The sequence below is a fragment of the Neoarius graeffei genome, chromosome 18 (assembly GCF_027579695.1).
Source record: "Neoarius graeffei isolate fNeoGra1 chromosome 18, fNeoGra1.pri, whole genome shotgun sequence".
NCBI lineage: Eukaryota > Metazoa > Chordata > Actinopteri > Siluriformes > Ariidae > Neoarius > Neoarius graeffei.
In genome coordinates this window covers 25,029,969-25,273,761 of record NC_083586.1, presented here as the reverse complement: position 1 = coordinate 25,273,761, position 243,793 = coordinate 25,029,969, and the positions used below count along the sequence as shown (strand labels likewise).

The following is a 243,793-nucleotide window of genomic DNA, read 5'->3' as shown; positions in this document are numbered from 1 at the left end:
GCTGGCTGGCTGGCTGGCGCTGGATAGCTAGCGCTCCGGGGCGGGCTGGCTGGCTGGCGCTAGCTAGCTAGCGCTCCGGGGCGGGCTGGCTGGCTGGCGCTAGCTAGCTAGCGCTCCGGGGCGGGCTGGCTGGCTGGCGCTAGCTAGCTAGCGCTCCGGGGCTGGCTGGCTGGCTGGCGCTAGCTAGCTAGCGCTCCGGGGCGGGCTGGCTGGCTGGCACTAGCTAGCTAGCGCTCCGGGGCTGGCTGGCTCAGTAAACTAGTAAATCCAGTAAAGAAAAAACTTGAGACTGAAAGGTTTTAACAGTCATCCAAATGACTGAACGTAAACATTGCTACAGTAACATACCAGCTACTGTTGTTGACATTAGCTAGCTTGCCGTCCAAAATGGCAGACACCGGGGCGTCACGTGACCCTGTGACGTCAGGTGAAATACCTCAATAAAAAGGCTGTTCTTAGAAGGGGACCTTGCCAGAACGTCTCATTGGTTTTTCACATCGTCTCAGTGCCATTATTGCTTCTTGGAGTTTTGCTCTCTGTTTTGGCTGTTTCTTGTCAGTTCTATGCACTAGGTTTTTGTCTTTTTTCCTGTTTTTTGTGTTATGTTTTTGTCTCAAGTTTTTTTTTGTCTGGACTATTTTTTATGCTAGCATTTTTTTTGTCCTTGCCTGCCTTGTTTTTTGTCCCTAGTTTTTTCTGGATTATTTTTGGTTTTTACTCCTATTAAATCTTTTTTATTATTAGATTTAATGGTCTGTGTTCTGCTCTTGGATCCTACTCACCACACCTCACCATCCTTAACAGTACGTTCTGGCCAACATGGATCCAGCAGAACTGAACCATCTGAGAACGGCTATGCAGCAGCAAGGAGGCCTCCTTGGGACCCACCAACAGGAACTGAAGCAGATCACCCAGAACCTGGCCACCCTGTCCAACTCACTCAACCTTCTAGCCACACAACTCCAGCACTCCCAAGCCGTGCCTACCCCTGCCCAGGCGCCTTCTTCACCTCCCGCCCCCGCCGCTCACCACGAACCAAGATTTCCTTCGCCTCAGCCCTACAGCAGGGAACCAGGTACCTGCAGATATTTTCTGTCTCAGTGTTCACTGATCTTGGAGTTATAACCTATGGCTTTTCCCACAGAATGCTCCCGGGTAGCTTATGTCATCACGCTCCTCACTGGCAAGGCCAGGGAATGGGGAACAGCGGTCTGGCACGCTAACGCGTCCTTTTGTTTCAACTTCAAGGCGTTCTCTGAGGAAATTAGGTGAACATTTGACCACTCTCTGTCTGGTCGGGAATCAGCTAGGGAGCTCATGGAGCTGTGGCAGGGGCCCTGATCTACCTTGGACTATGCCATCGAGTTCTGGACGTTGGTGGCGTCATGCGACTGGAATGAGAGTGCCCAGGTCGACGTGTCCCTACATGGCTTGTCTGACGTCATCAAGGACGAAATGGTATCTCGGGAACTGCTGTCGGACCTCGCCACTCTCATGGACCTCGCCAATTGTATCAACGTTCGGGTCCTACAACAGAGGAGAGAGAAGAGCCGCCTCAGCTTCAACTTCTCTCCACCTCCCGCCTCGTCTGTCAAACCCATGCAGGTAGATCGGTTACGGGTGTCAGCCAAGGAACGACTGTGCCGGCAGAACACTGGGGCTTGCTTCTACTGCGGTCAGCAAAGACACATCTGCCGAGCCTGTCTGCTAAAAAGGATGAGCCCACCAGTTAATCAAGGGGCCCTGGTGGGCAATGCTTGGAACCAGTCCCCTGCTCCCAGTTATCATCACACACAACAACCGGCATCACCATCTTCAGGCACTCGTCGACTCGGGGGTGGACAGGAACCTGATCTGCTCCGCCACCGCCAAGGATCTCGGAATCCCATTACTCGCCCTCGAGGTCCCTCTCACCGTCCTGACACTCAATGGCACTGGTTTGACCACCATCACTCACCTCACCACCCCGCTCACCCTAAGGATTTCAAGCAGTCACTTCGAAATGATACAACTTCACGTCATGAACAACCCTCACGTTCCCGTTATTCTTGGACTACCCTGGTTGATGCAGCACAACCCCCACCTAAACTGGACTGATCACACCATCTTAGGCTGGAGTCCTTCCTGCCTGGCCTCCTGCTTGAACTCCACTCTACCTCCCACCAAACCACCTCAGCCAGTGAGTTTCCTGATCTCTCTCACATGCCTCCAGAATATCTGGACCTCAAGCCAGTTTTTAGTAAAACCCGAGCAGTGTCCCTCCCTCCTCACAGGCCTTACAATTGCAGGATCAATCTCCTGCCTGGGACAGTGTCACCCAAGGGACGTCTCTACTCTCTCTCACCCGACGAATGACAGGCCATGGAAAAGTACATCACGGAGTCACTGGCAGCTGGGATCATCCGCCCTTCCTCCTCTCCAGCAGGGGGAGGGTTCTTCATCGAAAAGAAGGACAAGTCACTCTGTCACTGCATTGACTATCGAGGTCTCAACGCCATCACGGTCAAGAACCGCTACCCACTACTGCTCATGACCACAGCCTTCGAACTACTCCAGGGAGCTAAGGTGTTTACTAAACTGGACCTATGCAACACCTATCACCTAGTTAGGATCAGGGAAGGGGACGAGTGGAAGATGGCCTTCAACACCACCACAGGCCACTATGAGTACCTCATAGTCCCTTTTGGCCTGACGAATGCACCTGCGGTATTCCGGGTGTTAGTTAATGATGTCTTGAGAGACTTTCTTAACACCTTTGTCTTGTCTTCATTTACCTGGACGACATCTTGATTTTCTCTTGCTCCCTGGAGGAACATCGGGGTCACGTCCGGCAGGTTCTTCAATGCCTGCTAGAGAACAAGCTGTTCGTTAAGGCAGAGAAGAGCGAGTTTCACCAAGGCTCTGTCTCATTCCTGGGGTTCATCATCTCTCCAGCAAAGATCCAGATGGACCCCCTCAAGCTGGGGGCAATCGCTGACTGGCCCACCCCATCTTCGAGACGAGAGCTCCAGCGCTTCCTGGGGTTCACCAACTTCTACAGGCGCTTCATCCGCGACTAAAGCAGGGTGGCCGGACCTCTCTCAGCCCTGACCTTGACCAAGACCAAGTTCAAGTGGGGGGGAGGGAAAGCAGATAAAGCCTTTTCCATGCTCAAGCACAGGTTTACCACAGCACCCGTTCTCACCATACCCAATCCAACCAAGCAGTTTATTGTCGAGGTTGACACTTCCGAGTCAGGGGTCAGAGCTATACTATCCCAGAGGGCCAGTGACGACAAGGTCCACCCATGCTCCTTCTCCTGCTGGCTATCTCCAGCTGAATGGAATTACGACATCGGCGACCAAGAACTACTGGCTGTTAAACTAGCCTTGGAGGAATGGAGGCACTGGCTCAAGGGGTCGGAGCTCCCCTTCCTAGTCTAGACTGACCATAAGAATCTGGAGTACCTCAAGTCTGCCAAACGCCTTAATTCCCGTCAAGCCCGTTGGTCTCTCTTTTTCTCCCGGCTCAACTTCATGCTCTCCTACCGCCCAGGCTCCAAGAATGGCAAACCCGACTGTAGTAAGTTCCCTATGGGTGGGTGGAGCACAGAGGACGGCAGGACAGAGATCAGGGTTCAACGGAGGCTTTATTGCCGCACTTTCCAGTAGACAATTCAAATAGCAATCAGAGACAGACACACACACTGTAGTCTCGTCCGGGGAAGCTCTCCCTCTGCTCTCTCTCTGCCTCCTTAAATAGAGCGCGGTTACTGGGAAGACACACAAACACAGGTTAATTGCCGTCAGGTGTAGTGATTCTGCCACTCACCTTCCCTGACTCCACCCTCCTGTCACAGACCGGCGCTTGACCATGCCCCCGCTGCCACATACCCCCACCGCCCGACTCAGGCCGGGCAGCCATCCGGCCTGCAGCCGACTCCCCCCCCCTTGACGGGAGAGGAAGTCTGCCATGACCATCTGCGCCCCCGGCCTGTGGACCACCTTGAAATTGAAGGGTTGGAGTGCCAGATACCAACGGGTGATCCGCACGTTGGCATCTTTCATGCGGTGGAGCCACTGGAGGGGCGCGTGGTCCAAACAGAGGGTGAAAGGGCGCCCCAGCAGGTAGTAACGGAGGGCAAGGACCGCCCACTTGATCGCCGGACATTCTTTTTCTATGGTGCTGTAGCGCCCCTCACGCACCAACAGCTTCCTGCTGATGTACAGGATGGGGCGGTCCTCCCCTCCACCTCCTGGGACAACACTGCCCCCAGCCCTCTGTCCGACACGTCGGTCTGCAACACAAAAGGGAGAGAAAAGTCAGAGGAGTGTAATAGTGGCCCCCCACACAGTGCAGCCTTTACCTCAGAGAAAGCCCGCTGGCACTGCTCCGTCCACTGGACCGGATCTGGTGCCCCCTTTTTAGTGAGATCAGTCAGTGGGCTGGTGACGTCCGAATAATTAGGTATAAACCTACGATAGTAGCCAGCCAGCCCCAGGAACTGTCTCACCCCTTTTTGGTCTTGGGCCTTGGGCAGGCCACAATTGCTCCTGTCTTGTTAATTTGGGGATGCACCTGCCCGTTGCCCAAGTGGAAGCCCAGATACCGTACTTCCACCCGCCCAATCGTACACTTCTTCGGGTTGGCAGTGAGACCCGCTCGCCTCAGCGACCTAAGGACAGCCCTCAGGTGTTGTAAGTGCCGCTGCCAGTTGTTACTATAAATTATTATATCATCCAGGTATGTGGCCGCATAGGTGGCGTGGGGGCGGAGGACCCTGTCCATCAGCCGCTGAAACGTAGCAGGCACCCCAAACAGCCCAAAAGGAAGTGTGACGAATTGGTGCAAGCTGAACGGTGTGGAAAAGGCCATTTTTTCCCAGGATAATGGAGTCAAGGGGATCTGCCAATATCCCTTCGTCAAATCCAGTGTCGAATAAAAGCGAGCCGTGCCTAGTTGATTGAGCAGCTCGTCAATACGAGGCATTGGGTACGCGTCGAATTTAGACACCGCGTTGACTTTTCTATAGTCCACACAGAACCGGACCGAGCCGTCGGCCTTGGGTACCAAGACCACCGGGCTGCTCCAGTCACTGTGGGACTCCTCGACGATGCCCATTTCGAGCATGGTCTGAAGTTCTTCCCGAACCACCTTTTTTTTGTGTTCGGGTAGCCTGTAAGGGCAGCTACGCACTACCACCCCCGGGGGCGTCTCTATGTGGTGCTCTATGAGGTTAGTGCGACCGGGCAGGGGCGAGAACACATCCGAAAACTCGGTCTGCAACTGTCCGACCTCCATGAGTTGGGTCGGGGAGAGGTGGTCTCCACAGGGGACCAGAGAGGTACGTGATGCCAATGTCCCTTTTTGAACCTCCGGCCCCAGCTCCGCCTTTTCCGGAACTACCGACACTAATGCCACGGGGACCTCCTCGTTCCAGAGTTTAAGCAGATTGAGGTGGTAAATCTGTAGCGCCCCACCCCTGTCCGTTCGCCTCACCTCATAGTCGACATCCCTGACTCGCCGTATGACCTCAAAGGGTCCTTGCCACTTGGCGATCAATTTGGAGCTCGACGTGGGCAACAGTACGAGTACCTTATCTCCCAGAGTGAGCTCTCTAAGGCACGTACCCTTGTTGTACAGGCGGGCTTGCCGTTCCTGGGCCTGCCGCAAATTCTCCTGAGTTAGGTGGGTGAGCGTGTGGAGTTTTGCGTGCAGGTCCATAACGTACTGAATTTCGTTTTTGCTTTGTGAAGGTCCCTCCTCCCAATTTTCCCGCAGCACATCTAGGATGCCGTGTGGCTTACGCCCATATAATAATTCGAACGGGGAGAACCCCGTGGAGGCTTGGGGGACCTCTCGCACTGAGAACAGCAAGGGTTCGAGCCACTTATCCCAATTACGTGCGTCCTCACTCATGAATTTTTTAATAATATTTTTGAGGGTGCGGTTGAACCGTTCTACTAAACCGTCCGTTTGTGGGTGATACACACTGGTGCGGATCGGCTTAATCCCCAACAGCCCATACAGTTCGTTCAGTGTACGTGACATAAACGAGGTGCCTTGATCAGTCAGAATCTCTTTCGGGATTCCAACTCAGGAGATGACGCGGAAGAGTGCCTCCACAATACTGTGTGCTGAGATATTGCGCAGAGGCACTGCTTCCAGGTATCGCGTTGCATAGTCCACCAGAACTAATATAAAGCGGTACCCTCGTGCTGACCAATCTAATGGCCCAACGAGATCCATCCCAATTCTCTCGAACGGGGTCTCGATTAACGGAAGAGGGCGCAAAGGTGCTTTTGGAATGGCTGCTGGATTTACTAACTGGCATTCGCGGCATGCCGTACACCACCTATGGACATCGCCGTGAATCCCCGGCCAATAGAATCAGGCCATTATTCGGGCTAGTGTTTTATCCTGCTCTAAGTGTCCAGCCATGGGATTAAAGTGAGCCGCCTGGAATACCAATTCCCGGCAGCTCTTCGGAATTAACAGCTGTGTGACTCGCTCTTTAGTTTGAGTGTCCTGCATCACTCGGTATAATCTATCCTTCATAACTGCGAAGTAGGGGAAGGATGGGGTGGCGTTCGGCTGGAGCATTTGACCATCGATTACTCTCACTTGGTCAAACGCATGCCGCAGAGTCTCGTCTCACGATTGTTCTAATGGGAAATCCGCGAGGGATTCCCCAATAGAGAGAGGAGGAGCCGGCGGCTCCTCACTCTGACGCGAAGATGACGTAGATGGCTCTGCGACAGCTGCTCCCGCCAAAGCGACACCGGGACCTCCCCCTGTCAAATGGCAGGACCCACTCTTTACTAGGCGCGTCATTAAACCCCGAAATCCCGGCCAATCAGTCCCCAAAATTAAAGAGTGGGTAAGGCGAGGATTAACCGCCGCCTTCACTATAGATTTTTCCCCTCTGAAAAATATGTGGACTGACACCAAAGGGTAGCTGTGAACATCCCTGTGCACACACAACACCTTCACCCCCTGTGCTCCCCCCAATGCCTCGTCTTGAACCAGGCTTTGGCGGATCGAGGTCTGATTGCAACCAGAATCCACCAACGCCTGATATGTAGCCCCTTGGACACTCACCGGTATGCGATACGCTCCGGCCCGATCGAGGGCGGCCTCTGGCGCGTCGGGGATCCGTACCACCGCGCCCACTTCCATTGCCGTGCATTGTTGTTACAGGTGGCCCGGCTCCCCGCAGCGCCAGCAAACCGGCCCGGGCTTTCCCTCTGCACCGGTGCTCTGGGGCTCACTCACCTGAGGGGGGGGAGAGACAGACACAGAAGGGAGAAACGGGAGGGCACCACGGGTGCGGCGGGCCGGCTGGGGTGGAGCCGGCCCCCATCTCCGCGGTGGGGGAATGGGGCGAGGACGGGACACAGAAGGAAGGGGAGAGAGAGAGAGAGAGAGAGAGAGAGAGAAGAGGAGAGAAGGGTTGGCATCTTCGGCTGTCCTGCCGCCGGAACAGCTGCCAAATGAACCTCCGCCAGCCCGACTGCCTGATCCAGCGACGCCAGGCGGTGGCACTGGACCCACTCCGCGGTTCCTGCTGGTAGGCGGGCGATGAACTGTTCCAGTACCACCTGGTCGGTGATTCCCTCGGCGTCGCGATCGTTGGCCCTCAACCACCGCCAGCAGGCGTCCCGGAGCTGCTGGCCGAACGCGAACGGCCGGCCGACTTCCTCCAAACGCAGCGCGCAGAAGCGCTGGCGCTGTTGTTCCCGTGTGCGCCCCACGCGCTGGAGGACGGCCCGGCGGAGGTCCGTGTAGGCCAGCCGGCGGTCGGCGGGGAGCTGTAGCGCGGCCAGCTGTGCCTCTCCCATTAGCAGGGGGAGGAGGCGCGCCGCGCACTGCTCCATCGTCCTGCGGGCCCATCTTGGTGACAGTGAGGGGGGACGGGCCCGCGGCCGGAGCGCTGGTGGACCCCGCCGACGCGAGGAAATGCCAGAACGCCTCGTGATCTTCCTGCTGGGCCAGCACCAGGGCTTCGAAGCGCCACTCTTGTTCCTTTCGGAGTGTGACGAGCGCCTGGTGCTGGCTTTGCTGAGCTGTGGCGAGGGCGTGGACCAGGTCGGCGAACGGGGAGGATTCCATGGGGCTGCTGGGTTGGTGCTCCACTGTCCCGGGTTTCGGCACCACTGTAGTAAGTTCCCTATGGGTGGGTGGAGCACAGAGGACGGCAGGACAGAGATCAGGGTTCAACGGAGGCTTTATTGCCGCACTTTCCAGTAGACAATTCAAATAGCAATCAGAGACAGAGACAGACACACACACTGTCGTCTCGTCTGGGGAAGCTCTCCCTCTGCTCTCCCTCTGCCTCCTTAAATAGGGCGCGGTTACTGGGAAGACACACAAACACAGGTTAATTGCCGTCAGGTGTAGTGATTCTGCCACTCACCTTCCCTGACTCCGCCCTCCTGTCACAGACCGGCGCTTGACCACGCCCCGCTGCCACACCGACGCCCTGTCCAGGATGTTCTCTTACCACCAAGAGGAGTCCAAGCCACCCGCGACCATCCTTCCTTCATGCTGCCTGGTGGGAGCCACCATTCTAGAGGTTGAGATGCTCATGCAGAAGGCCCTGGAGCAGGACCTTGGTGAAGGTAACCCCAACAACACTCCTCCTAACTATCTGTTTGCTCCCTGTCCTGTGTGAACCCAGGTGCTGCAGTGGGATCATGGCTCCAAGCTGGCCTGTCATCCGGGAGCCGCCCGAACCCTGGCACTCATCCAGCAGCACTTTTGGTGGCCATCCATCAAGGAGGACGTCCAGGAGTTCGTGGCAGCCTGCGACACATGCTCCCGGAACAAGACAGCCAATCGACCCCCTGCCAGCTTGCTAAAATCTCTCCCGACTCCACATCAACCTTGGTGTCACATCGCCCTGGACTTCGTCACAGGACTCCCCAACTCAGGTGGCAACATATGCATCCTCACTGTTATTGACCATTTTTCTAAGACCGTCCATTTAATTCCTCTGCCCAAGCTCCCATCAGCCAAAGAGACTGCAGAACTACTTGTCCACCACGTTTTCCGCCTACATGGTCTGCCTACCGGCATTGTTTCTGACCGGGGTCCTTGGTTCACTGCACAGTTCTGGAGATTCTTCTGCAAACTCATCGGGGCCACCTGTAGTCTCTCCTCAGGCTTCCACCCACAGACCAACAGCCAGGCAGAATGGGCGAACCAGGCTTTGGAGGTTGCACTCAGGTGCATGGTGTCCAGGGATGCCAGTTCTTGGAGCAAGTACCTACCCTGGATCAAATATGCCCATAGCACTCTCCCTTCCTCTGCCACACATCTCTCTCCATTCCAGTGCTCACTAGGTTACCAACCACCACTGTTCCCCAGCCAAGAGGAGGAGGTCGCCGTACCCTCAGCCCAGCTCTTTATATGTCGCTGCAGGAAGACGTGGGCATTGGCCCGGAGAAGACTCATTCGCTCCACACTCGCATCCAAGAGGCAGGCTGACAAACGTCGCTCCAAGGCACCCACCTACCGAGTAGGTCAACGAGTTATGCTCTCCACGTGCCACCTGCCACTTAGGACTGTCTCTCACAAGCTAGCACCCAAGTTCCTTGGACCCTTTCTCATCAAGAACGTAATCAACCCATGTTCTGTTAGACTGGCATTACCACTCACCATGCGACGTGCTCACCCTACCTTTCATGTATCTCAGCTTAAACCTCTGGTCTCCAGTCCTGAGGTTGAAGCCTCATTATACTGTAGCTTTTATTGAATCTAAATGTAATGTGAATGTCACATTAGAAGAGGGTCATGCCACAGCCACTATGGACAAGAGAAATGATTACACCATTAACTATCAATATACAGTGTCCTCCACAATTATTGGCACCCCTTGCAAAGACTAGTAAAAATCCATTCCTGTATGAAACATAGCAGGAGAAATTGCAAAGCTCTTAAACTTAAATTGCAATGGATTTATTTGCCCAACCCTGGGAAGAGGATCTTATAACTGATATAAATAACAATGAAGATGAATTAGAGGATGACTTTGACCTGAAAAAGACAGATTTCGAGTTTGTCGTGGAAAGTGCTGCTTGTGGTGGATATGCTGCCGATGCCAATGGGAGAAAGCTTCAAAGTGTAGTTGAGTCATGTTTTCTATATCTTGTGGGAAGTTTTGATTACCTTTCTGTAGTGTGTTGTGGAAGCTGTTATTGTGAGGGGCATCATGCACACAATGAGAATCACCATAAATTTCATGAGTATGACTGTATATTCCAAAGTCTTACAGAAGCCTAACATTACATCATTACATTTATATGCACTGTGTGGATAATGCATAGCACTGAAGGCACATGAAAAAAAGTCAGCAACCATAAACCAGAACAAGAAGTTTCAGTCACATTCAATCCCAAGATTTTGACAAAGAACTAACATGTAATTAATGTGTACAGACACAGATAGACCTTTCTTTTTCCTGCCCTTTTATTTTAAATTGACAAGCATGGGTTGTCATGCTGAGTGCCTACACTGGCTGCACTTGACAGACTACACTAAATTTAATGAAATTTAAATCTAATATATTTTGCTGTATTTGTTTCCTATAGCTCAATGAACTCCTCTTTTTTCAGCTGCCCATGCCAGATCGTGCCTGATGGAACCTTTTTGTACCCAAAGAAATGATCCAACTGGTCATCCAGTCACAATTCCCTCACCTGGACAACCGCTAGCTAGGCAACAGTATCTCTACAAAAACACCTAAGCCTTTGTTCCTTAGCCCTACAAGGATATAATGTGCCCTAAACCAGATATGTTGCCTCCAGTTGGGTCAGAGGATGAAGGACAGAGTCGAGGTGGTGGATGTGAGTGATTACGTGCTTGTGGCCAAAGAAGTGGGCATGGTCATGGGTATGGCTGGGCCGTGGCCATGGCAGAGGCTCAGGTGTAACAACAACAGACCCCCCTGTTTCAACCAAAGTTGTTATACATGAACTATAGACAACATTTTCAAGGAACTTTAGAGTTTTTTAACTTTTTGAACTGTAGACTGAGGGGGAAAATACATGGAGGATCCAAAGAGGGAAAAATCCTTAAAAAGGTCTACATTTTATAAATATGTTAATAAAATGTTCCTAACAAAGTATAGTGAAAAAGTTTGGTGTATACATTTGTGAAACGATAATAAATATGTGCCCTAAATTTAATTTTAATCTCTTTTTTTGTTGTGATATTCATTACTAAGGAGTTCATAATCAAGTCAATTTTTCTACTCAAAATCTAGTCAATTGTTTCTTGGCTCATGGCCCAACTTCCTTTTTGAGTTACATTGGAAAAAGCAAAAAAGTCCTGGACCCGCATACACATCTGGATCCTGGATCCACATACCTATCCAGATTTGCATCAAAATCTAATCAGTACTTTCTTGTCCCGTGGCCCACCTATCCTCAAAATTTCATCAAAATCCATTCAGTACATTTTGAGTTACATTAAGAACAGACAAACAAACGGAGGCGAAAACATAACCTCCTCCAGCAAAGTTGGTGGAAGTAAAAATTAACCCATGTAACTGGTTTTGTAACGGAGGATCACATATAAATTAAAAAACTCAATTTATTAAATAATAAACAAAAAATGAGTTGTCTGAAAATCTATTTTTAAATAAAAAATATTAAATATATTACAGGTACTTACATTTTCTTAGGTAATTGGTTATGACAAAAGTTTTGAGTACTCTGACCTTATTTGGATTTATAATGTAGTTTTACCCTGAAGTCTATTTTATTGAAGTTTTCAACTGTTTAATGATGAAGACATGAGTGCAAATCTGTTTGTAGCAATTGTAGTCCTAAGCCATCTTTATGGTTTCTAAATGGTACCATCCACAGTAATCCCACTGATCTTTTGGCTGCCAATATGGGGCTATCCTCAGCAGCAGTCAGTGCTTTTCAGATTATGAGAATTCCAACTAGTGGTTGGAATTCATCAGGATGAATCAGGCAGGTTTAGCCCATGTTTACATTAGACCGTATCAGCGGATCATCAGATTAACGTTTTTAAAACGATTAGTGTGCACACAGCAACACCAATACACGATTTGCGTGCACACAGCAATACCAATACACGGATATGCTCGGCTCCGCAGGCATCCTGCGCTCCAAATCACTCCGCCCTGAACAGTGAGTGCCCTCTGGAGGGTGCGCACTCCGGCCTTACGCAGCTCACAGAGCACGCGAGTGAAGTGAACAAGCTGTGATTCGGGACTGAGCCGCTGTGTGTGTGATCCCAGCGCATATCACTTACAAGTGGAAGGATGGCAAGCCTAAAGACAATCATAACTACACAATGGGCAGTATTTGCATCAGTATTTGCAGTATTTTCATACTTTTATACTCTTTAATGAAAGGTGATACAAGGCGGAAGTCCGCGCCGTTTTTCAGCAGTCGCGTCACATGACCAACGCCAGCGAATCAGGAAGGTGGATGTCACAGTGACGTTGTCCAATGAGACGCCAGCTAGAGCTCAGCACAGCGTATCTGCGTATTCTGAATGTTTACACAGCACCGGAGCTGACACGATCTGGATTGAATACGTGGACGCTGGCGGATTCCCGTTTCCCGGCGTTTCCAGGCGGTTTAATGTAAACGGACAGTGCATCCGCGAAGAAAACGAGACAGATACGGTCTAATGTAAACATAGCCTTAGAAACTTCAGTATTTTTCAAATACATAATGTTTTCGAAAATTCATTTTGAACAGATTAAGCAATAAACACAGTAGAATACCACTACAAAAAGGTAAGTAATATTTTAGAATGTATTTCTTGCAGTGGCAGCATAACACAAAATTTAATTAAACAAATAAATAAACATCAGCGTCAATACCGAAACTTATAGAATCACAGTACGATGTAAAAATCTTTGCATGTCAAGTAATCTAAGTAACATTCTACATTATCCAGCTTATTTCTCTGATTATTAAAATACTTCATAAAAACATCATTCAGTGCCCATAAAACCCATGACTGCATCATTGAACCATTGTTGTGGGGGTGTTTTTTGCATACATTATATCTACTTTCTCTTTCTACTTATTGTATTTTAGAATTGCCCCAAGATTGCCCCAATTAACTGGAATTACTTCTCTCTTCTCATCCATGGTTGTTTGATGATTATTTCTCTAGCTTGAGGAGACATAGATGGGCTGAGATATAATCTGGATTAGAGCCAAGTGTGTGTCCATTGCAGGCCTAGATTTTATTTTATTTTTTTGTACCGCTATTCTTTAACATGCCTAATGGCTACACTCTGCATGTCTCTCTTGCCTTAGCCTTTCTGAGTAAAAGGTTTGCTATGCTGGAAAAAATGTCAGTGAAATTTACAGGGGAATATTCCATCCATCCATTATCTGTAGCTGCTTATCCTGTTCTACAGGGTCGCAGGCAAGCTGGAGCCTATCCCAGCTGACCATGGGCGAGAGGCAGGGTACACCCTGGATACAGTAAGTCGTCAGGTTATCACAGGGCTGACACAGAGACAAACAACCTTTCACACACACATTCACACCTACGGTCAATTTAGAGCCACCAATTAGCTTAACCTGCATGTCTTTGGACTGTGGGGGGGAAACCAGAGCACCCGGAGGAAACCCAGACAGACACGGGGAGAACATGCAAACTCCACACAAAAAGGCCCTCGGCGGCTGCTGGGCTCAAACCCAGGACCTTCTTGCTATGAGGTGACAGTGCTAACCACTACACCACCGTGCCGCCGTCAGGGGAATATTGTTTAAAAAATGAAAGGGTGGGGCATTCTTGAAACATTGAAACACTTGTAAGTAGTAATACAAAACAGTCCAGTTATTTTTATTGAAACATCTATGTCTGTATAAAATACTGTCTACATTCCAAAGTAATGGTGAAAAACCATCATGTGCAAACTTTTAATTTCAATTTTACATGCAATTAAATCAGTAGACATTTCTTGAATAAATACCTTTAAATAAAAAAAAAACTACTGTATACCCTAAATAATTTGTCCCAAAAGAGAGATTTATTATCCTTATTATTTTTCATCTCTCTCTCTCTCTCTCTCTCTCTCTCCATGTTGCCATGTAGGTAACCAGCTGACCTAATTTTCATGGCTTTGGACTGGGAAGAAATCGGAGCGCCCGGAGAAAACCCACGCAAGCATGGGGAGAATATGCAAATCCACACAGAAAGGCCCTGATCGGCTGGCCAATTTTTGCATACATTTTAAAAGATCCATCCATTATCTGTAGCCATTTATCCTGTTCTACAGGGTCGCAGGCAAGCTGGAGCCTATCCCAGCTGACTACGGGCGAAAGGCGGGGTACACCCTGGACAAGTCGCCAGGTTATTGCAGGGCTGACACATAGACACAGACAACCATTCACACCTACGGTCAAGAGCCACCAATTAGCCTAACCTGCATGTCTTTGGACTGTGGGGGAAACCTGAGCACCCGGTGGAAACCCACACAGACACAGGGAGAACATGCAAACTCCACACAGAAAAGCCCTTCCCGGCCACTGGGCTCGAACCCAGGACCTTCTTACTGTGAGGTGACAGTGCTAACCACTACACCACCGTGCCGCCCTCATTTAAAAGATCTATCTATCTATCTATCTATCTATCTATCTATCTATCTATCTATCTATCTATCTATCTATCTATCTATCTATCTATCTATCTATCTATCTATCTATTTTTACATGGTGTACCATACAAATACTCAAGACTATACAATAGCCAAGAAGTGCCAGGCATGATTTGGTAATTTGATACATGTTGAAAATAATTAAATTATAAACATCTTTAACCACGTAATTTTAACTGCATCTCCTATGATATTACATCACTTAAGCCATGCTATTTCTGTCAGGCACTTCCACTCAACAGTACGCATTTTAGTGATTAGGTTAGAAAATAAATGCAGCTAAGTATAACAGTCCCAATTTACCTAATGATCCTAGTAAACAGGACCTCAATTCACCCTATGTAGAATGTGGTCCTTGAAAGCAGAGATGCAAACATAAGAGTTTACTGTCTGTGCAATATCAATGCAATAAAGAAATCTGACTTTTAACCTTTTATTTAAAGGCGGTTTTTTTGTCATTTTCAGTGGTGTATTTAATATACCCCTCTAGAAAAGAAGTGTAGGGTAGCCTACTCGTTTATAGGGCTGATAATGTGACGTAACTACGAGGGAAAAGATGCACAGTGCGACTCACGCGCGGGAGATGTGATTTGATTCACATCACAGTTTCGTCCCGTTATAAATGAAAGCTTTCCCGAACGGGCAAGAAATGGACTGTCGATCAGAGTTTTTGAGTGGACAGTGAAAGATGGCATACAGCTCGGAGTTGATAAAGGCGCAGGGCAAAAGCAGCGCACAGCATCACAAAGCCAGAGAGGCGACTCTGCACCTCCGAGTCATCTTCTTAGATAACAGCGAGCGAGTTTTCGAGGTCGAGGTAAAACATAATTCCACGTATTTCTATTTTGTGTTTAAATATTATTACATCAAATGCAAGCATTTTGCCTTTATTAAATTCTTTACGATATAAAATACACTTGTTTAATTTAATTTTCTTTCGTTAGTTTCCATTCTTTTCATTTAAGTTGTTTAATTTCCAGTTCCAAAAGTGTTTGAAGCTCCTTTGTCTTAGTAACTGCCTCCAGCCTCTTTCATATCCTCTGAGCTGGTTTTGTATCCTCCCAGCTGTAATATTTCCACCATTCTTTCTCACTTCATTTCTAACTGCCAGATGCCATACACTGCCTATTCAGATCGGGACAGGGGACCAAGAACGTTGTGGCAAAACGTTCGTTGTGGGCTTTTGTTTCTTACACAACATTTAATTTTAACTTATTGTAATTAATATTCTTCCTTCTGTTTGCAATAACTTTTAATGCCATTTTCAGGAGTTAATTTATCTCATACTCTCGAGATCACAAAGCTCGTTTTCTTAGGATAATGAGTTGTTTATTATTATTATTATTATTATTATTATTATTATTATTATTAATAATAATAATAATAATAATTTATTTTTTGATGTAGTTATTTATGTATTTTTATCTATTCATGTTTTTTTCATTCATTAATTATTGACAGACTGTATAAATGTGAAATCACCTTCACCAGAAGTTCACTTTTATTTTGATTACAGTTCTTACATGTTCTCACCATAATGCTTAGCATATAGACCCCTTGCACTGATGTCACATTTACCTAAGCAACCGTCGCTACCCTATGCCTGGGGGAGAAGCGAACTTTGTTTCCATACTGTTCACATACTGAAGCCAAGCGAAGATGTCCAGCATCTGTTGCTGTTGTCTGAAGAAAACTACAGCTAAAAAAGCTCTACTACCAGATTACTTGGATAATCTTTGTCAGAAAGAAGCAAATGATAGATATACGTATGTGGAAATTAGAGTTTATTAACGATTATGATCCATACAAAATTTCTCAAAATGACTGGAATGATGGTGCAGATTTGTGGCCTAGCATTAGCTACATGTTGGAATATACCTTCTTTTTCCCAAAGTGTCCCAACATGGAAGAACAGTTAAAAAAAAAAACCTACAAAAGCAAGAAAGCCTTCTTTGTGTAAAGACTTTTTCCTGACATCAGCTTTTGGGAACAGAATGTTGTGAAAGCCAAAGCATTTACTCTCAAAGGACTCCAACCTGAACTGTGGGCTAGATGGTATTCCTATCCCTTCATGTCTCAGCAACTCCACGGACATCTAGTTATAGATGTATTATTTATACAGTGATGCTTATTATTGTTAAAACTATCTGAAGTGTTATTATTTGTAAAATAATAAAATATCTTACTCTAGACTTTAAAACAATATTGCGAGATTTTATTTTCTCATCTCATTATCTCTAGCCGCTTTATCCTCTTCTATAGGGTTGCAGGCAAGCTGGAGCCTATCCCAGCTGACTATGGGCGAAAGGCAGGGTACACCCTGGACAAGTCGCCAGGTCATCACAGGGCTGACACATAGACACAGACAACCATTCACACTCACATTCACACCTACGGTCAATTTAGAGTCACCAGTTAACCTAACCTGCATGTCTTTGGACTGTGGGGGAAACCGGAGCACCTGGAGGAAACCCACGTGGACACGGGGAGAACATGCAAACTCCACACAGAAAGGCCCTTGCCGGCCACGGGGCTCGAACCCGGACCTTCTTGCTGTGAGGCGACAGCGCTAACCACTACACCACCATGCCGCCCAGATTTTATTTTAATTTTATCTAATAGTGGATGGTACAATAATTACAAATGCTAACAGAATCAGCACTTTCCAGTTGTAGTTATAATCATACAGTAACTATAATCTCATTCTCATTATCTCTAGCCGCTTTATCCTTCTACAGGGTTGCAGGCAAGCTGGAGCCTATCCCAGCTGACTACGGGCGAAAGGCGGGGTACACCCTGGACAAGTCGCCAGGTCATCACAGGGCTGACACATAGACACAGACAACCATTCACACTCACATTCACACCTACGGTCAATTTTAGAGTCACCAGTTAACCTAACCTGCATGTCTTTGGACTGTGGGGGAAACCGGAGCACCCGGAGGAAACCCACGTGGACACGGGGAGAACATGCAAACTCCACACAGAAAGGCCCTCGCCGGGCCCGGGGCTCGAACCCAGGACCTTCTTGCTGTGAGGCGACAGCGCTAACCACTACACCACCGTGCCGCCCTGTAACTATAATCACCCTTGTAATAATAATTTCAATAAATGGTTAATGTTCAGTTCTCTCTTCATTTATTCTCCATTCAAAAGGCACAACTGAGTCACACAGGTTGATAAGTGTGTAATGGACAGTAACAATTTTATCCAAAATAGTTTTTCCTGCCTTAGTCGATTTCCATTTCACATGCATGCAGCTGTTGTAAAGTTCAGTCCGTTTGTGTGGAACACTCTCGAACTGTAGAGTCATTACCACACTCTGGCTCCATGGTGACATTTTGCACAGGACTGGGTTCCTCTGATAACAGAAACAAAGCTTCAGCTCTCATCTCATCTCATCTCATTATCTCTAGCCGCTTTATCCTGTTCTACAGGGTCGCAGGCAAGCTGGAGCCTATCCCAGCTGACTACGGGCGAAAGGCGGGGTACACCCTGGACAAGTCGCCAGGTCATCACAGGGCTGACACATAGACACAGACAACCATTCACACTCACATTCACACCTACGGTCAATTTTAGAGTCACCAGTTAACCTAACCTGCATGTCTTTGGACTGTGGGGGAAACCAGAGCACCCGGAGGAAACCCACGCGGACACGGGGAGAACATGCAAACTCCACACAGAAAGGCCCTCGCCGGGCCTGGGGCTCAAACCCAGGACCTTCTTGCTGTGAGGCGACAGTGCTAACCACTACACCACCGTGCCGCCCTGTAACTATAATCACCCTTGTAATAATAATTTCAATAAACGGTTAATGTTCAGTTCTCTCTTCATTTATTCTCCATTCAAAAGGCACAACTGAGTCACACAGGTTGATAAGTGTGTAATGGACAGTAACGATTTTATCCAAAATAGTTTTTCCTGCCTTAGTCGATTTCCATTTCACATGCATGCAGCTGTTGTAAAGTTCAGTCCGTTTGTGTGGAACACTCTCGATCTGTAGAGTCATTACCACACTCTGGCTCCATGGTGACATTTTGCACAGGACTGGGTTCCTCTGATAACAGAAACAAAGCTTCAGCTCTTTCTGCTCTTAATGTTTTCTGTTCTTTCAGGATATATCGCGCATGTTACTCCTTGTTGGGTTTTTTACTGAGTTATGTCCAAGTTGTTTGAAACCAATCTGGGTTTTCCGTGTCGAATAAGGAAGCTGCTTCACCTGTAAGAAAATCAAACACTTTCATGAAGAAGCTAACGTGAATGTGAGCAGAAAAAATAAAATGAGATTCTTAAGCAAACTCTTCCATACTCACTTCTGACTTTCTATTATTTAAAAATACATTTTAAATACAATCGGGAATTTCTCTGAAGTTTTCAGGCTTAGCTCCTCTCGTCATATTCTCTTTAACCACTCATTTCTTCATTGTTCTTGAAGCATTTGCTTCTCTTTGTTAACATTTTTCTTTAGAGTGGGGAGACAGTAATATACCTTTTATCTTTTTCTCAATTTGAACAACCAAAAACAACACAAAAATAAACCATATTGAAGAAAGATTAAGCCTTCTTACATGAAAGATGGTCTCTGTTTGACCCTTAGGTGCAATTATCACGTTATGTGTGACATTATGCACAAGGGGTCTATAGGCCTACACATACCACAAAACAATGTAGGGGCTAGCTTGACTGTGTTTTTCAAAGTGGAGGCTGGCTTGACTGTAGTTCAAAACAAGACTATTATAATGGCAGATGTAACTGTTAAGGCCATCACGTTTGCCATGAGACTTGCAAGCCTGTCCCACTGTACATAGTGACCGCCAGAACATCTCCACATTGCCCATAGACACTTGACTATGACCTCAGATTTTTTCAACAAATTTATTGCATAGGTAATTTTGATGGATGTCAGGTGTACTTAAATGAAAATGGACCACATCCATACCCTCTGAAGTAAGGTCTGATAAGAGAAAACAGGCTTTGTTATCTCAAGCATGGACCACAGAACTGGTAGGGCGTGGGTCCTACTTACTTTTGAACATCAAACATGTATGAATGAATGAATGAATAAATAAATAAATAAATAAATAACAATCATAATCATAATCCAGTGGCAGCCAGGACTGTTTCATACTGCTTGCCTGTTTGTCCCCACACAGCCGAACAGAAAGCCATAAATTCTGTTATGTAAAAATGTATTTGTAACAGTTCCTGATGTGGGTGGAGCACAGAAGCATGACTCAGGCTGGGGAGCCATCTGGCCTGAAGCAGACCCCCCCCGATGGGACAGGAAGTCTGCCACCACCATCTGCGCCCCCAGCCTGTGGACCACCTCGAACTTAAATGGTTGGAGGGTGAGATACCAATGGGTGATCCGTGCATTGGCATCCTTCATGCGGTGGAGCCACTGGAGGGGCATGGTCCGAACAGAGGGTGAAAGGGTGCCCCAGCAGGTAGTATCGGAGGGTGAGGACCGCCCACTTGATGGCAAGGCACTCTTTTTTGATGGTGCTGTACTTGCTTTCACACATCAAGAGTTCATGGCTGATGTACAGCATGGGGTGCTCCTCACCCTCCACCTTCTGGGGCAAAACGGCCCCCAGCCCTCTGTCCTATGTGTCAGTCTGTAAAATAAAGGGGAGAGAGAAGTCAGGGGAGTGCAAAAGTGGCCCCCCACACAGTGCAGCTTTTACCTTAGAGAACGCCTGTTGGCATTGCTTCATCCACTGGACCGGATATGGAGCCCCCTTTTTAGTGAGATCGGTTAAAGGGCTGGTGACATCTGAATAATTAGGTATAAACCTACGATAATAGCCAGCCAGCCCCAGGAACTGTCTCACCCCCTTTTTGGTCTTAGGCCTCAGGCAGGCCGCAATTGCTGCAGTCTTGTTAATTTGGGGACACACCTGCCCATGACCCAAGTGGAACCCCAGATACCGTACTTCCACCTGCCCAATTGCACACTTTTCGGGTTAGCTGTGAGGCCCGCACGCCTCAGTGACTTTAGAATGGCCTTCAGATGTTCTAAGTGCCACAGCCAATCATGGCTGTAGATTATTATATCATCTAGATATGTGGCTGCGTAGGCAGCGTGAGGGTGGAGGACCCTGTCCATGAGCCGCTAGAACGTAGTGGGCACCCCAAATAACCCAAAAGGAAGTGTGACAAATTGGTGTAATCCAAACTGTGTGGAAAAGGCCATTTTCTGTTGGGATAGAGGAGTCAAGAGGATCTGCCAATATCCCTTTGTTAGATCCAGTGCTGAATAAAAGCGAGCCGCGCCTAACCGATCGAGCAACTCATCAATGCGAGGCATTGGGTATGCGTCAAATTTAGATACTGTGTTGATCTTTCTATAGTCCACATAGAACCGAACCGACCTGTCAGTCTTGGGAACCAGAACCACTGGGCTGCTCCAGTCACTGTGGGACTCCTCGATTATGCCCATCTTGAGCATGGCCTTGAGTTCATCCTGAACCACCTTTTTTTTGTGTTCAGGCAGGCGGTAAGGGCAGCTATGCACCACTACCCCCGGGGGCGTCTCAATGTGGTGTTCTATGAGGTGGGTGCGGCTGGGTAGGGGTGAGAACACGTCGGAAAATTCCTCCTGCAACTTGGCTACCTCCATGAGTTGGGTTGGTGAAAGGTGGTCTCCACAGGGGACTGGAGTGTTTTGAGATGATACCTTTTTTACCTCTGGCCCCAGCTCCGCCTTCTCTGGAACTACCGATGCCAACGCCAAGGGGACCCCCTCATTCCAGTGTTTTAAAAGGTTGAGGTGGTAGATTTGCAATGCCCTGCCTCATCTGTTCGCCTCACCTCATAATCAACGTCCCCGACTCACCATGTGACCTTGAAGGGCCCTTGCCACTTGGCGATTAATTTAGAACATCGACGTGGGCAATAATATGAGTACTTTGTCTCCCAGCATGAACTCTCTAAGCCGTGTGCCCCTGTCATACAGCTGGATTTGACGTTCTTGTGCTTGCTGCAAATTCTCCTGGGTTAAGTGTGTGAGTGTGTGGAGTTTTGCGCGCAGGTCAAGAACATACTGAATTTCGTTTTTTCTCGGCGAAGGTCCCTCCTCCCAATTTTTTCGTAGCACATCCAAAATGCCACGCGGCTTACACCAATATAATAATTCAAATGGGGAAAACCTCATGGAGGCTTGCGGGACCTCTCGTACTGCAAATAACAGGGGCTCGAGCCATTTATCCCAATTACGTGCATCCTCACTTTCAAATTTCCGAATTATGCTCTTGAGTGTTTGGTTAAAACGCTCCACTAAGCCATCCATTTGTGGGTAATAGACACTGGTGTGGATAGACTTAATTCCCAGTAACCCATACAGCTCTCACAAATTAGATTAGATTAGATTAGATTAGATTAGATTAGATTAGATTAGATAAAACTTTATTGATCCCTTTGGGAGGGTTCCCTCAGGGAAATTAAGATTCCAGCAGCATCATTACAGATAAACAGAGAAAAGAAATAGAGGAAAACCTCTAGATAAATTAAAATAAATTAAGTATTTACATATACAAATATAAAAAGAATAAGATATGGGGAGGAGAGGAAGGGGTAAGGGGGAAAGGAGGGAGGAAAAAAGGGGGGGCGGCAGGAGAGATATTGCACTTTATATTGCATATTGTCCGGTATTGCTTATTGTTAGGCTAGGCTACTGCTCCTTCCCATCCTCTGTCCTCCTGTTAACCCCCCCCCCCCAAGAGGAGTTGTACAGTCTGATGGCGTGAGGGACAAAGGAGTTTTTGAGTCTCTTCGTCCTGCACTTGGGAAGGAGCATTCTGTCACTGAACAGGCTCCTCTGGTTGCTGATGACGGTGTGCAGAGGGTGACTGGCATTGTCCATGATGTTCAATAGTTTGTCCATAGACCTCTTCTCTGCCACCATCACCAGAGAGTCCAGCTTCATGCCGACCACAGAGCCGGCCCGCCTGATCAGTTTGTCCAGCCTGGATGTGTCCTTCTTGGATGTGCTGCCCCCCAGCACACCACGGTGTAAAACAGGACACTGGCGACCACAGACTGATAGAACATCCACAGGAGTTTCCTGCAGATGTTAAAGGACCACAGCCTCCTAAGGAAGTATAGCCTGCTCTGTCCCTTCCTGTATAAGTGTTTGGTGTTGCAAGTCCAGTCCAGCTTGCTGTCCAGCCACAGCCCAAGGTACTTGTAGGAATCCACAGCCTCCACCTCGACTCCCTCGATCAGAACTGGTCGTGACCTTGGTCTGGACCTCCCAAAGTCAATGACCAGCTCCTTGGTCTTCGAGGTGTTGAGCTGCAGATGGTTCCTGTTGCACCACACAGTAAAGTCCCTCACCAGGCTCCTATACTCCACCTCTCTGTCGTCACTGATACACCCAACGATGGCGGTGTCATCGGCAAACTTCTGAATGTGACACAGCTCCAAGTTGTAGCAGAAGTCCACGGTGTACAGGGTGAAGAGAAGAGGGGCCAGCACTGTGCTCTGGGATGCTCCGGTGCTGCTAATCACAGTGTCAGATGTGATGTCCTTCAGCCTGACGTACTGCGGCCTGTCAGTGAGGTAGCTGGAGATCCAGGTGACCAGGCAGGGGTCCACTCGCATCCTGTTCAGTTTGTCCTGAAGCAATAGGAGCTGGATGGTGTTGAAGGCACTCAAGAAGTCCAAGAAGAGGATCCTCACTGTGCCATTTCCCTTATCCAGATGCGAGTGGGCTCGGTGTAGCAGGTAGAGGATGGCGTCTTCCACACCAACACCTGCCCGGTACGCAAACTGCAGACAGTCCTGGGCATGTTGTACCTGGGGTCTGAGGAGGCTGAGGAAGAGCTGCTCCAACATCTTCATCAGATGTGAAGTGAGTGCCACCGGTCGGAAGTCGTTCAGCTTGCTGGGCCGATTCTTTTTGGGAACTGGAACGATACATGATGTCTTCCAGAGGGTGGGCACTCTCCCCAGCTGCAGGCTGAGGTTGAAGATGCGTTGGAGTGGTTCACCCAGTTCAGCAGCGCAGGTCTTAAGTAGTTGTGGACACACCTTGTCCGGGCCTGCTGCTTTCCTGGGGTGAAGCTTCCTCAGTTGACCTCTGACCTGGTCTGCAGTAATGCATGGAGGAGTCTGTGTTGAGGTGGGGGATGAGGGGGAGGAGGGGGATGCTGTGATGACTGGGGGGAGGTGTGTTGAGGGAAGAAGGAGAGATGGCTGCAGTGAGGGAGAGGGTGGGGGGGACGTGGGCTGGTTGAACCGATTGAAGAAGTCATTCAATTCATTCGCCCTCTCCACTGTCCCCTCAATGACTCTGGTCTTTGTATTGTGGCCTGTGATGGTTTTCACACCTTCCCAGACCTCCCTCATGCTGTTCTCCTTCAGCTTCTGCTCCATCTTTCTTCTGTAGCTGTCCTTAGCTTCCCTCACGCAGTGTTGTGCCTCCTGCTGTGCTGCTTTCATTGCCTCCCTATCCCTGCTCCTGAAGGTGGCCTTCTTCCTGTTGAGGACAGGTTTGACTTCCTGTGTTACCCATGGCTTGTTATTAGGGTAACACCATACAGTCTTAGCGGGGGAGACCACGTCTGCACAGAAGTTAAGGTAATCCGTCAGACAGTGTGTCAGCCCCTCTATGTCCTCACAGTGTGGGCTAAGCAGCACATCCCAGTCCGTGATGTCATAGCAGTCCCTGAGGACATCTTCCATTTCAGGGGACCACTTCCTGATGGAGCTACTTGTTGCAGGCTGCCTTTGAACCAGGGGGGTGTACTTCAGCTGTAGATGAACCAGGTTGTGGTCAGACTTCCCTAGTGGGGGGAGGGGTGTGGCTCTGTATGCATCCCTCATATTAGCATACAGCAAGTCAATTGTCCTGTTGTTCCTTGTTGGACAATCCATAGCCTGGTAAAAAGCAGCCAAAGTAGAGTCCAAAGTAGCATGATTAAAGTCCCCAAAAATGATGATAAATGCCTCAGTGTGCTGTGTCTGCAGCCTTGCTGTGACAGAGTGAATCCTCTCACATGCAGTGGCTGCGTCTGCCCTCGGAGGGAGGTAAACACAGATGGTGATCACGTGACTGAACTCCCTCAGCAGATAATATAGCCGCAGGCTAACAGCTAGCAGCTCCAAGTCCAGGCAACATAAAACTGTCTTTACGGAGACATGTCCCGGGTTACACCAGTGGTTGTTAACATAAATGATGAGTCCCCCACCTTTGTTTTTTCCACGTGTTAGTGTCTCTGTCGGCTCTCACAGCAGTGAATCCCCACAGGTCCACGCTAGCATCCGGTACAAGGTGTGTTAGCCATGTCTCCGTAAAGATAAATAAGCTGCTCTCCCGATAAATCCGCTGGTTGTTCAGAGCGGAAAGCTTCTAGACTTTATTCAGCAGCGAGTTCACATTCCCCATGATAACGGAGGGAATGGATGGTTTGCAGCACCGCCGGTTGTCCGCTAGCCTAGCCTTTAGCTTAGCTCCAGCTTTGCAGCCCCTGGGTTTCCTCCTCAGCTCCACTGGGATGGGGTGTTGTATCCCGGCTTGTCCCATTGTTTTCAGGGCCAGCAGCTCCTCTCTCGAATAAGTGAGAAAACTGGCTCCTGGTTGCATGTTAAAGTTAAAAATATCCATGTTATATAAGTAAAACACACTATGTCTTCGTAAGAAGAGCAGAAAAGTTAAAAAAAGGTGGAAAAAAGAGGTTTAAAGAGCTAAAAACTACAGAGCTACTGGAGAGGCAGCCGTCTCACACAGCGCCCATACATAAGTTCTGTGTGACATAAATGTAGTGCCTTGGTCTGTCAGGATTTCTTTCGGAATCCCGACCCAGGAGATAATATGGAAGAGTGCTTCCATAATACTGCATACTGAGATATTGCAGAGAGCCACTGCTTCTAGATATCGCATTGCATAGTCCACCAGAACTAAAATAAAGCAATATTCTCATGCTGACTGATCTAATGGCTTGACGAGATCCATCCCAATTTGCTCAAACGGGGTCTCGATTAGAGGGAGAGGGCGCAAAAGCGCTTTTGGAGTGGCCGCGGGATTTACTAATTGGCATTCATGGCACGCCGCACACCACCGACGGACATCCCTGGCCAATAGAACCGGGCCATTATTCGGGCTAGTGTTTTATCTTGCCCCAAGTGTCCAGCCATGGGATTAAAGTGAGCTGCATGGAATACGAGTTCCCTACGGCTCTTTGGGATCAACAATTGAGTTATCTGCTCTCCAGTTTGAGTGTCCTGCATCACTCAGTACAACCTATCCTTAATAATAGCAAAATAAGGGAAGGCCGGTGTCACGCTCAGCTGGAGAGTTTGACCATCAATTACTCTCACTTGGTCAAACGCATGCCGCAGAGTCTCGTCTCACGACTGCTCTAATGGGAAATCCCCAAGGGAATTCCTGAGAGAGGGAGGAGGGGCGGGGTGCTCCTCAACCCTCGTATTGCCCTGACGCGGTGCTGACGTAGATGGCTCTGTGACAGCTTCCCCAGTCAATGCCACGCCAGGAGCTTCCCGTGACGTATTTATACAGGACCCACCTCTCATTATGTGTTCCATCAATTCTTTAAACCCTGGCCAATCAGTTCCCAAAATTAATGAGTGGGTGAGACGAGGGTTAACCGCCGCCTTAATTCTATGCGTTTGGCCCCGGAATAGAATATGGATGGACACTAGAGGGTAATTGTGAACATCCCCATGCACACACAACACCTTCACCGTTTGTGCTCTCCCCAATGCCTCACCTTGCACCAGGCATTGGTGAAATGAGGTCTGGTTACAACCGGACTCCACCAACGTGTGATATGTATCCCCTTGAACACTTACTGGTATGCGATACATTCCAGCCCGATCGGGGGTGGTCAATGGTGCGTTGAGGATCCGGATCACAGCTCCCACCTCCCTTGCGGAGCTCCGACTCTGGAGATGCTCCGACTCCCTGCCGCACCAGCACACCAGCCCAGGCTTTCCCTCTGCACCTGCATTATGGGAGTCACTCACCTGAGGAGGAGACAACACAGACACGGAAGAGGGAGATGGGAGGACACCACGGGTGCGACGGGCCAGCTGGGGAGGAGCCAGCTGCCGCCTCCGTGGTAGGGGAATGGGGTGGGGAGGGGAAGAGAGACAGAGGGGGAGAAGAGAGAGAGAGAGAGAGAGAGAGAGAGAGAAGCGAGGAGAGACGCCTCGTCTGCCTGCCATCGGAGCCGCCTCCAGATGGTATGAGACATACCTTCATGCACCTTTTGTTGGGACTGTGGGCAGCTATGCCACTGGAATTATATCCTGACTCTCTTTTGGTGGACTTTTTTTTTCTTCAATTGTAAAGTGACCTTGGGCGTGCTATATGAATTGAACTTGTATTATTATTATTATTATTAGTATTAGTATTATTCCAGACTCTACAGCCTTGATTTCCAAATGAAATGCAAATTTTCTTTCATCTGAAAGGACTTTGGACCACTGAGCAACAGTCCAGTTCTTTCTGTCCTTAGCCCAGGTAAAACACTTCTGCTGTTGTCTCTGGTTAAGGAGTGGCTTGATATTAGGAATGCGACAGTTGTAGCCTCTTTCCTGAATACATCTATGCATTGTGGCTCTTGATGCACTGACACCAGCCTCAATCCACGCCTTGTGAAGTTCTCTCAAGTTCTTGAATCAACATTTCTTGACAATCCTCTCAAGGCTGCAATCATCCTTGTTGCTTGTGACCTTTTCCAGCCAGACTTTTCAGCAATGACCTTCTGTGGCTTACCCTCCTTGTGGAGGGTGTTGATGAATGTTTTCTGGACAACTATCAAGTCAGCAGACTTTCCCATGATTGCAGTTGCATGTATTTATCTAGACTGAGGAAACATTTTAGTTTATGTGTAATGAGTGTAGAATATATTAAATTTTCACTTTCTTAAATAACTGATGGAAAATATTGAACTCCCTGTGATGACCTGGCGACTTGTCCAGGGTGTACCCCGCCTTTCGCCCGTAGTCAGCTGGGATAGGCTCCAGCTTGCCTGCGACCCTGTAGAAGGATAAAGCGGCTAGAGATAATGAGATGAGATGAGAAATATTGAACTTTTTCACGAGATTCTAATTGTTTGAGATGCACTAGTATAGGGGTGGAATGGTACACAGAAGTCAGACCATGGTTTGGACATCACAGTTGGGTATGAGTTTGGTACAATGGGGAAAAAGCAACAAAAAAAGCCCAAATGCATAAGGTTATGTTTGTTTTAGTTTATTGTGCAAATTATTGTCAGGTAGTCTCCCCTATGGTAGCTGGTACAACCTGTTGTATATTATGTCATAGAATATAAACAGTGAACATACACTCTACATTGTTCATATTTTTATATAAATAAATAATATACTACCTGTGATGACCTGATGACTTGTCCAGGGTGTACCCTGCCTCTCACCCAAAGTCAGCTGGGATAGGCTCCAGCTTGCCTGCGACCTTGTAGAACAGGATAAAGTGGCTAGAGATAATGAGATGAGATGAAATAATATACTACCTGTGATGACCTGACGACTTGTCCAGGGTGTACCCTGCCTCTCACCCAAAATCAGCTGGGATAGGGTCCAGCTTGCCTGCAACCCTGTACAGGATAAGCGGCTACAGATAATGGATGGATGGATGGATGGATGGATGGATAATATAATATATAGAATATAATGTCAGCAAACAAGTCTGTGTGCATGTCAAGGTGCTGCTTAAACACAATGAGGATAAGAAGTTGGACAGTTTTTTTCTGCCTAGATCTGGTGATTGGCACATCTGGGTGATGACGTCGAATATGCATTAGCATGTTCGATGTGTTTCCACGCACATACCCTATAACTGCCAAACAACGCTTTGTCTGATCCACCACTCGCTCACCATTGCTATTGTTGCTCACCGTGAACCCAAAGTTTTCCCACACCCCTGATTTAAAAGAAGCAGGTGGGTCCTCTAGCTCCTGTGGATTGTTTCCACTCACTATAGTCACGTCAATGAATGTGACCGACTCCATTAGATGTCAGTCAGCTTGAGCTAAGGCTTACAGTTTAAGGTGTCTGGAAAGAATTTGCACATGTCAAATTTGGTTCCACATTATGTTCATCAATCTTCGAACCTCAGTTTTATACATTTTTATACCACATATTCTCTATATGACTACTTGCACCAAGCCGTAACATCCGTACTGTGACGATTCAGCATGAATATACATACCGTTCTACCCCTACAGAAGCAGTTAAGCTTTGTTATCTCGAGATAGCGAGCATGTCTGTGCTCAGCTTCTATAGCATTCTTAAATCAGTTTAATTTGTAAAAATGATTTACATCTACCTTTGCACTGAACTGTAACAAAGCTCACATAGCACTAACAGAAATGAGCACTGTATGAAGCACTGTGTTAAAACACTGTAACAGGTTTAGCACTGTTCTGCTAATGTACCATGGGAGTGCATTTGTTGAGTGTGGTGAGATGCTTCAGGTTATCTTTTGCATTTATATATAGGCAGAGAGAGAGAGAGACATGAAACTGAAAAAGGAAACCTTTTAGTTTGAGTGACTGAGAAGAGAAGAGACATGCAGAGAGTGTAACCATTATGTGCATTAGAATAGGGGTAAATACACTGGACACTACACTGGACACACACGTGGCCTAAATCCAGATTGTATTTCAGCCTTTCTATGCCTCTTCAGGCTAACAACTGATCAACAAACAAGCATGGAAGAGCAGAGAAAAACAGGATACAGAACATGACATTTTGTACAGAGACATATTGCCTTTGTAAATGTTTTATGCTCTCCCTGTGCCAGTGTGGATTTCTCTGGTACTTTTGTTTTCTCCCATAGTCCAAAGACAGAAGGATTAGGTCAACTGGCTACTCTAAATTGCCCATAGGTGTGAATATGGGTATGAATGGTTGTTCATCTCTGTGTTAGCCCTGCAATAGATTGGCGACCTGTTCAAGGTGTACCCAGCTTCTCGCCTGAAGTCAGCTGGGATTGGCTCCAGCTTCCCCAGTGACTCTGACGGATAAGTGGTATAAATAATTGATGGATGGATGGGTCTAACCCATTTAATATTCATTTCATGTCAAAAATGTACAGATTCATATAAATGAAAAGATCAATAGAACACTAAGCTTGCTATTAACTTCAAACTTCATCCATAACTTTTTATATGAAACTGAGTTTTTAGAATCATTTTACACAAGTGAGATCATGTCATCAACATCACAAGCATCTCATCTCATCTCATTATCTCTAGCCGCTTTATCCTTCTACAGGGTCGCAGGCAAGCTGGAGCCTATCCCAGCTGACTACGGGTGAAAGGCGGGGTACACCCTGGACAAGTCGCCAGGTCATCACAGGGCTGACACATAGACACAGACAACCATTCACACTCACATTCACACCTACGGTCAATTTAGAGTCACCAGTTAACCTAACCTGCATGTCTTTGGACTGTGGGGGAAACCGGAGCACCCGGAGGAAACCCACGCGGACACGGGGAGAACATGCAAACTCCACACAGAAAGGCCCTCGCCGGCCCCGGGGCTCGAACCCAGACCTTCTTGCTGTGAGGCGACAGCGCTAACCACTACACCACCGTGCCGCCCCATCACAAGCATTTGTGGCATAAATTATATTTGATAGAGAAATATGTCAGATTCAGTCTGATAGAAATTTAATGTTCAGGCCAGTATCATCATTGATACCAATAACTGGTACTAACAGTATATATATGTTTGTATGCAAAAGTTTTGGCACCCAAATTGCATATTTTTTTAATTAACATTTTCTACAAATGTTAATGTACAGTTACTTTATATCTAATGAAATAAAAAAAAAGATTAAATAATTGTGGCATGTGCAAAGGTTGGGTCATCCTATTAAGTCAGTAACACCCCCTTTGGCAGTTATCACAGCTTGCAAATGCTTTTTTGTACCACAACTTGTAGTCTATTGTTTGCAGAAGTTTTCTAGTTCTGAGATATCCTTGGGCCATCTTGCATGCACTGCATGTTTAAGATCTATCCACAGATTTTCAGTGATATTCATTTCAGGGGACCATAAGGCTCATTAGAAAACTTTTAAAAGTAGCTTATAGTGGATTTTGAAGTATGTTTTTGATTATTATCTGTCTCTATTCATCTTCAGAAATATTTGCTTCAAGAACTTGCTGATATTTACTGGAATCCATTCTTCCATCTACCCATGTAATGTTTTCTGTGCCACTGGCTGGCATAATAGATCCACCCCCATGCTTGAATGGTATAAGGTTTCCTTCTTATATCTCTTACATGCAGATCATGTTTGTACAAACTTGCTCTGCTTTGTAGGCTTTAATTAGCTTCATTTTCAGATACTCAGTCTATTCTGCCCTTGTTAGTTGTTGTGAACTTGGCAGATAGCTAACAGAGTTCTTCAATAAACACTGAGTCAGCAGGTGAGTTTCTCAAATGTTTACTGTTGAATCACTGTGAAAAGACATATGCATTCCAGGGTTCAGCTGAGAAAATGAACGAGTAAAAAACCAACAACAACAGCTTCACTCCAAGCCCCTTGTCCGTGAAAAGGAACTAATTAGGCAGAGTCCACAATCCCCTTACTCCCTTAAAGGGGCAGCACACAGTCAGCTACTTAGGCTACATCCACATGACAACGGCAACGAGATTTTTTTTAGTGGGTAAAAAAAAATATCGTGTCCACATGGGCAACGGATCAGTAAAATATCAGGGGCCTCATGTACAAAGACCTGCGTGGATTTCCCACTAAATATGTGCGCACGTCAAAATCGGGAAATTTGCGTACGACCAAAAAAATCCGGATGTATCAATCAGTGCGTACGAAGGTTTCCACGCACTCTCCTGTTGTACATCCCAATCAACGTGGAATTCGGCGCACATGCACGAGCCCCGTTCCCCGCCCCGTCTCCTCCCTCAATTATTCCACACTGAATATGTTAATTAGTATAAATAGTCCTGCAGTAAGGCCCGCGTTAGGTAAAAGACATGGCAACTTTTACTAACGCGTTAATGTTAATTAAATGTTAGAAATCTCGCGTTAATCAAATTAACATTTAACATTTATTATTAACATTTAACATTAACCTTTATTCGCATTAATCCCTGCCTTTAGCATAGTGTAATAGAATTCACATACATCACTTAATTGTTCTGTCACCTCCAATTAAAGTGATGTTCAAAGTGTATGCTATGAGACATGCAACGGTCACTGATTGTATGCCACTGAATGTGAATGTAGCCTATACCAAGATAACGGTATGATTCGCATCGTCCGCAGTGCCTGCGCCACAATGAGTGTCTATTTGAGTTGCATGGGTTTTGAAAACAAAAAAACACCTTTAGTGCTCTAATGTGTACATTTTTTCGGGGACACCCTGTATTTGAGGAAATGTCTTCCTCTCTTAGTAGGCCCAATATTCCTAGCCACATGTAACCAGAAATAAAACATGTGCACATATTTTCCACAATAGGATTTTAATGACAAATGTATTCTAGCAGGGTGCCAGGGAACAACAGGAGGCCCCCAGTCCATCCCACCCGAGCAGGAAGAGGACCCCCAGCCGAGCGGATCCAGCGTCACTGTCACCTGTCCCCCTTCTCCACCGCCTGCCCCTGTTGCCGGGTCCACAGGCCGTGTGCTGACGCGCGCGGTCCTTGAGTCGCAGGGGGAAATTTTAAAGGGGATAGAGGCGATTAACGACAACCTCGAGGGAATCCGCGAGGAATTGAAGGAACTGAATAACACATTAAAAGAATATCTTAAAAAATGAATGGTGTCCCGTGTCCCGTCTGTCCTTACCTTTTCACATTGTGGCTATTAAGCGCTGCCGGGTTTGTATGCCATGTCGCTGTGGCACCTCGTTGTGAGGCCCAGGGTCTGGGTCCTCCGGCAGGTCTCGCTCCATTATTGGCACGCCGTGCCGCTGCGCCACATTGTGTAACACGCCACACACCGCGGTTGTGTCTGATTTGTACGCACTTGGAAATCGTTTCATATATTGATCTTGGTAATTATGTGATAAGGCTACCCCACGCAACATCAACTAATAATATTTCATTCTGACACCTCGCAGCAAATGCGCAAGGAAGATCTATTAAGCTAGCTGCAATGCATGGTCCTGCATGTGCATTCTTTAATTTAATTAATTAACCAATAGTCAATGGGAATAATATCGAAATGATATTGCTGGGGTTTCTCATTTCCCGTAATTACAATATGGAAGGGATGGTTGATGGATCTGTTGGCATTTACCCAACAGTCTCGCATTATGTGTCTCGACAATGTCGTATGACTGACATACATTTCAATTCACGCATCTTGATGTTCCGATGCATTTTTGGATGCCTCTTATCGCCATGTCATGACTCTTGACCGAGTAGGCCTAAATGTAGTTGCGTTGCTCTGCCTCTAAGTGTCGCCAAGTACCAAGATGCACCAGAAATGTGCGTACGCCAGTCATGAGGTTTGCATAGAGTACCGCACTTTTCCACGCCAAGTCAATCTTTGTACATACGAATGTTTGCGCAGAAAGTGACGTACGTAGCTTTTTTGTGCGTACGCAAGCTTTGTACATGAGGCCCCAGGTCCATATGGCAATGCAACGCTTGCTGAAAACAATGCACTACACATGCCACACCTCTACGTGCGCTGTAAGACGGTCCCATCGGAGACACCAGAACAATAGAAGAAGAAGTAGGACGCATGCGCATGTAACGGGTTTATTTTTTTCCACTTGCCATTGTGTGTAGTGGTGGGGAAATTCTGCACTGGCCCTTTAAGAGCGCAGGTAGTTATGGGAACGAGGCGCTGGCCTCCTTCAGTTCGTTTTGGAAATGTAAGCGCCAATGCCACTGGATGTTTGCAGCCCGTCCTCAGCAGTGTATTTGTGTCTCATTTCTTCAGAATAAAAAGACTGGTGAACAACACAATGCAACATCTGTTACACGCATAAACCCCTTCCTCTACCTGGCGTGAAGCACTCACAGGAACAAACACACAACAACAAGAAGATGGCTGCGACTATGCGAGGAAATCGTGCCTTCTGTGTGTACAAATTAGTTTTATTAGTGTGCATAGTTTTATATAATTTAATTTTCTTATTGTGTGTGAACATTTTGAAAAGCATTTTTATATAATTTATATAACTTTTTATATTGTGTGTGAACATTTTGAAAAGCAGTCTTATCCAATAAAAAAAAGAAATTCAAGAAATGGTTCAGTTACTTATTTAAAAGAAAAGCTGTATACAAAAGTGAATGCAATGCAGTGGTTCATACAAAACAGTCTGTTGAAGGGTCTTCTGACCCTTTTCCCCTCTGCCTCCATTATAGTCAGGTAACTGTTGCTTTGTGTGGAAGGCTGTACTTTCTGTTCATCAAAGCAGGTGTAAATTGTCTGTCTGGCAGGTCAGTCAGGTTAATGTGTAAACAATTTCAATTTCTGTTGTTACGAATGATGCGAGCGAGAGTGCTGCTTGTTCTAGTCATGTGGTTGTGACGTCATCGTAAACAAATCTGTTCTACTCATCCAGACGACTTCGCAACGGCTCCGTTGCCAGATTTTTTCACTCTGGAACCCATTCTCAAAAGATTTCGTTTTGGGGCACCCAAAATGCCGGTGCCGTGTGGACGCCAGGCCGAAAAGATAAAATTTTTTTATCAGATTCACCTGAATCCGTTGCCGTGTGGACAGGGCCTTAGAGGAGGTTGTTGAGCGTTAGCACAAAATTTGGGTGTTAGCGCAAAGAGTCAGAGAATGTATTATGCTTTAGAATTGTCATTAGTTAAAGACTCGTCATGACAATTCTTGACCTATGAGTCCTAACAAATAAATTAAGGCCTAACAAGTTAATTAGGTTTTGAAAATTGGCAACAAAAAGGGTATCCAAACTTTTGCACATGCCAAAAGTATGTTTTTCCTTGAATGTAGAACTTGTGGGTAGGGTTACAAGATTTGAAAATCCCAAGCCAACTACCACTGAAAAGCTGCACAAAAGACTTGATGTTGGCACAAAATGTTTCGACAGAGGAAATGGTAGACCCATGTTTCTTCTTTTTATAAGTCTTTTCATGGGAAACAAATTGCAGTGGTGCACATTTCTGATTTGCAGTATACTGGATATCTGCAATACATGGCCATTATGCATGGAACCTGGCAACCTACTATTAGAAGACACTGTATTTATTTGTTTTTTTTTTCCTTTCTTTTTTATTTCAGTGGTTTACTCCTGTAGCCTGAGATAAACACTGAACTCCAAAGAAACTCCATATTTCAACCATATTTCTGTACAAACAAAATAAATATGCTATGAGCCATCAGTCCATATACAGTAGCTCATGTAGACAGCATGCTGTGCACAGAACAGCACATCTCTGCTGGAATCTTCAATAATTTAAAATAAATTCAAATAATAATTCAATTTGTTTTAAAATATTATAAAACATGTACATTAATTGCGTTTCATTTTTCAAGCTGGCTATCAGCAGATTTATTCTTAAATCGTTAATTCAAGCATTTGTACAAAAAAAAGGTATTCATGAAAATCCTGTGATTTTGGAAAAATGGTCATATCCCACTCTTGAGCCTAAGTGTGTATAAATGTACACATCAGAAGACGAAATAATATGCACTTCTGTATAAGAATTATGCTGCAAAGTTTAAATAGCATATGTACCGTATTTCAATTACACACACAAATTTAATGAATTTTTGTGGAACCTTGTTGTTTCATTTGTAAAGGTATTAACTAAAGTATTAAATATGAAAAAGAAAACATTTAAAGAGATTATTTTAGAAAATGATCTTCCTTTACTTGTGTTCATGGCTCTTTCTCTGTAACTTCTCTGGCTTATGGCCTCTGACAAGTTAATAGCTATGTTCTATCCATTTGTGTCACAGTAAATATAGAGTCAGGAAGATTTCCTCTCCTCCTCTCCCACACACACACACACACACACATACACACACACACACACACTATGGATCAGATAAGTAGCCTATATTTTAATGGTGCCTAAATGAGGGTTTGAGCGTCACACTTGCAGACTTAATTGTTTGTGGGCAGTCTCTACTGACTTGTTTTCACAAGAAAGGTCATGGACAAAAGGCTTATTGATTCAGATTTCATCAGAATTTTGTGAACAAATATTTATCCAACTTATGATCTGAAAGATTATCTAAAAGATTCTACTCCAGTTCTCCAACTTCCTAATAAGCTGGGATATGCAAAGTAAAGAATGTCACTGTGTGTAAGTGGCTTCTTCTTAAGTTTTAGCTAAAGATATCACATAATACACTGTAACTGTAATTTACAGTACTGTGCAAAAGTCTTAGGTCACCTATTTTTTTCACACAAACTTTGTTATAGATTTCTATTTTGTGACTTCTACATTATTGAGTCAGTACAAAAACATTTTATAGTTCCAAACGTCTGTTTTCCAGCACAAAATTAAATGTTACAAAAAAAAAGTTTGTATTACCACTTTTCTGATTAAAAAAGAAAGCATAATGAAGGCTACTGGGTTTTGTTGCAAAATTAAGAAGCAAGTATGACAGTCAAAGTGTCCAGAAGAACTGTGGCTGGTTCTGTAAGATGGTCAGTAAAACCTACAGCTCATTTCCTTGTAAAACTGCACTAATTGTACCTGAGACTACTGTTGTTTGTTTGTTTGTTTGTTTGTTTGTTTGTTTTTTAAAGCAAAGGGTCATCTCACACCATATATTCACTTTGTTTCATTTATTTTGGCTTACTGCTGTTTATATAATTTTTAAAAAAATATTGAAACATCTCATTTCATTATTTTAAGCCATTTTTGGTCTATAGCATTTCTTTACATGTGCCAAAGACTTGCACAGTACTGTATACATTACAATTGCATTGAAATATGTAATTTCCAAACAATGCTGACACTAGCATTAACTTTTTCAGCAGTTTGAGCTACAGTAGCTCTTCTGTAAGATTGGACCATATGGGCTAACCTTCGTGTCCCATGCGAATCAGTGAGCCTTGACCGCCCACGACCCTGTCACCAGTTCACAGGTTGTCCTTCCTTCGACCACTTTTGGTAGGTACTAACCACAGCATACTGGGAACACCCTGTAAGATGTGTCATTTTGGAGATGCTCAAACCCAGTCATCTAGCCATCACAATTTGGCACTTGTCAAAGTCGCTCAGATCCTTACGCTTGCCCATTTGTTCCACTTCCAACGCATTAAATTCCAGAAGTGACTGTTCTCTTGCTGCCTAATACAGGTATATCCCACCCCTTGACAGGTGTCACTGACAACATAATCAATGTAATTCACTTTACCTGTCAGTGTTTTTAATTTTATGGCTGATTGGTGTGTGTGTGTGTGTGTGTGTGTGTGTGTGTGTGTGTGTGTGTGTGTGTGTGCGCGCGCACTTGTTTAATAAGTTGTTAGTCATTCCAAAAACACTTATTGGCAAGTTTTAAGCTTAGAATATATATGTATATATTTAGGCAGTACCTAAAAGTGGTTCTCCTGATGAGTGGAAAATGTGTTCATAAATAATCCCACATTATTTTTTAAAAAGGAAGTTAAAAAAAAAGCATTGGATAAAAACCCATCTATCTCATGGAAATAAAGACAGAAATTTCATTGTCCGGTGGTAAAGTGTTTGAGATACGTTGCCTTGCACTTACGATCAGGTACCTTGCATTTGCAAAAGCCATCAAAAATCAGGCATTACGATTTTCTCTTAAGTATGGAGCTTTGCTCCACATGCTTCGCACACGGGGAGCTTGGCTATAAATCCTGACAGATCATTGACATTATTCTTTAGATGTTTCTGAATCTGCTTTTTTAATGTCTTCACGGGACATCTGGTTTGTATATCATTTTACGACTCTGATCTGCCATGATGTGGGTCACTTGGGAGGTCTGTTGTTGTAGCGTTTTATTGCTAGATAATATTATTATTAGGTTACTTGTTCCATGTTGTGGTAGCATTTTATTGCTAGTGAATATTATTGTTAGTGAGTGTCGCTAGCGAGTATTATTTTCCGTATTGTGCAATTTACGCCTGAAGCACATAGCACACAACTTATGTTACAAATACCCTCTGCACACAGATTTTCTTGCCCGATCTGCTGCTAATCTGGCTAAAAAAATGACAATGAATACTTCTAGCTCACCTTTTGATAACAAAAATATTTAAACATTGCCCCAATTTTTCCATTTTGTAGTAATGTATTTATTATAGCAATTAATTGTATATGGCATAATCAAACCTTGTTGCTTCCTAAGAGGTTTTCTACATATTTCCATGTTAATTTATCAATTTGGAATGACCATTTGTTCAGAGGCTACGGTTCTTGCAATGTTTAATATAATGCCAGATTATGCTTCCTGATCAAAATTCACCACTGGCCTCTATTGGTGGTGGTTGTGATTACCTCTGGTCTCCATTCGGTGTGCTCCTGTAAGGAAGGTGTTGCAGCCATGATGAGTATGGCTTCCTTAAGGTCATAACAGGGACAATCAATGCTTGCACCTCAGGGGGCACCTAAGACAAAAAAATGATCAGTTTTACCCCACCTCAAATAATTACAAATGCAGATCAGAACTCTGTGTGCATGTATGTGCTTGTGGAGGTGGGACTGTAAAAACAGTTTATTTATTAACATTAAAGGTGGGGTACGAGATTTTGGAATAACGGTTCCCGCAAGCCATATTTTGAAAAGAAACACGCCCGCCCTCGCCATGCTCCCAACCCCCGCGTCTCCACCCCTCCTCCCCCTTATAAAGCCTGAGAAAGTCAGCCTTTATAATGGGTGTCTATTGCGTTACACACCAGTGGAGCTCATTAAGTTAGAGTGTAGAGAGCTTGGAAAAATAGCTCAAACTTTCTCATTTAAACTGTGTTTTCAGCCCCAATTTTCACTCCACACACATAATTTTCTCAAAAGTAGTAGCCACACTTGTCCTGATTCACACAATGTGTCTACCTACAGGTTAGGACTTGCAGTTTTTGAATGAGAAACCTGAAAGTGAGGAGAGGACAGGTGCGCAGCCCCATAGACTGCCATTATAAACTTGGCAGAAAAGTCACTTGTTTTTAACTCACTCTAGTGACCTCATTTTTTACACTACAGACAAAAAAACTACATCAATGTGTTCAGGAGAGCCTTGTGGCACTCACTGTGAAAGAAATTTGTGAATATCTCCTTCCATTTTCGTGTAAATCCCCGTTGTTTGGAGGGAGCGCACTGAGAAAATCCTGCGCTCTGTGTGACACTCTGCTCGCAGCGCGTGGGTTGGGGGAGGGGCTGCTCGCTCACACACACACACACACACACACACACACACACAGAAGGGACGGGCTGCTCGCAGTTCAGTCTGATTGACGTGTCAGTATCCAATCATTTTGAGGTGGTACCTCGATAGGATTGGATGGCATTTTTCCTTTATTTTACACTGTAGACTGGATTAAAATATTTCGTTTTTGGGTCAAACCTTCTATTGTACTGCTTGCAACATGGGTGTGAGGAGCTTTTCAAGCAATATGGTAAAAAATACTCCTGAAAAAAATCTCATACCCCACCTTTAAATTCATATATGTTATTATGAAAATAAGAGATTTTGAGATCTATTTCAACTGTTTTGGTAGAAATATGAGTTGACTATGCTGTTACAATTGGAATAAAATTAATCTTTTGGGAATTTAGGCTACTTTTAGTCTACTCTGAAACTGCAGCTGCAAGATTCTAAATTGTTAGTTGAGATGAAACGGTATGAAAATTTTATATCACGATTATAGCGACCAAAATTATCATGGTTATCAGTATTATCTGTAGTATTGTTAAAATGTGCTGAAAATGTTCAAAAAGTACAGATACACCAACTGAAATAATTTCACCAAGTTTTATATTGAAAACTGCAAATAAAATTAGCAGCATTATGCACTTTTTATTTGCATAAACATTAAAATAATAACATTACAGCTGAAATTAACAACTATTTTTCTGGTTTGAGATGCTGGGGATGTGTCTGCTGAAGGCACTGAAACCACGCCAAATCACAGGAAAGGTGAAGCCTCCAATAATATCTGCATGCAGAGTCGCAAAGCAAAGTTTTACACCCCCACAATTTTACGCGAGCAGAAACAGGCCTCTGGTATTCAACTCATGTGCTGACACTTTTTTGGCTTATCTTAGCAACTGTTAGGCTAGACCAATATTTACAACCACAAAAAAGCAAGTGAAGCTAAAGTCTCTCTCTCTCTCTCTCTCTCTCTCTCTCTCTCTCTATTACTGCATGCAAGAAAAGTGTCATGCTGCTCTGTGCCAATCTGCCGCCGACATACAAAAACCAGCAAAAAAAACCCCCAAAATCTAAATTCTGTCTTACCTTTCCTCATCATTGGTGTTTTAATCAAGCTAGCTAAGTCCATTTTTAGAGCTATGTAACAGTCAGAGGTGTGCATCGTTGCTTTGAACTTGAAATGAATGCTTCAAAAAAAGTTCCAATTACACACAAAAAAAATCATAAACAATATTTCTTTTTTTCTTTTCTGTCAAAGTTCACCAATCCATGAATGCATACTTGCCAACCCTGCCAATTCACACAGTAGTACTGATTTTAGTTAGAAAAATACCACATTAAAAAATGATCAGTGAACACTGTTAGATTCGATCTTCTGACCTTGCTTCAGCTATTTTCGGCACAGGGGATACAAGTATATTGCATCAAATAGTCATGTGAAGTGAAGTCAAGAGCCAATGGAACAGTGTGATAATGATGTTGAATCTAAATTATATTGCTCTTTTGCATCATTCCACTGCTTGTCTTTATGGTTCTAGCCAATCACCAATGAGATCACATATTATGACAAATTGCACCAATATTTGTAAAAACCAAACACGCTCTAGGGATCACGAACATTGAAAACTCCAAAGGAAAATAAAGGTTTACTATAACCAGTTCAAAGTGACTTGGTCATCGGATCATCCAGCATCAAGCAAGGTGGGAAGCATGCATTTGTGAAGTATGTCACGCCAATTTCTCAATTTTCTTCAAAAATGGCATTCAAGATGCATGAGAATGCACCATTTTATTACAAATTTTCAAAATTTTTTGGGGGTATGTCTCCGGACCCCTCTAGAAGGGCACAACTCATTTTCAACTAGTATTTAGCAACACAGCACAGGAGCAGAGTGTACACATACTGTGGCTGGAGTTGAAATGAAAAATGGCAGTCCACACATTGGAAATCGTCCATACCTTAGATCTAAGAAAAAATTTAAAACAATATTTTCCTTTACTTCTTTTCTGTCAACGTCCACCAATTCATGAATTAATTCATTTTCAACTAGTATTTAGCAACACAACACAAAAACCCATATTTTGGCTGAACTTGAAACATGCAGCGTGTGTTTAGATGAACAAAAACCATGAGATTTTAAAAAAGCATAAAAACAATACAGTATTTTATTCTGGTAGCTCCAAAGAAATAAAAGAGTTAACTCACCATTTTGAAAGTTAACAGAAGTGATCCATAATGGCGGGTGAGCATAAACTTGAAAATAGAACATGGAGAATTATCCAATCAAAAATAACATTAAAAAGAGTTATGCTAAGTCTGGCTCCAGTGCATCATCAAGCCATGATTTTTGACCTGTTAAAAAAAAAAATTCCTGAACATAAAAATGATAAACTGTTTCTAAATTGATTAAAATATTCAGATAACTAAAATGCACACTTGTGATTGCTAGTGGGTGTGTTGAAACTGCTGAGAGACCTCATCTCATCTCATTATCTCTAGCCGCTTTATCCTTCTACAGGGTTGCAGGCAAGCTGGAGCCTATCCCAGCTGACTACGGGCGAAAGGTGGGGTACACCCTGGACAAGTCGCCAGGTCCTCACAGGGCTGACACATAGACACAGACAACCATTCACACTCACACCTACGGTCAATTTAGAGTCACCAGTTAACCTAACCTGCATATCTTTGGACTGTGGGGGAAACCGGAGCACCCGGAGGAAACCCACACGGACAGAACATGCAAACTCCGTACAGAAAGGCCCTCGCCGGCCACAGGGATCGAACCCGGACCTTCTTGCTGTGAGGCGACAGCGCTAACCACTACACCACCGTGCTGCCACTGAGAGACCTATGTCTTTTTATTTATTTAACACAGATAACTAGCTACTTACAACCCCGATTCCAAAAAAGTTGAATGCAATGCATTGATGCAGAATGCAATGATGTGGAAGTTTCAAAATTCCATATTTTATTCAGAATAGAACATAGATGAGATATCAAATGTTTAAACTGAGAAAATTTATCATTTAAAGAGAAAAATTAGGTGATTTTAAAATTTCATGACAACAACACCTCTCAAAAAAGTTGGGACAAGGCCATGTTCACCACTGTGAGACATCCCCTTTTCTCTTTACAACAGTCTGTAAACATCTGGGGGCTGAGGAGACAAGTTGCTCAAGTTTAGGGATAGGAATGTTAACCCATTCTTGTCTAATGTAGGATTCTAGTTGCTCAATTGTCTTAGGTCTTTTTTGTCATATCTTCCGTTTTATGATGCGCCAAATGTTTTCTATGGGTGAAAGATCTGGACTGCAGGCTGGCCAGTTCAGTACCCGGACCCTTCTTCTATGCAGCCATGATGCTGTAATTGATGCAGTATGTGGTTTGGCATTGTCATGTTGGAAAATGCAAGGTCTTCCCTGAAAGAGATGTCGTCTGGATGGGAGCATATGTTGCTCTAGAACCTGGATATACCTTTCAGCATTGATGGTGTTTTTCCAGAAGCGTAAGCTGCCCATGCCACACGCACTAATGCAACCCCATACCATCAGAGATGCAGGCTTCTGAACTGAGCGCTGATAACAACTCGGGTCGTCCTTCTCCTCTTTAGTCCGAATGACACGGCGTCCCTGATTTCCATAAAGAACTTCAAATTTTGATTCGTCTGACCACAGAACAGTTTTCCACTTTGCCACAGTCCATTTTAAATGAGTCTTGGCCCAGAGAAGATGTCTGCGCTTCTGGATCATGTTTAGATACGGCTTCTTCTTTGAACTATAGAATTTTAGCTGGCAACGGCGGAAGGCACAGTGAATTGTGTTCACAGATAATGTTCTCTGGAAATATTCCTGAGCCCATTTTGTGATTTCCAATACAGAAGCATGCCTGTATGTGTTGCAGTGCCATCTAAGGGCCCAAAGATCACGGGCACCCAGTATAGTTTTCCGGCTTTGACCCTTACGCACAGAGATTCTTCCAGGTTCTCTGAATCTTTTGATGATATTATGCACTGTAGATGATGATATGTTCAAACTCTTTGCAATTTTACACTGTCGAACTCCATTCTGATATTGCTCCACTATTTGTCTGTGCAGAATTAGGGGCATTGGTGATCCTCTTCCCATCTTTACTTCTGAGAGCTGCTGCCACTCCAAGATGCTCTTTTAATACCCAGTCATGTTACTGACCTATTGCCAATTGACCTAATGAGTTGCAATTTGGTCCTCCAGCTGTTCCTTTTTTGTACCTTTAACTTTTCCAGCCTCTTATTGCCCCTGTCCCAACTTTTTTGAGATGTGTTGCTGTCATGAAATTTCAAATGAGCCAATATTTGGCATGGGATTTCAAAATGTCTCACTTTCGACATTTGATATGTTGTCTAAGTTCTATTGTGAATACAATATCAGTTTTTGAGATTTGTAAATTATTGCATTCCGTTTTTATTTACAATTTGTACTTTGTCCCAACTTTTTTGGAATCGTGGTTGTACTAATTCACTATTCTTAAATTCAAAATGTTTAAAATTCAGGGATATTATAGAATATAAAACTGCCTTAATAATGTACAAAGTAAGGAATTATAAAGTACCAAGGAATATCCAAACAATGTTCTCGGATAGGGCAGCACGGTGGTGTAGTGGTTAGCGCTGTCGCCTCACAGCAAGAAGGTCCTGGGTTCGAGCCCCATGGCCGGCGAGGGCCTTTCTGTGCGGAGTTTGCATGTTCTCCCCGTGTCCGCGTGGGTTTCCTCCGGGTGCTCCGGTTTCCCCCACAGTCCAAAGACATGCAGGTTAGGTTAACTGGTGACTCTAAATTGACCGTAGGTGTGAATGTGAGTGTGAATGGTTGTCTGTGTCTATGTGTCAGCCCTGTGATGACCTGGCGACTTGTCCAGGGTGTACCCCGCCTTTCGCCCGTAGTCAGCTGGGATAGGCTCCAGCTTGCCTGCGACCCTGTAGAAGGATAAAGCGGCTAGAGATAATGAGATGAGATGAATGTTCTCGGATAGAGAGGGGTGCTATAATTTTAGGGGGAAACTGAAATTTAAAACTTGCAGTGCTAGGACAACGTTAAAAATGTTCAATATTTCTATTTGTGGAGTAAAGCGATGGAACAGTTTGAATGTGGAGCTCATGAAATGTACAACTATAAACCAATTTAAAAAAAGGTATAAGGAACAGATCTTTATGAGGTATAGGGAGAAGGAATTACAATAACATTCTATTGATAATATAAGTGCATATATGTGTGTATGGGTACGTACGGATATATATTTATATCATAATGAGTATTGTGTGTATATATCAGTGGCGGCTGGTGAAAAAAATTCTTGGTGGGGCTGGTGTGCCAATAGATTTCCCTGCCTAGTCCAGTATAAGCATTCAAATGAACAGTCAGAAAATGACAACAATTCCACAATAATAATTTAATTTCCTTTTCAAAATCAGCAGTTTCACAAATAAAGTAAATTAACAATTTACAGCTATATTAGGCTCCATTTTTGCTTTGGAAAGGAACGGTATCAAATACAATACAATACTCAAATACCTGGTGGCACGGTGGTGTAGTGGTTAGCGCTGTCGCCTCACAGCAAGAAGGTCCGGGTTCGAGCCCCATGGCCGGCGAGGGCCTTTCTGTGCGGAGTTTGCATGTTCTCCCCGTGTCCGCGTGGGTTTCCTCCGGGTGGTCTGGTTTCCCCCACAGTCCAAAGACATGCAGGTTAGGTTAACTGGTGACTCTAAATTGACCGTAGGTGTGAATGTGAGTGTGAATGGTTGTCTGTGTCTATGTGTCAGCCCTGTGATGACCTGGCGACTTGTTCAGGGTGTACCCCCCCTTTTGCCCGTAGTCAGCTGGGATAGGCTCCAGCTTGCCTGCGACCCTGTAGAACAGGATAAAGCGGCTAGAGATGATGAGATGATGAGATGACTCAAATACCTCTTCATTGTGCCTTCCTACAGCAATGCGGTGCCCATCGTCTAGCTGCGCCGCTATGCTAGTCCTTCTGAGCACAGCTAGCTTTACGCAGTTTTCCATGTGAACTCTTGATCTTTCATGCTGATATATATCCTGATGCATTCAGAGAGGTGCTTTAAGTCAGTTTGTCCAGTCTGTGTTCCACGTCAAATCACACCTGTCACTTTTGAAAAGGATACAAAAAAGTGCATTGGCTGTTCCACAGCCTGTCAGCCACGACTTACGCTGGAACCAACTCCTGCAAAAAGTCCTGTTGTAGGCTTTAACTTTCTCCTTGGTTGGCTGGGTGATGTTTATTTCAGGCTTGTCGGGTCCCAGCTCCTTAACACGGATTTTTTTCCACCATCGACCTCCTTGCAAAAGCGTAGTTCAACAAAGATCTCACCGAATTTGGTGGAAGCTGCCTCTCAACTGTTGTCGTCGCCATCATCTCTCTGACTGACTGACCTGAGACCTCAAGTTTATCACCATAGCAATCCAAAACTTTCCCACATTTTCTGTAGCAGGGGCGAAATTTCCAGCGCCCCAAAACCATTAAATTTGGCGATGCTGATTGGCCAAATATTTATTATTTTGCCCTTGCAACCATACACGATTGGCTATTTCACAGCACTTCTGGGGCACTTTGACGAGTGCCCAAGAAGAGAAATGATACGAGTCTGTCGGTGGAAATTCACTGTTGAATGAGAGTCAGTTGGTGGAAATGTTGTTTAAATAATTCAGATTGCATGTAGGCACACACTGTTAAGTAAAACTGACACTGATAATAACATTTGTAAAAAATAAATAAATAAATAAATAGAAATAAATTATATATATATATATATATATATATATATATATATATATATATATATATATGTGGCAGCGGGGGCGTGGTCAAGCACCGGTCTGTGACAGAAGGGGGGAGCCAGGGAAGGTGAGTGGCAGAATCGCTACACCTGACGGTAATTAACCTGTGTTTTGTGTGTGTTTTCCCCAGTAAACCGCTCCCTATTTAAGGAGGCTGAGAGAGAGCAGAGGGAGCGCGACCCGGGATTGGAGGCTGAGTGTGTGTGTGTCTGTGTGCGTGTGTGTTTACGCCGTAGTTTAACTGAAAAGTTGCTGAATAAATACGCTTCCTGTACCTCCAAACGTTGTCCTGCCATCCTCTGTGCTCCACCCACACATTATCTGCGCTACAGTGGTGCCGAAACCCGGGAAAGGTGGAGCACCAGTCCTGCAGCTCCATGGAATCCTCCCTGTTCGCGGACTTGGTCCACGCCCTCGCCACGGCTCAGCAGAGCCAGCACCAGGCACTCGTCATGCTCCGAAAGGAGCAGGAGCGCCGCTTCGAAGCCCTGGTGCTGGCCCAGCAGGAAGATCGAGAGGCGTTCCGGCGGCTTCTCGCGTCGGCGGGGTCCACCAGCGCCCCGGCCGCGGGCCCATCTCCCCTCACCTTGACCAAGATGGGCCCGCAGGACGACCCCAAGGCTTTCATCACTTTGTTTCAGCGGGTCGCCGAAGCCTCGGGGTGGCCGATGGAGCAGTGCGCGGCACGCCTCCTCCCCCTCCTGATGGGAGAGGCGCAGCTGGCCGCACTACAGCTCCCTGCCGACCGCCGGCTGGCCTACGCCGACCTTCGCCGGGCCGTCCTCCAGCGCGTGGGGCGCACGCCGGAGCAGCAGTGCCAGCGCTTCTGCGCGCTGCGGATGGAGGAAGTCGGCAGCCTGTTCGTGTTCGGCCAGCAGCTCCGGGACGCCTGCTGGCGGTGGCTGAGGGCCGAACATCGCGACGCCGAGGGAATCATCGACCAGGTGGCGCTGGAACAGTTCATCGCCCGCTTACCAGCCGGAACCGCAGAGTGGGTCCAGTGCCACCGCCCGGCGTCGCTGGATCAGGCCGTAGGACTGGCGGAGGATCATCTGGCGGCTGTTCCGGCGGCAGGACAATGGACGACATCGTCTTCTCTCTCCTCTTCTCTCTCTCTTTCTCCCCCCCCTCTTCCCATGTCCCGTCCTCACCCCATTCCCCCACCACGGAGGCGGGGGCCGGCGCCACCCCAGCCAGCCCGCCGCACCCGTGGTGCCCTCCCGTTTCTCCCTTCTGTGTCTGTCTCTCCCCCCCATCAGGTGAGTGAGCCCCAGAACACAGCTGCAGAGGGAAGGCCCGGGCCGGTTTGCTGGCGCTGCGGGGAACCGGGCCACCTGCAGCAACAGTGTGCAGCGATGGAGGTGGGGGTGGTGGTGCGGATCCCCGACGCGCCAGAGGCTGCCCTCGATCGGGCCGGAGCATATCGCATACCGGTAAGTGTACAAGGGGCTACATATCAGGCGTTGGTGGATTCAGGTTGCAATCAGACCTCGATCCGCCAAAGCCTGGTGCAAGATGAGGCATTGGGGGAGCACAAGGGGTGAAGGTGTTGTGTGTGCACGGGGATATTTACAGCTACCTGTTGGTGTCGGTCCACATACATTTCAGAGGGGAAAAATCGATAGTGAAGGCGGCGGTTAATCCTCGCCTTACCCACTCTTTGATCTTGGGGACTGATTGGCCGGGATTTCAGGGTTTAATGGCACGCCTAGTAAAGAGTGGGTCCTGCTGGTTGACAGGGGAAGGTCCCGGTGTCGCTTTGGCTGGAGCTGCGGTCGCAGAGCCGTCTACGTCATCTCCGCAACAGAGTGAGGAGCCGCCGGCCCCTCCTCTTTCTATTGGGGAATCCCTCGCGGATTTCCCACTGGAACAATCACGAGACGAGACTCTGCGGCATGCTTTTGACCAAGTGAAAGTAATCGATGGTCAAACGCTCCAGCCGAACGCAACCCCGTCTTTCCCCTATTTTTCCATTTTGAAGGATAGGTTATACCGAGTGACGCAGGACACTCAGACGAAAGAGCGAGTCACCCAGTTGTTAATTCCAAAGAGCCGTCGGGAATTGGTATTCCAGGCGGCTCACTTTAATCCCATGGCTGGACACCTCGGGCAGAATAAGACACTCGCCCGGATAATGGCCCGATTCTATTGGCTGGGGATTCGCAGTGACGTCCGTAAGTGGTGTACGGCGTGCCGCGAATGCCAGTTAGTAAATCCAGCGGCCATTCCAAAAGCACCCTTGTGCCCCTACCATTAATCGAGACACCATTCGAAAGAATTGGGATGGATCTCGTCGGGCCATTAGATCGGTCAACATGAGGGTACCGCTTTATATTGGTTCTGGTGGACTATGCAACGCGATACCCGGAAGCGGTGCCTCTTCGCAATATCTCAGCACGCAGTATTGCAGAGGCCCTCTTCCACGTCATCTCCCGGGTTGGAATCCCGAAAGAGATTCTGACTGACCAAGGCACCTCATTTATGTCACGAACACTGAGCGAACTGTATGGGCTACTGGGTATTAAGCCGATCCGCACCAGCGTTTATCACCCACAGATGGACGGTTTAGTTGAACGGTTCAATCACACCCTCAAGAATATTATCAAAAAATTCGTAAGTGAGGACGCACGTAACTGGGATAAGTGGCTCGAACCCTTGTTGTTTGCAGTGCGAGAGGTCCCCCAAGCCTCTACGGGGTTCTCCCCGTTTGAATTATTATATGGGCGTAAGCCGCGCGGCATCTTAGATGTACTGCGGGAAAATTGGGAGGAGGACCTTCACAAAGTAAAAACGAAATTCAGTACGTTATGGATCTGCGCGCAAAACTCCACACGCTCACCCACCTAACTCAGGAGAATTTGCGGCAGGCCCAGGAACAGCAAGCCCGCCTGTACAACAAGGGCACGCGCCTTAGAGAGTTCACTCCGGGAGATAAGGTACTCGTCCTGTTGCCCACGTCGAGCTCCAAATTAATCGCCAAGTGGCAAGGACCCTTTGAGGTCACACGGCAAATCGGGGACATCGACTATGAGGTTAGGCGAACGGACAGGGAGGGGGCACTACAGATCTACCACCTCAATCTGCTGAAACTCTGGAGCGAGGAGGTCCCCGTGGCGTTGGTGTCGGTAGTTCCGGAGAAGGCGGAGCTGGGGCCGGAGGTCCAAAAAGGCACATTGGCATCACATACCTCTCCGGTCCCCTGTGGAGACCACCTCTCCCCGACCCAACTCACGGAGGTCGCCCAGTTGCAGGCCGAGTTTTCGGATGTGTTCTCGCCCCTGCCCGGTCGCACTAACCTCATAGAACACCACATAGAGATGCCCCCGGGGGTGGTAGTGCGTAGCCGTCCTTATGGATTACCCGAACACAAAAAAAAGGTGGTTCAGGAAGAACTTCAGGCCATGCTCGAAATGGGCATCGTCGAGGAGTCCCACAGTGACTGGAGCAGCCCGGTGGTCTTGGTTCCCAAGGCCGACAGCTCGGTCCGGTTCTGTGTGGACTATAGAAAAGTCAACGCAGTGTCTAAATTCGACGCGTATCCAATGCCTCGTATTGATGAGCTGCTTGATCGACTAGGCATGGCTCGTTTTTACTCGACACTGGATTTGACGAAGGGATATTGGCAGATCCCCTTGACTCCATTATCCCGGGAAAAAACGGCCTTTTCCACACTGTTTGGCTTACACCAGTTTGTCACACTTCCGTTTGGGCTGTTTGGGGCGCCCGCTACGTTTCAGCGGCTGATGGACAGGGTCCTCCGGCCCCACGCCACCTATGCGGCCGCTTACTTAGACGACATCATCATTTATAGTAATGACTGGCAGTGGCACCTGCAACACCTGAGGGCCGTCCTTAGGTCGCTGAGGCGGGCGGGGCTCACTGCCAACCCGAAGAAGTGTGCGATTGGGCGGGTGGAAGTACGGTATCTGGGCTTCCACTTGGGCAACGGGCAGGTGCGTCCCCAAATTAATAAGACAGCAGCGATTGCGGCCTGCCCGAGGCCCAAGACCATAAAGGGGGTGAGACAGTTCCTGGGGCTGGCTGGCTACTATCGTAGGTTTATACCTAATTATTCGGACGTCACCAGCCCGCTGACTGACCTCACTAAAAAGGGGGCGCCAGATCCGGTCCAGTGGACGGAGCAATGCCAGCGGGCTTTCTCTGAGGTAAAGGCTGCACTGTGTGGGGGGCCACTTTTACACTCCCCTGACTTCTCTCTCCCTTTTTTGTTACAGACGGATGCGTCGGACAGAGGGCTGGGGGCCGTTTTGTCCCAGCAGGTGGAGGGGGAGGATCGCCCAGTCCTATACATCAGCCGGAAGCTGTCAGTGCTTGAGGGGCGCTACAGCACAATTGAGAAAGAGTGCCTGGCGATCAAGTGGGTGGTCCTCGCCCTCCGTTACTACCTGCTGGGGCACTCTTTCACCCTCTGTTCGGACCACACGCCCCTCCAGTGGCTCCACCGCATGAAGGATGCCAACGCGCGGATCACCCGTTGGTATCTGGCACTCCAACCCTTCAACTTCAAGGTGGTCCACAGGCCGGGGGCGCAGATGGTCGTGGCGGACTTCCTCTCCCGTCAAGGGGGGGGGAGTCGGCTGCAGGCCGGACGGGCGCCCGGCCTGAGTCGGGCGGTGGGGGTATGTGGCAGCGGGGGCGTGGTCAAGCGCCGGTCTGTGACAGGAGGGGGGAGCCAGGGAAGGTGAGTGGCAGAATCGCTACACCTGATGGTAATTAACCTGTGTTTTGTGTGTGTTTTCCCCAGTAAACCGCTCCCTATTTAAGGAGGCTGAGAGAGAGCAGAGGGAGCACGACCCGGGATTGGAGGCTGAGTGTGTGTGGGTCTGTGTGCGTGTGTGCTTACGCCGTAGTTTAACTGAAAAGTTGCTGAATAAATACGCTTCCTGTACCTCCAAACGTTGTCCTGCCATCCTCTGTGCTCCACCCACACATTATCTGCGCTACAATATATATAATATTTTTTCCCGTCCACATCTGGGAGGGCGGTGCCCGAGCGCCTCCTATGGGCCAGCCGCCACTGAATATATATATATATATATATATATATATATATATATATATATATATATATGGTATGGATATATGTACAGTTATATATGTGTGTGTGTGTGTGTGTGTATATGTATGTACTGTATATATGTATTGTATGTGTGTATATATGTATAACATAAGTATCAGTATATATGATTTAATTTGGTCTATATTATACCATGTTGGTATGTCTTGGAATGTTTTCTTTTTTGTTTGTTGCTTTTGTTTTCTTTTATATATATTTTTATTTTGGTGGAAAGTGACATCTGATTAGTGGTGGTATAGAGGGTTAGGATTTGATAAGTTATTTACTTCTTCCTAATCCTTTCCGAACAGTATTATGTTATTGCCTTGTGACTACACATTTTTTTTTCTTCTTTATTGTTCGGAATCAATCAATCAATCAATCAATCAATCAATCAATGATCTTAGAAAAATAACTGTAGTAAACTAATGCAGTTTTGTGTGTGTGTGTGTGTGTGTGTGTGTGTGCGCGCGCGCTCGCGCGTGCGTGTGTGTGTGTGTGTGCGCGCGCGTGTGCATGTCAGGCCCATAAAATATTGAAATGAGAGAGTTCTGTCTTTCTAAACTGGCTAACAAGGGTATATTCCACAGTCTAACCCTTGTAAAACAGAGCCTGTCCCAAAAGATAAGATAACTGTGGCTAGAATAACGGAAATCCTAAAACATTCTGATGCTCTAAACAGCAAGTTTGAGGTATAAAATAATTTTACACATACAGCACTGTAGAACATCGCCATTTTAAATCCCCTATATTTGTTGGAGAGTGCACTCCTTTTCCTTGGTATATCTCACCAACCAAATGTTTCCAAAGTTCTTAAGGTCGATGTGACCTTGTATACTTTTTAACAAGGTTTTTCAACATGTTAGCAAATGCTAAACATAAAAACCATAGCAGACTTTTTGAAATTTTTACGCTGATTAATGTTCTTTCCGAGAAATGACCACAAACAAAACAAAAGCACACAGAAGAGGAAGTAAAACAAGCATAGAAACAGTATGAACTGGAGAGATAAATTACAAATGTTCAATGAGCATTGCATTGTTTAAATTATTTATGTTGCATATCATTGTGTTGTGTAAGTGTTATATATAATTTGAAATCGATTGGACTGTGGTTAGTATTGCTAAGTAGGATCCTTTTACATGGAATTAAGACACATGCCAATACAGTATTGAATATATATTCAATATACAGTGGGGTAAAAAAGTATTTAGTCAGCCACCAATTGTGCAAGTTCTCCCACTTAAAAAGATGAGAGAGGCCTGTAATTTTCATCATAGGTACACTTCAACTATGAGAGACAGAATGGGGGGAAAGAATCCAGGAAATCACATTGTAGGATTTTTAATGAATTAATTGTTAAATTCCTCTGTAAAATAAGTATTTGGTCACCTACAAACAAGCAAGATTTCTGGCTCTCACAGACCTGTAACAACTTCTTTAAGAGGCTCCTCTGTCCTCCACTCATTACCTGTATTAATGGAACTCGTAATCAGTATAAAAGACACCTGTCCACAACCTCAAACAGTCACACTCCAAACTCCACTATGGCCAAGACCAAAGAGCTGTCAAAGGACACCAGAAACAAAATTGTAGACCTGCACGAGGCTGGGAAAACTGAATCTGCAATAGGTAAGCAGCTTGGTGTGAAGAGATCAACTGTGGGAGCAATTATTAGAAAATGGAAGACATACAAGACCACTGATAATCTCCCTCGATCTGGGGCTCCACGCAAGATCTCACCCCATGGGGTCAAAATGATCACAAGAACGGTGAGCAAAAATCCCAGAACCGCACGGGGGGACCTAGTGAATGACCTGCAGAGAGCTAGGACCAAAGTAACAAAGGCTACCATCAGTAACACACTACGCCGCCAGGGACTCAAATCCTGCAGTGCCAGACGTGTCCGCCTGGTTAAGCCAGTACATGTCCAGGCCCGTCTGAAGTTTGCTAGAGAGCATTTGGATGATCCAGAAGAGGATTGGGAGAATGTCATATGGTCAGATGAAACCAAAATAGAACTTTTTGGTAAAAACTCAACTTGTCGTATTTGGAGGAGAAAGAATGCTGAGTTGCATCCAAAGAACACCATACGTACTGTGAAGCATGGGGGTGGAAACATCATGCTTTGGGGCTGTTTTTCTGCAAAGGGACCAGGACGACTGATCTGTGTAAAGGAAAGAATGAATGGGGCCATGTATTGTGAGATTTTGAGTGAAAACCTCCTTCCATCAGCAAGGGCATTGAAGATGAAATGTGGCTGGGTCTTTCAGCATGACAATGATCCCAAACACACCACCCGGGCAACGAAGGAGTGGCTTCGTAAGAAGCATTTCAAGGTCCTGGAGTGGTCTAGCCAGTCTCCAGATCTCAACCCCATAGAAAATCTTTGGAGGGAGTTGAAAGTCCGTGTTGCCCAGCGACAGCCCCAAAACATCACTGCTCTAGAGGAGATCTGCATGGAGGAATGGGCCAAAATACCAGCAACAGTGTGTGAAAACCTTGTGAAGACTTACAGAAAACGTTTGACCTCTGTCATTGCCAACAAAAGGTATATAACAAAGTATTGAGATGAACTTTTGTTATTGACCAAATACTTATTTTCCACCATAATTTGCAAATAAATTCTTTACAAATTCAGACAATGTGATTTTCTGGATTTTTTTTTTCTCATTCTGTCTCTCATAGTTGAGGGATACCTATGATGAAAATTACAGGCCTCTCTCATCTTTTTAAGTGGGAGAACTTGCACAATTGGTGACTGACTAAATACTTTTTTGCCCCACTGTATATATTCAAACATTATTAATGTCTTCTAGTCTTTACTTTTTTATAGTTTGTGAATGAGATTTTGGTGCCAATATTGCTAACTTATTTATGTTGTTGCATGTATTAATTGTTTATTTTTGAATATAATATAAATGCACTGAATTGTAGTATACTATACTGAGTAAAGTGCTTTGACATGGAACTAACAAACTTGTCAGTGTTATATATATCGAATATGACTTAGTTCTAGTCTCTACCTAGTTATTGTTCATTAGAGTTAATACTCATTTGTTCTTTATTTACTTTGCAATGCATTAAGCTGAATTATTATATCATGATCAGTGGTGTACTGTTGTCTTTTATTATGTCTTATTGGTTTGCCATTAAAGATCATATTTAATTTAAAATTACATGTAATTTCATTTTTTTATACTGTTTCGGACATTGTAATTTTCCCAGTACATAAATTCTCCTTAGGGTCCTGTTCCTGCTGTAATACTACATTTCTTGCCTTATCCTTTATAAACTTGTCTGTGAATTCAATTCCATGCTGGTCCACCAGACTCCAGGACTGGTGGCCCAACTTTGTCCACCAGATTCCAGGGTTGGTTTGAAGTTCTGTGTCTATGATTTTCCATCTCATCTGCACCCCACCTGCAATTGCTCCACAGTTTGAATATCTCTGCCTGAAAGGGTAGTGTAACTGCAGACTAATACAATGTTCTTCTGACTTATAACCTTCATCTGATGATGTCACATTTCTATTCTGATGGGAGTGTTCTCTTCCAGGATGACAATGCCTCCATCAACAGAGCATGTTGGCTCACTGAATGTCTGAAGAATATGAAAATAATGGAAATTATATAATATGGCTTTACAATCACTAGATCTTAGCCAAATTAAACACATTTGGGAGATTTTGGAGCAACATGTTGGCTCTCTCCACCACCATATACAGCATATGGCCATAATCTTAAACAATTATTAAAGCAAAACATAGATAAGGACTATTGCACAGGACCAATATCTGTGACTATGATTTAAATATCAACAAATAGTATTGGCTTTTATGTGCATTACTATAATCTTATTCTCTCCAATGTCATAATTTCATAGCAAAAAATCCTGGGCTGTGACTTTTTCAACAAGGTGTGTGGACACCTTAAGCTCCTGGAGAAAGAGTACTTTGGCCTGGAATTCCGTCATCATAATGGCAACTATGTGAGTCATGTGTTTATTTTATAATGCATAGGACTGTAGAGTACTAATTTTCAATCTCAAGATCACTATCAAAGTGCTACAGTGGTGCTTGAAAGTTTGTGAACCCTTTAGAATTTTCTATATTTTTGTATAAATATGACCTAATATATCATCAGATTTTCACACAAGTCCTAAAAGTAGATAAAGAGAACCCAGTTAAACAAATGAGACAAAAATATTGTACTTGGTCATTTATTTATTGAGGAAAATGATCCAATATTACATATCTGTGAGTGGCAAAAGTATGTGAACCTTTGCTTTCAGTATCTGGTGTGACCCCTTTGTGCAGCAATAACTGCAACTAAACGTTTGCGGTAACTGTTGATCAGTCCTGCACACCGGCTTGGAGGAATTTTAGCCCATTCCTTTGTACAGACCAGCTTCAACTCTGGGATGTTGGTGGGTTTCTTCACATGAACTGCTCGCTTCAGGTCCTTCCACAACATTTCAGTTGGATTAAGGTCAGGACTTTGACTTGGCCATTCCAAAACATTAACTTTATTCTTCTTTAACTATTCTTTGGTAGAACGACTCATGTGCTTAGGGTCATTGTCTTGCTGCATGACCCACCTTCTCTTGAGATTCAGTTCATGGACAGATGTCCTGACATTTTCCTTTAGAATTCACTGATATAATTCAGAATTCATTGTTCCATCGATGATGGTAAGCCGTCCTGGCCCAGATGCAGCAAAACAGGCCCAAACCATGATACTACCACCACCATGTTTCACAGATCGGATAAGATTCTTATGCTGGAATACAGTGTTTTCCTTTCTCCAAACATAACGCTTCTCATTTAAACCAAAAAGTTCTCTTGTGGTCTCATCCATCCACAAAACATTTTTCCAATAGCCCTCTGGCTTGTCCATGTGATCTTTAGCAAACTGCAGATGAGCAGCAATGTTCTTTTTGGAGAGCAGTGGCTTACTCCTTGCAACCCTGCCATGCACACCATTGTTGTTCAGTGTTCTCCTGATGGTGGACTCATGAACATTAACATTAGCCAATGTGAGAGAAGCCTTCAGTTGCTTAGAAGTTACCTTGGGGTCCTTTGTTACCTCGTCGACTATTACACACCTTGCTCTTGGAGTGATCTTTGTTGGTGGACCACTCCTGGGGAGGGTAACAATGGTCTTAAATTTCCTCCATTTGTACACAGTCTGTCTGACTGTGGATTGGTCGAGTCCAAACTCTTTAGAGATGATTTTGTAACCTTTTCCAGCCAGATGAGCATCAACAACACTTTTTCTGAGGTCCTCAGAAATCTCCTTTGTTCATGTCATGATACACTTCCACAAATAGGGGAGAGCGGGGTAAGATGAGCCAGGGGGTAAGATGAGCCACCCCCTGTTTCTAAGAAACAGTACACAAATGTGACCATGTGACCACATTCAAAGGGGGGCGGGACCATTTACTTACACTTGTGGAGAGGAGCACCACATGTCAAACTAGGTGAGGGAGATATTTATAAAAATGTGTTTTTGTGCTTTCTAAGTCAATTCCATGTTTGTCCACAGTGAAGATGATTTAGAGAAGACAAAAGTAGAATAATATGGATGGAATGATTGTTTCACTCGTATATCAGCAGCAGTGATGTGAGCAGGAGACTGTCAATGTGTGCTCAAAGAACATAGACATAGAACATGGCGCGCACGCACGGTTGGTTGGGCTCCGTGCTTGCTGCAATCGGTGCATTTTTTATCGGATTTACTCATATTTTTACGCATTTTAAATATAATTTTAATAAGTTTTTTATGACAATACGTGCATTGCTGCAATATGTTAGAAAACGTAGTGCCTGTGTGCATGTTGAACAAAAACAACTACAACATCAGAGACGGCACGCAAACGAACAATGGCACCTGAATCACCTGCTAATGTTAGGCCTACTGCTGTTTATCTGTGCTGTGGCGGCATTTCTCGTCTCTACGGGTTTGTTTGGATCATCAACATCTAGATCCCCACCAAAACTCGTAAGAAATGTCCAAACACTGGGTTTTATCCCGGACAAACTCCATCTGAACAATTTTGGATATGGGCAACTCGCCATTTATCGCTCATTTTTAATCCTTGGTCCAAGGCGCCGTCTGTGCACGGCAGTCCATTACTCTAAGCGCATAAGAACAAATAAATCGCATTGGAAAGCATACCTTCTCTTCCTGATCTTGCTTGCTGGAGACATACAACTCAATCCAGGCCCAGGCCCTGTGGATACACCTGCTGACAACGTGGCGGGCCTTCCTCGCCAACCGGCGGAATTTCCTACTATGGATGTCGCGGCTCTGATCACCCCCACGCTACCTGGAGTACCCGCAGGTTTCCTAATGCGTTTGACTAACGAGGACGGAGCCTGCTACGGCGATCCGAATCTACATCATGGCGTGGAGAGTTTAACAGCACGATCTGTGAATCCATCCTGTATGGTTGAAAGGTTGGTGGAGGCTGCAGAGCTTGGAAATAAACAAGAACCGATAGGCGCCTTGGATTGTTTAACTGACCGTGCCGGCTGGCGTGGAACAACTGTCCCCATTAAAGTAAGATCACTTCAAACACAAGCACAGACAAAGCAGAGACGGACTTTATTCTTTCAAACTGTTAATCACGCCAAAATAGTGTGGGACCCTACGGTAAAACCTAAAGGTATTTTGGGGGGTCATCTAAACATCCGAAGTCTGGTTCCTAAGTGTGATGAGATCAGAATGCTACTGTCCGAGTCTAATATTGATTTTCTATGTATTAGTGAAACATGGCTGCATGAAAAAATTTTAACCAGTATAATCAATGTTCCGGGATATAAATGTTTTAGAAGAGACCGAACTTTCGGGAGGGGAGGGGGTGTTCTTATATATGTTAAGGACTCGCTCAATGCAAAAGAAGTCTCCCTGACGGCTGATATTGAATGTCTATGTATTAATGTCACATTGTCGCAAAACATGCAATTTAACATAATGGTGGTATACAGCCCTCCTTCTGCGTGTACTACAAAGCTTTGTGCGAACTTAGACGCACTGTTTAAAAACTTTAAACATAACAGTGAAATACTGGTATTCGGGGATTTTAATATAAATTGGTTAGACAAACGCGGTAGAAAACTTTTTAAAGATCTCTCATTTAAACATGATTTTAGCCAGCAGATTAAAAACCCCACACGCATTACCAAGAGCAGCCAAACACTAATAGATTTAATGTTTACAAATAAGCCTGACAGAATCATAAAAACTTATAATTTAGTCACTGGTTTGTCAGATCATAATTTGACACTAGTTGCAAGAAAACTCACAAAAAAACGATTGGCAAAGTTTATAAATCAAAACAAAAAATCCTATAGATTTAAGATTCCTCATAAAACAATGACTGCATCTGAGAACGAATTAAAGGGTGTTAATTGGGATGACCTCCTACAACTTGATCAAGTAAATGCTTGCTGTGATCATCTAACATCTGCTATTGTATGCATTATTGACAAGTTCACGAAAAAGACAAAACAATCCCACAAAAAATTTCAGTTACCATGGATGACTGATGATATCCGAAAACTGATGAAAAAGCGAGATTATACTCTGAAAATGTTTATTAAAACTCGTAGTGATATTGATTCAAAATTATATAAAAGTCTGCGTAACCAGGTGGTTAAACAGCTTAGAATGTCCAAATCAAATTACTACATCCATGTTTTATCAGAGGCCAAAGGGAATGGCAAGCTTATCTGGAAGCAACTAAATAGTCTATTAAATCCAGAGGGTAAAAACACCCAAAATCAATTTAAACTCAAACTTGGAGAAAATGTCATCTCTGATAGTACACAAGTCTCAAACGAATTTAATAATTTCTTTATAGAATCTGTCAAGAACCTTGCCTCAGGTTTCCCCTGTAAGAATAATGCTGTCCAAACAGCATTAATCGATGACCAAGAGAATTCATTTCACCTTAAAGAGGTCAGTCATACTGCTGTTTTAAAAGCTATAAATGACCTAAACACCACATACTCAAAAGACATTTATAATTTAGACACAGCTTTTCTCAAGAAATACAGCAGCATCCTAGTCCAACCCCTCACCCATCTTATTAATATTTCTATTAAAACTGGACAATTTCCAGATGGGTGGAAAACTGCTCAAGTAATACCACTCTTTAAATCTGGAGATGCTGGAATTATATCTAATTATAGACCCATTAGCCTTCTTCCAGTTTTTTCTAAAGTCCTGGAGAAGATTGTTTTAGAACAACTAATGCGCTACCTTGAGTCAAATCACTATTTGCATCCTTTGCAATTCGGATTCAGATGTAACTACTCTACAGAATCCGCTACTTGTTATTTAACTGAAAAAATAAAACAATCACTTGACAAAGGGCATGTGGTCGGTGCAGTATTCCTAGATTTAAAAAAAGCGTTTGATACAGTCAATCACAATATTTTAATTTCAAAACTAATTAAGTTCAATTTCTCTAAAAAGTCATTGTCTTGGTTTGAGTCATACTTAAAGGGCCGGGAGCAATGTGTTACTATTAATGATGTGAGTTCTAATTTTCTTAAAATTGAAACGGGGATCCCTCAAGGTACTGTCTTAGGGCCTATACTGTTCAGTCTTTATATCAATGACTTACCAGATGTGTGCCCAGATATAGGTCTACAGATGTATGCAGATGACACAGTGGTATATGCATCTGGTAAGACCTGTACTCTTGTGGCTGAGAAACTAAATACTACCTTGCATAAAATAGCATTTTGGCTGGCTTCATCCTGTTTAACCCTAAACATTAAAAAGACAAATTCTGTGTGTTTCTCTATAAAGAAACAACCAATAAACACCCTGGATATAAGAATTAACGGTGAGCCCATTGAGCAAGTCCCCGAAGTGAAATATCTGGGTATAATCATGGATTATCAGTTGAACTTTAAAAGTCATGTAAAGAAAATGTGTAAGACTATTAAGGCAAATCTAGGATGTTTTAAGATGATAAGAAATTGCTTAACTCTAAATTGTGCCTTTGTTTTTATGAATTCTATGATTTTCTCACATATATCTTACGGTTTGACCACATGGTCTCAGGCTCACCAGACAACAATAAAATGCATAGAATGCCTCTATAACCAAACCCTCAAAGTTTTAGACAAGAAAAGAATAAGGCATCATCATTGCCAAATTTTAAACAAATATAAGATTCTCAGTTTTACTAATTTTATTTCATTATACACAGTTAAATTGGTTTTTAAATGCCTCAATAATACTGCTCCTCAACTGCTCTGTGAGTCAATAACAAGACTTCAAAATGGTACTAGATCCACCACCCGAGCAATGTCAAAAGGCAATTGCACTGTTCCATTCCGTAGAACTTCATTTGCACAAACCTCTTTTTCAATAAAAGGAACACAATTATGGAATTCTCTACCAGACAGTTTAAAATCCATAGCTACACTTCTCTCTTTCAGAAAACAAACAAAACAATGGCTAGTTCAACAGCAATCCTGCTCTCATATTTAGTTTGAATCACTAGTTTAGATACTTAGCTTGTTATTTGTCTTTTTATTTTTACTATTGCTATTGTTATTTTTAATTTTGTTATTATTATGATCATTATTTCTTATTTTATTTTATTTTTATGTATATATATTTTTTCTCATAGATTTTAAATATTCATTTTCTCTTTTTTTGTTTTGTTTAATTAAAAGCCCAACTAGGGACAAGTGTTGTGAATTAGCTTTGGCTACAAATACTGTGATGCATACATCAGATAACTGTTCCAGATATCTATGTTTTTGTATCTGTCCCTATTCAAAAATAAACAATACAATACAATATTTAGACACATTAGGGTTAAGTTAGTGGCTTTCTAAGCTATGATATGAATGCTAATAAAAATAATTTTGATTAGCCTAATCCCCTTTATTAGCATTTTTCTACAAAATGGTGGCCACGGGGTAAGATGAGCCATTAGATGTGGGGCAAGTTGAGCCACTGGCTCAACTTACCCCATTGGTGGCTGAGCTTACCCAATATGGATGACACTTAAGTTTTCACATTTACTGGTCATATATGACAACATATATATATATATATATATATATATATATATATATATATATATATATATATATATATATATATATGACATCAGATGAGGAAGACCAGTTGTTAGATGTGGGGATTATGTTGTGGCAAAATTCAGAGGGAAGAAGAAAGTGCATTTCTTCATTGGCCAGATAATCAAATTGGATGTCTTCGAAATAGAGGCAAGATTTCTCAAAAGAAGCCGGTCATGCCATGGCTCTGCAAGAAAGCCAACCTTTGTCTTCAAAGAGAAAGATGAGGCTGTCCTGTCAAGACAGGATATTGTGAAAAAATTGCCCCGCCCCTTTACTGTTGGGGGGACAGCACGGAGGGAGAGGCAAATGGTGTTCCCTTGCAATTTGAACGCTTGGAACATTGAATAATGATGAAATTATTATGGATGGAATGATTGCTGCATGTTTTAACCTACTGAAAGAAATAAGATTTTTTGGCACTGTTCTACTGTTTTAGTAATTTCTATAATATAGTACATCTCTCATTCCCTCTCTAACCATCCCTCTTTCTATCTATCTACGCATATCTCTCTCTCTATCCATCTATCTATCCCTCCCTATCCCATCTCGTTCTATCACCTCTCTCCATCTCCACTTCTCTATGCAACGCCCCTATCCCCCACTTGATTGACTTGACTTGATTCACTGATTGCATTTCTAATAATAAAAGTTGTTTACTTTGTTAACCTAACATGTTTTGTGTTGGCTCAATTTACCCCACACAGTGGCTCATCTTACCCCGTGCATGGGGTAAGTTGAGCCACTTGACATTTTTTTTTCAAGAGGTAATATCACTCTAACCATATGAGCTTATCAATTATTTTTTGCTCAGATAGTAACAGTACACTTTGAAATTTGGTATGGTGTGTAGACTGGAAGCAAAAATGGCTGTAACATGTAGTTATGATGAAAAATGTAAAAAGTGACTCATCTAACCCCGCTCTCCCCTATGTGTTGTGAAGATCAGACTTTGACAGATCCCTGTTCTTTAAATAAAACAGGGTGCCCACTCACACCTGATTGTCATCCTATTGATTGAAAACACCCGACTCTAATTTCACCTTCAAATTAACTGCTAATCCTAGAGGTTCACATACTTTTGCCATTCACAGATATGTAATATTGGATCATTTTCCTGAGTAAATAAATGACCAAGTATAATATTTGTGTCTCATTTTTTTTAACTGGGTTCTCTTTATCTACTTTTAGGACTTGTGAAAATCTGATGATGTTTTAGGTCATATTTATGCAAAAATATAGAAAATTCTAAGGGATTCACAAACTTTCAAGCACCACTGTATGTAAGTGCATAAGTAGTTGTATGTTGACAACCTGTATTTATCAATGTGGTATTCAGCACTGGATGTAAATTCCCAACTTTTCTTACTAGCTTGAAATCAGCTAGAGTATTTGAACTGTATCTTTAGAAATGGCAAATATATGCTTAGAATACTTCAAATGCTTTATAAAATATTTTTTTCAATTCTATATTCTCAAAAGGAAAAATATATGTTCTGAATATATATATTTTTTAATCTTTTAGGTGTGGCTTGAACTTTTGAAACCACTGGCAAAACAAGTCAAAAGTGAGTATGTGGTTTTATTTATTTATTTGTTTGTTTGTTTGTTTTGTGTGTGTGCGCGCTCACAAACCAAACATTTAAATATGTAAATAAAGAATTGCATATTGGTCACTTATGTTTTTCCTTGCTAGACACCAGTGAACTAGCATTCCACTTTATTGTGAAGTTTTTCCCACCAGACCCAGGCCAGTTGCAAAAAGGCTTGACCAGGTAAAGCTTGACCTAAGCAGATCTACATCCTAATGCATTTATCAGAGAACAAAAAACTGCATGCTAAAGTTCATATACAGTGTCTTGCAAATGTATTAATCCCCCTTGGTGTTTGTCCTATTTTGTCACATTTACAAGCTGAAATTAAAATGGATTTTTGGGGGGTTAGCACCATTTGATTTACACAACATGCCTACCACTTTAAAGGTGCATTTTTTAAAATTGTGACACAAACAATAATTAAGATGAACAAACAGAGCTGTACTGCAAGGGTGCACAAGTCTAGCACAGTTTAATTATTTCTCTGTTCAATGTCACATGATTCAATCTCTAGTTGATTACAAGAGCGTCAAGGACATAGTAGCTCATCTGGCCTGCCATCAAAACAACCATGGCTACCAAAACATCAAACAGAACTGAAATGTGACAATGTGAGAGAGGACCAACCTCCATGACAAATTGTTTACACCAGAAAAATCAACAAAGGACTAAATTCTGTTCCCCAAGGGAAGACCTACCCAAAACATCAATCAGAACTGAATTTGCATGATAAATGAGAGAGGATATACAATTCTAGTCAGAAGAAGACTTGTTAAGTTGACCTAATTATTAATTTGTTAGCAGAAATTGACAATACAATGATCAAGTTTTGTGCAGGTCTAGTTTTTTTTGTTTTTCAAATAAAACAATTAGAATTGAAATCCATTGAGAACTGAGGGAAGAGACATGATTTAACTGAAAGTAAACAAAGTTGTAAACAAATTGTTTACAACCCGAAAATCAACAAAAAAAGACCAAGTTTTGCTCCCCGAGGGAAGATCTATCCAAAACATTGATCAGAACTGAAATTGGGTGAGAACTGTGAGAGGAGATATAATTCAAATGAGAAGTCCCAAAATTCATGAAGTTGACCTAATTAGCAGTTCCTTACCAAAAATTTGACAATGCAATGACCAAGTTTATGCTGAATAACTAGTTCTTTCAAGTGAAACAATCAGAACTAAACTCTATTGAGAATTGAGGGAGGATATATGCTTTAACTGAAAATAAACAAAGGTGTAAATAAATTGTTTACAACAGAAAAATCAATCAAATGACCAAGTTTTTTTTTGTTTTTTTTTGTTCCTCATGGGAAGATCTATCCAAAACATCGATCAGAACTGGAATCAGATGAGAAATGAGAGAGGAGATCAAATTCCAGTGAGAGGCCTGGAAAACTTAATAATGTGGCCTAATTACTAACTCATTAGCAAAAGATTTTGACCAAACAACAACGAAGTTTTTTGCGGAGTGATGAGTTCTTTCAAATAAAACAGTCGGAATGGAAATTTGTGGATAATTGATGGAGAAGATACAATTTAACTGAATTGTGGGTGACAGATGCCACGCCACGCCATGGCAACAGCTCATTGGCCTTGTGGCCAGATGAGCTAACGAGGGTTAGTAGGTGTGCTCAAGCACAGGAAAATAATCAAACTTTGATGGACACTGGTTCACCAGGACTGGAGTTGATACATTGGGAATCTAACATTTGATAGCACATACTACGGCATCCATAATGGTGCACAGAGATAGGAAACAGCAATAAGTTAATGTTTTATTGTTTATGTTCATGGAAGTATTTAATACTGAAGTATATATTTTATTATTCTCTGATATTTTGTTCGTATTCTTGAATGTCTATGATATTAATGTTCAGTGGTTTTCTAATGTTCTTCTTATCAAAGGGAGAAGTAGGCTTTTTGCAGATAGAGGTCACATGCTTGGATACCACATAGCAATGCCATAATGGAGAGCAAGCTTTCAGGTAAACAAAACCCTCAACAAGCTCAAGCACGAAAGTTTCAGTACTTTATAGCGCTTAATATATTTCCTTTTCAAGCAGAATTGTCAACATAGTTTCCTAAGCTTAGTTTAGGCTCATTTTTACAGGAAAAAAAAAAAGATTTTATCACAAAGGTATTGACTTTTAATAGACAGCATTTGGATCTTTGTGGCCAAACAACATGATGACTTTGCAAGGTATGTACACGAAAAAAAAAAACCCCTTGTAAAACCACTTATTGTAACTCTAACAGCTTAAAGCAGCTCCATAATAAAAAGGTTTCAAGGTGTAAGGTTTGGCAACATCTTGAAGATATAAACGAACAATTTACTGTGATGACAACATGAAGCTTGGCTTCCCTCCTCTCAACTCTTTCCCCCGTATCAGCTGTGCATATGTATATGTGACAAATAAAGGCTTCTAATTCTAAAAATCTAATGAGAAATTTTCTGTAATCATGTGATTTTTACTGGCAAAAAAATACATGGATCAACAGACTTCACTTTTATGAAGTTTAAATCTCACTCAACGAGATAACACATATGCAGTACTGACACAGATACTAGTAAACAATCCTGTTGTCATAGCAATGTGATTCTTTCCATTTAAAAAGATAATTTTTCTCAGTGAATAAAAACAAACAAAAACATGTTGCATAAAATGATCAATGACCCATCGATGTGCTGTAATAAGTATGTGTTATCATCATGGTAAATTCTTCTAGAAACGGAAACATATTAAGCACTATAAAATGTCGAAAGTTTTGTGCTTGACCTTGTCGAGGGTTTTGTTTACCTTAAAGCTTAAATTCCAATATGGTGTTGCTATGTGGTATCCATGCTACTCCTACTACACCAGATTTGAGACAGGTAACATTACCCAGTTAGAGGCTACTATGTCATCACTTAAACCTAGAGACTCAGCACTCATCTTTAACATAGAAGGGGTGGTGAGAGCCCTCAGAAAAACAAAAGAAAAAACAGTGCCTGGCCCAGATAACGTCGACGGTCGTGTTCTGAGGCACTATGCTAAGCAGCTGGGGGGGTGTTACAGTTTCTGTTTCAGAGCTCCATGGACAGCAGCACAGTCTCCCAGCTGTGGAAACACTCCACAGTCATTCCTGTCACCAAGAAAAGAACCATCAAGGTGCTGATCGACCTCAGGCCTGTGGCTCTCACCTCCCTTGTGATGAAAGCAATGGAAAGGGTGGTCAAAAATCACATCAAGATTACAGACACCCAGATGGACCCCCCCCCCCCAATTTGCATATCATGCAGGCAGAGGCGTTGATGATGCAAAAATCTTCATCACAGACACCATACATAAATACCTGGAATTCCCAAACACTTCAGCCAGACTTCTGTTTGCTGACTTTTCCTCTGCATTTAACACCCTGCAGTCTCACATTCTCACAGAGAAAAACTCTGCTCGTTTTGGACCAAATGACCAGCTAATCCTATGGATAATAGACTTTCTCACCAACAGGTCACAGAGAGTACTGGTCAATAACACTTTCTCAGACCTCCTTCACACCTCCATTGGCTCCCCACAGGGATGTCCTCTCACCTTTGCTCTTCATCCTGTACACTGATGACTGCAGGTCCACTCAGTCAAACTGTCACCTGGTTAAATATGCAGATGACACAGTGTTCTTGTCTCTGCTCTCTGGCCCCTCACAGCACCACAGCTCAGCTCTGCAGGACTTTGTGGAGTGGTGTGACAACTCCTGCCTGGAACTGAACTCCAGCAAGACTAAAGACATGGTAGTGATGTTTAATAACAAGCAGTGTGCTGCTGCAGTCATCACTACCATTCATGCGAAGCCGGTGGAGATCATTGAGGAGTACAAGTACTTGGGCACAATCTTTGATAATAAACTCAGATTTGCCTCCAACACAGAGGAGATCCTCAGAAAGTGCCAGCAGCGACAGTACCTCCTGAGGAAACTTAAGTCCTTTGGGGTCAGCAAAGACATTCTTACTACTTTCTACTACTTCTTCATTGAAAGTATAATGTCATTTTCCATAACCTGCTGGTTCCACTCCCTTAGCCTTCAGAACAAAAACTGCCTGCAGAGCACAGTCAAGGTGTGCTCTAAAATTAATGGACTCCCCCTCAGGTCACTCTCAACTCTCTGTGAACAGCAGACAGTAAACTCAGCAGGCAGGATTCTTCAGGACCCTTCACATGTCCTGTTCCCTGCATTTGAGTGGCTCCTATCAGGACGCTGGCTCCATTGTCCGAGCTGCTGAACACAGAGGAAAAGAGCGACCTTTGTCCCCAGAGCGGTTCAGCTCCTCAACTCTCTGCCATCCTTGTCCCCTACTCACCCCTCCAGCCCCTTCCCCCTTCTTAACATGCACTCTAACCTGTCTGGTGCACTAACCACCCCCCTCTGTACACATACCACTTTAAACATAGACTCTGCTGCTATTGATCCTTCTACCTCATAAGAAAATTGCACCACACGGTATTTTTGTATATACTGGTATCTGCCTATTCCTGTGGCTGTTTAGCATTCTGCTGCTACTACTTCACAAAGTGAGTTTCCCTTGTGTAACAAACTGAACTTTGCTGTAGTCCTCCTGTTACCCTTCATACCTGCCATTATCTGCAATAAAGGTCATTACCAACTCTACCAGTGGTGTTTTGTGCTGCAACTGGATTCAACCTCCACCACTGACAATCCAAGCATGTGACCTCTAGCTACTAAGAGCCTACTGGATCATTAACACCAGCAGACATATTTTTTCCCAACCTATTCTTGTGTAGCCTGTGGCTAACTCTTTATTTATAAAACCTTAAATTACATCAGTGCTCTGAGCTGTTTTCACAATGCTGTCCTGAGAGAAATGAGGTGTGCTGTTAGTATAAGCACTTGGGAGAGCAATCAGTGGATTGTTGAAAATATATTTTACCTTAAGGAGGATTGAAGAAAAGTTTAGTAAGGAGAGACCAAATGAAGACATTTAGAATATTTACTGCAATGCTCTGTCAATTTATCACTATCACTTATGCTAATTAGAGACCTGTGTGTATCATCCCAAATTGCACACTGCCATACTGAATAGTATGTAAAATAGTGCATAATCTGCTGTTAATTTTTTTTTTGAGGAGCCTTTTACTTGATAGTATACATGACAGTATGTGGTTTGAGATGCAGCTTGTGTATCAGTTATGCTGGAAGTTGGTTGGTGGTCATAGGCCAATCATTTTGAGTTATTTACATAAATAATGATTGCAATCAGAAGTTCTCATCTCATCTCATTATCTCTAGCCGCTTTATCCTTCTACAGGGTCGCAGGCAAGCTGGAGCCTATCCCAGCTGACTACGGGCAAAAGGCGGGGTACACCCTGGACAAGTCGCCAGGTCATCACAGGGCTGACACATAGACACAGACAACCATTCACACTCACATTCACACCTACGGTCAATTTAGAGTCACCAGTTAACCTAACCTGCATGTCTTTGGGCTGTGGGGGAAACCGGAGCACCCGGAGGAAACCCACGTGGACACGGGGAGAACATGCAAACTCCACACAGAAAGGCCCTCGCCGGCCCCGGGGCTCAAACCCAGGACCTTCTTGCTGTGAGGCGACAGCGCTAACCACTACACCACCGTGCCGCCGCAATCAGAAGTTAAAATAAAAAACAATATTCCTTACTGCAGAACCATTTTTCACAATATAAGGCCTTTAAAAACAATTCAACATTGGCTACTTTTTTTACACCATGTTTTAGAATACATTACATTACATTATCTCTAGCCGCTTTATCCTTCTACAGGGTCGCAGGCAAGCTGGAGCCTATCCCAGCTGACTACGGGCGAAAGGCGGGGTACACCCTGGACAAGTCGCCAGGTCATCACAGGGCTGACACATAGACACAGACAACCATTCACACTCACATTCACACCTACGGTCAATTTAGAGTCACCAGTTAACCTAACCTGCATGTCTTTGGGCTGTGGGGGAAACCGGAGCACCCGGAGGAAACCCACGTGGACACGGGGAGAACATGCAAACTCCACACAGAAAGGCCCTCGCCGGCCCCGGGGCTCAAACCCAGGACCTTCTTGCTGTGAGGCGACAGCGCTAACCACTACACCACCGTGCCGCCGCAATCAGAAGTTAAAATAAAAAACAATATTCCTTACTGCAGAACCATTTTTCACAATATAAGGCCTTTAAAAACAATTCAACATTGGCTACTTTTTTTACACCATGTTTTAGAATATAACCTAAAATATTTATCATCAGACATTAGATTTGATGTTGAGAGCAACATAAAATTCTTCTTAGTACAAATGCAATTGTGAAATATGGATAAGGGTAAGGCAGATTTTCCATAATATCCATTCTAAGCATTGTTGCCTTACAGCTTCAGGGTTTCTGGTTTGATCATGAGCTTAAGGAACTGCAGTGGAAATGTGTTCTATGGAGTAATAAATACTGCTTATCCATCTGGCAGTCTAATGGGTGAATCTGGATTTGGTGGATGCCAAGAGAACATTACCTCATGGAATGCATAGTGGCAACAGTAATGTCTTATGGGAGAGGGATAATGGTCTGAGGATGCCTTTCAGGGCTTGGGCCCCTTAGTTCCAGTGAAGCATAATGTTAATGCTGCAGCATACAAAGACATTTTAAATCAAATCAATTTATTTGTATACCACTTTTAAGATTATTGCAAAGCAGCTTGACAGAAAAATGTAGATTTCAAACATCCATCCATCCATTATCTGTAACTGCTTATCCTGTGCAGGGTTTCAGGCAAGCTGGAGCCTATCCCAGCTGGTTATGGGCGAGAGGCAGGGTACACCCTGGACAAGTCACCAGGTCATCATAGGGCTGACACATAGACACAAACAACCATTCACACCTACAGTCAATTTGGAGTCACCAATTAGCCTAACCTGCATGTCTTTGGACTGTGGGGGGAACCTGAGCACCCAGAGGAAACCCACACACACACGGGGAGAACATGTAAACTCCACACAGAAAGGCCCCCATTGGCTACTGGGCTCGAACCCAGAACCTTCTTGCTGTGAGGTGACAGTACTAACCACTACATCACCGTGCCACCAGATTTCAAACATATGAATTAATAAACTTATCCCCAGTGAGTAAGCGTGAGGTGACTGTGGTAAGGAAAAACTACCTGAGACAACATGAAGAAGAACTCTTGAAAAGAACCAAACTCAAAAGGGGAATTGTATGACTATAAATAGCTCACTTATATAAGTGTGTCCTATATGGCCAAAAAGTGCAGTTGTGTAACCAGGAAATTCATTATAGTTTTGACATGAAGTCTAATTTGTTGAAATAATCAACTGTTCATTGATGGATACTTGAGTGGAAAACTGTTTGTGACAACTGCAGTCCTAAAGTTTTCAGGGCAATTGTAGTCCTAAGCCATCATAGCAAAATTGTAAGTGTCCAGCACTGTCTTCTAAGTGTATCTTGAGGCTGTCCATATGGGGCCATCCTACACAGGAGTGAAACGATAAGAACCTCAGCATGACATAGGGCATCAGGATGGACCAGGGGGCTGTAAATATGGGGCCATCTTCAGAGGAGCATAATGATAAGTCCAACCAGAAGTAGGGCATCAGAATGGATCAGGCAGATCCAGAGAGCAGCATCACTGGTATGTCAGGAGTGACAGGGGTAACTTGACAGAGAGACAGAGCAAGAGAGAGAGACAGATTGTTAGGTATGCCTATTGTTACCTAATGGTTAAGAACAGTGCATACTGTGCAAGGATGGGCTCCAGCAAGACTAACTATGACAGCATAAATAAAAGGGAGAGTAATGCAGACATGAGGGTACCCTGGGACATAAAGTGGCCAGCCACTCCACCGTCAACAATCTTGAGCAAAGATGTTTGCTTGACCTTAATGCAGCCTTTGACACCATTGATCATTCCATTCTCCTGGATAGACTAGAATATGTTGTGGGAGTTAAGGGAACAGCCCTCTCCTGGTTCAGGTCTTATTTATCTGATCATTATCAGTTTGTTGATGTAAATGGTTATTTTTCTCTGCATACTAAGGTAAAGTTTGGTGTTCCACAAGGTTGTATCTTAGGCCCACTGTTTTTTTTTCTTTATATATGTTACCCCTGGGTAAAATTATTCATAAGCATTTTATTAGCCTCCACTGTTATGCTGATAAGACACAGTTATATGTTTCTGCAAAGCCAGATGAGAGACACCAGCTTAATAAAATTGAGAAATTTGTAAAGGACATTAGACACTGGGTGCTTATTAACTTCCTTCTACTTAACTCTGACAAAACAGAAGTACTTGTACTAGGACCACAAGCAACTAGAAGTAGGTTTTCTGATGCCATAGTAACTCTGGATGGCCTTTTTGTTTCTTCATGTGCAGCAGTAAAAGACCTTGGGGTGATCATTGACTCCAGTCTCTCATTTGAAACTCATATTAGATAAGAAATAGAATGATGCATGATGCAGAAATGATACAATATGCAGAAAAACTAGTTCATGTTTTCGTTACCTATACGTTAAATTATTGTACTTCCTCACTGTCTGGATGTTCCAATAAGTGCATAAACAAGCTCCAGTTAGTTCAAAATGCAGCAGCAAGAGTCCTTACAAGAACGAGAAGATATGACCATATCACCTCATCTTATTGACATTGCATTGGCTCCCAATCAAATTTCGCACTGATTATAAAATCAATGAACCTATTAACCTATTAAGCAGTGAATGGTCTTGCGCCACAGTACCTGAGCGAACTTCTTGTCCTTCATGACCCACCATGCCTACTTAGATCAAAAGGTGCAGACTATCTGTTGGTACCTCATATAGTGAAGACTACATCAGGGGGCAGAGCCTTTTTATTACAAAGCCCCACAGTGATGGAATCCTTGACTTGCAAGTGATGTCAAAGCAAAATAGAAACCCGGATGTCGGCCATGTTGGGGGATATACAAATGCAGGGTCAAGTGACATTCCATACAAAACATAGTCACACGTGCGCGGTTCTCTTTGTTTTTCCACTGCTTTAAGTGTTCTTTTAGCAATGCCATATCTTTGTGTTGTACGAGGGTAAGTCAAAAAATTCTAAGACAGATGTTATAATTTCAAAAGGTGTGAAAGACATCCCCCAGAATTCTACAAAGAAGGAATTCTCCGATGGAAACACCGCTTGCAGAAGTGTTTAGACTTAAATGGATGATATGTAGAGAAATAGCTTTGTTATTTTCAAAAATAAAGATTTTTTTCTTAGAACTTTTTGACTTACCCTCAGGTTGTGGTCACAACAGTACTCATGACCCTGGCACGTTCCGATTTTTTAGAATTCTGTCCGTGATTCGGAAAGAGGGCAAGGAAACTCTGAAGCTTAAAGAGAGGAGACAAGGGGATCAGGACACTTTGTCCAATGACCATTTCATCCAAAGCCTTTTTCATATGCACTATCAATTATTTTATCTTTCAGGTATTCTGGTGTTCGCGAGCAAAAGCCCCATGAGAGCGCTGCTCAACGCCTAAAGATTTAATATGATTCAGCCGGCTTTAAAAATGAATAACTCAGCCAGAGGAGCTTGCAGCAAAGTCAAATTTTACAGGCACCCTTCCAAAGAGCATGGTCTTGGGTTGGTAGGACCATGCCTCAGCCTGGGATTTGCGAACAAAGCCCCTGTGAGACCGCTACTCAGCACCTAAAGATTTAATATGATCCTGCCGGCTTTAAAAATTAATAACTCGGCGAACGGAGGTCACAGCAAAGCCACATTTTACAGGCACCTCCCTCTAAGCGTCCCCTTTAGAAAGAGCATGGTCTCGGGTTGGTAGGAATGTGCCTTGGCTCAGGATTCATGAATGAAAGCCCTGCAAGAGTGCTGCTCGGCGCCAAAAGATTTAATATGATCCAAACTATGGCACTCATTTGCTTTACAAAAATGTATTTTGTTTCAGTCAAATTCCATTGAGAATTCCTCCTTTTTTCAAACAAACAAATACCTGAAATATAAAATAATTGATAGTGCGTATGAAAAAGGCACTGGACGAAATTACCTGTGTTCGTACTCGATGGTCGATAGAAATGTCTTATCGTCAGAAAAGTCTGACTTTTTAAAATAATATAGGTCAACACCACACATATCTATCTTCAATCGATCGTTCAAATTGTGGTAATACTGAGAAAATTCAGCATTGTTTACAGACACGCTTTCAGCGGCTGCCATCTTACTTGCTTTGTACATCTACCATCATGGCAGACACTCATAACGTAGCACATTTTGATCACGTGGTTGCAAGTCATGTATAGCTTTCCAAGTAGTGTTTGGGACTCAGACACAGTCTCAGTGTTTAAGTCTAGGCCGAAAACATAAGAAGCATGTTGACAGCTCATTTCCTTGTAAAACTGCACTAATTGTACCTGAGGCCACTATTTTTTTTTTTATAAAGCAAAGGGGCGTCTTCCACCAAATATTGACTTTTTTCATTTATTATGGCTTAGTGCTGTTTATAGTATTTTTTTTTTAATGTTGAAACATTTCATTATTTTTTAAGCCAGTTTTGGTCTCCAGTATTTCTTTACATGTGCCTAAGACTTTTGCACTGTACATACTTGCACAGTACTGTGTATATATAGCATTTAAAGCATCAGCATATCTTAATAGTCAACAAGTTACAGTTGGCATATCCAATTAGGGCATATCAAAATAACATTATGAAGTTACCAGATTCATACATTAAGGCTTTGCTAATACTGTTTATCATGACATTTTCAGCATGCTATCAGCAGACATCCTCATTATTATCATGTGTTGATATATGCTATCAAGTTGTTATGCACATTTGATATTAAAGTTTTATATTGTGATGCTTCATGTTGGTTGGCATCTTTTTTAAGACAGCATTCCAGGTGTGGCGCAGTTGGTAACCTTCCTTTATTGTGTACTGCTCACCCATTCTTGGTCCCACTTTCTGATATCTGTGGCTTGCCTAAGCCATTCTTGGTATCTGTTTCTCATTGGGTTGATTTTCCCCCATCCACCTTGATGTCCCTTGGCATCTCATTTTAGGACCATTTAATTATGAGCTACTACCATTTATAATTGGCAAGAGGGAGACTTATTGTAAAGTGGAAAACATATGACTTTATTAATGAATTACTATAATTTATAACAGGTAAAAGGAAGCCTTGTTGTAAAGTGTAACCATATGAGCATTTATTAGAAGACAGCTTAAGAACAGCGAACCAAGCCATATTGAGAGACAGGAATCAAGGTCAGTAAACACGCTAGGGTCGGTCGATTGGCAAACAGAATATCAGAAGTAAACAGAGATCAAGGAAATGAGAAACACTAGCAAAGGTCAGAATGGTAGAAAGGCAGTCAAAGAGATAACAAGGCTTGGTATGATTGGTGAACCAGAACGATACTTCGCACTGAGTGCTTGTGTGACTGGTGTTTATATGCAGGGACAGGTGATGAGGAAATGTATGTCAGCTGTGTGTTAGAAGGCAGGAGACAGAGGGCGCTGTGTGTTCTGGGAGTTGTAGTTTGAGCTGTCCATGTTTGTGGTCAGCTCTTCACTGGCAGGTTTACTGACAGAGCCCCCTGAGGAGCTACCTCCTGGAGCTAAAGTCTTTTGGGGGCGTCCTTGACCGCTAGATGCTGGTTTGCTGGGATGCTGAGCGTGGAAATCCTGCTTGAGCAGCAGGTCAAGGATGTCTTTGGACTTTACCCAACTCTGTTCCTCCGGCCTGTACCCTTCCCAATCTACCAGGTACTCAATCTGGCCACCTCTTCACCTGGAGTCGAGGATCTTGTTGACCTGGTAGATGGATTCTCCGTCGAGGTTCAGAGAGGGATGGTCTAGAGTGGGTGTGTTTTCAGAATGATGGGTTTAAGATTGGATACGTGGAAAGTGGGAGAGATTCTGCTATGTGGTGGAAGTTCTAGTCGGTAAGAGACATCACTGATGCGCCGTAGTACCTTGAAGGGTCCGATGTAACATGGCTGGAGCTTCTTACAAGTTTGTGTCTCTTGTAGGTTCTTTTTTGCCACTCATACTCGATCTCCCGGAAGGTACGTGGGGGTCTCTCCTCTATGATGATTGGCACAGGCTTTGTATTTCATGCAGACAACTTCTAGTCACTGGTGAACCTCCTCCCAAACAGTTTGGCTGCATTTGAACCATTCATCGACTGCCTGGACTTGACTGGGTGTGTTGTCCCAGGGGAACAAGGGTGGTTGGTTGCCGAGTATGCACTGGAACGGTGTTAGCTGAGTCGCAGAATGCTTCGGTGAGTTCTGCGCATACTTGGTCCATGGCAGGAAACATGCCCAGTCCCCCTGGTTGTGCATGCAGTAGATGCATAGGAAGCAGCTGATCTCCTGGTTGGCCTGCTCTACCTGCCCATTGGACTGGGGGTGGTAACCTGACGTGAGGCTAACGGACACTCCTAGTCTCTCCATGAAGCATGACCAGAACTTGGATATGAACTGAGGACCTCGGTCACTTACGATGTCCTCAGGGATGCCATAGTAGCGGAAGACTTGCTGATACAGGAGTTTTGCTGTTTGGGAGCAGTGGGAATGCCCGGAAGAGGGATGAGCCTCAAGGCCTTCGAGAACCAGTCTATGGTGACCATGATTGTGGTGTTGTTTTGGGATGCAGGAAGGTCTGTGATGAAGTTGATCACCAAGTGTGACCATGGCCGCTGTGGGACAGGTAGAGGCATAAGTTTGCCGGCCGGAGGAGCTTGGGGAACCTTGGCTTGTGCGCAGGTGGAACAGGAAGCAACAAAATGGTTGATCTTGGTCAACATGTTGTCCCACCAGTACCTATTCTTCACCATTTGGTAGGTGCGATAGCTGTTGGGGTGACCAGTGGCAAGAGAGGAGTGCGCCCAGGTGATGAGTTTGCTGCACAGATGTGTGGGCAAAAAGAGAAGACCAGGTGGGATGTTGTTGGGAGTAGTCTGAGGTTGAGACTTATGAATTTCGCTGTCCAAATCCCATGTGATGGATTGGATGAAATGTTGGGGTGGGAGATGGGTTGGGGTTCTGTGTCTCTGGGTGATGGATCTACAGCCCGGAACAGAGCATCTGTTTTAGTGTTCTTGAACCCTGGTCAGAAGGAGATAGAGAAGTTAAACCGGGTAAAGAATAGTGCCCACCTGGCCTGACGTGGATTCAGAGAGAGACAAGAGACAGGAACTTAGCAATTTTATGTTCTTCTAGGATATCCGGCATGGTGGCGAAATACAAAGAGCATTGTAGCAAGAAGCCCTTACATGTGGCAGGGTCGCCAATGAACTTTTCCGGTGCGGGGAGTTGCAATGCTGGGTGAGGAGGAAATTCAGTTTGTGCTAGGAGGGCCTGTGACATAATCGTCATTAGCTGCGCCATCCTGGTGTTGAGATCAGCAAGCATCTGTTGGTGTTCTCCTAGCAGTTGCCCCTGGGCATTGAGAACCGTCTGCTTTTGATCCTCTGCTACATCCATGATGGCAAAGTATCCTGTAAGTACCCAGGCACTAATGGATGTATGTGCGGTGGAAGACAGCTTAATAATAGCAAACCAAGCCAAATCAAGAGACAGGAATCAAGATCAGTAAACACGCTAGGGTCGGGCGATCGGCAAACAGAATATCAGAGGTAAACAGAGCTTGAGGAAACGAGAAACACTAGCAAAGGTCCGAATGGTAGAAAGGCAGTCAGAGAGATAACAAGGCTTGGTATGATCGGTGAACCGGAACGCTATTTCGCATTGAGTGCTTGTATGACTGGTGTTTATATGCAGGGAGAGGTGATGAGGAAATGTATGTCAGCTGTGTGTTAGAAGGCGGGAGACAGAGGGCGCTATGTGTTCTGGGAGTTGTAGTTTGAGCTGTCCACATTTGTGGTCTGCTCTTCACCAGCAGGTTTACTGACACTGTGCAAAAAGCAGGCCTGGATAATTACTCCAAACTTCATCTAACAGTGCTTTAAACTGGTGATCGTTTAAAGCTTGGGTAACAATAAAATTGACCAAACAAATAACCAGTGACATCACCTCATCAAGTTGCTCACCACATGTTTGAGCACAGAGCACCTCATGATGCAGGATGCAATGAAAATTTAAGATGGGCCTCTTCTCATGTTCATGTAGAAGTGTCACAAATCCTTTGTCTTTCCCTAACATACAGGGAGCACCATCAATATACACAGAAATAAGTTTATCCATTGGTAATTTTTTTTTCCTTTGGTAAAATCCATAAAAGATTCGAAAAAAAAAATATCTTCCCCTCTTGTTGATCCTTTCGTTGGCAAAACAGACTTTCCTTATGCTATGTGTCGCTGCATACAATGCTACTATACTGAAATGAGATAAATTGCTAACATCAGTAGACTCATCTAAAGTGAGAGAAAAATATATGCCTGCATTTATTTTTGTTTCCTCCACTTGATGTGCCATCATGATGGTAAGATCGTGAATGCTTCTTACTGACAATGATATGTCTTTTATACTTTTGATTATCTTGTCTTTATTTAGGATGCCATTGAACAGTTCTTTGGTAACATCCAGCATGAATGTTTTGTCATAGTTGCCACCTGTGAATAGCTTCCCATTCCTCACAATAGTCAATGCACCAGCAAAGCCAGCCGAGTTCCCATCACCTTGCTTGGCCCATGCACGAAGTTTCTGTTGTCCAGCCTGTACTTTCCGCTGGAGCTCTGCATATGCTTTTTTCCTTCTCTCCCTAGCTGGATATAATCAATGCAAATGCACCATTTGCCACTTTACATTTGACCATTTCATCTTTACAATTCGACTGTATATTAAACATACTGCAGACCCAGCTCTTTCTATTAAGGCAAGTTCCTCTGTCCACTCAGCTTAGAACGAGTGGTAGTTCTGATCTTTTTTTTTTTCTTTTGGACATGTTTTTATGAGCTCTAAAGATATAAGTAAGCTAGTTAGCTAGGTTAACTGATGAAATGGAGGGAGATCTGTAATTTTGTTTGAAGTTGGCATGACAACGACTGGCCTTGGGCTGCATTGGCCAATGAAGTTTAGTTTTGGTGCCAACTGAGGTCAGCATGTCTACTGTCTTGTCTGTTGTTTTGTCTCGCTTACTGTCATGTCCATTGCTCTCAACACTCAGTCACAGTAACCTTTAAATATGAAGTACAACTCATTTACAAATATGAATAAAGTAAAATAATTAAAGTCCAATGGTCACCTAAAGAGTTGGGCAGTGGCAGGTAAAAAAAAAGTTGAAGTTGAACTTGGAAAAATGTCCCTTTTTTCACTCTGAAGTTTGTTACCTGCATCATGTCATTTCTGCTTCAGGTGTAGCAAAGGATACATGCAGTTTTGGCATGGAACATCCCACCACTTTCAAAATCTTTTCTTGGCTTAGCATCATTTTATCAGCAGTCCATTGATCAGTTTGCAAGGTATGCTGACCCTCTGAATAATCTGGTAGACCTTATAATACCTTTTATTTCTAGAGCAAGTTTCAAGCCAGACAGCACAAAGTGCTTTTACATTATGATAAAAATATATCAGTAAAGGCATTCCAGAAAAATGTCCAAATAAAAGGAAAAATAATCATTTAAAAAATCTTCATGGTAGCAAAAAGTAACTTGGCCTGAGTTTGCTTAGAGGCAAGTGGGAGAAAGCATGTGAAAAAGCCTTCAGTATATTGAGGGACAAGTTGGTGACTGCACTAGTACTTGCTTAAGCTGACTTCATGAAGCTTTTTATGATGGAAATTGCCACAAGTCATACTGGGCTTGGGGCAGTATTCTTCCAGGAACATGAGGGAGGGAAGCAGCCACTTGCATATAGTAAAGGGATTAATCCTACAGAAAAGAACATAAATTATAGTATGAATTGTAATTGATGCTACTTGGCTTAATGTGAGCAATAAGAAAAAAAAATGAGGCGTGTTTGTTCGGGGCCAAGTTTACTGTTCTTACTTATAATCCCTTAAGCTATGTCCAGACTGCAAAGCTGTTGTAACGCAGCTGTGACAAAGCAGACGTTCGCGGATTAAGAATAAACTCAAGGTTTTAATAGACACAGTGAGAGAAGACAATGTACAATAACCAGGCCAGGTCAATACCAGGAAATCCAACAAAGTAATGAGGGCTAGACAAATTGAGGTCATGAAATGGGCAATAGTCTAAGAACCGGAAATCAGGAAAACATAGGCAAGATAAACACAAGGGCTAGGCAAATCGGAGTCGAGAAACAGGTGAAGATCGAGAAACCGGGAAGTGAGAGAAATGAGCAGATAAACACAAGGGCTAGGCGAAATGGGAAGAAACTGGAAGGCAAAAAGGGTCATGCACGGAAATGCAATCAGAAATATAAACGCTCAGTAGGCTCACGGAAATGTGGAGGCAATACTGTGCAATGAACAAAACAAACAGAGGGGTATAAATACAGACATAAACAAAAAGGTACAGGTGATGACAATTAGAACTCAGGGGAGCCACTCCTAGGAAGTGGCTTGGGGTTGGCTGATGGAGTGCACGTGGTAGTGTCAGGTGTGTGAGTGGGATTGTGGGAAGTGGAGTCCAGAGTGTTGGGTGAGCCCAGGAGCATGACAGTACCCCCTCCCCCACAAGGAGTCCAAGGAGGCCGAGGGACAAGGGCGACAACGATGACCACCACCCATGCTGCTGGGAACACTCCTGAGCGAGCCATCAGAACTGCCACAGTGCTGAACAGAGGGTCGTCACCACGGATGACCTCTGGGACCACTGCTGCACAGACTGCCGGGAGGGCTGGACCCATGGCGCTTGGGATGGCCCCTAGGCCGAGGCGCGAGCTTCTCTGGATGATGCTGATGGAACTCCTCCACCAACCCTGGATCCAGGATATCTCATGCGGGAACCCAGCTACGCTCCTTGGGCCCATAGCCCTCCCAGTCCACAAGGTACTGCAGAGTCCCTCCTCTCCTTCTGGAGTCCAGCAACCGGTAGACAGCATACACCAGGGTACCTTCTACGTCCACTGGAGGTGGGGGTGTGACATTGGGTGTGGCCTCATCCAACAGACCTGGGACAACAGGTTTCAAGAGAGACAAATGAAAGGAGTTAGAAACACGGTAATGTACAGGCAGATCCAATTTGTATGTAACTTCATTGATTCGCTGGAGAATTTTGAATGGTCCTATGTATTTGGGTAATAACTTTCTACCTCCTTCAGGAAACCTGAAGTCCCAAGTCAACAGCCACACTCGGTCCCCAGGGAGGTAGGTAGGGGTGTCCCTTCTATGGCGATCTGCCATCCTCTTGTGTCGGTGGAGGGTGTTCTCGATCTGCTGATGGGTTTGTTCCCAGACCTGCTCACTCCGTTGCATCCAATTGTCCATGGCCAGGTTGTCAGAGGGCATGGCCAACCATGGCATCAAGGGGGGTTGGTAACCCAGCATGCATTGAAAGGGTGTGAGGCCTGTAGCAGAGCTAATTAATGAGTTTTGGGCTATTTTGGCCTAGGGCAAATAGTCCGACCAATCGGCTGGGTTTTCATGACAGTATAGTCTCAAAAACTTTCCCAGGTCCTGGTTAACCCTCTCACATTGACCATTAGACTGGGGGTGGTAACTGGAAGTGAGGCTGATGTTAACCCCCAGTCTCTCAAAGAAAGCAGACCAGACATGTGAGGTGAATTGGGGCCCACGATCAGACACGATATCTTCTGGGATACCAAATAGATGAAACATATAATTAAAAAGGGTTTTAGCTGTCTCAAAGGCAGTGGGTAGGCTAACGAAGGGAACAAATCTAACTCCACGTGAGAACCTGTCTACAATGGTCAGAATGACCGTGTAATTCTGTGAGGGGGGCAGGCCAGTGACAAAGTCTACCTCTACATGTGACCATGGATGAGAAGGGACAAGCAAGGGCATGAGTTTACCGGCAGGGAGGGTTTGGGGTGTTTTACATTTAGAACAGGTGGTGCACAAGGAGACAAACCTATGAATATCAGATACCATATTCTCCCACCAATATCTGCCAGATAATAACTGGTGCATATGTATCTCACCAGGATGGCCAGATGACAGAGAGGAATGGGCCCAGGTAATTAACTTATCCCTGCATTGAGTGGGTATATATTTACTTCCTACAGGACAGGACTCCAGGACAGGAGTGACAGATAGTTCTCGGTTGATCTCTTCATCTGTTTCCCATCTAATGGGGGTGACTAAAACGGATGGGGGTAGTACATTGACTGCCTCCGAGGAGGCTTCGGGACTGGGATATATGCGAGATAGAGCGTCTGCTTTAGTATTACGGGAACCGGGGTGATAAGAGATGGAAAAATTGAACTGGGAAAAGAAGAGGGACCACCAGGCCTGATGAGGGTTGAGCCGTTTAGCTGACCATAAATATTCTAAGTTTTTATGCTCTGTTAACATGAGGAAGGGATGTGTCGCTCCCTCTAGCCAATGGCACCACTCTTCAAAAGCTAATTTCATAGCCAGCAATTCTCTATCCCCGATACTGTAATTATGTTTGGCAGGGGTCAGTTTGTGGGAGTAGAAGGCGATGGGATGTAATTTACAGGGGTCACCTATGCGCTGGGACAGCACCGCCCTGGTGCCTACCTTCAGAGGTGTCCACCTCCACCACGAAAGGCTGAGTGGAATCAGGATGCTTCAGGATGGGGGCAGAGGTGAAGGCTACCTTGAGGGCTTCAAACACCTCCTGTGCCCGAGGGTTCCACAAGAGTCTCTTGGTCTTCCCCTTCAATAAGGTTGTAAGGGGAGCTGCGAGACTGCTGAAGTTGTGAATGAATTGACGGTAGAAATTAGCAAACCCAAGAAATCATTGGAGCTCTTTTATGGACATAGGGACGGGCCAAGTTGTTACGGCTCTCATTTTCTCATCGTCCATAACGACACCTTCTGGACTGATGACATAACTTAAGAAGGAGGTAGAAGGGAGATGAAACTCACACTTTTCTCTCCTTTAAAGAACAACTGATTCTCAAGCAGACGTGTGAGGATGGAACGGACATGACAAATATGGGTTTCAAGATTCAGGAAGTAGATCAAAATATCATCAGTGCATGCAGTGACATATTTGCCAAGCATGTCTCGAAGTACATCATTAACGAAAGCCTGAAATATAGATGGGGCATTGCGCAACACAAAGGGCATTACCAAATACTCGTAGTGCCCCCTAGTGATGAGAAATGCTGTTTTCCATTCGTCACCTTCCTTTATACAGACTAGGTTATAAGCGCTTCTAAAATCAAATTTCCTAAAGATATGTGTTCCACAAAGTTGTTCTAGCGCTACGGGAACGAAGGGCAACGGGTAGTAATATGGTTTCTTGACTTGGTTTAACCCACGATAGTCAATGCAGGGCCTAAGTCCCCTGTCTTTCTTGCTGACAAAAATGAACCCTTCCTCAGCGGGGGAAGTAGAAGGACAGATGAAACCTTGTTGTAAGGCCTTGTAACGGTCCATGTAGGTGGGTGAAGCACAGAAGGACTGCAGGACAGAACTGTTTAACAAAACTCTCTTTTATTTGCACTTTTCAGATGCAAACACACACTCAGACACACGCACACACATCAGCCGTCTGGTTGTGGAGAGAGACCCTCTGCTCTCACTCTCTCTCTTTAAGAAGGGCGCGGTCACTGGGAAGACACACAAACACATCAATTAACAACAGGTGTAGTGATTCTGCCACTTAACTTCCCTGACTCCGCCCTCCTATCACAGGCCGATGCTAGACCACGCCCCCGCTGCCACATACCCCCACCGCCCGACTCAGGCCGGGCAGCCGTCCAGCCCACAGCTGACTCCCCCCCCCCTTGACGGGAGAGGAAGTCCTCCACAACCATCTACACCCCCGGCCTGTGGATCACCTTGAAGTTAAAGGGTTGGAGTGCCAGATACCAACGGGTGATCCGCGCATTGGCATCCTTCATGCGGTGGAGCCACTGGAGGGGCGTGTGGTCCGAACAGAGGGTGAAAGGGCGTCCCAGCAGGTAGTACCGGAGGGCGAGGACTGCCCACTTGATCGCCAGGCACTCCTTCTCGATGGTACAGTAGTGCACCTCACGCACCGACAGCTTGCGGCTAATGTACAAGACGGGGCGATCCTCCCCCTCCACCTGCTGGAACAAAACGGCCCCCAGCCCTCTGTCCGACGCATCCATCTGCAACATAAAGGGGAGAGAAAAGTCAGGGGAGTGTAAAAGTGGCCCCCCACACAGTGCAGCCTTAACCTTAGAAAAAGCCCGCTGGCATTGCTCCGTCCACTGGACCGGATCTGGTGCCTCCTTTTTAGTCAGATCTGTCAGCGGGCTGGTGACGTCCGAATAATTAGGTATAAACCTACGATAATAGCCGGCCAGCCCTAGGAACTGTCTCACCTTTTTGGTCTTGGGCCTCGGGCAGGCCGCAATCGCTGCAGTCTTGTTAATTTGGGGACGCACCTGCCCGTTGCCCAAGTGGAAGCCCAGATACCGTACTTCCACCCGCCCAATCGCACACTTCTTCGGGTTGGCCGTGAGACCCGCCCACCTCAGCGACCTAAGGACGGCCCTCAGGTGTTGTAGGTGCCACGGCCAGTCATTACTATAAATAATGATATCGTCTAAGTACGCGGCCGCATAGGTGGCGTGGGGGCGAAGGACCCTGTCCATCAGCCGCTGAAACGTAGCAGGCGCCCCAAACAGCCCAAAAGGAAGTGTGACGAATTGGTGTAAGCCGAGCGGTGTGGAAAAGGCCGTTTTTTCACGGGATAATGGAGTCAAGGGGATCTGCCAATAACCCTTTGTTAAATCCAGTGTCGAGTAAAAACGAGCCGTGCCTAGCTGATCGAGCAACTCATCAATACGAGGCATTGGGTACGCATCGAATTTAGACACCGCGTTGACTTTTATATAGTCCACACAGAACCGGACTGACCCGTCGGCCTTGGGTACCAAGACCACCGGGCTGCTCCAGTCACTGTGGGACTCCTCGACGATGCCCATTTAGAGCATGGCCTCAAGTTCTTCCCGAACCACCTTTTTCTTGTGTTCAGGTAACCTGTAAGGGTGGCTACGCACTACCACCCCCGGGGGCGTCTCAATGTGGTGCTCTATGAGGTTAGTGTGGCCGGGCAGGGGTGAAAACACGTCCGAAAACTCGGTCTGCAACTGGGCAACCTCCGCGAGTTGGGTCGGGGAGAGGTGGTCTCCACAGGGGACCGGAGAGGGACGTGATGCTAATGTTCCTTTTTGAACCTCCGGCCCCAGCTCCGCCTTCTCTGGAACGACCGACACCAATGCCACAGGGACCTCCTCGTTTCAGAGTTTGAGTAGGTTGAGGTGGTAAATTTGTAGCGCCCCACCCCTGTCCGTTTGCTTCACCTCATAGTCGATGTCCCCGACTCGCCGTGTGACCTCAAAGGGTCCTTGCCACTTGGCGACTAATTTAGAGCTCTATGTGGGCAACAGTACGAGTACTTTCTCTCCCGGTGCAAACTCTCTAAGGCGCGTACCCTTGTCGTACAGGCAGGTTTGCCGTTCTTGGGCCTGCCGCAAATTCTCCTGGGTTAGCTGTGTGAGTGTGTGGAGTTTTGCGCGCAGGTCAATAATGTATTGAATTTCATTTTTGCTTGGTGAAGGTCCCTCCTCCCAATTTTCTCGCAGCACATCTAAAATGCCGCGCGGCTTACGCCCATATAATAATTCAAACGGGGAGAACACCGTGGAGGCTTGCGGGACCTCTCGCACTGCAAAGAGCAAGGGCTCAAGCCATTTATCCCAGTTACGCGCGTCCTCACTTACAAATTTCTTAATTATGTTTTTAAGGGTGCGATTAAACCGTTCCACTAAGCCGTCCGTTTGTGGGTGATAAATGCTGGTGCGGATCTGCTTAATACCTAATAACCCATACAGTTCATTCAGTGTTCGTGACATAAACGAGGTGCCTTGATCAGTCAGAATCTCTTTCGGGATTCCAACTCGGGAGATGACGCGGAAGAGCGCCTCCGCAATACTGCGTGCTGAGATATTGCGAAGAGGCACTGCTTCCGGGTATCGCGTTGCATAGTCCACCAGAACTAATATAAAGCGGTACCCTCGTGTTGACCGATCTAATGGCCCGACGAGATCCATCCCAATTCTTTCGAACGGGGTCTCGATTAACGGTAGAGGGCACAAAGGTGCTTTTGGAATGGCCGCTGGATTTACTAACTGGCATTCGCGGCATGCCATACACCACCTATGGACATCGCCGCGAATCCCCGGCCAATAGAATCGGGGCATTATTCGGGCTAGTGTTTTATCCTGCCCTAAGTGTCCAGCCATGGGATTAAAGTGAGCCGCCTGGAATACCAATTCCCGGCGGCTCTTCGGAATTAAAAGCTGCGTGACTCGCTCTTTCGTTTGAGTGTCCTGCGTCACTCGGTATAATCTATCCTTCATTATCGCGAAGTAGGGGAAGGACGGGGTGGCGTTCGGCTGGAGTGTTTGACCATCAATTACTCTCACTTGGTCAAAAGCATGCCGCAGAGTCTCGTCTCGCGATTGCTCTAATGGGAAATCCGCAAGGGATTCCCCAACAGAGAGAGGAGGAGCCAGCGGCTCCTCACTCTGGCGTGGAGATGACGTAGACGGCTCTGTGACAGCTGCTCCCGTCAAAGCGACACTGGGACCTCCCCCTGTCAAATGGCAGGACCCACTCTTGACTAAGTGTGTCATTAAACCCCGAAATCCCGGCCAATCAGTCCCCAAAATTAAAGAGTGGGTAAGGCGGGGATTAACCGCCGCCTTCACTATAAATTTTTCCCCTCTGAAAATAATGTGGACCGACACTAAAGGGTAGCGGTGAACATCCCCGTGCACACACAACACCTTCACCAATTGTGCTCCCCCCAATGCCTCGTCTTGCACCAGGTTTTGGTGGATTGAGGTCTGATTACAGCCAGAATCCACCAATGCCTGATGTGTATCCCCTTGGATACTCACCGGTATGCGATACGCTCCGGCCTGATCGAGGGTGGCTCCTGGCGCGTTTGGGATCCGAACCACTGCGCCCACCTCCATTATCGAGCACTGCTGTTGGAGGTGGCCCGGTTCCCTGCAGCGCCAGCAAACCGGCCCGGGCTTCCTCTCTGCACTAGTGCTCTGGGGCTCACTCACCTGAGGGGGGGGAGAGACAGACACAGAAGGGAGACATGGAAGGGCACCGTGGGTGCGGCGGGCCGGCTGAGGTGGTGCCGGCCCCCGTCTCCGCGGTGGGGGAATGGGGCGAGGAGAAGACACAGGAGGAGGAGAGAGAGAGAGAGAGAGAGAGAGGAGAGAAGAGAAGAGAAGAGGTCGTCTGCTGTCCTGCCGTTGGGACAGCCGCCAGATGATCCTCCGCCAGCTCGATTGCCTGATCCAGCGATGCCGGGCGGTGGCACTGGACCCACTCTGCGGTTCCCGCTGGTAAACGCGCGACGAACTGTTCCAGTACCACCTGGTTGATGAGTCCCTCGGCGTCGCAGCTGTCGGCCCTCAACCACTGCCAGCAGGCGTCCAGGAGTTGCTGGCCAAACGCGAACGGCCGGCCGACTTCCTCCAAGCGCAGAGCGCGGAAACGCTGATGTTGTTGCTCCAGGGTGCGTCCCACCCGCTGGAGGACGGCCCGGCGAAGGTCCGCATAGGCCAGCCGGCGGTCGGCGGGGAGCTGTAGCGCGGCCAGCTGCGCCTCTCCCGTTAGCAGGGGGAGGAGGCGCGCCGCGCGCTGTTCCACCGGCCACCCCGAGGTCTCTGCTACCTGCTCAAAGAGCGTGATGAATGCCTCAGGGTCGTCCTGCGGGCCCATCTTCGAGAGGGTGAGGGTGGAAGGGCCCGCGGCGGTGGAGTTGGTGGACCCCGCCGACGCGAGGAGGTGCCGGAACGCCCGACGATCTTCCTGTTGCGCCAGCACCAGGGCCTCAAACCGTTGTTCTTGCTCCTTTCGGAGGGCGAGCAGTGCCTGGTGCTGGCTCTGTTGGGCCGTGGCGAGGGCGTGGATCAGGTCGGCGAAGGTGGAGGACTCCATGGGGCTGTTGTCTTCTGTGCTCGGGTCCCAGGTTTCGGCACCACTGTAACGGTCCATGTAGGTGGGTGGAGCACAGAAGGACGGCAGGACAGAACTGTTTAACAAAACTCTCTTTTATTTGCACTTTTCAGATGCAAACACACACTCAGACACACACACACACATCAGCCATCTGGTTGTGGAGAGAGACCCTCTGCTCTCACTTTCTCTCCTTAAGAAGGGTGCGGTCACTGGGAAGACACACAAACACATCAGTTAACAACAGGTGTAGTGATTCTGCCACTTAACTTCCCTGACTCCGCCCTCCTATCACAGACCGATGCTAGACCATGCCCCCGCTGCCACAGGCCTCCTGAATATACTCCTCCATAGCTCTCTCCTCTGCCTGAGTAAGTGGGTAAATCCTAGATTTAGGTGGGACCACACCATCTAGTAACTCAATAGAACCGTCTTATTCTTTATGAGGGGGGAGTCTGGTAGCATTATGTTTACTAAACACTTCTAGCAAGTCATTGTACTTGGGGGGCACGGAAACTATGACATTGTCATTGGGGCTTTCTATATTGATAGACGACACCAGAGCTGTGGGAAGTGTGAGACAATAATCATAACAGTAACTGGACCACGAGAGTATTTCCTTGTCAGACCAGGATATGACGGGGTTATGTTTTCTGAGCCAAGACAAACCTAAAATAATTGCATAGTCACAAGCATTTAGTTAAAAAAAACCCAAAATCTTTTCAGAATGCAAAGCACTGACAATCATATTAATGGATTTCGTGAACCGGGTAACAAGTCCCTCTCCAACCAGGTCCCCATCGACAGCCGTCAGTCTCAGTGGTGACTCCAGTGGCTCCACAGGAATCTGGAGTTGCTCCACCAGCTCAGCGTGGATAAAATCCCCCTCAGCTCTGGAATCAATGAGTGCTGAAAACACACAGACAGACGGGGGCAGTTAACTGTCACAGGCAGGAGGAAGGACTTGGAGATCAACCCCTTAGTGGGTGCACTCACCACATTAGCATGTGGAGCAGGCTCCACATGCTTTCCCGGGGTTGGTGCTAAAGTGCTGCGTTGGCAGATTTGATAGTCACGTAGGAGGTGACCCGCAGCTCCGCAATAAAGACACAGTCCTTCGTGGAGATGTTGTTGCCTCTCCTCTGCAGACAAATGGAAGGAGTCACACTGCAATGGCTCAGGGGTTTCTGGCTTCTTAGGAGTATGGGTCAGTGGTGGACACGGGCAACGAGGAGCCAGTGCAGCAGCTGGAGCCATAGGGGATCTACGCAGACCTCTCCTGTGCTTCAGTTGGTCCAGGCGAATGGTGAGGGAAATCAGTCTTTCTAGGGAAAGACCGTTGTCCTTGCATGCCATCTCCGCTAGTATGTCAGGGTTCAAACCATTGCGAAATGTTACCAGTAACGCCAGCTCATTCCAACCACTCCCAGCCGCAAGAGTGCAAAATTTCAAGGTGTAGTCCGACACTGAGCGATTACCCTGACATAAATGGGTGAGTAATGCCCCTTGAGAGCGAACCTCATTGACGTGATTGAAAACAGCTTTGAATTCTTTAATGAAAATGTCATAAGTGTCAAACTGGACAATGGGCCAAACTGCGGTAGCCCAATCTAAGACCTTGCCTGTAAGGCAAGAAATCATAAAAGAAATGCAAGCCTCGTCTGCTCTCGGGGGGAAATTCGAAAAAAATATAGAACATTGAAACAAAAACCCCTTACACTGATTAGGTGAGCCATCAAATTTATCTGGCTTGCTGACAACAAATGAACAGGTACCTGCTGTGGGGGGAGCAGCCTGGTTAGTGACCCTAAGCGAGCTGGGGAGGCTGAGTCGTTGGAGTTGGGTTGTGATTTCTTTCATGCTTTCGGCGATCTGTACTAACTGTTTTTGCTGCTCACTCTGCTGCTGAGTAAGATTCTGGATGGACTAGGTCACAGAGTCAAAACACTGGTGATGTTGTCCAAGCATCTGTCCTTGACTGCTAAGTGCCACCTGTAGCTCCATGTAATCCGCCTTCTGCATGTTGGCACAGTATTCTGTAACGCAGCTGTGACAAACCAGATGCTTGCAGATTAAGAATAAACTCAAGGTTTTAATAGACACAGTGAGAGAAGACAATGTACAATAACCAGGCCAGGTCAATACTGAGAAATCCAACAAAGTAATGAGGGCTAGACAAATTGAGGTCATGAAACAGACAATAGTCCAAGAACCGGAAATCAGGAAAACACAGGCAAGATAAACACAAGGGCTAGGCAAATTGGAGTCGAAAAACAGGCGAAGATTGAGAAACTGGGAAGCTAGAGAAATGAGCAGATAAACACAAGGGCTAGGCGAAATGGGAAGAAACCAGAAGGCAAAAAGGGTCATACACGGAAACGCAATCAGAAATATAAACACTCAGTAGGCTCACGGAAATGTGGAGGCAATACTGTGCAATGAACAAAAGGAACAGAGGAGTATAAATACAGACATAAACAAAAAGGTACAGGTAATGACAATTAGAACTCAGGGAAGCCACTCCTAGGAAGTGGCTCAGGGTTGGCTGATGGAGTGCATGTGGCAGTGTCAGGTGTGTGAGTGGGATTGTGGGAAGTGGATTCCAGAGTGTTGGGTGAGCCCAGGAGCGTGACAGCTGTGAGCAGATGAGCATTGCTGGGCATCACATCTGGCTCTTTTTGACTTTGAAATTAAGTACCATCCTGGAACTATGAATCAAAATGCAGATGCTCTGTCTCAGCAACCAGGTCTTACTGTCCCTACTTCAATTAAAGAAGTGGCCCCTGGAGTTGCAGTCCCTTGTCTTCATTACAGTCCACAAGCTGAATTCCACTGTTCCGGACGTCATTTCTATGATTTGATTTGAGTAAGATTTCCTGTGTGCCAAAAAAGGCAGATTTGTTAGCTCTTCAAGCATTCAGTGCATTATTTGTATACTGGAAGAGAGCTTGACCCCTTCAGTAGAAGTGTGAGCAGTCGAAGCAGTATTAGAATTGATCAAACATACAAAAAAAACCTAGTCAATGTTAAGGTGTGCTATATCAGCTGACTAGTAGACCACATGACAACAAAGACTAACTGCAGTTGATGCTGCCTTAAAATCAGAAGTGCTAACAGCTCTCCACGACAATCATGGCCACCAAGTATGTGAATGGGCAATATACCTGATGCAGCAAAGATGCTATTGGCCCAAATGAAAAGAGATATTGGTCAGTGGTGTTAACAGTGTTCCTGTTGTGTACAATGCATTCTAAAGTGAGGACATTCCCAGTCACTTGTAATTGTAATAACTGATTTTACTATCCTACCCTGTCTTGGACCAAAAGGTGAGCACAGTGGTTCATACTCTGGAAGAGGAATGGTTTTACGTTTGCGGGGTCCCTCAGTGGATCCATTCTGCCCAAAGCTGAAATTTGAGGGTGATTTGTTGAAGGCACTCTGCAAACTGTATGGGATTGGAAAGAGTCATACTACCTCTTACCACCCAGAAGGTAATGGAAAATGCGAAAGGTTTAAATAAACCATGTATGTTCTGTTGCAAACATTACCAGCAGATAAGAAACAAAAATGGCTTCAGCACCTTCCCTAATTATTAGCTCATCTGGCCAACAGGTGACGAGCTTATGCCATCATGTGTTGTCTATCATCTGTTGTCCGTCCAGCATCATCCACATTTCATGAAAATCACTTCTTCTCTCTCAGTTCTTCACCAATTTTTATTCTTTTTGGAAGGAAGGTAGGTCTACCTGGGGTGCATATAGCTTCTACCCAAATTTGCATAATTGCAATTAATAATGAAGATATGGAGTAATTAAGCTCTAACAAGCAGTTTCCACACAAATCAATTCTTCTCCCTCAATTCTTCACCGATTTTGATTCTTTCTGGTATGAAGGTAGTGGTACCTAGGGTGCATATAACGTCTACCCATATTTGATTTCTCATGGGGCCGGAGTGAGCTATGCTGTCATTGACGGTCTCGTTATTTGCTTACCATACTATTGTGCATCAATTGACTGGCTTCAAACATTCAAACTGATGTTCAGCTGTAAACCAGAGTTTCCAATTAACTCCTTCTTGGAGTTCATGACATTCCATTTCATGACATTCAAAATGGGGTGGATGTAACTGGCAAGGCTAAGACATGTAGTTTCAGGAGGGAGAAATTTATCTTGATGGTTGGGTTGTCAAGGCAATGGCTACCAGGATATGTAAAGTCTTATAGTAAAAGTTAATACTAGGTTAAAACCTCAGTTATTTAAATGGATGTAGTGTTTTGCAGAAGGTACAATATCCATTGGATATATCATGCTGAGGTGAGGCTAGTAGCATACTGGTATGTAAAGTTTATTGCGAGTATTTAAAAGTATTTTGCACATTAGAAGTCAAAAGCCTAAAGTATATTTTTAGAGTAAGGTTGGAGATTCCAGTATCAAGGGGTATAACATTGCTGCTGCTATTGTGAAGGTATAAACCCACTTCAGTCGATTGTTAAGCATATTATCTATGCAAAGTCAGTCTGTGTTGATTAATTATGTGTACAACCCCAATTACAATAAAGTTGGGATGCTGTGTAAAATGTAAATAAAAACAGAATGCAGTGAGTTGCAAATCATTTTCAACCTATATACAATTGAATACAATATAAAGACAAGATATTTAATTGTTCAAACTACTAAATTTTATTTTATTATTTTTTATTTTGTTATTTTTGTAAATATACACTCATTCTGAATTTGATGCCTACAACATGTTCCAAAAAAGTTGGGACAGGGGCAACAAAAGCCTAGGAAAGTTTAGCAATAATCAAAAACCACCTGTTTGGAACATTTTTACAGCTAAACAGGTTAACTGGTAATTAAGGGTCAGTTGTTCACAAGCAAGGATGGGGCAAGGTTCACCATTTCAAAAACCTGCATGGGAAAATAGTACAACAGTTGAAGGACATTTCTCAACATGCAGTTGCAAAGAATTTAGGGATTTCGCCAGCGATAATCCATAATATCAAAAGGTTCAGAGACTCCAAAGGGATCTCTGTACATAAGAAGCAATGCTGAAAACCAGCATTAAACACCCGTGACCTTCAGTCCCTCAGGTGGCACTGCATTAAAAACTGACATGACTGCATAAAGGATATTACTACATGGGCTTGGGAACACTTTGGAAAACTGATGTCGGCGAACACAGTTCATCACTGCCTCTACCATGCAAAGTGAAAGCCATATATCAACTGTGTAGCAACACCATTTCCTTTGATAAAACCTATTAAGTGTGCAAGTACTAAGGACACCAGCAAGCAGATTTAGTAAAAATGACTCACTTCCTCATTCCTGTTTGAAATCTCTTCCAGCCAAGAGCACTAGGCCTGAGCTTTAGAATGATGTGCCAATTGGCTAGTTTCAAAGACAGTCCTTGACTTGCAAGTGACGTCAAAGCAAAATAGAAACCCGGATGTCGGCCATGTTGGTGGATATACAAATGCGGGGTCAAGTGACATTCCATACAAAACAGTCACGCGTGCGCAACTCCCTTTGCTTTTTCACTACTTTAAGCATTCTTTTAGCTATGCCACATCTTTGTGTTGTATATGGTTGTGGTCACAACAGTACTTGTGACCACGGCACATTCCAATTTTTTAGAATTCTGTCTGTGATTTGGAAAGAGGGCGAGGAAACTCTGAGGCTTAGTACAGAGAGGAGAAGAGGGGATCAGTACACTTCGTCCAATGACCATTTCATCCAAAGTCTTTTTCATACGCACTATCAATTATTTTATATTTCAGGTATTCTGGTGTTTGCGAACAAAAGCCCCATGAGAGCGTTACTCTGCGCCTAAAGATTTAATATGATCCAGCCAGCTTTAAAAATTAATAACTCTGCCAACGGAGCTTGCAGTGAAGCCAAATTTTACAGGCATCTCCCTCTAAGTCTCCCCCTTCCAAAGAGCATGGATTTGGATCAGTATGACCATGCTTCGGCCTGGTATTCACAAACGAAGCTCCCATGAGAGTGCTGCTCTGAACCTGAAGATTTAATTTGATCCAGCCGGAAACATAGACATGCAAGTGAGCAGCCTACAATGACAAGGGAGTTAACTCATCCTGGGGTCAGCAAGTGGCATGGACCTACATGGTTACCCCCTTAGTATGCTCTATAGTGTCGAAGAGCACGTACTATGGCACTCATTTGCTTTACAAAAATGTGTTTTTCTTTGGTCAAATTCCATTGAGAATTCCTCCTTTTTTCGAGCAAACAAATACCTGAAATATAAAATAATTGATAGTGCTTATGAAAAAGGCTTTGGGTGAAATGTCTTAACTAGTGGACAAAAAGGCATTGGTCAAAATGGCCTGTATTCGTACTCGACGGTTGGTAGAAGCATCTTATCTCAGAAAAGTCTGACTTTTTAAAATAATATGGGTCAAAACCATACATATCTATCTTCTCTTTGTATCGAAGCTTCACTTGATTGTTCAAATCATGGTAATACTGAGAAAATTCAGCATTGTTTACAGACACACTTTCAGCGGCTGTCATCCTAGTTGCTTTGTATATCCACCATCATGGCGGACGCTCGTGACATAGCACATTTTGATCAAGTGGTTGCAAGTCATCAAAAGGGGTATGAAAACCCCCTCCCAGAGTACTGCTAACTCATTGAATAAACAACTTCCTTTAACAGGTCCCAATTCCCTCCTCCACAACCCGGTCCCCTCCTTCACCCCACTCCCTCACCTCCCACCTCCTTGGGCATACACTGTCTCCCTCTGGTGTGTCTATGAGGTGATAACAGCACATTTTCAGCACAGTGAATGTAACAGATGTGTTTAAAGATGTTTTGATATCAAAATACCCACTATATGAAAACTGCTGTGTAGAACTTGTAAAGCTTTGTCTTGCTGCTTCAACATTTATAAACAATCTGTCAAGATATTGTTGAATCAGGAAATGTATTTTTTTTAGATTTGGCCTCTCAAAGCCCAGTTCTACACCCCATATAAAAATAATTAATTATGCATTTTTAATTTTTTTTAATTACTTTTAAAAAATTCCTGTTCTGAAATTGAATCTAAAATGAAGATAATGATATATTTAAGTGACTGAAGTTGATGGCCCAAGTGTATTCTTTAACTTAAGCCATGAAGGATTATTATGCAATGTGTAGAACCACAGATATTCAGGATTTAACTGAAACAGTCAAATATAGGCGAAAATTATACATTTTTCCCATTACACTATTAACAAGCATGGTCATCCCTGAATTATCACCTAAAATGAAATGAAGACTATTGAAAATGTCCTTAATTATCCCATAATCAAAAGAAACCCCTCAACTAAAATCTTTTTAAACATAAGATTAAGGAGTTTTACACTGGGCGGCATGGTGGTGTAGTGGTTAGCACTGTCTCCTCACAGCAAGAAGGTTCTGGGTTTGAGCCCAGCGGCTGACGGGGGCCTTTCTGTGTGGAGTTTGCATGTTCTCCTCATGTTCTGCGTGGGTTTCCTCTGGGTGCGCTGGTTTCCCCCACAGTATAAAGACATGCAGGTTAGGCTAATTGGTGGGTCTAAATCGACCGTAGGTGTGAGTGTGCATGGTTGTTTGTCTCCGTGTGTCAGCCCTGTGATGATCTGGTGACTTGTCCAAGGTGTACCTCGCCTCTCGCCCATAGTCAGCTAGGATAGGCTCCAGGTTGCCCCGACCCTGCACAGGATAAGTTGGATAGATGAATGGAGTTTTACACTCACCCTAAAAACAACAAGGTACAATTAAGGAGTCTGTTTCAAAAATTAAGAGCCACTTAACTCAAATTAAATGGTTTGGTATATTTTCAGGGTTAAATTAAGGTAAGTTTAAGTACATTTTAAGTGCATGGTTGGTTGTAGTTACAAGGAGTGTTTCATCTGTTGGCTACATACTGTTGGCTAGCTGAGTTCATAGAACCAGTGTTACATCCATAACTACTATGACTGAAAATGAATGAATAGTATATTGTTTTTAAGCTGCAGATTTGATGGAACACAGTCCACTATTATTTCATATTTTATGTTTTCAGGTATCTATTTGCCCTGCAAATAAAACAGGATTTGTCAAATGGAAGCCTCACATGTAATGACAACAGTGCTGCATTGTTGGTCTCTCATATATTGCAAGGTAAGTTCTTTTCTCTCACAAGCCAAATTCATAAACTTGGCCTACAATAAAACCTCCTAGCACTAAATCATATTCAGGACTATAGAGGATATCTTAGCACATAGTACAGTCATTTTATGATAGTACATTATATATGATATATAGATAGACAATATATTTTTATATTATTCCATCCACATTCACTGGATATGAGCAATCATGTGCTCTGATTGGCTGGGGTATGTGTGTGTGCTCACTGCTCATGTGTGTGCTCACTGGTTCAAATGGGTTAAAGGCAGAGAGGAACTTCACTGTGCTTGAGTGTATGTATGATAAATAAATTTGTTCTTCTGTTGTTCTTCTGCTCTACTACTAGGCTATCAGCTCATATACCGTGAGTAGAGAAAAACAAAATGGCGGTGCGTGTTGCTGAACCAACCAAGGACAAAATAAAAACTACTCGAAAACAAAACCTCCCAAAATTGTTATCAAGTATTTAAAAGAAACAAACAATATAGTTTTTTTTCTCCCCAATATCTCCTGTCCCACACTCCAAGCCCGGTCGGTGGCGGTAATGCACCTTTAAAGGAACAGTCCACCGTACTTCCATAATGAAATATGTTCTTTTCTGAATTGAGATGAGCTGATCCGTACCTCTCAGAGCTTTGCGCGACCTCCCAGTCAGTCAGACGCGCTGTTACTCCTGTTAGCAATGTAGCTAGGCTCAGTATGGCCAACGGTATTTTTTGGGGCTGTAGTTAGATGCGACCAAACTCTTCCACGTTTTTACTGTTTACATAAGTTTATATGACCAGTGACATGAAACAAAGTTCAGTTACACAAATTGAAACGTGGCGATTTTCTATGCTATGGAAAGTCCGCACTATAATGACAGGCGTACTAACACCTTCTGCACGCTTCACTCCTGAGTGAAGGTATCAATGCGCTGTCGAAGCGCGCAGAAGGTGTGAGTACGCCTGTCATTATAGTGCGGACTTTCCATAGCATAGAAAATCGCCACGTTTCAATTTGTGTAACTGAACTTTGTTTCATGTCACTGGTCATATAAACCTATGTAAACAGGAAAAACGTGGAAGAGTTTGGTCGCATCTAACTACAGCCCCAAAAAATACCGTTGGCCATACTGAGCCTAGCTACATTGCTAACAGGAGTAAACAGGAGTAACAGCGCGTCTGACTGACTGGGAGGTCGCGCAAAGCTCGGAGAGGTACGGATCAGCTCGTCTCAATTCAGAAAAGAACATATTTCATTATGGAAGTACGGTGGACTGTTCCTTTAAGTTGGTTTGCCAACTGCCAAAAAACCCTAAGGAAGAAGAAAAAGGGACCCCCCCCCAAAAAAGAGCAACAAAATATGGAATAAAAGTATTTGATGGTAAGAACATAGCTTTTTTTCCCCAAGAATTATTATTATAGCATTTTTCACATTTCACCGGCTACTGTCATTTCACCGGTTTGTTTACATTCTAAGTGGAAATGATTTTGTCAGACGTTTTGTGTAAAGTTTTTATTTATCAAATTTGCGAAAAATAAAAATGATGCATTTTCTCAAAATTCAGTGAATGTGGATAGAATAAAACAGTTATTCCACTCAATCTTGTTGTACATGGCTTATAGTCAACTCGGCACTACACGCCTTGTCGGCTGTCAGCTCATGTATGACTTGATTTAATGGAATAATTGTTAACTATACCAGTTATTGCCTCTTTTCATACATAGAGAGCAAATTATTTTTGGGACAATTTTTCATAGATTTCACATATGTATATTTGTTCTTATTCATCAAATTTGTGTAGAAACAAGCCGCATGTTTGATCATAGAGACGGATATATGAACAAATATGAATTTTATTTATGAAACAATAACGCAGCATCCAACCAAGAATTTGAGCACAAATGATGAGGGATTTTCACTAGATTTTGGAGCATGGCTGTGGGCATTTGTGTCCATTGAAGTCAGGACTCTGTGCAAGCTATTCAAATTCTTACACGACATCCTTGGCAAACCGTGTATTTATGGACCACACTTTGTGCATGGCTTCCAACTTTGTGGCAACAGTTTGGGGAAGGCCTACATATGGGTGTAATAGTCAGTTGTCCACAAACCTTTTCCCATATAATGTACCTTGGACTTACCTGCAAGGATGAGTGGGTGAATATCCATTAAAAACAATAGATGTACTGTACAATAGAATTTGTAAGCTGTGATAATTGTAAAAATGGTTGTTACTAAGAACTGACTTAGTAGAAAGGTGTTCAAACATTTGCACATGCTGCAATTTTTCTACACTGCCTGGCTAAAAAAAATTGCACATGCAAATATTTTTCTGGACTGCTGTTAGCTTTGATTATGGCACATGTTCATTGTGTCATTGTTCCTACAAACTTATGCAATGTGACGACATTTATTTCCATCCAGATTTGCATTCATTTTTTCACTGAGATCTTATATTGATGATGGGAGAGTCAAACTACTCTGTAAAGTCTTCCAGCCCATCCCAAAGACTTTCAGTAGGGTTCAGGTCAGGACTCTGTGGTGGCCAATTCATGTGTGAAAATGATTCCTCATGCTCCCTGAACCACTTCCTTACAATTTGAGCCCAATGAATCATGGCATTGTTGTCCTGGAATATTCCCGTGCCCATCAGGGAAGAAAAAAATCCACTGATGGGTCATTCAGTACATTCAAGTAGTCAGCTGAGTTCATTTTATTGTCACATAATTTTGCTGGGCCTAGACCAACCAATTGAATTGGTTGTAACATATCACTGCCTCCAGAGGCCACTATGCATGATGGCTGCAGTGCTTCATGCACTTCCCTTCTTATCCTAACACACCCATTACTCTAGAATATGTTAAATATGGACTCTATGGAGTCCATGACCTTTCTCCATTGCTCCAGAGTCCAATATTTGTGCTCCGTTGCAAATTGCAGCCTTTTCTTCCTACTAGCCTTACTAGCAAGTGATTTTCTTATAGCCACACAGCTGTTGAGTCCCAATCATGTGAGTTCTTGTCACATTGTGTATATGGAAACGCTCTTGCTTTCACTTTAAAACTTACAGCTATATATGTTCTACTGTTGATTTTTTTAGAATTCAACTTAACCAAGCATTTAAGTGATCTCTGATGAATATCGTCAGTCAAGATTTTTTCCAAACACATTTCTTCCTTGAAGTTGATGGGTCACAACTAACCTTCCAGATTTTAATAATGCATTGGACAGTTTTTAACCCAATTCCAATAATTTCAGCAATCTCCTTAGTTGTTTCCTTTGCTTGATGCAGGTCAATGTTTTGACTCTTCTGAAACACAGTAACATCTTTTCCATGACCATTGTATGTGTTTAGGAAATGAGAAGCTACTCACTGCATCAGATAGAGTGAAAATAAATGTTGCCAGCTGAAACATGTTAATGACTGCAGTAATTATTCAATCAAAGCCTCTTATGTATTTGCTTATTAAAATCCAAATGGTGACTATTTTTTTTGTTTTTCTGACCAGGCAGTGTATTTTTAAGGTCATAAAATATAAATGAACTGTGCATTACCATTTGCATAGTTAATTTAGAATATAGTTTTCTGCAGAGGATGTGTTTACTTCTTTTTACTTTGCAAATTAACAATATGCCATTTTACCAGGGTGCCCTGGTGTAAATTTTGCATACAAATGGAATTGGTTTGAAACTATATACAACCCCGATTCCAAAAAAGTTGGGACAAAGTACAAATTGTAAATAAAAACGGAATGCAATGATGTGGAAGTTTCAAAATCCCATATTTTATTCAGAATAGAACATAGATGACATATCAAATGTTTAAACTGAGAAAATGTATCATTTAAAGAGAAAAATTAGGTGATTTTAAATTTCATGACAGCAACACATCTCAAAAAAGTTGGGACAAGGCCATGTTTACCACTGTGAGACATCCCCTTTTCTCTTTACAACAGTCTGTAAATGTCTGGGGACTGAGGAGACAAGTTGCTCAAGTTTAGGGATAGGAATGTTAACCCATTCTTGTCTAATGTAGGATTCTAGTTGCTCAACTGTCTTAGGTCTTTTTTGTTGTATCTTCCGTTTTATGATGTGCCAAATGTTTTCTATGGGTGAAAGATCTGGACTGCAGGCTGGCCAATTCAGTACCCGGACCCTTCTTCTATGCAGCCATGATGCTGTAATTGATGCAGTATGTGGTTTGGCATTGTCATGTTGGAAAATGCAAGGTCTTCCCTGAAAGAGACGTCATCTGGATGGGAGCACATGTTGCTCTAGAACCTGGATATACCTTTCAGCATTGATGGTGTCTTTCCAGATGTGTAAGCTGCCCGCGCTACACGCACTAATGCAACCCCATACCATCAGAGATGCAGGCTTCTGAACTGAGCACTGATAACAACTTGGGTCGTCCTTCTCCTCTTTAGTCTGAATGACACGGTGTCCCTGATTTCCATAAAGAACTTCAAATTTTGATTCGTCTGACCACAGAACAGTTTTCCACTTTGCCACAGTACATTTTAAATGAGCCTTGGCCTAGAGAAGACGTCTGTGCTTCTGGATCATGTTTAGATACGGCTTCTTCTTTGAACTATAGAGTTTTAGCTGGCAACGGGGGATGGCATGGTGAATTGTGTTCACAGATAATGTTCTCTGGAAATATTCCTGAGCCCATTTTGTGATTTCCAATACAGAAGCATGCCTGTATGTGATGTAGTGCCGTCTAAGGGCCCAAAGATCACGGGCACCCAGTATGGTTTTCCGGCCTTGACCCTTACGCACAGAGATTCTTCCAGATTTTCTGAATCTTTTGATGATATTATGCACTGTAGATGATGATATGTTCAAACTCTTTGCAATTTTACACTGTCGAACTCCTTTCTGATATTGCTCCACTTTTTGTCGGCGCAGAATTAGGGGGATTGGTGATCCTCTTCCCATTTTTACTTCTGAGAGCTGCTGCCACTCCAAGATGCCCTTTTTATACCCAATCATGTTAATGACCTATTGCCAATTGACCTAATGAGTTGCAATTTGGTCCTCCAGCTGTTCTTTTTTTGTACCTTTAACTTTTCCAGCCTCTTATTGTCCCTGTCCCAACTTTTTTGAGATGTGTTGCTGTCATGAAATTTCAAATGAGCCAATATTTGGCATGAAATTTCAAAATGTCTCACTTTCGACATTTGATATGTTGTCTATGTTCTATTGTGAATACAATATCAGTTTTTGAGATTTGTAAATTATTGCATTCTGTTTTTATTTACAATTTGTACAACCCCGATTCCAAAAAAGTTGGGACAAAGTACAAATTGTAAATAAAAACTGAATGCAATAATTTACAAATCTTAAAAACTGATATTGTATTCAGTTTATGACTGTTCTTGTACATAAATCATAGTGGAATTGTATTTTAAAATGACATGTGACAAAACAAAACATACGTGCAGGTCATTATAAAATAAGCCTGTGATGACCTGGCGACTTGTCCAGGGTGTACCCTGCCTTTCGCGCATAGTCAGCTGGGATAGGCTCCAGCTTGCCTGCGACCCTGTAGAACAGAATAAAGCAGCTAGAGATAATGAGACATTGTCTTTCTCTTAATTTTTTGCCTATTTTTTTTTCTGCAGCAGAACTTGGGGATTACAATGAAGAGTTAGATGCATACCACCTACAGAATAAGCAATATGTGCCGAATCAGGAGTACCTGGACCACAAGATTATTCGCTTTCATAAGAAACACAGGTGCACATCCTCACATGCAGCACAGATCATTGATATACATGTGCAGATGTAATTAAACAAGGCAGACCCTTGGAGTCAATTAAAAATCACAGAATAGTAGCGCACAGTTGCATGAAAATAGCCTGACATAAACATAGAATAGGAACACAGACAAGTAGGCACATGTTCTTGAGATCTGCTTGTCCTCTAATACCACTGTTAACTTCTGCAGGGGACTCTCTATGAGGCCCCTGCTGCCACATACCCCCAGCATCCCAATCAGGCTGGAGTGGGAGTAGTCTGGCCTGCACCTGACTTTTTGAAATTTACTGTGTTGGTGCCCTCCACAACATTTAAAGGCAGAAAGTCTTTAGCTGTGATGTTCCGAGGTGGCCACCAACAAGACAAAATCAAGGGTTTAATTAACAATAGACAGCTTTACAGAATCCTGAAACAAGAACTCAAGCTGAGGCTGATACCAGCAATGAAAGATCCCTGCAAATATGGCATAGATATAGGAAATATTGTATATAAACAAATATACGTAGAAAGATTTTTTAAAATTAAAATCCTTAATACTCTGTAAACAGAGGTCATAATCCAGCCATCTCAGACATACATTTGCTGGAGGTTGCCCGGAAATTGGATATGTATGGCATTCGACCACATCCTGCTCATGATGGAGAAGGCATGAGGATCAATCTGGCTGTTACCCACATGGGTGTACTGGTATTTCAGGTAACAGGCATAAATCAGGACACATCACTAATATTGATTCATTTCTTTGCAACTGATATTATAAATGTTTTAATACTAAACATGACTCTTCCTTTTGCCAAGGGTAACACAAAAATCAACACCTTCAGCTGGGCGAAGATCCGCAAATTAAGTTTCAAGAGGAGGAATTTCCTCATCAAACTACACACGGAAGCTGGGGTAAACTTCAAAATATTATTCACATGCTTGCTATATTGCTCCATTCCTCCTGACAGAACTTGTTGGAAGATCCATTTTCTCTTGAGTTTTAACTTTCTGGCTGATGTCTTGACGTGCTGCTTCAGTATTTCTAGATAATCCTCCTTTCTCATGATTTCATCTATTTTTGGAGCACACCAGTCCAGCAAAACACCCCTCAACATGATACTGTTTTTCATTCATCTATTGGAGTTATTTATTTTTGCATACAATTGTTTGTACAGATGTTTGTGGTATCTGTAGTTGTTTGGAAATTGCTCCTAAGGAAGAACTGGACTTTTGGAGGTCCACATTTTTTTCTGAGGTCTTGGCTGATTTGCTTGGACTTTCCCATGGTATTGAGGGCAAAAACATTCTAGCCCTGAACTACAGTCATAGGTGCACTCCCAGTTCACATCTGATTATGCCAATGGCCAAGAAGTGTCTAAAAGTCATTACATCAATTTCTGGAATCTTGCAGACTGTTTAAAGAGACGGTGAACTTCCTGCATGTAAACTTTTGACCCACTAGAATTCTGACAGTGAATTAAGCCTGAAATAAATGTCTCAAATTGATTGTTTTAAAATTACATCTGATGTAGAAACCCTAATTGACTTCACATAAGAAATATATGGCTATATCAAATGTGTGGATTTGTGAAAATTGAATATCTATAATTTATGTAAATATTTGGTCTAAACTGTATTTCAAATGCATGCCCACAATACAAAATGGGAGTCAAAGCACAGAAAAGTGTAAAGACTCATTAAGAGAACCCCAAAGTGTGGGGTCATATACATGACCTGAGGCACATGTACAGATGGCAAATACCTCATCCAAAGCTGGAGAATATCCCAGAGGAAAGTAATGGGGAGCAGAGAAACACCTCTAGGCAGTGAATGGTCTCATCCAGCATGCCAGTCATGTGATGGCAAAAAAAAATTTTCTGACGCAATAAGCTTTCACTTCAGCTGTTTCAAAAATAATTAAATAGTTGAAGCTTTAAAATGTTGCACGCTAATGCCATTATCAGGTCAAAAGTATAATGTGTAGATAAGTACTCTACTACATGCCAGTGGAAGCTACAGCAGGTTTTGGGGTTCCAGCTAAAAAATCTGTATATTCCAGTGGTTCAAAAACATTTTTTTTAAACAATGAAATTTCCTGGAAATACTGAATAATGCAATTTATAGAAAAAAAACATCCTTATAGGACACTTTTAAAATATCTATCTATCTATCTATCTATCTATCTATCTATCTATCTATCTATCTATCTATCTATCTATCTATCTATCTATCTATAATGTATACTATACTATTAACCAGCATACACATAAACATAAAATCCCAAGTCCATCAACTGCAGTATTATAAATGTGGACTGTAACTGAACTTGTAGCATCTTCCTTTTTTAGCGATTGATCCTAGTTAAGGTTCCATTAGATCTGGGGCCTGTCCTGATAAAACTTGGTACAAGGAGGGAGAGACTTGTGAAAGTAACATGTTTGGGGATCAGAAATATATTCAAGGAGAAAGTGAAGAGAATTAGGAAGCAATCTGAGGCAGAAGTTGACCTTAGACACCATAGATGGAGATGTTTGAATTCACTCTGGTCTTGGAAAGAAGGTCAAAAGAATATTAATGTCAAAAATGTCACACCCTTGTCCCATTGTGCTAGCTGTCCCTTTTATACAGACATCAATTCTGTCTTTATCAATTGTTCCAGCTCAGAAGCAGAATAATACAGACACACACACCCCTTCCGCATTCAGATGGTTTTATACAGAACAGAAGGTGGAATAAAGACATAAGATTCCTGCCTTGAACAGGCTGTGTAAAAGTGGTGACTGGCTGGGGACCCAGACACCACCAGAGGCACTGGAAAGATTGTATATCAAAATGCTAATGTAAATAACAACTGGAAATAAATCATTTTGACCTTTGTTATATCGCAGTTTACATAGTTTACTCAGGATAAAAAGTATAAAAAGGTGGGTGAAGTTCTTATTTCACAGAAGTTCAATATCAAAGCAGCCAGTTTAAAAGTAGATTCAGGGGAAACAAGGTAACAACTTGTGAAACAAACAACCCCCCCCCCCCAAAAAAAAGTCACCATTTAGATTTTAATAAGCAAATACATATACTGCAAAAAAACTGAAAACTGAATTTGAGGAGCAATTTACTTAATACTGGTGAAATTATCTTGCTGCATGGACAGATATTTTTACTTGACAAGATATCTTAGAATAAGCTGGTTGCAATCTAGAACTAGGTTTAATAATCTCAGAAGTGGTGTCATCCTGGCTGGGGATTTCAACCATGCAAACCCCAAAAGCGTGTTTCCAAAACTCTATGGACATATCAACTTTCCCACATGTGGAAACAATACTCTGGACAATGTTTACACCATGCATAAAGATGCCTACAAAGTCCTACTCCTCCCCCACCTTGGGGCCTCAGATCACTCCACTGTTATGCTAATGCCAGCATACAGGCTGCTGGTTAAAGTCACCAAACCAGCTAAAAAAGCAGATACGTGTGTGGCCAGAGGGGTCCTCAGAGGCACTCCAGGACTGTTTTTCCACCACTGACTGGAGCATGTTCAGACAGGCGGCCACCTACAACAACACCACAGATCTCCAGGAATACACGGAGACCATCACTGCCTACATGAGGAAGTGCATGGATGACGTTACGGTCACCAGAACCGTCTCCATTCGGGCCAGTCAGAAGCCATGGCTGACAGGGGAAGTCTATAGGCTCCTGTGGGCTCGGAACGCTGCCTTCAGAGCTGGGGATGAGGTGGGCCTGAGGACAGCTAGGGCCAATCTGTCACGAGGCATCAGGGTGGCCAAGAGACAGTATTCCAGGCACATTGCTGACCATTTCAATGACAGCAGAGACACCAGGAACCTGTGGCGGGGGATTCAGACCATCACAAACTACAAGCCCTCGCCACAGACCTGTGACAACTCCACATCTCTGCTGAATCAGTTGAACGACTTCTTCGCTTGCTTTGAGGCAGACAACAGCACCACGGCAAAGAAGACCCCACCACCTCCCGGCAACCAGGTGTTGACGCTGTCCCCAGACAGTATGAGGAGAGCTCTCAGGATGACAAATGTACGAAAAGCCCCGGGTCCTGATAACATTCCTGGTCGCGTCCTGAGAGACTGTGCCGAGGAGCTCGCAGATGTCTTTACAGACATCTTCAACATCTCGTTGAGCCAGGCTGTTGTCCCCACGTGCTTCAAAGCCACCACCATCATCCCGGTCCCGAAGAAGCAGTCTCCCTCCTGCTTCAATGACTACCGCCCTGTCACACTCACTCCCATCCTCATGAAGTGCTTTGAGCGGCTAGTCATGAGGCATATCAAGTCTGCCCTCCCCCCCGCCCTGGACCCTTTCCAGTTTGCATATCAATCCAACCGTTTGACCGATGACGCCATCTCCACTGCCCTCCACTCAGCCCTCACCCACCTGGAGACAAAAGACTCGTATGTCAGAATGCTGTTCATAGACTTTAGCTCAGCATTCAACACAATCATTCCTCAGCAGCTCATTCACAAACTGGACCAGCTGGGACTCAACACCTCCCTGTGCAACTGGCTGCTGGACTTCCTGACAGGGAGACCACAGACTGTACGGGTCATCCAGCACCATCACACTAAACACAGGGGCCCCCCAAGGATGTGTGCTAAGCCCCCTCCTCTTCACTTTGCTGACCCACGACTGCACACCAACATCCAGCTCAAATATCTTCATTAAGTTTGCAGATGACACGACTGTGGTGGGTCTCATCAACAACGGCGATAAGACAATCTACAGGAGTGAGGTGAGCCACTTGGCCATGTGGTGCAAGGACAACAATCTCCGTCTGAACGTGGAGAAGACGAAGGAGATTGTTGTGGACTTCAGGAGAGAGCATACCCAGCATGCTCCACTATCTATTGACGGTGCTGCAATGGAGAGGGTGAGCAGCACCAAGTTTCTGGGTGTGCACATCTCTGAAGACCTGTCCTGGAACAACAACACTGCATCACTGGCCAGAAAATCCCAACAGCGTCTGTACTTCCTCCGCAAACTGAGGAGAGCAAGAGTCCCGGCCCCCATCATGCACACATTCTACAGAGGCACCATCGAGAACATCCTGACCAGCTGCATCACCGTGTGGTACGGCCCCTGCACTATGTCCTGCTGCAAGACTCTGCAGTGCATCGTGAGAGCAGCTGAGAAGATCATTGGTGTCTCTCTCCCTTCTCTTATGGATATCTATAACTCCCGCCTCACCTGAAAAGCCATCAGGATTGCAGGTGACCCCACCCATCTCACAGCCTCTTCAGTCTGCTGCCGTCGGGGAGGAGACTGTGGAGTCTCCGGGCCAAAACCAGCAGGCTCAAGAACAGTTTCTTTCACCAGGCGGTCAGGAGGCTCAACTCCCTCCCTGTTCTGCCCCTCCTCCCCCCTCTGCCCCCTGCCACAGATTCTGCTCGCATACACCCCTTCAGCATCTGACATGTCATCCTCACAGTTCCCCCCCCAACACACACACACACACACACACACACACACACACACACACACGCACACACACGCACACATATACATACATCTCATCATTAACACACTGAACTCAGGGACCACACATCTCACTTTACCTCGCGCATTTGCACTATTCCGCACTACCTCACCTTAACAGTTGCTAGTTTGTTTATTCTGCTTATTTCATGTTTCATGTTTACCTGCTATACCTCAAGTGCCCTTGACTGTTTGGTTATTTGTACCAATTTGTGTGTGTGTGTGTGTGTGTGTGTGTGTGTGTGTGTGTGTGTGTGTGTGTGTATGAGTGTTTAGTCTAGTTAATATCTAGAGTGTTTATACTGTTTATATTGTCTGTTTGAGTGTTTAGTCTGTCTTGTTGTTATCTAGTGTTTATACTGTTTATTTATACTGTTTATATTGTTTGAGTGTTTAGTCTAGTTCATATCTAGAGTGTTTATACTGTTTATATTGTCTGAGTGTTTAGTCTGTCTTGTTCTTATCTAGTGTTTATACTGTTTATTTATTCTGTTTATATTGTTTGAGTGTTTAGTCTGTCTAGTTCCTATCTAGAGTGTTTATACTGTTTATATTGTTTGTTTTTTTCAATTATTCTATTTTTATTTATTGCATTGCCTGTTTGCACTGTGGGTCAGAGAGGACTGATATTTCATCTGTGCTGTATGTCGAGCATGTATAGCATATTTGACAATAAAGTTGACTTGACTTGACTTTTATTCTTCTAATAGGAAATGCTAGGTCGTTTCAACTATTTTCAAGATATTTTCACTTGCTAAGATATCATTTTTGCAGTGTAAGAGCCTTTGATTGGATAATTACTGCAGTGATTAATGTGATCAGCTGGCAGCAATTATTTTAACACTAATTGATGCAGTGAGTAGCTTCTCATTTCTCAAACACACGTCAGAAGACGTATCCTGTGCTCAAGAAAAATATGTTACTGTGTTTCAGAAGGGTCAAATTGTTGGCCTGCATCAAGCAAAGAAAACAGCAAAGGAGATTGCTGAAAAGACTGGAATCAGGTTAAGAACTGTCCAACGCGTTATTAAAACCTGGAAGGATAGTGGTGAACCAGCAACTTTGTGGAAAAAATCCATCCATTATCTGTAACCGCTTATCCTATGCAGGGTCACGGGCAAGCTGGAGCCTATCCCAGCTGACTATGGGTGAGAGGGTACACCCTGGACAAGTCGCCATATCATTGCAGGGCTGGCACATAGAGACAAGCAACAATTCACACTCACATTCATACCTACAGTCAATTTAGAGCCACCAATTAACCTAACCTGCATGTCTTTGGACTGTGGGGGAAACTGGAGCACCCGGAGGAAACCCACGCAGACACAGGGAGAACATGCAAACTCCATACAGAAAGGCCTCTGTCGGCTACTGGGCTCAAACCCAGAACCTTCTTGCTGTGAGGCGACAGTGTTAAGCACTACACCACTGTGCTATCTGGTGGAAAAAATGTGGTTGGAAAAAGATCTTGATTGACCATGATCAGAGATCACTTAAATGCATGGTAAAATCAAATCATTAAAAAAATTGACAGTAAAACTCATGGCTATGTTTAATAGTGAAATTAAGAGCATTTCCACACTCACAATGTGATGAGAACTCAGAGGATTGGTACTAAACAGCTGTGTGGCTATAAGAAAACCACCTGTTAGTGAGACTAATCAGAAGAAAAGGTTTCAGTTTGGTAGTGAGCATAAAGATTGGATTCTGGATCAATGGAAAAGGTCATGTGGTTTGATAAGTCCAGATTTACCTTATTCCTGAGTGATGGGTGTGTCAGGGTAAGAAGGGAAGCACATGAAGCGATACATCCATCATGCATAGCAGCCACTGTACAAGCCTCTGAAGGCAGTGTTATGATCTACACTATGGTTGCATCGGTTGGTCAGGTTGAGGCTCAGCAACAGTATGGGGTAATAAAATGAAGTCAGCTGACAACCTGAATGTACTGAATGACCAGGTTATCACAGCAATGAATTTTTTTCTTCCCTGATGGCACAAGCATAAAATTTTGACTCAGATTCTGAAAGAGTGGTCCAGGAAGCATGAGGAATCATTTTCATGCATGAATTGGCTACTGTGGAGTCCCGACCTTAACCCCACTGAGAATGTTTGGGATGTGCTGGAGAAGACTTTATGCAGTATCTCCTCAACACAAGATCTCAGTGAAAAATTAATACAACTCTGGACTGAATTAAATGTTGTGACATTGCATAAGTTTACTGAAACAATCCCACAGTGAATGCATGCTGTAATCAAAGCTAAAGGCAATCCAACCAAATATTAGAGTGCATGACTTTTTTTTTGGCATGGCAGTGTATATTGCACTGTATATTCCATTACTTACATTCTAAAAGCTTAAGCGTTATAACTATTTTCTTATTCTCTCTCTCTGTGCATGTGTCTGTGTGTGTGTTTTCAATATGTTTCAAATTATGCTCCTTTGATGCATTCATCTCTCTGTGTGTAACAGCCTTCACGAAGGGACATGGTTGAATTCACCATGGCAAGCAGAGATATTTGTAAAACTTTCTGGAAGATGTGTGTGGAGTATCATGCCTTCTTCCGTCTAGCTGAGGAGCCCAAGCCATACCAAAAGTCATTGTTTTCCAGCAAGGGATCCAGCTTCAGATACAGGTACAGTCAAAAGAACCAGACAGAGACAGTGGCCAAAACAAGTGAGAATATATTTGGTAATATATACTTATCTCCTAATATCAAGTGAGGTGTTGGTGACCTGGCCATTACAGAAAGGGCTTTCATTGTGTTGAAGTACATGGATAATGACTGTGTGTGTCTTATCTTTGTTTAGTGGCAGGACGCAAAAGCAACTTCTAGAGTGTGTTGGTACTGGGGAGCATAAAAATATGCCATTTGAGAGGTAAGAAATGTAGTTAAGTTTGACAAAACCCAGCTTAATGAAAGCACTTGCTAGTTCAATATAATAGTAAAAATGTGTGGGTACCACATTACAATAAGACTATCCTTATAAAGGATTTATAAATGGTTTATAATTGGGTAATTAAACAGGTTGTAAACACTTTATAAATCATTAAAAACAATTGTAAACAAGTTATAACCCAGTTTTCATGCATCTCTGTGGGCTCGCTATTTAGAAAACTCAAGTTACTGCTGCACATTATATCTATTCTGTTAAATCTCAGCTCTTGCTAGTTGCTTCGCTTACTTTATCTTTTCCTTTTAACAGTCAGTATGTTAAACTCTCAGCTTCATCAGATATTTGTTAGCATGCTACAACTATTTAACCACCAAAAGAATTATGGTTGGTTGACAGTGTCCTTTCTTATTAGGTGAATTTGTTTTATTGATGAGTTACGACTATTTATAACTGGAAAAAGAGAGCCTTATTGTAAAATGTAAAACACATCATTTATTAATGAGTTAATAACATTCACACAAACTGTTTGCTGTTAGCTTGTGGTTGAGCTAAGAACTAAGCTAGTTAGCATACATTGTCCTGTTGAGGCTTGTCACATTGATGTGGCTCCTTGAAATATGGCACAGCCAAAGAATACAATTAGGGTTTCACGTGGAAAAGACAAATCACAGATACAACTGGTGGGGTTATATCAGTTTCATTTTGTCCCACCTTGAAAGATGGTCAAGCCAATGAATACGAGTGTGTAGCCTCACCTAATTCTTCAGGTGGCCACTGAGTATACTTGTAAAAAGCTCCCACCAAAGCAGAAGTCATGTGTGCAGGAATTGACTACTCAGCCTGGGTAGGAAGGGCTGCCCAAAGCCAGTAGATTGACAGCTTGGCCCTTCAAGGAATTGTAAAAGCAATCTGCTTGTTAAGTCTGACGTCAGTATATCCATTTCTGGCCCCAAACTCACCTTCACTGTTGCCAACATAGAGATTTGTTGCTAGATTTGCCAATGTTTTGAACCCTTTAATTAAATGACAAATTAAATTAGTGACTTTAATTTTAAAAAGCCTAGCCAAAATTCTAGCAAGTTTTTCAGCACACATTAGTGACTGTCTTGAACTCAATTATATGAAATTAGAAAGCAGGTTCACTCGGCTCACAGTGTGACACTGACTTGCACCACTCATTTACAATCATGTTGCAGCACCACGACCAATTGCTGATAACCCTGGGACCACAAATGACCAATCACTGATAACCATGGTTCCTCCCAACCAATCACTGATCACCATTGTTTGTCTTCCCCCTCTCACCTCTTTGCTCTTCATTTTAAACTTTCTTTTTGGAGATTTTATATTTTATAAGTATTAAAAGCAAGTAAATGTTTTCGTTCATGGCAATTCCATAGATTTTTGGACTCAGATCTATTCAAAAAATGAGGAACAGAGCACGACAGTGTCATGTAATGAAGCAGCAATGGATGGATATAATTGCAGGAAGAATGTATTAACAAACAGGCAGGTGAACAGATAAAAAACTTCAGGCAAATGCAGGGTTGTGAAACAGGCAAAAGTAATATGAGGTGCAAACAGAGTATCAGAGGTAAGGTGAAAGGCAGAATCCAAATAAACAAAACAAAGTCAAGAACCAGAGTATTAACACAGAGTATCAGGCTGGGTAACATCAGAAGCTAGGTACTGTGCATATACTTCACACAGTTTATGTGAGTTCAGAGTCCTTATAAGCATGCTGTGATTGCACTCAAATCCTGAACAGGTGCATAGTCATTAGTCCTTGTGATGTATTCTGTGCACTCAGAGTGCAAATGCATGTGGATGTGAGAGAACCCCTCCCTCCCCAAACAGCTCCCTCTGGGAGCTAAAAATCTCTTTGGTTGGCCTCGGGGATTAGGACCTGGAGCTGGACAAATTCCCCTCGGACCTCCACTCTGGCTTGGGAAGGATGTGGCACCAGAACATGGGCTTAGGCAGAGATTTGGGTTCCAGTTGGGCTTTGAAAGGGGGTGTGGACACAGGTGGAGGCTTTGGTTCAGTCTTGGACTCCGACACGGACATAGGTGTGAGCATGGGCCTGGCATATGGGTTCAGGCATAGACATGGGCTTGAGCATGGGCATAAACATGGGCTGTGGCATAGACTCAGACATAGGAATGGACTCAGGCATAGACATGGACATAGGCTCAGGCATAGACATGGGCTTGAGCAGGGGTATAGACATTGGCTCAGCCATAGATATGGACATGGACTGTGGCCTATACTCAGACATGAGCATGGGCATGGACCCTGGCATTGGCATGGACCCAGGCATCAATGTGGGCATGGACTCAGGCATGGTCCTGGGTTTGAGTATGGACATGGACCCTGGCATTGGCATGCATTTGGGCATGGGCTCAGGCATAAGCATAGGCATGAATTCAGACATGGACTTGGACTTAAGCATGGGCATGGACTTGAACTTGGCTATGGACTCTGATGTCAGCATGGGCATGGACTCAGGAATGGACATGGGCATGGATCCTGGTGTCAGCATGGGCATGGACTCTGACTCAGACACTGACCTTGGCATGGACATGGGCTTGGACTCAGACATGGACTCAGACCTTGGCATGGGCTCTGGTGTTAGCATGGGTTTGGACTCCAGCATGGACTCAGAGACAGGCATAGACTTTGGCATGGGCATGGCATTCTGGAATGGGCAAATTCGGCACAGGATGAGATATAGTCATGCACATTGATGAGCATGTGGGGCCACCAGTATTTGGCCCTGATGAGCTGGTACATGCTTTTAATGCCCAAATCACCTGTGACTAGTGAGTTGTAAACCCATGCTGTGACATGGTTCCTGTCGGCCCCTGGCACTAGCTCTGGAGCAGAGGCTGCACTGTTGTTCTTGAAAGTGGAGGCCACTCTGTCAGCTTCTGGAGGGAGCACTGGACCAGAGGCTACCCTGTCTGCCTCTGGAGCAAGCTCTGGAGTGGAGGCCTCCCCGTCTGCCACTGTGTTGGCCTCACGGGTACTAGCTCCCCCCCAAAAAAAAAAATTCTATGGGATATTCCTTCTGTAGAGCATGGAAAAAGTGGATTAGCATTGCAGCAAATGACTTGGAGCTTTGGAGGCATGGGTGCTCAATAGTGACCAGGTACTTGGTCCACTGGCATGCTGGTCTGATCAGCCAATATATCATTCATCCCACCCAGACATGCTCTAAAGGCTTGGGCTCCACCAGGTCGACAATAAAAAAAGTTTGGACTGTAGCAAGAACCCAGTTGGGGGATACTCCACTCCATCATAGGGTGCTGGTATGTCTAACCCTAGCCATGAGAGAAATGAGAGAGAGCCAGGCTGAGGGATGGAAAACCTGGTATGGCATTGCGCCTGTTCTCTTCCACTACAGCCATGTGGTCTATGAAGTATTCTGTCATGTAATGAAGTGATGATGGACGGATGTAATTGCAGGAAGAATTTATTAACAAACAGGCAAGCGAATAGATCAAAAATGTCAGGCAAAAGCAGGGTCATGAACCAGGCAAGGGCAAAGGGAGATGCAAACAGAGTATCAGAGGTAAGGCAAAAGGCAGAGTCCAAATAAACAAAACAAAGTCAAGAACCAGAGTATTAACACAGAGTATCAGGCTGGCTAATGTCAGATGCTAGGTACTATGTGTATACTTTGCAAAGTCTGTGTGAGTTCAGAGTCCTTATAAGCACACACTGTGATTGCGCTCTAATCTGGAACAGGTGCATAGTAATTAGTCCTTGTGGCATGCGTGCTGTTTGCTCAGTGCAAAAATGCACATGGATGTGATAGATGGCATGTTGAGAAGATGAGGCACTGCTCCAGAAATAGTTATGTCACATCTTAACAAGCAGATAGGTAAAAAGCAAAAGCAATAGGGAATATCAAAAGCAATAAAGAATAGTGTTTATTTTCTTATTCTTTTATTTTTATTTCTGCATTTATTTTTTATGCTTTTATTTTTTATTTGAATTAATTTGATTATCCTTTTATTTTTATTTTTTAATTAGTTTTATGGTAGCACGGTGGTGTAGTGGTGTAAACCTCCCTATGTGTGGGTGGAGCACTGAGGACGGCAGGACAGAGATCAGGTTTGCTAAAGGCTTTATTGCCACACTTTTCAGTGAACAATGTTATATTGGCTAGACAGACAGACACACACACACACAGCCAGCGTCTAGTCCGGAGATGAGCTCCTCTGCTCTCACTCTCCCTCCTTAAATAGGGCGCGGTCACTGGGAAGACACACACAAACACAGGTTAATTGTTCTCAGGTGTCGTGATTCTGCCACTTACCTTCCCTGACTCCGCCCTCCTGTCACAGACCGGCGCTTGACCATGCCCCCGCTGCCACATACCCCCACTGCCCGACTCAGGCCGGGCGGCCGTCCGGCCTGCAGCCGACTCCCCCCCTTGATGGGAGAGGAAGTCCGCCACGACCATCTGCGCCCCCGGCCTGTGGACCACCTTGAAATTAAAGGGTTGGAGCGCCAGATACCAACGGGTGATCCGCGCGTTGGCATCTTTCATGCGGTGGAGCCACTGGAGGGGCGCGTGGTCCGAACAGAGGGTGAAAGGGCGCCCCAGTAGGTAGTACCGGAGGGCGAGAACCACCCACTTGATGGCCAGACACTCTTTCTCGATGGTGCTGTAGCGACCCTCACGCACCGACAGCTTCCTGCTGATATACAGGACGGGGCGGTCCTCCCCCTCCACCTCCTGGGACAAAACCGCCCCCAGCCCTCTGTCCGACGCATCGGTCTGCAACATAAAGGGGAGAGAAAAGTAAGGGGAGTGTAGAAGTGGCCCCCCACACAGTGCAGCCTTTACCTCTGAGAAAGCCCGCTGGCACTGCTCCGTCCACTGGACCGGATCTGGTGCCTCCTTTTTAGTGAGATCAGTCAGCGGGCTGGTGATGTCCGAATAATTAGGTATAAACCTACGATAATAGCCAGCCAGCCCCAGGAACTGTCTCACCCCCTTTTTGGTCTTGGGCCTCGGGCAGGCCGCAATTGCTGCCGTCTTATTAATTTGGGGACGCACCTGCCCGTTGCCCAAGTGGAAGCCCAGGTACCATACTTCCACCCACCCAATCGCACACTTCTTTGGGTTGGCTGTGAGCCCCGCTCGCCTCAGCGACCTAAGGATGGCCCTCAGATGTTCGAGGTGCCGCTGCCAGTCATTGCTATAGATGATGATGTCATCTAAATATGCTGCTGCATACATGGCGTGAGGGCGGAGGACTCTGTCCATCAGCCGCTGAAACGTCACGGGCGCCCCAAACAGCCCAAACGGAAGGGTGACGAATTGGTGTAAACCAAACGGTGTGGAAAAAGCCGTTTTTTCTCGGGATAGTGGAGTCAAGGGGATCTGCCAATATCCCTTCGTCAAATCCAGTGTCAAATAAAATCGAGCAGTGCCGAGTCGATCGAGCAGCTCATCAATACGAGGCATTGGGTACGCGTCGAATTTAGACACCGCGTTGACTTTTCTATAGTCCACACAGAACCGGACCGACCCGTCGGCCTTGGGTACCAAGACCACCGGGCTGCTCCAGTCACTGTGGGACTCCTCGACGATGCCCATTTCGAGCATGGTCTGAAGTTCTTCCCGAACCACCTTTTTTTTGTGTTCGGGTAGCCTGTAAGGGCGGCTACGCACTACCACCCCCGGGGGCGGCTCTATGTGGTGCTCTATGAGGTTAGTGTGACCGGACAGGGGCGAGAACACATCCGAAAACTCGGTCTGCAACTGTCCGACCTCCATGAGTTGGGTCGGGGAGAGGTGGTCTCCACAGGGGACCGGAGAGGTACGTGATGCCAATGTTCCTTTTTGAACCTCCGGCCCCAGCTCCGCCTTCTCCGGAACTACCGACACCAACGCCACGGGGACCTCCTCGTTCCAGAGTTTAAGCAGATTGAGGTGGTAAATCTGTAGCGCCCCACCCCTGTCCGTTCGCCTCACCTCATAGTCGACATCCCCGACCCGCCGTGTGACCTCAAAGGGTCCTTGCCACTTGGCGATCAATTTGGAGCTCGACGTGGGCAACAGTACGAGTACCTTATCTCCCGGAGTGAACTCTCTAAGGCGCGTACCCTTGTTGTACAGGCGGGCTTGCCGTTCCTGGGCCTGCCGCAAATTCTCCTGAGTTAGGTGGGTGAGCGTGTGGAGTTTTGCGCGCAGGTCCATGACGTACTGAATTTCATTCTTACTTTGTGAAGGTCCCTCCTCCCAATTTTCCCGCAGCACATCCAGGATGCCACGCGGCTTATGCCCATATAATAATTCGAACGGGGAGAACCCCGTGGAGGCTTGGGGGACCTCTCGCACTGAGAACAGCAAGGGTTCGAGCCACTTATCCCAATTACGTGCGTCCTCACTTACGAATTTTTTAATAATGTTTTTGAGGGTGCGGTTGAATCGTTCTACCAAACCGTCCGTTTGTGGGTGATACATGCTGGTGCGGATCGGCTTAATCCCCAATAACTCATACAGTTCGCGCAGTGTTCGTGACATAAACGTAGTGCCTTGATCAGTCAGAATCTCTTTCGGGATTCCAACTCGGGAGATGACGCGGAAGAGTGCCTCTGCAATACTGCGTGCTGAGATATTGCGCAGAGGCACGGCATCCGGGTATCGCGTTGCATAGTCCACCAGAACTAATATAAAGCGGTACCCTCGTGCTGACCGATCTAATGGCCCGATGAGATCCATCCCAATTCTCTCAAACGGGGTCTCGATTAATGGTAGAGGGCGCAAAGGCGCTTTTGGAATGGCCGCTGGGTTTACTAACTGGCATTCGCGGCATGCCGTACACCACCTACGGACATCGCCGCGAATCCCCGGCCAATAGAATCGGGCCATTATTCGGGCTAGTGTTTTATCCTGCCCCAAGTGTCCAGCCATGGGATTAAAGTGAGCCACCTGGAATACCAATTCCCGGCGGCTTTTCGTAATTAAAAGCTGCGTGACTCGCTCTTTAGTTTGAGTGTCCTGCGTCACTCGGTATAATCTATCCTTCATAATCGCGAAGTAGGGGAAGGATGGGGTGGCGTTCGGCTGGAGCGTTTGACCATCGATTACTCTCACTTGGTCAAACGCATGCCGCAGAGTCTCGTCTCGCGACTGCTCTAATGGGAAATCCACGAGGGATTCCCCAATAGAGAGAGGGGGAGCCGGCGGCTCCTCACTCTGACGCAGAGATGACGTAGACGGCTCTGTGACAGCTGCTCCCGCCAAAGTGACACCGGGACCTCCCCCTGTCAAATGGCAGGACCCACTCTCTACTAGGCATGTCATTAAACCCCGAAATCCCGGCCAATCAGTCCCCAAAATTAACGAGTGGGTAAGGCGAGGATTAACCGCCGCCTTCACTATAAATTTTTCCCCTCTGAAAATAATGTGGACCGACACCAAAGGGTAGCTGTGAACATCCCCGTGCACACACAACACCTTCACCCCTTGTGCTCCCCCCAATGCCTCGTTTTGAACCAGGCTTTGGCGAATTGAGGTCTGATTACAACCAGAATCCACCAACGCCTGATATGTAGCCCCTTGGATACTCACCGGTATGCGATACGCTCCGGCTCGATCGAGGGCGGCCTCTGGCGTGTCGGGGATCCGAACCACCGCGCCCACTTCCATTGCTGTGCACTGCTGATGAAGGTGGCCCGGCTCCCCGCAGCGCCAGCAAACCGGCCCGGGCTTTCCCTCTGCACCGGTGATCTGGGGCTCACTCACCTGAGGTGGGGGAGAGACAGACACAGAAGGGAGAAACGGGAGGGCACCGCGGGTGCGGCGGGCCGGCTGGGGTGGAGCCGGCCCCCGCCTCCGTGGTGGGGGAATGGGGCGAGGACGGGACACAGGAGGAGAGGGAGAGAGAGAGAGAGAGAGAGAGAGAAGAGGAGAGAAGAGACGATGCCATCTGCTGTCCTGCCGCCGGGACAGCCGCCAGATGATCCTCCGCCAGCTCGACTGCCTGATCCAGCAACGCCGGGCGGTGGCACTGGACCCACTCCGCGGTTCCGGCTGGTAAGCGGGCGACGAACTGTTCCAGTACCACCTGGTCGACGGTTCCCTCGGCATCACGATCGTTGGCCCTCAGCCACCGCCAGCAGGTGTCCCGGAGCTGCTGGCCGAACGCGAACGGCCGGCCGACTTCCTCCAGTCGCAGCGCGCGGAAGCGCTGGCGCTGTTGCTCCGGTGTGCGCCCCACGCGCTGGAGGACGGCCCGGCGGAGGTCCGCATAGGCCAGCCAGCGGTCGGCGGGGAGCTGTAGCGCGGCCAGCTGTGCCTCTCCCGTGAGCAGGGGGAGGAGGCGCGCCGCGCGCTGCTCCGTCGGCCACCCCGAGGCTTCGGCGACCTGTTCGAACAACGTGATGAACGCCTCGGGGTCGTCCTGCGGGCCCATCTTGGTGACAATGAGGGGAGACAGGCCCGCGGCCGGAGCGCTGGTGGACCCCGCCGACGCGAGGAGATGCCGGAACGCCTCGCGATCTTCCTGCTGGGCCAGCACCAGGGCTTCGAAGCGCTGCTCCTGCTCCTTTCGGAGCGTGACGAGTGCCTGGTGCTGGCTTTGCTGAGCTGTGGCGAGGGCGTGGACCAGATCGGCGAACGGGGAGGATTCCATGGGGCTGCTGGGTTGGTGCTCCACGTCCCGGGTTTCGGCACCACTGTAAACCTCCCTATGTGTGGGTGGAGCACTGAGGACGGCAGGACAGAGATCAGGTTTGCTAAAGGCTTTATTGCCACACTTTTCAGTGAACAATGTTATATTGGCTAGACAGACAGACACACACACATACAGCCAGCGTCTAGTCCGGAGATGAGCTCCTCTGCTCTCACTCTCCCTCCTTAAATAGGGCGCGGTCACTGGGAAGACACACACAAACACAGGTTAATTGTTCTCAGGTGTCGTGATTCTGCCACTTACCTTCCCTGACTCCGCCCTCCTGTCACAGACCGGCGCTTGACCACGCCCCCGCTGCCACAAGTGGTTAGCGCTGTCGCCTCACAGCAAGAAGGTCTGGGTTCGAGCCCCGTGGCCGGCGAGGGCCTTTCTGTGTGGAGTTTGCATGTTGTCCGCGTGGGTTTCCTCCGGGTGCTCTGGTTTCCCCCACAGTCCAAAGACATGCAGGTTAGGTTAACTGGTAACTCTAAGGCTACATCCACACGACAACGGCAACGAGATGTTATTTAAAAATATATCGCGTCCAAATGGGCAACAATCAGTAAAATATCAGGTCCATATGGCAACGCAACGCTTACTGAAAACGATGCAATACACATGCCACACCTCTAGGGGCACTGTAAGACCGTCCCTTCGGAGACACCAGAACAATAGAAGAAGTAAGGACGCATGCGCATAAACTATTATGCGCAAGACTTCATATTAGCCACAAAGTCAGGAAAATCTGTTCGTAAAATTACATTATAATGACCAAATACAATGAAAAGTATTTTTCTAGTCTCACCTGTGAAAGGTAATCCCATGTGATCTCGTTTGGACGGAAAACCTGTTGGTACAGTTAAACGCAGCTAATCTTTATTCTCCGCTTTGACCTATCCAATATGGCGGCGAGGATGACGTATGATTCTACGCGGAAGGCGGCGTCTTTAATGGTCCAGAATAAATTGAATGCTACACGTTGATGGATTAATTTGTTGTTTCTCACCTGTGAAAGGTAATCCCATGTGATCTCGTTTGGACGGTAAACCTGTTGGTACAGTTAAATGCAGATTTCCCCCCCCCCCACATAGATTTTGTGGATGTCATAGAAGAGAAATCAACAACAGATATCAAAATCAAAACCGAACACTAAACAAATTTTTATTTACTTATTTATTTAATTTATTGTTTGATTTTTTTCCCTTTGTGATGGTCACGGAGGTGATCCGATCCATTTAAATAGCTGCCGGAACACCGAATGAAATGAAAATAGCTGCCGGATCCGACGACGGAGGTTCCAGATCTTGTTCCGTCATGTTCCGGCTCAAATTAAGCCCTGATCTTAATTATTTCTATCCTTGAACTAAGATCCAATTGTAGTATTGACCATCTTCCTATATCCCGTCTGAGTTCCTGGTTAATCTGAATGTAATTTGCAGCGTATAACCTCCCCACTCCCTTTGTGATGTTCACTCCCAGGTATCTAATTGTTTCTGAATTCCACTTAATTTTGTATTTCTCTTCTAACTCTGGTGTAGAGGCATAGTTTATAGCCAGGATTTGTGTCTTGGTAACATTAAGTTTGTATCCTGAGTAATATCCATATTCCTCCAGTAGGTTCATCAGTGCAGGGAAGGACTCACTGGGTCGCTCCAAGTAGGCTACCATATCATCTGCAAACAACCCTATCTTATGTTCTCTACCATTCACCTCCACCCCTTTGATGCCGTGGTTCTGCCTAATTGCCTGTGCCAATGGCTCTATAAATATTGCAAAGAGAGTTGGAGAGAGACTACACCCCTGTCTAGTAAACCTTCCCAGACAAAAGGGGTCCATGAGACTACCATTCACCTTAATCTTAGCAGTCGGTTCTTGATATAACGCTTTAATACACTGGACAGATTCCTCATTGAAACCAAATCTTTCTAACACCATATATAAGTAAGTCCAATTGACACTGTCAAAAGCTTTCTCTGCGTCTACACTAACTAAAATTGCACTATTCTTCGTTCGTTGAGTCTCTTGCAGTGGCGGTTCTAGACCAAAATTACTAGGGGGGCCGAGGTGGGGCCAGTGTTTTTTCAGGGGGGCACATATGAACAAAACATGGCAATATTTAAGCATTCAAAATGTTTAGTTTAGTTTATTTAAAACCAAAACAAAATACATTGAGCATAAATACAATGAGATAAACATTCTGTCTCAATAGCCTAAACATAAAATAAATTGTGCTCAATAAATCTTAAAACCATGTTTCTCTTTTTTGTAAAATAAGATTTCTATTTTTGCATACAATGAACCTTTTCTTTAGATGTGGCTGCACTGGAGTGTCGTCCAAGCACTTGCTGATATCTGGAGAAAGATGAATACAGTAAATACGAGAGTGCTACTGAGAACAACATTTATTTATCATTATTCATTTATTAATTTATTATTATATCTATTATTTATATTTTATATTTATTAATTATTATTCAGACTTCACACTTTCAGGGTAGGCTATATGAATTGTAGGCCAACACTGCTCACACACATGCATTTGTTCAACATCACAAACCTGATGGTGCTGTACTTGATATGCATGGTGAATCTGGTTGTCCCAATGACTCGTTGGGTTGTCCCTCATTCTGTCCCTCAATCTGATCCTGAATGTCTTCATCCTCACTCTCAGATTGCCTTTCAGATGCCTCACTTTCCACCTCTCCAACCACCACCTCTGGCTCTCTCTCCACCTCTGGCTCTCTCTCCACCTCTGGCTCTCTCTCCTCTTTCTTAATCTTCATCTTCCTTACTCTCTCTATGTTGCTTTTTGCTAATAGGGGCAAAAAAGGACATAATGTCCTTCTTGCTCCTTTTCATGATGATAGCCTACAGTAGGTCTATACTAAAAAGTAAACGGAGAGGAATGTAGCCTCTACATATCACAAGGCCATCCGAGTTTTACAAGAAGGTAAACACTGTCGGTTATTTTACCCATTTCCCAAAAATATTAAGTTAGGCTACTTATTGCTGTGCAACGCACTTTTAAGAAAGTGCAATAAAACGGATTTATTATTGTAGTGAACAACAACAGTAAAACACGGATATGTGCAAACACTGATGTTACAAAATTGAATAATTTTCCTTACCTTCGCCTCTTTGCAATAGCCTAGTTCTTGCAGGGCTGCAGCTGCTGTTATCTCTCACGTCCGAAGTTTACAATTCGCGCTGCAGCTGGTCTTTCTGCTGCAGGTAACAGTGTGCGTGTAGCACTTTAAGGAGTCCGTGTAGAACACTCTGTCATGTCAGTTCCGATCTTCGAGCCAGCGCACGTCGAAATTAATAAAGCTTATTATCTGTTCAGCACAGGGGCCACAACAGGGGCCAGGAGCAATTTTACAGGGGCACTGGCCCCCCCGGCCCCCGTTTAAAACCGCCTATGGTCTCTTGTACAATGTGTATCATCCTCCTAATATTGTCCTGTGTCTGTCTTCCTGTAATAAAGCCAGTATGGTTTTTGTCTATAATGTCAGTCATGAATGTCTCAAATCTTTTGGAGATTATTGAGGTGTACATCTTGTAGTCCACATTTAGTACTGATATTGGCCTATACAGTGGTGCTTGAAAGTTTGTGAACCCTTGAGAATTTTCTATATTTCTGTATAAATATGACCTAAAACATCATCAGATTTTCACACAAGTCCTAAAAGTCGATAAAGAGAACCCAGTTAAACAAATACGACAAAAATATTCTACTTAGTCATTTATTTATTGAGGAAAATGATCCAATATTACATATCTGTGAGTGGCAAAAGTATGTGAACCTCGAGGATTAGCAGTTAATTTGAAGGTGAAATTAGAGTCAGGTGTTTTCAATCAATGGGATGACAATCAGGTGTGAGTGAGCACCCTGTTTTATTTAAAGAACAGGGATCTATCAAAGTCTGATCTTTACAACACATGTTTGTGGAAGTGTATCATGACACGAACAAAGGAGATTTCTGAGGACCTCAGAAAAAGCGTTGTTGATGCTCATCAGGCTGGAAAAGGTTACAAAACCATCTCTAAAGAGTTTGGACTCCACCAATCCACAGTCAGACAGATTGTGTACAAATGGAGGAAATTTAAGACCATTGTTATCCTCCCCAAAAGTGGTTGACCAACAAAGATCACTCCAAGAGCAAGGGGTGTAATAGTCGGCGATGTCACAAAGGACCCCAGGGTAACTTCTAAGCAACTGAAAGCCTCTCTCACATTGGCTAATGTTAATGTTCATGAGTCCACCATCAGGAGAACACTGAACAACAATGGTGTGCATGGCAGGGTTGCAAGGAGAAAGCGACTGCTCTTCAAAAAGAACACTGCTGCTCATCTGCAGTTTGCTAAAGATCACCTGGACAAGCCAGAAGGCTACTGGAAAAATGTTTTGTGGACAGATGAGACCAAAATATAAATTTTTGGTTTAAATGAGAAGTGTTATGTTTGGAGAAAGGAAAACACTGTATTCCAGCATAAGAACCTTATCCCATCTGTGAAACATGGTGGTGGTAGTATCATGGTTTGGGCCTGTTTTGCTGCATCTGGGCTAGGATGGCTTGCCATCATTGATGGAGCAATGAATTCTGAATTATGCCAGTGAATTCTAAAGGAAAATGTCAGGACATCTGTCCATGAACTGAATCTCAAGAGAAGGTGGGTCATGCAGCAAGACAACGCCCCTAAGCACACAAGTCGTTCTACCACAGAATGGTTAAAGAAGAATAAAGTTAATGCTTTGGAATGGCCAAGTCAAAGTCCTGACCTTAATCCAATCAAAATGTTGTGGAAGGACCTGAAGCGAGCAGTTCATGTGAGGAAACCCACCAACATCCCAGAATTGAAGCTGTTCTGTACAGAGGAATGGGCTAAAATTCCTCCAAGCCGGTGTGCAGGACTGATCAACAGTTACCGGAAACATTTAGTTGCAGTTATTGCTGCACAAGGGGGTCACACCAGATACTGAAAACAAAGGTTCACATACTTTTGCCACTCACAGATATGTAATATTGGATCATTTCCCTCAATAAATAAATGGCCAAGTATAATATTTTTGTCTCATTTGTTTAACTGGGTTCTCTTTATCTACTTTTAGGACTTGTGTGAAAATCTGATGATGTTTTAGGCCATATTTATGCAGAAATATAGAAAATTCTAAAGGGTTCACAAACTTTCAAGCACCACTGTAGCTGCTACAATGCTCTTTATTCTTGCCCTCTTTGGGTATGGTTGTGATAATGGCCTCCCTCCATGAAGGAGGGATTTTCCCTTCTTTAACTGTGTATCTAAATGAGGCCAATAGTACCAGGGTCAACTCTTGTCTAAAGGTTTTATAGAATTCTGAGGGGAATCCGTCGCTGCCAGGAGATTTATTGTTCTTCATCTTAGAGATCACCCTTTCCATTTCCTCCTCTGTGATATCTGCAGTCAATAATGTATTCTGCTCTTCCCCTATTGATGGTACAGTAGATCCAACCTGTCTAGGAAGTTTCTCATATCATGTTCATCTGCCATTGCTGGTTGTGTGTATAAGTTTTGATAATATTTCCTGAATACTCTCTCTATTTCGTCTGGTTCAGTAAGCAAGTCATTAGTTTGGGGGTCTCTAATTTTGTATATGGTGTTCAATGCTTGTTGTTTTCTTATACATCTAGCCAGTAATCTGCTTGCTTTGGGACCTCCCTCACAATAGGTTTGTTTGACAAATCTAGCCTTCTTTTCCACTTCTGACAGTAATATATTATCAATTTTATTCTTTGTTTCTTTCACTTGTCTAAGTACCTCTGGGTCGCTTGTGGCATTATGTTTTCTCTCCAAATCCTTTAAGTGACCAATTTGTGTCTGGTAGTTCACTAGTCTGGATTTCTTGCGAAGCATTGTCTGTGCCATCAAATTCCCCCTAATGACGGCTTTAAGCGCATCCCAAAGAATGGTTGGCTCTACTTCCTCATTATCGTTTTCCGCTATATACCTATTTATATCCATTTTCATCCTTTCCACCAGGTCTTTGTCATTCAGTACCCCCACATTCATCCTCCACACTGTAGTCCTCCTTCTCTTGTTTAAGTTTATTGTCAGGTAGACTGCGTTATGGTCTGATAAATATGCTACCCCATCCTACAGTCCTCTACCCTATGCACATCTCCCTTTGTCATGAAGAAATAGTCCAACCTTGAATACATTTGGTGTGGGTCTGAATAGTGTGTGTAGTCTCTCTCCAAGGGATGTACGTCTCTCCAAACATCTACTATTCCCAAATCAACCAGTTGCGTACTCATATATCTACTAAGCCATGTCCTATTCTTCTTTGTACTAGTCATATCTAAATTGTAATTCATCACCATATTGAAGTCCCCTCCACATATTAACATCCCCTCCAATTCTACATTAACGATGTTAAATAATGATTCAAAGAAAGTTTTCTTGCTATCTGGAGATGCATATACATTGATCAGTGTCACTCTCTGTCCCTCTAATTTACCCTTTACTATTATGTACCTTCCCTCCCTATCTCACATTTCTTTTTCAGGTTCAAATTTGGTTGAATTTGTTATTAATATGGCTACCCCTCTCCTATTACTTTGTTTGTGGTAAGTGCTATAAAATGTGTTGTTATACCCAAATCTCTTTAGTTTCTCATGTTCCTCTATAGACAAATGTGTCTCCTGCAGAAACACCACCTGCATTTTTTCTTTTCTGAATTTGGCCATAAACTTTGCCCTCTTAATTGGACTACTCAGCCCATTCACATTCAGTGATACCACTTTAACACCTTCATGCTGCATTATACATCAGTTCCCCAATGCACTTTCATTACCCATAAGCTAAACATGGACACAAAAAAACATCAACAACAGCTGTTCTAACTAAACAACAGTAAACAAAAAAGTGATCTCCCATGGTAAACTGGGGTTCTTTATCTCTCCCCATTGCCCCTGTTGGTGAGGAGAGGGGAAATCCTCTCGTAAGAGGGCCCCTCTTAGTGGTGGAAAACTCTCCAAACTGAAGTCCTCCGTTCATGCTAAAAATGTCCAACATATTTCAACCATCACTCCCGGCCTTGTCCTTATGGTTCTTTTAAAGCCAACAAAATGTTAGGCATAGGGATATATCTTTACCCACACTGTCCAAACCTCCCCACTTAATGAAGAATGAAATAAAATAGAATAGCATACCCTGTTCAGTAAAACAAGTAGGCTAACACTAAAAAAATTAACAACCCCCCCCCCACAACAACAAACAAACAAAAAAAACAAAAAAACAAATATATACATGTGTGGGCTGTCATTCGGTTCGTCTCTCATAGCATGTGTAACAGTACTTAGCAGCTAGCATCTAGTGTTTCCCCTCATCCTTCGCCCAAATAAAATATGCCTAAAGGCTACTTACGTAACTTTCAGAAATCAGCCAGGGACCAAATAGAGTCTTTGGGAAAAATAATAAGAATCCAAATAGAAAATACAAAAGTTTGTGCCTGTTCCGTGATATAGGCTACAGAGATAATTTCTTCTTGCCTCCTCTCATTTCTTCCAAGTGAACTGTTTCGGTTCCTTCCTTGCTCTCCCAGCAATGTCGGTCTCCTGGTCCCCAATTCTGTGCCACTTGAAAGCGGACTCAAGCTGCTGCTCCAGCGTTGGTTGTTCCTCTATCAGTCCATCTACCTTCATTCCCTTCTCCTCCATCGCCTGCGCAGCTTCTTGTGGACTGCCATAGGTCTTGACGCCTCCTTGCCAGTGGACTCTCAGTGCTGTTAGCGGTGACTGGAACCTAATCCCTTCTCCCTTTAGAATTCTCTTCAGTCCCACATAGCTACGGCGCTTTGCAGCCACCACCGCTGGGTAGTCGTGGTCGAACGTCACTCTCCTTCCCCCAATCTCGATTTTCATCTGCCAGGCCTTTTTGAGGATGTCCTCCTTGATTTGGTACTGCAGGAAGTTGACAGTAATCGCTCTGGGGTTCTTGTCTGGGGCAGGTCTCGGTGCCAATGCTCTGTTAGCACGTTGTATTTGTAGACTAGCTGTTAGGACTGGGACTGTTTTGGCCTCTAGAGGCCACTGTTATTTCCTTTGTTTGGTCATGTTTGTTTTGGCCTCTAGAGGTCGCCACTGTGTTCTGTGTTTTGTGTTTGTCTTATTGCCTGTTTCCTGCCCCGCCCTGTCCTTAATTAGTTTGTGTATTTATACCCCTGAGTTCAGTCCTCTTGTCACGGAGTCTTTATGCTGTTATGTTTAGCTCCAGTTACCTCTGTACCGTGTTCCTTGCCTTTGTCTTTTTGGTTTTGCACTTTGCTTTTCTTTTTGAACTTTTTGGACTTAGTATTTACTGTTTTTTGGATCTTCTGAGCGTTGGTATTTTTGCCTTTTCTTTTCTGGTTTTTTGGCTTTTGTTTTGACTTTGAACTTTTGGATATTTTTTATTTTTCCCTTCATCTTCTGAGCGTTTTGGATTATTTCTTTTTGGACTGTATATATTGTAAATAAACTTTTTGATACTTTTCTACTTCCACCTCACGCCTCTGCATTTGAGTCATCCCCCTGGTGGCCTAGTGGGGGTTTGCTGGATTATCACACCAGCGAACCAGGTTTGAATCCCAGCAAAACCCTAACAGAAAGACTCTGTCATGACCGACTCAGCAGAGGCTTCTTCAACTGTCTACCTGGCTAACCTTCAGGGAATTATGGCCACTTTAACATGCTTCAGAGCTACCATGGACACTCATGGACGTACTCTTGCAAGCCAATGTGAGACCCTTACTCGCCACGAGGTACTGCTTCAGCAGATTGGAAAAACCCTGGCACAGCTGACTTCTCTACCCCCATCTCCTCCACCTGATTCTGCTCCGCCATCCGCTCCCGCTCCAGTGCCTCCGGCCACGCTGCCTCCTTCACCTCGCGAACCCAGCCTTCCTGCACCACAGAGGTATGACGGCAAGCACAGTGAGTGTCGGGAGTTCCTTACCCAGTGCCAACTCACCTTTGAGCTTCAGCCTACCACCTACACTACGGATCGCTGCAAGATTGCCTTTGTGATAACCTTGTTAGCTGGTAAGGCGCGGGCCTGGGCCACTGCTATCTGGCAGAGACAGGGACCCGAGTGCTCTGATTTCCAGCTGTTTACTGAGGAGATGCTTCGTGTCTTCGATCAAGCAGACATCAGTAAAGACGCAGCCAGAAAGCTCATGTCCATCCAGCAAGGGGGAAGCGTCACAGACTATGCCATCTCGTTCCAGATGCTCGCAGCAGTAAGTGGATGGAACGAGACTGCCCTGGTGTCAGCCTTCCACCATAGTCTGTCTGACCCCATCAAAGACGGTCTGGTTTCTATCGGATGCCCAAGTGACCTCGAAACTCTGATCTCACATTCTACTCATCTTGACAACAGGATGAGAGAACGCCGCCAAGTACTGAGCCTCCCCGGCCTCCCTGCCTCTACCTGGAGCCCGTCTACCTCCTCCAGTGACTGTCCAGAGCCCATGCAATTTGGCCGTACTCGTCTCTCCATAGCCGAGAGGGAGCGCAGAAGGAGGGACAAGTGCTGCATCTACTGTGGCAAGCCTGGTCACTTCCGAGCATCGTGTCCTGAGCTCTCGGGAAAAGGACCGCCCCGTCCAGCCGAGGGAGGGTTGTGATGGGGCCTACCCTCTCTCCTGGACTCCCTGGCCAAGGAATCTACATCCCGGTCTCCATCTCCTGGGGTGAGTCCGTCCACTCTTGTCAAGCCTTGTTAGACTCAGGGGTGGCTGGAAACTTTATGGATATCCACTTTGCCCAAAGTATCAATGTCCCGACTGCACCTCTTGAAATCCCACTGTCTGTGTCTACCCTGGATGGCCAAGCCTTAGGTGACGGAAGAGTCACCCAAGTAACTTCTCCAGTCTTCCTCCAGTCTCAAGGTCACAAGGAAGAAATATCCCTGCACCTGATTCCTTCACCAGAGTTCCCAGTTATTCTAGGCCTTCCTTGGCTTACCCGCCACAACCCTTGCATAGACTGGGTAACAAGCCAGGTTGTGGAATGGGGCCCTGCATGCCATGCCTCTTGTCTGCTCTCTAGCTCTCCTGTGTCTCCTGCCGAGCCTCCTGATCTCACCGAGTTATCTCAAGTTCCCACAGAGTACTGGGATCTCAAAGAGGTCTTTAGCAAGAGCAGGGCCGCCGTTCTTCCTCCACACCGTGCCTACGACTATGCCATTGACTTGCTCCCTGGGACTACTCCTCCTCGGGGCCGACTGTTCTCCCTCTCTCAGCTAGAATGCAAGGCCATGGAGGAGTACATCAAGGAAGCCTTGGCCTCTGGGTTCATTCGACCCTCCACCTCACCTGCTGGTGCCGGCTTCTTCTTTGTCGGCAAGAAGGATGGGGGGCTCCGGCCAGGTATTGATTATAGGGGCCTGAACAAGATCACCGTGCACAACCACTATCCCCTTCCGCTGATGTCCACAGCATTCGACCTGCTCCAAGGCACCACCATCTTCACCAAGTTGGACTTACGGAACGCATACCACCTCATCCATATCCGACAGGGAGACGAGTGGAAGACCGCCTTTAACACCCCGTCAGGGCACTATGAGTACCAGGTGATGCCCTTCGGACTCACCAATGCACCAGCTGTTTTTCAGGCCCTTATCAACGATGTCTTGAGGGATATGATTAATCTATACGTTTTTGTCTACCTCAACGACATCCTGATATTCTCCAAGACCTTACAGGAGCACCGCCACCATGTCTGCCAAGTCCTCCAGAGACTTTTACAGAATAATCTGTTTGCTAAAGCCCAGAAATGCAAGTTTCATGTCCCCGAGGTCTCCTTCCTGGGATTTGTCATACGAACGGGGCAACTCCAAATGGACCCAGCCAAGACCCTGGCCGTCTGGGACTGGCCTACTCCCATGTCCGTTAAGGAGGTTCAGCGGTTCTTAGGATTCGCTAACTTCTACCACAAGTTCATCAGGAACTTCAGTTCCGTAGCAGCACCTATGTCGGACCTCACCAAAAGGACTGGTGGATCCTATGTCTGGTCCCCTCAGGAGGAAAAGGCATTTAATGACCTCAAACACTGCTTTTGCACGGCACCCATTCTGGTTCTCCTGGACACCTCCCAACCATTCATTGTGGAGGTGGACGCCTCGGACAGTGGTGTCGGCGCGGTGCTCTCTCAATGCTCGGAAGGGAAGCTGCACCCCTGCGCTTACTTCTCCCACTGCCTGAGCCCTGTGGAATCCCGCTATGATGTGGGGGATCGGGAACTGCTAGCGGTCAAACGAGCCCTTGAGGAGTGGAGGCACTGGCTGGAGGGAGCGCAACATCCATTCCTGGTGTGGACGGACCATAAAAGCCTGGAGTACCTCCAGCAAGCCAAGAGGCTGAACCCACGACAGGCTAGGTGGGCTTTGTTTTTCAGCCATTTCAACTTCACCCTATCATACCACCCGGGCTCTAAGAACACCAAACCAGACGCGCTCTCCAGGCTGTTCTCGCCCAACAACAGGGAGAGTGAAGTTGGGCCTATTATCCTTGTATCCCGGATTGTGGCTCCTGTCCGCTGGGGTATTGAGGAGACTGTTCGACAAGCTCAATGCCGGGACCCTGATCCTGGGATGGGGCCACCGGGCCTCCTGTACGTCCCTCGTCAAGCCCGGGCCAAGGTTCTCCAGTGGGGTCACTCTTCCCCTCTCACCGCCCACCCGGGAGCTCGGAGGACCCTGGACTTCCTGAAAAGACGCTTCTGGTAGCCTAACATGGAGAAGGAAGTGAGGTCATTCGTCCTGTCCTGTGAGGTCTGCACCAGAACCAAGAACCCGCGACAGCGTCCCCAGGGCCTCCTGCATCCTCTGCCTATTCCCTGGCGTCCCTGGTCCCATGTGGCGGTCAACTTCATCACGGGTCTCCCTGAGTCTCAAGGTAACACTGTCATTTTGGTCATAGTGGACAGATTCTCCAAGGCCTGCTGCTTTATACCACTGTGCAAACTCCCTTCTGCCCTTGACACTGCTAAATTGTTATTTAATCACGTCTTCTGAGTCTTTGGTCTTCCACAGGACATCGTCTCTGACCGGGGGCCCCATTTCTCCTCCCAAGTGTGGCACGGCTTCTGCAAGCTCATCGGGGCCACTGCCAGCCTCTCCTCTGGGTTCCACCCCCAGTCCAATGGCCAGATGGAGAGGCTCAACCAAGACCTGGAAACCACCCTGTGAGGCCTGGCTATGGATAACCCGACATTGTGGAGCACCTGACTGCCATGGGCAGAGTACACCCACAACACCCTGCAGTCATCGGCCACCAAGCTGACGCCGTTCCAGTGCCAATTCGGGTTCCAGCCACCTCTGTTCCCGGACCAGGAGGAGGATGCTGGGGTGCCCTCGGTCAACCAATACGTGAGACGGTGTCGCAAGACCTGGAGCAAGGTCAGGAGGACACTCATCCAGACCTCCAGTACCAACCAGACTCAGGCCAACCGCCATAGGAGACCTGCCCACACTTTCTGCCCTGGGCAGCGGGTTTGGCTGTCCACCAAGGACCTTCCGCTGCGGGTGGAGAACCGCAAGCTTGCTCCTCGCTACATTGGCCCCTTCAAGGTTGTACGCAGAGTTAACCCTGTCTCCTACCGGCTCCAGTTACCACGTACGCTAAGGATCAACCCCACATTCCATGTTTCCCTGTTGCGGCCCGTACTGACGTCCACGTATGCCCCTGCCCCTAGGAACCCCACGCCCCCCGCATCTTCCAGGGTCAGACTGTTTTCACCGTGCGCCGCCTGCTGGACTCCTGCCGGGTTCGCGGGGGTCTCCAATATCTTGTGGACTGGGAGGGCTATGGCCCTGAGGCGCGCTGCTGGGTCCCAGCTCGGGACATACTTGATAAAGAACTTTGTCAGGACTTCCATTAGGCCCATCCTGATTGCCCTGGGAACGTCAGGAGACGCTCCTGGGGGGGGGGTCCTGTTAGGACCGGGACTGTTTTGGCCTTTAGAGGCCGCTGTTATTTCCTTTGTTTGGTCATGTTTGTTTTGGCCTCTAGAGGTCGCCACTGTGTTCTGTGTTTTGTGTTTGTCTTATTGCCTGTTTCCTGCCCCGCCCTGTCCTTAATTAGTTTGTGTATTTATACCCCTGAGTTCAGTCCTCTTGTCACGGAGTCTTTGTGCTGTTATGTTTAGATCCAGTTACCTCTGTACCGTGTTCCTTGCCTTTGTCTTTTTGGTTTTGCACTTTGCTTTTCTTTTTGGACTTTTTGGACTTAGTATTTACTGTTTTTTGGATCTTCTGAGCGTTGGTATTTTTGCCTTTTCTTTTCTGTTTTTTTTGGCTTTTGTTTTGACTTTGAACTTTTGGATATTTTTTTTATTTTTCCCTTCATCTTCTGAGCGTTTTGGATTATTTCTTTTTGGACTGTATATATTGTAAATAAACTTTTTGATACTTTTCTACTTCCGCCTCACGCCTCTGCATTTGAGTCATCTCCCTGGTGGCCTAGTGGGGGTTTGCTAGATTTTCACACCAGCGAACCAGGTTCGAATCCCAGCAAAACACTAGCATCTTCCCCAAGTTTAAGCTCCTCGCGAATCAAGCGCTCTATAAACTCGGATGCCGAATCCTTCTCTGCGCCCTCTGGTACTCCCCAAACTTGAATATTGTTCCTTCTTGATCTCCCTTCTAAGTCAGTTACCTTCTCCTGTAACTGCCTTTGCTGCTTGAGGGAAGCGGCAAGAATCCCCTTCAGATCTGCATTCCATTCCTCGGTCTCCACCACGTGCTCTTGCATGTCTGCAATATCTCTGCCCTGGGCTTCCATTCTCCTGTCGATGGCCTTGAACCTGTTGCCCATCTCCTCCTTAAAAGTGGCTAGTTCTTGTCTCAACATACTTCCTAGATTTTGAATACTCTCTCGAATGTCGTTCATTTCTTTTCGGTTTTCCTCACTATTGGTCCCAATCTACTTGGACACGTTGTCAAAGCCAGCCTTCATGCTAGCTAGCATGTCGTCATTAGCGGCATCTGACCTATCGTCTCCCTTTCTATCTCCCATTTTTTCTCGCTCTCTTTGCTTCTTCTCCGTTTCTTTTTTGGACTGTTCCCTTTTATTACTCATCCCCTCTCTGGTTGTGTGTTTGAATTTTGGCTTTTCAATGTTTTATCACTTCATCCAAAGGGAGCTCCTGATTTAACGTCTATCCACTAATTTGCTAAACCGGAATCTCAGAAATATTGCTAAGATAAGACATTTAATGTCACTACATGACGCAGAAAAACTAGTTCATGCTTTTGTTACCTCAAGGTTGGATTACTGTAATGCCTTACTGTCTGGATGTTTCAATAAATGCATAAACAAGCTCCAGTTAGTTCAAAATACAGCAGCAAGAGTCCTTACTAGAACTAGAAAATATGACCATATCACACTTGTCTTATCCACACTGCATTGGCTCCCAATCAAATTTTGTATTGATTATAAAATACAACCCCGATTCCAAAAAAGTTGGGACAAAGTACAAATTGTAAATAAAAACAGAATGCAATAATTTACAAATCTCAAAAACTGATATTGTATTCACAATAGAACATAGACAACATATCAAGAGTCAAAAGTGAGACATTTTGAAATTTCATGCCAAATATTGGCTCATTTGAAATTTCATGACAGCAACACATCTCAAAAAAGTTGGGACAGGGGCAATAAGAGGCTGGAAAAGTTAAAGGTACAAAAAAGGAACAGCTGGAGGACCAAATTGCAACTCATTAGGTCAATTGGCAATAGGTCATTAACATGACTGGGTATAAAAAGAGCATCTTGGAGTGGCAGCAGCTCTCAGAAGTAAAGATGGGAAGAGGATCACCAATCCTCCTAATTCTGCACCAACAAATAGTGGAGCAATATCAGAAAAGAGTTCGACAGTGTAAAACTGCAAAAAGTTTGAACATATCATCATCTACAGTGCATAATATCATCAAAAGATTCAGAGAATCTGGAAGAATCTCTGTGCGTAAGGGTCAAGGCCGGAAAACCATACTGGGTGCTCGTGATCTTCGGGCCCTTAGATGGCACTGCATCACATACAGGCATGCTTCTGTATAGGAAATCACAAAATGGGCTCAGGAATATTTCCAGAGAACATTATCTGTGAACACAATTCACCGTGCCATCCGCCATTGCCAGCTAAAACTCTATAGTTCAAAGAAGAAGCCGTATCTAAACATGATCCAGAAGCACAGACGTCTTCTCTGGGCCAAGGCTCATTTAAAATGGACTGTGGCAAAGTGGAAAACTGTTCTGTGGTCAGACGAATCAAAATTTGAAGTTCTTTATGGAAATCAGGGACGCCGTGTCATTCGGACTAAAGAGGAGAAGGACGACCCAAGTTGTTATCAGCGCTCAGTTCAGAAGCCTGCATCTCTGATGGTATGGGGTTGCATTAGTGCGTGTGGCATGGGCAGCTTACACATCTGGAAAGACACCATCAATGCTGAAAGGTATATCCAGGTTCTCGAGCAACATATGCTCCCATCCAGACGACGTCTCTTTCAGGGAAGACCTTGCATTTTCCAACATGACAATGCCAAACCACATACTGCATCAATTACAGCATCATGGCTGCATAGAAGAAGGGTCTGGGTACTGAACTGGCCAGCCTGCAGTCCAGATCTTTCACCCATAGAAAACATTTGGCGCATCATAAAACGGAAGATACGACAAAAAAGACCTAAGACAGTTGAGCAACTAGAATCCTACATTAGACAAGAATGGGTTAACATTCCTATCCCTAAACTTGAGCAACTTGTCTCCTCAGTCCTCAGACGTTTATAGACTGTTGTAAAGAGAAAAGGGGATGTCTCACAGTGGTAAACATGGCCTTGTCCCAACTTTTTTGAGATGTGTCGTTGTCATGAAATTTAAAATCACTTAATTTTTCTCTTTAAATGATACATTTTCTCAGTTTAAACATTTGATATGTCATCTATGTTCTATTCTGAATAAAATATGGAATTTTGAAACTTCCACATCATTGCATTCCGTTTTTATTTACAATTTGTACTTTGTCCTAACTTTTTTGGAATCGGGGTTGTACTACCGTGTGGCAGTGGGGGCGTGGTCAAGCGCCGGTCTGTGACAGGAGGGTGGAGCCAGGGAAGGTGAGTGGCAGAATCGCTACACCTGACGGTAATTAACCTGTGTTTTGTGTGTTTTCTCCAGTAAACCGCTCCCTATTTAAGGAGGCTGAGAGAGAGCAGAGGGAGCGTGACCCAGGATTGGAGGAAGAGTGTGTGTGTCTGAGTGTGTGTGTGCGCACTTATGCTGCCTAGCCTGAAAAGTTGGGGAAAATAAATAAGCCTTCTCTACCTCCAAACGTTGTCCTGCCGTCCTTTGTGCTCCACCCACACATTATTCGCGCTACAGTGGTGCTGAAACCCGGGAAAGGTGGAGCATCAGTCCTGCAGCTCCATGGAATCCTCCCCGTTCGCGGACTTGGTCCACGCCCTCGCCACGGCTCAGCAAAGCCAGCACCAGGCACTCATCACGCTCCGAAAGGAGCAGGAGCGCCACTTCGAAGCCCTGGTGCTGGCCCAGCAGGAAGATCGAGAGGCGTTCCGGCATCTCCTCGCGTCGGCGGGGTCCACCAGCGCCCCGGCCACGGGCCTGTCTCCCCTCATCTTGACCAAGATGGGCCCGCAGGACGACGCCGAGGCTTTCATCACCTTGTTCAAGCAGGTCGCCGAAGCCTCGGGGTGGCCGATGGAGCAGCGCGCGGCACGCCTCCTCCCCCTCCTGACGGGAGAGGCGCAGCTGGCCGCACTACAGCTCCCCGGCGACCGCCGGCTGGCCTACGCCGACCTTCACCGGGCCGTCCTCCAGCGCGTGGGGCGCACGCCGGAGCAGCAGCATCAGCGCTTCCGTGCGCTGCGGATGGAGGAAGTCGGCAGCCCGTTCGCGTTTGGCCAGCAGCTCCGGGACACCTGCTGGCGGTGGCTGAGGGCCGAACATCGCGACACCGAGGGAATCATTGACCAGGTGGCACTGGAACAGCTCATCGCCCGCTTACCAGCCGGAACCGCGGAGTGGGTCCAGTGCCACCACCCGGCGTCGCTGGATCAGTCCGTACGACTGGCGGAGGATCATCTGGCAGCTGTTCCGGCGGCAGGACAACTGACGACATCGTCTTCTCTCTCCTCTTCTCTCTCTCTTTCTCCCCCCCTCCTCCCGTGTCCCATCCTTGCCCCATTCCCCCACTACAGAGGCGGGGGCCGGCTCCACCCCAGCCGGCCCTCCGCACCCGTGGTGCCCTCCCGTTTCTCCCTTCTGTGTCTGTCTCTCCCCCCCTCAGGTGAGTGAGCCCCAGAACACAGCTGCAGAGGGAAGGCCCAGGCCGGTTTGCTGGCACTGCGGGGAACCAGGCCACCTTCAGCAACAGTGTGCAGCGATGGAGGTGGGGGCGGTGGTGCGGATCCCCGACACGCCAGAAGCTGCCCTTGATTGGGCCGGAGCGTATCGCATACCGGTAAGTGTACAAGGGGCTACATATCAGGCGTTGGTGGATTCAGGTTGCAATCAGACCTCGATCCGCCAAAGCCTGGTGCAAGACGAAGCATTGGGGGGAGCACAAGGGGTGAAGGTGTTGTGTGTGCACGGGGATATTCACAGCTACCCGTTGGTGTCGGTCCACATACATTTCAGAGGGGAAAAATCGAAAGTGAAGGCGGCGGTTAAGCCTCGCCTTACCCACTCTTTGATCTTGGGGACTGATTGGCCGGGATTTCGGGGTTTAATGGCACGCCTAGTAAAGAGTGGGTCCTGCCGGTTAACAGGGGAGGGTCCCGGTGTCGCTTTGGCTGGAGCTGCGGTCGCAGAGCCGTCTACGTAATCTCAGCGACAGAGCGAGGAGCCGCCAGCCCCTCCTCTTTCTATTGGGGAATCCCTCGCGGATTTCCCACTGGAACAATCGCGAGACGAGACTCTGCGACACGCGTTTGACCAAGTGAGAATAATCGATGGTCAAACGCTCCAGCCGAACGCCACCCTGTCCTTCCCCTATTTTTCCATTTTGAATGATAGGTTATACCGAGTGACGCAGGACACTCAGACAAAAGATCGAGTCACCCAGTTGTTAATTCCAAAGAGCCGCCGGGAATTGGTATTCCAGGCGGCTCACTTTAATCCCATGGCTGGACACCTCGGGCAGGATAAGACACTCGCCCGGATAATGGCCCGATTCTATTGGCCGGGGATTTGCGGCGACGTCCGGAAGTGGTGTACGGCGTGCCGCGAATGCCAGTTAGTAAATCCAGCGGCCATTCCAAAAGTGCCCTTGCGCCCCCTACCATTAATCGAGACCCCGTTCGAAAGAATTGGGATGGATCTCATCGGGCCATTAGATCGGTCAACACGAGGGTACCGCTTTATATTAGTTCTGGTGGACTATGCAACGCGATACCCGGAAGCGGTGCCTCTTCGCAATATCTCAGCACGCAGTATTGCAGAGGCCCTCTTCCACGTCATCTCCCGGGTCGGAATCCCGAAAGAGATTCTGACTGACCAAGGCACCTCGTTTATGTCATGAACACTGAGTGAACTGTATGGGCTACTGGGTATTAAGCCGATCCGCACCAGCGTTTATCACCCACAGACAGACAGTTTAGTTGAACGGTTCAATCGCACCCTCAAGAATATTATAAAAAAATTCGTAAGTGAGGACGCACGTAACTGGGATAAGTGGCTCGAACCCTTGTTGTTTGCAGTGCGAGAGGTCCCCCAAGCCTCCACGGGGTTCTCCCCGTTTGAATTATTATATGGGCTTAAGCCGCGCGGCATCTTAGATGTACTGCGGGAAAATTGGGAGGAGGGACCTTCACAGAGCAAAAACGAAATTCAGTACGTTATGGATCTGCGCGCAAAACTCCACACGCTCACCCACCTAACTCAGGAGAATTTGCGGCAGGCCCAGGAACGGCAAACCCACCTGTACAACAAGGGCACGCGCCTTAGAGAGTTCACTCCGGGAGATAAGGTACTCGTCCTGTTGCCCACGTCGAGCTCCAAATTAATCGCCAAGTGGCAAGGACCCTTTGAGGTCACACGGCGAGTCGGGGACGTCGACTATGAGGTTAGGCAAACGGACAGGGAGGGGGCACTACAGATCTACCACCTCAATCTGCTGAAACTCTGGAACGAGGAGGTCCCCGTGGCGTTGGTGTCGGTAGTTCCGGAGAAGGCGGAGCTGGGGCCGGAGGTCCAAAAAGGGACATTGGCATCATGTACCTCTCCGGTCCCCTGTGGAGACCACCTCTCCCCGACCCAACTCATGGAGGTCGCCCAGTTGCAGGCTGAGTTTTCGGATGTGTTCTCGCCCCTGCCCGGTCGCACTAACCTCATAGAACACCACATAGAGACGCCCCCGGGGGTGGTAGTGCGTAGCCGTCCTTATAGATTACCCGAACACAAAAAAAAGGTGGTTCGGGAAGAACTTCAGGCCATGCTCGAAATGGGCATCGTCGAGGAGTCCCACAGTGACTAGAGCAGCCCGGTGGTCTTGGTACCCAAGGCCGACGGCTCGGTTCGGTTCTGTGTGGACTATAGAAAAGTCAACGCGGTGTCTAAATTCGACGCGTACCCAATGCCTCGTATTGATGACTAGGCACGGCTCGCTTTTACTCGACACTGGATTTGACGAAGGGATATTGGCAGATCCCCTTGACTCCATTATCCCAGGAAAAAACGGCCTTTTCCACACCGTTCGGCTTACACCAGTTCGTCACACTTCCGTGTGGGCTGTTTGGGGTGCCCGCTACGTTTCAGCGGCTGATGGACCGGGTCCTCCAGCCCCACGCCACCTATGTGGCCACTTACCTAGACGACATCATCATTTATAGTAATGACTGGCAGCGGCACCTTCAACACCTGAGGGCCGTCCTTAGGTCGCTGAGGCGGGCGGGCCTCACTGCCAACCCAAAGAAGTGTGCGATTGGGTGGGTGGAAGTACGGTATCTGGGCTTCCACTTGGGTAACGGGCAGGTGCGTCCCCAAATTAATAAGACAGCAGCGATTGCGGCCTGCCTGAGGCCCAAGACCAAAAAGGGGGTGAGACAGTTCCTGGGGCTGGCTGGCTACTATCGTAGGTTTATACCTAATTATTTGGACGTCACCAGCCTGCTGACTGACCTCACTAAAAACGGGGCGCCAGATCCGGTCCAGTGGACGGAGCAGTGCCAGCGGGCTTTCTCTGAGGTAAAGGCTGCACTGTGTGGGGGGCCACTTTTACACTCCCCTGACTTCTCTCTCCCTTTTTTGTTGCAGACGGATGCGTCGGACAGAGGGCTGGGGGCCGTTCTGTCCCAGCGGGTGGAGGGGGAGGATCGCCCAGTCCTATACATCAGCCGGAAGCTGTCAGTGCGTGAGGGGCGCTACAGCACAATTGAGAAAGAGTGCCTGGCGATCAAGTGGGCAGTCCTCACCCTCCATTACTACCTGCTGGGGCGCTCTTTCACCCTCTGTTCGGACCACGCGCCCCTCCAGTGGCTCCACCGCATGAAGGATGCCAACGCGCGGATCACCCCTTGGTATCTGGCACTCCAACCCTTCAACTTCAAGGTGGTCCACAGGCCGGGGGCGCAGATGGTCGTGGCGGACTTCCTCTCCCGTCAAGGGGGGGGGGGAGTCGGCTGCGGGCCAGACGGGCGCCCAGCCTGAGTCGGGCGGTGGGGGTATGTGGCAGCGGGGGCGTGGTCAAGCGCTGGTCTGTGACAGGAGGGTGGAGCCAGGGAAGGTGAGTGGCAGAATCGCTACACCTGACGATAATTAATCTGTGTTTTGTGTGTGTTTTCCCCAGTAAACCGCTCCCTATTTAAGGAGGCTGAGAGAGAGCAGAGGGAGCGCGACCCGGGATTGGAGGAAGAGTGTGTGTGTCTGAGTGTGTGTGTGTGCACTTACGCTGCCTAGACTGAAAAGTTGGGGAAAATAAATAAGCCTTCTCTACCTCCAAACGTTGTCCTGCCGTCCTCTGTGCTCCACCCACACATTATTCGTGCTACATACCGATTAAAGCACTGAATGGTCTCGCACCACAGTACCTGAGCGAACTTCTGGTCCTTTATGACCCACCATGCCTACTTAGATCGAAAGTTGCAGACTATCTGCTGGTACCTCATATAGTGAAGTCTACATCAGGGGGCAGAGCCTTTTCTTACAAAGCCCCACAGTTATGGAACAGCCTTCCAAGTAGTGTTCGGGAATCAGACACGGTCTCAGCATTTAAGTCTAGGCTGAAAACATATCTGTTTTGTCAAGCCTTTTGTTAATGGTGTTTATGAGGTAAAGGAGTAGATCTGGAGGGTCCTCAGACCTAGAGTGTTTTGGTAAACTGGGATGTATGGATGCTGTCAGTCCCCCACTCGCTTGCTCACTTGGGTTTGTTGACAGTGTAGTGGCTGGCTGCTTTATGTCCCAGGGCTCCCTTATGCTTGTGTTACTGTACCTTCTGGCTCTCCCCTTTTAGTTATGCTGTCATAGTTAGTTTTGCCAGAGTCCCTGCTTGTACTCAGCGCAAAATGCATACTGTTCCTACTTATTCAGGTGACATTGGGCATACCTAACAACCTGTGTTTTCTCTCCCCCCCATCTGTCCCTCTGAGTTACATGTCAATCCTGAGATCGAGATGCTGACCTCTTCTGCTCCTCGGACCTGCCTGATCCATCCTGATGCCCTATGTCTGGTTGGAGTCTCATCACATCGCTCCTGTGGAGGACAGCCCCATATGGACAGTTGAAAGTCACACTTGGAAGATGCTCTGGACACTTACAGTAATGCTTTTATGGCTGAGGACTACAGTTGACTTGCTAACTTTAGGACTGCAGTTGTCATGAACAGTTTTGCACTAAAGTTTCCATCAATGAAGAGTTATAACATCAACGAAACTGACTTCATGTTAAAACTGTTAATGTTATAGTCATGTTGTCTGTTGTTGCCCAAATGAGGATGGGTTCCCTTTTGAGTCTGGTTCCTCTCGAGGTTTCTTCCTCATGTCGTCTGAGGGAGTTTTTCCTTGCCACTGTTGCCACAGGCTTGCTCATTGGGGATAGATTAGGGATAAAATTAGGTCATGTTTTAAGTCATTCAAATTCTGTAAAGCTTCTTTGCAACAATGTCTATTGTTATAAGCGCTATACAAATAAACTTGACTTGACTTCCTTTCTGTTTAGGACAGTTGTGGAAACAGGATTATGTTCTCATGTTATTTGCCATTTTTACTTCATTCTCACATCTTAACAGTATTTATTGATCACATAATTCACTTTCACAATATCCATGAAGCTTGCTACCAATATGACCAATAAATACTGTTAAGACATGACTGTGAGAATGAAGTGAAAATGGCAAATAACATGAGAAAATAATCCTGTTTCAACAAATGTCCTAAATAGAAAGGAAGTATTGTACAGCCTTTGTGTTGGTATAATAAACAAACAAACAAATAAATAAACTGAAAGGAAGAAGAAATATACGAAAAGAAAGATACATTGTATAAGAGAAAAACTGAAACAATCTCCACTGAAATAATTATAGTAGTAAAAGAGCCATTCAAAAAAAATCAGAGACTGGACTGGAAAAGAAGAAAAAAACAATAACAGTTACGGGGAGCACTATAAAGATATGTAAGGAAAGTGGGTAAAGTTGAGAAAATAAGAGGAGGTAATGAAAGGGGAAAAAAGTCAGGAGATACTTTTCTTGTTGCAATTTTGATCAGATATGATTGTTTAACAGATAAGCTAAATACACAAGATGTGAGTGGTAAGATGGACCAGATGGCTTCACTCATCTCTCCAGCAGGGAATGGGCTATGAGCTCTCCAGATTTTATATAGACCTCAGCGTGTTTCACTGAAGAGTACATGAATGGCGGCTATCATCCAAATGAGAAGTTTTCTTCTTAACAGTTTAGCACCCTCCTGAAAAGGCATGACATTTATATTTTTAGGATGCAATATGTGAGGTTGTTATGAAGCAAATTTCATTTTGTGCCAGGCTAATTCATTTACCCATTCCAGGTCTCCAGATTCAGGGCCCCTCCCACTGTTTTTGCTATTGGCCAGAGATGGTTTTCAGGCCCCTCCACACTTCTCACATTGTTCTGTTGCAGGCACTCCTCCAGCTACCTCCTGTAGCCAGGGGCGCAGATAGGATTTTTGAACTGGGGGGACTGAGCTGTCAGCAAATGATTCCATTTTGTGTATATATGTATGTGTATATATATATATATATATATATATATATATATATATATATATATATATATATATATATATATATATATATATATACACACACACACACATACACACACTACCGTTCAAAAGTTTGGGGTCACTTTGAAATGTCCTTATTTTTGAAAGAAAAGCACTGTTCTTTTCAATGATCACTTTAAACTAATCAGAAATACACTCTATACATTGCTAATGTGGTAAATGACTATTCTAGCTGCAAATGTCTGGTTTTTGGTGCAATATCTCCATAGGTGTATAGAGGCCCATTTCCAGCAACTATCACTCCAGTGTTCTAATGGTACAATGTGTTTGCTCATTGCCTCAGAAGGCTAATGGATGATTAGAAAACCCTTGTACAATCATGTTAGCACAGCTGAAAACAGTTTAGCTCTTTAGAGAAGCTATAAAACTGACCTTCCTTTGAGCAGATTGAGTTTCTGGAGCATCACATTTGTGGGGTCGATTAAATGCTCAAAATGGCCAGAAAAATGTCTTGACTATATTTTCTATTCATTTCACAATTTATGGTGGTAAATAAAAGTGTGACTTTTCATGGAAAACACAAAATTGTCTGGGTGACCCCAAACTTTTGAACGGTAGTGTGTATACATGTTATTTCACCTCCCTCACTGCCATCACCAGGAACTACCTGCAGGCCAGGACAATGATAACATTTTAACATAGCCTATGGAAATCCAAAGTTTGCACATTATCATCACGCACAGAAATTGCAAAACTGCAAAGCTAGTTTTAAAACTGCTAAGTTCCAACTGTTAAACATAGCGAGGGGCTGGGCTACGTGTGTGTGAGTAAAGTGTAAACCAGTGCATCCTGACTTTCTAAAAATGCCTGTGTGTTGCGTGAGTGGCAGTCAGTCAACAACTCTTCGCAAAGTTTCCTTATGAAACAATATGCTCGCTGAAATTATGGCAGGAAACGCCAGATTAAACATTAAAACTGCCTTCTGAGTACTGTATCTACAGGCTACCACCGAAAGAAGGAGGCTACCAGAAAGGCATCACTCCGTACGATTTTACTTTCACTATGACATTACTTTGAACAGACTATCAAAAAATTGCAAGGTGATATGATAAAGTAAGGCACAGTTTACTTACAGTCGTTTTTTTTTTTTTGAAAAAACGATGCAATCGTTTTCTGCCTTTTGGCACCCTTCATCATGCCATGTTGGGGTCCTGAACTAGGAGGAGCTGTCCCCGATATGCCTGTCAAACTTGTTGTGGGTAACCATAGCAACCAAGCTTGAGCTCGCAACCTGTGCATTCTGCGCAGTTGCAACTATGTATGTACTGCTGTGCACCTCAATAAACCGAATGGTAATTAGTCTTTTGATTTTTCCGTGAGGTTTGCCTTATGCAAAGAAAGACAGCATAGACGTTTTTTCCTCCCTATAAGTGGGGGGGACCGAACGAGGTGAATTTAAATCTGGGTGGGACGAATCCCCACCTTCCCCCCCTCTATCTGCACCCGTGCCTGTAGCACTCCTTGCCCTTTCTTATCTCCCTTTTGAGCTCCTTCTGCACTCTCCTCAGCTCCTCTTTGTCCCTAGATCTGAAGACCCTCTTCTTCTCATTCAGCAGAGTTTTCAAGTCAGGGGTCACCCAGGGTTTGTTGTTGGAAAAACACCATACCTTCCTGGTTGGCACAGTGTTCTCTACACAAAAATTAATGTAGTTCATTATGTAGTGTGTAAGATTGTCAGTGTCCTCCCTGTGTGGACTACACAGCACTTCCCAGTCTGTCATTTCAAAACAGTCCCTCAGTGTCATGCTGCTCTCCTCTGACCATTTTCTCACACACCTAGTGATTGGGGGGGGGGGGGTTGTTTGTTCACCACAGCTATGTAAGTGGGGACCAGATAAACCAGGTTGTGGTCTGAGCAGCCCAGTGAGGGGAGGGGTGATGAGCTGTATGCATCCTTGGTGTTTGCATACAGTAAGTCCAGTGTCTTATTGTCCCTGGTATAGCAGTCTACATACTGAATGAAAGTGGGGAGAATGGAAGACAGGGTAGCATGATTAAAATCCCCTGAGATTAGGAGGAAGGCTTGTGGGTGTGATGTTTGCAGCTGTCATACAACAGTGTGTAAAAGCTTGCAGGCTGCTGTGGCATTAGCCACCAGCAGGATGTACACCATTAACACGATAATGTGCGAGAACTTCCTCAGGAGGTAGCACGGTCGAATGCTAAAAGCTAGCAGCTCAATGTCCCATATGCAGTGTTGCACTTTAACACTAATGTGCCCAGGGTTACACCATCTCTTGCTCACAAACGTCATTCCCCCCTCCCCCTTACCACTCTATTTAGCTCCCCTATCCACTCTCATGAGTTGAAAACCGTTCAAAGTGGCAAGTGAATCTGGAGTGAGTTCATTCAGCCAGGTCTCTGTGAAGCACATAATGCTGCACTCCCGATACTCCCTTTGCAGCCTTCTCATGGAAATGGGATATACAATGCAGAGATCTGGTGGATGTCATGTTTTGCATAAATTTAATTTTGGAACTTTGAATAGCAATCAAATGCCAAACTTCTTTTGGTCGGAACTTCATTTTTTTAATGGTGCTTAACGTTTTGGAACCAAACTCTTCATATCTAATATTTATAAATTGTTCACAACCTTTATAAGCTAATTGATAAACTAATTATAAACCATTCATGAACCCTTTATAAAGTTTGTCTAATTGGTACTCACTATTTGGCAAGTAACAGGTCACTGTTGCCCTTTTTTTATCTAAATGTGTTATAACAGCTTATTAATGATTTATAAAGTGTTCACAACCTAATTAATAAACTAATTATAAAATATTCATAGGCTCTTTATAAGGGTAGTCTTTTTGTAACATGATACCAATGTGTGCCTTTTAAATGTCTGTTTGTTATTTTAAGGTCAAACTGCAAGCTTGAATCTCGGCAATGCAAGTCATCCCCAGACTTGCTCACTGATGTATCCAAACAGGTACAAATTGAAAGAAATTAGATGACCTGTTTTGTATGTCTAAAAAAAATTTGTGTGTTATTATGTATTATGTTTAAAAAAAAATGTATGTGTTTTTCCAGCTTTACGAGCAAGCCTATCAATTCTCCCACCATGATGTTTCAAAGCATGGAACAAATGTATTTTCTGAGGGGCTTGACCAGTCCTGTCCCTTGTCAAGACTGCCTGCCAAATCAAGCAGGATTGCATCTCCAAAACAACGTTCCTTATCCACATCAGGGGCAGATCATCGAGGCAGAAGCCCTCAAAGGCCTGGGGCAAGGAGACATCAGTCCCCTAGCTCTCAACACCTGGTCCTTCTCTATCCCAACAGCCCCCACCTGCAATTCCATCCAGTGCTGCCAACTTTCCCTCTGGCAACTTACCCTTTTTGGCTACAAGACCCCACATCATCTTCCTTAGACCGTCTCACACAAGCTCACCAGCGTTTAAAGCCTATGAAGTATTTGCCTCGGCAAACAGACCACTCCTTTTCATCTGTTTCCTCTTTATCACCACCACCACGACAGCAGCATCTGGAAGGGCTTCAACTCTCTGGAATTGGATTGGCTGGAGCTAGAATATGCCCCCTATCAGGAAGTCCACTGGGGGTGGGGTTAAAAAGAAGGCACAACATAGGAAAAACAGAACCAGGGCACTACAGTGATGACTCTTCCTTTCAGAGTGCATTGCCTTGCCAAGCCTCAAGCCAACCAAATGTGAAGTTCCAGAGACCTGCACTAGCTTCTTCAGCTGCTGCATATGCCTCAGAGTATCGGCCTCTGGGGTATTATCCCCACCTCTCACAACACCGGGTCCCTACTAGACCAACCTACCTTCCACTAAGCCCTCCCCCTTTGCAAGAAAGACCTACATCTTTATGTGTGCTTGGCACAGGCAGTTACAGCGATTCAGACTCTGAACTCTTTTATCCATGTTACTGTCCTGCTGTAGGGAAAATGGTACATTCTGGTCCACTAGCACATATGCGTTTCTCATCTGGAAGCCTCCAACTAGATGAGGAAGAGGGAGAAGAGGGGGAAGAGGATGATGTGTGCAACCAGAGTGATGGGGAAAATACTGCTCTTATGTCTGTCAAAGTAATGAAACTGTAGCATTACTCTTAAGGCATCAGAAACACAAAATGAGAACATGAAAAACATCTATTTCAGACTTTCTAAAGTTCTTAACAATGAAGTAATGGTATATCTAATAATTTTATATTATTACATTAACATTCTTTGATGCAGTTGATACATATGATCAACAATAGAAATTATAAAATATATTTACATCTACTGGCAATTAGACAGCATCTCTAATATGGTATTGCAGGGCTCGAAATTCGTGGTGGTCTGGTCACCCGAGGCGACTTAATTTGTCATTTGGTGGGTAATTCCTGTCACTAGCCAGCCCAGCTGGCTAGTTGAAGATAAAAAATATATATGAAGCGAAGATTCAGACTAGGGCTGTGCGATATATCGAATATACTCGATATATCTCCAAAAATTCTGTGTGAGATACATATAATTATTATATCATAACTATCGAGTATTTTATGGTCATCTGCTAACTTGCGTTTGTTTTGTGTTTGTTGCGTTTGTTTAAAACCTTTTCCGGTGGTTTTCTCCCTGTCCCTCAGGCAGTAACGTGAGATGCTGCCTAAGGGTAAAAAAAACAATAATGTCACGCACTCGCCAACCAATCCCGGGCAACATCTCGGTGCTGAAAGGAACTTGCGGAAAGATTTCCTATTTTTGTTTTACAGCGCTGATTCAGTTCGTGCAATCGCTGGTGCTGCATAGGCTACCGTGTAAGCTCTGTCAATTTCAGCGACAAAATAAAAATGGAAGCAGATGAATTGGTTCCTAAAAGAACTAGTAAGGGGTCAGTCATCTGGCATTTTTTTGGATATCACGAGGAGGATGTGGAACAGCAAATGCCAATTTGTAAAGTGTGCAAAAAAACCAGTATCAAAATACTCGGGTCTTGAAATAAATGCACATTAGTCATGAACAATGGTAACTACTCTCTTTTGTGTTATTTTTGACAGAAATAAAATTCATATATGAACAAATTTTGGCGAGTTGATTTTCTGTTTGGCTAGTTACTTTGGAAGGTAACTAGTCCGGCTGGCTGGTGAAAAAATATATGAATTTCGAGCCCTGTATTGATTAATCCAGTCCACATGATTTCCACAATATTCACTCTCAGTACAATTTCCCTATATAACTAAACTGAATGAATCTTGTTTGCTTCATGTCATTCATGGAGAAAGAACTACTGTATGAAGAGTACTGAGAATGGCAGTGCTTTCCAAGATTCCCCACTTCTGCTTTGAAAGCTACCTAAATCAGTATGCATGAAACATGATCAAAAGGCTTGTAATTGCTTTTCTTATGGAAGAGATTCTATCCCTGGTTCTGACTGGAAGGACCAAAAAAATAATGAGCCATGGAATCTGAAGCAACCAGGAGTATAGAGACTGTGGTATGGCAATAACCACATCAGGACCTACAGCACAGACAAAGGGAGAGAGGAAACATAAGGGGCTCCATCTAAACCACCACATCAAGTTCCATTTAAGTTGGAATCATGACTAAATGGTAGCTGGAACTCAAGAACATTGGTGACAGAAGAGTGAAACCAGGAAACAGGTGTGCACAAGGCAAGGGATATTACACAAAATATCACTTGCCTTTAGGAAGGGATTTGAGAGCACAGAGAAATCCAAAGTAAGCACAAAAATGAAAACATCAGTATTCATTTTGTCAAAGGAAATTGTAGTAAGTATTTATTGATAATTCTTTTTTGTAGTGTCTTGAAAATAATAACTGTGATGAGATGTATATTTTCCTTTGATGAAAGATGATAATGTGAAAATGATAGTAATTCAGGAAATGACATCCAAGTCCAGACAGGGACAACTGTGCATAACAACTCTGGTTTGAAAAATCTTGCTGCGCATAGGCGGTTTTAAACGGGGGCCAGAGGGGGCCAGTGCCCCTGTAAAATTGCTCCTGGCCCCTGTTGTGGCCCCTGTGCTGAACAGATAATAAGATTTATTAATTTCGACGTGCGCTGGCTCGAAGATCGGAACTGACATGATGGAGTGTTCTACACGGACTCCTTAAAGCGCTACACGCACACTGTTACCTGGAGCAGAAAGTCCAGCAGCAGCGCGAATTGTAAACTTCGGACGTGAGTGATAACAGCTGTCACGTCCGAAGTTTTTTGATTGAAAAGCCATCAGATACAGTAGCGTTGACACGTTTCACTGAGCCATATAAAGAAGTATTTTTTGAGCTCTTTAGACTATGCAAAATAGCTGTGGCACTCCCAGTGAGATCTGCCTCTTGTGAGCGGAGTTTCTCCACTTTGAAACTGGTGAAGACCTACGGTACCTCCGATCCACCATTAGTGAGGAGCGTCTAAGCAATCTTGGTGTGCTCAGCATTGAATCCAGAAGGTCCAAGGCTTTGAACCTTGATGCATTTGTAGACCGTTTCTCAAGGAGTCACAATCGCAGAATCTTGTTGTTGTAGTGTTTCAGCCTGCTGTGAATGCTATAGGGTGATTCTGAGACCACTGTATGTGAATTTATTTTTTCTTTCTATTTTTCCCCCCTGCTGTACATAGAGTGAGATGACAGTGTGATTTAGATAAAGATAGTGATTGTACATTCAAGTCTCATGCTGTGAAAGAAAATTCATTCATGCTGTGAATTTAAAAAGTGTCATTGGACAGATAAAAGGTTCATTGTATGCAAAAATAGAAATCTTATTTTACAAAAAAGAGAAACATGGTTTTAAGATTTATTGAGCACAATTTATGTTTAGGCTATTGAGACAGAATGTTTATCTCATTGTATTTATGCTCAATGTATTTTTTTTTGGTTTTAAATAAACTAAACACATTTTGAACGCTTAAATATTGCCGTTTTTTCCTTATGTGCCCCCCTGAAAAAATACTGGCCCCACCTCGGCCCCCCTAGTAATTTTGGTCTAGAACCGCCACTGTTGCTGCGTCAAGGCATCCTTGTCATTCAACTAGTGGTGATTCTACAGTTGAGACCAAAATTTGACCTTCACTTAGGCTAAAGACATTCAGTCTCAGTTTTTGACAACTCCAGAAATTTCATTTTTCCAAACACTTCTTTTGGCAAGTCAGTTTGGGCAATCTACTTTATTCACATCAGAATTCATTTAACAAATCATACAACCCCAATTCCAAAAAAGTTGGGACAAAGTACAAATTGTAAATAAAAACGGAATGCAATAATTTACAAATCTCAAAAACTGATATTGTATTCACAATAGCACACAGACAACATATCAAATGTCGAAAGTGAGACATTTTGAAATTTCATGCCAAATATTGGCTCATTTGAAATTTCATGACAGCAACACATCTCAAAAAAGTTGGGACAGGGGCAATAAGAGGCTGGAAAAGTTAAAGGTACAAAAAAGGAACAGCTGGAGGACCAAATTGCAACTCATTAGGTCAATTGGCAATAGGCCATTAACATGACTGGGTATAAAAAGAGCATCTTGGAGTGGCAGCGGCTCTCAGAAGTAAAGATGGGAAGAGGATCACCAATCCCCCTAATTCTGCACCGACAAATAGTGGAGCAATATCAGAAAGGAGTTCGACAGTGTAAAATTGCAAAGAGTTTGAACATATCATCATCTACAGTGCATAATATCATCAAAAGATTCAAAGAATCTGGAAGAATCTCTGTGCGTAAGGGTCAAGGCCGGAAAACCATACTGGGTGCCCGTGATCTTCGGGCCCTTAGACGGCACTGCATCACATACAGGCATGCTTCTGTATTGGAAATCACAAAATGGGCTCAGGAATATTTCCAGAGAACATTATCTGTGAACACAATTCACTGTGCCATCCGCCGTTGTCAGCTAAAACTCTATAGTTCAAAGAAGAAGCTGTATCTAAACATGATCCAGAACCACAGACGTCTTCTCTGGGCCAAGGCTCATTTAAAATGGACTGTGGCAAAGTGGAAAACTGTTCTGTGGTCAGACGAATCAAAATTTGAAGTTCTTTATGGAAATCAGGGACGCCGTGTCATTCGGACTAAAGAGGAGAAGGACGACCCAAGTTGTTATCAGCGCTCAGTTCAGAAGCCTGAATCTCTGATGGTATGGGGTTGCATTAGTGCATGTGGCATGGGCAGCTTACACATCTGGAAAGACACCATCAATGCTGAAAGGTATATCCAGGTTCTAGAGCAACATGTGCTCCCATCCAGACGACGTCTCTTTCAGGGAAGACCTTGCATTTTCCAACATGACAATGCCAAACCACATACTGCATCAATTACAGCATCATGGCTGCGTAGAAGAAGGGTCCGGGTACTGAACTGGCCAGCCTGCAGTCCAGATCTTTCACCCATAGAAAACATTTGGCGCATCATAAAACGGAAGATATGACAAAAAAGACCTAAGACAGCTGAGCAACTCGAATCCTACATTAGACAAGAATGGATTAACATTCCTATCCCTAAACTTGAGCAACTTGTCTCCTCAGTCCCCAGATGTTTACAGACTGTTGTAAAGAGAAAAGAGGATGTCTCACAGTGGGAAACATGGCCTTGTCCCAACTTTTTTGAGATGTGTTGTTGTCATGAAATTTAAAATCACCTAATTTTTCTCTTTAAATGATACATTTTCTCAGTTTAAACATTTGATATGTCATCTATGTTCTATTCTGAATAAAATATAGAATTTTGAAACTTCCACATCATTGCATTCTGTTTTTATTTACAATTTGTACTTTGTCCCAACTTTTTTGGAAATGGGGTTGTAGATTAAGGACAGATATAATTCACTATATTAAAATTGAAAAGTTTATGTACACTGACTTCATTGTCTGTAAACATGTGGTATATTCTTATATATATATTATATATATATATATATATATATATATATATATATATATATATATATATATATATATACATATATATATATATGTATGTGTGTGTGTGTGTGTGTGTGTATGATGATGATGGTGTGTGTGTGTGCATACACAAAACCCTAATCATATTGGAAGGCCACTGTGAATGCTGGACAGTGAAGTCTTGAGTGCTAGCAGGTGCAGTTGTAACAGAAAGAGTTCTGGGCATATTCAGTCCATGGTAAGAAGTGTGCCCAGTCCCCCAGGTTTCAGCACAGATTACTCTGATGAAACACACAATCTCTTGGTTGGTTCTTTACACCTGTCTGTTTGACTGTGGGTGATGACCAGATGTTAGGCTCAGTGAAACTCCCAGTTTGTCCATGAATGTCGACCAGAGTCATGATGTAAACTGGGAACCATGATCACTAACTATATTTTGAGAGATGCCAAAGCAATGACATACATATGAAAAATTAATTCTGCTGTTTCAAATGCTGTGGGGAGGCCAGGTAGAGGGATAAATCTTCAAGACTGAGAATTGGTTGATGATTACAATAATTGCTGTGTTGCCGGAACCAGGGACACTGTGGCATAGGAAGTGGCACGAGTTTGCCTACTGGAAGTGCTCAGGGTACCTTAACATTGTAGTATTTGTGAGAAAATAACTGCACACGGAGACAGAGCCAAGGTGAGTGTGGTTTACTTGGTGGTTATGTTCTCAACACTGATACAGGCATGCACTGCGCGCAATGGCCATTAGAGCTACTGTAAGTCTACGAGTGTTTTGCCATCATTATGGTAAATTATATTTTCTATCAACTACTATACTCCTCCCCCCTAGATTATAACCCTTATGACTAACAACCAGCCTGCTATAACAGTCAACGCAGTGCTCACATTGCATTAAACATTTACTTACTTTAGGTACTGTACTTCATTAACATTACAGGAAGCACTATGAACTCTGAACCTTGTCACTTAACTAAATATCTCTACGTAATACTTAGAGATTCAGTCTTTTTGGTGCTGTTCGCTCTCTTTCAGGATAGCGGCGTGCTGGTTGAACAGCCTGAGGTGGACCCTCAGCTGCATCTTGTTGTTTTGTCTCTTCTGCTTGTTCCTCAGGGTCCACTGCATACTCCAGGAAATCATTGTCATCCCTTCTGCTTGGCAAGCTTGAGGCTTTTGATGCACGCAGGTGATTAACATGCACCTTGACTTGACAATGACCAACTTGAACATCATAGGTCAGAGGTCCTCTTTGCCGCAGAATTGTTCCTGGTATCCACAGCTTCTTTGGATGTCTAAAGTCTCGAACTAACACCCTCTCCCTGTGACTGAATGTCCGGAGTGTCTTTGCTCACTTGTCATGAGCCTTCTTCTGCTGTAACTGATGCTTGACTACCACTGCAGACATGTCAGGCTTCAATAAAGACAGACGAGTGCGTGGTTGTCTCTTCAAAAACATTTCAGCTGGGGTGCGTTCCGTGACGGTGTGAGGAGTGTTTCTGTACATGAACAGGAACTGAGCAAGCCATTGCTGAGGTGAGACAAACTGAGCTTCAAGTCTAGTCCAGGCTTTCTTGAATGTTTGCACAGCTCACTTTACTGCGCCATTGGATGCGGGATGGTAGGGTGGAGACAGAATGTGGCGCACTCCGTTATTTTTGAGAAACTTCTCAAAGTCTGCTGATGTAAATGGAGGGCCATTGTCTGACACAAGAACCTTTGGCAAGCCATATGATGCAAAGAGGTTCCGGAGAAGTTGTGTAGTCTTCTCAGCTGATGTCTGATGTATAGGCAGTACTTCTAGCCACTTTGAGTAGACATCTACTACCAGTAGGTAGTGTTGCTTATTGATTTCAGTGAAGTCGACATGCACTCTCTCCCATGGTGAAGTAGCCCATGACCAAGGATGGAGGGGTGCTGCTGCAGGTCTGTTCAGCATGGTCTCACATGCAGCGCACTGACCTACATAAGTCTCTATCTCTTGAATTATTCCAGGCCACCACAGGAAACTTCTGGCTAGTGCCTTCATCCTTGTCATTCCTGGATGTCCATCATGCAGACCTGACAGAAGCCTCTGTCTGTACTTTGGTGGTATGATGACACGCGACCCCCAGAGAATACATTCCTGGTCTGTAGACAACTCGTCCTTCCTCAGATGGAATGGTTTCAGATCTGGGTTAGGCACAAACTTTGGCCATCCTGACAATGTCAAATCAAGGACCCTGGAGAGGATACTGTAGGATCGTGTCTGGTCTCTGTGGCAATGTCATTTGCTGAAACAGGTAATTCATCCACATTTGACACACAGAACACTCCATCATTGTTGACGCTCTCATCTGTGTCACCCTTGCATGGGAGACGTGACAATGCATTGGCATGGTCACTAGATCTTTGGTACTGGATGCCATAATTGTAAGCTAACAGGATCAAAGCCCAGCGTTGCATGCGGAGAGCAGCCAGAGTGGGTACTGCAGATTTAGGGCCAAGAATTGTCAACAGTGGTTTGTGGTCTGTCAACAGCACAAACTTTCTTCCATAGAGATACTTATGGAACTTTTTGACACCAAATATTATGCTCAATGCTTCTTTTTCGATTTGAGCATAATTTTGCTCACTTGGTGAGAGTGTCCTAGATGCAAAAGCAATTGGTTGCTCTTCACCATATGGTAGCACGTGAGAAATTACTGCTCCGACACCATATGGACTGGCATCACAGGCAAGCCTGAGCGGTTTCTCAGGATCGTAGTGCGCTAGGCATTTGTTGTTTAGGAGACACTGCTTGCATCCCTTGAATACATATTCACATTGAGGAGACCACTTCCATGGTGTGTCTGCTTGAAGCAGTTGGTGAAGTGGGTGCAGCAGTGTGGACAGGTTTGCCACAAATTTTCCATAGTAGTTAAGCAGCCCCAAAAACGATCTTAGCTCGGTCACATTCTGAGGAGCTGGGGCGTTCACTATGGCATCCACTTTACTTGCTGTTGGGTGTAGACCCTGTGCATCAATTTTGTACCCAAGGTACTCCACTGAGTCCTGAAGGAATGCACACTTTGATTGCTTTATTCTCACTCCATATCTTTCCAGTCTTGTCATGACTTGATCCAATATTTTCAGATGTTCTTCCTTGGTAGATGCAGACACCAGGATGTCATCCATAAAGCACATGACCTTGTCCATTCCATGCAGTATTTGGTCCATAGTGTGTTGAAACACTGCTGGAGCTGTAGAGACACTGTAGGCTAGACGATGGTATCTGAAGAGGCCCTTGTGTGTGTTTATGGTAAGGTACTGCTCTGACTCTGGGTCTAACTGCAGTTGTTGATACGCGAAAGACAGGTCGATCTTGCTGAACACTGGCCAGCCAGCCAGCGTGGCAAACAAATCCTCCACATTTGGAAGAGGATATTCTTCTGGCAGTATGCATCTGTTCACAGTAACTTTATAGTCACCACAAAATCTCACTGCTTTGTCTTTCTTTGGTACTATGATAATAGGCGCAGCCCACTCACTCCTTTCCACTTGAGTGACAATGCCGTTTCTCTCAAGGTTCTCTAGCTCTTTTTCCACTGCTTCTCATAATGCATAGGGCACTGGTCGTGGCTTGTGGAAGATTGGCTTGGCATCGCTTTGCACTCTGATGGTTGCTTTAAAGTCTTTTATCTTTCCATATCCTTCTTTGAACAGATCTTTGTGCTTTCCAATGATGCCTTGCAGTGAGAGTTGGTCATCTCCCTTGCTTTCATCAATCCTGAAGATTGTTGCCCAGTTCAGCTTTATCTTCCGCAGCCAATTCCTTCCTAGCAACGGTGGTTTATTGCCCTTCACCATGACAAGAGGCAGTCTCCACTCCTGTCCCTCATGTTTCACTGGCACTATGATTTTTCCAAGCACAGGTATTGCATCTCCTGTGTATGATGACAGACGAATGGCTGCAGGTTGCAGAGGGCAGCTCTTCAGTTGCTCCCCATAAAGAGACTCTGGGATCAAGGACACTGATGCTCCAGTATCCACTTGCATTTTAACTGGCTTTCCCAACACCTCTAATTCTGCAAAAATTCCATCTTTTCCTCCTTGAGCAGTGTACTCTGTGTACAGGCCCAGCTCATCGTCCTTGCAGTCATCTGAGTCATCAGTTTCGCCATTTGCAGTTACCATTTGAGCTTTATCACTTTTCATTTTCTTGCAGACTCTTTTTAGATGTCCAACCTATCCACAGCCATGGCAGGTTTCAGTGCGGTAGTAGCATTCATTTGGCTGGTGATTGTCTTTGCCACATCTATAGCATTGCTGCTTTTTGTCTTTGGAGAAACGCTGCTTGGCACTTACATCCCCCTGGTGGTTTTGTCGTGAATTGCTTGTCTTTTTGTTTTTCCACTTTTCATTTGCAGCACTGGAGACTTTATGTACTTCCCCTTTTGGTTTTTCAACATGCTCCCTCATTTCCTTAGTGTCTTTATATGCCAATTCAAGAGCAAGCGCGATATCACAGGCCTTTTTGAAAGTAAGATCCTTAATTGTCAGAAGTCGCTTGTGATATTCATCCCCTAAGAGGTCACAGACAAACTGATCTCTCAGTGCATCATTCAAAAACTGTCCAAATTCACAAGTGCTTGCTAATTTCTTCAGTGCAAGAATGTATTCAGTCACTGTTTCATCTGGCTTTTGCTGGCTTTTGTAAAATCTAAAGCACTCTGCAATCAAAATTGGCTTTGGCTTGAAATGCAGAGACAAGGCACTTGTGAGGTTTTGATAAGTTGAGTCTGAAATTTTCACTGGAGCAATCAAATTCTTCAATAGTCCATATTCAGTAGGGCCCAAGACACTCAAAAACACATCAATTTTCTTTTCTGCTCGGATTTCATTAGCTGACAGCCATCTTCCAAACCGTCCCAAATAGGAATCAAAATCCTCTTTCTTACTGTCAAATTCTGGCACTTTTCCTATCATTGCCATTTTCTTTTACTTTACAGTTTCCTCACTTCCAGTATAATTCTTCAATTTACTCTTTGCTGAACTCCATTTTCAATGTGCAGTCTATTCCTTTGTCTCTTCAAGACACATTTCATTTCAATTCAAGGACTCACCACAGGGTGTCACTCTTGTGCTTCCAAACAGCTATTTTCTTGCTAAGCATAGTTGGAACAATAGTTAGCCGGTTTCAGTTTCTTCCAAACTCAAAAACAGACGAACGGCTTCAGTTAGGATGAGTGTCAATCACTGGAAGTTTTCTTCACTCATTACTGTCGTGGATTCTTCAACTTGTAACCCTCATCGCCACTGTAGTATTTGTGAGAAAATAACTGCACATGGAGACAGAGCCGAGGTGAGTGTGGTTTACTTGGTGGTTACGTTCTCAACACTGATACAGGCATGCACTGCGCGCAATGGCCATTAGAGCTACCGTAAGTCTACTAGTGTTTTGCCATCATTACGGTAAATTATATTTTCTATCAACTACTACAAACATGTTTACATGCTGAAAATGAGGAGATGAAATGGTCGATATCCATTAACATATCGGACTACCAGTATTTAATTCTTAGTAGTTGGGAGATGTGCTGGCTGCCTGGATGCCCAGTGTGGGAGTAATGTGTGTCCAGGTGATCAGCTGGCCCGGACTACCAGTATTTAGTTCTTAGTAGTTGGGAGATGTGCTGGCTGCCTGGATGCCCAGTGTGAGAGTAATGTGTGTCCAGGTGATCAGCCGGCCCTGAGGCATGGGGGAACATAGGTATTGTTGGTTGTACAATTAGCAGGAATGTGATATAGCAAGGTTTGAGCAAGTTATTGGTCTATCTCCCAAGTCAGGGCTTTCACAAAGGAGGCTGGAGGGCTAACGGGTTCTGGATCATAATGGGTGGATACAGGACAGAGAGTCAACTTTTGTATTCTTAGAGCCAGGCCTGTACACTATGGTGAACTCTTGTGAATAAGCGGGCTCAGCAGGCTTGACGTGGATCAAGTCATTTAGCAGTCTTGAGATACTCCAGATTTTTGTGATCAATGAAAATGGTAAATGGATAGTTTGCCCCTTGCAGCCAGTGTTGTCACTCCTCCAATTCCAATTCGACAGACAAAAGCTTCTGGTTACCAATATCATAGTTTTGTTCTCTGAGTGTAAGTTTCTTGGAGTAGAAAGCTACAGGATGCAGCTTGGGATTTTTGCCAAAATATTGAGATAGTGCTGCTTTGACTCTGGAGTCAGATGTATTTAACTTCTATGATGAAAAAGTGAGGGGGATCAAGGTTTTCAGAACAGGAGCAAATGTGAAAGCTATTTTGAGTTGGGAGAAGGCTTTCTCATCCTCTTGGTTCCAGTGTAGGTGTTTGGGGCCCTTTTTGAGCATGTCTCTTTGGAGTGGTAATGGAACTGAATCTTCTGATGAATCTCCTGTAGAAGTTGGTGAATCCTAGGAAACACTAGTGTTCCTGAACTGTGGTGGAAGTTGGCTAAGTAGTTACTGCTGAGACCTTGTTCTCATCCATGGTTACTCCCTCAGCACTGATAATATAGCCCAGGAAGGATATCTGGGAGACATGATACTTGCATTTCTCTGCTTTGACAAATGGTTCATTTTCAAGGAGTCAAAATATGACCTATTTGACACGGTGCACATGACTTTCTTGGGTAGGAGAATAGATCAAATATTGTCTATATAGGCTATGATGAATTTTCCAAGCATATCCCTCAACATATCATTAATTAAGAATTGGAAGACACTTACTGTAGCATGCAAGATAGCCCATATGACATCATGCAGTATTTGTCATGGCCAGAGATGGTGCTAAAAGCTCATCACACTCTCAGATGTGCACTAGATTATAAGTGCTGTGTAAGTCAAGCTTGGTAAACACTTTAGCTGTTCAGAGTTGTTCAAGGATTGAGGGAACTAAAGGCAAGGGATAGAGGTACTTTACTGTGATCTGGTTGATTATAATCAATGCACAGCTGAAGGCCCCCTTCTTTCTTCTCCATGAAAAAAAAATCAGCAGAAGCAGGCAACATGAAGGGACAGATATATCCCTATTGGAGAGCCTCCTGCACATAATCCTCCATAGCCTTCTGCTCAGAAACAGATAGTGGGTAGATGTGGCAGTGAGGAGGAATGATGCCAGGAAGTAGCTCAATGACACAGTCATATGGTCTGTGGGGAGGGAGCCCACTGGCTTTACCTTTACTGATCACCTATATGAACTCCCGGTCACACTTCAGAATGTTGGTAGTGGTGGTGACTTCAGGACTTTCCACTGAGGTAGAAGCAACTGTGAGCTTGGGAACACGAAAACAATGTTTAATGCAAAAGTTGGACCACTGTAGTATTTCTCTGTCCACCCATGAAAACTGTGGGTTGTGCTATTCCAGCCATGGGAATCCCAAAATTATGGGTTGCTTCTTGGTTACTGTGTATTAGGAATGAAGTGGTTTCATAATGCAGCACAGTGACTTGAAGCATAAGGGGTTTAGTGCTCGAGGGATTAGGCTACTCCCAATGAGTTCACCGTTGGTAGTTTGGATCTTTAGGGGCTGTTGGAGTGGTTGTGTTAAGATTTGCAGTCTCCACATGTAGTCATGGTCAATGAAATTTCCTGCAGCTCTGGAATCTATCAGGGCTGAGAGAACATAAACAGATTCTGAGAGCTATTCCTCAATGCAAAACTGCTCCAACTCCTTCAAATTTGATGGGTTGCATTGGTGTACAGCAATAATCAGTTTATGCCACAGATTCTCAGTTGCATTGAGGTCTGGGCTTTGACTAAGCCATTAAAAGATATTGTGGCAGCGGGGGCGTGGTCAAGCATCAGTCTGTGACTGGAGGGCGGAGTCAGGGAAGGTAAGTGGCAGAATCACTGCACCTGATGTCAATTAATGTGTTTGTGTGTCTTCCCCAGTGGCCGCGCCCTATTTAAGGAGAGAGAGAGAGAGCAGAGGGAGCTCTCTCCCCAACCAGACAACTAATGTGTGTGCGTGTGTCTGAGTGTCTGGGAGAGTGTACCCTGAAAAGTGGAACAATAAAAAAGAGTTTTGTGAACTCAGGTCTGGCCTGCCGTCCTTCTGTGCTCCAACCACCCATACGAACTGTCACAGTGGTGCTGAAACCCGGGAATGAGCACAGAAGAGAACAGCCCCATGGAGTCCTCCCCCTTCGCAGACCTGATCCACGCCCTCACCATGGCCCAACAGAGCCAGCACCAGGCGCTGCTCGCCCTCCAAAAGGAGCAAGAACAACGGTTCGAGGCCCTGGTGCTGACGCAACAGGAAGATCGTCGGGCGTTCCGGCACCTCCTCCTTGCATCGGCGGGGTCCACCAACTCCACCGCCGCGGGCCCGTCCCCCCTCAGCCTAACAAAGATGGGCCCGCAGGACAACCCCGAGGCCTTCCTCACGCTCTTTGAGCAGGTAGCAGAGACCTCGGGGTGGCCGGTGGAACACCGCGCGGCGTGCCTCCTCCCCCTGCTAACGGGAGAGGCGCAGCTGGCCATGCTACTGCTCCCCGCTGACCACCGGCTGGCCTATGCAGACCTTCACCGGGCCATCCTCCAGTGGGTGGGATGCACCCCCGAGCAACAACGTCAGCGCTTCCACGCTTTGCGCTTGGAGGAAGTCGGCCGACCGTTTGCGTTTGGCCAGCAACTCCGGGACGCCTGCTGGCAGTGGTTGAGGGCCGACAACCACAATGCTGAGGGACTCATCGACCAGGTGGTACTGGAGCAGTTCATCGCGCGTTTACCAGCAGGAACTGCAGAGTGGGTCCAGTGCCACCGCCTGGCATCACTGGATCAGGCAATCGAGCTGGCGGAGGACCATTTGGCGGCTGTCCCGAGGGCAGGACAGCAGACAACCTCTTCTCTCTTCTCCTCTATCTCTCCCCCTCCTCCTGTGTCTCCTTCTCGCCCCATTCCCCCACCGCGGAGGCGGGGGCCGGCGCCACCCCAGCTGGCCCGCTACACCCGTGGTGCCCTCCCATTTCTCCCTTCTGTGTCTGTCTCCCCCCCCCCTCAGGTGAGTGAGCCCCAGAGCACTAGTGCAGAGAGGAAGCCCGGGCCGGTTTGCTGGCGCTGCAGGGAGCCAGGCCACCTCCAACAGCAGTGCTCGGTGATGGAGGTGGGCACGGTGGTTCGGATCCCCGACGTGCCAGGAGCCGCCCTCGATCAGGCCGGAGCGTATCACATACCGGTGAGTATCCAAGGGGATAAATATCAGGCGTTGGTGGATTCTGGTTGTAATCAGACCTCAATCCACCAAAGCCTGGTGCAAGACGAGGCATTGGGGGGAGCACAATTGGTGAAGGTGTTGTGTGTGCACAGGGATGTTCACAATTACCCTCTAGTGTCGGTCCACATTTTTTTTCGAGGGGAAAAATTTATAGTGAAGGCGGCGGTTAATCCTCGCCTTACCCGCTCGATAATTTTGGGAACTGAATGGCCGGGATTTGGGGAGTTAATGAGTCATCTAGTGCAGAGTGGGTCCTGCCATAGTTTAACAGGGGGAGGTCCCAGTGTCACTTTGGCGAGAGCAGCTGTCACAGAGCCGTCTACGCCATCTCCGCATCAGAGTGAGGAGCCGCCGGCTCCTCCTCTCTCTATTGGGGAATCCCTCGTGGATTTTCCATTAGAGCAGTCGCAAGACGAGACTCTGCGGCATGCGTTTGACCAAGTGAGAGTAATCGATGGTCAAACGCTCCAGCCAAACGCCACCCCATCCTTCCCCTACTTCGCGATTATGAAGGATAGATTATACCAAGTGACGCAGGACACTCAGACTAAAGAGCAAATCACACAGCTTTTGATTCCAAAGAGCCGCCGGAAATTGGTATTCCAGGCGGCTCACTTTAATCCCATGGCTGGACACTTGGGGCAGGATAAAACACTAGCCCGAATAATGGCCCGGTTCTATTGGCCAGGGATTCGCGGCAATGTCCGTAGGTGGTGTACAGCGTGTCGCGAATGCCAGTTAGTAAATCCAGTGGCCATTCCAAAAGCGCCTTTGCGCCCTCTACCATTAATCGAGACCCCATTTGAAAGAGTTGGGATGGATCTCGTCAGGCCATTAGATCGGTCAACACGAGGGTACCACTTTATATTAGTTCTGGTGGACTATGCAACGCGATACCCGGAAGCAGTGCTTCTTCGCAATATCTCAGCACGCAGTATTGCAGAGGCGCTCTTCCGCGTTATCTCCTGAGTTGGAATCCCGAAAGAGATTCTGACTGACCAAGGCACCTCGTTTATGTCACGTACACTGAACGAACTGTATGGGTTGTTGGGTATTAAGCTGATCCGCACCACCCTGTATCACCCACAAACAGACGGTTTTGTTGAATGGTTCAATCGCACCCTCGAATATAATTTAAAAATTCATGAGTGAGGACGCACATAATTGGGATAAATGGCTCGAACCCTCGCTATTTGCAGTGCGAGAGGTCCCTCAAGCCTCCACGGGGTTCTCCCTATTTGAATTGTTATACGGGCGTAAGCCACGCAGCATTCTAGATGTGCTGCGGGAAAATTGGGAGGAGGGACCTTCACCAAGAAAAATGACATCCAATACATTATTGACCTGTGCACAAAACTCCATACACTCACGCACCTAACTCAGCAGAATTTGCGGCAGGCCCAAGAACGACAAACCCGCCTGTACGAGAAGGGTACGGGCCTTAGGGAGTTCGCACCGGAAGATAAAGTACTCGTACTGTTGCCCACATCAAGCTCCAAATTGGTCGCCAAGTGGCAAGGACCCTTTGAGGTCACACGGCGAGTCGGAGACGTTGACTATGAGGTGAGACGAACAGATAGGGGTGGGGCGTTACAGATTTATCACCTCTATCTGCTCAAACTCTGGAACAAGGAGGTCCCCGTGGCGTTGGTGTCGGTGATTCTAGAGAAGGCGGAGCTGGGGCCAGAGGTTCAAAAGGGAACATTGGCATCACATACCTCTCCGGTCCCCTGTGGAGACCACCTCTCCCCGACCCAACTTGTGGAGGTTGCCCAGTTGCAGACCGAGTTTTTGGACGTGTTCTCGCCCCTGCCCGGCTGCACCAACCTCATAGAGCACCACATTGAGACACCCCCGGGGATAGTAGTGTGTAGCCGCCCTTACAGGTTACCTGAGCACAAGAAAAAAGTGGTTCGGGAAGAACTCGAGGCCATGCTCGAAACGGGCATCGTCGAGGAGTCCCACAGTGACTGGAGCAGCCCGGTGGTCTTGGTACCCAAGGCCGACGGGTCGGTCCGGTTCTGTGTAGACTATAGAAAAGTCAACGCAGTGTCTAAATTCGACGCGTACCCAATGCCTCGTATTGATGAGTTGCTCGATCGGCTAGGCATGGCTTGCTTGTACTCAACACTGGATTTAACAAAGGGTTCTGACACTGTGTGTGTGTGTTTTATATATATAGGCGGCTGGTTAGCGCTGTCGCCTCACAGCAAGAAGGTCCTGGGTTCGAGCCCCATAGCCGGCGAGGGCCTTTCTGTGCAGAGTTTGCATGTTCTCCCCGTGTCCGTGTGGGTTTCCTCCGGGTGCTCCGGTTTCCCCCACAGTCCAAAGACATGCAGGTTAGGTTAACTGGTGACTCTAAATTGACCGTAGGTGTGAGTGTGAATGGTTGTCTGTGTCTATGTGTCAGCCCTGTGATGACCTGGCGACTTGTCCAGGGTGTACCCCACCTTTCACCTGTAGTCAGCTGGGATAGGCTCCAGCTTGCCTGCGACCCTGTAAAACAGGATAAAGTGGCTAGAGATAATGAGATGAGATGAGATGAGATATATACACACACACAGGTTATTACATGGTTGTGTGAAGATATGAAGTTTATCTTTGAATGGTGAATATATTCACAAGTGAGCAAAGTAAATGAGTGAAAATATTTTCAACATGAGAAAATATATGGGTTTGTCTGCCAGTTTTGCCTGCTGTAAACTCTTTACTGCTTTTACATCTTTCTGTCACCTGCATTTCTGACAGGTGTAATGTATCTGAATATTCATCTACTAAGTGTCAGGGTGCAGGCACTTACGGCTGTATATGCAGGGGAGAGCAGGGTAGCAAACAGGAAACATAGCCAAATCACAAAACTAGAATCGTAGTCAAAAAGTAAGCAAGGGTCAGTCGATCAGCAAACAGGGCAATAAAGAGGAGACAATAGGCATAGAAGTAAAGAGATAGAGAGGGTCAGGAAAACTAGAGGCAGACAGGGATAGAAAGGCTTGGTATGACTGGGTAAACTCAGAACAATACTTCGTAATGATAGTGAGAGTGAGAGAAGCTTATGTAGCATGGCTGATTATGCGTGAATGAGAGTCAGCTGTAATCAATAAGCCGGTGACAAGTGGTGCTGTGGTTCTTGGGAGTTGTAGTTCTGAGAAGCCATGTTTGTAGTTCGGCTAGAGTTGTCACTCTCAACGCCCTTACTGACACTGAAGTTTTCTCTAAATCACATTAACTCAAATGGAATTTATTTGGAGACAAAAAAACCAACATATTTTTGGACACAAATTTCTTATCATATTTGTCATGTGCTGTCCTTCACCAAAGGCTGGATGGAATGGTTCCCTCTTCCTTAAAATGCTCTCACATGATTCATTTTGTGTATCATTTCCTCGAAACAAGGGGTTATTTCCTCAAAACAAAGGGTTCCTCGAAACATTGCCTGCTTCTGCTGGTTTGTTTACTGTGGAGAAGAAAGGAGCAGGCCTTTGGCCATGTACTGATTATAGAGGACTCAACCAATTCACAGTGAAATATCCCTACCCTTTGTCTTAAAACCCCTCTGCCCGTCAGCAACTCAGATCAGCCAAGGTGTTCATCAAGTTGATACATGTAGCTTATTTGGTGTGCATCCAAGAGGGTGATGAGTGGGACACGATGTTTAGCACCACCTCTTGCCATTATAAATACTGCGTGATGCCATATGGGCTATCTTGTGTGCCAAGTGTCTTCCAATGCCTGATTAATGATGTACTGAGGGACATGCTCGGTAAATTTGTTGTTGCTTACATCAATGACATTCTGATTTATTCCTCTTACCAAAAAAATCAAAAACACCATCAAGAAGGTCCTATTAGACTTTTAGCCAACCAACTGTTTGTCAAAGCTAAGAAATGCAAATTTCATGTCACCCAAATTGCCTTCCTGGGTTACATTATCAGTGCAGAGGGAATAACCATGGATAAGGAAAAGGTTTCAGCAGTAACCACATGGCCAACTCCCACCACAGTCAAGGAGTTTCAGCATTTCTTAAGATTCGCCAACTTCTACCAGCAGTTCATCAGAGTATTCAGCTCCATCACCACCCCACTCACAGCCCTGCTTATGAAGGGTCCTAAGTGCCTCCACTGGAACCCTGAGGCCAAAAGGGCCTTCACTCAACTCAAAAAGCCTTCATGTTTGCTCCCATCTTTAAACACTGTGATCCCACTAAGCTGTCTAGTGTCAGAACTGTGTTATCTCAGTGTTTTGGCAAGAGGCCCAAGTTACACGCTGTGGCTTTCTTCTCCAAGAAACTTACCCCCACAGAACAAAATTATGACATTAGCAATTGGGAGGTTTTGTCTGTGAAGTTGGCTGTGGAGGAGTGGTGACACTAACTGGAAGGGGCAGCTGATCCATTTACCATTTTTACTGATCACAAGAACCTGTAGTACCTTAAACCTGTCAAGAGACTCAACCCTCGTCAAGCCCACTGGGCCTGCTTCTTCACACGTTTCCAGTTCACTTTAGCCTACAGACTTGGCTCTAAGAACACCAAGGCTGATTCTCTGTCTCATATCTACCCATCTATAGCTTCCATTCAGGATTGAGAACCCATCATCCCACCAGTCTGCTTTGTTAATGCCCTGACTTGGCAGATAGACAGAGAACTTGCACAATGTTCTTGCCAATTGCCCCACCAACATCACCTATGTCCCACCACGCCTCTGAGGCTGGCTGATCACACAATACTCTTGCAACTGGGCATCCAGTAGCCAATGTTCTTGCCAACTATTGAGAACAAAATACTGGTTGCCCAACATGTTGACAGATATCAACCATTTCATTTCCTCATGTTCAGCATATGCACAGGCTAAGGTATCCCAGGTGCTTCCAGTAGGCAAACTCATGCCACAACATCCCTGGTCCCACATAGAGATAGACTTCATTACTGATTTTCTCAAGTCCCAGGGCAACACCGTAGTCATGGTTAACATCGACCATTTCTCAAAGTCTTTGAGGCTCATCCCTCTACCTGGCCTTTACACAGCATTTGAAATGGCAGAACTAATCTTTTCCCATGTCTTTTCCCACCCCCAAAGACATAGCGATTGCAACCCCCAGTTCACATCATGACTCTGGACCAGGTTCATGAACAAACTAGGAGTGTCAGTGAGCTTGACTTCAGGCTATCACCAACAGTCTAATGGCCAAGTTGAAAGGGCCAACCAAGATATTGGGTGTTCCCTCAGGGTGTTCTGCACAAAGAACCAAAGAGACTGGGCGCAGTTCCTGCCATGGGCTAAATATGCCCAAAACTCCCTGCAACACTCTGCTATGCAACTTGTGCCCTTCCCATGCATACTTGGCTATCAACTTCCCCTCTTCCCATGGGACAACTCTCCCACTGATGTATTCACAGTCAATGACTGGTTCAAGCACAGTGAACAGGTAGGGAGAGTTTCCACCACTGCTTAGAGCAAGTGGCACAAAGATACAAGCATTTCGCTGACCATCATAGAGAGGAAACCCCTCGACATAACCCAGGTGACAGTGTGGCTTTCAACCAAAGACATCAGGAACCCACAGTCTTGCATTTGCCACTGAGTTTTTTTTTCCTTCATAGGCCCCTTTAAGATTCTGCAACACATCAACAATGTCACCTACAAGCTGGACCTGCCCCAACACAATAGACTCCCACCCAGGTTCCACATATCATGCCTGAAACCTGCCATCCCTGGTCCCTTGGTTCCCTTATGGCCCTTTTCCACTACCCTTTTTCAGCTCGCTTCAGCTCACTTCAGCCCGACACGGCTCGCGTTTCGACTACCAAAAACCAGCATGACTCAGCTCGTTTCAGCCCTGCTTAGCCCCTAAAACTCGCACCGTTTTGGAGTGGGGCTGAAGCGAGCCAAACCATGCCGAGTGAGGCTGGGGGCGTGAGCAGACACTCCCCTGTGCACTGATTGGTGAGGAGGAGTGTCCTCACATGCCCCCACACGCCCCGCGAGCGCGCTGGGATCTGTAAACACTGCAAACCCGGAAGGAGAAGAATTACGAATTACGAGAATTTCTGAAGCCTTATGCGCCTCGCCTCATCTATACGCTCTTGCCAGTATCTGTCCGCGTTGTCGGTGACAACAAGCCACAGCACCAAGACCAGCAACACTAACGACTCCATGTCCTCCATGTTTATTGTTTACTATCCGGGTCGTGAGACTACCACTTAAAAGATCACTGATGTCACTGTTTGCGCTGCTTAACGACATCACCTGACGTCCACCCACTTTCGCTAACTCCACCCAATGTGTCCACCCACTTCCAGCCAGCACGGTTCAGCGCGGTTGTAGTCGAAATGCAACTCCAACAGCCCCGCTCAGCCCGACTCAGCACGGCACGGCTCAGCCCGACTCAGCCGCGTTTGTAGTGGAAAAGCGGCATTAGTCCCCCAACCAACGTTCCCTCCACTTCACCTCCTGCACCTCTCACCCTTGATGGTCAACCTGTTTACATTGTTCATGACATCCTGAATTCTCACCACAAAGGAAGCAACCTAGAATACCTGATTGAGTGGGAGGGCTATGGCCCTGAGGAGCACTGCTAGGTCCTGGCCAAAGACATTTTAGATCCACTCCTTTGCCAAGAATTCCATACCAAGCACCCTGGTAAACTAGGTTCTCACCCCAGAGCCATCTCAGAAAAAGTATCACTCCCAAAGTGAGCTCCTCAGGAGGGGTTCTGTCATTACATTACATTAATGGCATTTAACAGAGGCTCTTATCCAGAATGACATACAACATACCCAGAGCAACCTGGGGAGTCGTTGGGGTTAGATGCCTTGCTCAAGGGCACTTAAGCCATTCCTGCTAGTCCAGGGAATCAAAACAGCAACCTTTTGGTCCCAAAGCCACTTCTCTAACCATTGCTTCCCCATGTCTGCACCTGCTTACACTCAAGACTCCACAGAATTCATAGTGGCCTTCAAATATGACCACCACGCACTGCAACAACCATCCTGCACCTCACTGCTCACAGTCTCTGGAGTTCTAATCACTAATACCTGAACTCAATCACCTCTCAGTCTCACAGCCACAGTATTCAAGCACTTTCAATTCAGATGTTCATTGCAAAGTAAATTCTCAGTGTATCCTTGTCTGACTTTACCAAGCCTTCTGATTATTGTGCTGATATTCTGGTTTCGACTAAGTTTGTGGTTTTGGTATTTGCCTGTTGACTTTGCCTTTGATATCCTGTTTGTGCCTCACCTGACTATTGCCTGTTTTTGACTCTGCCTTTTGCCTATCAATTTGGACTTGTCTGCCAGTTTTGCCTCATTAAACTCTTTACTGCTTTTACATCTGTCTGTCATTTACATTTCCGACGGGTGTAATGTATCTGGATATTCTCCTATTGAGGTTTTCTCTCAATCACCTTAACTCATGAATGGAATTTACTTAGAGATTTAAAAAAAAACATATCATTGGACATAAATTTCTCAGGCAGCATGGTGGTGTAGTGGTTAGCGCTGTTGCCTCACAGCAAGAAGGTCTGGGTTCGAGGGCCTTTATGTGTGGAGTTTGCATGTTCTCCCCTTATCTGCGTGGGTTTCCTCTGGGTGCTCCGGTTTCCCCTGGGTGCTCCGGTTTCCCCCACAGTCCAAAGACATGCAGGTTAGGTTAACTGGTGACTCTAAATTGACCGTAGGTGTGAATGTGAATGGTTGTCTGTGTCTATGTGTCAGCCCTGTGATGACCTGGTGACTTGTCCAGGGTGTACCCCGCCTTTCGCTCGTAGTCAGCTGGGATAGGCTCCAGCTTGCCTGCGACCCTGTAGAACAGGATAAAGTGGCTGGAGATAATATGAAATGAGATAAATTTCTCATCACATTTGCCACAAACCCACTTCACCAAAGACTGAATGGAATGGTTCCCTCTTCCTTAAAACATTGTCACATTATTAATTTTGTGTATCATTTCCTAGAAACAAGGGGTGGCTCATCTTACCCATAGGCTCAACTTACCCCATTCTCCCCTAGTAAAATGTGAAATAGTTTTGTGATAAATGTGCAGCATCAGAGAATAAATTGTGGATTGTAACAGGAGGAGCTGTGTAATAGAGCTGTAAATATGCACAAAAACAGAAGCAACTGGTTAGTATAACTGTCAATAATGTCACACACACACACACACACACACACACACACACACACACACACACACACACACACACAACTGGCCCCCAGAACAGCATATTCTGGCTTCTACAGTCTGCTGTGAGTGAAAAATAGTTGTAAGGAATGTTTGTGTCACTGTCCTGTCTGACCAGTAGACATATCCATTTTCTAGTACAAAAGGCTAAACTTGATGGCCTAAATTTGGAGACCAGCACCAGGATGGACAAGACTTTGTCTGCCTGGGAAGTGTGGAAGTCTGTAAAACTGAGCTGTCCAAAAATCATTAATGGGATAAATGTGCAGTATTGGAGAATTAATTGTGTAAAATAACAGTAATATCTGTGTAAAAGCGATAAATATGCACAAGAACAGAAGTAAATCCATCCATCCATGGTCTATATTGCTTATCCATCACCATCAAAGGGGGCAGCTGCAGAAAATCCCAACTGACTTCTGGCAAGAGGTGGGGTACACCCTGGGCAGGTCGCCAGTCAATCACAGGGCTAACACAGAGATGATCAACCATACACACTCACCTTCACACCTATGGATAATTTAGAGTAGCCAATTGACCTAATCCACATGTCTTTGGATTGTAGAAGGAAACCAGAGAACCCACAGGAAACCCACTTAGGCACAGGAATAACATGCAAACTCCACACAGAAAGGTTCAAACTAGGGATACACCAATACCGATACCAGTGTCGGGTATCGGGCCGATACTTCGTTAAAATACTCGTACTCGTATTCGTACATAAATTGCCGATACCATGCACCGATACCACTCAACAGTGGACTAGGCCTATTTCACCACATCAAAATCAGGCGGATGTGATTGTCCTGCGCGACTTCGATGTCTAGGAGGAGACAACGAGCTGGAAACTTGGCTTCGGAGATTCTGTTTGCAAGCTAGTGTGAAACTGAAAGTATCAGACCATGGACCAAGTTTTCAGTGAGAAGAGTAAGCAATGTCAGCAATTTGGGAATACTTTAAGATAAAAGACGATGACAGGAGTAAGGTAGATTGTAAGATCTGTACTGCTACAGGGTCGAGGGGCGGAAAGGAAAGTACATTGTTTAACACTAGCAATTTGATTAAACATCTGAAGATGCACCACAGTGCTAAGCACACAGAGTTCGCTAATGCTAGTGCAAGACCGCAGCAACCAACCTTAACACAAGTCTTTCAAAAGCAAGAGAAAATGTCAAAAGACAGCTCACGGGCCATAAAAATAACAGAGACTCTTACTTTATAGCGCTTGATGACCAGCCACTTTCGGTGGTTGATAATGCTGGATTTTGCCATCTTCTTTGTGTGTTAGAACCACGATATGAAATTCCCAGTTGCCCTACATAACAGATGTAATGTTGCCAAAGGTGTATGATGCCGTGAAAAAACATGTTCGGTCCCTGGTGCATGATGTTGCGGCATTAAGTTTCACAACTGATATATGGACTAGTAGTGTCTGCCAGTGGCGGCTGGTAGTCTTTCAAACAGGGGAGGCTGGTTGGTTACGATATTTCCAGATTTTAAAAGAAAAAACACATCAATTTTGCCCATACTCTTGCCTCTGATCTGGCTGATTGTTGGCAGGGTCACAAACTGTGAAATAACAGGTTCTTTTGGCCCATTAGCCTACTGTCCAATATACATGATGGTGGTGTTGGGGGGGGTATATTTTAACATTTTATATTTTAAAATTGTGGCATGTTGTTTAAAAATTGACCTCGGCTGTGTTTTTGTTTAAAAATGTTTTCCAAATTGTAGCGGTGTTTAATTCATATCCAGAAAAACATATATTCCAATATAATATACTCAGCCTAAACATTTTAAATAGATTCTATATTTTTGGTCCATCCATGACATATTACTAAAGTAGCCTATTTACTGTTGTTGATGTGGGTCACTTGCTGTTAGCCAATTCACTTTCTCGTACCAGGAGAGCTGAAAGGAACGAGTATTATTCCCTACCTTTTTCACCAAGTCAATTTGAGGCATTGGTCTACCCTGCTCTTTAATTTTAATTTTTTTCCTCGAAAGGAAGACTGGCAAATGGCTTCGCCAAAATTAAATCAGCAATGCTTGGCATCCATGCGCAGCTTTCTTGCTAGCTGACTAGCCCCCTCAAGTTCAAGTTCAGTCACTCAAATAAATGAAATTTCTGGAACTAAGATAGCAAACTTGACAACACTATATTTACACTTTATTTACAATGAAAATATATACAAACTAAAAAAGCTGGTAGAAACCGTATGTAATGAATGAAATCGAAATGTAAGCTGATCTCTTACAATACACTACAGCACTTGCGAATCCGCATGGGACTGAACTGATGTTGCTAGATACTGCTGACGTTATCCAGCCCAAAATATGTTCAAAACCCGCCAAAATGCACTTAAAACCGCCCAATCTGGCAACACTGTACCGCTGCCTGTCAATTGAGGTATTTCACCTGACGTCACAGGGTCACGTGATGCCCCGGTGTCCGCCATTTTGAACGTCAAGCTACATACTAACGCTGCAGACAGAGAGGGAGAACCGGCTTGAAAAAAAAACGTGTTACAGACACCTAGAATAGATTAATATCAGTAAGCACTCTATAAATAACCATGGTGTTTGCTTGTTGTGCTGTGGGCTGCCACAACAGACAGGGACAGCGTGCAGGACGCTCCTTTTACCGGTTTCTAGTGATGGGAATTTCGGCTCTTTTTCAGGAGCCGGCTCTTTTGGCTCTTCTTACTATAAGGAGCCGGCTCTTTCAGCTCCCAAACGGCTCCTGAGATTTTATTTTTGATTTAATTGCTGCAATTAACTAGTTAATTAATTACATTATTTATATTTTATCAATAGGATGTTTTCCATTTTATTTTTTAGTTTTTGTAGCCATTGTAAAGCTTTGTAAAGTATAGCAGTGTAACAATGTTCTAGCTATAGAAATAAAACTTACTTACCAATTAATAAATTATTTTCTCACAAACATAATGCAAAACTGTGTTATATTACCAATATAAAATACACAGCTGATTTTCCCCTCCTCAGGTGCCTCACAGACTCCTCTCCCCTGCGCTCCACAGCTTTAAGCATTACACCAATTTTCGTATTTTCGCAGCTGTGAATGACATCAACCAAAAAAAGTAGGCGTACACCATGCTACTTTTTTTCCTTTGAATGGTAATAGACAACACAAAGACGCAATCAGACAGCAACTTTTTTTGTGAAAGTCTCTCTCTCTGAGGCACCTAAGGACAAAAAAATAATTCAGCTCCCCAACTCGGCTCCCACCGAAGAGACGGCTCCTATCGTTCACTTCAAAGAGCCGGCTCTTTGAACCGGATCGTTCGCGACCGACACATCACTACCGGTTTACTACTGACCCAGACAAGAGGGATTACAGCTGTGAAAAGACAGGATTGGGAGCCAACAGGGTACTCCAGACTTTGCAGTGATCATTTCATTTCAGGTTAGTTTATCAGTTAACGCAATTTTGATAAAATATATAGCAAAAAGTAAATAGGTCAGTGTTTGTTAACCCATCTGAGCAGTGAAACAAGGCAGTGTTAATTTGTCTAGGGTTGCATGTAGCAGACATCAGACATAAAACGCAATAACAGAGGCTAGAAAGAAACGGGACACAGAAATAAACAGGGAAATTAAGTAAAAAGAAAGAAAGAGAGAAAAAAAAAGAAAAAAAAAGAGCGCGGATCTCCAAACACATGAGAAGCCTATCTTACGCACATATCACGCGGACTCCACACACGCATCGCGTCTGAAGTCATAACTCATCAGGGGAAATCGTGTCCGCATTGGCATGTTCAAAAAACAACCTCGCGTCAACAATGATACCACACGCAAGAAAAAAAAAAAACAGTCAGGCTACTCAACAACCAACCTGGCAGCAGCAGTCATTGTCATGTAAACACAACACTTCGGATATGCAAATGCTTCCCATTACACACGATTGCTATGTCAATAAACATCATTTTGTCAATATTTTAGAGACCCCCCAACATTTCCCAAATCATGTTTTCAAGGGATCTCATGTCTGTTTCAGGGGATCTCGGATCCCCCGAGTAACGAGACAGTGTTGTGAACATAGCCTACCTTGTACTGTTTCAAACTGCTGGGGTCATCCTTCATCAAACTGTTGACAACCTTGGCTCCATACCAAGGCTGGGTACAGTGTTTGTGATAAAAGGCAGATCCAATTTAACACGAATCACAGCTTACTTTCTTGTTAAAATGTGCAAAGGTCTCCACCATCTCATACTGCCTTGCACTGAAGGACTTAAGCGTGCCGTCCAAAATGGCTGCATCACGTGACTTGGTCACGTGGGTGAAATACCTCAATAGTTGAAACGAGCTGTAAATCAAAGAAAATATCCGGCCGCTTTCACCAATCACCAGTCTCCTCGTGGAAACTGCCATGTCCCTCCCATGTGAGGCTGGGAGTCCGTAGGCGGGCGTTTTCGCAGTATTTGTCCAATAACCGTCTTGCATTTTGAGATTGAAAAGCGCATCGCTCCCAAATGCCGTTGAAGTCCATTGAGGCTGGGAGTCCGTGAGACTCCGTGGGCAGGCGTTTTCACAGTATTTGTCCAATAATCGTCTTGCATTTTGAGATTGACAAGCACATAGCTCCCAATCCACTGAGGCTGGGCTGCATCGCGCTGTCACGAGGGGGAAAAACTCACGCACACATTAGGCGAACTGGGGAAAGTTATAAGGGAATGATTTCGCACTGTAGTTGGGTTGAGCACATATATTTCTATGATTCTGGATCTGAAATAGCAATGTTATAAGGTCGGCTATAACATAAGCCTAGCACAATTCATCCTACACGATGTTCGCCATTTTTAGAGGAGGCTGAGCCTCCCTCGTTGTCTTAGAGCAATCGCCCATGGTGTCTGCCCAATGTCTCTCCTCAGTTTAACAGCTCAGTGGATAGATGATGCGTTTACACTTCACCACATCACTTTACAAGCTAAGCCATTTCAGGGCTCTCACACTAGCCAAGCAATAGCTAATGTAGTTGTATTCGAAGACATGCTACAGATCTGGGGCATCTTAAAAAGCTCCGTCCACGTTGTGCTCAGAGATAATGCAAAAAATATGATTAAGGCTATGGCTGATGCTGGACTTCCTAGCCTGTCATGTACTGCTCACACTCTTCAGCTGGTGGTTCACGAGGGCCTCCTGTCACAGAGAAGTGTCGTGGATGCTGTGGCAGTGGGTCGCAGAATAGTTCGGCATTTCAAACATTCTGCTTTAGCCTACTCCCTCCTCGAAGACATCCAGTTACAGATCAGTCAGCCCACAAAGCATCTCCAGCAAGACGTACAAACTCACTGGAATAGCACATTTTATATGATCCAGTCCCTGGTCGAACAGAAATGGGCGCTTGCAATATATACATCTGAATATGATCTCCCTGACAATCTCACGGCTAATCAGTGGACACTATTGGAGAAGACGGCATCTGTTATGGGTCCATTTGAGGAGTTGACGCGCAAAGTTAGCTCTTCGGATGCTATGGCAGCAGACGTGATTCCTGCGATCACTGTGCTGCTAAGATTTCTATCTTGAGAGACCGAGGAGGACCACGGCATCAAAACTATGAAGGGAACGTTAGCTGCAGCTGTCAAAAAGCGATTTGCCAATGTGGAAGGAAATCCTCTCTACAGCCTTGCAACTTTACTCGATCCGAGGTAGGCCAATGTGTGTGTGTGTTTGAGTGCAAGGGAGTAACTTTGATTTTGACATTGGTGGGGACACAAAAGTGATCCAAGGCAGAGCTTCCGAAAGGTGGTTTTTTTTTTTTTTCCATTAGCAATCATAATTTCATGTCATGCAGATCTTATAGGTTAACAAGGGCAGCCGTGGCCTAATGGTTAGGGAGTTGGTCTTTGGATCCCAGGGTTTCTGGTTCAAATCCCACCCTTAGCTCTCCCTACATCTCCATGGCTGAAGTGCCCTTGAGCAAGGCACCTAACCCAGCATTGCTCCAGGGACTGTAACCAATACCATGTACCAAAATAGCATTAGCTGTAATGTAATGTAATGTAATGAAAGTCAAGGAGGCAACTTCAGAGTTCTCAGCTTTACTCATGCAGGATGTTAAGGGCTGCAAAAGTGCAACATACTGTCAATTAACATACATCAAGAACATTGAAACACATAACTGTAACATGTAAGTACACGTAAATGTGTTGGTTACTGATACTCAAACATAAGCACAAGCAAATTAGTTTACACTGGTTGCTCCTATTTGAAAGAACCAAACACATGCCTACGCCTGTCTGTAACAGATTTCTGTCAGGTCAGTATTCCTTTTCTCTGCAGCTATGCAGTAGCCTAGCTCTGATGCGTCCTATCACGTTGCTAAACCTGCCTAAGGAGCCGCAGCAATACTTTTATGAAGGGTTTCCATACATCAAAGGGATTTTGTTGAGTTTTTAAAGCTCGACGGAAACCCTGCACTTTACATTCTTGACTTTGAAGAAGAATGAACGAATGTCTCGTTTCTGGGGAGGGCAAACATGCCTGGACATCGAAGTCCAGCTCAATTTGTAGGCTGACGGAGAGTGGGGGGTGCGTGGGATAGGTCAGGTGTGTACGTGTGAGATACGGGGGGTTGATGGGCAGGTAGTCATGGCTGCTGTGGGAAGTGTGCTGCTTTTACAGCAGATGGAGTGACAGCTGGGATAGCCAACCATGTAAGTTAGCGAGAAACAGGTAGCTAATCAGAGAATGATATCTACGTTAGAGGGGGGATTATTAGCAGTGTCATACATTTAACCCTTTGTGTGCCATATAATCATTGCTCAGGTTAGGGCATTGGTTTTATTGATCGTGATTACACAGTAGCGGCTGAATATTGGTAGGGACACGTCCCTAGCATCCCTACCCAAAATTACACCCTAGTTTGAGTGTGTAAGTGCGCGAGAGATGAACGCTTAAGAGGATTCCATGCAACTTGGATGTGATTTGTTGTGGAATTGGCAAACGGTCACATATTGACTTTATATTTTGTCTGTTTACTGTAGGTATAAATGTGTTTTTTTTTTCAAACACCAACACTGCTGCAAATGCCAAGGAGATGCTGATGATTGAGCTGCAGAGGTTGACTGCAGAGGATGACAAGCAGGAGGATCACAACCAACATGAGCCACCTACCAGAAAGCCACGCAGGGAGCAGGCCAGCAGCAGTTTAGACAGTATATTTGATGAAATTGTTAATGAGCAAGCATCAGCAGCACTGACTCCAGCCGCTGTAGGTTTTACTGCACAATTAGAGACATACCTTGGAGAGGCCCCGTTGGCCCGTGAGGACAAACCTCTGCAATACTGGGAGGTTAATAAAGTGCGGTTCCCTAATTCTGGCCAAAATGGCATGCAGATACCTCTCAGCACCGTGCAGCAGCATTGACAGTGAGCGGCTGTTTAGCTCAGTGTCTCATATTGTGAATGAAAGCAGAAACAGACTATCACCTGATCATGCAGAGATGATTCTGTTCATCAAAAAAAATCTGCCTCTCACATTCCCCAAAAATACTGCCTAGTACAGAGGCTGCAAAACTGTGTGGTGATAGTCATTTGACAACATTGTGTTCATATCTTTAACTAAAACACAGAAATAGTGTCACATGTACAACCCCAATTCCAAAAAAGTTGGGACAAAGTACAAATTGTAAATAAAAACGGAATGCAATAACTTACAAATCTCAAAAACTGATATTGTATTCACAATAGAACATAGACAACATATCAAATGTCGAAAGTGAGACATTTTGAAATTTCGTGCCAAATATTGGCTCATTTGAAATTTCATGACAGCAACACATCTCAAAAAAGTTGGGACAGGGGCAATAAGAGGCTGGAAAAGTTAAAGGTACAAAAAAGGAACAGCTGGAGGACCAAATTGCAACTCATTAGGTCAACTGGCAATAGGTAATTAACATGACTGGGTATAAAAAGAGCATCTTGGAGTAGTAGCGGCTCTCAGAAGTAAAGATGGGAAGAGGATCACCAATCCCCCTAATTCTGTGCCGACAAATAGTGGAGCAATATCAGAAAGGAGTTCGACAGTGTAAAATTGCAAAGAGTTTGAACATATCATCATCTACAGTGCATTGTAGGTACAGTCCCTTTAAAAACTACATTTCCCATCAGCCAACTTCCGCGTTGACCTACGTCACGTGTGGGCGGGATCACCAACGTCACATCCACCATGAAGGTATAAGTAACGGAACACGTTTCCGCTTCCTCCTCTTTCCGTCTGGACTCCAAGTCGTCTGGATACAAAGAGGATTCGCTCCACGAGCAAACCCAAAATAAGATGTCTTTTCTTCTCTTTCTTGCAAGATCCACGATTCAGCGCGATTTCTTTGTTTACCTTTGGCCACGGTAAAAATCCAAAAATCGCGTGATCTAACTCAAATGAGTTACAACCGGTTTTTATTTCTATTATTAAGTACGTACCAAACTGCCGCCAAGCAGTTAATTTAAAAGTTAGGAGCGACCGAAATTCCTCCTAATTATAATTCTGTGCACATTGTTTGATCAGAGACTTTCTTTTCATCACGAGCGACCACGCATCGGACCAGAAATCCTCTGCTTCACAGAAGGCTTCACAACAGTGAAACTCCAAAAGTCTCGGGACATCTTCTCATAATCTCACATAGAAGCGAAATACGGAAGTAAGACTGGCATTTTTGGGCATAATAAAAAAACCTAGTCTTAGGAATTACCTTTTATTGAAGTAGTGCGAATTTAAACTCAGGAACGGTTTGTTTACACTCTAGACATGCAGCGTGTCAAATTGAATTAATTGTTCTATGTTCTCTCAATTGTTTAATAGATAGGCTGTGCATGCTTCTCTTTATTCCTCACTAACACTTTAATTTCTTTATCACACATTTTGACCTTATCAATGTTTCAGTGGATTCAGTACTGTTATAAGCTAGTGAAATTAGCCTACGGTTAATTTCTTTTGTCCCATTAGCATCCAAAGCTAAGTGTATTGTATTAGAAACACGTGGCGGTCCTCCCCCACACACACCAACACACCTTAACTAGCATTCCTTTACCTTAGCTAGCAACCCACGCTAGCCTTTCTTTTGCTAGGCCATAGGCCTTACCACGTGGTGGTCCTCCCCCACACACACAAACACACCTTAGATAGCATTCCTTTGTCTTAGCTAAACACAAGGCTAATCTAGGCCTCCACATGTGGCCACATGCCTCACAAACCCACCTTAGCTAGCTTCCCTTTGTCTTAGCTTAGCCACACGAGGCTAATCCAGGCCTACACAAACACGTGGTCTCCAGGCCTCACCAGGCCTTTCACACACAAACACATGCTAGCTAGCATTCCTTTGTCTTAGTTAGCTACCAAAGCTAATTTTCCTTGCTTTACTTAGAAACACGTGGTCACAAGGCCTCACACACAAACACATCTTAATTAGCACACAAAGCTAATCTTTTGTCTTCACACACACACCTCACTGTTTGTATATATTTCAACTGCCATTATCCATTTTTTATCTTTGTTATAATAAATTCATTTATTATTGAAACTGTGTGTTTATTTGTGTTCCAATATCTTTGAAGTCCCCAATCTCCAAGAATTCAAAGGTGCATATGATTTATGTAATATGGTAAGTGATCATAATAATTTGGAATATACCATAATTTAGCTGTTTGGTAATTTATTATTAAGCACCAAAATTAATGGTATTAATAAATGAGACTGATTTAATGATAATATGAGACTGATTCAATGAAAACAATTCAATGAGACTGATTCAATTTAATGATTTAATTATTAACCTTCAGATTTAATGAGATTGATCACTCAATTACCCAATTGGTGCCCCGTGTGAGGAGATTGGTGTTGACTTCTTGAATATTGTTGCAACAACAGATAAACTATCAGTTTGATTAAACAACTGCTAAGGTATATCCCCAGGTGTGTTAAACAGTTAACAGTAGCGTGATAACCATATCACAAATACTAATAACCTATTCATAACTTAGGATAAGAGATAGCATTTCCAAACAAAACAAACCTTTTTAATTAATTACATAGTTAACATTAATTAATAAAAATTAATTAATAAATTAACTCGTTGATTAATTGATCATCCAATATCCAACCTAAGCAAAATGGCATCCCCTCGTGTCTCAGAAACTGAAGACAACGCTCAAAACGTGTCTCTCTTTGACATCATCGCCGACCTCATTCACTGCTCTGCCTCCAAAAGAGCAAGCATTAAGGACATGAGTAGGCGTGAATGCCAAATTAACATAGTCAACTCAATAAAACATATGAGAGATCCAAAGAGAACAACTATTAGTGTCCAAGAGGCACTAGGTAAGCTATTCCTTTTACACTTCCAGGATACTGATCTAGAGATCAGATCCCTCCGCGGACAGGTTGACAGGCTGACCACCAGCAACGCTGAGCTGGCAGCCGATGTCAATGATTTACATAGGGAGCATGAGCTTTTGAAAGACTCCCTTGATGATTGCGCCGAAAGGCTAGAGAAAGCCGAAAAGGCCGCCAAAAGGGCTGCCAAGGAGCAGACCACCCAAGAAGGGCGCGTGGGGCATGAAAGACCCCCAACAATGCGCCGAAGCTCAGAGCGGGAAGAGGCGTCCGAACCGGACACCATGGATTACCTGGTCGAGAACCAGACATCCCGCCAAACTCCATCAACTCGCTACTCAACTCCGTCGTTTAGCCAAGATGGAGCCGTCCTGCACTCATCCTGAGCCCAGGCCCGTAGCACACCCAGATCAGTGCGCTACAGTATCCCTGATCCATCTTTGGATGAATCAGACTACGCATCTCGTGCGAAACAGGAGCGATTCCAGAGTAGCTCAGATAGTGAGTACTCAGGAGAGCGAAGGAGGCCACACAAGGACGTGCACCAAGCCCTCCGCATACGGCAAATTGACCTACTTGCCCAAGATGTCGAGCGATTCGACCCCGACAATAAAAGAACAAATGTAAATGATTATTTGGGAGAAATTGACTGATGCCTGATGGACCTGCTGAATGCCACAACGTGAGAAAAACTTAAGCTAATCTGGAAGACCTCCAGTAGCAGCGTTCGTGCCTTTTTAGAGACACTACCCCCAAACGTTCGCAATAGTTATTCGAAACTTCGCAACTACATGAGGGAAGAATATGCGCCATACATGGACGAAACCTCGCGACATTGTGTGCCAAACAAATCAAACAAAAATAGTCTGAGGCGCCTTGTGAATATTATAGACGGCTACGTACTGCCTATTTCCAGGGTAGTAGCGCACCAGGCTTGGAAGAAGATAGAGGCTTTAAATCCCTCTTCTTACATAACCTCCACCCAAGCGTGTGGACTCAAGTCACACTGACGTGTCGACGAGGTTGCTACTCAATGAGGGAAATTAGGCAACTAGCCCAAATGACCTGGGAGACCATCATCAAAACCGCAAACAGAAACGATGATGAACCCAGAGTCCTTAGTTTCCAGGGTGAGGACAAGCCCCCGCTAACCTTAGAAAGAGGTGACGCTCCAAAAGGGGGACCCACCTGGAGAAACTACGGTCCAAACCGCCCCTTGCCGAGCCATCACCAGGGTGAGTGGGAGAATCGGCAAGATAAGGCCAGGAGAGACCGATGGCAAGGCCATAGTGACCATGACAACCGTTCATCAGATGAGAATGGTCATAAGGAACAAAACGGTTGGCAGCAAGATTGTCATCTCCGCTCTGGCCAGAAATGGCAGGAGCGCTCCAACCGTAGCTCTCCACGTAGTGGTAGAGGTGACCGAGACAGTGACTCAGACCAACCTGGTGAGTTCCACTCAGAGCTGGACTCTTTGAAAGCCCAGTTGGCTGAGATTAAAGAACTGTTACACCAGAGGTCAGACCCCTCAACAGATATAACAAAAGAGCTCAAGAAAAATGACAAAAGCTACCCGCTGGCATGACTAGGCCAGGAACCATGGGTATATCTCGTGAAAGGGGGAGGAGATCCCTCTGAAACAGCAGGCGAGGGTCAGGATGTAGAGCCCCCCCTGGTGGCGAAGGCAAACCCACAAAACGCGCCTCTGATGCAGTTCTTAGGTGATCTAGTTAGAAGGGGCAAAGCTAAGTGCGTTTACACCCCCGTGGTGGTTGAGGGTACAATCACCCTCCACGGCCTTCTAGATACTGGATCGGAGATCACGCTTATGTGTGCTAAAGTCTTCGCCACCATCTCTCAGACACGGCTCTCACAAGGTGACCCAATCCCAACCAGGCCCTGCAACATAAACTTAGTCAGCTTCACACAAAACAAAACCCCACAGTCGTTGGACCCCACAAAACATGCACAAACCCGTTGCGACGAGATTAGTGCGAACACCGATCAACCAAGTGCCACGCAAGATCAAATTTCCAATGAACTTCAGTTCATGTCTTTGCATACAGAGTCTGGTGTCGAAACACCCGACATTGCGATTCCCCCTAGTGGCCACAATTCTTTGAAAAACCTCCCTCTATCCATCGACTCGTCTACAGGCACCCATTTCCCTGCTGGTGTAATGGCTGCGCTGTGGAACATGTTAGGCATTGAGGCGAAATTCCATATCGTGTACCACCCTCAATTCTCTGGTCAGGTTGAACAAGCCATTCAAACCATTGTGAGCATGCTGTGAAAGTATGTCACAAACCATGGTAAAGACTGGGATGTGAAACTTCCCTTGGTGCTAAGGGCCATTCGGTCCACCCCTCATTGCGCCACTGAAGTCACACCCTTTGGGATGATGACTGGGCGGGAGATGGTTCTCCCATCGCATCTCCTATACAAACCAGAGGACATGAGCGTCGCAATTGCATACACCGCACATCAACATGTCGCCGACCTACGATGCCACCTACAGTCAACCTTTACATGGGCCCAAAAGAATCTCGATTCGAGTGTAAAAGGACGAAAGGCCTACTACGCCCGAATCTCAGAGAAGTTCCTACCATCCTGGTCAAGACCTTTCGATCGTGGGAAAACTGTTCCCTGTCGCGTATCGCATTAGGACATCCAGACCTAATCAAACACTCTCATATCGATGGGTCCATAATAATCGAATCAAACCTTTTGAACAGTCCTCACTCCAAAAGGGGGTGGACGACAGCTAGGCCCATCCTGTCCACCTAGCTTGTACGCCTCACTCACCCATAAGCGTACACTAACATTCCCGGTCAGACTTACCAATCCAATAAAGTAATAACCCTTCGGTATAACATGGTAGATAAAATACTAAAATCCGCTATTATTACTAGTGTGTATTCATCACAAATACACCTGGCATATAGTCTTGGCAGTGCTATCCTCATTTTTGTGAATCCACAAGACTTAGAGATGTGCACCTCCACTAAAGACATCCACTAGGTCTGCCCAGGCAACCCATACATAACACTACATGCCAAGCTGGATAAGATGGTCTGCGTCCCTGACAGCTTTAGCCGCAGTAGCACACGATTTCTGGCCAGACCACCCACTGCTATCACCTTTCTAGAAGATTAGGTTTAACAACCCAAACACTAACACCTCTTTTTCTTTCCTTCACTTCTTCTCTTTTCTTGTTGTTTTTTTATGTGTAGGAAATGAAGTATATACAGTGGTGCTTGAAAGTTTGTGAACCCTTTAGAATTTTCTATATTTCTGCATAAATATGACCTAAAACATCATCAGATTTTCACACAAGTCCTAAAAGTAGATAAAGAGAACCCAATTAAACAAATGAGACAAAATATTGTACTTGGTCATTTATTTATTGAGGAAAATGATCCAATATTACATATCTGTGAGTGGCAAAAGTATGTGAACCTCTAGGATTAGCAGTTAATTTGAAGGTGAAATTAGAGTCAGGTGTTTTCAATCAATGGGATGACAATCAGGTGTGAGTGGGCATCCTGTTTTATTTAAAGAACAGGGATCTATCAAAGTCTGATCTTCACAACACATGTTTGTGGATGTGTATCATGGCACGAACAAAGGAGCTTTCTGAGGACCTCAGAAAAAGTGTTGTTGATGCTCATCAGGCTAGAAAAGCTTACAAAACCATCTCTAAAGAGTTTGGACTCCACCAATCCACAGTCAGACAGATTGTGTACAAATGGAGGAAATTCAAGACCATTGTTACCCTCCCCAGGAGTGGTCGAACAACAAAGATCACTCCAAGAGCAAGGCGAGTAATAGTCGGCGAGGTCACAAAGCACCCCAGGGTAACTTCTAAGCAACTGAAGGCCTCTCTCACATTGGCTAATGTTCATGTTTATGAGTCCACCATCAGGAGAACACTGAACAACAATGGTGTGCATGGCAGGGTTGCAAGTAGAAAGCTACTGCTCTCCAAAAAGAACATTGCTGCTCATCTGCAGTTTGCTAAACATTATGTGGACAAGCCAGAAGGCTATTGGAAAGATGTTTTGTGGACGGATGAGACCAAAATAGAACTTTTTGCTGTAAATGAGAAACGTTATGTTTGGAGAAAGGAAAACACTGCATTCCAGCATAAGAACCTTATCCTATCTGTGAAACATGGTGGTGGTAGTATCATGGTTTGGGCCTGTTTTGCTGCATCTGGGCCAGGACAGCTTGCCATCATTGATGAAACAATGAATTTTGAATTATACCAGTGAATTCTAAAGGAAAATGTCAGGACATCTGTCCATGAACTGAATCTCAAGAGAAGGTGGGTCATGCAGCAAGACAATGACCTTAAGCACACAAGTCGTTCTACCAAAGAATGGTTAAAGAAGAATAAAGTTAATGTTTTGGAATGGCCAAGTCAAAGTCCTGACCTTAATCCAATGGAAATGCTGTGGAAGGACCTGAAGCGAGCAGTTCATGTGAAGAAACCCACCAACATCCCAGAGTTGAAGCTGTTCTGTACGGAGGAACGGGCTAAAATTCCTCCAAGCCAGTGTGCAGGACTGATCAACAGTTACCGGAAATGTTTAGTTGCAGTTATTGCTGCACAAGGGGGTCACACCAGATACTGAAAGCAAAGGTTCACATACTTTTGCCACCCACAGATATGTAATATTGGATCATTTTCCTCAATACAGAAATGACCAAGTATAATATTTTTGTCTCATTTGTTTAACTGGGTTCTCTTTATCTACTTTTAGGACTTGTGTGAAAATCTGATGATGTTTTAGGTCATACTTATGCAGAAATATAGAAAATTCTAAAGGGTTCACAAACTTTCAAGCACCACTGTATGTAGTGTTTACCGTTTAAATTTTTGATGTGTCTCTGACCTAGTTAGATAGTGATTATATGCCCAAATGCCTATAGTGGTTATATGCCCAAATGCCTATAGAGTGATTATATGCCCAAATGCCAACTGTCTTACTGGAACTCATGAGTTTACACAGTTTTCACAGGACACCATGGACTGTACAGAGCAAGGCTACCTCAAGGACTATGGACATGCGGACTGTACGGTACTGTGCTCTCAGTGCTACGACTCCATCATACCCCTGAGACCAAAAGGTCCCTTTAAAAACTACATTTCCCATCAGCCAACTTCCGCGTTGACCTACGTCACGTGTGGGCGGGATCACCAACGTCACATCCACCATGAAGGCATAAGTAACGGAACACGTTTCCGCTTCCTCCTCTTTCCGTCTGGACTCCAAGCTGTCTGGATACAAAGAGGATTCGCTCCACGAGCAAACCCAAAATAAGATGTCTTTTCTTCTCTTTCTTGCAAGATCCACGATTCAGCACGATTTCTTTGTTTACATTTGGCCACAGTAAAAATCCAAAAATCGCACGATCTAACTGAAATGAGTTACAACCGGTTTTTATTTCTATTATCAAGTACGTACCAAACTGCCGCCAAGCAGTTAATTTAAAAGTTAGGAGCGACCGAAATTCCTCCTAATTATAATTCTGTGCACATTGTTTGATCAGAGACATTCTTTTCATCACGAGCGACCACGCATCGGACCAAGAAATCCTCTGCTTCACGGAAGGCTTCACAACAATGAAACTCCAAAAGTCTCGGGACATCTTCTCATAATCTCATGTAGAAGCAAAATATGGAAGTAAGACTGGCATTTTGGGGCATAATAAAAAAACCTAGTCTAAGGAATTAGCTTTTATTGAAGTAGTGTGAATTTAAACTCAGGAACGGTTTGTTTACACTGTAGACACACAGCGTGTCGAATTGAATTAATTGTTCTATGTTCTCTCAATTGTTTAATAGATAGGCTGTGCATGCTTCTCTTTATTCCTCACTAACACTTTAATTTCTTTATCACACATTTTGACCTTATCAAGGTTTCAGTGGATTCAGTACTGTTATAAGCTAGTGAAATTAGCCTACGGCTAATTTCTTTTGTCCCATTAGCATCCAAAGCTAAGTGTATTGTCTTAGGCTACATCCACACGACAACGGCAACGAGATTATTTTTTTAGCGGGTATAAAAAATATCGCGTCCACATGGGCAACGGATCAGTAAAATATCAGGTCCATATGGCAATGCAACGCTTGCTGAAAATGATGCAATACACATGCCACACCTCTACGTGCGCTGTAAAACGGTCCCATCGGAGACACCAGAACAATAGAAGAAGAAGTAGGACACATGCGCATGTAACGGGTTTATATTTTTCCACTTGCCATTGTGTGTAGTGGTGGGGAAATTCTGCGCTGGCCCTTTAAGAGCGCAGGTAGTTATGGGAATGAGGCGCTGGCCTCTTTCAGTTCGTTTTGGAAATGTAAGCGCCAATGCCACTGGACGTTTGCAGCCCGTCCTCAGCAGTGTATTTGTGTCTCATTTCTTCAGAATAAAAAGACTGGTGAACAACACAATGCAACGTCTGTTACACGCATAAACCCCTTCTTTTCTCTGGTGTGAAGCACTCACAGGAACGCACAACAACAAGAAGATGGCTGTGACTACGCGAGGAAATCGTGCCTTCTGTGTGTACAAATTAGTTTTATTAGTGTGCATAGTTTCATATAACTTAATTTTCTTATTGTGTGTGAACATTTTGAAAAGCATTTTTATATAATTTATATAACTTTTTATATTGTGTGTGAACATTTTGAAAAGCAGTCTTATCCAATAAAAAAAAGAAATTCAAAAAATGGTTCAGTTACTTGTTTATTTAAAAGAAAAGCTGTATACAAAACTGAATGCAATGCAGTGGTTCATACAAAACAATCTGTTGAAGGGTCTTCTGACCCTTTTCCCCTCTGCCTCCATTATAGTCAGGTAACTGTTGCTTTGTGTGGAAGGCTGTACTTTCTGTTCATCAAAGCAGGTGTAAATTGTCTGTCTGGCAGGTCAGTCAGGTTAATGTGTAAACAATTTCAATTTCTGTTGTTATGAATGATGCGCGCGAGAGTGCTGCTTGTTCTAGTCATGTGGTTGTGATGTCATCGTAAACAAATCCGTTCCAATCATCCAGACGACTTCGCAACGGCTCCGTTGCCAGATTTTTTCACTCTGGAACCCGTTCTCAAAAGATTTCGTTTTGGGGCACCCAAAACGCTGGTGCTGTGTGGACGCCAGGCCGAAACGATAAACAATTTTATCAGATTCACCTGAATCCGTTGCCGTGTGGACAGGGCCTTAGAAACACGTGGCGGTCCTCCCCCACACACACCAACACACCTTAGCTAGCATTCCTTTACCTTAGCTAGCAACCCATGCTAGCTTTTCTTTTGCTAGGCTATAGGCCTTACCACATGGTGGTCCTCCCCCACACACACAAACACACCTTAGCTAGCATTCCTTTGTCTTAGCTAAACACAAGGCTAATCTAGGTCTCCACACGTGGCCACATGCCCCACAATCCCACCTTAGCTAGCTTCCCTTTGTCTTAGCTTAGCCACACGAGGCTAATCTAGGCCTACACAAACACATGGTCTCCAGGCCTCACCAGGCCTTTCACACACAAACACATGCTAGCTAGCATTCCTTTGTCTTAGTTAGCTACCAAAGCTAATTTTCCTTGCTTTACTTATGCCGCTTTTCCACTACAAACGCGGCTGAGTTGGGCTGAGCCGTGCCGTGCTGAGTCGGGCTGAGCGGGGCTGTTGGAGTTGCATTTCGACTACAACCGCGCTGAACCGTGCTGGCTGGAAGTGGGTGGACACATTGGGTGGAGTTAGCGAAAGTGGGTGGACGTCACGTGATGTCGTTAAGCAGCACAAACAGTGACATCAGTGACCTTTTAAGCGGTAGTCTCACGACCAGAATAGTAAACAATAAACATGGAGGACATGGAGTCGTTAGTGTTGCTGGTCTTGGTGCTGTGGCTTGTTGTCACCGACAACGCGGACAGATACTGGCAAGAGCGTATAGATGAGGCGAGGCGCATAAGGCTTCAGAAATTCTCGTAATTCGTAATTCTTCTTCTTCCGGGTTTGCGGTGTTTACAGATCCCAGCGCGCTCGCGGGGCATGTGTGGGCATGTGAGGACACTCCTCCTCACCAATCAGTGCACAGGGGAGTGTCTGCTCACGCCCCCAACCTCACTCGGCTCGCTTTGGCTCGCTTCAGCCCCACTCCAAAACGGTGCGAGTTTTAGGGGCTAAGCAGGGCTGAAGCGAGCTGAGTCGTGCTGGTTTTTGGTAGTCAAAACGCGAGCCGTGTCGGGCTGAAGTGAGCTGAAGCAAGCTGAAGTGAGCTGAAAAAGGGTAGTGGAAAAGGGCCATTAGAAACACGTGGTCACAAGGCCTCACACACAAACACATCTTAATTAGCACACAAAGCTAATCTTTTGTCTTCACACACACACACACACACACACACACACACCTCACTGTTTGTATATATTTCAACTGCCATTATCCATTTTTTATCTTTGTTATAATAAATTCATTTATTATTGAAACTGTGTTTATTTGTGTTCCAATATCTTTGAAGTCCCCAATCTCCAAGAATTCAAAGGTGCATATGATTTATGTAATATGGTAAGTGATCATAATAATTTGGAATATACCATAATTTAGCTGTTTGGTAATTTATTATTAAGCACCAAAATTAATGGTATTAATAAATGAGACTGATTTAATGATAATATGAGACTGATTCAATGAAAACGATTCAATGAGACTGATTCAATTTAATGATTTAATTATTAACCTTCAGATTTAATGAGATTGATCACTCAATTACCCAAATGCACCTACAGCATAACATCATCAAAAGATTCAGAGAATCTGGAAGAATCTCTGTGCGTAAGGGTCAAGGCCGGAAAACCATACTGGGTGCCCGTGATCTTCGGGCCCTTAGATGGCACTGCATCACATACAGGCATGCTTCTGTATTGGAAATCACAAAATGGGCTCAGGAATATTTCCAGAGAACATTATCTGTGAACACAATTCACTGTGCCATCCGCCGTTGCCAGCTAAAACTCTATAGTTCAAAGAAGGAGCCGTATCTAAACATGATCCAGAAGCGCAGACATCTTCTCTGGGCCAAGGCTCATTTAAAATGGACTGTGGCAAAGTGGAAAACTGTTCTGTGGTCAGACGAATCAAAATTTGAAGTTCTTTATGGAAATCAGGGACGCCGTGTCATTCGGACTAAAGAGGAGAAGGACGACCCAAGTTGTTATCAGCGCTCAGTTCAGAAGCCTGAATCTCTGATGGTATGGGGTTGCATTAGTGCGTGTGGCATGGGCAGCTTACACATCTGGAAAGACACCATCAATGCTGAAAGGTATATCCAGGTTCTAGAGCAACATATGCTCCCATCCAGACGACGTCTCTTTCAGGGAAGCCCTTGCATTTTCCAACATGACAATGCCAAACCACATACTGCATCAATTACAGCATCATGGCTGCGTAGAAGAAGGGTCCGGGTACTGATCTGGCCAGCCTGCAGTCCAGATCTTTCAACCATAGAAAACATTTGGCGCATCATAAAACGGAAGATACGACAAAAAAGACCTAAGACAGTTGAGCAACTCGAATCTTACATTAGACAAGAATGGGTTAACATTCCTATTCCTAAACTTGAGCAACTTGTCTCCTCAGTCCCCAGATGTTTACAGACTGTTTTAAAGAGAAAAGGGGATGTCTCACAGTGGTAAACATGGCCTTGTCCCAACTTTTTTGAGATGTGTTGTTGTCATGAAATTTAAAATCACCTAATTTTTCTCTTTAAATGATACATTTTCTCAGTTTAAACATTTGATATGTCGTCTATGTTCTATTCTGAATAAAATATGGAATTTTGAAACTTCCACATCATTGCATTTCGTTTTTATTTACAATTTGTACTTTGTCCCAACTTTTTTGGAATCGGGGTTGTAAAGTGATGGTTTCCTTGAAAGCAGGAGACTGTTTTGATACTTTGTTTTGAAATGTGCTAACTGAGTAATAGATGTGCTCACTTTTTGTTTAGTTGGCTGTGTTAACTAGGCCTATGCAGCACATGTTTTCCTTTTCTGGTTATATTTACAATTTGTCTAATGTGATGACTGACTTATTGAAGGCTTTTTTGTTAAAAGTCAGAATGATCTGTTTATTTTTGGCTTGGAATAGCCTTCTGTTAATACTTTTTTGTATTTTAGCCTTATAATAGGCTTGTCATAATCTGCTGAACAGGAAAATAAAACCTGCCTCCAAATTATTTGCTTTTTCATGTAAACCCAATCTAAGAAATATCGGTATCGGTACTTGGTATCAGCAAGTACACATACAAAAGTACTCGTACTCGTATCGGTTTGTAAAAAAGTGGTATCGGTGCATCCCTAGTTCAAACCCAGTACTTGAACAAAAGCAAATGTTTAGTAGAACTGTCAACATTGTCACAAACACAGCTGGCCCCAAAAACAGCCATATCAAATTTAAAAAAAAAAAAAAACCACTTAATTTTTGTTTGCATATACCTTGCTTGCAATAACTGCATTAAGTCAATGATCAATTGACATCACTGAACTGTTACATTCTTCTTTTATGATGCTTTTCCAGGCTTGTATGGCAGCTTTTTTTAGTCATTGTTGCAATATTTTTTGATCACTCAAAAGATAGACAGATTCAAATACAACCCCAATTCCAAAAAAGTTGGGATGCTGTGCAAACTATAAATAAAAACATAGTATGAAAATTTGCAAATCGTGGAAACCCTATATTTCGTTGAAAATAGTACAAATATAACATATCAAATGTTGAAACTGAAAAACTTTTATTGTTTTTTTAAAAATATATGCTTTTTGAATTTGATGTCAGCAACATGTTTCAGAAAAGTTGGAACAGGGGTAACAAAAGACTGAAAAAGTTGTGTAATGTGAAAAAAACAACAACAACCTAATTTGGTTAATTGGCAACAGGTCAGTAACATGATTGGGTATAAAAAGAACATCCCAGAGAGGCGGAGTCTCTCAGAAGTAAAGATGGGGAGGGGTTCACTGCTCTGTGAAAGACTGCATGGGCAAACAGTGCAACAATTTAAGAATAACGTTCCTCAATGTAAAATTGCAAAGGATTTGGGGATCACATCATCTATGGTACATAATATCGTTAAAAGAATCAGAGAATCTGGAGAAATCTCTGTATGCAAGAGACAAGGCTGAAAACTGACATTGGATGCCTGTGATCTTCATGGCCTCAGGCGACACTGCATTAAAAGCAGACACATGTCTGTAGTGGAAATCACTGTATGGGCTCAGGAACACTTCAGAAAACCATCGTCTGTGAATACAGTTCATTACTGCATCCACAAATGCAAGTTAAAACCAAATATAAACAATATCCAGAAACACTGCCACCTTCTCTGGGCCTGAGCTCTTTTACGATGGACTGAGGCGAAATGGAAAATTGTCCCGAGGTTTGACGAATCAAAAGTAGAAATTCTTTTTAGAAATCATGGACACCACGTCCTCCAGGCTAAAGAGGAGAGGGACCATCCGGCTTGTTATCAGTGCACAGTTCAAAAGCCAGCACCTGTGATGATATGAGGGTGCATTAGTGCACATGACATGGGTAGCTTGTACATCTGGAAAGATAGAATTAATGCTGAATGATCTATACATGTTTCAGAGTGATATGCTGCCATCCAGAAAAAATATTTTTCAGGGAAGGCCTTCCTTCTTTCAGCAAGACAATGCCGAACCGCTTTCTGCACATATTAAAACTGCATGGCTCTGTAGTAAAAGAGTCCAGGTGCTAAACTGGCCTGCCTGCAGTCCAGACCTGTCTTCTATTTAAAACATTTGGTGCATTATGAAGCACAAAATACGACATAGGAGACCCCAAACTGTTGGGCAACTGAAATTGTATATCAGGCAAGAATGGGACAACATTTCACTTTCAAAACTACAGCAATTGGTCTCCTCAGTTCCCAAACATTTACAGTGTTGTTAAAAGTAGAGGTGATGCAACACAGTGGTAAACCTGCTTCTGTCCCAACTTTTCTGAAACGTGTTGCTGACATCAAATTCAAAATGAGCGTATATTTTTCAAAAAACAATAAAATTGGTCAGTTTCAACATTTGATATGTTGTCTGTGGCAGCGGGGGTGTGGTCAAGCGTCGGTCTGTGAACGGAGGGTGGAGTCAGGGAAGGTAAGTGGCAGAATCACTGCACCTGATGTCAGTTAACCTGTGTTTGTGTGTCTTCCCCAGTGACCGCGCCCCATAAAAGGAGAGAGCGAGCAGAGGAAGGGGGCTCTCTCCCCAACCAGACAACTTGTGTGTGTGCGTGCATGTGTGGCTGGGAGAGTGTAAAGTCACTGAAAAGTGCAAAAATAAAGAGTTTTGGAAACTCAGTTCCGGCCTGCTGTACTTCTGTGCTCCACCCACCCGCTCAAAGCTCTACAGTGGTGCCGAAACACGATGAGACAAACTACAGGAGAGAGGTACAACACCTGGAGTCGTGGTGCCACAACAATAACTTGGCCTTAAACACCAAGAAGACCAAGGAGATAGTTGTGGACTTTCGCAGGAAAGGACACATTGACCACCTACCTCTCTCCATAGGCAACGATGTGGTAGAGAGGGTGAGGAGTTTCAAGTTCCTGGGGGTAACAGTGACTGAGGACCTGTCCTGGGGCACTCACATTTCCACAGCCGTGGGAAAAGCACAACAGCGGCTCTATTACCTGAGGAAGCTGAGGAGCGTTAGTATCTCCAGACCTCTGATGGTGAACTTTTACAACTGTGCCATCAGTAGTGTGCTGACACATGGATTTCTAGTGTGGTTCTCCAGCTGCACTAAGGCCGACCAGCAGGCACTTCAGCGGGTGGTGAAAGCTGCCGGGAGAATCATTGGAACGACTCTCCCAGAGATCAGCACCATCTACTCCACTCGCTGTCTGAGAAGAGTGCGCAACATCCTGCGGGATCAGCACCACCCTGCTCATCACCTCTTCCACCTGCTGCCCTCAGGGAGAAAATACAGGTCCATACAGGCCAGAACATCCAGACTGGCCAATAGCCTGTATCCACAAGCTGTGAGGCTACTGAACTCTGCCACATCCACAACAACATCCACCAATTAATATCATTGGACTGGTTTGCATTGTTGCAGTTGTCACTACTCTCTCTCCCCTGACCCCCCCCCAGACAATAACGTTATAACATTATAATGGCACTGATCTGGTTTTTTGCACTGTTTATACAATGTCATAATACTCAGGTATCTGTCTGAATGTCCCTACTCTGAACTTTATCAACATTGATGATTTGAACTTATGCTGCTATTTGCTATGCTGTTTTTTTTTTTGTACTGATGTAATACTGGGTCAAATGCTTACACTGGGTTACTTAGGGGATAAGTATTTATGTATGTATTTATTTATGGGTTTGCACTTTATCAACTCTGCTGTATGGATGCGCCAAACAAAATTTCGTTGTTCTTTTTTGTGACAATGACAATAAATATTCTGAATCTGAAACCCGGGATTCAGAGCACAGAGGAGAACAGCCCCATGGAGTCCTCCCCCTTTGCGGACCTGATCCACGCCCTCACCACAGCCCAAAGGAGCTAGCACCAGGCGCTAGTCACCCTCCGGAAGGAGCAGGAGCAAAGGTTCGAGGCCCTGGTGCTGGCGCAACAGGAAGATTGTCAGGCGTTCTGGCACCTCCTCACATTGGCGGGGTCCACCACCTCCACCGCCGCGGGCCCTCCCCACCTCACCCTAATGAAGATGGGCCCGCACGACGACCCCGAGGCCTTCCTTGCACTCTTTGAGCAAGCAGCAGAGGCCTGGTGCTGGCCGGTGGAACAGCGTGCGGCGTGCCTCCTCTCCCTGCTAACGGGCGAGGCGCAGCTGGCCGCACTACAGCTCCCTGCCGACAGCCAGCTGGTCTACACAGACCTGTGCTGGGCCGTCCTCCAGCGTGTGGGGTGCACCCCAGAACAACATCGACCGCGCTTCCGCACTCTGTGCCTAGAGGAGGTCAGCCGGCCGTTCGTGTTTGGCCAGCAACTCTGGGACACCTGCCGGCGGTGGCTGAGGGCTGACAACCGCGACACTGAGGGAATCGTCGATCTGGTGGTACTGGAGCAGTTCATCGCCCGACTTCCCAAAGGGACCGTGGAGTGGGTCCAGTGCCATCGCCCAGTGTTGCTGGATCAGGCCATCGAGCTGGCGGAGGACCATTTGGCGACTGTTCCAACGACAGGACAGCATGTCTCCTCTTCTCCCCTCTCCTTTCTCTCCCCCTCCCCTTCTGTTCCTCGTCCTCACCCCGTTCCCCCACCACGGAGGTGGGGGCCGGCTCCACCCCAGCCGGCCCGCCACACCCGCAGTGCCCTCCCGTTTCCCACTTCCATGTCTGTCTCTCCCCCCCTCGGATGAGTGAGCCCCAGAACGCCGGTGCAGAGAAAGAGCCCGGGCTGGTTTGCTGGCACTGCGGGGAGCCGGGGCACCTCCAGGATCAGTGCTCGGTAATGGAGGTGGGTGCAGTGGTCTGGATCCCCGACGTGCCAGGGGCTGCCCTCGATCGGGCCAGAGCGTATCACATACCAGTGAGTATCCAAGGTGATACGTATCAGGCTTTGGTGGACTCCAGCTGTAATCAGACCTCAATCCACCAAAGCCTGGTGCAAGACAAGGCATTGGGGAGAGCACAATTGGTGAAAGTGTTGTGTGTGCATGGGGATGTTCACAACTACCCTTTAGTGTTGGTCCACATTCTATTTCAAGGGGAGAAATTTAGTGTAAAGGTGGCGGTTAATCCTCGCCTTACCCACTTGATAATTTTGGGGACTGATTGGCCAGGATTTCGGGAATTAATTACTCATTTAGTGAAGAGTGGGGCCTGCCGTGGTTCAGCAGGGGGAGGTCCTGGTGTGGCATTGGCAGGAGCAGCTGTCACAGAGCCGTCTACATCATCACTGCGTCAGAGTGAGGAGCAGCAGGCTCCTCCTCCCTCTCTCGGGGAATCCCTCGCGGATTTCCCGTTAGAGCAGTCGCGAGACAAGACTCTGTGGCATGCGTTTGACCAAGTGAGAGTAATCGATGGTCAAATGCTCCAGCCAAACGCCACCCCGTCCTTCCCCTATTTTTCCATTATGAAGGATAGATTATACCAAGTGACGCAGGACACTCAGACTAAGGAGCCGATCACACAACTTTTGATCCCAAAGAGCCGGTGGGAATTGGTATTCCAGGTGGCTCACTTTAATCCCATGGCTGGACACTTGGAGCAGGATAAGACACTAGCCTGAATAATGGCCTGGTTCTATTGGCCAGGGATTCGCGGCGATGTCCGTAGGTGGTGTACGGCGTACCGCAAATGGCAGTTAGTAAATCCAGCGGCCATTCCAAAAGCGCCTTTGCACCCTCCGCCATTAATTGAGACCCTGTTCGAAAGAATTGGGATGGATCTCGTCGGGCCATTAGATCGGTCAACATGAGGGTATCGCTTTATTTTAGTTCTGGTGGACTATGCAACGCGATACCCGGAAGCAGTGCCTCTTCGCAATATCTCAGCACGTAGTATTGCGGAAGCACTCTTCCACATCATCTCCCGAGTTGGAATCCCCAAAGAGATTCTGACTGATCAAGGCACTACGTTTATGTCACCCACACTGCGTGAACTGTATGGGTTACTAGGAATTAAGTTGATCCGCACCAGTGTTTATCACCCACAAACGGACGGTTTAGTCGAACGGTTCAATTGCACCCTCAAGAACATAATTAAAAAGTTTGTATGCGAGAACGCACGCAATTGGGATAAATGGCTCAAACCCCTGTTATTCGCAGTGTGAGAGGTCCCACAAGCCTCCACGGGGTTCTCCCCGTTTGAATTATTATATGGGCATAAGCCACGTGGCATCCTAGATGTACTGCAGGAAAATTGGGAGGAGGGACCTTCAACGAGCAAAAATGAAATTCAATACATTATCGACCTGTGCGCAAAACTCCACACCCTCACACACCTAACCCAGGAGAATTTGTGGCAGGCCCAAGAACGGCAAATCCGCCTGTACGACAGGGGTACGCACATTAGGGAATTTGCACTGGGAGATAAAGTACTCGTGCTGTTGCCTACGTCGAGCTCCAAATTGATCGCCAAGTGGCAAGGACCCTTTGAGGTCACATGGCAAGTCGGGGGCGTCAACTATGAGGTGAGGTGAACGGACAGGGGTGGGGCACGACAGATTTACCACCTCAATCTGCTCAAACTTTGGAACGAGGAGGTCCCCGTGGCATTAGTGTCGTTGATTCCGGAGAAGGCGGAGCTGGGGCCAGAGGTTCAAAAAGGAACATCGACATCGCTTACCTCTCCGGTCCCCTGTGGAGACCACCTCTCCCCGACCCAACTCACAGAGGTTGCTCAGTTGCAGACTGAATTTTCGGACATGTTCTCACCCCTGCCCAGCCACACCTGCCTCATAGAACACCACACTGAGATGCCCCCGGGGGTGGTAGTGCGCAGCTGCCCTTACAGGCTGCCCGAATACAAGAAAAAGGTGGTTTGGTAAGAACTCGAGGCCATGCTCGACATGGGCATCGTCGAGGAGTCCCACAGTGACTGGAGCAGCCTAGTGGTCTTGGTTCCCAAGACCAATGGGTCGGTCCGGTTCTGTGTGGACTATAGAAAAGTCAGCGCGGTGTCTAAATTTGATGCGTACCCAATGCCTCATATTGATGAGTTGCTGGATCGACTAGGCACGGCTCGCTTTTATTCGACACTGGATTTGACAAAGGGTTATTGGCAGATCCCCTTGACTCCATTATCCCGAGAAAAAATGGCCTTCTCCACACCGTTTGGCTTACACCAATTTTTCACACTTCCTTTTGGGCTGTTTGGGGTGCCCGCTACGTTTCAGCAGCTTATGGACAGGGTCCTCCGCCCCCACGCCACCTGTGGCCGCATAGTTAGATGATATTATAATCTATAGTAATGACTGGCCATGGCAACTGCAACACCTAAGGGCTGTCCTTGGGTCGCTGAGGTGAGCGGGTCTCACAGCCAACCCAAAGAAGTGTGCGATTGGGCGGGTGGAAGTACTGTATCTGGGCTTCCACTTGGGCAATGGGCAGGTGCATCCCCAAATTAATAAGACAGCAGCGATTGTGGCCTGCCCAAGGCCCAAGACCAAAAAGGGGGTGAGACAGTTCCTGGGGCTGGCTGGCTACTATCGTAGGTTTATACCTAATTATTTGGACATCACCAGCCCACTGACTGATCTCACTAAAAAGGGGGCACCAGATCCGGTCCAGTGGACGGAGCAATGCCAGCGGGCTTTCTCTAAGGAAAAGGCTGCACTGTGTGGGGGGCCACTGTTACACTGCCCTGACTTTTCTCTCCCCTTTATTTTGCAGATGGACGCATTGGACAGAGGGCTGGGGGCTGTTCTGTCCCAGGAGGTGGAGGGGGAGGATCGCCCAGTGCTGTACATCAGCAGAAAGCTGTCGGTGCGTGAGGGCCGCTATAGCACGATAGAGAAGAAGTGCCTGGCCATCAAGTGGGCGGTCCTCGCCCTCTGCTACTACCTGCTGGGATGCCCTTTCACCCTCTGTTCGGACCAGGCGCCCCTCCAGTGGCTCCACCGCATGAAGGATGCCAGCGCGCAGATCACCCGTTGGTATCTGGCACTCCAGCCCTTTAAGTTCAAGGTGGTCCACAGGCCGGCGGCACAGATGGTCGTGGCGGACTTCCTCTCCTGTTGGGGGGGGGAGTCAGCTGCAGGCCGGACAGCTGCCCAGCCTGAGTCGGGCGGTGGGGGTATGTGGCAGCGGGGGCGTGGTCAAGCGTCGGTCTGTGAACGGAGGGCAGAGTCAGGGAAGGTAAGTGGCAGAATCACTGCACCTGATGTCAGTTAACCTGTGTTTGTGTGTCTTCCCCAGTGACCGCGCCCCATAAAAGGAGAGAGCGAGCAGAGGAAGGGGGCTCTCTCCCCAACCAGACAACTTGTGTGTGTGCGTGCATGTGTGGCTGGGAGAGGGTAAAGTCACTGAAAAGTGCAAAAATAAAGAGTTTTGGAAACTCAGTTCTGGCCTGCCATACTTCTGTGCTCCACCCACCCGCTCAAAGCTCTACATTGTCTTTGTACTATTTTCAATGAAATATAAGGTTTCCATGATTTGCAAATTATCGCATTGCATTTTTATTTACAGTTTACAAAGCATCCCAACTTTTTTAGAACTTGGGTTGTAAAAGGTGCCATGTTTTAAGTTGTTTAAGACATCTAAATCTATCATCTATACCCTCATTTTTATCTTTTGATCTCAAACCAATATATCTGCAGCGTATGGCATAGATTAAATAATTGGTCTTGGAATTCTAATATTATAAATTCTCATTTGAGGGGACTCTATATTAGTATATGAAGAGTACAGAAGATTGGTGGAGGGCTTTGTCCTGCAGCTTAAAATCTAGAAGGCAACGGAACTGGTGGTGGACTTCTAGTGTATTAAAGGGCCTCTAAGCCCAATAACCATCCAGGGGCATTAATGGAGATGGTGCAGTGCCACAGGGGGTCTACCTGGCCAGATTGGACTGGGCAGACAACATTAAAGCCCTATACAAGAAAGTCCAGAAAAGGCACTTCTTCCTAAGAAAGATCAGGTCCTTAAATGTCTACACCAGACTATTGGGGCTATTCAATCAGTCAGTTGTAGATAACATTCCTTTCTCTGGTGTGGTCTGCTGGGACATGACCAAAGCATCATCAAAAGCAGGTGCCAAGCACACCTACACTCACTGAAAACTTCATTAGGAACACTATACTAATAGTGAGTAGGGCCTCACTTTGCATTCAAACCAGCCTCAATTATACATGCCATGGATTCCACAAGATATTGATCCATGTTGGCATGATTGCATCATGCAATTCCTGCAGATTTTTCAGGTGTTGTTTCATGCTGTTTGTTAGGTAATACAGCACAAACTGTTTATTTTCATTTTTATAGGGTGTACTTTAGTATCTCATTATCTCTAGCCGCTTTATCCTTCTACAGTGTCGCAGGCAAGCTGCAGCCTATCCCAGCTGACTACGGGCGAAAGGCGGGGTACACCCTGGACAAGTCGCCAGGTCATCACAGGGCTGACACATAGACACAGACAACCATTCACACTCACATTCACACCTACGGTCAATTTAGAGTCACCAGTTAACCTAACCTGCATGTCTTTGGACTGTGGGGGAAACCGGAGCACCCAGAGGAAACCCATGTGGACACGGGGAGAACATGCAAACTCCACACAGAAAGGCCCTTGCCGGCCACGGGGCTCGAACCCGGACCTTCTTGCTGTGAGGCAACAGCGCTAACCACTACACCACCGTGCCACCGTCCTTTAGTATATTTAAATAATTAAGTTGAACACAAGAGGGAAGTGTATCATCAATCTTAATGGGTGTGGTAACTGAAGTTCCCTTGTCTGCAGGTAGAGAGACAGCTTTGATTATTATCACTCAGACAACTGCATGGTCTTTTGTTTGCTCTGGTGGGAAATTCAGTGCTTAGGCAACCACAGAGATGCTACTGGTTAACAACCTATTATTCAACCCAATTGTTTGAGATAAATAAAAGAAGGAAGATGAGTGGAGTTGCTCAGTGTCCTTTTTTGGTTTCCATGTCTGGTCAAGTTTAGGCAGGCATTGATTAAGAAAATAACTCGACAGTTGATAACCATGTGTACAGCCTGGACTGGAGGATAAACAGCTTTGGATGTTCAGAGAAAAGCTGTAGATGCAGAGGTGAAAAAGCTGTGAATGTCCCTGAGGTCAAGATGGCAGAAGAAAACAGGCCAACATCCTCAGCAAAGGGGCAGACAGCCTGGTTGAAGCAGAGCTAACAGAGGAACTCAGTAAACTCTCAGATTACCTAAGGAAGCTACTTGATGCCAATAATGACTACAAGAGTGGATTATTGGCTAGGACAACAAAAGAGGAGAAAGAAGCATGTCTTGGAGAGCAACAGGACAGTGACATCAAAAGGACTACAAATGAAGCTGAAGCAAGATTTAAAGAAGTGAGAGATGTTGTCCAAGTGAACCTGTGGTCAAGATATGGTCAACAAAAGCTCACAGCTGCAATCCTGGAAGCAGAAAAATGTGGTGATGTACCAAGTAACTTACTGTACCTGTTGAGAGTACCAACCTTGAGGGCTATGAGGTACATCTAAATCTCCTGGAGAAGAGGATAAATGAGACTACCAGAGTCATGTCAGTGTGGGAGCAATGAATCCCTGAGGAGGAGAGAAGGGACCTTGATAGCAGAGTTAAAGATCTGAAAGTGATCAGCAACAGGCTTGAGCTAAGGAAAGCTGAATTCGTCACTGCACGGAAGATTGCAGAGGAAGCACGGGGTGCAGAAACTTCAGGTGGGAGGAGTGGAGCACTGTTAACACCTGCAGCACCTATTGTGAGGATTAACCCAACAGTCCTTCCTACCTTCCCTTAGCAAAAAGAAGTTTAATCAAGTGTGCTACAAGTATACTTATTTTATACTAAAATCGAGGAAGTGTACTTGAAGGTTACTTCTTATAAACTAATTCTTGATACACTTACAACATAGTACAGGGAAGTATACTTGGTTTATACTGAACCAAGTATAAAAAAGTATAAGTAGACCTATATCAATACTAAGACTTACACTTATACATTACTTTAATACTAAAACTTATACTTGGACCTAAGTATACTTTGTAAATCTTTTTGCCACAAAATAGGAATGCTTAGCATATATCTTGCTTCAAGAGCACAATAAGGTCAACTCATTAATTGACTCAACGTTTAATTTATATATTTATACTATATGTATATATTATATTTATAATTTATATTACATTATATTTTATATATATATATTATATTTATAATTTATATTACATTAGCTGAGCTATACAGCTGGTAAGTGATTAGGGAATCCAACCTGATCAGAGGGCCCCTCTCACCCCCTCCATCACTCCTTCCAACTGCTCCCATCAGGCTGGCGCTACAATGTACCACTATAAACAAAAAGTCCTTCATCCCCTCTGCAGCAGCCTTACTCAACAGCACATGATGAACATTACCAGCCAACCCAACCGTCAACATGCATGTCTTGTTTAATGTCTTATTATAATTCTGGAGATTAACACTTAGTCATTATGTGTACTGAATTGCATTATCTTCATGTACCTTACACTTCATCATACACAAAAACAGGAAAACAGAAAAAAGTTTGGCTTGACTTTATTTATTTAACTAGTCCCATTCAAAAGGGTTTGGCAATGGTGTTATGTACAGTGTGTCAGCTGTTTCAACAAGGACACATTTTGTTTTGATCATGTCAGGCGAGACAGCATGAACAGTTTCAGTTTTTTGAACATCATATACAAAATGACATTGTACATTTATTTGCGAATCTTTACATACAGGCCTGCCTGATTTACTAAGTACGTCAACTAAAACACAACATAGTTTGCGACATGGACAAAAAGCAGAGATTTCATGTGAACATATTTGTTTAAAAACAACCAATTCTATAATACAACAAAATGTACCATCTTTCAAGTATGCAGCACTGTTAAATCTCTTCTTTAGTCTGTCATAGGTTTTACTGTGGTACGTAACTCCATCAACCAAAAAACGGTTGTAAGACCAAAAGCAGTTACTTAGTTTCCCACACAACTTTTCAATGGCAAGCCTATATGACATTTTTATACTGGTTTCCCTTAGCAAAAAGTAGTATACTTAAAGTTCATTTTGTAAAGTATTCTGAAGTGTGGGGCGGCACGGTGGTGTAGTGGTTAGCGCTGTCGCCTCACAGCAAGAAGGTCCGGGTTCGAGCCCCGTGGCAGGCGAGGGCCTTTCTGTGCGGAGTTTGCATGTTCTCCCCGTGTCCATGTGGGTTTCCTCCGGGTGCTCCGGTTTCCCCCACAGTCCAAAAACATGCAGGTTAGGTTAACTGGTGACTCTAAATTGACCGTAGGTGTGAATGTGAGTGTGAATGGTTGTCTGTGTCTATGTGTCAGCCCTGTGATGACCTGGCGACTTGTCCAGGGTGTACCCCGCCTTTCGCCCGTAGTCAGCTGGGATAGGCTCCAGCTTGCCTGCGACCCTGTAGAAGGATAAAGCGGCTAGAGATGATGAGATGAGATGAGATTCTGAAGTGTACGTATAAGTATATCAAGTGTACTACAGGCCATGTACTTCAAGTGTACTAGAAAGCATACTAATTTAATACTTCTTTGGACTAAATTGGAACATTTTAAGTTTATAAAAGTATACTTCAAAGTTACTTTTAAGTTAGCAAAAGTACTCTTTAAGTACTCTCATCTATACTATATCTATACTGTAAATGTACTTGGTATATCCCTCTTGTATACTTACAGTATATAACTAGTACAATGGCAGTACATAAATAAGTGTACTTATGATATACTTCAAGTACACAATAAGGATATACCAAGTACATTGATAGTATATAAATGAATATACTTACAGTATATAACTAGTACAATGGCAGTACATAAATAAGTGTACTTATGATATACTTCAAGTACACAATAGGGATATACCAAGTGCATTGATAGTATATAAATGAGTATACTTGAAAGTGTACTTTTGTAAACTTAAAACGGACTTGAAAGTATACTTTTATAAACTTAAAATGTTCCAATTTAGTCCGAAGAAGTATTAAATTAGTATGCTTTCTAGTACACTTGAAGTACATGGCCTGTAGTACACTTGATATACTTATACTTACACTTCAGAATACTTTACAAAATGAACTTTAAGTATACTACTTTTTGCTAAGGGTTCAGCAGGAACTAAAAAGAATATCACAGATGGAGAAAGAATTGGAAAGCTTTCAAAGACAAGGAGAGCCGTCTGGATCAGCTGAAGTCAAGAAAATTCAACTCCTGAACAGTGTTGATGACAAGATATTGAAGACTCTCAGACTGTAAACATACAGCACTGCTGATGAGATGTTCAGAGTCATGGAAAACAGATATGGTAATAAATCAACAATTGCCATAGAAATTCTAAAAGAACCAGAGAAAATGCCTCCTGTGAAGGGAAATCAGCCAAGAAGAGTCTCACTTACCTAATACAGACTTTAGAAAAAGCCCTGGCAGATCTCATAGAACTAGGAAACTCTGGTGCAATTTAAAAAAAACCACTAAATAAAAAATAATAGAGATTAAATTACCTGATTTTGTTGAGACTGGCTGATCTTCATGCTGGAGCAAGCAATAATGTCACTCCAGACAGCCACTTTAAATATCCATCCATCCATCCATTATCCATAACCACTTATCCTGTGCCGGGTCATGGGCAAGCTGGAGTCTGTCCCAGCTGACAATGGGCGAGAGGCGGGGTACACCCTGGACAAGTTGCCAGACCATCACAGGGCTAACACATAGAGACAAACAACAATTCACACTCACACCTAGGGTCAATTTAGAGGCACCAATTAACCTAACCTGCATGTCTTTGGACTGTGGGGGAAACCAGAGCACCCAGAGGAAACCCACGCAGACATGGGGAGAACATGCAAACTCCACACAGAAAGGCCCCTGTTGGTCACTGGGCTCGAACCCAGAACCTTCTTGCTGTGAGGCAACAGTGCTAACCACTCCACCATTGTACTGCCTTACCACTTTAATACGCTCCTGAAATTCCTGAAAAAGCAGGAAGGGATCCTTAAAAGACTTGAGCAGCTCAATATTGTGGAGAAGACAGAGAAACCAGACCATGGTCCAGGGAAGAAGCCTGAGAAAAGATATGACTCTACAAAAACTGCAAAGAAAGGACTGGAGGATATGTGTGTGTTGTGTTTGGTGGTGGAAAGCATCACAACAAGATTTTGTTCTGTAAAAAGTTCAAAGGATTGAAACTCCATGAAAAGAAAGTTGCTTTGAAAAAGCTTGGAGCTTGCAAAAAGTGCCTGGGATGCCATGATGATAATGGTTACTGCAGAGATACCTACCTGTGCAGAAATAAAGACTGTACAAAGGAAGGTACTTCCGATCACCATTACTTTATCTGCCCAAAAGGAAACACTAAGAAAAGCAATGATGACCAGAGCAGAAAAGGCAGTGGAGGCAAGAGCAAACTGACCAATGAACAGGAGAATTTCTTGTTGGAACTTTCCCCAGAAATGGCAGAGAGATGCAGAAAAGCATTCATCAACAATAATACACAAGCAGCTAACACTAGCAAGAACCAGTGTGAGCTTTTGAAAAGAAATGGACTCTGTGAACTTCCTGTCATCTTGATGTTGATGGAGGTCACTGCCAATGCAGGTCAGAAGATTGGGACTCTGGTGGACCTTACATCTGACACAAACTATGTTACCCATAAGGCTGCTGACAGGCTAAGATTGCAAAGTGAGAATGTGACCTTTTGTGAACACAAAAAGATACCTTCTCAGACTCAGGATCAAAACACTCAAAGGCAAAGTGAGAGCCCATGAAATGATCTGCTATGGGCTGGATGAGATTGCTAGTCATTGTCATTGAGCTATGCACAAAGTCATTGAGCCTGAAAGATTACAAGAATTCTTCCCAGAAGTCAAGCTGGAGAAGTTGAGGAGGCTAAAAGAAATAGAGCTTCTTATCAGCCACAGAGAAGGAAGGCTTGCTCTACAAAGGGTGAAAGTTGTTGGAGACCTTGTCTTACAGGAAAGTTCATTGGGAAAGACAGTGGGCAGCACACACCCTGATCTTTTTGAGGATGTGGAGGTGGCAGTGCAGGAGTCAAAAACCCACTTTGCCTGGTCCATGAGAACAGCTGCTGTCAAATATGAGGAGATGATCAGAGACCCAAAGCCTGGAGAATCCATCCATCCATTATCTCTAGCCGCTTATCCTGCACAGGGTCGCAGGCAAGCTGGAGCCTATCCCAGCTGACTATGGGTGAGAGGCAGGGTACACCCTGTACAAGTCACCAGGTCATCGCAGGGCTGACACATAGAGACAAACAACCATTCCCACTCATGTTCACACCTACAGTCAATTTAGAGCCATCAGTTAGCCTAACCTGCATGTCTTTGGACTGTGGGGGAAACCGGAGCACCCGGAGGAAACCCACACAGACACAGGGAGAACATACAAACTCCACACAGAAAGGCCCTTGTCAGCCGTTGGGCTTGAACCCATGACCTTCTTGCTGTGAGGCAACAGTGCTAACCACTACACCACCATGCCGCCCGCCTGGAGAATCCTTTCTACAAAATTAATATCTGGCTAATGTAAAGTTTACAACTGCTACCAAACGTGAGTTTCTTGAATGGTGGAGGTGGGAGAGCATTGGAGCAGCCTGTGAGCCAAAGTGCAGAGGCTGTTGGTGTAGAAATTCCCAGTCTGGAGGAAAAGAAATGAGCTTGGCAGAGGTAAAAAGGACTTGAAATCATAAAAAGAGGACTCACCTATGTCCAGGAAGATGCTCATGTAAAATCCCCACATTAGGATGCAAAGTATCCATGGATAGAAGATTCTGCCTCACTCCCCAACAACAAAAGTGCAGTGGTAGCCACATTTTTAAGGACAGAAAAGCAACTGGAGAGAGGACCTGAGTGGAAAGCTGCATATGCAACCCAAGTCCATGAAATGGTTGAACAACGTGGTGCCATATAATTCACTGAAGAAATTAGGAGAAGCTGGAAAGGGCCAACATAGTATGTAAGCCAGTTGGTGGCACCAAACCCTCACTCAGTGATAACTCCAGTGCAATTGGTGTGGACAGTAGCCAGAAGTTCAAGGGGCTGAGCATGAATGATCTTCTCCTGAAAGGACCAGATGTTCTCAACCCAATCAGAGCTGTCCTGCTAAGGTTCAGAAAAGGTGTGTATGCAGCACTTGGTGACATCAAAAAGATGTATAATTCAGTGTGGCTGGAGGAACATGAAATGCACCTACACTGATTTCTCTGGAGGGATAATCCTGAGGAAAAAATAAGACAATATGCCATCATACATGTTAACACTGGACAGACCAGCTGGGTGCAATGCACAACTAGCTATGTGGGAGACAGCAAGGCTATCTGTCTTTGCTGACCTGGAAGAAGACCTCTTTAGGGTCCTTGAAGACAATAGTTATGTAGATGACATCATAACTTCCCACAACAGCTTGGATAAACTAATCAAAATCACACAAGGAATGGAGGACATTCTGAAAGCTGGAGACTTCTTTCTCAAACCTTGGGTGTAGTCAGGGCAAAGTAGGAGGCAAAAGACTGCAGGAGAAGTCCTAAGAAAGAAAGAAGCACTGGAGCAAAGGAAAACCATCATCCTTCCAAATCAGATGAGGAATGAAGACAACAAAGCCCTGGGTATTGGATATCAGGTGGAAGAGGACATGCTTTACGTGTTAACCTTAATCATCTCATCTCTCATCTCATTATCTCTAGCTGCTTTATCCTGTTCTACAGGGTCGCAGGCAAGCTGGAGCCTATCCCAGCTGACTACGGGCGAAAGGCGGGGTACACCCTGGACAAGTTGCCAGGTCATCACAGGGCTTAACCTTAATCAACTTTTCCAAAAAAAAAAAGATGACACAAGGCAAGGATCTTCTCAAGGAGGAGGTAAGACCGGGGACACCTAATCCACTGAGTAGAAGGGAGTTGCTAAGCCAGGTAGCTGGACTTTATGATCCGATTAGCTTAGTAAAATCTGTCAAACAGAAGGGGGTGATCCTTGTAAGGAAGGCATTCCAGGAAGCTGAGGGTGGAAAGATGACTCAAGTAATGTGGGATAAACCATTTTCAGGAGGCCTCAGAGAAGAAGTCATTAAGCTATTTGAAGAGTATGTGGTGCTTGGGCAAATTAAATTCCATAGAAGCCTCACACCAGCTGACTGAAAAGGGAAACCATGGGGAATTACCTTCTCAGATGGGAGTGACAAGACCTATGGGGCTGTAATGTACTTGAGGTGGGACAGAACGCAAGGAGTTGATGTTTGATTTGTGGAAGCAAAAGTCAAGCTGATGCCAATGGATCAGAAAGGAAAAGCTGTCAAAGCTGAAATTTGTGGAGCAGTCTTTGTAGCCAGACTCAGGAAGTATTTTAAGAAGCATGGAAGGCTGGAAGTAGAGCAGTGGTTTCATCTAGTGGACAGTCAAAAAGTCTTGGGAGCCATCCAAAGAGACAGCTATGGATACCAGATCTTTTTTTTGCAAACTGTGTGGGTGAGAACCAGAAGGATGGACCAGTTGAAAATTGGTGGTGGATCCCTGGAGAACTGAATATTGCTGGCACTATAACATGAGGGGGTGCAGCTGAAGATCTGAAGGAAGAGTCCACATGGCAAATGGGACCAGAGTTTCTGAGGTGGCCAATGGATGAGTGGCTTAGCACATGCCAGGGAAGATGTGAACAAGCTCCAGAGCAAAGCCTTCACAGTAGCAGTAACCAGAGGCCAGGCAAAGGGAAGACAAGACCTTCAAACCTCCCAGGCAGGCTTGAAGGATAAAACCAAAGTGAGCCCCACTACTACTCTAGGAAGAGCACCTGCTGGATGGGTAATCAAGAATTTTGTGGAAGTGGAGAAGTTCAGTAGCTTGCATAAGTGAGTTAACATCATTGCCTGGGTCTGATGAGCTACCAAGAAGTGGTTGGAGATGAAAGAAAAAGGCAGAGGACAAGCAAAGGGCAAGTTAACTGTGCAGACAGTGAAGGAACAAGAAGATATGCTCAGAAACCTTTTTCTTGCTGCTCAAGAGGGGAAAACTTTTCCAGACACAGCCCTAAACAGACTGGCAGTATATAGAGATCCAGACTCTGGACTATTAGTCTGTGGAGGCAGGTTTCAGATGTTCACTGAAGATAAGACTGCTGTGCCAATTATACCATGTGAAGCATGGGTATCTACACTGATAACACAAGAAGCCCACGATGTTAACCATGAAGGTTTGGCAGGAACCCTTCTCAGAATGAGGAAAAAAAAGCCTAGGTGGTCAAAAGGTCACAGGCTTACAAAAAGAGTGGTTGACAGTTGTGTGACCTGCAGGAAAATCAAAGCAAAACAATGCCAGCAGATCATGAGTAGCTTTCTGCCTGAGAGAGTGAGCCCTGCCAACCCATTTGAATTTACAACTGTAGACCTATTTGGGCCTTATGTGGTAAGAGATAAAGTAAGAAAAAGAATGAAACTTAAGGTCTGAGGCATCATATTCTGCTGCATGGCTTCAAGAGCCATATATACTGATGTTGTCAGCGACCAATCATCAGAAGGGTTCCTCTTGGCCTATCAGAGATTTCCCTCCCTCAGGGGACACCCCAGGAAGCTGTGGTCAGACCTAGCACAAATTTTGTGGGGGCCAAGCCTGCACTCAAGGAGCTTCATGGATTTTTAAGCAAGTTAAACAAGGCTGAGGTTGAAGATAAAGCTGCAAAAAATGGAACAGAGTGATTTTGGAAGATCCACCCTGCAGACTCTCCTCACAGAAACACAGCAGCAGAAGCAACATTCCAGATAGTGAAGAGAGCCTTAAACAACCTTGGTGGTGATGGAGTCTTCACATGGGGGGAATTCCAGACATTTCTCTTTATGGCAGCAAATTTGGTGAATGAAAGGCCCATAGATGACAGAGTTCAAAGCCAAGAGGACTGTGTGAAGTATGTCAGCCCCAATTCTCTCTTATTCAGATGAGCCAGCCCAAGAGGAGATCCAGGAAATTTCCAGTTTGAAGGCTACACATACAAAAGACTCCAAAGTATTTAAGGAGAAGTCAGCAAATTCTGGAAAAAGTGATGCCAGTTGGTTGGTCCTAACCTGTTTATAAGAAGCAAATGGCACACAAAGGAGTGGAATGTCATCGTGGGAGATGTGGTTTGGCTGGCGGATCAAAATGCACTCATCTCATCTCATTATCTCTAGCTGCTTTACAGGGCTTTACAGGGTCGCAGGCAAGCTGGAGCCTATCCCAGCTGACTACGGGTGAAAGGCGGGGTACACCCTGGACAAGTCGCCAGGTTATCACAGGGCTAACACATAGACATAGACAACCATTCACACTCACACCTACGGTCAATTTAGAGTCGCCAGTTAACCTAACCTGCATGTCTTTGGACTGTGGGGGAAACCGGAGCACCCAGAGGAAACCCACGCAGACACAGGGAGAACATGCAAACTCCGCACAGAAAGGCCCTTGTCGGCCATGGGGCTTGAACCCGGACCTTCTTGCTGTGAGGCAACAGCGTTAACCACTACACCACCGTGCCACCAGAAAGGCATTATGAGAGATGCAAATATGAGGACCTTTCTGAGCTACCCAGTCCCAGTTATGAAGTCAATCAAGGAAAAGGCATTACACAGACAAAGTAAAGACCCTAAAGGACTCTAATCTAAGATTCCTGCTACCATTCTTCATAGGGATGTTAGATGTCTGGTGATTCTACTCCCCACTGAAGAACAAGAGGACCTTTAAAGACTGTTGTGACCTCATTGGGTTCAGTAACCAGGGACTCAAGTGTGAAGTGTTAGGTCATACAGCACAGACTGTTTATTTTCATAGTATTGGGTGTATTTTTGGTATATTTAAATAATTAAGTTGTACACAAGAGGGCAGTGTAGCACCAATCTTAATGGGTGTGGCAACTCAGATTCCCTTGTCTGCAGGTAGAGAGAGGCAGCTTTGATTAGTATCAGCCAGACACCTGCATGGGTTTTTGTTTGCTCTGGTGGGAAATTCAGTGCTTAGGCAACCACAGAGACGCTATTGGTCATCAACCTGTTATTCAACCCAACTGTTTGCCTGAGATAAATAAAAGAAGGAAAATGAGGAGTTGTCCAGCATCCTCTGTTGGTTTCCATGCCTGTTGGAGTTTAGGCAAGCATTGATTAGAAAATAACTCGACACTGTGACTCTCTCATTCTTCCACATTCCAAAAGGTGTTCTTTTGGATTCAGATCCAGTGAAAGAGGAGACCAGTGATGAACAGTGAACTCATTGTCATGTTCATGGAATCAGTTTGAGATGACTTTTGCTTTGTGATATGGTGCATCATCATGTTGGATGTAGTTATTAGGACATGTGTAAACTGTGGCCAAGAAGAGATGCACATTATCAGCAACAATACTCAAAGAGGCTGTGGAATTCAAGTGATGGTTGATTGGCATTAACAGGCCCAAAGTGTGCCAAGAAAATATTCCCCATACCATTACACCACCTCCACCAGCCTGGAATGTTGATTCAAGGCTGGTTGAGTCCATAGTCATGATGTTGGCACCAATTCTGACCATACTATTTGTGTGCCACAGCAGAAATTGAGATTCATCAGACCAGATTATATTTTCCAGTTGTCAACTGTCCATTTTTGGTGCACTTGTGCCTACTACAGCCTCAGCTTTCTGTTCTTGGCTGAAAGAAATGGAACCTGACATGGTCTTCTGCTGTTTTAGTCCATCCTCTTCAAGTTTCAACATGCTTTGCATTCTAACATGCTTTTCTGCTTACTACAGCTATACAGAGTGGTTATCTGAATTACTATAGCTATTCTGTCAGCTCAAACCATTCTGGCAATTCTCTGTTGACCATTTCTGTCTGTAGAACTGCCACTCACAGGATCTTTTTTCTCTATTTCACCATTCTGAGTAAACTAGGGGCTTTTTTTTTTGTGAAATTTCCCAGGTGACTAGCAGATATAGAAATACTCAAGGGCGGCACAGTGGTGTAGTGGTTAGCGCTGTCGCCTCACAGCAAGAAGGTCCGGGTTCGAGCCCCGGGGCCGGCGAGGGCCTTTCTGTGCGGAGTTTGCATGTTCTCCCCATGTCCGCGTGGGTTTCCTCCGGGTGCTCCGGTTTCCCCCACAGTCCAAAGACATGCAGGTTAGGTTAACTGGTGACTCTAAATTGACCATAGGTGTGAATGTGAGTGTGAATGGTTGTCTGTGTCTATGTGTCAGCCCTGTGATGACCTGGCGACTTGTCCAGGGTGTACCCTGCCTTTCGCCCGTAGTCAGCTGGGATAGGCTCCAGCTTGCCTGCGACCCTGTAGAAGGATAAAGCGGCTAGAGATAATGAGATGAGTTGAGAAATACTCAAACCAATTAATTACTATTTTTTCACAAAATTATTAATGTCTCTTAGCACTGCATGAATCTTGAAAATATGTCGAATTTTATAACAGTCTCATACTTTAACTTTGTCCTATACTGCTATATCACTCCATTTGGCATGGAGTTTTCAAGCAACTGAAGGAGATTCTTTATATCTCTTAATAATTCTCAAGTAGAATGAATTCCAATAAATTCAGCAGGCACATAGATTTACATTACAATCAGACTCATTATAATCAGAATCATAGTGTTTCTACTTGGGGCACTCTCATCTGTATATTGGACTTTTATGTGACTACTGCAAAGCATCTCTGAATTTTACCTTAACTTTTAAGGTAAGTATTAGCATACTGGGGCAACTTTCACAGCCTATTCACATGAAGAAAATGGACTATAATCCTTTAAGCTGTGGGTGGTAAAAAAAAAAAAAAAGAGCAACTGGACTTGCTTGAAGATTCTTGAAGACATTTCACCTCTCATCCGAAAGGCTTTTTCAGTTCTGTCTGACTAATAGGGAGTATCAAGTATTTATCCTCTCATGGATGAAAAGCAATCCTAAGGTGTCGTTGAGTCATCCTGTTGAAGTGGGTCACTGGGGGCTGGGTGTGAACGGCCTAGAGTGTCGTTGGGCTGATCAATGGGTTGTTGGTTCTCTCTGTCCTCCTGTGAGTCACTGAAAACAGCTGGGTTTTGGTGTGCATTCAGTTGTCTGGGAAGTGTGCCAAGGACGTGTGCCAAGGACTGCATTGTAGGTGGCTGATAAATGGTGTCTTAGACCACCACCTCTATTCAGTGATGGTCATTCCAGGTTGACAAAAATGGCTTCTTTAACTCCTCGCTCATGCCAATGATCCTCTCTGCCTAAAATGTGTACGTTGCAATCCTGAAATGAGTGTCCTGTGTTGTTAAGATGAAGATAGACAGCAGAGTACTGGCCTGAGGAACTGGCTCTCCTGTGTTGAGCCATGCGCCTGTGAAGCGGTTGTTTTGTTTCCCCAATATAAGAGTCCATTCCTACAACGGTACAGGGAAAAGAGAAGGAGCAAAATCACATCAAGAAAGCACTTCAGAACTGTGGGTATCCCAACTGGGCTTTCTTCAAGAGCAGAAAAAGGAGCATCACGGTCAAGGAGGATAACAGGAACAAACGCAAGAACATTGTCATTCCCTACATTTCTAGTCTATCTGAGAAACTCAGGAGGATCTTCTATGAACACAACATTCTGGTACACTTCAGACCCAGTAACACCCTGAAGCAGAAACTGGTCCACCCTAAGGACAGAATACCCAGACGCAAACAGGACAACATAGTGTATGCAATTCAGTACAGTGAGGAATGCACAGACGCATATATTGTAGAAACAAAACAACCGCTTCACAGGCGCATGGCTCAACACAAGAGGGCCAATTCCTCAGGCCAGGACTCTGCTGTCTATCTTCATCTTAACAACACAGGACACTCATTTCAGGATTGCAATGTATGCATTTTAGCCAGAGAGGATCATTGGTATGAGCAAAGAGTTAAAGAAGCCATTTTTGTCAACCTGGAATGACCATCACTGAACAGAGGTGGTGGTCGACACCATTTATTGGCCACCTACAATGCAGTCTTTGGCACACTTCCCAGACAACTGAATGCACACCAAAACCCAGCTGTTTTCAGTGACTCACAGGAAGACAGAGAACCAACAACCTATTGATCACCTCAACAACTCTCTAGGCTGTTCACACCCAGCCCCCAGTGACCCACTCCAACAGGATGACAACACCACCTTAGGATTGCTTTTCATCCATGAGAGGATAAATACCTGATACTCCTTACTAGTCAGACAGAACTGAAGAAGCCTTTCGGATGAGAGGTGAAACGTCTTCAAGAATCTTCAAGCAAGTCCAGTTGCTCTTTTTTACCACCCACAGTTTACTGGGTGACTGAGATTCTTCACAGACATAATCCTATAAGCACACACATCACTGAGATTGTAAAATAAATCTCAAGGAAAAAAAGCTGTACAATCTTTATTTTCAGCAACATATAGAAAGTTTTATTAAGCTTGGGGTGTATTTTGTGTCAGACTAAACAGTGTAATAAAATTTTCAGTTCTTGTAATTTCTAACTTTTTTTTTTAAGAACACCACCATGTAGAGTGCAGATATATGGCCAAATGTTCGTGGATACCTGAGCATCACATCCATATGGGGGCCTGACCCAAACTGTTGCCACAAAAGTTAATATGCACAACTGTCCAGGGCATCTTTGTATGTTACACCATTAAGATTTCCCTTCACTGGGACTAAGGGGCCCAAACATTTTCCAGCATGACAATGCCTCTGTGCACAAAGTGAGATAAATGAAGACATGGTGTGCCAAGGCTGGAGTGAAAGAATTTGAGTGGCCTGCAGATAGCCCTGACCTCAACACCACTGAACACCTTTGTGATGAACTGGAATGCTGACTTCACCCCTCCTTGCTCTGACATCAATGCCTGCCTTCACTAATGCTCTTGTGGTTGAATGGACAAAAATCCAGAGATTTTCCTACAGATGGACTGACTGATTGATTGATTGATTGATAGATAGACTGATGGCCCAATCAATCAATAAAAATTAGACATGGGCCAAGTTCCTGAACATGAATGTGCAAGTAAGATTTCTGTATGAAGAAAACGACTTCAGACATTTGATCTTCCTGTGACCTTGAACCTGTTTTGATCTATTCCAATGTCCAATCAGCTCATTTGTTGGTTAGAATGATAATTTAATATAAATCATCAAATTCATGACCTATCATGCTAACAGGAACATCGCACAGATAGACAAAACAACCTGAAAACATCATGGCTCCACCACATAGTAGTTTTAAAGAAATGTTAAAGCTTAATTTAAACACCAAACCAGGTGAGAATTTCCCAGAAAATGGATTCAAAAACAGGAATATTAGTGGAACCCTGGATGACAGTTTATAGTTATACAGACTTTATCTTTTGTCCAATTCTTTATCTAACAAACTTCATGGCATAGGTGACTGAATGCAGGACACAATACAAACAGAACTGAAACACTTCGTTCTTCTAATAATTCAGCTCAAACTATCTCTACACTTGAAAGAAAACATTACAGTCAGTACTATATTTAGATTAACATACTGCTAATTACATAAACATAAAACTAAAACAAAAACTGGAGACTACACTAGATCTTAAATTAATTAAATATGCCAAAGGACTCCACCTATAGTACATCGTAATGTTTGATTATAGCTATTGCAAGATAACATAAACAATGTTTTTAAAGGGACAATCAAACAACAAAAGTAAATGTAAACAGTTTGCAAGCATTTTGTCAGGTTTTATTTCATTATTCAGATTAAAATGGCGCATCTGTGTGTTATAACCATGCACTGAGCTATGTTAATCATCCACTATTGCTGATCGAACAGTTGCCACATTTAGGCAGTTTATATGTCCTACAATAATCCCTGTTCACAGTTTGAGGAAATTTACACATTATTTAATCAATTTAAAAAAAAATCTAATAACAAAAAGAATATCTGAGAATTGCACTTCCAGTCTTAAAATCTTAATGATGCTAATCTATACTTAAACATGGGAGTATTTATTAGCTCAACGCAAACTTCCTTAAAGTGGATAGGGCTATGAACCAATGAAATGGACAGGAGGCGGACCTGAACATTTTCAAAATCCTCTCAAATTTTCTCCGTTTCACTGGCTGTTGCATTTAACTAATCAGAACACAGTTAAATAAAATTCACACAAGCAATTCAATAAAATTAAGCAAACAACAGCATCAGAAACTTCTCAGAAAATGTGCAAAAAATATACATCAGCATGAAGTTTGACCTTATTATTTAAACAATTATCAAGCACAGACTAATACTGCAATAAAACTTGCCAAGGTCCTTAATTCAAAAAGTGCTAATGACCAACAAATCACTGTTTAAATCACATTTAAATTAAGAAAACTGCATAGGACATCTTGGCTGCATGTTTCTGAGGGTTCTTTGTTCTGTTTTAAATTTGTCTGTGTGCAGTTTGTAGATTGTAACTCAACAGTAAATATTCAAACTTCATTATTAAACTACATGGAATTTTGGCAAAAATCATCAGTATCAGGGATGAAATAAGGATTTGATAAAGCTCGAGTGGCTTAATAATAGGGTGGGGGTTTGCAGAACTCCTTATTGTCCTCTCTAGCTCTTTTTCTTCATGTCCTTTCCTGCTGCATTCACTTTCTGTCCCTGAGGAGGAATGCTCAGGGAAGTTATCCTGAAAAAAACATAGAGAAGGACACAGAGAAACAGAGACAGGTGGAGAGAGACCGAAAGAAACAGGCAGAAAGACATCAAGACAGACAGAGAAGGAAAGAAAAAGAAAATATGAACACAAGATATTTCAAGTTTTGTCTGCTCAACTTCATTTCAGTTGTTAATATACAGCCATTCTTGCATTTCGTGCCTGCATCACATTCCAAAATAAGTTGGGACAGGGCAATTTCAGGCTAGTAATGAGGTAAAACAATTAAATAATTATGTGATTTAAAAGAGGTGATGTCAACAGGTGATTGTAATTATGCTTTGGTACAAAATCAGTACCCATAAACGGCCTAGTCTTTGAGGAGCAAAGATGGGCCAAGAATCTCCAGTTTGTCAACAAATCCATGAGAAAATCATTGAAATGTTTAAAAACAACTTTGCTCAACAAAAACTACATAGGGATCTAGATATGTGATGTAATTTTTTGTGATGTAGTTCCTGTTTTCGAGTTGTTTGCCGCGGGTCTTTTTTTCCCTTCGGTGTTGGCATTTAATCTACATTCTTCAAATTCAAATTCATTTGTCACATACACAAGCATACAGAGTATGACATGCAGTGAAATGCTTACTGCAATGCTCCATAAGGGGGTGGGGCTTAGTAAAAAAAGAAAGGGAGTAAAATAGAACTTAATATCATAAAAACTAAAAATGAAGAAACATAATGTGATGTTAGAGTGCTCTGCAGAATACACACACATTATACAAACACAAATAAAAATCTGCAATTATACACAATATACACTGCATAATATACAATATACAGAATATGTATAATATATATTGCACTAAAAAATTGAAATATATTGCACTATAACAAACATAGTGAAATATATTGCACTGTAAGGAAGTGAAGTTGCACAAAGAGATACATTTGCAATAGAAATGTACTGCATATATTGCACTTTCGTTGGATGAAATTGCATGAAGAGGTGTAAGAGATGGGGGGGAATAAAAGTGAAGTGGTGACAAGACCTAGTTGTTGTCCGTTACTGTTCATTATCGTCCTGATTAAGAACTTGAATGGCCTGAGGGAAGAAGCTCCTCATTCTCTCCGTGTTGGCCTTAAAGGAGCGAAAGCACTTCCCTGACCTCAACAGAGAGAAAAGTCCATGGTTGGGATGGCTGAGGTCCTTCACGTGCATCAGTAAAAGACCTCGGGGTGATCACTGACTCCAGGCTTTTGTTTGAAACTCATATTGATAACATTATGAGGATAATGTTCTTTCATCTCAGAAATATTGCCAAGATAAGAAATGTCACTACATGATGCAGAAAAACTAGTTCATGATTTTGTTACCTCTAGGTTGGATTATTGTAATGCCTTACTGTCTAGATGTTCCAATAAGTACATAAACAAGCTCCAGTTAGTTCAAAATGCAGCAGCAAGAGTCCTTACTAGAACTAGAAGATATGACCACATCACCCCTACCTTATCCAAATTGCATTGGCTCCCAATCAAATTTTGCATTAATTATAAAATACTAGTATTGTCCATTAAAGTACTGAATGGTCTCGTGCCACAGTACTTGAGCAAGCTTCTGGTCCTTTATGACCCACCACGCCTACTTGAATCTAAAGGTGCAGGCTATCTGTTGGTACCTCATGTCATGAAGGCTACATCAGGGGGCAGAGCCTTTTCAAAGCCCCACAATTATGGAATAGCCTTCCAAGTAGTGTCTGGGACTCAGACACAGTCTCAGTGTTTAAGTCTTGGCTGAAAACATCTTTTTAGTCAAACCTTTTGTTAATAGTTTTTTATTAGGTAAAGGAGTAGATCTGGAAGGTCCTCAGGCATACAGTGTTTTGGTAAACTGGGATGTATGGATGCTATAGCTACCCGGGATTTCTAATGATGTAATTTAGATAAGCACAATGTTATTTTATGTTAATTAGGGTTATGAATCTTTCTTTCAGTAAATATTAGTGGATAAAACGCAAATTTACCTGTATTCAGTTTATTGTCATAAGTGTTACAGATTGGAACTTGATGTTCTTCGAAGCAGAATTCCTCTAGTTTCCAATGGTACCAAATGTGTCACTATGGCACACTCTAGTTCATTATATTTTTGTTTAAAATTGTGTTCTGGTTTATAGTGAATTTATCACAAAGTTATTTAGTCTCATCTCATCTCATTATCTCTAGCCGCTTTATCCCGTTCTACAGGGTCGCAGGCAAGCTGGAGCCTATCTCAGGTATTTCTTATATAAAGTTATATAGCAGTCTGTATATGAAGTTATGCAGTGGTGAAAGAGTTAAGTGTTGTGACAAGGAATGGTAGCATTACAAAGTGGTAAAAGCTTTACTGTCCCGACTTTTTTGAAATGTACTGCAATAACCAAAATTTAAATAACTGCTTAATTTGGGGAAAAAAAAAATCATGAGGTAAAACATCAAATAACATGCTGTGGTACTGTTTTGAGTTCAGTAAGGCACTTACAAATCATTGTTTTCAGTTTTAATTTCAAAATACTGTCCCAACTTTTTCTGTTTTGGGGTTGTATACTATTACACAATTTGCTGTATTATTTACACTGGCAGAGAGTTAGTGGTAAACACTAATTCCTTATACCATATGTACATGCCTTAAATGTACCATGTTGCAATGCAAACATCATTGCCAGTGTTGTGCATGAACCTGACAAATGAGTGCTGCTCATTGAATATGCTCATATTTTTGATGAACAGTGAACTGAATTAATTAGTTTGCAACGAATGAACGTGAGCATCGTTCACTCATGCACCAGAAGGTCCTTACCAGGCAATGGTAGTAATGCACAAAAAAGCTGTTTGCCAATTGGCAAAAAGCATCAGAAGAACTGTCTTACAGCAGCACCCAAGGAATTACATTCGTAAACCGATCTGTTTTTAGTTGTCCTGCTTTATCATCAAGTGGTAAAACGTACATTGTTTTATAGATTTCTATTTTATGATTTCTACATTATCGAGTAACGAACCATTGTTTTAATGTGAGTGGTATAATCACATTACTTTTAAAAGCCAAGAAACAAAAAAAACAATATATGTGATCCTATGGTAGTAAACATGCAATAAAAAAAAAAAAATACATAAGAAATAAACCTGAACTAGTTCATCTTTGGTACTGTGAACTATGAATGTGAACTAGGTCATTTTAATCTGTATAAACAACTTTGAGCTAGCTCTTGTCAAGCGTGAACTTGCACAACATTGGTCATTGCACGCACGTGTATATACCTTTAATAGAGGAAGAAGAAGCGAGCTCTCTGTGTGCTGGCGATGGCCTCAGACATGTTCCTCACCTTCAGATAGTTCACAAAACCTTTAAAGAACAGCAGGAGACCTATGTGTACACACACACACGCGCACACACACACACAGAGTTAGGTCACTGCATGAGAAATTTATTAATTATTCATTAAGTTTTTTTAAATACCTAATAATAATACATTTCATGTTTACACTATCAACCTCTTAAGGATGAAATAAGAAAAAAAAATAAACATCAATAATAATAATAAACAATAAATTACCCAGAACCAGAAATATCCACCAGAGCCAGTACTGTCCGTTAAAGTACCCGGTGAAATAATCAGAAAACTGAAAGAATAAAACAAACTGAATCAATACGCTGCTCGCTGAAAACACCACACAGGGCAGTATATTATGGGTACTTAATCTTCTTATATTATTATATATTATGGGTACTTTAATGCCAGGGCTCGACATTAACTTTTAGACCCCCTTGCCCTGGGAGGCAAGTGGGGGTTAATTTCCACTTGCCCCCTAATATTATCACTTGCCCCCTATTTTGCGAGTACTACGTTTTTTGGGGGTTGTTTTTTTTTAGGAAAACCATAGAATAGTTGTGAATTGCAACATAAAATGAAGCTCACACATTGAATTGAAGTTTTGTTATTGATTAAGTTTATTATTAAGTTTGGTTATTGGTTACTTTTTACTTGCAACGGACAATAACAACTTTATCCAAAATAGTTTTTCCTGCCTTAGTCGATTTATTTCCATTTCATATGCATGCAGCTGTTGTAAAGTTAAGCATGTTTATGTAGAACTCTCTCAGACTGTAGGTTCATTACTCGATAATGTAGAAATCATAAAATAGAAATCTGTAACAAAGTCTGTATGAAGAAAACAATAGGGTGCCAAGATTTTGAACAGTACTGCGTTTGACAATATTTATATATCATTTTTTGTTGTTGTTATATCATCCACCTCTAGATTTAAACAAACAAAAACCCGTGCTGCGTCATGACAGTCAGGATAATGTTTGAGTTTAAAAATATTGTTTAGTGTGTAGGTTACTGGTGTTTTATGCAGACCTGGCAACCTGTAACTGACTCAGTGCAGCCAGTGTGTCAATGAAGCAGCGTTTGTTTTTTAAATAAACCTAGAGGTGGATGATGTAACAAAAAAAACAACCCCAATATATAAATATTTTGCACATGACTGTGTTCCTCTGAAAACAGAAACAAAGCTCCAGCTCTCTCTGCTCTTAATCTGTTCTTTCAGTATTTATCTTGCATGTCTCTCCTTGTTGAATTTTTTATGCCCGAGTTGTTTGAAACCAATCTGGGTTTTCTGTGTCGAATAAGGAAGCTGCTTCACCTTTAAGAAAATCAAACACTTTCATGAAGGAACTAACTCGAATGCGAGCAGAAAAAAAATAAAACGAGATTCTTAAGCAAACTCTTCCATACTCACTTCCGACTTTCTGTTTTTGTAAAATACATTTTAAATACAATCGTGAATTTCTCTGGAGTTTTCAGGCTGAGCTCCTTTCTTGGTATTCTTTAACCACTCATTTCCCCATTGTTCTTGAAGCATTTGCTTCTATTTGTTAACATTTTTCTTAATAGCAGGGAGACAGTAATGCCTTTTATCTATTTCTCTGTTTGAACAAGCAAACACAGCACAAAAATTAACCATATTGCTTGCATGAAAGACGGTATCTGTCTGACCCCAGCTGTAATTATCACGTGATGCGTGACGTCATGCACAAGGGGTCTATAAACAGTACATGTACCATCCTACAACAGCGGGGGTATATAAAATAACTTACAAAGCAGTAAATGAAACCGAGACTAAGAAAACAGCCAAGACATAATGGCAGATACATAGTGAGGGATGCTTTTAGGAACTGAAATAAAAGATCAAAAAGCCTAATTTTTGTGGTGCTAGCTCGTAATATATGCTCATTCCAACTTGCCCGGTCAGGCATGTCGGAGATATATCCCACTTGCCCGAATGCATGTTTCACTTGCCCCGGGCAATCGGGCAGTCCTAAATGTCGAGCCCTGAATGCGTACATGCCTTAAACACTTCCTAATTTGATGAATTGTGAGATTCATTAGAGTAGGTGTCTTTTCCTCAAGGATGGGTAAATAAAAGTTTATTATAAATAGGACAGGCACAGTTCACTTTAGTACAGAATAAACACAGCGCTATTACATTTATTGCTTTCACTTTTACCTTTCTTACTGGTTAGAAATGAGGTGACTAAAGGTCACAAATTTTATCTGTAACACACACTCCACACATGTAAATATCAATGTGGTGTGTGTTTCTTAGCAAACTCACACATGTAGTAAAATATTTTTAAATATTTTAAAATATTTGCTTGTTTGCATTTGAAACATATTGTGTGTCTGTGTGTTTTACCCTGACGATGAGGATCCACTTGATGAGTGACAGGCCAAATCCACAAATTGCTCCATAACGGCCGGCAATGGTGTTAGTGAGACAGAAGGACAAGCAGAAACCAATCCAGTTAAAAAGGAAGGCCACTGCAGAGACACACACACACAGTTAGCAAATGTAAAGTGCACACGCAAAGTTACACAACCACACAAAGAGTGAGCAAACACACACGCGCACACTTACTGAAGAAGGCCAGCATAAAGATGCCGTCATTTCCGACACGCAGCTGATCAACATCACTGAAATCATCTCGCGGAGGAAAATCCTCATCCTGAGAAATAAATTGGAGAGAAAGACAAAGACATGACAGAGAGAGAGAGAGAGAGAGAGAGAGAGAGAGAATATCCTGGATCAGTATAAAGTTTGTGTGCGAGTGTGTGTGTGCATGCGTGTTAGAGTGGGTGTGTCTCACTCGTGGTATACTGTCTCCAGTCGAGGCTGCAAGTTCAGCTGCTTTGGCTTTCTCGACTTCATCATAGGTGGGGAGTGATGTGGCCACACTGTAGGGGGGTGGAACAGGAAAATCCCCCTGAAACACATGCTCTGTGGACAGACACACGCACGCACGCACGCACGCACGCACAGTTTAGCACCTCAAGTAGGTCACAATGTTCCACAGCAAACTGTAAAAAGTCTTTTATATTCCACTGAATGAATGACGTTACAAAAGTCTCCACTCATATCACATTACTTGAGGAACAGGAGGGAGAACTGTACTGATCCTGATCATCACGCTCCATAAACTCAAAAGTCTGCAACAGTCTAGATAAAATTAACTGTTGTATGTCTACTTTTATAATAATCATTATACACTATATGGCCAAAAATATTTGGACACCTGACCCACACACCCATATGTGTGCCTTCCTCAAACTGTTGTCATAAAGTATGAAGTTCACAATTGTCGAGAATGTCTTTGTATGCTGTAGCAATAAGATTTCCCTTCACTGAAACCAAAGGGCCTAGCCCAAATTTGTTCTAGCATGAGAATGTCCCTATGCACAAAATGAGATCCATGAAGACACATGATGCTATGGGTAGAGTCGAAGAACTCAAGTGGCCTGCAGACAGCCCTGACCTCAAACCCACTGAGCACCTCTGGGACGAACTGGAACGCTGACTACACCCAAGGCCTCTTTTACAAACAACAGTGCCCGATCTCACTAATGTCCTTCTGGCCGTACTCAGTGGACAGCCTTCCCAGCAGGGTGTTGATTGTTATCTATGAAAGAAGTTTGTAATAGTGAATAGTTTTGAGAACATACCTGGAGTGGCTGTAGCTCCTAATGCCAAGCTGGCATAAGAGGGGGGAGGAACCTCGCCATCTGATGTCGCAGCGACAGGGTGGGTAGCTGCGGCGGCCTGGGAGGAAGTGGAAGGCTCTTCAGCAAGGGTTGTTTCAGAGGGATCATCCTCATTGTGCAACTGAAAACAGTGATAGCAGTTTGAGTAAGAAACACCAAGCAGTGGCAGCTCAGTGGTAAAAGCTTCTGGCTATTAATCAGAAGGTTGCAAGTTCAAATCCCACCACTGCTAATCTACCATGGTACCTTGTGCAACTGCTTAAACCAAAAAATATATATATATCTAAAGGTGAGTCTAAAGGATCCATAAGTGGTGGTGTTCTATATTTTCATAAAATATCATGTAAACCTGAAGCTGAGAGGGAACAAAGCCTATCATGGGACAGAACTGCTACAGTAGTTAACTAGGCATTAACTACAATAACTGGGACTAAAGAACCTTTTCTGTTCCTTTAAAACAAATTTAAGTTTGTACCTTGACACTTGTACCATGTTCCTGTTGCTAGTGAGAACGCTTGAAGTGTAAAAGAGATACGATTACAAGGTTGATTTTCTGCCTCAAGGGAACACATGGCGTCTCAGCTAATAGAGTTTGTAAACAGAGAAGTGTAACCAGAAAACTGTGGTAATGAAACACATACAGTAATACTGAGGTACGTGTATTATGTGTTTCAGCCCCATATGGACAGTTGAAAGTCACATTTGGAAGACACTCTGGACACTTACAGTAATGCTTTTATGGCTGAGGACTACAGTTGACTTGCTAACTTTAGGACTGCAGTGGTCATGAACAGTTTTGCACTCAAGTTTCCCTCAATGAAGAGTTATAACATCAACGAAACTGACTTCATGTTAAAACTGTTAATGTTATAGTCATGTTGTCTGTTGTTGCCCAAATGAGGATGGGTTCCCTTTTGAGTCTGGTTCCTCTCGAGGTTTCTTCCTCATGTCGTCTGAGGGAGTTTTTTCTTGCCACCGTCGCCACAGGCTTGCTCATTGGGGATAAAATTAGCTCATGTTTTAAGTCGTTCAAATTCTGTAAAGCTGCTTTGCGACAATGTTTATTGTTAAAAGCGCTATACAAATAAACTTGACGTGTTCAGCCCAGAGACGGGCTGCTCTATATGCTCATTACGCAAATTGCGTATGGCCCCACAAATTGCACAAGGGCTCCACCTCCCCCTTGTGTACAAGTGTGCGTCAATGTAACAACTTTGATGAGCGAATGAAGCAGAACTATCCTTCTGGTCATGAAAAGAGGGGAAGAAAAAAAAAACACTATAAATGTGAATTGTGGGAACAACAATCAGGTAAACTTGTATTCTCTCCTCTCCAAAGTTGATGTCAGCCAATAACAGTAACATTAAATTGATGTCTGATTTGTCCTTCCGTGTCTTGTTTTATTGCCAGCCACTTCCAGGGCCATGTTCTTTGACTCTGTGCCTGACAAAAGTGAGAGTGAAATACAACTATGGTATTTATTACAGCCAGGTCAATAAATATTTGGACAGCCACGCAATTTTCGTAATTTTGCCTCCGCGCACCACCACAATAGATTTGAATTCCATTAAGATGTGATTGAAGTGTAGACTCTGAACTTTAATTCAAGGGGTTTAACAAAAATAATGCATTAACCATTTAGGAAACAGCCATTTTTACATGGTCCCTCCATTTTCACAGGCTTAAAAGTAACTGGACAAACTAACAATTATAAATATAAGCACCATTTTTAATACTTGGAAGCATCTCATTTACAGTCAATGACCGCCTGAAATCATGGACATCACCACATACCGAGTTTCCTCTATTGAGATGCTTTGCCAGGCCTTTACTGCAGCTGCCTTCAGTTGCTGCTTGTTTGTGGAACTTTCTGCCTTCAGTTTTGTCTTCAGTAAATGAAAAGCATGGGTCAACTGGGTTAACTGACTCAGCCATTTAAGAACATTCCATTTCTTTTAGGTCATTATCCATCTGTACTGTGAGGCTCCACACATTTTATCTCCTTAATTTTCATGAAATAATGAGGAAACAAACCATAATGGGCCATGAAATTGTCCAATTACTTTTGAGCTTGTGAAAATGAAGCAACTACGAAGAAAACAGCTGTAATTCCTAAATGATTGTGACATTGTTAGATGCCTTGAATTAAAGCTACAAGTCTACACTGCAATCACATCTTGATTGCTTCATTTGAAATCCACTGTCGTGGTGTACAGAGACAAAAGTTACGAACATTGTGTCACTATCCAAATACTCATGGATCTGACTGTACATTTGTATGCCAATGGGCAACTATGTTTAATAGCTGCAGCTTGGAAAAGATAATCGCATCACACATTAATGTGTTCATATGCACATGCAAGTTTCACAACCTCACTGGGAACCAGTCCAGATAATATATGGGTGTGATGGCATTCTTCATAATGTTACAAAACAATGCTTGTCTACTCTCTCAGTCAACACTGAATCACAACTCTGGACTAATCCAAGATGGAAAGCAATGGACTGACATGGACTACTGATCACATATCGTATTTAAAATGTTGATTAACCAGACATACAGTATATTCACTTGTGATTCTATAGAAAATATCCCACTCAAATATTGTTTTTTTTTATAGCTAATTCTGTTCTGTATATGTCTACTTATTCTTAGACCAACAAATGAAGAAAAATGTTTCAAAGGAGGGAGGATTGTAGTGGGAGCAATGGGGTGTCAGGTCCCCTTATCAGAATTTGGTTTCGGGCCTCAGGGAGGTCAGAATCAGCTCTGAGTCAACCCTCCATCAGCACTTTTTACACCCTCATTACAGCTCACCACTTTCTATAAAAATGTTTATGAGAATTCAACTATTTTATATTTTCCTGAAATAAAAATGGGGAGAAAAAAAAGCAATGCTATGGCAATATACCACCCCACTGTCCCTCAAAGTCCCTTCCCACGCCATGTGGCGCATAGGGCGGTGCCAATCTCCGTTTCCGTAGCCCTCGGCCTCTCGCCTATTACATAGCTAGGGTTACAGTAGGGGGCTAGTCCTCTGGTAACCGTGAGAGTTTGACAACCCCACTCACATCTGTATTGCAGCGTAGACAGACGGCAGTAGGTACCATTTTTATGATGGTCTTTGGTTTAATGTCCCTCACTATGGTTCAATAACCTCAGCAGTGCACAGGTAAAATACTTTGTACCGAGTTTTTATGTAATACAAGTAAAGCGGCAGCTACAATTATCAACAGTCCATAATTATTGACGCCTTTTCAGATTTACCAATTTTAAAAAAATAAATAAATAAATTACAAAAGGTAAGTTTCAGTTACAACAGTTATTATTGGTTAATTAATCAACCAGAAAACCCTCCTCACCCTTTGATCTTATCTCATGACACAGCTCGTTACCAGAGATGGAAATTTTTTTTAGCATGATCAGCAATTTGAGGAAAACCCAGATGTCATCATCACAGGTAAGCATGGTGCCAAGATCATGGACAGGTTTTTACTGATCAAATTCACCGATGTTTCATGAGATCCTTGTCAAAACCTACTTTTTCTCTTCTCTTTCATTTGACAGTCCCCATTTTGATTCTAAACATGCATTTGAGAAGTCATGTGAGGTGTCGATAATAGTGATCACTTTCACCAGTGTCCACCATTATCGACACCCTGTGGAATTAAGTGACATTTACAACTGTTATGTATTGATCTTTGTGTAGCATTGTTGAAGTAGATGAAGTACTTTGAAAAAATAAAAGTGCTGTGATTTATAATTTTTTCTGATTCATAACAATGGAATGCTTATAGAGTATTTGCAATCCTACTGCAATAAATAGAATTAGACCAGAATTAAATTCTTAACTAATAAATTACATGCTTGAAATATTCATATGTTGGTTTTTTTTTGCAGTTTGCTGTAAATACCTACCACATATTACAATATCAGTAGACATTTTAGATTTTGGTTCGAGGAATGGCACGCAACCTTTGACCTGGATTTTCAGGTGGTTACAATGTCAATTGCCTGTTGAAATTTATTGGTAAACTACAAAATTAGAAATTAATACAAAAAACAATGAATAATTAACAAAATGTGATCTATGAAAATACTTAGAACGTGGGTAGAAAGTGGAACAAAAAGATTTTCTGACACAGGTTAAACATTATCAGTTCATTTGTTTATAAACATTAGGATTACTTCCTCATTTACGTAAGCAGCGACATCGATATATTTATATAAAATATATTTTGTACTAAATATAAAAGTCTATGTAAAACAAATTTTAAATAAAAACTGTTTTGTTAACTTAATACCACATACCCACTTATTTTTTTTTATAAATAATCATCTGGATGTCAATAATTGTGGAACGGTGTCACGTGATCTGATACCCTAAGTAATCGGGAATAAACTAATTTTATTTTCCAGCGGAAGTTTGAGTAATTACTCATGCACATTTTACGTATTGAAAGTCTTTTCTACTTTTGCAATGGCCAAAAGATCGTTAAGGTGTCGATAATTGTAGCCGTCGCTCTAATTTGAAACTCAACCTAAGCTGACCTTTATAACTTCATCGCCAACACTTAATGATGAAATAACACATTGCCACAGTCCAGTACAGAATAATATACAGTACTGTACAAAAGTCTTCAGCACCCTATTTTTTTCATGCAAACTTTGTTATAGATTTCTATTTTATGACTTATCGAGTCAGTACAAAAACATTTTAGAGTTCCAAATGTTCATTTTCCAGCACAAAATTAAATGTTACAGAAAAAAATGTTTGTATCTGGGAAGCATATCCTCCTGAGAACCAACCCATAGACTTGTGTCCTCTGTAGTTGACATTTGTTTTACGTGCACACCCTCTTACTCTTTCAAGCTATTCACTTGAATCCTGGTGTGTTGTAAAGAGTACATCCTGGGCTTTCCAATGATATATCATGTGACTAGGAGGGTTGCTGGGAAATTCCTAGTAAGGAAATCACAACAAGAGAGAAATTGAGAGACACATTTTTTTCTTGGTTCCCAGGAGGATATTACATAAGAGACCACTTTTCAGATTAAAAAAGAAAACATAATGAGGGCTGCTGGTTATTGCTGCAAAATCAAGAAGCAAGTGTGACAGTCAAAGTGTCCAGAAAAACTGTACCTGGTTCGACAAAGATGCTCAGTAAAACCTACAGCTCATTTCCTTATAAAACTGCACTCACTGTATCTGAGACTACTATTTTTTTAAACAAAGGGTCACGTCACACCAAATATTGACACTTTTTCCATTTATTGTGGCTAGGGATGTTAACCGATGACCGTTTGACCGGTGGTTGACCGAATCAACGTTAACCGGTTAATTTTTTTTTGGTTGTCGGTTAAAAAAAAAAAAAAATCAATTGTTTTGAAGCTGCTGATTTTGGAGCGGAGAACCTGGAATTCTGTGTTGTAAACGCTTGGGGCATGCCATGCGGTGCAAGGACGACAGCTGACAAATCAGAAACACCCATTCAGTCATGTCCCGCCCTCCCGCCCCAGTTAAAGACAGCTGACAAATCAGAAACACCCATTCAGTCATGTCCCGCCCCAGTTGAACACAGCTGCCACTCGGCGAAAGAAAAAAGTGTAGACACAGGCTTTTTAGCTTACAAATTACTATTCTGGTTTTTTTTTAAATTATTATTAGAAGGCACATCGAGTTTAGTCCTGCCTTGGCCAGTGCATTCTGAAAGTATGTTTCGGTCTGTAGCCAACAATGCATGTTATTGCAGATCATATCTCTCCACACAAACTAAAGGTAAATACTGTTTTATTCTCATACTTCCTATGTTTCATGGACTGTAACGGCATTTGCTTATGTAGTAATTTTAATACAGAATTTACTCTGATGAAATTATTCAGACACTCCAACGCCCCCCCTAAAAAAAAAAATCGGATCTGCACGATTCAGCCGTGAAAAAGGCGGCATCCGCCAAAAGGCGCGCCGTTTGCATCCCTGTTTAAACTCATAGATTAACCGACTTTAACCGGCTAATGAGGCTCGGTGGTCGGTCAAGATTTTTTTTAGTTTCCGCCATCCCTAATTGTGGCTTACTGCTGTTTATAGCATTTTTTTAATGTTGAAACACTGAATTTCATTATTTTTCAGCCATTTTTGGTCTACAGCATTTCTTTACATGTGCCTAAGACTTTTGCACAGTACCGTATGTGTGATTTGGCAGAAGATTTTATGACCAAGAAGCACAGGCGAAGGCATAACATTTTAAAAGCCAGCAATCACTGCAGAGACTTCCCAATACAACCACTGCAGGTCTTCCGAGCACACAAAAATTATTAAACATGAAACATATGAAATAACAGGGCCTTGAAGAGGATTTTCAGAGATTCCCTTCCTGTAATTCTGTGGTTCATTTAATCTGAGGCTAACATTACAAACAGAAGGAATCCAACCCCATAAATAATTCTCTGGTCTGCATCCACACTGATACTGGTATCTGTCCTTGTACTCATAGCCCAACTATGTGATGCAAACAACATGTTCTCTCATCAGTGATCTGTATGTACTTCACAATTAATGAATGAAGCAGAGCAGAAAAGTCATGAGAATGAACTACAAATGAGCCAGTGCAACATGTTGATCATAGGTAAGTGCTGATTCTAAATTCATTTGTACATGCTCCTGTGTCCTGTCTTAAAACAGTGAATATTACACTTGGGCGTCACAGTGGTACAGCAGTTAGCACTCTATGCTGTGACTCGTTCCATTATTTGGTGAATTTGTTGAGTTTCAAAGAGTCTGTGTGTGTGTGTGCGCCTTTGTGCAGAAGATCACTGTGGTGTTGAGATTCTTCATGTGTTCTAGATTTAGAACCTGATTACACAGTAATAAAAATGTTTAAAAGGCACTGTATTCTTCTGGAAGATCCTGATTTGTGGTTTGTTTTTAACACATGCTAATGCTCCATTTCCCCAACATTCGTTTTATCACTACTGCTAATATTCTTCTATATTACTATATTGTTTATTTAAAAAATGATTTTCAAAATCTATTTAGCAGGTTTCTCAGTGAACAAAATTATGGAATTGCAGATCTTTGACCGTAAAACAAACACACACACACACACACACACACCAGATCTATAATACTGTAATGGCCCTTTTCCACTACCCTTTTTCAGCTCACTTCAGCCCGACACGGCTCGCGTTTCGACTACCTCAGAGCAGCACGACTCAGCTCGCTTCAGCCCTGCTCAGCCCCCAAAACTCGCACGGTTTTGGAGTGGGGCTGAAGCGAGCCAAACCGAGCCGAGTGAGGCTAGGGGCATGAGCAGACACTCCCCTGTGCACTGATTGGTGAGGAGGAGTGTCCTCACATGCCCACACACGCCCCGCGAGCACGCTGGGATCTGTAAACACCGTAAACCCGGAAGAAGAAGAATTACAAATTACGAGAATTTCTGAAGCCTTATGCGCCTCGCCTCATCTATACGCTCTTGCCAGTATCTGTTGGCGTTGTTGGTGACAACAAGCCACAGCACCAAGACCAGCAACACTAACGACTCAATGTCCTCCATGTTTATTGTTTACTCTCCGGGTCGTGAGACTACCGCTTAAAAGATCACTGATGTCACTGTTTGCGCCGCCTAACGACATCACGTGACGTCCACCCACTTTCGCTAACTCCACCCAATGTGTCCACCCACTTCCAGCCAGCACGGTTCAGCGCGGTTGTAGTCGAAATGCAACTCCAACAGCCCCACTCAGCTCGACTCAGCCCAACTCAGCACGGCACGGCTCAGCCCAACTCAGCACGGCACGGCTCAGCCCAACTCAGCTGCGTTGGTAGTGGAAAAGCAGCATAAGACACACATCTGATCTTGTCTGAAGCAAGAGTGTGAAGTCATTAGTGTGTGTGTGTGTGTGTGTTCTGAGCCTTCTTTCCTCTATTTTTAATCTGTGCAACAATGTAATGTCTGTGAGTTACACACTTCTGAATTTCCCTCATTACACTTTTGCATTTGATGATGACTGACTTAATCAGCTTTTCAGTCAGCGATGCTTCTCAGAAAGCCGATAAGAATCTCAGAGCAACTTGTTCAGATACGTCACTTCCACATTAGTCACAGACATGCCACTGACAGTATATTTGATAGATCAAAATGCTACAAAATCTGCTTTTCAAATTCTATTACACTAATCCCTAACCAGGAGGAACCCCATTTCGACATGTCAAACTCCACACAGACAGTAACCCAAGCTCAGGATTTAACCAAGACCACCTTGCTAATAATTAAAAACTAATGAAGATTGAACCTTGTAACCCTATACACACTCCAGCATTCATTAGGACTACAGTTGTGTAATACAGGGTCACAATTCATAAAGTCATTGCAACATTAGAAAAATACAAAAAGTGTGTGTGTGTGGGGGGGGGACCAGTGTCACATTTAAAAAACACAATACAATGTTCACACAATACTGATTAAAGAAACAGTTGACTAAAATAACAAATGGGATGAGATTTATTTGCAATATCAAGACCTTGTGTTCATACACCACCCAAATGTCAATCCATTAATACACTGCTTAAAAATAAAGGCTTCTTCTTCTAATTACTGATTCAACAAACAGTTGGCAAAAATAATAAATGGGATGGAAGTTATTTGCAATATCAATATTATCAAGGGGAAGCCATAGCCTAATAGTTCGAGAAGCAGCTTTGGGACCAAAAGGTCGCCAGTTCGATTCTCTGGACAAGTAGGAATGGCCAAAATGCTCTTGAGCAAGGCACCTAACCCCCAACTGCTCTTCAGGATGCTGTGGGTATGTTGTTTGTCGCTCTGGATAAGAGCATCTGCTAAATGTCATTAATGTAATGTAATGTAATATCAATACCTTGTGCTCATATATCACCCAAATGCCAATCCATTAATACATCCCTGTGTGTAAGACACACACCTATTCCCTGTTATAGGCAGTAATTCACAGCTTTATTTATCAATTACACACATTTACGCTTACTCTACTACACAACTATTACACTATTCTCATTCATTTAATAACCAACTGGAAAAATAACATTCAACATGCAGTTGAATTAAAACAAGCATTTCATAAGAGTATATTCTACTCAACTATATAGAGAGTAGAAGTTTATATAGATTTGTGACAATCTGATTAAGTTATCATTACAACTATTTTACTTTACGGAAAAGCTTACAGCTTTGTAAGAATGCCATTCGAATACTTAGAATGCATTTCAAACCTGCCTCGAATGATTCTTGCACATTCCGGGTGTATTAGCTTTCGAATGCAGTTCAAATGTAGTTGGAACACAGTAGGAATACCTAGAATGCTGTTAGAATGCAGTAAGAATGTTAAGAATGCACTTCGAATGCCATACGAGTGCGGTTCGATTGCTGCCCGAATACCACCCGAAGTCTGATTGGAAGGTGCCTCGAATGCTGTATGAATTCACCTCAAATGCACTCAGAAGGCTCCCGGAATAGCCACTGAATATGTTTTGAACGTCTAAGAATTCAAAGAGAATGCAGCTCGAATACATAGAATGTACTTCGAATGTGCTTAGAATGTAACACGAATATCCCGAGTGTACCAAGAATGCCACCAGAAATATGAATGCCACCAGTGATATGAAACATGTTCAGTTACACAAATTGAAACGTGGCGATTTTCTATGCTATGGAAAGTCCGCACTATAATGACAGGCGTACTAACACCTTCTGCGCGCTTCGGCAGCGCATTGATATCTGAGCTCCGTATCAATGCGCTGCCGAAGTGCGCAGAAGGTGTTAGTACACCTGTCATTATAGTGCGGACTTTCCATAGCATAGAAAATCGCTACGTTTCAATTTGTGTAACTGAACTTGTTTCATATCACTGGTCATATAAACCTATGTAAACAGGAAAAACGCGGAAGAGTTTGGTCGCATCTAACTACAGCCCCAAAAAATACCATTGGCCATACTGAGCCTAGCTACATTGCTAACAGGAGTGACAGCACGTCTGACTGGCTGGGAGGTCGCGCAAAGCTCGGAGAGGTACGGAGCAGCTCGTATCAATTCAGATAAGAGCATATTTCATTATGGAAGTACGGTGGACTGTTCCTTTAAAGTGCCATTCCACCATTGGATGTATTCTTTGGCATAAAATACAATACATTTTGACAACATATATAAATGGTATCACTAGATAGAGAAATCTTTTAGCTTCAAAATGATATATCAAACATATTTTTTTGACAACGACAAGTATATTAATTTTGCGACCAAAGTCACCTACCCTTTTAATTTCCGCGCGTGATGTCATCGGCAGGTTCCCCTTCTTGTGTACCACGTGACGTGTGACGTGGCACATATTATCAGCAATGGCCGATAGAACGCGATAAAAATAATACCAATAAATCTAGCTAATACCAATAAATCTAGCTAACTGAAAGATTAACTCCAAATTTTTCGCAATTTTTTTGGCCCCCATATACGAGGAGAAATGACACTCTCACTTTGGGGGTTTCCTGGTCTAAAAATAGACCGACACGTGGTACACAAGAAGGGGAACCTGCCGATGACATCACATTTCACTACCGCGTGGAAATTAAAAGGGTAGGTGACTTTGGTCGCAAAATTAATATACTTGTCGTTGTCAAAAAATTATGTTTGATATATCATTTTGAAGCTAAAAGATTTCTCTGTCTAGTCATGTTGTCATAAAATATATTGTATTTTATGCCAAAGAATACATCCAATGGTGGAATGGCACTTTAACTATGTTTCCAATGATATGGAACCAAATATTTGTTTTATGGTATAAAGAATGATGTAAGTGCATCCCTTTTGGAGCTACCTGTGGTCAAAAAAGCACTTTTTCTAAATGACGCAAGTAATTTTGCTAAATTGCCATACATTCACCAAAAATAACATTATCACCAATTTTTTTTTTTTGCATGGTAAATAGAGCTATCACAGGGCTACAATAAACAACCAAGTTTATTTAGTCAAGCCTTTTGATATTGAAGATAATAAGTGTTTAATGTGATTTTTAGCTTGCGTACCCTGATTGTAAAACCCCAGAGGAAAGGAAATTTTAAAATGAGATCTCTTTCTCAATTGTTTCTCCTAGACAATAATGAGATCATAGTGATATTAAAATGAGATTATTGCTTTTGTCTCCTGCTTCTCAGGTTTGTCTCTGGAGCAAAAGAGTTAAGTTATCTCATTGTAGACGCCCTTTAATCTACAAATGAGTTCTCAACAATGTTTTAAATAATGCTCAGTGTTGACCAATTTATACATCTCATACTTTACTCAGGCTGATCCACCAGAGAGCTCTCTCTGTAAACTCACACAATTCTCATTTCAGATCTATTTGGTGAGTCTCAGATTAGGCTCCGTCAGTTTTGTAAAAGAGGTCTCTACACAATCTTGAACCATTCTCATTCTAGTCATCTCAGTTTAGTCCTTTTTTTGATTTACAAAAGAGATCTCAACAAAGGCTTAAACAATACTCAGATTAGAGGTCTGCACAGGACAGAATTTTCAGTCCCGCTCCCGTAAAGAATTATGATTTTCAGTCCCGCTCCCGGGCGGCACGGTGGTGTAGTGGTTAGCGCTGTCGCCTCACAGCAAGAAGGTCCCGGGTTCGAGCCCCGGGGCCGGCAAGGGCCTTTCTGTGTGGAGTTTGCATGTTCTCCCCGTGTCCGCGTGGGTTTCCTCCGGGTGCTCCGGTTTCCCCCACAGTCCAAAGACATGCAGGTTAGGTTAACTGGTGACTCTAAATTGACCGTAGGTGTGAATGTGAGTATGAATGGTTGTCTGTGTCTATGTGTCAGCCCTGTGATGACCTGGAGACTTGTCCAGGGTGTACCCCGCCTTTCGCCCGTAGTCAGCTGGGATAGGCTCCAGCTTGCCTGCGACCCTGTAGAAGGATAAAGCGGCTAGAGAGAATGAGAATGGGATGAGTCCTGCTCCCGCAAAGAATTATGATTTTCAGTCCCGCTCCCACCCGCAAATCCCGCATGATGCAGACGTTCGCGTTATTTCTCACAAAAGTTGAAATTAGTCAACTAATAAAATAGTCTTAGTCGTGGCTCAGTCAATTAAGGCGCCAGACTATAAATCTGGGGACCCGGGTTCGATTCCGACCCGAGGTTATTTCCCGATCCCTCCCTGTCTCTCTCTAGCTCATTTCCTGTCTCTACACTGTCCTATCCAATAAAGGTGAAAAAGCCCCCCCCCCCCAAAAAAAAAAAAACCTAATATCTCTTTTGTGACTCCTACTTGTCTCATTGCTATGGCTCATCTTTTGCTTCTTTTATTTCTCCTAAGGCAAAATTAGGAGAAAGAACTGTGACAAAAGTAATACTTAAATGATCCTTAAAAGAGAATCACCATTTTGTCTCCTGAGCAACAGAAGGGATACAAACGAGAAACAAAATTTTCCTCTGGGACAACCCTTACAGAAGTCAAATGAAAAATCCAGTCAAAAACTCCTACTTTAAAAAAAAAAAGGCTCTGTTCTCTTTAAATCTAGAATGATCAATCATTGACACGTATGATCAAGTTTATTGACATTGAACTTGGGGCCAAACTACATAAAGATGAGGCTAATCCACTGGGGGCTAATCCACCGGATACCCGGAAAAGGCCGTGCAATGTGGAACGCGGAAGTCAGCTCTGGCCGAATCTTAACTGGCTGTATACACCCTACACGAGCACAAACCCTAGGACGGAGGATAATGGGTTTCACGCCCTGTGTAAAAAATAAAATAAATAAAAATACAGAAATTCCATAGCCATTTCTTCTCAAACTCTACTGATAAGTGCGATAGAGTACGACATAATAACTATCACACCTACGATATCCATTTAAGATTCAGCCAGTGACTTTAGCAGCTGTGCTAACTGGAAACAACAACACGGCCTTGGCTGAGTAAAAGCCTAGCGAACACATTTATAAATACACCATTCGTATGCTTCAAAATATGTTTCATTATTATTTAAAAAATGTCTGATTAGTATGTTTTGCTAGCTTACTTACCACTTGATAGCGGCTAACCGCTGACTCCATTTTTCTTTTTCACAGCCGTTACGAGAAAAAAAAAAATCACAAAAAATAACGCCAAATAACTTTAGTTGTCGATATGTAAACAACTAACGTGAGAGTTTTGTTGAAAACGAATGGTGTATATTTCCCCCATTTACAATAAATCCAGCTTAAAGAACGTTTTGGTTCTAAGATTTAGAAACACATCCGTCTTCTCACAAAGCACAGCACAGAGCGAGTGGGAGTGGGGTTGCCAGATTAGTCTAAATCCTTCCAACTCTTCATTTGGACTTACTTTTCTTTCTTTCAGTATTTTTGAAGGAACACGTCATTTATAGACAAAAAACAAGTACAGCAAGTTAGTTTCATAGCAAAAACATACATAAAAATACAAACACACAAGGAAAACAAGCCATTATGATTATATGGAAATTAATTAATGAATTAGTTATCTATGTCTATTAAAACTGCTTTATAAAAAAAACACTCTGAAATGTCTCATTCTTCCTCATCTCATCTCATTGTCTCTAGCCGCTTTATCCTTCTACAGGGTCGCAGGCAAGCTGGAGCCTATCCCAGCTGACTACAGGCGAAAGGCGGGGTACAGCCTGGACAAGTCGCCAGGTCATCACAGGGCTGACACATAGACACAGACAACCATTCACACTCACATTCACACCTACGCTCAATTTAGAGTCACCAGTTAACCTAACCTGCATGTCTTTGGACTGTGGGGGAAACCGGAGCACCCGGAGGAAACCCACGCGGACAACATGCAAACTCCACACAGAAAGGCCCTCGCCGGCCCCGGGGCTCGAACCCAGGACCTTCTTGCTGTGAGGCGACAGCGCTAACCACTACACCACCGTGCCGCCCCCATTATGATTATATGGAAAGCAATTAATTAATTATCTATGTCTATTAAAACTGCTTTATAAAAAACACTCTGAAATGTCTCATTCTTCCTATTATTTCTAATCAATTTAAGAAGCAAGTACTTCCAGTGTGAAAAGGCATATGTCATAACCATAGGTATAACTCTCTTTGAACCCAATAATAAATTTCGAGAATAGAGAAATTGCGGCGCAAAAGTTTACCACTAAACTCACGAAAATACTCCATCCTAGCGAGTTTCACAACCGAACTAGGCTACGTGACAGTCCGTGACCACCCAGGAATGTTCTAGAAGGTTCGCTTCTAGGCACGTGCGATCGAGAAAGACGCCACGTGAAGGTAGTAAAGGTAGTATTTCCACTGTCTTATGACTTTTTTGCTCGTTTTAGCGCGATAAACAATGCATTATTTATGGGTAATCATTAAAATGCTGATTTCAAGGTTAAAATGGGTAAAAACAACTAATTTATATAGATATTGTAAAAATTGTGCCTAATAGTTATCTCAGTACAGAAAATCAAAACCTGAATTTTTAATTTTTTCCCTATGTTACACCATTGTGCATCTATAGCATGCTACTCATCTATACATACAGGACACTTTTTCAATGGAATAAAAACATGTATTCCATTCCCTTCTAGTGGGTTTCATTAATTTGGTTTGATGTAGTATAGTTTCATAACAAAAACATACGTGTACGAAGACAGACATACATAAAAATAAACACACACACACACACACACACACACACACACACACACACAAGGAAAGCAAATCATTAATTATCTATGTCTATTAAAACTGCTTTATAAAAAAACACTCTGAAATGTCTCATTCTTCCTATTATTTCTAATCAATTTAAGAGATTTGAGAAGCAAGTACTCATCTCATCTCATTATCTCTAGCCGCTTTATCCTGTTCCACAGGGTCGCAGGCAAGCTGGAGCCTATCCCAGCTGACTACGGGCGAAAGGCGGGGTACACCCTGGACAAGTCGCCAGGTCATCACAGGGCTGACACATAGACACAGACAACCATTCACACTCACATTCACACCTACGGTCAATTTAGAGTCACCAATTAACCTAACCTGCATGTCTTTGGACTGTGGGGGAAACCGGAGCACCCGGAGGAAACCCACGCGGACACGGGGAGAACATGCAAACTCCACACAGAAAGGCCCTCGCCGGCCATGGGGCTCGAACCCAGGACCTTCTTGCTGTGAGGCGACAGCGCTAACCACTACACCACCGTGCCGCCCAGAAGCAAGTACTTCTAGTGTGAAAAGGCATATGTCATAACCATAGGTATAACTCTTTTTGAAGCCAATAATTAAAATTATTATACATACAGGACACTTTTTCAATGGAATAAAAACATGTATTCCATTCCCTTCCAGCAGGTTTCATTAATTTGGTTTGATAGCATGTAGTTTCATAACAAAAACATACGAAGACAGACATACATACATAAAAATACAAACACACACACAAGGAAAGCAAACCATTAAGATTATCTCATCTCATCTCATCTCATCTCATCTCATTATCTGTAGCCGCTTTATCCTTCTACAGGGTCGCAGGCAAGCTGGAGCCTATCCCAGCTGACTATGGGCGAAAGGCGGGGTACACCCTGGACAAGTTGCCAGGTCATCACAGGGCCGACACATAGACACAGACAACCATTCACACTCACATTCACACCTACGGCCAATTTAGAGTCACCAGTTAACCTAACCTGCATGTCTTTGGACTGTGGGGGAAACCGGAGCACCCGGAGGAAACCCACGCGGACACGGGGAGAACATGCAAACTCCACACAGAAAGGCCCTCGCCGGCCCCGGGGCTCGAACCCAGGACCTTCTTGCTGTGAGGTGACAGCGCTAACCACTACACCACCGTGCCGCCCCCATTATGATTATATGGAAAGCAATTAATTAATTATCTATGTCTATTAAAACTGCTTTATAAAAAACACTCTGAAATGTCTCATTCTTCCTATTATTTCTAATCAATTTAAGAAGCAAGTACTTCCAGTGTGAAAAGGCATATGTCATAACCATAGGTATAACTCTCTTTGAACCCAATAATTAAAATTATTATACATACAGGACACTTTTTTCAATGGAATAAAAACATGTATTCCATTCCCTTCTAGTGGGTTTCATTAATTTGGTTTGATAGCATGTAATATCGTTTCATAACAAAAACATACAAAGACAGACATACATAAAAATACACACACACACACACACACACACACACACACACACACACACACAAGGAAAGCAAACCATTATAAGGAAAGCAATTAATTAATTATTTATGTCTATTAAGACTGCTTTATAAAAAACCACTCTGAAATGTCTCATTTTTCCTATTATTTCTAATCAATTTAAGAGATTTGAGAAGCAATTACTTCCAGTGTGAAAAGGCATATGTCATAACCATACTGTAGGTATAACTCTCTTTGAAGCATTCCATATGGCTTACAATATTGCATGGTTGTCAAGACAACATGCCGTCATATTCAATATTCAATGAGAAAGTTTTCTGCTGCACAAGCACAGAAGCATTTCCTTATTTGCCAGTGGCACCCACAGTAAACTGTCGCAGTGATTTGAAAGTGCCATAAGATATGCATTACACGTAAATCTTCCATGCTAGTGAGCGACTGTGACAATTTGTAAACAAACTTTTTGTAAAATCTATAATTCAGGACCTGATCCTGAACGTGGACAAAACTAAAGAGATCATTGTTGAGATCATTGTTAACTTCAGGAAAAACCAGCCCAGCCACGCTCCACTTCTCATCAACAACACAGCCGTGGAGGTGGTCAATAGCACCAAGTTCTTGGCGGTGCACATCACAGACAACTTCACCTGGTCTGTGAACACTGCATCACTGGTCAAGAAGGCTCAGCAACATCTGCACTTCCTGCGTTGGATGAGAAGAGTCCATCTGCCCCCACCCATCCTCACTACATTCTACAAGAGCACCATAGAGAGCGTTCTAACCAGCTGCATATCTGTGTGGTATGGAGGCTGCAGTGCCTCTGACTGGGAGAATGTGAGGAGAGTGGTGAGGACAGCAGAGAAAATCATTGGGACTTCTCTTCCCTCCATTCAGGACATTGCACCAAGGTGTTGCATGTCTCGAGCCAGAAACATCATCAGTGACCCCTCACACCCTCACTATAGACTGTTCTCCCCTCTGGCCTCTGGAAAGAGGTTCCGCAGCATTATGTGCAGGACCACCAGGTTCTGTAACAGCTTTTTCCCCCAGTTCACCAGATTGCTGAACTCCAAACCCAAACTCTAAACTTCTGTTTATAACTTGAACATTCCTAATTCCACAGGTCACTTTATACTATTGCACTTTATAATATTTTTGCTGCTACATAATTTAATTTAATACACTTCATATTTATTTCTGTGCTGAGCCAAATTGCAATGAAATTTCGTTCAGTGTACACTTGTTGCATACTGAATGACAATAAAGGTTGTCTATGTCTATGTCTAATTGTTCCATGGAATGTGTATGTATAATAATAATAATAATGGCTGGCATTTTTTTCACGGTATATCAGATATATTCTATTCAGCTAGCATGATATTGAACTCATCTTTGATTCATTCAATATCATGCTTGCTGAATGGAATATATCTGATACGCCACTCAACGCAAGCCAATATTATTTAAATATTTTTGGAATTAATAATTTGAGGTTTTATTCATTCACTCATTTTCCATTCCACGTATCCATCAGGGTTGTGGGAGAAGCTGCAGCCAATTCCAGCTGACTTCAAATCGATGATAAAATCCTAGTGCATCTCAAAACAATTAGAACATCATGAAAAAGTTCTTTTTTTCATAATTTAATTAAAAAAGGTAAGCTTTCATAATTTCTATATTCATTACAGAGAAAGTGCAATATTTCAAGCCTTTTTTGTTTTAATTTTGATGATTATGGTTTATAGATCATGAAAATCAGAAATGCAGTATATCAAATTATTAGAATATTTCCTAAGATCAATCAAAAAAGGATTTACAATACAGAAAATTCTGGCTTCTGAAAAGTATGCTCATTTATACACTCAGAACTTGGTTGGGGCTCCTTTACAATGGCTTACTGCATCAGTGTGGTGTTGCATGGAGGCAATCAGCCTGTGCCCAGGCAGAAAACCAGCAGGTGTTCTGGAGCTGGATCCAATTCACGGGTGCTCCAAAGGAACCCCTGCGGCCACTGTGCCCATCCAGCTGGTCAAGATGGGGCCGCAAGATGACCCTGATGCCTTCCTCAAGCTGTCCGAGCATGTCGCAGAGGCAAGCTCGTGGCCAACCTCACAGTGGGTGGCTCACCTATTGCCATTCCTGTCGGGGGAAGTCCAACTCGCAGCTCGGCAGTTCCCAGCCACCAGCATGCTGGAGTACCCCAATCTGAAGGGAGCCATCCTACAGTGGGTCGGCCATGGCCCAGAAGGGCAGTGCCAGCATTACCATTCGTTGGCATATGGCGAAATGGGCTAGCCATTTGCACTCGTGCAACAGCTCCGGGATGCCTGCTGACAGTTGCTGCTGGCCAGTGAGTGTGATGTCAAGACCATCATCGAATGAGTGACACTGAAGCAGTTTGTTGCCCAGCTGCTGAGTGAGATGTCAGCATGGATCCAGTGTCACTGATGGTATCACTGGAAGAGGTGGTCTGGCTGGCCGAGGACCACCTGACGGCATTTCCAGGAGCAGGCGCTGTTACAACTTCCCCTCCTCTTTCTTGTTCACTTTCACTTTCTCCCCCTCTCTCTCTTTGCCCCTCCCTGACCCCAGCCCCGCAGAAATAGGGGCCATTTCCACCAAAACTCACTCCCCGCACTCATGTCTGTCCTTGTGTTTCTGCTCTCCCTTCTTCTTCTGTGTCTGTACTGCCATTAACCCCCTCTCTCTCTCTCCACAGGCAAACTCATCCATGCCCTGTTAGTGCGGTGGGAAGGTGGGGAATCAGCACTTCTGAGAGGAGGCGGGGCTACTGATTTGTGTCCCCAACACACTACAGGCTTCCCCTGATCAAGCAGGGGTGTACGGGATAGTCATGAGTATTCAGTGGAGTACACATCAGGCTTTGGTGGATTCTGGTTGTAATCAGACCGCCATACATCAAAGCCTGATTCAATGCAGGGCACTGGGAAATGCACAATTGGTGAAGGTTTAGTGTGTGCATGGTGATATACATAAATATCCGCTAATGCCTGTCACTATTCACTTCCAGGGAGAAAAACATAGTGTGGAGGTAGTAGTTGGCCTGAGCCTCACCCACCCGCTGATCTTGGGAACTGATTGGCTGGGGTTTAAATCTGTAATGAAACAGTTCATGGTGGGTGGGTCCTGTTTAAGTTTACAGTGGGGCAAAAAAGTATTTAGTCAGCCACCAATTGTGCAAGTTCTCCCACTTAAAAAGATGAGAGAGGCCTGTAATTTTCATCATAGGTACACTTCAACTATGAGAGACAGAATGGGGGGAAAGAATCCAGGAACTCACATTGTATGATTTTTAATGAATTAATTGGTAAATTCCTCGGTAAAATAAGTATTTGGTCATCTACAAACAAGCAAGATTTCTGGCTCTCACAGACCTGTAACTTCTTCTTTAAGAGGCTCCTCTGTCCTCTACTCGTTACCTGTATTAATGGCACCTGTTTGAACTCGTTATCAGTATAAAAGACACCTGTCCACAACCTCAAATAGTCACACTCCAAACTCCACTATGGCCAAGACCAAAGAGCTGTCAAAGGACACCAGAAACAAAATTGTAGACCTGCACCAGGCTGGGAAGACTGAATCTGCAATAGGTAAGCAGCTTGGTGTGAAGAAATCAACTGTGGGAGCAATTATTAGAAAATGGAAGATATACAAGACCACTGATAATCTCCCTCGATCTGGGGCTCCATGCAAGATCTCACCCCGTGGGGTCAAAATGATCACAAGAACGGTGAGCAAAAATCCCAGAACCACACCGGGGGACCTAGTGAATGACCTGCAGAGAGCTGGGACCAAAGTAACAAAGGCTACCATCAGTAACACACTACGCCGCCAGGGACTCAAATCCTGCAGTGCCAGACGTGTCCCCCTGCTTAAGTCAGTACATGTCCAGGCCCATCTGAAGTTTGCTAGAGAGCATTTGGATGATCCAGAAGAGGATTGGGAGAATGTCATATGGTCAGATGAAACCAAAATATAACTTTTTGGTAAAAACTCAACTTGTTGTGTTTGGAGGAGAAAGAATGCTGAGTTGCATCCAAAGAACAACATACCTACTGTGAAGCATGGGGGTGGAAACATCATGCTTTGGGGCTGTTTTTCTGCAAAGGGACCAGGACGACTGATCTGTGTAAAGGAAAGAATGAATGGGGCCATGTATCGTGAGATTTTGAGTGAAAACCTCCTTCTATCAGCAAGGGCATTGAAGATGAAATGTGGCTGGGTCTTTCAGCATGACAATGATCCCAAACACACTGCCCGGGCAACGCAGGAGTGGCTTCATAAGAAGCATTTCAAGGTCCTGGAGTGGCCTAGCCAGTCTCCAGATCTCAACCCCATAGAAAATCTTTGGAGGGAGTTGAAAGTCCGTGTTGCCCAGCGACAGCCCCAAAACATCACTGCTCTAGAGGAGATCTGCATGGAGGAATGGGCCAAAATACCAGCAACAGTGTGTGAAAACCTTGTGAAGACTTACAGAAAACATTTGACCTCTGTCATTGCCAACAAAGGGTATATAACAAAGTATTGAGATGAACTTTTGTTATTGACCAAATACTTATTTTCCACCATAATTTGCAAATAAATTCTTTCAAATTCAAATAAATAAGTTTTTTTTCTTTGTTGTTTGTTTTTTGTAAAGGCTTTACCCCATTTAAAACAAAACAAAAAACAAACAACAAAGAAAAAAACTCTCATATATACTAACCCTGATTAACCTGTATACCCTGTATGCCCCCACATTTTGTATGCTGCTGAATCTGTCCTTTTTTCAGTAGCTTTGTATAAACAATAACCGCTAAATGTAATGCAATGTTATGTAAGGTGATCGCCTAGGCATTCTCATTGTGAAAAGTAAGTCGCATGTACATGGACTGGCATTTAATGTTGTATTTGTTCCTTTCTATTTGTTTTTTGTCTGTTCATATTCTTTTTGGGGGAGTAAAGTCAGTTTAAAAATGCCGTTAAATGCATAGGCCTATAGGCCAAGTTTAATGACCTTGAGGTTATCAGAGGTCATATGTCGTTTTACAAATGAAAAATGAATTCAGCACCCAAACATTTAACAAACAAGGCCATTTGCTAACTTCATTAATCATTTTAGTACATTTCATTCTTTAGAAAGCTGAGAAACTGGGTTCAGCTGAGACGTTTACAGGCCCAAAGTTCAATGACCTCTAGAGGTCAACAGAGGTCAGATAGAGCTCGGCATATTGCAGATTTGAATTCGGCACACCCAAATTGACAAAATAAGACTGTTTGCCAACTTTGTCTCAAAAATGCCTTTGGGTGTCACAATTCTGGATTTTGGTACCAGTCTATAAAAATAGTGCCTTGATCAATCAGGATTTCTTTTGTAATACCAACTTTGGGAGATAATGTGGAAGAGTGCTTCCGCAACACTACATGCAGAGATATTGCGAAGAGGCACTGCTTCCGGATATTGCGTTACATAATCCACTATGACTAAAACAAAGTGATATCCTCATGCAGACTGATCTAATGGCCTGACAAGATCCATACCAGTTCTTTCGAATTGGATCTCAATTAATGGTAATGGGCACACTGATGCTTTTGGCGTGGCTACTGGACTTACCAGCTGGCAGTCCAGACAAGCTGCACACCACCTGCAGACATCGGCGCAAATCCCTGGCCAATAGAAATGAGCCATGAGACGATTTAGTGTTTTGTCCTGACACAAGTGACCAGCCCCAGGATTATGATGAGCCGCATGGAATAAAAGTTCCCTAAGGCTCTTCAGGACCAACTTCTTCTCTTCTTTGGTCTGAGTGTCCTGCATCACTCAATATAACCCACCCTTAATGAGGGAAAAATATGGTAAGGTAAGTGCAACATCAGGCTGAAGGTTTTGACCATCAATTACTCTCACTTGGTCAAAAGGGTGCCTCAGAGTCTCCACTCTCCATCATCATGATGCAGAGCTGACCACCTCTCCAGCTAACGTTGTCACAGGATTCCTCTGTGATATGCTACTGAGGGACCCATCCACTACTGTTTTATTAGTGTTTTAAACTCTGGCCAATCTGTCCCCAGGATGCATAAGTGGATGGGTGAGGCTTGGGCTAACAATGACCTGCACACTATGCTTTTCACCCTGGAAATGAATAATGATGGGCATTAGCAGACATTTTTGAATATCCCCATGCAAACATCTCACCTTCACCAACTGTACATTTCCAGTGCCCTGCACTGAATAAGGCTTTGATGCATGGAAGTCTCATTACAGCCAGAATTCACCAAAGCTTGATGTTTACCGTACATTCCTGCTCAATGAGGGGAAGCCCGCGGTGCATCAGGAATGTGAATCAGAATCCCCGCCTCTTTGCAGAAGTGCTGATCTCAGGAAATCTCAGCCTTCCTGCTGCACCAACAGACCTGCCCAGACTTTCTCCTGAGAGGGATGATGAGAGAGAGAGAGAAAGAGAGAGAGAGAGCAGAAGAGAAACTGCAGGAGTGCCTGTTCCCAGAAACGCCATCAGGTGGTCCTCTGCCAGCCGGATCGCCTCCTCTGGCCATGTGGGGACACTGAATCCACACTGAGGTCTTGCTTGGCAATTGGGTGACGAACTGCTCCAGTGTCACATGTTCGATGATGTCCTCCACATCACACCAGCAGCCAGCAACCACCATCAACAGGCATCCTGGAGCTGTTGTGTGAATTAAAATGGGCAGCCAACTCTGCCATAGGCCAGTATGCAGAAACACTGGCAATGTTCTTCTGGGTCATGACCAACCCCTTGCAGTAGAGCCCATTTTCAGATCTGGGTACTCAAGCATGCTATTGGCTGGGAGTTGCTGAGCTGCGAGCTGTGCTTCCCCCCGACAGGAGCGGCAATAAACAGGCCATGCACTGTGAGGTTGGCCATGAGCTCGCCTCTGCAACATGCTCGAACAGCTCAAGGAAGGCTTCTGGGTCATCCTTCGGCCCCATCTTGACCAGCTGAATGGGAACACTGGCCTCAGGAGTGACCACTGGAATACCCCCTGACTGGACCAAGCACAAGCTCACCTGCCAGGGCCTTGTATTTTTCATACAAACTAAAATTGAGATATCAATTGACATTTTTCAAGATGTCACTTGTGAGGATATCAATTAATTGGTTTGATAAATTTGAATACTTTTTTTGCAAAGGTGTCGGCAGAATAAAAAGAAAATCACACGTTGACTTGAAGATATGAAGTTTATCTTCTCAAGTTGAAAAACTCATATTTTTTAATGCAAAATGCATCATGGATCTGAGTGACATTTCCCAATATTTCACTCCAGTGATGTCACTCCCAATGTTTTCCCACTGACTTGATGTGTGTTGTCAAACTGGCGAACTAGTTCAAAATTAAAATTCTATTGATTAACTTGCATATTTTTTGTGGATGTGTCTATATAATATAAAGAACATTACACAGTGGCATGAAGATATGAAGTTTATCTTCTTGTGTTGAAAAATATTTCACTTGTTCACTTTGCTCACTTGTGAAATATACATTCATCACTTGAAGATATATTTCATATTTTTGTGCGACCATGTAATATCCTCTATATATACACCAATCAGATATAACATTATGACCACTAACGGATGAAGTGAATAACATTGATTATCTCATTACAATGGCACCTGTCAAGGGGTGAGATATACAGTATTAGGCAGCAAGAGAACAGTCAGTTCTTGAAGTTGCTGTGCTGGAAGCAGGAAAA

The 243,793-nt window shown here is 44.3% G+C and overlaps 2 protein-coding genes across 2 annotated transcripts; one reads left to right on the top strand and one right to left on the bottom strand.

The window, feature by feature from the left end:
* The first annotated feature begins 15,293 nt into the window (after positions 1–15,293).
* On the top strand, positions 15,294–144,936 carry LOC132866677 (FERM domain-containing protein 7). The gene is made up of 12 exons (XM_060899461.1): positions 15,294–15,455; positions 54,725–54,829; positions 62,476–62,518; positions 62,647–62,725; positions 94,634–94,731; positions 100,353–100,467; positions 101,037–101,184; positions 101,287–101,382; positions 108,455–108,618; positions 108,794–108,862; positions 143,734–143,803; positions 143,905–144,936. Exons 1-12 carry the CDS (start codon positions 15,327–15,329, stop codon positions 144,934–144,936), a joined length of 2,148 nt encoding a protein of 715 aa, XP_060755444.1. The 5' UTR covers positions 15,294–15,326.
* Positions 144,937–211,881: 66,945 nt separating this feature from the next.
* ndfip2 (Nedd4 family interacting protein 2) lies at positions 211,882–233,184 on the bottom strand. The gene is made up of 8 exons (XM_060898603.1): positions 232,925–233,184; positions 219,847–220,006; positions 218,994–219,124; positions 218,765–218,852; positions 218,543–218,667; positions 216,397–216,463; positions 216,101–216,206; positions 211,882–212,840 (listed from the first exon to the last, which is right to left on the bottom strand). The coding sequence occupies exons 1-7, from the start codon at positions 232,952–232,954 to the stop codon at positions 216,103–216,105; spliced, it is 705 nt and encodes a 234-aa protein (XP_060754586.1). The 5' UTR covers positions 232,955–233,184; the 3' UTR covers positions 211,882–212,840; positions 216,101–216,102.
* Positions 233,185–243,793: the final 10,609 nt, after the last annotated feature.

What these genes read in the sequence shown, in the direction of transcription:
- LOC132866677 (XM_060899461.1), top strand. Translation starts at nt 15,327, where the DNA reads ATGGCATACAGCTCGGAGTTGATAAAGGCGCAGGGCAAAAGCAGCGCA. An exon ending in GGATCCAGCTTCAGATACAG is followed by an intron (nt 108,619 to 108,793) that starts GTACAGTCAAAA and finishes ATCTTTGTTTAG; the next exon opens with TGGCAGGACGCAAAAGCAAC. An exon ending in AAAAATATGCCATTTGAGAG is followed by an intron (nt 108,863 to 143,733) that starts GTAAGAAATGTA and finishes TGTTATTTTAAG; the next exon opens with GTCAAACTGCAAGCTTGAAT.
- ndfip2 (XM_060898603.1), bottom strand. Translation starts at nt 232,954, where the DNA reads ATGGAGTCAGCGGTTAGCCGCTATCAAGTG. An exon ending in CGGTTAGCCGCTATCAAGTG is followed by an intron (nt 220,007 to 232,924) that starts GTAAGTAAGCTA and finishes CACTGTTTTCAG; the next exon opens with TTGCACAATGAGGATGATCC. An exon ending in GTGGATATTTCTGGTTCTGG is followed by an intron (nt 216,207 to 216,396) that starts GTAATTTATTGT and finishes GTGTACACATAG; the next exon opens with GTCTCCTGCTGTTCTTTAAA.